This window comes from Lytechinus variegatus, chromosome 3 (assembly GCF_018143015.1).
Source record: "Lytechinus variegatus isolate NC3 chromosome 3, Lvar_3.0, whole genome shotgun sequence".
Lineage (NCBI taxonomy): Eukaryota > Metazoa > Echinodermata > Echinoidea > Temnopleuroida > Toxopneustidae > Lytechinus > Lytechinus variegatus.
In genome coordinates, this window is record NC_054742.1 from 45,046,917 (window position 1) to 45,334,194 (window position 287,278).

Below are 287,278 nucleotides of genomic sequence, written 5' to 3' on the forward strand. Positions count from 1 at the left end.
GTACATCAGAGCGTTTGAAATGTTTGATATTTTTTTGAATAACAGGAACCTAGAATGATGTAAATGTATATGAAATTTGTAAGGTTGGATAAACTGTTTATGGTTGGATAAACTGTTTATGCAATCAATGTTTTAAATGACTGCAGTTAATTACATGTATATATTAACAAAATAAAATCCCATTCTTTTATTAAAAATCCCACACCGATGGCTGATATTTGAAACTGAAATTATTAAAAGCCATTTTTGGTAATGATATTTGTGGATATAAAAATTGCAATGATAGCGGAGTGTTCTTGAACGGAGGCAGGTCGCACCTGCATGACCTGCCAAATAATTATTCCAAAAAAAAAGCCCTATCGTTGGTTAGTGATTTTCGACTCCTCTAAAATACCCGGCTAAAATAATATCAATAATATTCCAGCCCAGTATTCCAGCAATTGTTTTTGTTTCAGTGTTTTAGTATATTTTGCCTGTATCAAAATTGTTTGTGCTTTTTGCATCTCCACGTATTTCAGCAATTATATCATGATTTACCTCAAGGTTATTTTGCTTATTTTATGTTGATTTACTCATTTGTATTCACGCGGAATTATTATGTAAAACAATATTTCACAGAACAATCTAATTCTTAACATTTACTATATGAGCATGTCGTACTGATATATTCATTTCATTAATAGACTAACTGACTCAAAGTGAACAGTCAATTTATTGATGGATGGTTCGATAGATCTATTGTTAGACCGAGTGGCTGAGTGATCTAGTTGAAAATGATTGATTAACTGAATGATTAATAGACTGTATGAATTGAGATTGATTGTCAGATAGAATTGATCCATCAATTGGTTGCTGAACAAAAGTATATAGATGTGTGACTGACTGCTTGAAGTGAATACTTTAATGATTGATTGCTTGATGATTGATTAATTAATTAACGATTGATTGATTGGATGATAAAAGGGGTACTCCAAGCTGAAAATAATGATTTTTAAATAAATAGACTATAAAATCACAGAGTAAAATGATGAAAATTTCATCAAAATCTAAAAAAAAACACAATAACTTATTGAATTTTAAGTTTAGCAATACAATGTTAAAACAGTTACATGAACGTCGTCATGAATATTAATTAGGTGGGCTTATGATGTCACATTCCAACTTTCCTTTTTTTCGTTTGTCATTTCATAAAATCAAAATTATTTCATAATTATTTTCATAAATGTATGGATGATAATGATATGTCTTACTTATGATAAAATAAGTTAGTAGAGATAAATATGGAAAGGTACTAAATCAGTTGTCAATCCAATTTTTATAGTTCTTGGAGGACAAAATTTGAATGAACGTAATTCTAAATAATAAAATATAAAAGTACAAGTGGGAAGGACGACGCCATCACTTTGCTCATTGAATATTCATGAAGACATTGCATATAACTCTTCTCAAAACTAATGCAAATATTCAAAATATCATAAGTTCATTATTCCATCAATTTTTATAATATCTTCAGTGCTTTCTTTGTCTGATTTTTCTTTATCCATTCAAATTATTATTCTCTTCAGCAAAAGTACCCCTTTTAAATAATTCTAGACTGATTCATCGACTGTCCAAATTGAATCAGTGATGATTGGATTGATTCACTTAGTGAATATGTGATTGGCAGACTGATTGTTGAATAGTTGATTGATTGATATGCTGTCTGAACGAATAAATTCTGATCGATTGATTGATTAATACTGATCGATAAAATGACTGAAACGAATAATTGAATGAACACTGATTTCTTGATGAGTGATTAATGATTGATTGAGTAATTGATAATTAATTGATTAGTGATTGATTGATTGATTGAAAATCGGTTGATTGATTGGTATATTGTTTGATACAGTTTGTGGTTGGGTTGATAATTTGCTTGATTTGATTATTGAAATATACCGAATAATCTATTGACGTAACAAAATCGAGTGAATAGTATGGGACGATTGAACAATTGAAATACTGATTGCTTGATCAATATTGGTCGGTTGATGAAATTCCTGGACAAGTTAACGAATGATTGATGAATTAAGTGACAAAAAGAACAGTTCGTAGTATATCTCGGTCATATTTGCTCTACAGCGGCCGTACGTATTGGTTTGAATAACAGTGAATAAAATGGCTGTTTTCGACTCGCCGTCGGCTCGCCGTACGGCGCGCCGTTTAGCAAATGTGACCGAGGTATTACTTCATGGAAAATTTTGGTCAAATGACCTTTCATTTCTTTCATTATGATAAGCAGAATACAAAGCAAGATATTACGAAAGCATGCATTACCTAGCAGGATGAAGAAATTTAATAGACATAGTGACTAGAACATAATATAGCAACGATGAACAGTCTGTCAAGGTATTTGTTGCATTTCTACTTTGAATGCATATTATAGCATGCTGTACAATGGACTTGGCAAATTGTGAAATACTAGTCGTTCGTGGACACATTGTTGTTTTTTGTGGATGTAAATGAAAAACACAATTCAAAAGAATACATGAATAATCAAGACATCAAAGTTATTGCTTATCTCATTAAATTTTAAACTACGTGTCACTTTAGTACCAAGGATCTTCCTGTGATTATGCGTAGAATTCTCTGATCATGCGCAGAGTGGAACTATACGAACTGGCTTATTGACCCATCGGTCAACTGCTTCATTGATTCATTTGTTATTTATGATACAATCATTAACTTTTGTTTAATAAATTATTGCTGGTAAAAATGTACACGACGGTGCCTAAAGTGACACTCATAAATTCCATTTGTAGGAAATGAGGGTAAAACACAAAAAAGTTCTATAAACGTGTCTAATAATCATTGTGATCAATACCATGATTGAAGAAATTAATATGATATTATGCAAGGATTAAAAAACATCCATCACAAAAGTATTGGCCCGTATTCTGAATAAGGTCTCATTAAAACCTCGGGTTAAGGTAGTTGTTTGTCTATGGATAGCCATTGTGATACAAAACATGTAGGAGCGGTTCAATATTATATGAACACACTTGGCGTACAATTCACCCATACTTATTCTGAAGTCGATTCAATTTAAACTAAAGTTTAAAGTTGTGGTTTATCTATGAATTGCCAATATTGGCATAATTATTAATAACAGTATAGAATTTCAGTGAATCAGCTCATTTTTTCTCTCAAATCATTCTTAACTGTTTCGGAATGATAAACTATATAGCTTTCTTCGCTATTCACAAGATATGAAAGAGCATACTAGTAAAACATATAAGAAACATACAATGTAACAAAAAATAAAATGACATGTTTGGCTTTCAATAATTTATCACATAGTTAGACCGTGGTCTAAAGTTATACCGGACTTCAGAATGCGGGGATAATGTTTAACAATAACTAACTTGGTTTTTCTTTACGACATTCAAGCATAGGGGAAAAACAGAGTAAACATAAGAAACGTAGTAAACATGTTTTATAGGCTTATATAATTTTATAACGATGGGGGCTTGTTTAGCTTCAGTAGACCATGACCCAGGGCCCCCAGTGCCCCAACTCTTTGAAGCACTGAAAGAGTGCTTTTTTACGCAAGTAAAATGCCCTTAACGAACGTGTCAGCGCCCCTTTCATCAGAAGAGGAACCGGTTTAGGTGTTAGCAAGTACCATATCTTGTATCAGTGTCAAATATTACCCAAAAATCCCCCCTCACGAACGGGTTCTGTGCTACTTTCACATGAGAAGAACCGGTTTTATGTCTGAGCAAGCGCTCCCCTGCCTTCTTGCAAGTGTACTTTCTCGAATAAGTGCCCCCTTTTTTCCAAGAAAAGTGCCCTTTACGAACACGTCCTGTGCCCCTTTTACTGGACCTCTAGAAAGTGCCCTTTACCATGTTATAGGTGCCCTTTCTGGCTTTCTCGTATCAGTGCCCCTTTTTACCCAAGAAAAGTGCCCCTCACAAACGTGTTCTATGCCCATTTTATCTGAGAAGGACCCGTTTTATGTCTGAGCGAGTGTTCCCTTGCCTCCTTGTAAGTGCAATATCTCGAATCAGTGCCCCATTTTAACCCAAGAAAAGTGCCCCCCCCACGAACGTGTTCTATGTCCCTTTCACCTGAGAAGGACCTGTTTTATGTGTTAACGAGTGCCCCTTTTCCTCCTCATAGGTGCCTGTTCTTCATATCAGATAAGTTGTCCCGAAAAACCACTCTTTTCCTGCTCGATGAGCGCTTGGTTTCTTCAATTAGCGCCGTTCTGCTTCCTTCTGCAAGTGCACAAGAATGACAAAACTTGTAAACATAATAAAATAATTCCAAGTGCCTTAAATTTCATAAGTCATTGTGAGTGGGGTAGATAAGCATTTTTTTTTGGGGGGGGGGGTAAAATAATGGCCGTTCACAGGGGGGTGCAGTTGTCCCCCCTCCGCAATTTTTTTGTTGTTGAAAACTCACATTTTTACTGCAAACAAAAACCAAAAGTATGCACAAAATCCATAACTTTCACTTAATGAAATGCAAGAGCGCATCAATGATAAGCTCGGTCGCTTCACTTCCTCGCTTTTGATTTTTCCAAAAAAGTTAACGTGTGCTGCACCCGGCAAAAGATGTCTGCATGACCGCTAAGTTTTCGAAAGAAAAGGCGCCATTATTTCCCTGTACCCCCTTTCAACTACTCTCTGCCGCCCCTGCCATGACCGAAAATAATTGGACTGGACTTCAGACTGACGATTGTGTTTACCTGTACAAAAACGCCCCTTAGAAGGTGAGACACAGCAGGCCGTCATTGTCTATTCGCAAATGATGACGTATTTATGAAGGGCCACGTGACAGTCGATTAAACAGACCAGTGCTGATGTTGATAGACAATTTTCATTGCGTTCATGGTACTGCTATTGAATTACAATAGTGAAGTACATGCACAAATCAATTTCGCAAACCGGTTTTGTTAATTCCTCGCATTACATGCACAAATTACGAATCAACTCAGTGGACACTGTGTAACTGTATTTATTAATCAACTACTAGAATTCAATATAACCGTCTGATTGTATATCTGTTGTAAAGATATTCCGGATGTATAGCACGGACGATAAACGTAATCTCTGCCAAGAGGAAGCAGATTCTAGAACCACTGATCTGTCACAACAGCATGCGTCCTACCCTCGAGCACCACAATACCAGTATGGCACCCAGGCTCCTCCTCATGATCAACAGACCTACTGCTACCCAACACAACCTGTTGCTCCTCCACCAAGTGTGCTTCCTTACGACCTCGATCAGGTGATGGTAGTCCCGTTCGTACCTCGAAATAGGGGTGTGTACTCTCCCAAATCACTTACCCTGGCAGTCATCCTCTGCATCCCAATCCTTGGTCTGTTCGGAGCGCATCACTTCTACCTTAACAACATGCTGCTTGGTGGTCTCTACTGCAGTACCATGGGTATCTTTGGTATCGGATGGGTTGTGGATTGGTTCAGGATCCCGTGGCTCGTTAAGAGGTGCAACCAAGATATGAAGGAGGCGCACGAGAAGGGCCATTGGCTGTTCTCTATCAACAGATTCATTGGTCCTCTTACGAAGATCTCCTTGATCGATGCATACCTCATGTGGCTGCCCCCTATGGGCTTATTTGGTGAGTAGAATGTTTTTCTCTCCAACATTGTTTGAATACAAGTTGATTATTGGAATCTCAGCTCTCACGATAATTATATTGAATGTTTTTGGAGGCTTCTGTTGAGAATGATTGTATATGCCTAGTTCATCAAACGTCGTTTAGAAGGGAGAAATACATTAATTTAGTGTCAATCGATCTCAAACAAAGTACGTAGCTGTACATACTCTCCATTCAACGCCAGATTCCCTCATACGAGCCTTGAGCACTATACAGAGTGGACTTGGCCAAGACCAATTTGTTATTGATATTAAATGGCCTTGTAAATACTTCACGATCTTAACAAATATAGGCTTTAATGTCTATTTGTCGATGGAAAGGTATTTATAGAGTAGTCAGCATTGAATGTATATAATTAATGGCTGTAAATCAAAGTCATTCTATCTGAAATAAGAAAATGAATTGGAATGATATTCTTCATCTGTACTCTCTTTTATTCACCATCACAGGAATTCATCACTTCTATCTTGGACGCACCCGTTATGCCGTGTTCCAAACCTTTACCTTTGGCTTGAATGTGATTGGATGGACTGTTGATCTGTTTCGGATGCCGTGGCTAGTCCGCAAGGCCAACGAGGATGTTACCAAGATGAAAGCTGGCACCAAGGTCGAAGACCCGTCATACTCACTCATGGATGCCTATCTTATGGCTGTTCCTCTAGGGCTGTTCGGATTTCACCATTTCTACCTTGGTAACACCAGGCGAGGTATCCTCTTCCTCTGCACGTTTGGAGTCTTTGGTCTGGGATGGCTAGCAGACCTGTTCCAAATGCCACTGATCGTCTCTGAAGCGAACAAGGAAAGGCAGCTCCGGGAACGACTGAATGGAGCACTCACCCATCAGCAAAATCAAGCGTCCGCAACGACTGTGGTTGTCGTACCTGCTGGAGATAGATACCAAGCCACAGCCGGTTACCTCATTGAGCAACCTCCAGCTTACTCAGCCCGAGATACAACCGAATATATCGCCGGACCAAAATAATCACGATCTTGCTGTACAAAACGTGCAATTACCACCACAAAATTGCTACAACTCGATGGCTGGATCCGAAAAAGGAGACAAATTTTCTCAAAATAAATTAGACCCTGTATTCTATTTATACGCAAACAACATCGCTTGCGTTCATAATTAATTGTTAAATCATTGTATCTAAGAAAAGTGGTTTCCACGTTCTTGTGACTTTATGCTATTAACATTTAAGTCAATAGGCTGATTTATAAAGCTAGTGCAGTGGTGAATAACAAACTATGTCTGCCTTCCTCTTCATTTGTCATTCCTCGTCGAGTTAGACTGAATGAGGACATAGGTGACTTCGGTGCATCATTTGATCACGATATGTGAACTGAAAATGTTATAAGCCAGTTTTGATTGTGAAGTACCATTTTTTGCAGCTATCGGCGTCCATATTCCTTTTGGAAATCAACAGAAATATGTTTGCTTTACATCAGCAATGAATCCAACACCCGACATGATATTAATTCACTGTCATGATATCTATGTTGAGTTTAATGGATTTGTATGTATATTCTATTTCTTTATGCGTGTTCTATATTTTTTTTTTACATTTGCAAACCAGAGAAATACAGAGATCAATGTATCAATCTATAATTTACTGGACCTCGAGAAGAAGGTGGAATCAAAGGGGAATTCAAAAACCAGTCATGTGTAGATCAAACCATCACAAACACAAACAATGCCATAATGGATCTCTACCTGTGAAAAAACTTCTTTTGGGGGGGGGGGGTGCAGTCTTTCATACGTAATTACGTATCTAAACAATGACAGAATGAGCTAGCATGTTGTAAAGCTGCGAGCTTCTTCAAATTGAATTATGTCGCCTGGCGAAAGTTTACAGACAGAGGTATATCGTTAAAGTAGACGGTAGGTTGTACTTCTTTTTAAAATTAGACCATGGACTTATGACATTATTTTACTTCATTTTTGTTAAGAATTGTCAAATGTATGGATGTGTGATCACAACATTTGTACGTTCAAATCAAACTTTGTAATTATGGGTAATTTGATTTGATATTGCTTTTTAATTTATGATCATGAATGTTATATTTTACTTTGTTCAATTTTGTTTTATGAGAGAAGAAAATAAAAGATTATAAAAAAAACGTAGGATGCGACTTTTTGAAAGGACAGAAAATTTGTGTAGTATCAACAACATCAGCTGGGGCACTAGTCCAGACTGATCATGACTTGCGTGCGCATGTGTGTGTTTGGTTATATGTATATTATTATGTGCGTGTCACGAAATATTATTATTATCAATGCTGCTATTCTTCAGTCACGTATAGATTTGTTTTGTTGTTTTTATATATTTTGTAACTTTTGTTTTACGGACTTGCTGAAAACTACCTTGTCTGCTGATAACAAGTTTTTTTTAAATCGTATTGAAATATATAAACAAACAAACAAAATCTGTAACATTAGGAAAAGATCTGTGACTTCTGTCGAATGGATATTTTAGATGGATACAATGTTTTATATTTGAAGGGTCGACGAAATACTTTAAAAATCCAATATTTTTTTTTGTAAATTACATGATGTATAGACGCCTGTATATTGCCATGGTTTTTATCATTGTACTATTATCATTGAAAGAATACATTTCGTGAATAAATGTGAATAAACAGAAAAGATAAATATGTTCATCACCCGTCGGTCTACTTTTCTTCATCATAATTTCGATTCTTTTTGAAAGAAATGTTATGCTTTACATTGCATTGAAGTTCAGCTTTAGACAGAAATAAAACTAAAAACTTATAATCTGACATATGGACTTCACGTATTATTGGATGAATTACCTTATTTATATATTTTTTTCCTTTTATTAAAAAAGAACAATTACTATAGTACCATGTCTATAGCATTGAGAAAACACTTCTTAAGCCAATATTTCATCACACATTAGAAAATTACGAAAATAAAACATGACCATATTATTCTATACTGAGCTAAAGATTTGTTTTTATTATTCTAGATATATTTTGGATAAAGAAATGAGGTAAAAGTACAAATAATAATATAAAAAAAGGAAGTAAAAAAAAAAACGAAGTGGAGTTCTCAAACACCGGTATAGTTCACAGTATTTACTTTTAATTCTAGAAATTCATAGATCAAACATTATGATTGTCGATTTCATTTTGGAATACAAAATGTATAAAGGAACTGAGGAGGATTAGAGTTAATCTCGCGAGAATGGTGCAGCGTTTAATTAGCATCCCAGTGATGATGATGATGATAATAATGATGAGGATGAGAATGAGGATGTTGATGATAATGATGATGGTGATGATGATGTTGATAATGATGATATTGATAATGATGATGATGATGACGAAAACGATGAGTGTTGTGACGTTGCTACAGATGGTGATGCTACTGCAGATGATGACGATATTGACAGTATAGGTAATTTTAATGATTTAAATTAATGATTTTGATGATGATGATGATGGTAAAGTGTTGGTGGGGTGGGGTGTGGTGGTGTTGGTGATATCAACTAATCAATTAAAAACACATTAGATTTATATTGTTATATCTTACAACATCAACTGAGATCATAATTATAGCATATCAGGCACGAAGAGTTAATAGCATAAATGGTGAACGCGGGCTTTCTCAGCCGCATCATCATAATCAAATTCAACAATTCTATTAACAGAGAGACTTTAAGATCTCAACAATATCATGTATGTTTTTATTTCATGTTATTTCTGTTTCCTGTTGATTCATGGCACCCAGGCACTTTTTTCATTCTACATTCTTTATCACACGTGTTTCGGAATAGAATAACATGGTGCTATATTTTGTGCCTATGATGATTGTAGTGAGAGTGATGACGGCTAAACAGCGACAACGACGACGAGTTCATGATTGTAATGGTGATATTGACGATGATCTCTTCCCCTTCCCCGCCCCACTCCCCCCCCCCTCTCTCTCTCTCTTCCATGCTGTGTTTTATCTTCTCTTTCCCATGTTTCCCTGATCTCCTCATCCTCCATCTCTTCCTCTCCTTCTTCCCTTTTCTATTTTGATACCACTTTATTTGTCCAATATATTGGCATCATCATAATATATTATACTAATCAAAAGTGGACTTTGATATTGTAAATATGAAATCGCCATGGTGACGACGAAATTCATTTTGTCCGCGATAAAAGGACACAACCACTCTACATGTACATGTATACACAATGGATTAAACAAAAGAGCTTGTTAGAGTCTTATTTTTGAATTGCTTTTCTTGTCATCTGTTATTCATTTACGTTTAGAAGGAACGGTAACATTACATTCGGTGCAAAGGAAAGCGTAAGTAAATAGCTACATTTACCCCCACCCCTAAATCATGAGAACGGGTTTACGGTTTGAAAATGATAAAGTTATCTTAGAAATAACTAAGACAAGAGCTCGAGATCTTTTTTGTCCTATTGTGGTTTGTGATTTTAGAGGATTCCAACGGACAACCAAGAATAAACTCATTTATAGTTATTACACCCAGTTATATCACTTTAGTTTTTATAAAATCACGATGTTGTTTTGGTAAGAACAAAATATGAAAACAATTATATGATCAATTGACATTAGAACAGTAATCATATGTATAGTGTTTTATGTTATTTACTTATAGCTAAACCGGGTATAGATTTTTTTTCATTGCTTAGCTATTGAACCTAAGTCACCAGACTTGGATTGATAAATTTAAAACATGCCGAAAGTGGGCGGGAGCATAATCATGTGACCAACCAAAAGATGACATCATATGCAATATTGGTAAAAATACGTCGAGTGTGAATTCGTGCGATTCTAATATCGCCAGAGCACATGACTTAAGCAAACTCTCCGTTGGGTCGTCGAGAGCACGTAAAGCATCGAGAGAAGGTAAACATACGAGGTATCCGGCCAAGTACAAAATTGAACTCCAAGCTTTTCTTGCTTTCAGTTTGTGAGCAGAGGACCAGATGGTAACCGTTGTTTTTTATCGTCGATAAATTCATGCAGTATAAATGGTAGAGAAGCTCCGTTGAGAACAAGGGGCAAGGAATTGGAGATACAGCCTTACATGCCTACCTTGTTTCGATCTTACACTATTTATGATAAAGAATTTTGAATATCACAAATAAATTTGGTATATCAGACGACAAGATGGCGTCGAATTCAGATAAAGTTGTACCTCAAGGAGGGGTGTCACCAGGCACAGGTGGATACCAGAATCCAGGAGCTGCCGCACCCTCGTACCCCAATGCGTCTACCAGCTACCCACACCCTAACCCACCCTACCAGCATACCACCCAGTACCCCTACCCACCTGTGGCGCCTCAGCAGCCTCCTCAACCGCTTCCGAACTTCCAGCCTCCTCAGCAGCTTCCCAACTTCCAGCCAGATCAAGTGACAGTGATTCCGTACCATGCGTCAGTGAGGGAACTTAACAAGTCAACATCTCTGGCTGTTATCCTGTGTGTCCCGATACTTGGGATGCTCGGACTTCATCATTTCTACCTCAATCGACCTTACTTCGGTTACATCTATGCCTTTACATTAGGTAAGTTGATCTTCAGGTTCGCTGGTGTTGATGACCATGACGATGCGAACGATAATGATGGTGCACATGGTGGTGATGATGATGATAATTTGGTTTATTATAATGATGATCAGAATGATGCTGCTAATGCAGATCATAGAAGTGATGATGAATATGAGAATGACTGTGACGGTGGTGGTGGGGGCAGTGGTGATGATATCGCAGATGATACTGATTTTTGGTGATGATGATGATGCCAAACAAAATGAATGCGCTTGGTCATAATTCTAATGCCATGACAATATGATTATTTCAGGTAATGCGTAATGTGAAATAAAGAACATGAGTAATTGTTCCCTTGAATGTTTCTTATATCGAGGATGTGTGGAACGTTTCTTATATCGAGGATGTGTGGAACGTTTCTTATATCGAGGATGTGTTGGTGATAATGACATTTTGTATGTTTTCTTTCTTATTTTCTTTTTCTTTCTGTCCATTTCTCCTTTGTTGTTGTTAGTGTGTTATTTGTTCAGCTTCGATGTCTGATTAATATGTAAGCGGGGGGGGGGGGGGGGGCTCAAGGGGCGGAGAATGCATATTAATACATTCCTTCATTCAATTTGCTTAGCTGTTACGTTATGTCATATTGTCTAATTGCTTTAGCTGCAGACAGTAGTCGTTAAAAAATTTATACATTTTTTTTTTATTTTGGATTATGTTTCAATCCTGATACAATTTATCTGCTATGATTATTTTCTAATTGTCTATGTCATTTGATTTGTGTATTCACAGCTGCAACTGATTTTTTTATATTAATGTATGATATTTCTATATTATGTATGTATGAATTTCATTTGAAGTGAATGAATAATAAATATCACTACAAAACAAAAAACATTTGACATACCACTATTAACCGAAAGCACAGTCAACAAGGTCAGGGGTACCAGATGGAAGCTTTCGAAAAAAAAAATACATTCATATTTTATTGAAAAGGTCATGTATGAAGATTTTATTTAGTTGTAGGTTGATGTTAAATGATATAGATATACTTCAAATGAACAAAACGCATCAAGTTTACAAGTTGTTATGATATACCCTCGGTAGTCTAAATGTATTTTAATATTTTCTTTTATATCCAGGACTGTTTGCTCTCGGATGGATCATTGATTGGTTTCGTATCAAGTCCCTCGTCAAGAAATGCAACCAAGAGACTCGAGAAGCCCAGATCCGTGGCTACAAGCTCTACAGCCCTATGTACCCTGGTCCACTAACCAAGATCTCCCTGTGTGATGCCTATATGCTCTGGCTTCCACCCATTGGTCTCTTCGGTAAGTGGATCTTCCTTCCACCCTGGAATAACATGGACCTATCATTATTGACAATAGGGCCATGGTTTTACGAACTTACATTTAGTTTCTGCTTTCAAAACTATTGCGTGTTTTTATGTGGAATTCCATGCACAGTATATTCTACCACTTTACTTTTAAAACAAACAGAAAAAATGAAAATGCGATCTGTCAATCTTGAAGGGAATAGGTTTAAAAAAACAACAAGATTCAATACCAAAGCTATTAGCAATTTCAATTCCATTTCTCTGATACGGAGGCAATATTAACTCTTCGGATGAAAATACTGAACAGTCGGTTGTTGGTTTCGCAAAAGAGAAGACATCTGAAAGTCAACTCGGGGGCGTTGTTTGATATACTTTCTTCAGCGAAATTTACTAAATTCTTGCCAGATAAAATTTAAAAACAGCATTTTTCTTTAAAATAATCAACATTTACCGTATAGGCCTATTATGGGACTTCATTGTTTTATTTTCAGAAATCTTCTGATAAGCACTCACTCAAAGAGTTCTTTTCGTTTTTTCTTGTTATAGGTTTCTACCAGTATTACCTTGGTCGTAGCCGATATGGTATTTACCACACTTTAACATTCGGTCGCTGTGGCCTCGGATGGTTGCTCGATTTCTGCCGCCTTCCTGCAATGGTCCGTAAGGCTAATGCCAACATCGCCATGATGAAGAAAGGTATCCGAATCGAAGACCCTCCTTACTCTGTCTGCGACGCCTACACATTGGCTTTCCCTCTCGGCATCTTCGGGCTACACCACTTCTATCTCGGAAACACCAGAAGGGGGTTCTTGTTCCTCTGCACGGCCGGGGTCTTCGGATTGGGTTGGTTGGCGGATCTCTTTCAGATGCCTTTGATCGTGTCAGAAGCGAACAAGAATCGGGAGCTGAACCAGCGGCTGGTCACTGCCGAGGCAAATAACGAAGCACGGGCTGTCCACACCACGGTCGTCGTGACACACTCTGCTAACTCGGGCTACACCAATGGTCCGGGTGATTCCAATGGGCAGGTCGTTTCTCTTCCTGGGCAAGTCAGCGGACAGGTCCTAGCCGGAGGGGCAGTTGGGGCTACAGGTGGGCACGTCAACGAGCCACCACCGGTCTACAAGCCCGAGGCTGGAGAGGGTGAAAGCGTCATGATTGCAGCTAATGATCATGAGAATACGGGGCAACCAGGATTCGGGCAAGGTACCTCGTCCTCACAAGCAGATACCAAGGAGAAGAAAGATTTTCTTAACTAAGATATTCATTATAGACAAGAAAGAAAGAAAGAATTTTAAGTTGCATAAACATAATAAAGAACCAGAATAGTACCCCAAAAAAAATCAAAGAGAGTTAAATTAATTAGAAAATTCAGATTTAAGCATTATGTGACAAAACATTCCCAGTGTTATCTCAGCCTATCCTGCATGCCGCTGTCAAACTCTTTAATGATAATGTTCGTAAGAAGTATTGATTGAATGGGGTATGATATCGGTATAAAGTGATACAGGTATACCGACTTTGATAAATTTGTATGAAACCACAGAAATATACTGAAACGTCAAAAGTAATGTTAAATATAACTGTCATTAATATCACGTCAAATTTTATTAAAATTCTCTCGTAACAAATCTGACCAGCACTATTTATTTTCCCATAGTTTCTTTATTTTTAAATCTTGTATATTAGTACTAAAGATTTGCATATTTGCATTGTAAAACTTGCAGAAAGAGCAGAGTGGGTATAGAGGGGTGAAAGTTTCGTTTTTCTAAAAGGTGAAAATACTGTTTCATTTTCTTGTTTCTATTTCTGAATCAATGTCTTCTTCTTCATTACTATCGTTCTTATTCAAAATGTATTGTGCCATCTAACTCTATGGAAACAGAACACTATTTTATTCTGATGCATCCTATTAGCCTGAAATGTTGTTGGATTTCTTGTTCAGCTTATATATATAGTGTTATGATCTGATAATTGCATATACTGTTCTATATATATTCTATGTTTGACAAATGCAATCTATTAATCAATTATTAGATTTGTCATAATCACACTCTATATATTTCGCCTTCTTTTCTCATTTTCATATGTCGTTCATAGTCTCTAACACTCGAGTTACACTAAAAAGGTAGCGTTGATGTAAATAATTATATAATATAATATCAATCTCACAATTCGGATTGTGTTATTTTTCAGAGAAGTTTGGGGGTCATATGGAGGGATGCATATAGAAAGGGAGGAAGAGAGAGAGAGGGGTAGTAAGAGAATGAGGAAGGGGCACAAAGAAGGAGAGATATAAAGTGAGAGGGAAAGAGGGGGGAGAAGAGGGGATGGAGTGAGGAAGGCGAGTGAATTAGCAAGAGCGACGTCTGTGAAAAAGAGGAGAAAGAAGAAATTTTAAGGATAAGGTAAGAAAAACTCAATAAAATAAAAAATATTATATTCCAAAATCATGACCACCAAAAGGACCCCCCTCCCCACACACAAAAATCAGTGAATCTCACTAACGTTTCCCTGCCAGAACGAAGTTGATTTGAAAATAGAGTAAATAAACAAAACGATCATAAAGCTGACAGTTTCATCGTTATTATATAAACAAACTTTTGAAATGTAATTAATTTGTAAGTAAACGAAAAAAAAAGAGGAATCTATGGGGTCAAGCATGCACCCACCTTTTTCTTCTGTGTTTCATCAATGTTTCCATAACACAGAGTTGCCAACTTTGTAACTCAAGCCAACGAAAGCATCAAGCCAACAATAATCTGATATAAAAATACAAAATAGTGTGCGACTATGATATCATCAGTTCCCCCATTCGCATGTTGTGCATACATGGATGTATAGAGATTTTTTTCGGGGGGGGGGGGGGCGCATACAAAAATTCTGAAAAAAACCCTCAAAAGCTAAGGAGCAAAGAAACCGAGCTGGTGATAGGGCGCTTTTGAATTTCTAAAGGGAAATTGAAGGACTTTTCGCGCATACTTTTTTTTTGGGGGGGGTTAAACTTTACAGTAAAAATGTCAGTCTTCAAAATTGTATTTAATTATTGATGTGGTCTTCTTTATACAGGGTAGCCCTTTCAATACCGAAAACTGTTTTGCTAAGGGGTCCTCTCTTCGGGGGAGAGGAACAATAAATCGCCCCCCCCCCCCGCTACAGTAAACATTGTGTGCATTCATGACTCAAGCTTTCTTATTCTACAACCGATTAAAAAAAAATCATCCAGTGTGATGCTTGTTTGATTGTCCTCTTTTGGGGTGAAATAAAAACCAAATAATGATGAGATGAACCTGACCTTCAATATCAAAACGGAAATGCGAAAGGAAAGTGGGCATTTATAGAATAATAATAGAAGAGGAATATTTTACATGGGCAGTCATTACAAATATAAATGGATGAAAGGTAGATAGTGGGAGCTTGTTTTGATAAAAGGGCACTCATCATGCCAATCGGAGTTAGTGCAATTTTGGAACAGTTTTCGTGTTCATTTGGGAGCAATGCCCTCGGAGATGCTTATGGGACCTCGAACAATGTAAAACGAACCCCAAATAGAAAATGGGCACTTATCAAACCCAATGTATAACACTGTGTTATATTGTACCCTCGTTCTTTGGAAACGCCTACATGAAGGAGAGGGAAAAGGAAAGTTTATAGGGGTATACAGAAAATGGAATAGAATGATTTTATTGGGATATAATGTAAGTGTTACGCGCTTCAGAAGAGACTACTATTTATTTTTACGATATTATATTAAATACTTTATGCAGCATTGTGTGTTTTTTGTTTCTGTTAATGTATATTAAGTTAAAGTATGGTGATTTACATGTGTTTTATCTGCATCTAAAGTAAAAGACTATTATTTGCTTTTCATTTGGACGTTCAGTTCACTATCATGACATCATTAAGGGTGTGTCTTTAATTGACGTCATTAAAATCTCGGAGATCCAATGGTCATCGCGAGATTATCTTATTTAAAACTGAATAAAATGGATGGGGAACTGACATAGATATGATTATCTTATCCACTTTAATATGCAAATTTGCATTCAGGGCGTCAGGTTCAATAGATTTCCTAACGTGAATTATCAATATGATGGCAAAGACGCGATAGTTGTTTGCATTATCGTCGACCATGCCATGGTATAACTATATTTACAATGTGTTCGGCCAGTTTTATCGCACCATGTGTAATTATTAACGATTCCATGCGATCTTTGCGCCCATCTGAAGCAACTATTAACTCCTTTTGTTGATTAAAACGGATGACTTTAGGTGAGATATTCATGCCAGTCATGTGAGGTAGTGTAAGATGACGTCATCTGCTATACGAAGTATACTGATGGGCCTCTAATTTCAAGACCACAGTGTCTTTCAAAATACAGGCATTTCGTTTATTTAAGACAGCTGACTGGACCATGTTGATATAGGAAGGGGTGTGGTGCTGTTCGCAAAGAGTTTGATTTAGTGTAGGCCCTATTTGATGAAAGAATATCGCATTAAAATCAACCAACAAACGGGAACAAACGCAGTCAACATTTTGAAATTTTGCTCCTTCCGTCGATCTGCAGACAATTTTCTATTGATGTTCTGGTCTCATTACTACAGCAGATAGGACCAAACCGATTCAATATGACCCAGGTAGTGGTTCCAGATATGCAGACGGCTCAACGTCAATTCCAAGAGCAGGAGGAAAGAAATCGGAGCAACATGCCACAGTACACAGACGAAGTATACCTTACACCGAGCCATACCGCCCAGGACCGAAAATTCGCCGTGGCCACCATCCTGTGCCTGCCGTTCATGGGGTTGTTCGGAGCGCATCACTTCTACCTCCGCCGGAAGTTCTTTGGGACAGTCTACGCCTTCACGTTGGGGTTGTTTGGTATCGGCTGGTTCATTGACTGGTGTAGGATAGAGCCCTGGTCAGGAGATGCAACCAGGACACATCAGAAGCCAGAGCAAAGGGGCACTGGATACACAGCAAGAAATATCCAGGCTATCTCACAGATAAAACATTGTTGGATGCAGTATTGCTCTGGCTCCTCCATTTGGCATATTCGGTAAGGTGCTAATAAACTCATTTTCAGCACGGTGATACTTCCAAAAAGTATCTGTTTTTTTTATACAGAGCATAAAAAAGTATATACTTAAGATGGATGTCTCCACATTCCAAAATGTATCATGTAGTATTATTTATATATATATATATATATTATATTCTGCTTTTGTTTTTTTACAACTTAGAAAAATATAATAAGGTATAGATATATTTCAAGTAGATTGTTAGAATGTATGTATGCATGTGTTATTCATTATGTCATTTGCCTATGTTATGCTGAGAAAAAATTATTACACTTGAATATACTTTTGTTATTGGAATGTGGAAATAGATAAATCAAATCAAAATCAATATACAATGCCGTTAAAATTTTCATCAATTCAGCAGAAAATGATTGTAAGATACTTCAATACCAGTTTGATATCAATTTCAATTAACCATTATTTTGTGGGTCGACAATGTATTTGTAAGCGTTTTAGTATTTTGGTGTAAATTATACAACTGGAGGAAAACAATAAAACCTTGCACGGAGTACAATAAAGTTATAAAATAAGCAATAAATAAATTGCGATTAAGGAGAAAAGTGTTGGCAAAACTCCGATCCTCGAATCAAAATTAATGAAAGCCTATCATGATGTGCGTGTCTTTGTGTTTCATACTTTATCAAAAAAGACCCCTTCTTTTCGAACATGTAGGTCTATACCACTTCTACCTCGGACGAAAGCGATACGGCACGTACCAGGCCTGCTCCGTTGGCTTCTTTCTTTTCGGTTGGCTCATGGATATCTTCAGACTCGCCTACATGGTGGAGAAAGCCAATACGGACGTGAAGCTGATGAAGAAAGGGGAGCGGGTAGGTGAAGACCCTTACAAGACATCCGATGCGTATCTACTGGCGTTTCCTCTAGGTTTCCTCGGGCTTCATCACTTCTACTTGGGCAACAGATCAAAGGCGATCCTCTACCTGTGCACCTTGGGTGTCTTTGGGATAGGCTGGATCACCGATCTTGTCCAGATGCCTCTGATTGTCAAGGATGCGAACAAGAAGCGAGAGTTGAGTAACAGGCTGCAGAATGCACTAGTTCAAGGAGGACAGCCTCAGTCAAATGTCATTGTGATGACGACCATACCGGCCACCAATGCAGGATTTGTTGTAGGGCCTGTTGAAGGTGGGCTAGGACAGAATCCTGCTATGGTGCCAGGGGCAACAGTGCATCTTCCAGAACCCCCGCCGGAGTACAGGGAGAATGCATCAGCAGGTGAAACAGTGATTCACGAATAAACAGGATGAACAAAATCTGTACACTGTAAAGACTCAGCCTGATAGAAACTTTCACCAGTTAGTGTTAATGAAAAATCAAACCCTGAAGTTTGGGCTTGAAGTTTACATTGTTGGACTAACACCGTAACTTTAGACGGGTGTGATGAATTAGTTGGATTACGTGGTCCTCCTTTTGGACAGGGGAATTCTTGTCACTTTCTTGGTGTCGGGGTGGGGTCTCTATTAGAACATCAGGTGGACAAGAACAGGCAATGAAAACCTTGGAATCAACTGCAGTGGGGCGTTGAAATTTTAATTATTTTATAAATCAGGATATGCTGGATCTTAAACGATAACATCTCTGAAGACACTTCCACGCAAAAATAAAGGTAGAATAACAATAATATTGCTAATCCTGAACTGAAATTCTCAAATCCATGTGGAGTTGCCCATGTGGAGTATCATGATTGATCAAAACCAACTCCATTTCATGTCGGTAAAGACAATAAAGACACTGAAAACTAAGATGTACATGGTATACGATATTTATCATGTAATAATTTATTCTCTCATCTTACAGCGTAAATGAATTCTATTCATGAGAAAAATTCATTATAATCTAAGTATTTATTGGCCAAAATGCTTCGTGTTGAATTCATACAACTTTAAATGAATTCTTCCTAAAGCGAGCATTATCGTGATCATTAAAAAATTTAGCAAAACGTTACTTTGATGCAAGAGGTGCATTTATGTTGTCGGTATATTGTCCATAATCTGTTTAAACAACCATCACTTTACCCCTCCCTCCTACATGGAAAATGGTATCAACTTTGAATAGGAATCCTAATTATTTTTAAACGAATTTCGTATGAAATATTCCTCTCAATCCCCTTGAAACAAAGATATATACGAGTGGAAAGTTGGCCGATTGTTTTGATGTTTAATTTGAAATATTATATTTTCTTAAGGTTGTCAGGAATATCCACTTGGACTGATAATTGTAATGAAAATTGACTTTATTTATGAATGGCAATCTGTTCGTAAAATTACAACTTTTAGACATAATATCACAAACGAAGTGGCTAAATACAGCCAGAATTCCGATTAAGCATTCTGTAAGCAAAAATAATTTTTCAACCAGAATATTTTGTTATATCATTGGAAAACACAAACATATTACATATAAAATATTTTGCTCAACATTTTGCCCTTTATAATTATTCAGGTTGTTCGTAAAGTCATTGGTAACAATGCGAGCAGCTTTATGAAACAGCTCGCAGGTAAGACTGTTGATGGTGGATGTATTCGACTAAAATTTATCATGCTTTATACTAATTCGCCTCTTTTTGTGTATATATGCTGTGTTTTTAAATAAAAGTCTATTTAGAGTATTGTAAATGATACAATCTTCTAACACGTCCAATTAGTACTGTCAATAAAAATCTCCCTTTTAATCCTGTCTTAAAGTCACTATTACATATTATTTGATCAAAGTTTCACCAAAGACGTGGCAAACTGAAGAGAAAAGTGGGCATTTTGACGCAAAGATAAATGAATGTTAATTGTCTTATAAGGGCTGATGAATAAGGCGCTTTTGACGCAAAGATAAATGACTGTTAACTGTCTTATAAGGGTCGATGAATAAGGCGCTTTCAAAATCCAGATGTTGGGGGAATTAAATGGGGACAGATGATTCAGATTTACTTTTTAACTTTATAGAACTGGACATTTGCATTTTTTTTAATCCGAATGTTTAGTCCTCATTTTCCATTCTCTTATCGAAAGCTCACTCTGACACCTTTGTCAGATTAATGGTTGTAGTGATCTTTGTAGATTGGCCTACACCATCAAACTGGAGGTTCGCGCTTCAAGTCCTACTTCATCACAAAATTATATCGTTTGAAATTGTATAGTGATAATTATCGGCACTCTATACATTTCTCTAAATACTTTGGACGCTGAAAAATCCGACAATCGACCAGTGGTAATATAGACCTATTGAAGCATATTGAGCAATAAACATGATGGATAATTAACATGATGAATAATTATAATCGAAATCGTGAATCCATATCTCCCTTTCTTCTAAAACATTTTGTTTTTAGTGCGATGGGTATATAGCATATTGGGCATCTTAAATATTTTCTGATGTCCAACAAAGCAAAACGATAAGGTAAGCATAATATATCATGCAACGCAAAACAGACACTCACCAATCACACTCTTTGGTATAAGATGCAGTGCTATAGCGAAAGTAAAGTGGCTAAAGAGTTACACGCCATATTTTTGGACCTAACATTTACGCCCATCTCTGAACCTTAATGGTCTTGACGACATTCCGTTGATAAAAACCATCTTCATGATCTTAGCGTATTTGTTATGTTAATATGGTTCGTTCACACGTGGTGCCACCGTACGCTCATCAAAATTGCCTACAAAGTCAATGAGATATGAGGCGTCATTGCGCGTCAAATAATAATTACTAAGTGTTGTCTCACCATATTTGAACGAACCTTTTAACTTGGCGTATCCTTCTGATATACCACATTGTGTGAAAAACTTTTCATCAGATGCCTCAAGATAAAAGAACAATTAATTTTGTCCTTGTGCCTTGGTTAACGTTTCTATTGATTCAGAATACACGATCCACTTTCATCTTCAGTAATCACGTCGGGCACTCCCCTAAGTGCAGTTTGATGACTCCTGCTTTGTGGAGTTTCTTGAGGAGCACAAATTCGTCGGGAAGTTGGTGAAACCGGCGGTAACCGTAATCGTAATTATCCCGCGTCCGGTTTTTCCTGCTGTCATCGTAGTGATAGGGGATCGATAGGTCTTGAAATTGTGGGAAGGGGTAGAATCCGTACATGTGGATTTCTTCGCAGATGGTGGCAGCGATGTTGAACATGAGTAGACCTGTACTGATCCTGTCTTCGTCAATACCTTGGGTTAACCAGTAACTGATTGAGGATAAAATGAGAAGGAAAGGTTAAATGCACTTGGTATGGGAAAATGTGTAAGCTAATCCAAACCTCAGTCAATCTATAAGAACAGATCAGGCCTGAATGTTACAACCAATATTTTCGTTCAAGTATAGGATACCCATAGTTCGGAGCAAGTGCTCATTTCACATCCTCTCCAACTTCTGACATCAATGATCTTTTTAGAATGTCCACGTTTCAAATGTTTAACTTTAATCTCAACTTTTTACTTTTGTCATTCTGTCAACTCCACAAAGGAGAACCTTATGACACGTACCCTTTGTTCATCCCGAGATACGCCCATGCATGGTTCAGTAGAACACTCGCTAAGACGCGTTCAGTTTTTATAATGCACTTAGCATGCTTAGTGTCATTTGGTATTTTGGGCTGAACTGATCTGAGTGAAAGAAGTTTGCTTCTCATCTTTCCGAAAAAAAATAAAACCCGGCGCCAATAACATAAATATTACGGCGTTCACATTTTAACTGATAATACCAAAAACAAAAACTACCAACAGATTCCATCATCTTTTTAAAATGTCAATCCATTTCTCTCTCTCAAGTCTGCAGTTATTACAATTATGAATGAATTTATTACAAGAGTCAATAGATAATAAAGTGTGAGTCGTCGTTTTAAAATATCATAATTTTATCAACTAAAATGATTATTGTTAAACAATAAGAAAATAATATCTTACTCTGATATGTCTGGGAGGATGTTCCCTGGAAACGCCAGCTGGATGTTTTTAAATCTTTTAAAATTTAGATTGAAATAGTCTAATATCTCGTGGACTGTTCTGCTAACGTAATGCGTCGAAAATATTGGAATCCATAAAACATATTTCCCATAGCTAACCAAACGCTCCTCGAACCGCCTTTTGTCCTCATCCTTTTTAAGTCTTCCATAAAACCGATCAAGGATACTGGGATTAAACGTTATAACGTCCGTCTTCGTTCCAACGTCCTTTTCATAACCTTTGACCGTGGCAAAGTTGCACCGGAAGGAGAAATCGGCAGCGTCGATGTGAGCTCCGCAGGAGCTGTTAAGAAGGATCCCGCTGTTGCCGACCACGGAGCAAGTTTTAAAGTACTGATTTCTGAATAGTTGTTTGGTTGGGAGTAGTTTCCTAAGGCCTGGTGGTATCAAGGTCATGGCCTTTGCCTTTGCGCTGTAGAATCGTTTGAGTTGACCTCGTGTGTCGTCATCAGATGTCATGGTTATCATCTTGTAGGGGTTGAAAACTTTCGCATCTCGGACCTGTTTTACACAAAAACATGAAAAATAGGGATGGATTCTTTCACAAAAATGATAAAATCAATCAAATCATTCCCCAACTATTAAATCATGTGATGATAATCCAGCTAGAAATAGAGTTTACAAGCTCATGAGGTTTGAGACCAGTGGCGTACCTAGGATTTTCCACAGAAAGGTCTTCAAGCTCTTCAGGGGGGGGGGCAATAAAGGTCTTCAAGCTCGTCAGGGGGGGGGGGGGGCAAAAAAGGTCTTTCAAGCTCGTCGGGGGGGGGGGCAGAGATACGTCCTTTGCGTGGGTCGTGGCTCGTCGGGAGGGGGCAGACTGCCCCCCCCCCATAGGTATGCTAGTGTTCGAGACCCAAGTGACGACATTTTGACGGTGAAGTTGAAATAAGGGTAAACCACCCCTGTGGGGTGGTATTAAAAAAAAAAAAAACAGAAGCATCATGTACGAACAAAAAACGGACAAATAGTAAAAACAGATGTTATGATCTTTGAAAAATTGTAAAATAATCATGATACTATGGGGCTTTCACATCGGCTACACCGTTTGTCATTGTGATCTAAGGACCACTGCTCTGTTTTTTCCAATATACAATGAATAAAACGTCTTCTTTTTCAAAACTGTCAAGTACAATCAGTTTAAGAGGATATCATGAGTAACGGAATGTGCTTTAAGGAGAAAACACAAATTCTTACATAGTTAACCTGTAAAATATAGTTAAGCGATTGTCGCCCTAGATTTTTTGGTCAGACCATAGAGCTATCAGACCGCAATTGACGATAATCAAAAGGCCCCAAAAAGCCAAAGTTAATAGCGCCACCTATTGGCCACGAAATTTTTTCTCTTCGCTTTTCTTTACCAGAGTCTGTGTCGGCTGTACTTTCCCCAACCATGTAAAACCTAGGCTCCCAAAACATGTTTTTTTCTTCTTCCTTTCATTCTATGAATCTATGCTTTAAAAATGTACATTTTATGCCATATAGCACAAATTGGCTCTCGTATTTAGTGATATCAATGTATTTCCTGTTTCCTCAAAGTCTAAAGCTTCGGGAATGAGTAACAGCCATTGTCTTCATAAGCGATATGTTTTTCAAGAGATGTACCACTTAAAAGCTTTATTAGGCAGTTTTGTCTGTCTAGCCGTCATCATCAGACATGTAAGGTTCATGATAAATTTTAAACATAACAAAAAACGATTGCGATATAGGGCGTAGCTTTCAAACGTTTCCAATCTACGTTGCACTTACAAGAGTTAATAATGAAATTATAGTCCATTGTGTACATTGCTAAATATTCTTTTTCTTGTTCATTCTAATGGTTTGATTAACATTAACCTAAAATCTTCAGGTTTTAATCATTGGACATACTTGTCTTTTCTGAGCAGTGCTGTTCTATTGGTGTGTCCCTGACAGAGTGCCCCCTCCTCAGGCTCATTACGCTCGTTTGAAAGGTGCTGTTCTATTACCTGCACAATTACCCCCCCCCCCTCTTCGAGGGCGAACATGTTTTCCCTATACATTTTCTTTTTCCCCCTCTCTTTCTTTCGGCATCACAGATACTGTTATTCGAGTCTGCAAACTTGTCATTGACGCAAAATGTGGGGAGGGGGTAAATAGGCACCCCCTTGCTCACGATTGCCAAGAGAAAAAAAAGAAAAACTACCTGGTTTGTAGTAGTGCCGTTCTATTTGCAGCCCAGTGATGTTCTAAAATCTCTTCTACGTTTGCTTTGGCCTTATCGTCGTATCGAACGATGGAATAATAAGATTCTTCCCCGTAATCATCCTCCTGTGCTTGGTCTTCCACTAAACCTTGCATCTTCCTGTTTGTCAAATGAAATAAGATTTTTCTCAGGGACATTTAGGTCAGAGACATTGGTTAATATCGATTAGAATTTTGAAAACAAAATTGAGCTGTAAGGGCCCAGTTGTAAACTTTATCCTTATAGGGCCTAATCACGTTTTAAAAATGAAGACCTGCAAGGGAAAATTAATTCATTCATAATTCTTGAATAAGTGATAATAAACATGCACATTGTACAATCTTAATATTTCCATACACTATACATTATCCCTGGCAAAGACATTTTTTCAATTGATTTGAAATTGAATTGACGTACAATCAAGAAGTTTCTCCTTGGTACAATGAAACAGAACAATGTTATCAGAGCGTGGTATATGGAAATTAATTGGGGATGAGCACATGACCCAGCATGACGCCTGTCTGGGATCTTCAAAAATAATCAGGCCACATCAGACAAGACACGATAGGAGAAAAAAACAATCCCAAGAATAGCGCAGCAAGAGACCAAGGATGACGTACCGTATGCCAGACTTGAAGACAGTGCTCTATCTCTCAGGCAGGGGGAAATACAAGATAGGGGGCCGGGGGGCTGATAGCAGGGCTGATACGCATATTTTTCGATTTCTTATTTCAAGTTAGTGTTGGTGTGTGTGGGGGGTGGTATTTTCATTTTCCCGCCGGAGCTACGTCTTATCATGAATTCCCAATTTGGCCAGTGGCATTATTTTGATTATTTTTTTTGGGGGGGGGATGAGAATTTTCCGGAGAAAATAATATACAAAAATACAGCTCTATATCCTAATTTAATTTTGTATCTGGAGTTCCATTTTGATTTTTGCTACCCCTTTGGACTCAAAATGAGCATTTCATTCTGTTTGGATCGAAAACTTGAACAAAATGATAGCTCTTTGACTCTGAGTTTGTAATTTAACCCCCCCCCAAAAAAAAAGAGGGTGGTACGCGCACTGGGCCTTCACCCCACCCCATCGATTCTCGCCTCGCATGTGATGATTCTAATGACCTTAGCATGTCCATGGCTCAAATTGTAAAATTAATTTGTAAATGAAGCACGATTTGTTGATCGGCGTAATTTGAGATTAACACACTGGTAAAGGGGCACTAAGTCCTTTACTAAGTCCCCCCCGCTACTCCACTATACGGACCTGATCCGCGCTTCCTCCCAGATGTTTAAGAAGTTTAATGATCTCTCACTGTATTATCACAAAATTCAACATCCTTCAAAATGATAAAATGTCATTGTTGGCTGAAAACTAGTATATTAAGACATATTTCCGAATAATTTAAAACAATATGAAGCGTTGTTTTATTTAAAAAAAGGTCTTGGTTAAATGTTTCAATATTACATCTACAAATTCAAATATGTAAATAAAAAAAAAGAAAAATTCGACCCTGCCAGGACTCGAACCTGGAATCCTGATTCGTAGTCAGATGCCTTATCCATTGGGCCACAGGGCCGCTCCGCACACTGGTGTTTCGTTTCCTGACAGATTCCTGCCTTGTAAACTGTTTTGAACACCGCGCGCATGTCTAGAAGTTGTCACGTGATTACCCTGTAGTCTTTCCAAATAATCGTTTATTTCACATACTCGGGTCGAGATGCGGATATGGAACTAGAATCTAAAGATTTCAGTATAATTGTTGATAATTTATCATATTTCAAAATTCTTGAAAGACGGTTCATCGCTACAGGTAAGGAAATTACGTGCGCCCTAGTTTCGCTCCACGCGAATCAAACAAAAGAAATGAGCATAGATCAGTGAACACCATATAGAGATATATCGTAGCTGTCGTAGACAGATCTATTCTAAGTTGTGTCCATAGAGTTGCCAGCGATAGTCTTTGAATGAAGACCCTTACCTGCAAAAGCGGGGATCACAGCACTATGTAGGAAAAAAACATATTCCTCTGCAAGTTTAACTCCCTATTTTGTGATCGTTATTTTCCCAAAATATCTTTGAATTTGGGGATTGGGTGCATTTCTGTACCGTACTCACTTCATTCCAACTTCCATAGGGCTATATAGCACTTGGCACGATAGTTGAGCGGGCTTTGATTCCTTACACGTCAATAAAAATAGCACCCCTGGTTGAAAATATTTATTCTAGTGGATTCAATATAAACATGACACATCACTGATATTCATGAATTTTTAGATAAAATAATGAAAGCACAATCATGATAGTTCCTATCTCTGTTTTTTTTGTCTCTCTTATTTTTAGCCGATTTTCACCATAAAACAAACTAAAAGTCAGCTTGAACTTATAAGTGTATAAGGATAATATCTTCTATTGAAAAAAATAGCAAATTACTGTTAGGCAGCCGCGACACCGTCATACCAAGTATCTGCCATTCCGGGCTATAATTTATTATAGCATATCGGCCCAACCTTTCCGGGTATGAAATTCCACATAATCACCATCAAACAATTACAAATCATGTGACAAAAATTAAACTTATATGTCACAAATTAAGCAGCCAGGTAACATGAAACATGGCATCATAAATTTATCAATATTCTATAGCACTATTAGATAAACATTAAGATGAAATTATCACGGCCAGTAGGTCTGCATTTCAATTATCAAAAATAATTAGGGCCTATATAATTATAATAAAGAATTCCTTCATCGATAGAAGCCCCAAGTCTAAGCATGTAGGCATATTACCAATAATTATCAGATGGTTAAACTCATCTTACCGATCTCCATGGAAACCAGCATTAAACAAAATGAACACTCGCCCTTGGCAATCAATAGATCAGGTAACGACTTCCTTCAAGCTTGTTAGAGAGATTTTATCGTATTCCTCTATGGCAAGGAGGTGGGCTGAAAACTCAACAGGACCGACCCTGGCAAAAGAGACCAACCGTAATGTTTAAATCTCTGATCGTTTATCGGATCAATACAACCGTTTAACCTTTGCTAACCCGAGACAAAAGGCTAAATAGCTAGCAAAATGGATTCCATTGAAGCATGAGATTGCTGGAATACAAGGGTAAAATCGACTTTGTGACACGCTGCTCCACTTTTTCGCATGTCAAAATAACATCAATATTGAGATCTTAATCAGAGCATCACGGGTAAAGGACCTACTATTAATAAAATAAAATGGAAATTTGCTTTAATTTTGTCTCGCTGGCATATAAAAGTAAATAATCTCAGAAATAGAAAATGATCCAAAAGTTCGATTGAAATAATAACAATCAGGTCAGGAGCGGCGCAGATTATACAGGGCGAGAGACTCCCCCTTTTAAAGGACAAGTCCACTCCAACAAAAAATTGATTTGAATAAAAATAGAAAAATCCAACAAGCATAACACTGAAAATTTCATCAAAATCGGATGTAAAATAAAAGAGTTACAAAATTTTAGATTTTTGCTCAATTTCACACAAAAAAGTTATATGCACATTATGGTCTGTATTAATGAGGAAACTGGTGACGTCACCCACTCACCATTTTTTGTATCTTGAAATATTCTAATTTTCTCCTCATGTCAAGTGAAATAACAATTATTCCTGTACATGTGGAATTGGCATTGTTTAATACGATGTGGTTTATATTGTCGAATACGGTAAAAAATGAAATATTGTATAGTTCAAACAATAAGAAACAAAAGAAATAGTGAGTGAAGGACATTATGTCTCATTTGCATTACTGAATTGTGCATATCACTGTTTTGTGAAAAATAATTCTAACTTTAAAATGTCATAACTTTCTTACTTTACATCCGATTTTGATGAAATTTTCAGATTTTTCTCTGTTTATTCAAATCAACATTTTTATGGGGTGGACTTGATCTTTAAGTGAGACAACCAATACCCCCTACTTCAAAGCTCTTCTTTTTATCTCTCTTCCATTTTCTTCCCTATTCTAATTTTTTCACTTCTTGAAAAATCGGTAGCCGCCCCCTACCCCAGGAAAAGCTTATAGGTGTCTGTCCCATCAAGAAGATTGTCAATAATTGTCTGACACCATACATGTACACAGCAAAAACTGGTGTTAACCGGTGTACATAGAGGACCACACCAGTTATTTTACACCGGTGTTAAATTGTTAGTGTTAGTTTTACACCTATAGGTGTTATTACAACACCTATGGTAGTTACATTTACACTCTTTCGTGTTATGTTCAATCTCTAGGGTGTTATTTTAACACCTCAGGGTGTGGTACTCTATTAACACCAATTGGTGTCAGTTTTAGCACCACAGTTTTTACAGTGTACACCCCAAATTAAGATGTCCTAGTAACGCCCTTGAAAAGATAATCCCTACGCATGCCCATATCTTAAAAAAAAATATTCCCTGTGACTTGTAATCGAGATTTCGCAACGGTAATGAAATGCATATAGTATTATTTTTCAAATACAGCTTCACACTTACAAAGCTGTCAAAACCCATAGTCCCACGCATAACAGCAATCTAAACTCTCCCTCGCCAGGTATACCGTCAAATGCAATCCAACTCAGCAGTATAATAAGTCACACAGGTGTTCAACAAAGGAGAGAAAGACATAAATGAATCGCTGATTGAAAATCATTGACAGATCTGGGACACGAAACCCCGTGAGAATTTATGTTGTCAGCACGTCCACATTCTCCCAAAAATTATGTTAGTATAGATGAAGCAATATTTCGCTATTAAATTAAAAAAGTTTCAAACAGTTTTTTTTAACTTTACGTCTTCAATATCCTACAATCATGACAATGTCACATGGAATTTATGCTCAACACTAAATAAGAAATGTTAGTACATTTTAAAGATGATTTTATATTTACTAATAGTGAATGGATCTATATGCGAGGATTTAACATGCATGCAGGTTCATATGAAGAATACAAAATTTGAAGAAAAAAATATTGCGAGAAATTAAATTACAATAAAAGTCAAAACAGGTGGTGGCACCATCGGTCACATACTTAATACTAATAGGAGTAGTGGCCCCTTCCCCCAAGCGGCCCTCGTTGTAAGGGGCGACTACTCCTCATTTTCGAGTGAGAAAGTATTCTTAGAAAAATCAATGAGTAATTGAACTATATAATAACCCTATTTAAAAATAAAAGATTGCCACATATTTAGCCCCCTCCCCTCCACATCAAAATACTACGGCACTACACCTGAAGTCAAAATCTATTCAACGTCATTCATCAGAGTCATTTTGCTCATTCGAGTCAGATGGCCAACATCCGAGATGGAGGATCGGGGCAAGTAGGTGGGGGGGGGGGGGGGGGAGGGGTGAAGGCCAATGTGCATCATGCAGATACTGTTGTGATATTTGGAATATAAGTAGAAAAGTGAGACTATATTCATGAATCATAAATTTATTACGACAGAAAAAAATATGTTGTTGGAAAGACTTACTTTTTTTCGTCAAAGGAATAGATGCGAAAACGAGGAAAGATATAGGTTATAATTAGGGGGAAAGTATATATATATAAAAAAAAAAGCAACTAAAGACTAAGGATGAATATGAATAGGGACATCAAAAACATGATCACTAATACAGTCATCGTTATACTTACATAATAAAAGCTGTTTTTTTTAAAGAAAAAGTTGCTATTCATGCTGCCAATCATAATTACATGAATAACTGATATTCACATGATATTTTTCTATATAGCCTGCATGAGGATAGGAAGTAATCCGATGCCATGTTCTACATGTTCTACTTACTCACTCCGTGACAGGAATAAGCATCTGATGTTAAAATTGAATTTTGCAATTTGATCAGGTAGATTGAATAAAAGTGGGTCATGGTTGTCTTTGATATTTCTTTTGGTAATAATCACACACCCTTCAACATACCCTCTGTAAAAACAAGATAACTTATGTTTAGTAATATTTGTTTCTGTGTGTGTGTGTTTATAATCCTGAACAAAATTAATTTTCACAGCAGGAGACAAATTAGGTCATGAAAATACTATCGGTGAATGATATAATGGGAAAAAACATTTGTGTATAATTCGTTTCGGGACAGCTGAATCGCTGAAGATATATCGCTCTCTCTGTCGCAACCCCTATTTTCTAGATAGTTTTTCCTTTATATACTAAATCAATATCTTTGTTTTCAACTTCAAAGAAACGTCCGATAAAAGGAAATTATTATGCTTTCTTTACATAATTTAAAACCAAAGTAACATATTTTTGTATATCGTTGTAGCATGCAGAAGCATGAACGAAATTCTTTGCAAGAACTATTTTTATTATTTTTATTCATCGACATCGACTTCTCCTCAAAACAAAGCTACTCTTACTATCTAAATTAAGACGTATCAACGTTTATTACATACCGTATAGAAATCGTTTAACTTAGTGGAAAAAATTATTGCAAATGTATAGTTTTTAGAATGTCTATTCTATAAACCGACTTCCTGGCACTAGCCTTGACTTATCATTTCGATCTTGAACACCTTCGTAATACGGGAAACTGTCCAAGAACGATTTCAAGCTCCATTAATTAATATCATGACTGTTGGCATGGCAAATGTAGACAATCACGAATTGCTTGAGTATGATCGAAGATCATCATTTAGGGTCAATGTATACGAAAAGTGAACCATTCTCCAGAATAATTCACGAAAATATATAAATTCATATCTCGATCATCAAGAAAAAAAAAAGCTTAAAATATTTGAAATAATTGATTTAATTGAAATATCCTTTGGAATAAACAAATATTAATATAATTTTGTCTTAATGGAATTCAAAGGCATCTATACCTCTTCATTATGACTTTCAAATACATTCATGACATTAGTCACACATAATCATTCTTTCATCTCTAGCATGAAGTGACGAAGGAATGACGTCATATTATCTTCGCCATCTGTTTCTGTATGTATGATCTAGACCATCTTCAAGGTTTACCAGGAATTCAAGCTCATTAACATTACAGACTGGTAAGCTGATGAGACACTAGTGGGATTCTTTTTCTTCATTTATACGATGTAGAAAATCACGCGCAAAGCGACGAGTCCTTCTGGCAGACGAATATCAGACAAAACAGATAAGCCTATCATAATAACACACCCCAATATAAAAAGGATAAGTGTACCCCCTCATACCATCAGTGACAATGGGAATGTATCAAACAAAAACACCCAATTAATTTTGACTTTGTAACAAATTTGAATTAAAATGTCTTTTCATCAAAACGAAAAGCGGGAGCGGTCGCCATTAAGCTTTATACCTATATGGTTACAAGACCTCATGTCAATTCAGTCTTTGTTAAGAGAAAAAACACGAAAAAAAATCGAAAAGGCAATGTAGAAAGAGATGAATACATACAGGCAAGAGGAAAATGAAGAAAAGAAAGAGAGACAAAGAAAGTAATAAAAGAAATGGTAAAAAGGAAAGTATTTTCTGAAGAATTCACCGGATACATATATGCAGGGAGCCAATAAGCTAATAAAATGGCAAATCATGTGCTGACCAAAAAAAAATATTTTTGGAAGAAAGCCAGTGTGTGTGGCAAAAAGTAGTAACTGTCAGGAACGAGTCAGATCACATAAATGGGTTTTCATCTGGGTTTGTGTAGGCCTACGAACTTGAAATGCTGATGTAGAACTTTCCCACTACTTTCTTTTCCACCCCCCCCCCCCCAACTCTCTCGATAACTAAAAATTATTGCCATTTCTCCCTCTCTCTCCTCATTTCGCCTCTGAACTTGTAACATAGTTTCTACTCTTTCGGGAATACTTAGCGTCAGCGCTGAAATGCAATGACGAGTTATTGCATTTACTTGTTTACATTTGGTAGCATTTTAAAATGTCAACTGTCACCATGCTACACCATCTACGGCATATAATATTCTATAAGTGTAACTGTATGAATTACGAATGGTGATAAAGACTTAATAAGCAGTCTAGTCCGAGGCAGATCCATGATTTTCATTTTTAAAATGAGGGGTCACACAAACTAGGTCTGATATTGTCCTCATAACTTTCTTAAAAGCGAAAAAGAGCTAGGGTTCTCAATATTAGAGGGGCACAGCGATTCCTCTAACCATGCTTTAACTATGAAAACAAATCTCTGTAAACATGGCAGGGGACATACGGGGAATAATGACAATTTTCAATGTAAATATCAATTATAAAAACCCCGTTGAAATATAAAAATCGATGATTGTTGATTGACGTCGATTCTTGATTTAAAGATGATCCTTCTCACATCTTTATTAGAGCACAAGTATGTGACTGAAAATGTTTAGGACCTTAAGAAAACGAATAAATTAACGGGAAAATTAGATTTCTGAGTAAATGTATATTTGGCTGAGTAAAACATTCTCTGGCATGGCCCCAGAATTAAATGAATGAAATCTAAAAATCTAAATATATCGCTCTCATTCTCTCCCTTCCCTCCCATTTTTGTACATTGCAAAATTCAAACATCCTGTTGCCACAGTGATATCTATATAGAGAAAATGAGGTTGACTGATCGAGGGCAATGGAGTTTTTCTTCGTCTGTTTGCTATAACCAGCTTACACAAAAGATAAGCATGCATTTCATAATATGACAAAGAAATCTATAAATGCAATTCCGCATGTCCAGAAAGGTATTCTGAGCATCTGTCCCAGAAAGGTTGCAAGAAGTTTATAAACATAGGTCCATAAAAACGACGTGTTGCTCACAGTATTCCATTGGCAGGATGAAAATCAAACAACCGAATGAAATATGGTGATGTATTAAAGTATGTATTATACCTCTAAAACTTAAAGGGCTCTCTGATCTCCAATTAATTACGAATGTACTTCGACTAATGTATGCACTCAAACAAAATACTGAAAATATACCATCGAAAATGACAGTGTTACGAAGTTAAAGTTTGTCGTTATAAAATTGTACGCATCATGATTCCACAATGAGAGAGCTAACGATGTCATGTTCGATTCGATTAAATGATTTTAATTTGATTCAATTGTTTTGCTTCTTTATGTTTATATTTCCATTTAAAGGGATGGTCCAGGCTGGAGACATTAATATCTCAATAAATATAGTAAAATTCACAAAGCAATGAATGCTGAAAATTTGATCAAAATCGGATAACAAAATAGTTATTGAATTTTAAAGATTTGCATTATTCCGTTGAAACAGTTCTAGGCATGTCTTTATTAATATTCATTACGTGGGCTGGTGATGTCATATCCCTACTTGTTCCTTTGTGTTTTATATGAAATTATTTTTATTTAAAAAATCTACCAAGAACTAAAACAATTGGATTAACAACCGATTAAGTGCATTAGTTATTTATTGCCGCAACTTATTTCATCATATTGGAGACACATCATTTACACATGTATCAAAAAATGAAACATTTATGATTTCATGCAATAACGTAAGAAAAAGGAAAGTGGGGATGTGACATCATCAGCCAACCTAATGAATATTCATCACGATGTGTATCTAACTGTTTTCACAAAATATTGATAAACTTTAAAATTCAATAACTTCGTTATTTGTTATCCGATTTTGATGAAAATTTTAGCATTTTGCTCTGTGAATTTTATTCTATTTATTTAGATATAAACATTTTCAGCCCGGACCACCCTTTCAAGTATAAAGTACAACTAAAACAAAATGTTTATGCCTTGTACCAAAACCATTCACTCTTCATGTGCGAGAGGATATAGCATTAAGAGTGATCCATGCAAAGAGGTAGCATCGAGAGAAACACGTCGACGATTTGTTTAGAATGTCATCAACTTGATTATTCAGTTCAATTCAAATCAATTCCTTTTCATTTTATTCAATCATTTGAAAGCATTAAACAATTTCTCACTTATCAATAAAGGACACAATCACCCACTTCACTAGAGACTATACCCAACAAGCAGACAAGCATCGAGCATGCATACAATTCAGTGTTTGACACAACTCATAATTCCACTCCCCCCCCCCCCATGGATCATGGCTCATGGATCCGCGCCTGATTGGTACACTGATGCTGTAGGAGATTTGTTTATTCTTGGACTTCAACTTGACCCTTCTAGGTTGACCCTTGACAAATGTAGATTTTATGGTCATATTGACGAAGTTTGGCAGAGGTCAAAGAAGATCGAAAATTTATATCTGTTTCTCCTTGGGATGATATAATAAAAATCTTCAAAATCGTCAAAAGGGACGCCCTATAATCTCGAAGCTGGTAGACAGCATGAATTGATTGTGGATTCATTTAAAAACACAGAATCACATAGATTTTTGGTATGTTTGGAGCTAAATTATCTGTGAATCATCACCCTCATCCTTCTCGTGTTATATTATTCAGTTATACTATATAAAGCTTTGTTATTATGCAAGATCTTAATAAACTCGGATTCCATTGTGAAATGATCACAAAGACCGACTTTGATTTTCACACTCGAGAAGATTAGAAATTCATCTAAATTAGTGTGTATTTCTTATTGAAGGCTTTTGAAGGTGAAATGCCAAAAAAAAAACCTACTTTATAAAAGTTTATAACTTGAATGTTGACGTAGGGATAAGGACAACTGAAGAAATCTACCTTTAAATGATTGTGTTCATGTGTTTACATTGAAATGCCCACGTCTTGCCAGTTGTTCCCACATTTCACTTTCCATACATGGGATTTTATGGTCCATGGTCTCATAGGGGGGCAGGGGTAATCGCCCCAGTGTGATTTACCGAATAGTAAACCAAAAATGGGGGATAGTAAGGGTGAATAAAAAAAATTGTAGGCCTATTATAAGAGAGATCGATTATAATACACATGAAAATGAAGTGTTTATAACTTGGTATCTCTATGATCTGAGTCGCGTAACTCTACATGCCCCTGTTATTCAATTGAGAAAATAAAAATGACGTCACATTCAGGTCGCCCCCACTTAAATATAATACCATGGCGTCACTGTACCCCTGCTCATAGGTTTGCCTTGTCAAAGTCATCGAATGCTTGAATTACGTATAAATTCAGTAACTATACGTTTCTCATATTACTATATAGATTTCATAAATGTATACGTAAGCTTATTAATATTTTGAGAGCCGTCTCTAATTGAGAATCGATACGTTTTCTTTTTACTAATGAATGAAAAATGAACTCCTACTTCGCCGATGCAATATTGAATTATAGTATTTACGTTAGGCCCTACTCGATTTGGGTTCTCGTTAGGGTAAAAAACACTGAGATTCTTTTCCGCCAAAACATCATTCCGCTCTTGTGTTCTAACATATAATTATCCATAAAACATTCAGCATTTTTTCGAAGTTACACAATTTGTTTATATTCATTAACATTTGACAAAGTTCAACCTGAGTATGATAAAAAAAAGAAATGATTTGTGAATCGAACTAAGATATCAAAATGAATCTAAATCAAAATCTGAGGAAATGGCTGCAAACACTCCAAAACGATGTACTTATGAATATTTATGGTGGATTTTATTTTCGATATCCATGAGGGCCGGTAAATCAGATTTTATTGAAAGAATCAAGCTCATCCGACAGCAAACCTGTAAATCATCAATGAATAAGATCTTTAGAACACAATGTATAGATTTCTTTTTCAATATCAACCAACCACAAAACATAATGACATTTTCATTGAACTATTCAAGCCCATTCGAAAACAATCTGAATAGATTTCATATGAAAATAATGCATTTCATCATCGTTACGGGATGGGAGAAATTAACCTGTCAACACTTAACACCAAGATCGTGAATTTTGTATCAAAATGATACATAAACGGTCTAATTACAAACAAATTGCTATTTGTCACAACTTGTAGGTCAAATTATTTGTGCCAGATTTGGTTACCCTCACGGGACGACTAACCGAATGGGAGGAAACCCGGGTCAGAATTGGAGAATATGGTCATCATGGTCATGTTTTCATCAATTCCTTTCAGAGGATACTAATTTGGAGAAGAGTATACAGTCATCTGTGATTTGTGATGTAATTATTTCAGATCTAAAAGGAGATGGGTACCCGCTGCTCTTTTACATATACATAAATGTAACCATGATAATGAGGCCCTCAAAAATGAGGGGGCTGAACCTTCCGATGCACTACTGTTTATGAAGATGTCAGAACTTTCGAAGTGAGTGAGCCAATAAAATTATATTTTAAAAGTACATTAGTTCCATCATATGGCATGTAAACATTTCAAATGACCATAATGAGGACATGAATATATTTTGATGTAAAAAATGATTTTGAAGAATTCAATGAAATGACAATGATTTCAATTGATAATATAGTGGGGGCATACGTATACCTGGGAGATAATCAGATGATGTTGCAGTCTAATGCCAATTTTATAGTTTAGTAGCCGTTTATTTTTTTTAAGTCGCCAATTCTCTGTCAATATTTCCATTTCAAATCTTAGATAATATCTAGTGCCCTCTTTCTGCAATGATTATTTTCTTTAAGGCTTTTTGAGCACTTAATGTATCTTACAAATATAGTAATTGGATATTATCAACCTACAGAAAAAATTGTATCCCGGAATTTTCAGCCCATTCCATGCTTTGTATGCTATAAGGAAAATACAGATTCTATTTTATTCGGACGGGCAACTGATCAAATTAAATGTTCATGTGAAATCGCAACATTTATTTTCTTTCAAAACACATTTTAGTTTCATATACTCCACATTCTAACTGTTCGAAGCATACAAATAATCTAGAAATGAATTATTGGAATAGTGATAGACGCATTTGGGGAGTCACGTCGGTTATTTAGGTTGGCTTAGACTTGAATATAAGTAGAAAAGTGGTGCGTAATAATAATAAAAATGCAATATAACTTAAATAATAATGTTTTGTATCTTATCTTTCTCCTTTTCTTTCTCTTTGTCATCTTTCTCGTTCATGCTTCTTCCTCAATTTTTTTTAATATACATGTATAGTAGAGCTTTCATATTGTTTCAAAAGATTGCTTAGCACGCAAATCTGAACAAAATACCTGGTTTCATTAAAAAAAACTGAAAGTTAGGATGAGCTTCCCTTAACGATTTAAATTTATTTATATCATCTAGCTACTCCTTGAGAAAAAACAACATTTAAATTTGCATGACATGACAAAAATGGGTATTATGAGTTTTAAGTCTTTCATTCGTCTAACCTACAATTTGACCTTAAGACCAAAATGGGAGCAATGACGTTTCAATCAAGATAATTATGTTGACTTCGAATGAATGATTTATACTCATAGAATTTAAATTAGTTGATATTATTGACATCTCTGTGCTACAAGTAACATAAATGAAAGTAGAAACATTAAGATACTTAAATCCTTATTTGCCATCTCCTCAAATTTCAAATCTACAAGCGTGAATCAACCTACTTTAAACTAAGAACGTTAATTGTTGATATGTCATGCAAAGGCTTTGGCAAGCTTCAAATTTGTCAACAACTCTCTAATCAAAACTATGTATAATATAAATTGTGTGAACTTAGCGTATGAAAATAGCTTAGGCCTATAGGCTATTCATGCTTTACATTCATCACAGAATTTTTTTAAATGAGAGACTTTGGTTATTATGTCATGATATAGTACGAATTGTTGCTGTATTTAAATTTCTTTCATAGTTAAATTAAAGAAAATAATTCAATTAATGATTTATTCTACCAAAGCGTTACCTTGGTATGATGCCTGTGGTACCAGTGAAATCCCGGTAAGCCTGTTGAAGCTGGTTCAACTGTAGCCGACGAGGCGTCTGAAGGAAGAGAAGGACGAAGACGGAGAGACTGAGGGATATCAGGAAAATAATACGACGTCCGGTCCGTACCAACATCTTGCAGCGGTGATCGACCACGGACTCGATGTCGACCGCGGTGGTGTGGAGGGGTTGAGAGGACGCCGTGATGGAGACGCAACGAAATGGTCTTGGGATGAAAAAGAGAGCAGGTGGGTCGGAAAAGGGTCGTCAGATAGGAGTAGGGTAATATTCAAGAATGGTGTGCTGGTCGTGGTTTTTGCTATGCAGCATGTTGAGATCCGGGGTTGAGATTCTGTCTTTACTGCCGTCAAAAATACATTTTCTGACTATTGAAATATCATTTGCTGGACTGCAAATATGCCTTTAAGATCAGAAGGGGGGACGTTAATAAATGCGACTTCTTTTGAATGTGATGTGGCAATTGAAAATCATGAAGATGCGGCATCCACGGCGGGATGTTGTGCGTAGAATCCTAGGGTAAAATAAATGCTTTCAGAATCCTCATATCAAGCTCACCAATCCTAAAGCTCACGAGACTGTTAATATATATGCTCTGAGATTATAGCAATTATAAAAAAAATTATGCGTAATGAAGACAAAAGTAGACCCACAAAGCTATATTATCCAACTGAGTGATATTCCTTGAGTGGTCACCGATGGTTGCGTTTTAATTCCAGTATCTAAGAAACTCCCATGCATTCAAGACAGGTTACGGAAGGTCCTTTCCAAGACAATGAAGGCGTCAATGAACATCCACTCATAACAAATTGAGATTTCTTAGGAGATGTTGTCAAATATATCCAGAACATCATCCGGGGTAGGATGTGTAACATAGAGCCTTGCATTCGCTCCTGTCTCTTGGGTTGAAATTTTCAAGTCAGCTGAGTTGTCGACGGCGAGACATTGACGAGTGACCGGTTTGAGGCGCAGTACGAGACGCTGTCGAACGATGTTTGGCGAGGGTAGCGTTTTGGAAAATCCCTCTCAGAACTCGTCAGACGGACTGTAATGGCATTCTCACTGCCATAGTTTTCTTTTGAATGCTTCCCCTTCTCGTCTGGACAGCAACCTCCTCGGCCTCATCCCAGATCTGTTTTGACGTAGAACATGGGAAAAAATGTGAGAGAGTGGTTACTAGATTGTAAGATCACGTGACTCTGTCTCATGCCTGAAGTATAAGGCAGGATTCAGGACACGTCAGCGGTGAGGTGAAGGTTAATCAAACGATGACTCTTGACTTCATGGCTGTTTTCTCTTGCACGCTTTTCTGCAAGTGAGGTATCACCTGATCGGTGTGTTAGAATCACCTGTCATTACCGTAATTACCCCCCTCCCTCTCTCTTTCTACAGGTAAGGGTAATTGGAGTACTTCTTAAGACGGTGTATAAGGTCCTCTATTCATGCATCCCTCCCTCCCCTCGGATGGTCGGCATTGGGTCTTATCGCAAATCATCGCCGAACATGTGCCCATAACGGGCTACATGTACATGCAAAATGAGAAAGTATCGGAATTAAATAAAAAGTGATTAACTTGTTAAGTGCAGTGTGTAATTTGATCTTATCAAAAAATGACTCCAGTGAAAATATTACACCCCTAGTGCCTAAATAAGGGTGTGTGTTTTTCTTTTGTTATTAAATTCACTTTTGAGAAACTCCCCTAATACAGTCCCTTTTTTATCAGGTATTTGTATCATAGTGATAATTTAACAAAATATAAATTATATAAACTGTTTTCATGCACATGCTGACAAGCCATTTGTGATTTTTCAAAAAGTTCATGCAATTGTCTGAATGATTTTCCTGTGTCAACACATGGCCATGGGAAGAGGGGGTCCTTTAGATTTACCTGGGGGTGCTAAGTGTATTATTCACCATAGGCATCATCCCCTGGAAATCTAGTATATTAACCTGCGGAAATTTTAAAAAAATATCATTCACTTTGTATCGACCCCCCCCCCCCTTTTGCTTTTCAAATATTTCTTGGACCAAAATCGCCTATTTTTTGCTTGTCAAATGTAAACTAGCCCCCCCTGTTAAAAGTCATTCCCAGGGCCCTGTTCAACATTATCATTTGAACATGAAGTGTAGAATGAACCCGGAATGAATGATGACAAGGATGTTTAGAAGGGAAGTGCACGCATGGACAAAATCAACTTCGGGATGTAAGGAAAGAATACTTGGCTGATCAACAGATCATACGTACATGCAGTCCATGAGATTGTCCATAATTAGAGTCCGGGAAAGTGCAGTAGTCATAGGGGGTGCCCGGTGTCCCCAATATATAATTTATTCAACCATGCACCCCCCCCCCATGTGCATTTGAAACACATGGAAAAGGTGAAAAAGTGTTGGGATTTTAAAAATGAACTTTAGGCCACACCAATCCAATGTGACAACAATTAATGAAAGTTGATAACGATGAAAGAGAATATATACAATAATGAAACTGAATAAATGTAGAGAAAAATAAATACAGAAATAAATGAATGAAATATGAATAATCGAATGAATAAAAAAAAAGAAAACATGGATATTAATGAATAATGACACTAAATACCTATGCTAAGTTCACCCTTTTTTGCTCGATCAACGTCCTTCCACCAGGTCAGTATTTGAGGAGAATAATATCACCAGTGTACATAATTATACAAGGACGCTTCCAAGTATGACAAGGGCATATACTTCAAGATTTGTCCTCATTTTTCCTTCAGATTATAAAGGGAGCAATGAATTACTTATTCTCACTGCCTATATAAATCAAACATGAATAATATTTAGTTTTTTTTTAGAAAATCGCGATGTTGATTCGATTAAGGAGGTCCTTCTTGGTCTGTTCATCATTCATAGTTTTTTTTTCATGAGAAAAATTGGAGCAGCTGTTTAATCTGATCACATCTCAATTTGTTCTCCACACGAATATCGGGACTCAGCGAATACCTGTCATGACGTCACACTGAGAAGTAATTTAACCTCTTGGTCAACTTCATTGTCAATGCCATGCCATTGAAAGCACTTAAATGTGTTGCCAGAATATAAAAAAAATCTTTAAAAAAAGAATAATACGGACTTATGGATATAAAAAACTTACAAACAACAAGATACATTATGCCAATGTGGATATGATAATATTGAGGTCACACCTACATTTGAAAATAAAAATTATTAAATTTCGAATGTGTTTAAAAACATTGCTACAGAGGAAAAAAAATCTTAGATTCGTTAAAACCTTCAGAACGTAGCAGCTTCATGTAGATTCATTCCTAGAAATGAAGATCATCGACATGGTGTCAAGTAGGGAAATGTATTTACATATTTTCATAACTTGAAAATGAATGAATTCAGCTGACAGCTGATGACAGAGATCATTAGTTTGTTAAACTGTGAATGAAGACAACAGATGCCACATCGCCGGGCATCAATCAAAGGCAATTAAAATTATATTTGAAAAGGAGCAACCAAAACATGTTGATAGATTGTTTTTCCATGTCTTCATGTTATTACACTGTCTGGCCAGTATGTTCAATTTGTTATGATATATAAATAGGTGCATAAAAAGGTCACAGACGGTATTATGAGTACTGTGACGTGGAAAAAGATGTTTGTTTGTTTTCTTTTTCACCATGCATAACAAGAAATAGATTGACAGAATATAATGTTACATTGATAATAATAATACACAGTAGGAACTAAGCATAAACATGAACTGTTAGGATGAACTTGCATACATGAACATGAACTAGTGTAAATTTATTTGAAGTCACATGCAATAGAAACCAACGTTAAAAAATATTGATCTTAATGTCAAGAGAATATTCATTTATGCTGTTGAGTATGCCTCCAGATTATCCTCAAGAACCCCGCTATAAGGCTACAAGAAAATAAAAAATACACATTACATAGATAATTTATTAAGTACACGCGAATGGCTTGAGTGGTATAAAATCCATAATAAAAATGAGTTTCCAAAATTCGAAATCATGTCCAACGCAGTTGTCTATTGTCAAGAAATCAAATCCTTTAAAAAGTGCACTAATTCTCTTCACAGTTGGTTCGCTCTTTGTTTGTGAGCATATACATGTACTAATTCATTGAAAATAAAGATAAATGAACGAATTAAATGAAAATAAGGCCAAAAATTTCATCAAAATCGGATGTAAAATTAAACAGTAATGATATTCTAAATTTTCGCTTATTTTTCACAAAACAGTTAAATGCAAATGAGAGAGTCGCTCAGTGATTCCGCCCACTCGCCATTTATTTTTTAATGGTTTAATTGAATTATAAAATATTTCATTGTTTACAGATTTTATAATAAGGACCCTCTTGTTGAATCACAAAATGTTAAAACATTTTCATTCTCCATGTTCAGGGAGGAATGAAAGTTTTTTTTTTAATATGACAATGAGGAGAAAATTAGAATAATTAATGTTTCATACAATACAATACAAAAGAAATAGTGAGTGGGTGATGTCATCGGCCTCCCTATTTGCATACCGACCAGGATGTGAATATAACTGTTTTATGAAATTAAACGGAAAATTTAAATGTCTTAAGTTCATTATTTTCCAAACAATTTTGATGAAATTTTCAGTATTGTTTTCAGCTTGTTGGATTTTCTCGTTTTATTCAAACCAACTTTTTATTGGGGTGTACTTGTCCTTTAATTCTGAATCTTGCTTCGTAAGACACTATCAGTCAAACGTTAACAGAACATACAACAATAAAATTGTTTTTAAGGTTGAAAAATCTATAAAATAACATTTCCACCAATACCTCACCAGCTCCCACTCATCCTCGCCACACACCGTCTCAGTCTGCACCACACACTGAACATGAATGAAATAACAGACGATAAAACAACAAATTTGTGCCAAATTCTCTTCCCGCGCTTTCCTCTACTAACCAAGTTCAGATTATCTTTTCAAGCATTTACTCTTAAAAAGTTCTTGTTCTTAAAGAGCATATCGCCTTGAGTTTGGGGATATTTTTCCGGCCAACTTGGTCATTGGCTGTTGACCTCAATTATATATTTGCCCTTTAAGTTGCTTACTTTTTAGATTAGCCCTACTCAGATAGCTTCCGAAATGTATAGTTTGGAGTAGTTGCCAACAACATAGTGGGTAGATTATATTGAAAGATAAAAATATACAGTATGTAGGTTAGCTATGGTTTTTGTGATAGAGAAACGATTTATTAAGCCTATATTTTCTTTATTTCCTCCTCAATCAATCGATCAATGAAAATATCAAATAAGGTTGTCAAAACAAAAATGAAAAATCAGTATTTATTCATATCCACAAAAATCATATCTTATGTTTTATACACTTTGTTTATTTTCAGTTATGATGTTGAATTTCAATTCGATGTAGGCGAAAAGACTTCGGTGTCGTATTTCATTAAAGACTGTAACAAATATTGTATAAATTTGTAAATAGCTTACTCTCTACCAATGAAATTGCAGGAATTAATAAAGTTACTCCCCTTTCCATACCCGGTTGCTTCGCTCTCTCACCTTGCACCCCCCCCCCCTTCGTTCCTCACTACGCTATGCCCGATCACTGATATTTTGGCAGCGAAAGCGTGATATATGACAGATACGTCTTCTCTCTTTTCCCCGACAATGAAGAGCATGGTCGAGACGTTAATTTAAGGGGTCAATGTTAATGTCTTTAACAGTTGAATGAGAGGGAAGAGAGGGATGGATAACAGCATCCGTCTGAGTCAATTAGATGCCAAATCAGGGCTTTTCTCACCTCACGGGAGCCAACAATTTTCTAATCAATTTGATTTGTTCTCAGACAGCTCAGTCTGGCAATGTAGAGAAACATAAAACGAAACTAGGTTTGAATATTAGCGTCAAGAATATACAATTACATGTTTGTTTTTCTTTAGTAAAAATATGTCTTCTCATGTATTGTAATTTTTTATTATTGGGATACTTTTAAAAACATAACATATCAGTAGTAAGAAATGTGTGAGTCGGTCGTGGCTGAGATAATTATGATTAACAAAACTGAACTGAAAACTTAACAATATTTTCCATGATTCTGTCTTAAATTTAGAAATTAGCTCTTCATCAAAGTTAAAAGTGAAATGATCATTACTGAATGAATTAATAAATCAGTACAATTTTGTTTTGTTGTCAATGCGAGGGCGTCGTAATATATTTTTTTAAAATCACTAAAATGTGAAGGGTATATTCATAACGACATAAGGCAGAGAGACCAGGCAGAGAGCCAAAACCGATGCTTCCCTCAATATAAACTAGGTTTGGTGAAGCAGCTAGGATAGTTATGTTGGAGTCAGTTCGCAAAGACAGGGACTGGATACTGACAAAATTAAATTCCTCTTCGCTCGCAGCGGCCCTGTGGCCCAATGGATAAGGCATCTGACTACGAATCAGGGGATTCCAGGTTCGAGTCCTGGCAGGGTCGAATATTTTTTTTATTATTAAATCATATGATTTTCAACATACGAAAAAAATATATCGCTTCATGAAAATCATAAATTACTTCTGTTATGTACGTTGTTCATTGAAAAATAAGGTAAAGGTAAAGCGAAGTAGTTGAATTTTAATTCTTTTCATTTTAATGTTTAAGTGATAAAAACCGATGCTTCCGTCAATATAAACTAGGTTTGGTGAAGCAGCGAGGATAGTTATGTTGGAGTCAGTTCGCAAAGACAGGGACTGGATGCTGACGAAATGAAATTCCTCTTCTCTCACAGCGGCCCTGTGGCCCAATGGATAAGGCATCTGACTACGAATCAGGGGATTCCAGGTTCGAGTCCTGGCAGGGTCGAATATTTTTTTTTATTATTAAATCATATGATTTTCAACATACGAAAAAAATATATCGCTTCATGAAAATCATAAATTACTTCTGTTAAGTGCGCTGTTCATTGGAAAAATAAGGTAAAGGTAAAGCGAAGTAGTTGAATTTTAATTCTTTTCATTTTAATGTTTAAGTGATAAAAACCGATGCTTCCCTCAACATAAACTAGGTTTGGTGAAGCAGCGAGGATAGTTATGTTCGAGTCGCAAAGACAGGGACTGGATGCTGACGAAATGAAATTCCTCTTCTCTCACAGCGGCCCTGTGGCCCAATAGATAAGGCATCTGACTACGAATCAGGGGATTCCAGGTTCGAGTCCAGGCAGGGTCTTTTTTTCAATAGGGCTACAATATCCTGGTTATACAATCATAGGATTTTTATACATACGAAAAAAAACCTGTTGCTTTATACATGTACATTGAGAGATTTGAAGTATTGCTTATTAAAACAAGATATTATACAGGTTACATGTTATCATGGACCTATCCCTTTTTTCATGTCATTTCAAGTAATACCACGCCCCCTTCCAATTCCCTCGGCGCATTTGAATGGGAAACTAGATGGAGGCGCACTCTAAACATTAACATTATTAACTGATTCACAATGTTTGTCACATATACATTCACATCTATTAGTCCATAAACAAAAGAATCTTAACAGTATTTGACATTAATTCACTTCATAGTTAACTTCTTATGTTCAAGTACGTCAATAATATGCCCCACTTCCATTCCACAATTTTCTTATGAACACATAATACTCTATATTGATCCACCCCAAATTGCTTATTGCGTAGAGTTCCATAAGACACTTTTGTGGAACCCTCTATAGCATGACCACAGTATATAAAAAGATGCTCGTCTCTTTATACTCTTCAAATTCTAAAGAAACGGTTAAGTCAATCTTATTATCAACACTTTTACGTAACATTTCGGTGTCAATGTTTCATTTTAGCATGAAATTATCCTTTCTCCGATTTAATCCTCACCAATATATCCATCACAACCAGCATCATCTCCACCATTGTCATCATGATCATCCCCATCCTTATTATCATATCCATCTTCATTATGAACAATTGTTTTTCATTTAAAAATATGCTCCTTCTGCTTTATAAATATAATTATGAATCAAGTTAATAAGTTCTAATTTGTTGCTGTAATTTTTTTCAAACAATCTGCTTATGATCACAACACTTCTCCTGCAAATTGTGAATGTTATACTTATTTGGTAGCAGATCATTTTTGTTTGGAATGATATTTTTAGTACACAATATCTATCTATGATTCATGCAGAAAAAAGTAATCAATATATTATGTATGTTATGTTACCAAAAAATGTATCACTCGAATGATATGAATGAAGAAGAATGAAGAGAAATCAAGTCAAATAAAATAGATAGTGTAATTAAAACAACAAAAACAGAAAAAGAATAGAACAACAGGAAAAAATAAAATTAACCAGCCAGAAACACCACAGTGTAATACTTCTAATCCATGTCGCGTACACTATGGCATTTAATATGATCTGTGAAACATGAGGAGAGAAACAGATGGTGTATATAAGTAATCGTTATTATTGAGGTTAATTAATCATTAATGAAATTTGGTGGTTATATAAATGTAGACTTGCAATGATGATATTAATATGAATACATTGAGATAGAAATAACGAAAAATTATGATAGGTGTCAACCCATATTTGAAATTGTAATTTGAAAAGTGAAAAAAGCTGAACATTTCATTGTTTTGATCAAGCAAACGGGAGGTGAATAATTATGACAATTGCATATCATTAGATCTTTCAGTTCTCTGACAGCGGCCCTGTGGCCCAATGGATAAGGCATCTGACTACGAATCAGGGGATTCCAGGTTCGAGTCCTGGCAGGGTCGAAAGTTTTTTTTTTATTAATTGTAGCTTTAATCCTTTGGTTAAGGGGCGGTACGTGGTAGAGGATTTTGATCGGAAATAAGATGATGACGTCATTTTGTATAATAAGGGTAGCATTTTAACACTTTTTAATCTTCTCTCTTCCTACAAAGACCCCCCCCCCTCACTTGAATGAAATGTGTAATAATCGAGATGCAAGACCAACCTTTCCTTTTGCTATAGAGGGTCTACTCTGCTTTCTACAGTTTTCATTACCCTTCTCTTAATTTACTTTTACTCATTTTTTCATTTATTATTTTTCAGTAATTGAATTTTATAGGGGATTGCCTTCCATGTAGCACCCTGTAGCACCGCCTCTGTTTTGACAAAATTAGTGATATCAAAGAACAAGCAGATATATTCAATGCGTCGGACTTTACTTAAAATAAACTCATGAGACCAATCCTCTTCGAGTTCGCTTAATATTGATTTGTTGAAACCAAACAGCCAGGATCTAAAACGAACTTCGATCTGAAATCGATTTTTTTAATGGAGGGGTGTATCCAGCGGAAAGAACACGTTTTGATAATGTTGGAAGTTAAGATCGCGATGCTAATCTCCACGCCTATTAACACAGCGGCCCTGTGGCCCAATGGATAAGGCATCTGACTACGAATCAGGGGATTCCAGGTTCGAGTCCTGGCAGGGTCGAATTTTTTTTCGAATAGGCTAAATTGAAGAATTTTTATGTCATTTCTGCGAAACATGTGTCGCACATTCATGGCAATCATATCTCTTGTAATTTTCCAATAATATTGTCATTATACAGAATGTCAAAGGTGTTTCTTTACATACCGGGAATGAAGCACGACATTTAAATATATTCATGTTGAATTGAAAACTTCCCATAACCTATCAGTGGTATGTCTATCCAATCAAGGTGATCGCTCCCAAATGAATGCCTTTAACGGGGCGTGCCATTCTTTTTTGCATGGTGCCCCTGCATTCTTTAATCTGCCGCCCCTGATCCGCGCCTGTATAAGCGCAATCGCCCATTTCTTTGTATTTTTGTTTAACGTATTCATTCTGAATAAAGGATTGCTATAAAAAAAGCATGGTCTGAAATAATCTGAAAGGGGTCAAATTGCCCTATTCCTGTTAATGCACAATATTATGCTTCACATTGAATCAAGAGATATTCCCGATATTGCTGTATGTCATTCCATTCACAATGAAACAAAATAGCAGTGATTCAATCTAATTCCACTCTGAAAAAATGTGCATAATTTTTTTTTAAATTGAAATTATTATCATTCTAAGACAGTGGTAAAATATCCACAGTAAACTCTTCCTTCACAGCGGCCCTGTGGCCCAATGGATAAGGCATCTGACTACGAATCAGGGGATTCCAGGTTCGAGTCCTGGCAGGGTCGAAACGTTTTTCACTTTTTTTACTTAAATTTTCATGAAACTAATTTGTTTTGATCACGAAGGTTAAAACATATTGTTTTCACCTTTTCAAAATTGGCAATCGTGGCGACAAACAACCATATATTTCCCCAGGGTTCTAAAAAAATACCATTGAATAACCATAAAATAAGATATTTGATCCATGTTCTAAATGCAAGTGACAATACTGGAAAATAAAATGCAACGTACTTGAATTTTCAATTTTGTGACGTCAAGCAACTTCCCATGTTATGTAATAAGTATCCTTACTCTACGAAAAGAAGTAATTAGTTTTCAAAATACTATATATTATCATGAAAAAGGCAAGAATATTTTTTTTATTTTAACTAGCATTGAGAAAATCGATCCTGCTCAGTACAACTCCAACAAACAATCTTTACAATAGGCCCTACTTTTTAGGGTATACTTGAATACGCTTCATTTAAGGCAGTTAAGTGAAAACTGTTTGAATTTTGAATATGCCTTTAATGTTATTAGCAAAATTGATAAAGATTTCATGACGGTTTCTTTGGCTTCTTCTTTTATCGGAAGTTACTGATTGCCAATCAAATTTCCTACTCTTTTCCTGCATGGCGGAAGAGATGCAACCCATTGATTTATGTTTACACGACTCGTGTCAAATGCAATTATATTTTCTTTTCATCACTTTTTAATTAATCTCTGTAGATTATGATTTCATTAAGATCCCCTCATGATAAGCAGTGATAATGTGACTTTTCAAATATTGTTCCGACCAAAATTTTGAGTAAAGATTCACACTTTGATATAATGATTTTGTTGTTGTTGATTTTCTAGACCTATTTGGTCCGACACATCCCCGAAACAGTTAAAGAAGAAATAGTTGACCTACATACTTTGATTGCATTCAGATAATATTAATGTTCCCTGAGTTTGTATTAGGTAACTATGTTGCTGTTGATGTTGGGGTTTATTTTCTTAAATGGTGTTTTCTCTGAGGGGTTGATGGTATCACAGACCTTAATTGAAAGGATCCCTTACCATGCCTACCCGTGACGTCATTAACCCCAGCAGCGTTGTCACGAGTAAGTTATAATCGGTAACGTTGAGAGATGAACAAAGTTTCCCGAAATGTATTTCACTTTGTTTGAAGGAGAACATTCAGGTTGACCTTTCAAAGTACTCTTTCAAATAATAAATAATTGAATTAAACATGAATAGTACACTCGGAAGTGTGAATTACATGGAATGTATTTCTGCCACTAATTCAATGAAGATGTTTAAAATGTCTAAATTCTTTAAAAATAGGAGTACTGTAACAAAAATATCATGCAAACGCAATAATATACTTTTAGGGCCTATGATACTATATACACAACGAAAATATTATTAGACTTGCTATTAGTGTCTTAACCCCGATATAGAAGGAATATATCCACTTATTCTTTTCACCATCAAGATTGAGAGAGTATATAGACCTTCTTTCATAATTATTATCATGATTACGTACTCCCGGGAGACTTCAAACTTGATGAAGTGACCACAGTACATAACAGGATGACCTTTTCTCGCATATACCTAGAAGTATAGCATGAAAAATGATTAGCTGTCATGGCAACCATCATAAACAAAAACAAAAATATTGTCTGCTGACAAGAGCGTTTCGAGAAAGGATCAAATGGGGGATGGGGCGAGAGGTGTGTCTGGCAGGGTCTGGTGAGAGAGATAGAGACAATAGGAAAGAAAGGAGTATAGATGGAAAGATGGAGGAGAGGGGAGTGTGATGTACAGTGAAGGAAAGAGGAGTTAAAGAATGAGATAGAGAGAACAAGAGGAAGAGAAAACTACAAGGGGAAAGAAAGACCGGCAATGAAAGAGATACAAAAGAAAATAATTTATGAAGAGAATGGTGCGTATAATTATGAGATATGGTATGAGGCAGAAAGAGAGAGGGGGGGGGGCTGAAAAGAGTGGATATGATAAAGGGGGAGATATCGGTATTATTGAAATAAATGCATGACTTGTCACGAATTTGTACAACAGCATTTTAACGTAAAGAATATTAAATTCAGTTTCTATATAATAGGAAAATGTAAGATGGTCATTATCACTTGTCTCATGCATATTCATAATACATATTCCGACAGAAAGAGGGATTTCAAATAATGGTAATTTTGAAATTTAAATCGAATCGGCCTACAGCAAAACACTGTATTCTTCCATTAGAATAATACAAATAATATTGGATAAGAAAAGAAGCACGCCCAGTGAAGATGAGAGAAAATAAAAAAGAAATAGACGGAGAGAGAAATAAGTAGAAGGGCAGACATGGGAGAGGAGACTGAATATCAAACGGATCAAAGTATTACCTCTTGCAAATGCAAGAGATTTCTCGTTTAAAGTGGGTTGTCCGTCTCGAGACTTGAACTTTTGAAAAGACATCCAAAAGTGCAATTTGATTCATTTGGTATACTTACTCATGCTAGTGCCTTTAAAAAAAGTTGTACCATTTAAACAATCCGATCAATGGCTGTTGAAATTATTATGATAAATAAGTTGTGTCAACGGAATAATAAACGTAAATATGCATGAAACTAAAAAAAGTACCGGTTTTAAAACTGTATTAAAGATGTGACAAATTCACTTGTTCTTTTAGAGAGAAACAAAATGATAGAAGACTATCCTATCCAACCCCGCCTCCTAAAAAAAGGTAAAAAGGCAATGAACAACCGCGCATTTATTTCTGGCTTTGAATTCCAGAGGTTATTCGTACTTTTCAGTAATTACATTAAAACAAGATATAATTCTGAAATGTATCTTGTTCTTCAAAAATATTGGGTAAACGTGCCCCATGAGGGTAATGATATGTCCAGCCAATATATTTGGCATTTCTTTTGGGCATTTTTATTTATCCAGTGTGATGATAATTTTGCTCATTCTAAAGTAATTGCTGCCTATTTTCTAACCTTACTGGACATGCTGGACCATATGCTTCCCGCACTGCCACTGGGTAAAATATCGCCCCTAATTGGTTGGACACATACCCTCGTAATGATAAAAATTTTACCCAATATTTTTTTTTTACAGTGTTATGTATTTGTTGTGTATATTAAATTTGACAACATGCAGAGACAAAACATTATAAAGCGTGTAATTACAAAGTTTAGTGGATAGTTGACTTCGAGCGTATGGCAAATATAAATCAAGTTCAAGTTGACTTTTATTGAAATTGATAGTGGAAAAGCTTGTGGTTAGATTCACCAACCCACAGGCGTGTACATCGCCCCGGGGTATCGGTATATCTTAATCTTATGAATTGACTTACTTTTGATGATATTGCTGATGACATATCTACACGTAAGCAATCTAGGGAAACTTGCTAGATCTTCAGAACGATCTCACTCAATTTTGGATGCCAACGAAAGCAATCCCTCTTCATAATTTTGTTGCTGGAAAACAGCAGAAGGCTAAAATCTTTCAGTTTGAAATGTGATACTGTGAAAAATTTAGGTGGGTGTGTGGAATTTAGTTACTACGGTAAAAAAATAATATATATTATATTGAGCAATTAATCCGATTTAACATCTTATTTAACATCTTACACACCAAGAAATACATATTTATAAGCGAAAGGAAATTTATAGAATATGGTACGTTGACATGGCCGTCTAGCCTATGTGAATATAATATGCATATCTCAGTCAAAGGACTGTCTTTTACCTCTACAAAAACGGGACAATAAAACTAAAGAAATAAAACATTCTTTAGGGAACAGCTCCTGGATCCAATGACCCCTCCTTTCATGTCTATTTTGAGGTATGTATAATGGCAAAATTACACTATTATTATTGATTTTTTTATCATGTCCGAGGTGCCACCGTTTCCTCTGGGGATTGAACGTAAATTATTTGCCTCTCCCAAGCGGACACCTAACCTCCATCTCAGGGGGAACCTTCGGACACAAGCGCTGCTCACAACAGGAAATCGGTGAGTTCCGACAGCAAACCATATCAAAAATTCGATGAAGTGACTTTAACCGACTTAAAACCGACGCAAATCGTGGCAATTTCAAAGCTATTTCGACATTAAATATTTTCCCTCGTGCTCACTGCCCCCCCCCCCCCCCCGCTGAACTAGTGTTTAGATGTCGCGTTGCTTCCTCGTATGCTAGGCCTACCTCCCAGAATTGCATAATATCGCGCCCATATAGTTCTGAAATTTGAATATAGGCATGGTCGGGCTCTAGAGTTCCAGCGTTTGTAAAAGATAAAATAAGTATATCTCGTGGCAGCAATTTTAGGGGTCGCAGAAAACACGAGAGAGAAAAAGAAAAAAGGGAAACCTATAAAAATCACCATCTTATTATTCACAACTTAACGGAGAAATATAACTTAAAGCTTTTTAAGGGTTTGAAACACTACAATTCTTTGGAGCTCGTTCACTTTGATCCCTCACAATTATATATAATTTTCTTTCAGGATTTCTTATAATTTAAATATCATTTGTGAAAGTTTAAACATTTGTTATCGTTAGTAAAATAAAATTGCCTATAGAGTATGTGTCAATAGTTTCGTCGATTACTAAAAATCTTTAAAATTACAAGAAGGCGGAAAATGTCAACCGAAAATGAATGTCAACCTTTGGGTCATCTTGAGTGTTTTGATCGAATTTCTACGCTTGGTTGCTTCACTCTCTTGCAAGAATGGAGAAACGTGAATGAATGAGAGGATGCAACTTCGGTGTTTGCACCGGTCATCAGATACGCCACTGAATACTTACACAATCAGGGTTCCGTATTTTCAAGGAGCTTCCTTGGTATTTTACAAAGGTTAGCGATTGACCGTACGCTTGGTTTTTACGATTGATTGAACATTGCAGTCTATGGAATCAATCGTAGAAAAAAAGGTTCTACGATCATTGCTAAGCTTTGTGTTACGGGCCTCAGTCTGATTACAAAATTTTCATTATTCACATTTCCCTGTTTCATAAGTATGTGTGTGTGTGGAGGGGGCAAGGTGTTTTAGTCACATAATTAGAAAGAAAAAGCGAACCCCCTGTGCCTCCTTACTGGTCATTCTTGGGGTCCCCGCCCGGTCCCCGCTGCACCCCCCCCCCTCATCGACACGCTACGCCAATTCATGTCATTATGATTCATCGCTGTTCTATCCTAGTGTTGAAGAGGCACATTCCGATAATATTCAGAAACATGACTTGCTTGACGTCTTGGCAGAAAATCCAATCGTTCATCACCAAGACCACGGATCACAATATATATTTCTCTCTCTCCTCTCTCTCCCCCTTCTTTTACTTCTTATCCCCCCTTCTCTCTCTCTGCTTCTCTCCCCCAGCAAAGAGGTATGATAAGTGACATGTATGACAAACAGGTGATAGGATGTGAAGATATTCACATAACTATTTGAATGTCACGGACAGCGGCAGGTTTTCTTTTTCAAGAGGATGTGAGTTATTTCAAGTATTTATGACTTTTCAAAGCAAAGTTGATTGTTAATGTGTAAATGACGATTTTCATGAATAAAAAGTTGATTCCTGAAATCATGATTGCCTGAAGCAGATATAGCAACGAGCAATATCATAGAAAATCGAGATCACTATAAGTATGGTATGTGTCATCCTCACTCGCAGTGTAACTCTGAATATTTGGATTTTCAAATTTTATTAGATTTTACCATTTGGAAATCGACAGATCATGCTGAAAGATTGAATTACACGGTTGATATAGCATTAAATGTGATTTACCTTCGCAAACTTGTTCGTTTCCCTTGTCTGTACAGAAGATTTTCAGCAGAACACTTGAAAACATTCGAGACCCACGTGACCGGTATGTGACGTCAATTCGTAGACACCACACCTCTTTGGTTACCTTGATTTCCAAGATGGCGGCCATCATCAAGGGGGAAGCGGACGTCCTATTTTGTCGAAGATAACACGCCCTTGAGGGTGAAGCAGAAGACATTCAGTATCTCGAGACATTCCGATGACTTGATAGAAAGTAGGTTAAATGAAATCATGTGCGTGCCATAGAAATTAGCAGGGTCGATTAAAGTAGACAAAGTATTTTCACTAAAATATACAAATGAATAGGTCCTATTGATTCTCGTTATTAAAGCACCATAATAAAACATGATAAACGAAAAGGCTATACTAATTACTGTATGTATTTTACTTGTATGAAAATCATTTGAAAAATAACCGGATAGAAACCTGAAGAAAATTTTAACACCAAATAAAATGCCGATTTTTCATTCCATCTTTTATTCATATAATTTCAATTTTATTATCACTTATTATCATTATTCATTGAAGGTATACCATTTTGAAATGTCAGCCCATGTCAGCATTATATTTTAATCATGATATTATAGACAGTCAAAGATTATATCAATTCTTGCTTTAATAATTAAGGGAAATTACCAACGTAATGCCCTGAGGAAATGAAGGAAATTGTAAATTTTCAAGCGGGATGCGAACGAGGAGGGGCTCGAATGTTTTCCATGAGGGAAGTTAAAAAAGGTAGCAATTACGCTCATGATACCTCACTCCTCCATTCCCTGTTCTTTCATCATCCGACACAGATATTTAACTTTTCATCCACCCGGCGAATTCCATCCTCCACCATTTTCATTGTATTCTCTTGACGGATTTCGGGCGGAACTTGACGCATGACTGACGTAACGGCAGCGATCCGATAATGGGCGATAACAGAGCTCATCATTCTAAAGAGGATCTTCTTCTTCAAGATCAAGACCAAGACCAAGGCCAATGTCGACATTAATCATCACCCATTTGTCATTCTGAATTTAAAGGTATACATTCTCGCGATAAAAAACGAAAACACAAGAGCCCTTTTTACCGTAAAATCAGAGGTTTACGGTAAATCTAAACACGATTTAAAATAAGAAAACACAAATATAAAGGTTGGTTAGCAGGTCACAAGGCCAGGTCGGAATGGGAAAATAAGTGAATGGGTCAACTTAGTATTGAATGACTTGTATATTCAAAGTGTATTCCAAGATATTTAAATATAAACCAATAAAATGAAAGTGAAATTATTACAGTGGCGCCGAGAGATTTGAAGATGGAAGTGAAAATAAACAATTTTATTGAAATAATCTTTAATTCATTTGAGGAAGGAGTAGAGTGAACAAGGATTAAAGATCGAGACGTGTGCCGACGTGTGGCAATAAAGATGGAAAGGGACAATCAAAGACGGAGGGGGAAGGAGACTAGAAATATTATCTATCGGAAGGGGGAACGGGGTAAGGGAGATGGAGGACAGGGGATGTTTAATTAAGAAGTGGAAGAATTAGACATTTTTTAAATGAAAAAATGAAACATCAATCTGCGCATGGACCTTGACCTTATGGGTCAAACGGATCGTGTTTACGGAAGCAGCCGCAAGAGGGTGTCGCTCTTCACGCGTAACTTGCGAGAGATCGTGTGGCGCGGTAATTACGATGATGAGTGACGAATCGCAAATACGGAATGTAGAAAGCAAACGAGAGGAAGATGGAGGGGAAAGCAATGGAGTAAGATAAGAGCAGGGGTAAAACCCCCCTGTCGGGGACTATCCCTAAACTTTGAAGGATGACCAACAAGTCAAAATAATAATTTCATTTCAACACCCCACAAGCACATCGAGTTCCAAAAGTTAGAATCTGCAGCTGATAGCACATAGGGATATTTATGTACACCCCATCCCAAAAGAAGGGAACATATGGACATCCTTCACCTTTCTAAACAATCTATTGATAGGACATTTAAAAAAAATCATTTTGAATAAATTGGATGTTTGAAGCACGGGCATTCGACAAAGAAAGCTAGATCTGTACACCTAACATCAACTTTACCATACAAATAACTCGAATGGCTGTATTTTCACGAGCTTTGATATCGAGTCAAGACTGTTTTTCTTCCAGGACTCGTGCCTGCGTCACGATAGATCAAGGGTTCTGACAGGGGTAAGAAAATTCGAGGGAAGGGGAACATGATGACAAAATGGGGATCTACAGCCTCTAAACAAGAGATAGTTGCACATCGGGAGCGAAGAGAAAAAGTGGCAAGGAAACGAAGATATGTCAAGGTGGGAAGATGTATGAGAAGATATGCAGGCACAAAAATAATGTGAGGGATAAGTGAAGAAATGGTGATTGACGAAGGAGCTGACTAGTATACTAGGAACAGAGAGGACGAGGGGTAAATATGATTAAGGGAAGGAAGGTGGATAGGAGAAATAAAAATCAAAATGGAAAGACATACAGAAGGGAGAGATGGAATGAGGGCAAAATGTGGTGAAGATGTGATGGGGCGAGCTAATGAGGCAAGATTCTTATTTAGGGGAGGTGGGAGAAAGGATGGACAAGCCATACAAAAAGAAGTAAATGACAACAAAGTTGTAATGACCAAAATGTGTCTGTCATTTTTCATACATGCAAATGTATTTAGCATGATGCTTAGTCAACCACTTGGCAGGATTTATTCCTTGGCAGCATTGGGTGGTGTGATTGAATGGCAGCTCAAGCTATGAGGCTGGGGAAAAACAATTGTGCTTTGTATCCTCTGGAAAAGCTGTAATATAAATCCAGCTATTTCATAGTATGTTCAGTTTTTTTTTTTTTTTTTTAAGTTGGCCTGGATAAAGAAATCAATCTGTAAAATGTAGAATATCACAACTCAATTTTTTGTTAATATGCCACATGCTTGCTTTGTCAAAATCCCCACATAAGGCAGTGATAGGGAGAGAGGCAGGTATTTCTGAAGAAATGGAATCACAAAGTAAGTCAGAAATTATGGGGTAAAGAGAGGGAAAGGAGGAGAAAGACAGACAGACAGACACAGAAAGACAGACAGACACAGAGAGACAGACAGACACAGAGAAACAGAAATAGACTTATGACAGATCTGTCTCTAATGACTCTCCCTCCAGGGATATAGACTGTGTGAAAAAAAAAAATATATAAGAGGATGGGGAGGGGTGAGGATAATACATGTAGCTGGAACATGAATAAGACAATAGAAAGGGGTTACTAAAAGAATGATAAACGTTATAAGAAATATAATTCTCAAAATCAATTTTGAGGTTAAAACATAAATGCTGTACATTTATTTCATATATAGTTTTCATATATAACACATTCTATATAAAATTGCACAATGTGTATCCACATAATACGCAAGACAAGGTTTACTATTCCTTCCTATGTCTTAACATAACCAATCCTTGCTTTGTTATTACCAAAATAAACTCAAAAGTACTCCCAGACATATTTAAAGGGATACTCCAGGCTGAAAATGATAGACTCTCAACAATAGCATAAAATTAAACAAGAAAAATGCCCACATTTCCTCAAAATAATCTGAAAATGGATGAAGACAGACAGGTTTTAAAGTATTTTGGTGAAAATGGTTGTACATCATGAACTTGTATAGCATTTTTAAAATTAAATGAGTGAGCTGATTGTAATGTAAGTTTATCATAATTCTTTTTTCAAACATGTGTGCAGAAATATCTCCCTTGCAACAAAATAACCTACAACAAAGATAATCTCACACATAAACTCAGTAGTCAATCATATTCTTACATCCTTGGACTGTATAGACTATTTGTAGAATATTTGTAATTTCACATATTAAAGAGAACACAGAAGAAAACATAAGTAGATGATGTCATCAGTTTGCCCACAGCATAATCATGACATGCACATGACATAGAAGTGTTAAAATAGTGGAAAATTTAAACAAAATGCCATGAATTTTCTACTTGTTTGTGATTTTCAGTGTTTTGTTTGTTTAATGTTAGTCTATTTATAAAAATCAAATTTGCTGCAATCAACGTACATGTAATATGAGCATTCACATAGAGATTTGCTTATTAGTTTATTTTTTTTCTGCCAGACTTTGAAATCTTTGCTTTTATCACACATACTTCACTTAAACTATTTTCAATTATGATTTGTCTCAAACTAACGTCACGTTTAAGCCTTTTGCAAATAATGTTCACAAGTCTGAGTTGTATATTAGCACCATATCTCCAAAAACAAGATTCCACATTTGCAAAGGGGTTTCAAAATCGAGAAAGTGGATAGGTGTACTACTGCTGCAATTCAATAGATCCTTGTTCAAATAATGACATCTTATATAATTTAACATCAAATAAATTCTACCATAAAATAATCTTCATCTTCACATGATATACAGATAATTATACAAATTTTTGTAGTTTACTTCAACAGTACTGTACTGTAAGACATCACCATATTGGCAGATATGCTACACTTTAGAGGAGGGATCTACACAATTCCTGATCAAAAACAACACAAGGACATAGACAACTAAATAGGGATTACCTTCCAGTACCATCAATATAGATCGTCATGTACTCAACAACAGTCGAGTTCACAAAGTCAAGCTAAATATGCCTCCATAAATGCGTACATACACTGAACATTGATATAAATCATTCTACAAACAGTGAAGCAACTAATACTTTGGCAGGATAATAATAAATGATAATAATATAGGGTATTTATATTGCGCACATATCCACCTTGTTAGGTGCTCAAGGCGCTCCTATATTACCCGGCTAAGCTAGGCGTTCATAGCGCACACAGCTTTTTAAGGAATTACTTCCTACTGGTACCCATTTACCTCTCCTGGGTTGAGTGCAGCACACTGTGGATTAGTTTCTTGCTGAAGGAAATTACGCCATGGCTGGGATTCGAACCCACGACCCTCTGTTTCAAAGTCCGAAGACTAATCCACTGGGCCACAACGCTCCACATGTGTCTTACATAATGTTACATGTGTCTCCACATAATGTCTTAAATGTAACCCTAACCACACCCAAGGATGATCCATGCTATGAAAAGTAGGCAAATGGGAATTGATAGTCCCTAATTCCACCATTATTTATATAATTCTCCATTCATATTAAGGATAACACTCTTGAATCCACATCTCCAATGTCAGATGAAGTTATCAGGTTCAATTATACATCAATATACATTATAACATATATGAATATAATTCCACTATGTATATGGTAGGAATGAACTAGGGAAGGAATGTTTCCAGTTTACAAATATACAATTCCACAATTAATAATAAAGATCAACAGATATGAATATAAATCACCAGATGAGTAGTGTACTTCTGATACAACAATCAAATTATCTACAAATGACATAATTACTGATACTATGAGATTTTGATATAGCCCAGGGGTTATCATCACTCCTGGAGACGGACAGTCAAGCTGACTAAAACATTGGAGTCTTCTCTATTGCTCTACAATTCTACTCACCAACCCTTTCCCATGTCTCTACACAGACTAGCAAGTATGTTGACACGTACTTAACAAGATCTGAGTTGATTGGGTGCAAACAGTTGATCAGGTAACCCTTAATACAAACTCCATATCCTTCAAAAAGATTTAACTAAGAGAGGTAAGCCATTCATAATGGTAACAATGTAAAAAAAAATTATGGACAATCCCTACTTTAGAACTGTCTGAGTTGTTACAAAGAATGTTATGATCTCAGAGTATGATCCATGGTTATCAAATGAAAGTTATCATATGAATATGAGTGTGAATTTATCCATGGTGCCATCTATATACCTCAGAATGATAGCCTTGCTATGTGGCCATGTAACAGATATCCTTCTTAGTTGATTAGATGTGGACGTACCATTGAAGGGTTTTGTCATGTAGCACTTTGTTGATGAACGTTATCATATGAATACGAGTGTGAATTCATCCATGGTGCCATCTATATACCTCAAAATGATAGCGTTGCTATGTGGCCATGTACCAGATATCTATCTTAGTTGATTAGATGTGGACGTACCATTGAAGGGTTTTGTCATGTAGCACTTTGTTGATGAACGTTATCATATTAGAGTGTGCATTTATCTATGGTGCCATCTATGAACCTCAGAATTATAGTATTGCTGTGTGGCCATGTTACAGAGACTTGTTGTAGTTGATTGGCTATTGATGAGCAGTTGTAGCAACTGACAAGCTTTGCTGATGAATGTTATGATCTCAGAGAGTGAATTCATCTATTGTGCCATCAAGGTACCTTAGAATGATGGCTTTGCTAAGTAGCCATGTTACAGAGGCCTGTTGTAGTTGATTGGCCATTGATGAACAGTTGTAGCAACTGACAAGCTTTGCTGATGAACATTATGGTCTCAAAAAGTGAAATTATCCATGGTGCCATCTATATGCCTCAGAATGATGGCTTTGCTATGTGGCCATGTTACAGGGACCTTTACTATGTAGTTGACTGGCGGTTGATGAACAATTTGTAGCAACTGACACTTTGTTATTGAACGTTATGATTTCAGAATGTGAATTTATCAATGGTGCCATCAATGTACCTCATTCTACAGTATGTGGAATGTAAAAGAGACCTGTCATAGTTGGTTAGCTGTAGATGTACAATTGATGTGTTCGGTCATGTAGCACTTTGTTGATGAATGTTATGATTTTACAGAGTGAATTTGTCCATGGTGCCATCTATATACCTCAGAATAATGGCTTTGCTATGTGGCCAGGTAACAGAGACCTGTCTTAGTTGATTTGCTGTAGATGTACAGTTAAATGGTTTGGTCATGTAGCACTTAACACACTTTGTTGATGAACTTATCATCCCTCCTAGCAGAGATGCCCCAGACTGTAATAGAAAATGTTTTTGAAAAATAGAAAAAAAAAACATAAAAATGTGTCTAATGACTACTACGCATTTGCAATATTGTAATGTTTGATGATACTTGAGTATAGTTCACATTAACGACCCTTTATCAAAGCTTTAACCAGGCTTTAAGATTTGGATTTTGATATCACAACATTGTCAAAGTTCATTGGCTCTAAAAGACTTCGTAAAGTTGTAACTTACAAATATGAAAAACCCACAGGGGACGGTTCTATGACAGCAACATGTTTACATATAATCATATTTGATAGGATGACCATCAAATGAAAATAATTAAATTGAAGATTAACAAGAAATATTTCAGCCTTATAATAAGGTTGAACTTCATTAGGATTTCAATAGGATAATAAAATCTATCATTGACTTACCTGCCAGAAACAGAGCTTTGTATCACCAAATGAATAGGATGCCAGGTGCTTGCCATCGGTTGAGAAGGCTAGGGCAGTCACAGCGGTCTGGTGACCAGATAATACCTAAATATGGATAACACAAGCATGAGTTTAACAAGCTATACCATGATATATAACTATACCTTCAAAACTGAGAACTTATTATCCAAACATTTCAAAACATAACCACCACACCACCACCATCATCATAATCATTATCATCCTTTATCCTCTTCCTTCTCCTCCTCATCATCATCATTATCATGATGATGATGATCATCATCATCATCATCATCGTCATCAACATCATCATCATCAACATCGTCGTCATCACTGTCATCATCATCAACATCAACATCGTCGTCATCATTGTCATCATCATCGTCATCATCATTGTCATCATCGTCATCCTCATTGTCATCATCATCATTGTCGTCATCATCATCACCACCATCATCATCATAATCATCATTACCATCATCATCATCATTATCACCATCATCATCATCACCATTATCATCATTGTTATCATCATCATCATTGATATCCACTGCTAGCCTCTTGCTACTCCTCTCCTCCCTACCATCTCTCTCTCTCTCTCTTTAACTCACCTGTGTCTTGCCACTCTTGAGGTCATGCATGGTAATGGCTCCGGTCTTGGCACCCACTGCTAGCCTCTTGCTGCTGTGACAGTAGCTCAGCATGTTGAAGCGGCAGATGGACGGGAACACCTCCATCAACCCCTTCGACTTCACCTGACTTGTGTCCAGCGAGAACACCACAATATCCACAACCTAGTCAACACCAAATCAAAGTACAATTTACTTATTATTCATTGCAGTTGATACAATGTTAGTAAGAAAAATATGATCTTTATAGCACCACATCTATCATGCACTTTGTCTCACACATTGTAGAATTAAATACAACACACTGGCCATGCACCATCCATCTTCATAGATTATGTCCAGTTACTTTCTAATGCAATAGCCCCAGTCAGGCAGTAAATGACCAGTTGTTTCAGAGAATCAGGTCTTCCTCCTTATTACATTTTTCCATACTTCACAGAGAATTCATACCTTTTCCTTAAAAGCTTAGTCTAGAAGACAAAAAAACTCTCCCATTTAAATGATTATTCATATTATTTTACCCATAGCTCTATGAGACTACACAAGACCTGAGACATCATCATTCCCAATCTCCAATTTCCCCTTTGGATTTATCATGTTTCAAGTATTTTCTCTCAACATAGGATTTCTAACCACAGATGAGTGTTCACCATTACCATTCCTTAGGGAACATTTCTAACTTTGGGAAGGTCTTGTAATGATACTTTTAGATTAAATACAGATTTAATGGTGTAAATATCACTGGTATGATCTATTTATCAATCACCAACCATAAAAACCCAAATCTGCAAGTTGATCACAGATATCATTCTGCATTTGCAATGCTCTCTGTTATTGCAATTGTGCCATATTGCTAGATTTTTGGCTGGAAAATGAGTGTCCATCATCGCGACTCTTTCAATAGCATAACCACTTCAAAAGGTATGATGACATACATAATAAAAAACTACTATAAATCGTTTATGTAATTGCTTTTACGACCATAAGACATACCTCTACCAGTAGATCTGAGACGTCATTCTGCATCTTCTCGATGAGGAGCTCTACGATGCGCAGGATCTCAGCCTTGGCTTTCTGCAGCGGGCTGGTGTTGAGCACGCTGGCTGGCACCTGGGCATTGGAAGCCAATGCCTGGTGACGGGCCACCTCCTTAGCCATGGTGGTGATGAAGGTTGCTGGGCGGGCGGTGGCGATCAGAGACAGGGCGTGGTGGGCGCTACGGCAGGAGTCCGCAGCTGGGGTGATGGGGAGACCACTGTAAATACTGAAATGGTAAAGATGAATTAAAATAAGTATGTAGCATTTGGAAGAACATGTCAAGGATAATTCTCACACAAACTGGATTGGTAAAGAAATCATGCATAACAATAATAACAATATTAACAAACTTTTAGATAGCACTTAATACATCGGAACGACATGTCTAAGCGCTTTACAGATATACTTATTACCCCGGTCATCGGATTCAATCATTCATTCCCACACATGATGTATGCACATCCTCCACTCCCTGGGGAGTATTCGAGTCAGTCGCCAGTGAGAGGCACACAGTACTGGACAAGCTACCATGACTTTCACATCCAACTGGGTACCCATTTAGCACCTGGGTCGAGAGTTGTAAAGTGACGATTAACGCCTTGCCAAAGGATGCCAGACCACGGTGGGATTCGAACACATGACCCTCTGATTACAAGGCGAGAATCAGAACCACTACACCACGGCTTCTCCATGCATGCAATGAGCATTTGCAAATTTTAACACCTTTGTACAGATGTTTTCTAGATGCTGGCATCTCAGACTTTCCACAGTAAAGTTTAATTAGATCAATCACAATATTTTGTAAGAGACAGAGCCTCGTACTTACCATGCAGAATATAGGGTAGGGTCACAACACAACTCTAGCAATCCAAGAAGGACTGCAGACACATCAATGAAGGGTTCCCAGACAGTAAATCCCCTTCCCATCAGGTCAATCCCTGCCCTTCGGATAGGCGTATGGGCAGGGAGTCTTGCACTGGGTGGTTGAAGGAGCAGGAAGGCAAGAGCTTGAGCTGAATAAAAAAAACACAGAGCACATTGATTCAAGATTCATTCAGGATAAAAGACATAGTATAAATTGTACAAATATACATACCTAACTTTGACAAAATTGGTTGAGTACAAAACCCATGGATAAAAACTCAATAAACTAGACAGATTCTCAAATGCACAGATCATTTTCACTCACATAAGCATACATGAGCCAAGTTTGAACTTGATCCCTCAAGTGGCTTTTACATCATTGTGAGAAAGAGATATTTTCACCTATATGACAATTGTGACAACAAGTTTGATTTCCCTTGAAAAACTTTCCCATTGAAACATGTATTAAAGGAACATGTTCATAAAGACTACTTGCTTATGAAGACCAACTTTCCTGTCTCCCTTGGATGGTCTTCATTATACAAGTTTCACTGAATAGTTTTATTACCCAGTACCTGTATGTCTTGCCAATGAGTAGTCACTCAAACCGAAGCCCTGTTGGATAGGACGGTTGCTAGTATTACTCGGTGCCCTCTGTCGACTGGGCTGGATCTCTGCACCAAATTGAGCTCCGATCACACCAAGCATAACAATGGCTGTAGCTTGCTTCCTTCGGGACTCGAACGATGATGAGACCTTCCTTATTGGAGAATCACCTAAAAATACCAAACAATATGAAAGCAAATGAGTTTCCAAGCAAAAATACATGTAGTACGCCTACCAAAAAACATGGCTGCCAAGTCATCGAAGCACAGGGCAGGCTGACTCCTACAAAACAAGTAAACAGGACACAATATATACCATCAACAGCACTGATAGCCTGAATCATGGACGAATTTTAGTTATCATCATCTTGAACTATGACCTCAGAAAGAAGGTAACAATGGCAATCTTATCTAAAAAAAGATGTCTCTTCCGATACCAATTTTGGCGATAAGCAGGGTGTGGCAGAATCGTTAACGCAGCTGACTGACACTGCCCACAAACACAAACATCACCCTAGACCCGGTTATGTCAGAAATGTGGAAGCTGTTCTCTGAATTCACAGCAAATAGGGCCTTTGGGGAGGCTTTGTAAATGTGTATTTTTGTCTGCATGATTATGTATACTGCATAATGCACTGAAATCTGACAAATTCACCATTGGCTTTTGAACAAAACAAAATGCATATTGTGCTGTCTAATAAACAATCATCATTAAAGATAATAATAACAATTGAATTGGATAGTTTTTTTCAAGGGATATCAGGAACATCCAACCCATTAGGGCCAATATTGCACTCATTTGCAACTTGTGCAATAATCCCTTACTCATGATATATTTCTGCTATCCCATTCTGACTGCGCCATCCAATATAACATAATTCTCACCACACAAGATTTCCTCTTCATTCTCCACCTCTGAGCTTTCACTACTCCCTGCATCCAAGTGACCATCACGGGCCAGAGCACCTCCAGCTAGTGGACTCTGACCACTCTGTGCAGGGGCGGTCAAGCTGACCGATGAGTCCACGTAATGGGGGAGATGAGGTGCCCATTGGTTGATCACCTCCTCTCTCCCATCAGTACCGATTCGCTGAAGCTCTGCAAGAAGCAATGCTTGACTGGCCGCTCTTACCTACAATGAAAGAAGGTAAACTCAGATATTGCTGTACACGCTGAAATTGTTTGAGTGTTCAACTTTGGTTAATTTTGCAATTATAATAATGCTAAAATTGCCACTTTTGCAATAGTTACTACTACAGATAAGGAATATATCAAAATATTATGGTAGAATCAACCCAGGAACCTGCCAGAATTAATTCCTTGTATGCACTTAACAAATAAATGGACAAATGAATGAAATTTATTACCGAAAAAAATCACCAAACTCACAAAAATGCATACAGAAACCATAGTGATATATGCTTCTTGGAAAAGGGAGCTTACCAAGAACATTCATACTAATAGATATTATACATAAATTGAATCAATGATACAATCATTTGATTGAAATATACCTCTAATATAAATATACCATTTATTCTCAACATTATTCTTGCATATTACTAACTTTCAATATTAGAAAGGTATGGGATAGTCTTACCTCCAGACACCTGTCTTGCCATCTCCTTGCTAGCATCTCTAAGTATGGTGGCTTGTAATGAACACTTCCTAGAAGGTCAGGTAGCAAGACACAGTGAAGGGCAGCGAGAAGGCTCCATCCTACATACAGACGGAAATAAGTTATCAGGTTGGGATTGATTTTTTTAAGTTTTAAAGTGCTCTTTTCGTGAGGTTATCAAATATTTTGGGGCTATTGATTATTTAACAATTTGGCACTACAGTACAACCTCTCTTATCCGACCTCCCCTTATCCGGGTACTTACTTGGGTAAAGGAGATTTCAAACTAAAATAAAAATTCCTACGCAAACTCACTTTGATTACCTATATTTTCCAATATAGTCTACCTACAACCACATTATTTTTATGAAAATATCTTACTAAAATCACCAAAAGAACTTGACAAGATAATCATTCCAGTAAATCAGGGCACAGCGCAATCATTCAGAGATGTGCATGATCACGCTCCTCTAACATGTATATGTAGGTCACATCACGCGCTGAGCTAGACTCGCATTGGTTCAAATGCTTTGGCTGAGCGACAAATGGCAGCACTCAAAAACTGTGCATACACAAAGAACTAGAGTTATACATAACTTTTACCCAATGAAATGCCCATTGCATACACGTAATTTTTTGGCCTTGTTATGCCTGTATCTTTCATTATCTGGAGATGTGCATGAAAATAATAAATGGATCGTTTGAATGTTAATCAGAAGCTAGAGATAATATCCAAAATATAGAAGGGGGCTATCCAAGCTAGAGTTGCAGAAACACATGGGGTGGGAACGAGTACAGTTTTTGACATATTCAAGCAGCGGGAGTCCATCAAGAAATACATGTCAGAATTGGCTGCCTATGATGTGTCTGCAAAGCGCAAGATGATATGACCACCGGTCAATGATGCCGTAGACCAAGCAACATATCTCTGGTTTCTACAACAGCATGGCTCCAATATACCAATCTCGGGGGTATTTCCGAAGGCACAGGCTCTGAAATTCAACGAAGCTCGTCTACGGGATGGGACTGGAGGAAGCCAAGCTTTCAAAGCTTCAGCTGGATGGCTTCAAAAATTCAAAGAGAGGCATGGAATTAGCAGGTTATCCATCCAAGGGGAGATTCTTTCCGCGAATCCGCCTGCAGTTGATCCTTACCTAGAGGGTAAATGAGATCTTAGCTGATGGAGAACTTTCAAGGGAGTAGATCTACATGTACAACTGCTATGAGACAGGCCTCTATTGGAAAGTGTTGCCACACCATACGTTCCTCGGACCAGAAGAGAAAACAGCACCCAGGCAAAAGAGAAACAAAGAGCATCTCACTCTTCTTGCAACAGCTAATGCATCAGGCACACACAAGTTGCCCCCACTGATTGGCAAGTCCAAGAATCTGATATGTTTCAAGAACACCAACATGATGGCCCTCCCTTTGATCTACCAAAGCCATAAGAATGCATGGATGAATGCTGCATTACTCAGCTAAGTAAGACGTGCTCCAGTGACTTGAAATCTAGTATCTAGGTTTGCTAAATCTAAAGATTAATTTTCTTCAAAGTTGAATCCATAGTCCAAACCTTATTTGACAGAAATTTATGTACGAGTAAGATGTCAAGGAAGATTTCTTGCAATTCAAGTTCAGTTTATCAATTTTTGAATGTGTCAATATAGATCTGTCTAGTTCTAGAGCCAAGTGATCAATGAACAAAGCTTATGTGGAATCACAGACTTCAGAAGTCAACAGGTTAAATAAGTAGTAAGCATTGAGTACATACCTTGTTTGATTTGTGCTTGTTCTGGAGTGAGGTCTGCAAGATCATCAGATCCATTATCTGTTAAATCTTTTCCCTTGCTTGAAGATCTATATATTTAAAAACGAAACGTGGAGACAGCAATAAGAATAATAGTACAATGAAGTGTACTGATACACCCAGAGAAACAGTTTTCATATGATATGTTGTAGTCTATGCCATAGATCTTGACAGAGATTCTCACATGGGTTCAAACTTTTTCATCAACAATTAAAGGGAAATCAAGCCATGGTAATAACATGTTTTGTTGTAAAAGCAGAAAAATAAGCAAAACAGAATGGTGAAGGTTAGGAAGAACATACCTACAAACCTGTGATAATCAAAAATCATTTTCAGAGGGAGACTGTGGGAGGGAGTAGTTGTATTGGTAGGGCAGCAACCTAAATAGGGCATGTTTCTTTGAAAACAAGTTTCGACTTTGATGGATTTTAGACAAAATATTCTACAGTTTCTGAGTTATTTTGAAATAAATTTTGAAGCCTATGCAGCTTCTTACCTCTTTGGCTTTGCTTTGCGTAGGTGGGAAAGCATGACAAAGCTTGCATTGTTCATACCCATCAGGGTGTTAGCCACAGAGATGACAGAGAGAAGATGTTGTGTAGTAACTGCTCGAGATAATTCCCAGTGGCCTAGGTAACCAGGTTTGGGTGTCTCATTGGCCAGAGATTGTAACTCCTTCAGGGAAGAATGGTGGTTGAAGAAGAAGATAAAAGTGGTTAGCCTGGTCTGCTTGGCTTTTCTTATTTGAAGATGTTTATTCCATGGGTCCCATGGTATGAAAACTTACTAATAAATTGTCATAATGATATCTATCATGTACATTTTGATTATGAATGACTGCCATATCCTGTTCACAATATGGTCAATACTTTGTGTATTTTTTTGTGTTTTTTTTAATGCAGTGAGACCCTGGTATATCTAATTGACTTGCTGTTGGTGAGTTATAATGCTTGCAATTCATATTGAATTGCTTAATGTTATGATGCATGAAACAAACATGTAGGAGACAACCATGGAGTGAATCAAGAGTCCATTGGTTGGACAATACCGATCTATAGAGCTTACGTAATTTATAAACCAAAAGAATATGTGAAATTAGCACAGGGAACCTCATTATTCAGACCCTACATTTACTAGCATTTTTCTTCTTATTGTAACGGGTAGACAGTAATTTAGTTTTAACGTTTGTACAATTTCAGAAATAAAAGCATGTTACCTGCTGGCTTCTCTTCTTGAGCTCCAAGGCTTCCTTGGCAGACATTGTACTAGGATCTGGTGAGTGAGCTGGAGTGACTTCCTGTGACATCAAGTGATGCCATCCAGGTAGCATGAGGGACATGTGGGCACCATGAGACAGGAGACCGAAAGAGACGGGACAGAACGGCTTAAGTAAACCCAACTTATCTTTGCAGATCTCATCTAAGGTTGGGTCCAAGCCCCAAGCATGTAGGCAAGACATGAAGAGTTGTGCAATGTCTAATGTGAGGTGTTTAGAGTCTAGGGTCAGGTGTTTGGGTCCCCTGCGTTTAGCCCCAACCTTGGACTGTGATGCCCTCGGAGGACGCAACGGACCCAGCTCATCTGAATCTGAGTCACTGTCCCCCATTTGCTTCTTGATCTGCTCTGAGATGAAACCAACAAACTTCTGTGACAGCTTCGGTGACTGTCCTGATCCTGCCTTTGCAGCCTGGGCAGCCATCTTTGCCATCTCTCCCTGTGCACCCTTGTTGATGATACCTGGGATCAGGTTCTTGTCTGTTAAGAGCTGGACAATGAGGTTCTCGGCATCAAAGAACAGAACATGGAAGTCAGGGTCTTTGACGTTAGACTTGATGGCCTGGATGGTCAGGGCATGGTTCGGATCCTTGTCGGCTATGTCACCTCCACTGGGAACATTGAGCATGGAACCCTGTGCAGCAGCTAGGAGGGTACGGTGGGCTGCGTTCCTGATGGCTGTCAGGGAGCGACGACGGAAAGCTTGGGCAATGCTCTGTGCTGGAGTCAGCATCATCTCTGTTGTCTCTCCTACAGCATCACAAGCCTCAAGCATGTCTTCAGCAGTACTACCTTCAGCTACTCTGTCCAGGTGACCTGATGAAAGAATATTATATCAAGGATAGCTGTGATTTTTTTTACGAATATCATTATCATAATTTAGGATTTTAGATAGATTAGATAACTGCCTGAAAAGCGATTGAACCAAATACCAAATGAATTTAGTTCTTAAAAAGCCCTTTCCACTTGTGACCCAATTTTTTTATTCAAAATCACCACCACCACCTACAAATGATAAATTTGTCATAATCAATTTGAACAAAAACTCTATCCATGTACCAGAATATCGTTATAGAAAGCACAGAGAGACAAGAAAATAACCCATTTCTGAAGTGCTAGACTAATTATATTCCATAAATCTTTCAAAAATGTTTTCTTTTTCTTCTGATTGATTACAGATGTCTGATGTGCGCCAGATGTTTATCAACATTTTTTTCATGGATAGCATGCAGAATTTCCGAAGACACAGAGAAGATTTTCTACAGATATCATTCAATCTTTAAGAAACAGTCCACACACCTGTCTCCATCTGCCAGACAAATACACTGTTGTCCTCCAGACCAACGATGAGGAAGTCTTCTGCCGGTCGCCACTTGATGTGCCTGATAGGGAACAGATGTCGACTGGCCAGAAGCATACACTTCCTATCTCGTAAGCTCAAAAGAGCTACTGAATGATCGCTGGCAACGGTACACACGCATGTCAGGACTCGAGCCTGGAGGAGGGTGGGAAGGAAACAAAAGTCATTTACAACACTGTCACTTTTCCAATTAGAAAGGATGAAAGGTGGTGTATCAATCCAAAATAGCACTATACAGTGTGATCTAAAGAATATTCCATATTAACAGTGTGAATAAAGACAATGTACAAATAATCTTGGGGTGTTCAAAAAGGAGTAATAACAAATACACATATTACAAATCACTGTATTTTCACCAACGACTTACTGGGGTCAATTTGTCCCCAGAGCTTTATATCTAGCAAATTTGATGTCTAAGACTTGATTTTTTTTTAATATAAAACAGGTGGAGACAGTAATGCAAATTTTCACAATCTTTTATCATTATGAATTAAACATGATCCATACATTCATTTTGCCCATTAATAAGGTAATGTGATTAATGGAAATCTTTGCAAAAATCTCATCATGAGGTAAGGGAAGAAAAGAGTATTCTTACATTGCATGAAGCAGGTGGGATAACAATCCTGGTAAGTTCCCCTCCATGGACACAGAACGTATGCAACATGCTACCAGCAAAGATATCCCAGAGAGAGATGGTGAAGTCTACCCCACCAGAGACCAGGTAGGAGGGGTCGTAGCGGCTATTCTCTTGGTGAGGGTACATTAGACAGGTCACCTTGCCTTGGTGACCTCGCAAGATTCGATGGGGTGGCCATCCTGAAGGAGGAGATTAAAATCAAATGAATATATTGTGAAAAAAAGGTCTAATTTAGCTTTTAATAGGCAACTATTTATTTATAATAACAATAAGAAAAAGAGGAGTAAGGACAACAAAGAAAATCATACATTAATAATCGTAATAAAGTATAATAATGAAAATAATCTGCTTAAAAGCTATCACAAGGGGAATCAATATTCCCCTTGGAAAAGAATAGGCCAGAAGGCATTATAGGGAACCAAAGTGGAAGGGGGGGGGGGGTGGGCCAATGGGAGATGACAAAAGAATCCCTCATCATAATTGATGTATTTTTGAAATAATGTCATTAATTATAATTATAATAATTGTGATGAGAATAATGACAGTAAAAAATATATTTTAGCTCATCCATCAACAATAAACAATTAAAAGCTTGTTTGTAATAAGTAATTTGCAAATTCTATTCATCAAAATCAATCAAAGTCAATATAAATATTGTTTAGTCTCCAGACAAACAATAAGGGCTTCTTTTCTCTCTAGACTGGAGTGTCACTAAACTACCCACCTCTCCGGGCAGTATGAGGACCTTCAAGTAGCTGTGCGATGGCAGTCTGTACGGCAGGAACGATTGCAATGCTACCATCCTGTCTTCCGCATACAATCCATCCCTGACTTGGGATGTACACGCTGGATGTGACCACAAGCTTTTTCTCATGTGTACCATCATTAGATACATTCTGTAAAAAGAGGTCATAAGAAATACGTAAGATAGGATTTCTGACAATCCAACCAAGTTCAAAATCCTAACTAAACACAAATTGAATGATGGATTTCAACCCCCCCCCCCCCTTTTCAATTACTTATGTAAACATTCATGGAATTAAAATCAACATATCCAAAAATTGATTTAAATATCACAAAATAAATTTTAACTCACGTCTGTGATTTCTTTCATCTGTGCCACAAATTGAATACTTGGTTTATACAATTTAAAGTACATTGATCAAACAAAAAGTGAAATGAAGGAGTTATTTCTTACCAATTGGTCTATGATACCACTAGGTTTGGGACTGCATGAATCCCATGTAGATTTGAGGCTGTTGCTAGCTGTTGGGGGCATGACTGTATAAGATAAGAAAGATTCAAAATATCTACAACATGACTGCTATAATAAACACTCTTTGTTGCACATACTAATATTATTCTAAAGTCTCAAACTTTCATATAACTAGGCAATCCAACGTTTGTTCACCTTCATTTTTTTATTGTTAAACTTTGTGACTCTGGATAAAATGCTACAAATAAAAGATAAGTGCATATGGGTTTATTTCCAATTCGTCTACCACCAGTTCGTCCACTCACCACATGGTCTACTTTCATTTAGTCTAATGCCATTCCATCTAATAACCAGTTGGTCCAATAGCCATTTAGTCCATATAACATTTGGTCTTATTAAACTAAATTGTTTGTTGTGCAAAATGAATGAAAAGAAACTGGGTATTGACAAACTGGTTATTAGATGAAATGGTAATAGACAAACTGGTGATTAGGCGTGATGATTGAACCAAATGGTTGTTAGACGAAATGTTGATCAGGGTTCCCACAGAAATTTGAAAACAGAATTCCATGACTTTTCCATGACTTAATTGCTGCTTTCCATGACTTGCTTTCTGGCACGGTTTCCAAAATCAGACACATTATGATGGCCCCCATGACCTCCCCTCACACAGGCCTGTGAGTGGGGTTTCAAAAAAATAGCGGAAAATCTGAAAATTTACCTATTTACTATCGCCAAGCCGCTGCATTTGCCCATCACGATTCACGGTGTATTCTAGACCAAAAGCTTCAGTCTCTGTATTTTGGTTGTTCCGCTGAACTGCATTGGCTCACTCACCAATACATAGACTGAAGAGCTTGGAGGCCCGTACGTACAGACAACGTATTTTAGCAGTAACGTTAGATCTAAAAGTGGAAACCCGATTTTCCGATCGTTTTTTTGTACATAAAATGTCACATTATGAAAAAGAAATCACATCCATATTTACGACAAAATGTTCAAAATTCAGAAATATTGTACCTTAGACCGCAGTTACCGCTAATTCCTTTGAAATAATGATCGAAACATCGTCATCTTCGATCCTTTCGTTGGTCAACGTAAGTTGCCATCTTGGATGACGTCATCATCCTTACAGACGTATTTACCAGTCGCAAAATATCACGATTTGAGCCGCTACTTTGCGCTTGTATTCCAACAAAGGCAACGGTGCACGGTGTGATCCGCAGCAGTTTCATAGAGTTACATATAATTCGAAACTTCGCGAAGGCAAAATACAAGGCCCCGTAACGTGTATATATTCACAACAAACACATTCTGCTCGCATCCATTTACCTAGACTTGTTTTCCAGCCGTTTTGGATAAAATAGCGGAATTTTGACTAAGAAAAAACGGAAATGGAACACAGGAAAAAGCGGAAATTGAAATCGGTCTTAAAAATGAAAATAGCGGATTTCCGCTAAATAGCGGAGATTTCACAGGCCTGCTCACTGCAATCCATTCCACCCACTACCTTACTCATGACATGTACATCTACATGTATTATCATTGGTATATGGTCTGTTTCTGACCAGGGTACAGTACCATTTTCATGTCTTGAACACAAACTCATATAATTTCTTGAACTGACAGATTTCCATGAACTTTTTTACAAATTTTCAGAGCATAGCATGCAGATCTTGTCACAAAAGTGAACTATACAATAGATGTAAATGTCAAATTTTCCAGGCATATTGAAATTAGGATCCTGAATTCACCTTTACTACAAAACTTCCACATAAAAGTCATGGAATTCTGTTTTCAAATTTCTAGGGGAACCCTGAATTATATGAAGATGAAACACTTTACATAAGTCACACATGATCCAATTACAAAAGAGTGACATTTAAGTTTTACAATAAGGTGACATGAAAAAAAGGCTAACAAAGACATCCTCATCCTAAAATTCTCAACATAGTGCTGCATTTCACTCTACATTACAAAAAATGAGGCCATTTGTGATACAACTTGAGGACACCAGCTAAATTAACAAGTGTATTTCTCTATATGCTCCAAAAATAATGAGGATATCTTGAAAATTGGACATTTGATGCCTATTTTGGTATTTCATTAAACTTCATTTTCAAGTAACTTTTCCAGAGGACACATTATTTGACGCTAAAATAGCAATTGAAACATCTTGTGTAACTAAGAGATTCAGAACCTTTTGAATGTATTGTGTTCTGATAGCCATGCTGGTAGTGCTTGATCAGTTGTGACTTGATATGTCAACTAATTGCCATGAATGTTGAGGTAAAATTGTACAAAACTTGAAATTTAAATTCTCTAAAAACAACTAAGAATGCAAAACTGGTTACAAAATGTGACATATTAAAAATACATTGACTGATTGGCAAACTATGTCCCAGGAGTTTTGTAGAATTTGGGATGTCACAAAACTGGGAAAAATGGAAATTATGAACACCAATTATAATAGCAGAGTATGATAATTAAGTATGAGAGAACTTTGCGAGACACGAAAAAACGGAAAGCTGCCATAGCCATGAGGTAAATGCAATTCCATGACTTTCCCATGAGTTTTCACAAATTTTCCAAATTCCCTGACTTTTCCCTGACTTTCCAGGACCACAAATTTTTCCAGGATTTTCCATGACCTTGGGAACCCTGGTTGATGGACGGAATGGCATTAGACTAAATGAAGGTAGACCATGTGGTGAGTGGACGAGTTGGCAATGGACGAATTGGCAATTTACCTGCATATGGCCCTTCAAGATGATCATAAGGGGAGTCAAAGAAAATACCTTTAATCAGTGCAGAAAGTATGGTTGAACACAGCAGGTCCTGACCATTTCCAACTAGATGTAGATATATCAGTGAGGGATGTGGATTGGTTTGCATCGAGTAAGTCTCACTATTCATACTTGAATTTTCACATGATGTTGAATTTTGGAATTTAAATTAACAAAATCAAGCTGTGGAAGGACGATTTCAATATCATTCCACCATAGGGAACCATATTTGAAGTTATTGTATGGTTAAAGGAAAGTTGAGGGGCTCTGTGCTCATAATGTCTTTCCATGGTCTAATTTTGGTAATTTAAGGCCTGTGTATAGCTTTGGTAAAGTGTCAATAATGTGATTGATAATCGAATATCATCTAATATGACAGTCTTTCTGAAGCGTAGAGACCGTTAGATATTTTTCCAACTGCACTTCTCTGAGAAAATTTCAAATATTCAAATCTTGGATATATAGCGCCCTCTCTCGGCGATGCTTGTTTTGAATTTAAAAAATGGGCATTCAAGCACTTATCTTATAAATTTAATGATTAGATATCCAAAAGTTACAGACAAAGAACATATCTTGAAAGTTTCAGCCCATTCCATGATTTGGAATAGGATTTAATTGAAAGACAAAAACACACAGATATTTTAGTTTGATCGGGTGACCCGATCAAGTTAAATTTCCATGTAAAATCGCAAAATTTATCCTGTAAAACACATTTTCATTTCATATCCTCCACATCATAACTGTTATAAGGCATATCCATTCATATTAGCTAGCAATGAATTGGAATAGTGATAGGTGCATTTTGGTGGATTTACCAAAACTATACACAAGCTTTAAGGTTTGAAATTCATGTTAAGGCCTTGGTTTGAGTAGTGAAATTTCTAATCAACGAGGCACAATCTTTCACCTCATGCAAATTTTGACCCATCTATTCCGCACTCACCCCTGTCATCATTCCATCATGTAGCGCAGTATTAAATGACTGTTTGACTGAGCTTACCTGGCAACGTATCAAACTCTTCTTGCTTGAGGTAGCTGAGCTCCTTGTCGGATACCTCTGGTACCTTCCACACAGTGACCCTTCCTGAGGAATCCCCACAGGCAAACAGCTTGTAGAATGGGCCTCGTCGACCGTAGAAGAATGTCATGGCAGGAGAGCAAGAAAGTGGCTGGGTAGGAGAATTGTAAATCAAAGTCTGAATTAAAAGATGGATGACTGAATATCTTTGAAAAAATTGGGATAAATGTGGCGTTTTTCCATTATACTGTTTGCAATGTTTTCATTTAAGCACTGATATAGTATCAGCAAAAGAAAAAAAGCCTGGATAGAAACAGGTATGGTAGCATCTCCCTTACCACACATAACAATGACATATCAGATACATAGATCAGAACATAAGATATAAAATGAATATCAAATCATGGTGACAAAATCAATAAATGATACACTACATGGACGTATGAAAAAAAGGGTGGGTTAGTGAATGAAGATAAAATGAATGGATGTATGAATCAATAAATAAATAGGAAGAATGAATTAATATCTTAACAGTCAATTGAGTGAATGAAACATTAAATCAAAGAATTAATCCATGGATAGCTCAATGAAAAAACAAAAAAGAAATGTACAAAATTACATATTAATGGATAAAAGTGTGCAAATTACCTTTTCCATGGGTGCTTCAAGTATGCAATATAGGAATGGTTTAGCACTTGGAACATTCTGGTTCTGACCAATGTTACTTCTGAAATCTTCACTCTCTGGGATACAGCTGCAATTCAAGGATAACATACATTCATTGTACCGTAATAGATAAAATTATGCAAAGTCTTTAACATCAATATCCTCTACAGATGATTTCAACAAGAAAATGCAAAACAACAAAACAAGACTTTATCACCCAAGAACATGAAAATTCAATCAACAAATTAATTAAGTTGCATTATTTTAATGTACTTAGGTACTTCTGACAAAGCAGTGTTAAGTGCTATATAAGGAAGTATAGTCATCATAATCAGTTTCATTTTCATGATCTTGACATGAATATTGATGTCCAGTCAAGTAAAAGAAAAAAAAACAAGGAATGTGAGAAAACAATGTAACCTTTTATGGGACCTATCATTTGACTTCACTTGTCATGTGACCTATCGGGTGACCTACTTGGATGGCAACTGATAGAGGTATCCTTTGCCTTGGTTGCTCCACACCAGCACCCGGTCAGCAGCGATGAAGTCACCTCCAGACCAATGCTGACCCTTCTCACAGTACTGGACACACAGCTGGGAGAAATCACCAGCATCACAAATCTATATGAAAGCAGCAGAGTTTATAGCATAAATTAATGGCTGTTGTGGCATACAACATTGCTAATCTAACTTATGTAGTCACACCATCATAACAGATTAAAAAACAAATTTTTTTTTGTGTCGTGTGGTCCAAAGTGACGTGTGGTCCAGTGGTTAGAGCATTGGACTCATAATCGCAAGGTTGTGAGTTCGAATCCCAGCTCTGCCATTGTCTCCACTTTGATAAAAAGGCCCGAGAGTGATATATGTCGTCTATAACGTCAGCCACTAAGACTGATTAACCTAGACGTAAAACGTTTCATAGGTAATTGGTTATGTACCAGCTTGGCGTTTACCAGCAGAATGCTGTCCTGCCGAGTTCCTATGGGAGTTACCACAAACAGAAACAAACAAATCGACCAATTGTATGACATTGGAGATAACATCAGGGGCCCGTTTCATAAAGGACTTGCGACTGTTGTAACTTTGCCATTATGGCAACTACCATGGTAACAGGGCTCAGCAGCCAATCATATTTACAACATTTGCAAGTCCTTTATGAAATGGGGGCCCATGTTTGGAGTCTGTTTTGCTGCTGTGACTGTGGCAAAACAAAGGAAGTTATCAACTAATTCAGCAAACAAATGATCCGAACTGACTTGTATCTTTTGTACAGTAACTTGTAAAAGTCATTCAAAATTTTAACCAAAATCAGACGTAATTTGAAGGTTGCAACAGCAACCAACCAAAACTTGTTACCGTATTTGCCGGCATATAGACCGCACTATTTTTTGATGAGAAAATGAAGCAAAGTCGGGGTGCGGCCTATACATTACGATAGTCAAAAGCCGTGTCCCGCGAACGCTGAATACGTGGTCAAAATAGCACGTATGCGTACGTAAGGGACTACAGTGACGCTTCCATTGTAATGGTAGTTAAAACAGCGCGTTTATAGGATGAAATTATTAATTCCTATATAAGAAAACATTTTCAGTACCGATACATGATAACTTACTTTTTAAACTTGAATTCGTTTTAGGTCTATATTTGTTTCCATTAACGCAGCAGAGCTCAGAGACCGTGCCAGCGATCTGACTCTGTTTGGGGCCGGCAATGGTATGTGTATGCAATGGCTACCGCTCGCACCGGTCACGTCACCGTACCGCGCACCGGGGTAATTGCCAATCGCAGGCAGCTTGTTCGCGGCAATTATTTCATGCGCGCTAACAAGACATGTACTAGTAGACTTCTGTCGGCAAAAAGCTATGTAATTGTAATGAATGTCATTACTATTTATTTATGAAATTATGTGGAACATTGATTTAACATGTTTTCATTTCTAACTTCCTTGCAGGAGCCAGGAAGATTTGCAGCACCTCGCTCTACATTTTTTAAATTTATTTTTACATCGTCATCGATCGTAATGGAAAATAAAATGAAAATATTTACCTTTTGATCTTTTCTTTTGTTTTGCATCTCCAAGTCTCATCGGCCAATAAATAATAATAAAAACCTACCTTGCGGTGTGTGCTGTGGTCTGCTGCGGGAAATGGCAGTAGTGGTGATGATTTATTAAATACATATAGGCTGGTTGGTTGTGAATACAAATATTTTGGATGAATTATGTGATAATAATGGTAACAATAATGATATAAGTACGATCGTGTCAATGCATAGGCGGCGGAAGCGGGGGGGATGGGGGGATAGATCCCCCCTAAATTGTTAGCTGATAACCTTTTTTTTGCTTGTCAATTTTGTTTCCTGCGCCCCCCCTAAATTCATATGGACCCCCCTAAAATGTGTTTGCCCCCCCCCTAAAATTTAGGTTGATGACCCCCCCCTCTTTTTTTTTTCCTTGTCCAATTTTTTACCTGTGTCCATCACAAAATTTCATGTGGACCCTCGTAATTTTGTTGGCTTCCGCCGCCAATGTGTCAATGAATTGCTATTTGAAAATGATAATTAAAGTCACAACAATGAGATGAGTGATGTTAGGCATTATGGATTATGATGATGATGACGACGAGGATGATGATGATGATAGAGTGTGTTTATGTTGACAGTAGTAAATGATGATGCACGATTTGCGTGCGATAATAATGATGACACGGTGATACACGATGTTTGCATGCAATTTAATATTTTATTGCAGGTGGAAAAATAGCGTAAGTATTGAAAAAGAATCATGCCGCCTTCAATATTTTCCCGCTCAGGAAGAGATCGAGGGAACATCCCAAGGGGGGTCCGGAACGAGTTGTCCAGGGCAGCGGGTCGGGCTGTTCAGGGTCGGGCTGTCCGGTGGTCGGGCTGTCCCGGAACCATGACAAGGTATGTAATTTGAAATTGCTTTGTGCGTGAATTAATAACGGTCTTTTTCAAGACCACAAACCTCCAAGAAAGAATCAGTGTTCGTCTTTATTTCACTTGGTCTTTACCTCTCAGTCTTTATTTCTCTCATATGACATCGCCGACTTCAATAAAAAAAAACATTGAAACACCGCCCGTGCTTGTGTATTTACTCAACTTTATTTGTAAGAAAAGAATTAAGACGTTAATTGAAAGAATAAAATATTCGCCGCGCTTGTTTACCGTCGCAGCGCTTGTTATTTTTTATCTCCGCCACGCTTGTTTACCTCCGAGCTCCTGTTTACCTCCGCAGCGCTTGTTTATCTCCGCCACGCTTGTTTACCTCCGCAGCGCTTGTTTACCTCCGCAGCTCTTGTTTACCTCCGCAGCGCTTGATTGCCTCGGCCGCTTCTTCACGCCGATGGTGGATTATTTTCCTTGTGTCGCCTTCCGGGAAAGATGAAATAGTAAGAATTAAAGCATGCGTGTTCATTATTTCCCATTCCGCGGCAATTGTTGAACAATTTTCCAACCCAATTTTTGGTCCGACTTCGCCGGGAATTCTGTCATGCATTTTTTTTTCCAAAGATGATTCGCAAAATCGGGGGTGCGTCTTATACGCCGCTGCGGCCTTTACGCCGGCAAATACGGTACTCGATAGGATAAATTCCCTCAAAAACACAGCATTCGTGCACTAGACAAAGATGGAGTAGAAAGAGTACCAATTTGCTGAAAGATCTCAAATCACTAATACACTCACCTGCCACTGTTTACTACACACAACCAGTACTGTTCTGAGAGTGAAAGCACACACAGCTAAAGATTTGGCATTCCGGCATCGTAGCTGCTTACATTCCTCTTCATGCTTTGGTTCACTGTCCTGCTGTAAACCATTGGAAAGTTAAATTTCACGGATGCAATTAAACATTACATTAACTACATGCCTGAGCCCTGTCTCACAAAGAGTTGTGATTGATTTAATCAATCTTAAATATAGAAATCCATCAATGTCATAATTTTTCTTACAGGAAATGAGCACAATGTCCCTTCAGAAACAAAGAGGGGCACACAGATATGTCAAGAAAATGAGTCACGCAGGAGAACAAATCATAGTTGGGAAACACTAGATCTTGTCATTACTGACTTTCTACAGTTCTGATTGTTAAAATCAATTACAATTTTTGTAAGACATGTCCTTGATTTACTATGATTCCTCAAAATCAATGTAAGAAAATTACCGAAAGGATACAAGACAAGTGGTCTTTGCGAGTGAACAGGTGGTTTTATGGACAGGTTCCTGTAATACCTGTTACAATGTGGAATACTCTTCAAAGAAAACCAAACCTGTGGTATTTATACATTTGTCCTTCTATATTGACTAATTATTACTCATCATAATTTTCCATTTTCATCTTTAACATGAAACTGTTTTACTGAGTTGGGTCACCTTGCATAATATACATTCTTTGGCAATAAATGCTTAACACAGTTTGTTTAAAAGACCAAGGTGGGGTGTTGAACCCTTTTATAGTTTTAAAATCAATTTTGAATTCAGGCCAACATATCTTGTCAAAATTATAGGTTACAACATAGATTGGTTTGTATGGTAAAACTCTAACTTTGTAACTTACCTTATCATTACCAGTCAGGTTCCAAACCTTCAGCATTCCGGATGTAGAAATTCCGATAACAACATCTTCTATATCATTCAAAAATATATCAAAAGTACATAAATATGAATGATGAAGGCACAAAATAATCAATATTGGGAATAAAGTATAGAAATTTCATCTGTGAACATTTTCGACATGATTTTGAAAGAAAGAATGCATAATCAGAGGTTTTCTTTCTAAGTGCATATTCTGACATGGCGTGACAAAACTTGGCAAGGTTCATACATCATTCAATGAAAAACTATTTAATAGTCACTACACCTTTGTAATATTATAACATTATCTTATAATATTCACATTATATCAAATCTTTACCAAAACTATAGAAAAAGAAATGCATGTTTCAAAGAATATCAAGACACAGCAAAATAAACAAAATGAGTGCCCCCCCCCCCCCCATTATAGGAACAATTCATATCAAAGAGTACCGCAGATGTACATTGATACATGTAGTTCATTAAACATCTACATTCAAACAACTACATGAAACATAACCCACACGTACATAAAAACATAACACTGTCTTTACCTTGTCGTTTGAGGGGGCGAGTGACACACAGAGCAGAGATCCAATCAGGGGCTACCTTCGATGAGAGGGTGTAGAGAAGCTCTAAACTACCAGCATCGAGAACATGGATATCTGGATAGTATCCCTGGCAGATGATACGCCATTCCCGGCTTGAACCTTGGGTTACTTGGTATGGCTTCAGGGAAAGGATAAATACAGTCTAAGACTTAAGGAGTTGTCACAACTGGTGGGCGTTTCATAAAGTTACAAACAACTGGAACCTGTTCTTGGGTGCCAAGTTGGCTACATAGTGGTGTCATTATGCCCAAGAAAGGATCACCAGTCGTGCACAAAGTCATTTGTAACTTATATCCAGCTTTATGAAATAATCACCTGTAGGTTTTCGACAGCGTGTGCCGACTTACATCTCTAAGGGCTAAGACCAGCCATTTTCTTAATCCCATTCTTGATATCAAGAATTGCCTTTTTCTGAACAGCACAACAATTCAGATTTTTGGTATTTTGTGTACAGACTTTAACAATATGCAATTCTTGATATAATGAAATGTGATTAAAGGAGACATGGGCTGACGACACACACAGTGCATCAGCATCTATAATAAAAATACATTACACATAATTGTACATGTTGAAAGAAGAGGGAAATAAAATTCCCTAGAGTGCTCACTGAAAACATAAAACATGTAATGACAAAATGTAAAATACCTCCTCAAATCATAAGTGATTCACTGTGTATACAAAGGCTACATTTCATTCTTATGTTTGATGAAAAGTACATTTTGTTTTGAATACAATAAAATTCATGAAGGCACTTTTGCAAAGTTAAAGGGTTGTTTTAACATTTCGAGGTCCAATCACTTCATGCTCATTTTTTCTTTTATCTTTACCAACACCGATAATAAATTGGAAGTACAGGATTACACATTTATCAAAATTACCTAAAAACATTGAGACCTGCACATATGAATAAAATATGTACCATCAGCATCAAACACTTACATGCATTGTGAGATGAACTCCTGGGACCTTGGTTTGTTCTATACATCTACCATCAGAAACATCCCACAGGAAAATTTCACTGCAAAATAAGGATAACAAAAAAAAACAATGTTATGACATAGATAATCTAGAATGAGAGTATCTCTGGCAATCTGAGCATAATTCATTTAAAATCAACTCTACTTACTGAAATGATAATATACGAGCACCAAAATCAAAGTGTCAATCCATGACCTTGGCATTTAAAGATGAGTGCCTTTAAATACTTGGATAAGATATATCAACATTTGATATCAATAATAAATCTATTACTAACCATGTGAGTTACAATAGATAACAAGATTGATCTATCTCTTTACATTCCACAGCACTACTGGAAAAAACTTACTGTTAAAGCAAAGAAGTTTAATGAATCATTGTTTAAAATTTTGACCTGATAAATCTGAGTACTCTAGATGTAGATCCTGGTAGAGTACACCATTGCAGAAGAGACAGACAGACATATAAACAATCAAACAGGATTCATAGTTCTCACCCATTTTCAGCAGCACTGACAAAGTTGGCAGATTCCCAGTTTTCATTAGCTCTTGCCAGACATGTGATAGAAGAGGAGTGCCCAAAAAGCATGTTTCTTGGGACCACCTTCACAAAATTCATTTAAAAAACCCAGGAAATTAAAAGCATGAAAAACTGCACTTTATGATTTTTATTTCTATGAAATATTGTTCGTAAATTGATGTATCCAAGATGAAACAAACCTCCAGCCCTTGTGAGGAAAACACATGATGCATTTTGCCATCATTATGTGAGAATCTGTTGGGCTAGATCTAGATCCAAGTTGGAATTTTAATTACCCAAACTACTGTCTGATACCTTTTAAATTTATAATTAGACAACTACGAGATAAGGCTGCGGATGCCCTATTGTTTCAGAAACCAGGACAAACCAGGATCATGTAGTAAGAAGCCAGGACAGTTGAGGGACATGATATTGATTCAAGTAAATAAAACAATTTTGTTGTGTGACATCTAGAATTGCAATCATCTGAGAAATGTGTTATCACAAAACCCCAATATCATTTATTCATAAAAGTTTTAGGGTTCACATTAAAACTATAAGGAAGCAAATCAGGCTAAAATAATTCTCTTGACATGTGCATGTGTATTTAAAGTCCTAGACTCGAATTTGAGCAGATTAAATCAGAAATTTGCTGACCATCCAAACCCAGTCACTCAGAATCCTACCTTCATGTTATCATTGAGGTCCCACAAGATAACCTGGCCATCATGACATCCCGTTATAATAGTCTGCTGGTCGCTGGTCACCAATATGGCCGATATACAGTGAGTAGGGGCAGTCTTTCCCCACAACACAATAGGAACAACCAATCCACTCGATGTCATCTTGGATTGGTTTTCGATGTCTACTCCTGGAAAGATAATTTGCATCTAAATCAAGCAATTGACACGTTTAGGAAAATAATTAACTCTTCGAAAGCCACAGACAGAATCTCTCCTCTGCCACATTAATTTCAAGATGCAACCTTAAGAGGGGTTTTGAACAGACTATGCTATTTCTAATTCAGCTTACAATAGCTTTTGATTGGTCTATTGTAAAGTAATGCTCTGTGTGTACACAGTACAATATATTGTAATTGTATACATCACTATTGTGTATGTGTGAAAGAACAATAGACCTGATGCACTCTGTGTATATCATGACTATAGAATGTGCGTCCAGTCAAACTTGGCAGTCTGCTGTTTGTGACTCTAGTCGAACCAAGCGAGCAAAGAGTTAAATCTTTGTGGAAAAAATTCAATTGATCCCGATGAAAAAATATTGGTCTGTTAGAATGGAATATCAATAACTTACTGTGCAAATGTATGTGAATAATTTTAATTGTCTCTGTATTTTTTTACCATGTACTTTTAATTGATACCCTGTAAAACATGTGTAATTCAGTTCTTACTGCAATACATGTCTATTGAATAAACTTTTTTAAAAATCATTCAAAGCGATGACAAATTATACCAAAAAACAGATAATTCTATGTGCCTTGAACGAAGCCAGCAGTGCTTCCATTCCTTTGTATTTTGGCGCAAATATTTACTGAATGATACACGCCGTATAAGCTAATACAACAACAACCTTTGTCGATGAACATTCCACCAGTCTTTATTATAGAAAGATTGGACACTTTGCTGTCTTCGCATAATGCTTTGCAACGATTTACTTTACATGTAAAATAGTTTTGTGCCTTGTCTTTTCTATGTAGTGTCTTTGATATAAAGATAAATCGCGTGCCCTTTTTAGCTAATTGGACGAAAAATTTCGGAAATTAAAAGACTGTTCCATTTTCATCAAAGGTAAGAGACAGCAGCACTTAAATGACGCTATTTTAGGGATATGCGTGATATTAGGGGGAATTGACGTCATATCGTTTGGTAGGTTTGTTAGAAGGACTTGATTTTATAAAACCTCTTTTTAAATTCGCTGGATTTCCATGCAATTTTGCAAGTGCCGTGCCTTTAATTTTCCTGTACACGGCTGCATAATGCATCTATGGGTGTGGACAAAAGCTTCGGTCTCTGTTATGTTGGTTGTTCTGCTGAACTCCGTTGGCTCCACTCACCAAATACAGAGACCAAAGTTCTAGCGTGATCAATGGCCATATGTTTATGTATTAAGTTTGGATAAAAAATAGGGAAGTGAAGTTGCACAACAGCTGAAGTAAGTCACTGTTTTTCCCCTTTTAAAGTTTATTTTTCCCCGTTTTGGTGCCTTTCAGGCCAGCAAAACAGAATAATAATCTTTATTTTGGTACAGTTTTTTATATATATTTTTATGGAATAAAGAAAAATTGATGAGCCCCGTCGGGGGAATTTGCACTGTAATTCCCCTAATGGTGGCTGCGGCGCTAATGCAGTTTCGCACCGGCCGGTTACCAGCATACCTCATCACCAATATTTGTTCCCAAATGTCATGACAAGTCTCTCAGTCACATTTCGATGTCAAGATATCCACCACTTTTCAAAATATCGTGATGGGGAATGACTGTATTTCGGCTTCGATCTCAACGTCGTTGATCGACACGGCGTAGACATAGCTCCGCGGATCGCTTGGATTCACTGTGCACCGTAATGTTGATATGAACTGAAGTTAGCAACCAAATCATGCGAACATAGATTCGCATGCTGCATGCTGGCAGTTTGTTCGCCACATTTTCGCATGATTTGGTTGCTAACTTCAGTTCATATCAACATTACGGTGCACGGTGAATCCAAGCGATCCGCGAAGCGATGTCTACGCCGTGTCGATCAACGACGTTGAGATCGAAGCCGAAATACTGCCATTCCCGATCACAATATTTTGAAAAGTGGTGGATATATATTGACATCGAAATGTGACTGAGAGACTTGTCATGACATTTGGGAACAAGTATTGGTGATTAGGTGTGCTGGTAATCGGCCGGTGCGAAACTGCATTAGCGCCCGGCTGCACGCTAGAGAGCCGTCTGTATACGAGGAGAAATTTAAAAAAAATGTCAGAAAACTCCTTGAAACAGACGGCCGCCAGTTGTCTAGCATGCATGGGCGATATTTATGGTGAGACTACCACATATCGACCACCTCTTTTGAAACCGACCACCTTGCGCGCGTTAAAATTATTGCGTATTACAAACGATACGCGCGGGAGAGTAGGCGCAGTGTCCATAGAAACGGTAAGAATCGATTTTACGAGAAAAAAAAGCAACAAAAAGTAGAAATTTAGTAGAATTAATCAAAATTGTATTGACCAAACCCAATCCCCGCTGAAAAACCAAGAAATCCGATAGGAAACGGCTTTAGAACAAATATCCGTCGTCAATCGTCGAATCATGCGCCGGAGCTCGCAGTGGAAGTAGTGAGGCGATCATTTAGCATGTTGACATCATAGAACTGATTTGAAAGAGTAAAAATATTTCGCCACCGCGACAAGAATCGACTGTAAGTTTAATGTATTGCGGGTGGTCGGTTTCAAAAGACGGGTGCAAATGAGCAAATGTAAAATCGTCAAATCCGTTGTTCGTCGTTATATACGCGAATTGAATCGGAGTCGCCGAGCGAAACATGGGAATCTGATCTGCTCAATTTTCTGCACAAATGAGACGAAAACTGGGTAAAATTGATGAATATTTTCGCAGATACGATGCTTAGAAGATTAGGTGGTCGATAAGGGGTAGTTCCAACCATATATATAAGATTAAGAAATATTACAAAATGAAAATTTTGGTTTAAAAATTAAATCAATTTTAATCTTTTTAGGTTTGCAGACATGCTCCCCAACCCTTTCACATAATTATAATTTATGTACCACCTTCTCTCTCACTCAAGACGTCTCAGACTCAGGCCCGACCCACCCATGGGTTCATATCGTCTCGCGAGTGAAGGATTATCAGTCATACGCACGCGACACACCACTACACTTCGAAAATACAGTGGGCTTTTGCCCACATAAAATATTATGTTTAAATACATATTCCACATCCTGCTATGACACTTACCGAATCATTTAGATCCTTCCGTGACTTCTCCTTGAAGTTTCTTTCTAAAAATATGTATATTTTCTTGATCTTTAGTGAAGATTTTACGGAGATAGAAATCAGTCAGCGTTGATATCAATTTTCTCCTGAAGAGGGCGCGCGATTTATATTCATATCAAAGACACGACAAGGGAAAGAATAGGCACCTACACTATTTTACACGCATATCGACGCAAGGCATTACGCAAAGTCCGTGAAGTGTCCAATCTTTTCATTGTATAGACTTTGGTATACCGTATACGTATTATTGACGTTCGTCAAAGCTTGTACTGCTGGTTTCTTTCCAGGCACGTATATTATTTTCATTTTTTTTTATCAGTCATCTTTTTAAATTAATGCAAATGAGTGTTATCATCACCAATAATAATCATTAATTATGTTTTTTGAAGGCATTTCATTAATTGGTGCCCATAATTAGTAAATTAATCATGAGGATTGCGCATTCAAAGAATTTAGATACAGTTATAAAATTACCGAGGAGCTGAATCAAGGTTGTGAAATTATTAGCACCACCAACAGGCTTCCTTGTATTTCCGTGGAAGAGACAAGCGAAGTCACTTTCGAGGCCGAGGTAAGCAAAATGTGCTTTTTTTATCGGATTATTATTTTATTATTATTTTTACATTCAACAAACTCTTGCTACTTACCGGCAAGAGCCCCGGTGCGTAGCGAGAAGGAGCTTCGGCAAATATTACTTCAGCAATGAAGCGATGTTGCCGACTACTTCGAAATCCAGGGTCAAACACGGTCTATTGTACGAGGTTAGTACATACTAACCTCGTACAATGTGTGAGTGGGCCCGACTCTCCCTCTCAGCTCACCAGCTCATCGCAAGTTCAACTTTCACCTCGGTCCCACTCACGCTCATTGGCGATGGTTTTCCAGTGCTAGAACTGCGATCGATTTTAGATTTACATAAAAAATACTCACAAAAAGAAAAACTAACTTACATTTGACAATCTGCGAGAAGATTCTAATCTCTAGGTCTGAAAAATCTATTTCTTGTGAATTCTATCTTCATTCTGGAGGGTGTGCACTAAGTCTAAAACATGATTAGAGAATGAATAGTCCACTGACCAAGTCGAAGGAAGGGGAGAGCCGAAACAGTGACGTCATTTATGTACTTGCGATATACTTGCGGGGGGGGGGCTATGCATCAAGTAGTTGTTTGGGCAGAATATATTGCATTTTTTTTCTTTTAATGGGTAAAGATTCCTTTACTGCATTTTATAAGTCAAGAAATTAAACTTAAGGTGCATTTAAGAAAATAATGGTATGCAGTAGGATTGCATGGGCTATTATAACGGGACAGACCTCTTTTATCGAAATGAATCATTCAATCACGATGACTCATACGGACTCATATCGCGAAAAATATGAAGTTGTTTTGTGGGGGTTTTAAATCAGACTCATGCAGAGGATACGAAATCAAGGCAAAAGAGAATCCTTCCAGCTATATATATATATAAAACAACAACAAGACCCGAAGACATCAATGGCGGCTCCAGGATTTTTAAAGGGATGACAAAATAAATGTCGGGGGCAAGGTATATAGCCATGCAGGGTAAAACCTGCACTTTGATTGGAGAAATCAATGGAAATAAGGGGAAATAAGGGTCCTGATCCTGATGCAATTTTTTTCCCAGAATTTTTTCTAAACCCCAACGCAATTACTATAATATTGACTGTTTGTCAGCAAATATATATTAATGCCAGTGACGTCCTTTTTTCTTCCATATTTCAATTCGAGGACTTTGATCAATTATATGATTTTTTTATTTTTGCTATGATTTAAATTGATATTTGGTTTATCTGAAACTAGCATGGAAAAAAATGTTTAACTGAATTTAATTGAATGAAAAGGTCAAAGTGAAATTACCTATATCAGAGCTTTTTTCATAATAGGGTTTTTATCAATCCAAAATTTATGGGGTTAATTGGTCCCCAGAGAGGAGGAGTGATCCCGGTTGGAGATAATGAAAGGGTAGTCCGAGCTGAAGATTGGCCGTAAATAGAGAAGAATTCTGTTAATTGCGAAATTAAACGAAATTTTAAGATTTTGTAATTTTCTAAGTTTAAATCAGATTTAGGTGATTTTTTTAAAACCATACTATGGATCCAGGTAGGGGCACAGTCCGGCCCGTTATTGGTTTTCCCTCATCTGGCATACTGAACAGGATAAAACTATTATGTGAAAATTCCTGGTTCAGTATAGAGCGCCGACCTCATGGACAGCTAGGGGTTGTGTTCGATAGATCCCTGCCGGCCAAGTCATACCAAAGACTGATAAAAATGAGACTTTTTGCGAAGTTCTGCCTTCTTGTCAGGCGCTCAGTCGACATAATATAGGCCTAATAAAGCAAATAAATAAAGGGGGACCTGCACCGGGGACCTGCATGGCTTGAGCCTTTGCAGGACAGGTGCCTTCTTAACTGACGTTATTCAACTTGGCTATAATAATAAACTTTTATGATTGTGGGCAACGACGGGAAGACAAGACAAGAAAATATTTCATGTTATGCAGGGCCCGCTTGAAGAACAGCTTATACAGCTGAGAATGACTGTCTAGCTGGTTAAATATTTATATCATACCCATAATTTCACATGCAAAATATTTTTTTCAGTGCAACTATATTTTTTTCTTGTTCGATTTTTTTTCTCTCAGTTCTTAAAAATAAACTTGCTATTGGGCCATGTCATAAAAAACAAACAACGGATATATATCAGTAAGCTTAAAGTTCATGCTCGAAATCTCAAAGAAACTGCTTCGAAATTTCAAATTTGTTATTTTCCCCGTTATTTTCTTAAAAAAATATTCCTCTTTTAGCCGGTTTGTACCAATGCCCCCCCCCCGTTTAAAATTTTGAAATAGCGCCATCTCAACAAATTACGACAAGCGATCGAGCAATCAACCCATATTTCGACGACGTCGTCGTCGTCATTGACTCTACTACTCTACTTTGCTTTGACTGCTTTCTCCGGTTGTTCCCGAACTTTTTAAGTGCTTATTTATTCATGTATTCTCACCGCAAGTGAGAAAAATCGAGACAAGCTTGTTTAATATCTACTCTTTTATGAGAAGGTTGGTCTGAGAGTTTGCTAACCTTTACGGGATATTGGAGATAAACCCCCAAATTTACAGTGCCAACTTCCAGATGCAGAGACCGTTTCAACAAATTATTTTCTTTAGTCCCACGAACTGAGTTTTATGTCGTTCTAAGATGCGGTCGTCAAAGTTGGTGTTTGTTGGACTGGCAATTATAATTGTCGTGATTATTTCCATGTATTTGATGTTAGATCAGACTGGATTTCCTCAAGAATTTCCAGGGCAAGCACGGATGTCAGAGGTGAGTTAATAATAGTAGACAGCTGGCAGCCATCTGTTTAGACATGTTAGAGAAGTTTTTTAACTCTTGGCATCAATTGCCAAAAAAGAGAAAAATTACCGTAAGTAACAGTGTATTAACCGCACCTTTTTCTCGGCGGGGCAGAAGCAAAAGTCGGGGGTGCGGTTTATACACGGTGACGGGTCTGAGCCAGCCCGCCGTAACCCCTCCCGTACATGTACGATGTCTGCCAGTTCACAACACATCGAGTGGCCGGGCGTAGCCGCCCAGGCAATGTCGTTTAGAGGGGTATGAGCCGCGGGTAATGGGAAGCGATTATTGCAATATTAATTAAATGTTGTCCATAACAAACGCACCCACCTTCATGACACTAATTTTGACTTTATTCTCGATTCAAAGTAGTGAAGTTCCCTGGCGAATTTAAAGAGACGCCAAGCATACTCGGTAATATTTTGTCACCGCTGAGCGAGAGTTGAGTGAGCTTAGAGATTGCGTTGTAATGTGGTTATAGTGCGAATTAAGCTGGCGCTATTCAAAGTCCCGTTTCGCGCCAGCTTGTTTTTTTTCCTTCCTGTTTGCTTTTCATAAGATACCGTGTAAACCACGCACGAGAGAGACGGCAAGAAGCCGTAAAAAACAAATGGAAAAAATGCCAATTTCTTTGTTTCTTGAACCTTCCTATAATCCCGTATCCAAAATTCATGCTAAGACATCAAGGCGCTAATGCAGTTTCGCACCGGCCGGTTACCAGCATACCTCATCACCAATATTTGTTCCCAAATGTCATGACAAGTCTCTCAGTCACATTTCGATGTCAATATATCCACCACTTTTCAAAATATCGTGATCGGGAATGGCTGTATTTCGGCTTCGATCTCAACGTCGTTGATCGACACGGCGTAGACATCGCTTCGCAGATCGCTTGGATTCACCGTGCACCGTAATGTTGATATGAACTGAAGTTAGCAACCAAATCATGCGAAAATGTGGTGAACAAACTGCCAGCATGCCGCATGCGAATGTATGTTTGCATGATTTGGTTGCTAACTTCAGTTCATATCAACATTACGGTGCACAGTGAATCCAAGCGATCCGCGAAGCGACACGGCGTAGACATCTCTTCGCAGATCGCTTGGATTCACCGTGCACCGTAATGTTGATATGAACTGAAGTTAGCAACCAAATCATGCGAAAATGTGGTGAACAAACTGCCAGCATGCCGCATGCAAATGTATGTTTGCATGATTTGGTTGCTAACTTCAGTTCATATCAACATTACGGTGCACAGTGAATCCAAGCGATCCGCGAAGCGATGTCGATCAACGACGTTGAGATCGAAGCCGAAATACAGCCATTCCCGATCACGATATTTTGAAAAGTGGTGGATATATTGACATCGAAATGTGACTGAGAGACTTGTCATGACATTTGGTAACAAGTATTGGTGATTAGGTGTGCTGGTAATCGGCCGGTGCGAAACTGCATTAGCGCCGACATCAAATTTCTGAAAGTGATTGTGAGATTGTGATGCAAGAAATGTGAATGTTTCTTCCTCCTACGCTGGGCCTGGGAAAGACACAGATCATAATTTGATAAGATGTACTGGCATGACTTGTACTGTATCGTAGTTTGCAATGTAATGGCAGTGCTGTGTGTGTACACTGTGACTGTGAGGTGAGCGAGTGTGTAAGTTGCCAATATTGTCGGGACCGTTCTTTCTTTCTAACATTTGTAGATGAATTGATCAAGAACAGCATATATCTGCATACTGGTAATCTTTTTGGATACTTTGAAATCTTAAAAAACTTAGATTTTGTTTCTTCGTACCTCAAATATGCATGTAAATGTGAGATTTTTTTTTTTTTTTTTTTAGTCCAAAGTTGGGGTGCGGTTAATACACGGGTGCGGTTAATACACCGTTACTTACGGTAAGTTAAAACTAAGAGGAACAAAAACAGTGACTTACCTCGTGTCGGCTGTCGCGCAAATTCACTTCCCCGTTTTATCCGATCTTAATACATAAACATATGGCCATTGAGTGATTTGAGTCCCTGTAGAGATCGCGCTAGAACCAGTAGAGGCGCTGGTCAGAAAATTGGGATCGTCCCAGTTTACAGGGACTGTCTCAGTTTATACATGTTATAAGGATTTCTTCACACAAGAAATCTAGGAATGTTCATTCACCTGTCAAGTGCCGACACCAATCAAGTGTGCTAGTCAATGTAAACATCAGGTTTCATAACAAGATTATTGGAAGACGGTAAGTCATGAAAAATAGACGGTGAACTGGGGGGAATTGAGGTCACTGAATCTATGTTTAGCACTCTCAATTTCCGTAATTGCTGTCTTTGTCCCGTAGGGGGAAGTGAAAAAAAAACGTCCCCATAAACAAGGACAGTCTCAATTTATCAAGACATGATTTGTCTTGGTTTATGAGGATATCCTTGTTTTCTGGGACAATCCCAATTTTTGGACCAGCGCCTCTACTGAGAACTTCGGTCTCTGTATTTGGTGAGTGAAGTTAACGGAGTTCAGCTGAACAAACAACATAAAAGAGACCGAAGCTTTTGGTCTAAGTTAATAGTAGGCCTAGACCAAAATCTTTGTTGTTTGCTGAACTCCACAGGAACTCAATTGCCATTAAAGGGGAAGTTCACCCCGACAAAAAGTTTATTGTAAAAATAGCAGAAAAAATAAAAAAAATATTGCCGAAGGTTTGAGAAAAATTCATCAAATAATTAAAAAGTTATTAGAATTTCAATTATCTGATTTGTGACGTCATATGCGAGCAGCATTCCTACATAGCGAATGGTAAAATATCAATGAAATGTCATTTTCTCAGAAAATTGAAAATGGTTTTCACTGTAACTTTTGTATATCAATAGACAAATCATTTCATACCCGATCATGAAAAGAAAACAAAATAAAGTCATCAGGAACCATACAAAATTTGAAATTCATACATTTTATATTACATAACACATGGGGCAGCTGCTCGTTTATGACGTCACAAATCCAAAATTTTGAACTCTAAAAACTTTCTTACTCTTTAACGGATTTTCCTCAAACCTTCACCAATATTTTAAAATATTTTTTCTGCTATTTTCACAACGAAGTTTTCTTTAGGGTGAACTTCCCCTTTAATAAGCAATGGCAAAGCGCCAATGATGCTCTCGTAATTGTATAACATAGCCAGGCCCAGGAGGTTCCTAAACTAGAGTAAAAATCATTTACTAATGTATGCTTAATCTCCAAGGAAACAGGCATTCCTTCCCATTCATGTCCGTGTACTGTCCAAAAACCTGAAACTTTCGCTCCTGAGATTCTAGATTCTATTTCTAACGTTAATCTATCTAGTAGGGATGCATTGAACTTTCTTCACTGGACCAAATCCCAATGATTTATATGATTATAAATTTTCAATAATGTACACAACTTTAGGGAGACCGCAAGATTTCTCATCAACCACTTCATTAAACTGTCTGATTTTTTCAGATCTTAATGAAAATAGTGCAAAATAGAAATCTATATAGTAATCCATATAGCGGTTTTTTGAGTAATAATCAAATGAATTTCGAAAATGAAATTCCAACAAATGCTCCCAATAGGCTCTGTAGTATAATTTGTCACAACACACAAACAGCTGAAACACACGACCACACATAACCCAGGGAGCTTCAGGAGTCCACCGTGCATTTTGACATAGACACGGGACCAGGGTAGATTGTGGTCTCAATAACTTGGAAAGAAAATTGGGTCATTCCATCTGAATTCACCCAGTGGTTGCACAGTATATCAGTATATATATAAATGTATATATATTCTTGTATATGCTTAATAAAGGCTCCCATAAAATTCATACGATATATATTGCTAAACATCAAAATGCCTAAACAGATACCTATTAATGAGCATAAATGTTTAATGTTTCATTTGTGAACTGATGAGCTTAATTTCTTATCATGTGTTAGCATACTGTGACTTAAGATTGGAGGAAATCATGTAACTTGTGAACACTTAAATAACATGAATATCAGTATATGGGACTAGAGTGAAATTTCATGGTATCTTTGGAAGTTTTAAAAGGTGAAGAAATAAAATATCATCATTGGTTTTAACATATTTCGTCAATATCATACAAATAATTAACATACACGAAAATCAAGTTCAATTTTTTTTTTCCGAGGGTCAAATTCAAGGTCAAAGTAAAGGTCAAGGGTCACGACCTTATAAATCGCTCCAATACATTATTTGTTGAATTACCATCATAACTTTGAAAGTTTATGAATCTGATTTATGAAACTTGGACATAAGAGTAATCAAGTATCACTAAACATCCTGTGCGAGTTTCAGGTCGAATGATCAAGGTCAAAGGTCATTTAAGGTCAATGAACTTTGGCCAAGTTGGGGATATTTGTTGAATTACCATCATAACTTTGAAAGTTTATTGGTCTAGTTCATAAAACTTGGACATAAAGAGTAATCAAGTATCACTGAACTTCTGTGCGAATTTCAGGTTACATTACCAAAGTCAAAGTTCATTTATGGACATTGAACTTTGGCCATTTTGGGGGTAATTATTAGATTGCTGTCATTAAGAAATAATAAAGATGAATTTATATTCAAATGCAACCAGCTTACCACCTTTATGAAAAATATGCTGGAAAATAGCAAATTTTGATGACAAACAGATCAGGATCAGCCAGGTTCTTCTTTGATCGCTGTCAGCTACATGTACATGTACAGCTGAGCGTACTGACGCACCAGGAGATTGGCTGGCACGTCCGTGCGCTCAGCTGTAGCTGCGCTGACTGCGATCAAAGACGAACTTAGCTGATCCTGATCTGTTTGACATCAAATTTCGCTATTTTTCGGAAAGGTTTTAAGCTGAAATGCTGCAAAAGAAATACTGATCGGGTGACGTCATCAGTCCCTTCATTTGCATACCGACCAGGATTTGCATAAGTGAAATTAAGCGAAATTTTAAAATGTCATAACTTTTATTTTACACCCGATTTTGATAAATTATTCAGTGTTATGCTTGTTGAATTTTTTTTTTTATTCAAATCACCTTTTCGTTGGGGTGGACTTGTCCTTTAATGCTTTTATGACCAATTTTTAGCAAAAAAATGTGATTGTGAGTTGCAAAAGCTTCTACAAGACCAGAAGTAAAGACTATATCTTGTCATTGCTAATAAAATTACCCTTCACACAGTGATAAATCAATTTGAATATCTGTTCAATAGATTTGATGCTTTTACAGGCAGGAGTGACAATGTGAACAGTCATCAAAGCTAGTGAGAATTTTCTAAACAAACTGGACAAGGTTATTCGGCTGATTGGAACAGAGATTATCTCACCATCTCCATAAATAACAATATCATACCTGGGGCTGTTATCGATAACGTCTTTATCCCTAGTCCTGTCGATAATCGCTTGTTTTTGCCACTTAGCAATATTGATAACCTTACTCTTGTAATATACACTATTTTGTAGGGACACAGTGATTTCACTGAATTCACGGAAATAGCCCTTTGAAAGTGTCTTTTCAAATTATGGAAAATCATGGAAAACATATTTTTCCTCAAATTGCACAAAACAGCAACAGAAATTACTCCAAAATCTCAACAAAATACAAAATACCAGCCGAGTGTTGCTGCCCTCTACATGTACTTGAAGATGTACAGCATGATATCAAAATGGTCGATAGGCGAAAGACGTTCACTTCTCAGAACAATGTCCACCCCCCCCCAAATTATCAATAAAACTTCATCCAACCCTAAAATATTGCTAAAAACGTGAAAGGTGAGGATGTACATGTATTTATGCTAAATATATGTTTGTTAAAAGATGTTTTGTAGTCATTTACATCTGATGAACGCGAACTTTAAAGCGTTATTAGTGACAGATACAAATTTTGACCAACATGAGTATGTGACATATCGCTATATAATGCATAAAAAATGTGCATTGATTCATTTGTCATAGTTATCGATATCGGTAAGATATTTTTACCATGATATCGACAGAGAATTTTCTCAACGATAACAGTCCTAATCATGCCTTCATACATTATTCACTTTTGTTTTTTATTTTAATGTGTTTGTTGGATGAGGGACTACATTCATTGTACATCACAACAATATACATGTACTGAAGTATGCAGAACAAAGTAAAATGTTGCACAAGAGTTAGTCAATTAGATCAAAAGGTGTTTAATCTAGGCCCATTTCGGGTACACATGTACACGCATAGTCAAGTCAGTGCACGTAATTCCATGACCGTGTACATGGTCGCATGTCCATAAAACTTGCGTGGGAGTTGTAAACAAACTAACACCCCTTTCATAAACCCAATTATGCGGCTAATAGCGGCATAATTTGGTCGTAAAATTGGAGGAGGACCAGAGTTATCCGCATTATTTTGATGCTGCTATTATCCGCATAATAGCAGCATCGGGACAAGATTTTGAGTTTATGAACGCATTTCCAAATAATGCGGATAATTGCCATGGTGCGGTCACAAGGTCACCCTTTTCCAACACAACCGCATCGGAGGGGGCGTGTCCAGTTGTCATGACGATTATCCGCCTTTTTCAGGACAGGCGCTCGTAAAAATAATGCGGCTTATTTTCGGAGTTTGTGAACGCAATTTTTATTGAATTTACCATTTTCATTTCATTTATTTTTTCCATTTCCAACAATCATTTACATTTACAATAGTTTTGTTACATACATCCTGATATAATTATAATCAATAAACAAAGAAACTTATTACTGTATGTATAATACTCAAGATAACAGGTCGGAAACGGAGGAGGCTGCTAAAAAGCGAAGCTTGTAGGATGCAGCCTCCTATAACATACGTATGAAGAATATAACTAAAACACAAACACAACATGGTAGAAATTTGAACGTAAAACTATCTGAATGAATAGTTTAAAAGAATAAAAAGAAAGAAATAGAAATGAGAGAAAATAGCAAGATCAGTGGTCTCCAGATTCTTGCCCCAACACTCACAGCGAATTTACGGATCAACAGGAAAACGAAAAATATCATATTTCACAGCTCGTAGTGCTGAGTATATATGAAAAATATAATGTATGAGTGATGAAGAGTTAAAAAAACTAACGAGTATCTTGGAGAAACTTTTTCAACTTAAATTTAAAAGAATTTAGGCTTGGGGAATCTTTGATAGTATTATCAAGAGTGCCCCAAAGTCGAGTGCCTTCGAAAGTGAAGATGGATTTGGCAAGAATTGTCCGGGGTAGAGGAAAATGAAATTCCTCGGATTGACGTGTAGGATATTTATGAATAGTTTTGTTTTTATTAAATGAAGAATCAAAGATTGATGGTAGCATATTATTATTTAATTGATACATAAATTGACCCAAGTTATATTGATATAATGTTTTTACTTTTAAGATTTTATTGTCAATAAACAATTGGTCTGTGTTGGATCTCCAGGACATATTAAAAATAACGCGCAATGCCTTTTTCTGTAAAAGTAATATTCGTTCTAGATATGATGTATGTGTATTTCCCCAGAAATTATTGAATTATCCGCATTACTCTTAGGTGGCTTATTGGAGGATAGGTTTATGAAAAGGGTATAAGTTCTCATATGCTGCACAAGTTTTAATCACAAAAATTCCACTTTCATACCCACCCTTGAATTTCTGTATTCGTGCAAGAAGCCACGGCGCTCACTCACTGGTGAAACAGTCAAGAAGATCAGCTTAAATTTCTCTCTAGACATAAGTTTAGCCACACTCAATCGCATTCATGTTGATACACTGTAATAATAATAATAGGTCCATTTATATAGCGCAGTTACTATGTGCATATACTCTACTGCGCTTTGATAATTGGTATCATATTATTACCCCGGCTGTAGCTGAGCTGCCATATTAATAGGCACTAAAGCGTTCAAGGAAAAATCCTACCGGGTACCCATTCACCTCACCTGGGTCGAGTGCAGCACAATGTGGATAAATTTCTTGCTGAAGGAAATTACGCCATGGCTGGGATTCGAACCCACGACCCTCTGTTTCAAAGTCCGAAGACTAATCCACTGGGCCACAACGCTCCTCAGCTTACAGCTCAAGTCAACATGTTTTTTGATAAAGGATAAATAGTCTTTTAATATCATATGGATAGTGTTTTTTGTGAATCTAATAATCAATAGTCGTTTTCAAAGTCAGCACTGATGCTATATTGAAACTTGTAATGCAGGCAAGACTGCCAGAGGCATTCCACTTGTTCAAGAAACTGAGGGTTTGTGTTTGCTAGCTACCCCATCACCCGACATCAGGAGTAGGCCTACATATTTTCACTGGAATTCACTTTAGTCCCCATGTAGGCAGGTACAGATTCACACTTGTGTAAAGTTCTGAATGGGTCAATTTCTTTCTCATGCTTTTGTGAAGGTGTTTATTTTTGCTGCTGCTGCTATTGTTATTGCTTTCATTATTGTCTGTTTCTACAAATTTCATTACATGTACATTTACGGGTCAATAATTTTCTCAATTCGTTGGGTTGGGAATGACCTGTGGTGAAAATTGAGGGAGGAGAAGACCTGTAATAAAGAGATGTTTGCTTAAAAACACCCCCTTTTAATTGCTATGATATGTGTACATTTATTCGTAATAAACCAAGGCAATTTTCTTGAGCTTTGAACCGACATGTACAATTAAAGGGATTCATAGATGTGTATGCAGTGTATCAAAATATTTCCACAGGTTTAAGTAACAATAACAATCACAAAGTGAAAATGAATTCTCAGAATCTTACTTAGATAAGATTAGATACAGTTTTAGATTAAAATATGCGTCAGGTTGTTTTGGTGGAATATTTTTTTCAGTAATGAGCGGAAGAGGGAAGGGAGATACAGTACCGTAGGTTGTTTTTTTTTGCAATTTTTGTGTCTTCACTCATTTTGCTGAACATTATTGAACCTTTTTTATAGTGTTATTTGAAATTTTCTATTAGAATAATAAATCTGACATTCCACAATTGCTTTTATGATAATACCATGTCAGAATAAATATAAGTTTTAGTATTATTGCCCAATTACATGTAGTGTTCAAGTTGACAATAGTCGACAGTGTAGATGGCAGGTTTCAAATAAATTCGTTTTTTTCTAAAAATGCTTCCTTCGATTAAAAATTAAGTGTAAAATTTGATTGATACAACTGTACATGAGATGAGATTCATAACTTTACATGTACATGTAGGATGTATTTTTAGTTCTAACGTTATAGTTCACTGGCAATTTTAATCTTGAGTGAGAATTACTCCCACTTAGTGTAAATGACGATTGATTGATTAGCATGATTATGTCACATAATTTGTACATATTTCTGAAGTGTCAGTTTTCTGCCATCCAGAGCATATCAATTTCTCTGGAATAAATCAGTTTAAATTGAGTGAGGTTACTAGAAACAATGTTTAGAACACATGATTTAAGTGACTTTTAAGCATAAATTAAAGAGTTAATTAACCCTATTAAGAGGCTTCCACATTTTTTGCAATAAATCTGTAACATGACCCCCAGGTACATGTACATGTACAAGGTTCTGAAATTACGCAACATTTTGTACATGTAAAAGTGAACAGACTTTTATGTCGGACCAAAGTTTGCTCTAAAACATTCATGGGCTATCCTGTCAAGGTATTCCTCAATTTCATTGTTATCTCATGTGATATTCTGAATTCATGTACAAATCCAATTGATGCAAATTGTGTGGAGGTGCCGTGGCCGAGTGGTCTGAGGCGCCTGGCTATACATGAAAAGTCCGGAGTTCGATCCCCGGCCGCGGCACCTATATGCCCGTGAGCAAGGCATTTAATCTACAATGCTCTTTTATCCTGCTTTCAAATAAATGGAAATGCTATATGCATTACTGGTAACTAGGTGTGCACTTGTTTTAAATATATATATATGTTTTAAAAAAAAAAAAAAAAAAAAAAAAAAAAAAATTGTGTTTTGAGCCATAATTCATTTAAATTCAATTTTGTCTTGTTTATGATCAGAATTAAATCAGCAACAATTTCCATAAAAAAACAAAAAAATCAAAAACAAAGAAATACATAAGAAATTTTGAAAACAATAAAAGTCATAAGGAAAAATGATTGCGATAGCATTTGATCAGAATCCTATAAAAACTCTGTGAAAATAACTAGCAATTGGGGGTCCATATTTAGTTAATTAGAGCAATATTTCATTTCATAAGTGAATATAGGAAATTATTTATTACATGTACTTGTAAATTAGTACAAATATTTCATATAAAAAATCATATTTTGGAAAAATTAATCACACAGCCTTATATATTACACTGCACACTACCACTATGCAAATTTTGGTGGTGTTCGGGTGATCAGCGGCTGCGATAGAATCTCATCATCCCCCTCCTCACTCTCCTCACCTACTCCACCACCCTACCTTGTGTCATACATACTGCCCGCCACCCGGGGGGGGGGGGGCTTACATTGACGAGTGGATACCATGCGCGACCAAAAAAACACGTAAAAAGGATGTCTTTTTCACATTAGGGCACGTTACGTACGTAACATGATAAGGGTGTCAAAAACACAAAAATAATGAAAAAAGGGTATCTATTTCGCTAGGAAAATTACGTGTTTACATGTAGGGTCGAATTTGCGGGGATGATAAAACAAAATTTAAATGTTTTATAAAGGATGTCCTTTTTGCCCCAACACTTCGTGTTTAAAGTCCGATTTGCGCGGGGTGTAGAAGCTGGGGTCGTACTAAACCGAATAAGGTAAAGCCGACGACCGAAGGACCCGTAACGATAAAACATTCCTGTACTTGTTTAGGGGTTCATTTTAGGGAATATTTGCCAAAACTTGAGTATCGTTATGTTTCCAATACTTGTTAAGGGTAGGGTTTCACACGCCAATACTTGTTAAGGGGTGCATTTTCAGAATATGGAAATTACGTGTTTAGGGTGCTTTTCGAGACCCCATTGTCGCACATGGTATCCACTCGTGAATGGAAGTGGCCCCCCCCCCCCCCCCCCGGGACCCGCCAATTAAAATGATATTTTACACACTATTACACATTACATGTAGCTCTTTAAAGGCTTTAAACTGAGATATCAACTGGTCTGATAGGACAATCACGGAATGGTTGGTGATATAAAACATTTTTTTTTGCTGTTAACATTTTCAAAATGTAACTTCGCCACCCTTATGGGGGTACCAGCTCATGTATTTTAGCAATCACACTTATTTTTCAGAGTAGGTCCATGTTCTTATATTGCCACAGCAGGAAAACCACATTATTAGCTGATCTCAGGGCATAAATTACCATCAAAGGGTTCTCATTGCTGTGAGCAGTGTACTGTATGAGGTAGTGTTCGATTTTACTTGCTTTTATGTGAACTAAAACAATTCCAAAGTGAGATAGTTTTAATCTCTAAAATTTGTGAGGGACTAGCATGAGGCTCTACAATATAAAGTACAGTGTACATTTGATGTTATTAGAATTTGTAGAATCCTCACTTATACTAATCACAAGGTCTCTTTTTTTTTACCAAATGTACAATGTGCAAGTGTGTATTTTATGCAGTTCTTATCTCAATAACTTGCCTTCCTGAATGTTGAACATTCAGAATCCCATGGTTTCAGTCCCTGTGTCATTGAATTCTTTGATCATGAGACGTCCGTGACATGGATGTCTCAAACACCTCCATGGATATATCCTGATCATGGACCCTAATAAGTCCTGACTAAGTAGATCTCAAATATCATTGCCTGAAAGCTAATTACACACAGACGCATTATGAACTCACTTAGGTTACTGTTTTTATACAGGCTCTGCAGTGAGTGTATACAGTATTAGCTACCATATTCAAATATTAGCATGCATTCAGTAAATCATTTGTGCCGCTAAATTTTCCATTGTTGATTGACAGGGACTGATGAAATACATGTCCATTTAGAGAAAAGCTAAATGCAGGGCCATACAATGAGCAATAATTTTGAGAGAAAGCAGAAAATCACGATTGTTAAATACCGGAAACATATATACATGTAGCATAGCTTAATGTTCTGATGCAATGTATCTTTGTTTGTAAAATAATGGAAAACTGCTGGGAGTATCTATTTGATTGGCCGAAAGGCTCTACATTTGGAATATGAACACTGCAACTAAACCTGGAATATGGATAATAGTCAAGTACATGTATGTAGAATAGATCATGCCTTAGTGGATTTAGGAAACAAATTTTTTGATCGATTATATGACAAAGACCGCCCAGAGGTTAATACAGGTCTGATCCATTTACACAGGATATTGTGCATAATTCATGTTTCCTTAATCATTAGGATGACAGTGAAGAATACAACAATGCTGACCACATAAATATGCACACGATCAGCAAAACATCAAGTTAATGCATGCAGATAGACGGTTTGCTGACCGCATATTTGCATATTAAGTGCACACAGCTGTTCTTTTCTTTGGTACAGTAGTCCTACGCATTTCCAGTGGGATTTTCATATTTTGCAAAATTTGTATGAAATTGCCTCCAAATTTCCAACATGTTTCAGATACTAATTAATTACTCCTTAAAATATATATGTACAGAGTTGGACTTGTACTTTTATATTCTGCAAAAATCCCCAAATCAATATTTAGACCAAATCAACTGATATAATGGTTTGGTAAAATGCCAATGATAATTATGTACTATACACTGACTAGAATGAAGAGAAAATGGTCAAGCTTGGTAAGATTCAGCATTAAATGTTGGTTACTTGCTTTTATGTAAAAAGACGTCCAGAGCAAATTGTCCTCAAACCATCCAATGCACTTATACTGTATCATGTGAAATTAGAATTGAAATATGATTGAGTATGGAATGAATTTCAATTAATTCTTTGCCTTTGGTAGTTATCTTTCAAAGATGTTCGTCATCATAAATGTTGAATAAGAATAATTGAATGTTGTGAACTAAAATTCTTGTGGAGTTGGTTCAAATAAATGATATGAAATGAAATTCAGAAAAAGTGAAAAGAATATAATCTTAGTTTTGATTTAAATAAATCAAAGAATGTTACATGCCTTTTTGAATACCGGTAACCAAATTTATGAGAGAAGCTTCAGTTCATGTACTTAATACATTTTCCTTTTTTTCTTGAATGAATAATATTTTCATGTGTGAAAGTATGCACAGGTAAAATCATTCTCATTTTTTATTGTCTCACCTGCAAAGCAAAGTGAGACTATAGGCGCCGCTTTTCCGGCGGCGGCGGCGACGGCGGCGGCGTCAACATCAAATCTTAACCTGAGGTTAAGTTTTTGAAATGACGTCATAACTTAGAAAGTATATGGACCTAGTTAATAAAACTTGGCCATAAGGTTAATCAAGTATTACTGAACATCCTATTAGAGTTTCAGGTCACATGACCAAGGTCAAAGGTCATTTAGGGTCAATGAACTTAGACCATGTTGGAGGATTCAACATCGAAATCTTAACCTGAGGTTAAGTTTTTGAAATGTCATCATAACTTAGAAAATATGTGGACCTAGTTCATGAAACTTGGACATAAGGTTAATCAAGTATCACTGAACATCCTGCATGAGTTTCACGTCACATGACCAAGGTCAAAGGTCATTTAGGGTCAATTAACTTTGGCCGAATTGGGGATATCTGTTGAATTCCCATCATAACTTTGAAAGTTTATGGATCTGATTCATGAAACTTGGACATAATAGTAATCAAGCATCACTGAAAATTTTGTGCAAGTTTCAGGTCTCATGATTAAGGTCAAAGGTCATTTAGGGTCAATGAACTTTGGCCGAATCGGGGGTATCTGTTGAATTACCATCATAACTTTGAAATTTTATTGGTCTACATGTAGTACATTAAACTTGGACATTAGAGTAATCAAGTATCACTGAACATCCTGTGCGCGTTTCAGGTCACATGACCAAGGTCAAAGGTCAATGAACTTTGGCCGAATTGGGTGTATCTGTTGACTTACCATCATAACTTTGAAAGTTTATGGATCTGATTCATGAAACTTGTACATAAGAGTAATCAAGTATCACTGAACATCCTGTTCAAGTTTCAGGTCACATGATTAAGGTCAAAGGTCATGTAAGGTCAATGAACTTTGGCCATGTTGGGGTTTTTTGTTGCATAACCATCATATCTCTGTAAGTTTATTGGTCTAGTTCATAAAAAGTGGACATAAGAGTAACCATGTATCACTGAACATCTTGTGCGAGTTAGAGTAGTATTCAAAGTCAGCACTGCTGCTATATTGAACCGCGTGATGCAGGTGAGACGGCCAGAGGCATTCCACTTGTTAAAAATATAAAAGGCCTATATAAGGGATCTGCTCACATATATGTTGTCACATAATGAGAACTTTAAGAAATTCATCACTATTATTTTGTTTAATGTCATGGTGACTTTCCCCTTTAAACCTGGTTAGCCAATCCGGTTTATTGCTATCACTACTTCTAAAAATTCATGATACACAGCTATATGACTGAACTTAACACCACAATAGTGACAGTTAAAAAAGCTTTGATTACTATTTACAAATTAAAATTACCTACCAGTAACAAACAAGATTTAATATATTGAAGGACAATCCTGCTTGAATCAATCATGGATAAAGAAGGAAGATAATGAGGTGGTTTCAGACCACCTCTATCACCAGTTGAATATATACGCAAACTTGTTCAGCACTCAAAATACCTGACGTTTCTTGCATTCACACCAACCCCAAGCAGGACCCTTTTGGAATAAGTTCTCGATGTTAAGAGCATACCCATTTATGGTCTGATTTGCAGGCAGGCCACAGTGTTCTTGCGCAACTGCTTGCTTTGGTTGAGAAAGTTAATTGATTGATTTGATTTTATTCATATATACATACATGTATATATATATATATATATAATATATATACATCATTTTCAACATTACATAATATTCATATTAGTATAATCATTTATATTATATATATACATAAGTGGAGCATCTTAAGCTTCTTGTTCTTGTACGGTCGGTAATTTGCTTTTACACTGGTAAAATATTCACAAATGTGGAAAAATCCCAGAGAAAGTTCTTGTAAGTTAAGGATGTACCTACTATTTAGCAAGTATTTTCTTTTGGAATATTACGAGTATATTGCTTTCACACTGGCAAGAAATACTTGGTGTTTTGCAATTGTGGTTGATAAGAGTAAATTTCCAAATTTCACAATCAGAGAATATCTATTATTATCATCAAACTTCAAGCCAGTCTGAATATGCCTAAAAAATGTGAGGCCCAACAGGAAAGCTGCATTTCATGAGGCACATATCCCCTTTTCAACAGAAAGGAATGAAGTAATTTGGGGTGCGTTTATTCGACACTTTTTTACCCTAGAATCATGATTAGAATCATGATTCAAATCACGATTCTGCAGAATCACGATTGCGTTTAGTCGAAATTGAATATAATCATGATTAGAATCACAAACATGAAACACGAAAAAGGTCGTATGAACGATATCGTGATTTGAATCATGATTCTATGACGTCATTGTGTCGTGCTTCTTCCGGGTTCGACTCAAAGGCGCGCGCTGTGTTTCGTGCAGGTTAATTTTCGTGTAGCAGTATTGCCAGCATTTAGGAATTATCATTCTGTGTATTGTACCCCCGGGGTTGTACTGTAGCGTTATTTGTATATTTCATTGTTTTCATCCATCATTTCTTCAAGTTCCAAAGGCACAAATTGGACTGACGATGAACTCAGGGCTCTACTTGTGCTTTGGGCTCAGCCTGAAGCACAAGCATCCCTTACCGGGATTCACAGAAATAAGACGATCCCTTTCAGCGGCGCTTGCGAGGGAGGGATTTCAACGGAGATGTGGCACCGCCTGTCGAGACAAAATTAACAGAATTCGTGCCCAGTACAGGACCATCATAGACAAGAAAAATCGATCGGGAGGTGGGAGGGAGGATGATGACCCCTTCTGGTTCCCGATCAAAAACAATACGAGGTACAATACACGGAATTCTGGAAGTAAAAGATTTATTTTTTGGAAGCTGAGTAAGCGTTGCACTTGCACAAACGATCGCGCGTTAGCTCCGGCGGCAGCAAAAATCTAGCAGCCGACGTGAAGTTAGAAACACGTGCGAAAATGTTGACCTATACTTCCTGGGTCAAACTGCGCACTGGATCGGCCCGAATTCAGGGAGAAACAGCGTTAGAAAGATGGTCGTATAAACGCTGATTCTGTCGGATCGTGATTCATGCTGCTGTTTTGAATCATGATTCAAATGGTGATTCAAATCATGATTCTGGGTCGAGGTCGCATAAACACAGCCTTGCACAGATTGTTGGTGAGCATTCTTCAGAAAAGTCAAAGGTCATGCTCCTCATGGGGGGGGGGAGAAAAGCAAGAAGACTAGAAATATTGTAGGAAAGTGTTTTATAATAATAAAAAAATACACATGGATTGTGACCCTTTGTGAGTTCTAGATAAAATTCTCAATTATTTTGACATTAATCGATCAGCTAAAACTGAAATCTGATCTTTGGAGAAATTAAAATCTTGTTCTTTTCATGCTGTTTTAATTCTGAAGGGATGATAATGACTAATGTTTTTAGACAGTTTCTTTTAGTTTTGTATCTATGTGAAGATGTGTAGCTACATGAACATATGTATTACTGAGCTTCAATGGCACAAAAGGAGGAAGGAGAAAACAGATCAGTACAATTGTTGAATTTAATTGTACTTGTATGAATTGAATTATGCGTCAAAGGATATATATGCAGCAATCTGAAATGGCAGATATGGGATGTAGAAAGAGCGCTCCTTTTGTGTTGAGACTAGGAAAATTTTGGGGTATTGAAGTATGTTCATACAGCACAGAACTGTTGTATTCCCTATATACAGTGTAACTCACTTTATAAGCAGCTTTATGAAATAGTGCACTATGTTGTAGAACACAAAGCCAAGCAATTAATCATACACGTATAATGAATTCTGATAGTAACTTTCAATTTAATATTTGAAATTAATCAATATAACAATGCTGTAGCTACCTCTCTTCCTGTGTTGCATGTGCTCAATTCACACTTGGGGCCCTTTTCATAAAAGACTTTTTTTGTACCATGGTAACAGGGGTCAGCAGCCATTCGCAATCAAGGTTTCCGTGGGAGTTGCCATAGTTCTAACTCTTTATGAAACAAGCTCCTGGATGGAGAGTGGTGTGGCAAGTATAGATTATTGCCTTGCCAAAGGAAAGGAGTGCCGATGTGGGAATAAAACAGACGACCACATGTTCAAAGTCTGGGAACATACAGTATCCAGAACACTACTCCACCTTGACCTCTATGTAAATCATTTTTGTATTTGATTTATTTTTTCCAATATACAGCAAGACATTTCTCAGTTGGAAAGCAAGATAGCAGCTCTCGAAGGAGACCTATCAAAGAACCACTTGGTGATCAGTCAGCTTCGGGATGCTGTCCGTTCTATGGCTAATGGTCAGGTGCCCTCCAACCTTGATGCCCTGGTCAAACCCATAGATTCAGGCCAACACATTCAGGATCAAGGGGGTTGGTTTGGCTTCAGCAAGAAGAAGGATCCAGGACCTGGACTACCCATGGGCGGGGTTCCTGCAGGAGACCGCAACGAGCCATTTGTTGTGGCGGAGGGCCAGGTACATGTGGAGCCAGGGGAATGTAAATTTGCTGACACGCCCACCGGCAATGCCACAGATGTACAGGTACTTTTAGTTTATAATTGCTTTATCCATGATGGGAAGAAAATATAAACACCAATATGAGTAAATTTAGATGAGTTCTTAAACATTTTAGGTGATTGGGTGACTGCCAAGGGCGTTTGGATTATTTTAATTATAAAAACTTTGATTCTTATGCCAAGACAAAATTGCATCATTTGTTTTAATTATGGTGTGGATACTTAAGAACATTTTTTTAGTTAATTGACATGGCAATGAAAATGGACCAGATGTTGCATTCATGCTTAAAAAACAACCTGTTTTAACAGAGCTCAGTTTACCTGGTCTTATTTCATTACATATATGCATAGCCTTCAGCTGTGTAAAGCTTTACGTTTAGTAGCTAGCAAATAGGTCTCGGGTAGGTACATATGGTAGGTTCCATAGAACTGAATAGATCAGGTGACAAGTTGTATCCTTTATTGAATAGTTGCATCTGGTTACAAAGTTAGTTTTTAACTCGATAATGAAACGTTTATTTTTACTGTGTTTACACATATGTTCAGAGTGACAGAGGTGACTATGACGTGTGCCAATAATCTATTCTTTGAAACAGTGCCAAAATAATCATAAATTCATATGATGAGATCTGTAATTTAGGATTATTTCAACTATCTGTAGATAATTGTTTGGTTCTGTAGACCATCTTTAAAAAATATGTAAGATTTAACACAAAATTTTACACTGACAATACGTGCATTCAACCAGCAGTAATGTTTTAGAATTCAACCTTGTGATATAGTTGCTGAGGCATAATTTTTGTCTCACCTGCATAGCAGAGTGAGGCTGTAGGCGCCGCTTTTCCGACGGCGGCGGCGTCAACATCAAATCTTAACCTAAGGTTAAGTTTTTTAAATGACATAATACATGTAGCTTAAAAAGTATATGGACCTAGTTCATGAAACTTGGCTATAAGGTCAATCAAGTATTACTGATCATCCTGCTTGAGTTTCATGCCACATTACCAAGGTCAAAGGTCATTTAGGGTCAATGAATTTTGGCCGAATTGGGGGTATCTGTTGAATTACCATCATAACTTTGAAAGTTTATGGATTTGATTTATGAAACTTGGACATAATAGTAATCAAATATCACTGAACATCCTGTGCAAGTTTAAGGTCACATAATCAAGGTCAAAGGTCATTTAGGGTAAATAAACTTTGGCCAAATTGGGGGTATTTGTTGAATTACCATCATTACTTTGAAAGTATGTTGGTCTAGTTCATAAAACTTGGACATAAAAGTAATCAAGTATCACTGAACATCCTGTGTGCATTTAAGGTCACATGACGAAGGTCAAAGGTCAATGAACTTTGGCGATATTGGCGTATCTGTTGAATTACCATCATAACTTTGTTATGGATCTGACTCATGAAACTTGGACATGAGAGTAATCAGGTATCACTGAACATCCTGTGTGAGTTTCAGGTCATATGATCAAGGTCAAAGGTCATGTAAGGTCAACAAACTTTGGCCACGTTGGGGGTATTAGTTGAATTACCATCATATCTCTACAATTGTATTGGTCTAGTTCATAAAACGTGGAAATAAGAGTAACCAAGTATCACTGAACATCTTGTGCGAGTTATAGTAGTTTTTAAAGTCAGCACTGCTGCTATATTGAATCACGTGATGCAGGTGAGACTGCCAGAGGCATTCCACTCAGTGGTGGACCGTGACCCGGAGGAGACAAAGCATTGGGGGGGGGGGCACAGCATTGTTCACAAACAATGCTGTGCCCCCCAATGCTTTGTCTCTGCCGGGTCACGGTCCGCTACTGATTCCACTTGTTAAACCATTGTAAGGCCTGATTATTTTGGATAGTGTGAACGGGGCAGATTCAAATCCTCCTCAGATATTTGCCTATTGCTGATCTGATCGTGAAATAAAATTTACAAATTTTAATCTGTAATAGCGCAATTGGTCACATATATATACATACGGTAACTTTTGGCTAGTAACACAGTTTGTATTGGAATTTTATGTTTTTCCAATTTTTTTTATTGTGTGTGTGATATTGAGAACTGAGTTCACATACATGTACATTGTAATCTGATATCACAAATTTAAGCTCATATCATGAGCGATGTTATGGAAAAAAGTAATTAATGTCACATCATTACTAACGCCCGCTGTAGACACATCATGATCACTCTCAATACATTGAAGGATGGAGTCCAACTCCAGCCCAATAGTAAGTAAGTAAAATCTTGAATTGAAAAAAAAAATAATGAGTAGAACACTTTACCATACTAAACTCTCCCTTTCCATTATGTGCAGATTGATACAAAAATGAGCTTTGTTTTTACCTTATTTTTTTTTTCTTCATTTTATGTAGATGATGCAAGTATATGAGAAGCTCCGTTTTGACAATGCTAATGGTGGAGTATGGAAGCAAGGCTTTGACATCAGCTATGACCATAATAAATGGAACAGTGATCCTCTCAAGGTCTTTGTTGTTCCACATTCTCACAATGATCCAGGTTGGTTTATGGATGCATATACCAAGTGCTGCTCCTCTCCTTCCCGTGATCCCCCTATCTTTTTTTTAGCAAAATGTACATGTAGAATAGAAAATGCCTGAAAATCAGTTATTATTGCATTTTGAATACAATATTTAATTACATCTTCATGCAAAACAGTGATTCCCAAATGTTTGTCAAGCAGTTTGGATTTCCTCAGAATGACTACATAAATTTGCCAATGTTTTGCCAATATTTTCACATTGCACTGCACCTTAATTTATAGTAGACTGCCCGGCTGTTGATATTATATTTTGAAATATTGATATTGTAGATCAACAACTAGGTTTGAAGTATGTGCATGTGTATGTACAGCAGCTGTACCCAAAGTTGAAGAATTGCCAAGTAGTGTATCATCCCAGTGCTTATCATATGAAAGTGTCATTAAAATTAGAAGTTATGATATCATGATTCTCGATGGACAGTTAAAATCTTGTATCTCAAAATGTTAACATTTTTATTGCAGTCCAGAAAAAGCTGTACTTCAGAAATATTCATGTAGCAATGGTGGCAACCCAATCTCGTACAAAAACAGTCTCAAAATTCCTGAAGAGAACTCTGTCTAGGCAAAAGAAGTTTGCTTAAGTTTTTCGTCATAACTTTAAAAATGATTTTTTTTTTCTGAGCTATCCTCAAAATTCAAGGTATTGCTAGCCCAGTGAGTATTTGGTGAAGCATTCGTTTCTAAAATTATTTGTTAACTATTTTTTTTCAGGTTGGATCAAGACTTTAACCAAGTATTACAATGACCAGACCTCCCGGATCTTGGACACCATGGTGAGAAAGATGGAGGAATATCCAAAGATGAAGTTCATCTGGGCAGAGATCTCCTACCTCTCTATGTGGTGGGAGAAGGCCGATTATAACAAAAGACAGATAGTGAAAAAGTAAGCAAGTATTGGATGTTGTTTGAAGGTTTGCATGGTGGCATGTACACTTGCTGATGTGGTTTACGGTACACTATGTGGAGTGTTATAGAAACAGTGGATAGAAGAAGAGAAGACGTGGATAGGCGAGAAAGTGGAGATTTGAGAGTAGAGTATTCTTTCTTCAAAATAGTCCTGAAAAGGACTGTAAACCAGAAGGAATGTTGAGTGAGAACAGCTTGAGTAGTAGAGCTGATGAGGAGATGTTAGCTTGAGTCGGCGAGTAGAGATGATGAGTAGTAGAGAGACTCGACGTTTCGGACAGGTTGACTGTCCGTCTTCAGGAGTGGCAGGATTTGAATCTCTACTCGCCGACTCAAGCCAACATCTCCTCATCAGCTCTTCTACTCAAGCTGTTCTCACTCAACATTCCTTCTAGTTTACAGTCCTTTTCAGGACTATTTTCAAGAAAGAATACTCTACTCTCAAATCTCCACTCTCTCACCTATCCACTTCTTCTCTTCTATCCACTGTTTCTATAACACTCTACGTGGTGTACCATAAACCACATCAGTAAGCAAGTATTGTATGGTATCCTTAATGTCAAGACTAACATCAATTCCCCCCCCCCCCCCCCTCCTGACTCTGCCCCTGTCAATATTGGCACCTCATTGATATCATTTAAACTGCTCCCATTACACCATTATACAAATGATGCACAGATGTGAGTGCATTGGTAGGTTCTGTGAGCATAAGCTAACTATGGAACTGTTAAGGATTTAGACTAGTTTCCATAGTTACCGCATGCTCACTCGTCCTACCGATGCACGAAAAAGCGTGTGTATCATTTGTTTTATGGAATGGTGGAATTTTTTTGCTGCTTGTTATTACTGGGCCTATGCCCCTGCCAGCACCAGGGCAGTAGATCATATGATCTACTTGAGTAGACCTACATGTAGTCCAGTAATTATCACAATAATCATTTGTACTTACAGGTTACAGAACCTTTTGCATCCTTTACTTGATTACAGTCGGCCTAGATCTACCGGTACTTCGCAAAATAATTTTAAACAAGTGCAACAGTACATGCGCGATGACATCACAATGACCTTTATGCCCGATAGCTTGCTTACAATGGATATCGTGAGCTATTGTTGTGATATCGGTCGTCTGCCCAGTAAAATTCAATGCATGACAATCGATCAATCAGATTGCAGGGATTTTGATACCCATTCTGATTCTATAATATCTGTTGTAAGCAACATTATTGTAGCTGTCATTGCTAACAATATCATCTTCAGTGTCATTGTCACTGCTGTGGTCATTGCTGTTATATTAATGTTTGGCCATCTATTTTCCGTATTTCTTCGAAATTTTTTTGATTTAGTTGGAAACTATGGAAGTAATGAAGAATAATCACCTCTTGATCTAAAAGATCGGTTTATGATGTTACACGTGGTAAATATTGTAGACCCGTATGTAGACTTTCATGGTGTTGACTGAGTGTAAAATATATCAAAATGTTCAACAATTGTTCTCTGTTATTGTTGCAAAACCATGAAAGTCTACATGTGGTGATTTTTTTTGTAACATTGCAATCTTCCAGAGTCAAGAGAGAGGGGAATATTATTGATTTTCTTGACAGTGTCCAACAAAATGAAAACAATTTCAAGGAAATAGGGAAATTAGATGGCAATTTCATGGATTTAAAGATGCAAAATAGGAAATTTGAGCAACTTTTTGTGATAGTGTTCTCCCCCCCCCCTCCCCGCCAATCGATTAACCATAAATACCTGCTTTTACCACCATTTTCATCTGTGGTAACAATGTGAGTGATGCTTGACTAAGTACTATCAATATCCTGCCCTTTATGCTGCTGATACTGTCATTATTAACACCTCATCACTGTAATGTATTTCTTGTATAATTGTTGCTACCAAGTCTGAATTTCTGGCCAAAATCATACACATTTGGTAACCTTTGTCAATGGAATACAGATTTTAATTTTTTTTTCTTTATCAAATGGCGTTAACTTTCATTTGTTTTTGTGATGGTAGGCTAGCAGAGAGTGGACGGCTTGAAATCGTTACTGGTGGATGGGTGATGAACGATGAAGCAAACACCAATTACTTTGCCATGGTAGATCAGCTGATAGAAGGACATGAATGGCTGGATGCTTTCTTACCAGGTATTTAAACACGTTGATCCTTCGACCTCTAGAGGTAATACACCCATGACAAGGCATTGTAACATGTACCTACCATCTAGGAATATCAGTGCTTAGAGCATCTGTTCCAACATACAAGGTTTTGGAGAAAGTGCAGCCTTTTAGTACTGACGAGGCCAATCGCTTCTTTGGTTGTTCATAAAATGATTTTTCTAATCTTTTTAAAAATCTCTTTATTTCTTGTCTTCTTTTTTCTCCCTCTTTATTATTTTATTTTTTGTGTTTTTTGCCTGGTGAAAGGTTCCTTTAGCTGCCAACTCATGAAGTATGGATCAGTTAGTTCATGATTTTTAGATCAGTTATTCAGCCGTTAACATGCCATCTACTCAAATTTTAAGTGATATTCAATTCGTGTGAAGCTCTTTCTGTTAAAAGATTGTCATAGAAAAATGCTCAATTGTGAAGGATTATGCTTTAAATACCCTCAAATTCAATTTGTCATTTAAAAAAAGCTGACAATGGGAGTCTCGTCCCATGCATTCATGTACATGTATGTGTGAAGTATAAGTGACCCATGGCAGAATGATATACATGTAATATACAGCAAACCCAAGATTTTGGGGTGAATTATGAATATTTTTTCCCAATCACTTTGGGACAGTTCCTCTTGCAATTCAAACTTGTGACCAATAATAAATTTCTCTTCAACCAAGTATCTTAATCACTTGGTAAGTGGCAATCTAAATTCTGACTAAATCAAGGAATTTTTATTTTTATAGATTTTTTATTTATCTATGAAAGATTTCTTTGATTTATGATGCACTCTTCTATCATGTGAGCAGTATTATAGTATCTACTCTGATTTTGTTTCTATTTCTAGGAGTGAAGCCCAAGAGTGGATGGGCCATAGATCCATTTGGACTGTCTCCCACAATGGCATATGTTCTACAAAGGATGGGTTTAGAAGCTATGGTGATACAGAGAATACATTATGAAATCAAGAAGTATTTCTCCCAGAAGAAGACTCTGGAATTCATGTGGCGGCAAAACTGGGGTGAGTCTAATTCAATACTGTTTGTAATCTGTTGAAGGGGGGGGGGGGGTGGGGGTGTTTCACAAAGATTTTAGTCTGACTAAAATCACACATTAATTATTTCCAGTTGCCTGTGGTATATATGCATCACTGCATTGGTCAGAACACGCACAGGGGATTGATGAACAACATTATGTAGATACTTACTGTTTAGTGTAGATTCTTCATATAATTTAAAGATAAATTATCATTGTGAGAGAAATCTTGACTATCATTTGTGCATCCTTCTCTCTAAGAATTTTCTTGTGCACATGCCATAATTTAGTGGGAATGGGTGGTACTTTTTTTTTTGGGGGGGGGCCTTGTTTCTTTCTACTATTCATATTTCATTGTGTATTGATTTTGATTTTTTGTTACATTTCTAATAGAATTTTCCCTGATCATTAAAAACTCCATGTATCTTTAAAAATATGTCTTACATGTATTTAACTTTTCGTGATAGACCATGGGACAAGCACAGATATGTTCTGTCACATGATGCCATTCTACAGCTATGATGTACCCCATACGTGTGGTCCAGACCCTAAGATCTGCTGTCAGTTTGATTTCAAGAGATTGCCAGGAGGTCGAATCAATTGCCCCTGGAAGATTGCTCCAGTACCCATTACCGACGCCAATGTGGCTAACAAGTGAGTGGTAAAAACCTACAAGGGCATGGCAGGTGTTTCGTTAGCTTTAGAAAGTGTGCCATATTTGCATGGTGCTTCACGCTTTGCATGGAAGAGCTTAAATATGTGTATTCCTGATGAGTTTAATTACATGATCCTTGAAGTTTTGTATGACCTGTTTAGATGAATAAATCATGAATTTCTGGGAACTTTTTAACAGTTTTTGTCATAAATCCTTAAAAAATGTGTCATCCCTCATACAGTAGCTTGTGAATGGATCTTCACTTTTAAGTTCTTGATGGAAACTTTACAGTTTTGTTTGACTAAAATAATGTAATCCAGTATAATGTTCATAAGTCAACCTGCCCTAAGTGAAACAATTGTTTTAATAAAAAAAAACATTATTTACTGCCAATAGTAAAATTATAGTTTACGCCTTCTTATAATCCCTAAAAACTCTGTGTAATGGGGTGTCAATATCGCTCCTCTGCACAAAATGTGTCATTGTTGTGCAATCAACAGCATTATAATACCCTATTGGCCAATTTTTATCTTTCAAAAATGTGGCACATATTTTGGTATCAAGTTTTAGAAAATAAATCAAGTGGTTGCAAGGTCAATGCTCATCCTGTAATCATATGTGAGTTAACAAACTGCAATGGAAGTGATGAATTTTCTCAATTGTTGAGAACATTGTTGATTTGATTTTCTAAACCATTTATTTCATACTTACCTCCTTGGATTGATCAAACTCAAGAACACATTCATTTTTGAAATAAACTAAAAGAGAACAAAAAAGCATTTATTAGAATAGACAAATCACTACACAGTTATTTAAGTTTGAAATGTATTTATAATCTTGTAAATGCTTTCCATCAAGTTTAAATGCCAAAGATTTAGCATCAAAACACCCGATATGAGGGAAATGCTTGCATCTCAATATAGAATTTAATATGATATAATGCAAAAAATTGTGCAGAAAACAGTTAAGTGACTTCCAGAGTTATTTGTCATTGTCTGTCTTAATCTTTCTTTCAGAGCTGAAGTTCTCTTAGACCAGTATAGGAAGAAATCTGAGTTGTATAAGAGCAACGTCCTATTAGTCCAACTTGGAGACGACTTCAGGTACGACAAACCGGAAGAGTGGGACAACCAGTATAGGAACTACATGAAGCTGTTTGATTACATGAACAAAAGAAGTGACTGGCATGTTCAGGTAAGATTTATGCGAGTTTCAAATTACTGAATCATTCAATTTGATTTGCTGATCCCGGTTATAAACATGCAAGAACTGGGCCAAATCTCTGCAACATTTCAAATTGTATTGGGGAATTGCTTATCGGAAACATAACATCTCAGTCATGAAAATCATTACTGAAATATGCAATGTAATATTTTAAATCTTAGTAAGTGAAATATGCAATGAAAATTATGTTGGGTAGATGAAGTGAGGGTACGTCGATTGATAGGATCTAGTGCTCTCATGAATAATTTCAAGTGGAATCACTACTTCAAACAGGTTGTATATGAACAGTTCAAAGTCAAATCAATCAATTACTGCTGTGTTAATATTTAACCTTTGCCAAAGTTTGCCCTACTGCAATTGATTTGCATCTATTTACTGTGTTCAAGTTTATTGTTTATAAGTATTGACTCAAGGGCAAGCATACACATATTCTTATGTCAGTGCAATGAAGTTGATGTTGAAATGTTTGCCCTACTGCTATTGATTTGAATCTGTTTACTGTGTTCATGTTTATTGTTTATAAGTATTAATTCAAAGGTTAGCAAACACATATTCCTATGTCAGTGCAATGAAGTTGATGTCAGTGCAATGAAGTTGATCGTCAGTGCAATGAAGTTGAAGTTGATGTTGAAATGTTTGCCCTACTCTTATTGATTTGCATCTATTTACTGTGTTCAAGTTTATTGTTTATAAGTATTGACTCAAGGGCAAGCATACACATATTCTTATGTCAGTGCAATGAAGTTGATGTTACTGTCTATCTACATAAAGACAGCCTTTACAAGTAATACATATAAAGCCTGTAATATGAACTCTGATTAAAAAAAAATAATTGCCATATTGTGCAGTTATTGTGATTTGTACTAGTGAGTCTGCATATAGTCCATGCTCCATATTAGAGTTAATTCTTTTAATCGCCAAATCTAGTCAAATTTTGGTAAATAGATTCCGCATGTGTTATTTACTTCTTTGAAATCATTAAATTCAAACAGATATTTGTGGTTCCAAGATATCTTACCGAAGCAGAGTCACCTCAGTATCCTGGTAGAAATTAATTATGTTTTCTTGAGGTTTTATCCATCAATTTCTCTACCCCTTCCCCCACCCCCAGGCCCAGTTTGGAACACTGAATGACTACTTCACTGCCCTTTGGCAGCAGACCAATACAGTGGCTGGCCAGCAACCTGAGGGCTATCCTACCCTCAGCGGGGATTTCTTTACCTATACTGACCGAGATGACCACTACTGGAGCGGCTACTACACATCCAGACCTTTCTATAAGAACATGGATAGAGCCCTAGAGGGTCAGCTTAGGTATGTTACTCTTATTTTATTTGAAAAATTTTTGTCGGTCGGAGATAAAATTAAAGATATAGGAAGTATTTCCTTCTTTGAACAAATTTATTAAAGTTGGAACTTTTTGAAACATATCCAGTATTGAATTTTCAATTTGTAATGACATATATGTTTATCTTGTAATTTCCTTGAAAATAATGTTTGAAAAACATAAGGAGTAAGGTTTTATTTTAACATGTAAGCAGACATGTACATTTAAAAAGGTTGTTTCAGTTCGTCAAATTGTTATGTGAAATCATTTACTTCTTTCTTTCGAGTGACACCCTTAGTTTCAGAGAAATATTGCCCTTCTGGGTGATTAGAATAAAAGAGAGTAATTTCTCCCTATTGCTCAGAGAATGCTGTAGATTTGGGGTTTTCATGAAGTTTTGAGCTTATGGGTCAAGTTAAGAATAGTGTGTGGTCAGGGGGTCTAGAGAAAGCTTTCAGTACTCTTTCAAAACGATTTGATTAGTCGAAGAACAAAAATAATGCTTTAACAGCAGTTTAATGTTTATTATACATCAGAACAATATAATACATCATGTGAATTAAAATTGTAGTGAAGTGTATATAATTTAATCATAATTTCATTTTACAGGGCTGCTGAGATAATGTTCACATACACCAATGCCCAAGCTAAGCAGAGTGGAACCACTAGCTATCCCTCAGAGAGTCTAATGGGAATGCTTACCAATGCCAGAAGACAGCTAGGACTCTTCCAGCATCATGATGGAATCACTGGTACAGCCAAGGATCATGTTGTTGTGGATTATGGAAACAGGTTAGATTTTATAGTTTTCCTTAATATTCAAAGGATGATAATGTTTGATTTATTCAGAGTAGTCAATTTAACTTGCTCTGGTCTTCAGCATGCCATGCAGTTCTGCATAATATCAAAGTGTTATTGTTACCCTTCTGAATTCTAATATGCTGAGTACCTGGTTGAGAGGCACAAAGTTCCCATAATTTTTTTTATTTTTTAATTGATTTAATCCATTAGCTTCCTTGCCACAATGCAGACCCTTTACTACTGATGACATAATGACCAGTCTAGCTGATTGGTCATTCTAAAAAATAGAGACCAAATGGGAAATGAATGTAGATAAGTTTGCAATAACTACTAGATTACAGTGGTATGGGTCCAAGAGCCAGACAAATTAACCAGTATACATCGATCAGCATGTTTTCACTGATTTGTCACTGTTTTGGTAACAAAACATTACATATTAAGGAGAGTGAAAAAAAAATATTACATCCTGTGAGATATTCTTTTCATTATAGGGGGTGAGATTGAAAGCTTGGATCTGAGTGGTGTCTTTGATAGAAAGCTGTTTATTAGTTACTTGGGACTTTATACATGACTGTTGACTGCACTTTTGCTGAATGAAACATTGTGTCAACATTGTAAAAGTGAATTTCCTTCGACCGTAATCAAATCGTAACAGATTTAAAATTTTGCATCAAGATGCTTGTTGATAAGAAGAGTTTTAATCAACCAAGTTCAGCTTAAGGGAATCATAATGATTGAGAATGTAATTTTGTGCCAAGAACAGATCATCGGTCCTGCAGAAAGTCTCGCATAAACTTTTGAACATCTTTATGAAACGCTGCTCTGGATATGATATCAATTTATTGATTATCCAGTCGGTGAAAAATGTTTCATTTTCAAGTTTAATGATCTTTGTGTCTTTCTCTTTGTTGGAAGAAAACCAACGTTGCAAAAAATAAACCTTTGCGTGAAATCCACTGTTCCATAATTCCATGATTACTTCTTTCCAATTTCTCTGTTGTCATAGAATGCTCAATGCTATTAATGAGATGGGTAAAGTTATGATGACAGGTATTCACTATCTCCTGACACCAGACAAAAACAGCTATCAACCTCAGGCTTCATATTTTGATGTGGTAAGTCAGAAAACTTGGATCTTTAATTTTTTTTATGAACCAAAATATCTAAAAAAATGTACATGTTCAGGGAGTGCTATTGAAAAGTAAAATATTGATGATACATGTGCTATTAAAATAAACTGATATTTTAAGTCTTTATGGAATCTCATGCATTATTTTTGTTATGATAATTCTTGAAACGTTAACTCATCACAAGTAAGTAAACATGACCAATTTTAACTACCAATGTTAATCATTTTCCAAGGGTAGTAATAAATGTAGAAACGAAATTATAAACCTGTATTTTATCTTCTTATTTTTGTATTGTTTGCTATTCTTATTTTGGGCAGGATGAAGAAAGGCAGTCACATGATGCTATGCCCACAAAGAAAGTCCTCAAACTTTCCAGCGAAGCACACAGGTAAAAGTGTACTTCGAAGTCAATGTTTTATTAGCATTTGTAGGATATTCATCACACCAGTATTACATTGAAAATGGTTACCATGTGTGCCAAAAGTTATTACCCATTTATTCATGAAGGCAAAATACTAGTGTTTGTGTAACTTAAAGACAACTATAAATCTTACTGAAGACATGCAGTGTTTCCTCTTTTTAAATTTACAAACGCTTGTTGCTTTGGAACACTGATGAATGTTAGTCTGTAGGCACAGACCCTGATTGGAACTTTGATCAACAAGTGTGCCTCCATGCAAAGACTAGCACAATTGCTGTTCCAATACAGGGCGAGAGAGCCCCCAGTACACAAATCATGAGTAGGCTGCACATTCAGACCCTTAACTCGAGTGAAGGGTTTGCCCAGCTGACTAGATTAATGTCTCGACACTCGATTGTAGAACACAACAGAAATGTGACAGACAGTTATTGTTGTAGATCTGTGGTTTTGAACAGAGAAGATCAAGGGTTTGTTAATAGATGTTTAGAATGTTATAATGTAAATGTTAATCCATTTCCTGTTGTAAAAAGATAAGTTGATATTGTATCAGGTGTTAGTGCATGGCAACCGTCCATTAAAAACTTAAAATGACTGTAAAATGGATCCACCTCTTTGTTTAACAGCATTAGTGTTTTACAGTGTGAGTGTAACAGTATATTCTTTTTCTTTGTCTGTGTTTCTGTAGTGTTGTGGTTTTCTACAACTCTTTAGCACAACACCGGAAAGAACTGGTCAGGCTTCATGTATCGTCACCGAACGTTGAAGTCACAGACTCAGATGGAAATGCCATTGAAAGTCAGGTTAACATCTTGTGGGAAACTTCAGAGCTTAGCTTCTCAGGAGTATTTGAGGTATGGAAAATATATTTAGTAATGATATTTGATTATTTATCTCTTCTGTACCAGTTACTTTATGAGCAATTATCCAGCGTGAATTGATTGGATGAATAGGAAAGCCGAGTAGGCTCCTACAATATGTTTTGATTTGTAATTATTGTTCAATATTCTAGCATAGGAAAATCACCTTGAAAATGGGTATTCTTGGCTAATAATAATTATGTTCTGAAAGACATGCATAGAACTGTTTCACTGAAATAGTGCAAAATTGTTGAATATCATAACATTGTTATTGTTATTCTTTGTCTGATTTTAGTGAAATTTTAAGTGTTTTTGTTTTCTGATTTGTTTTTAATCTGTTCAAATTCTATTATTTTCAGCCTGGAGTACCCTTTCTTTTTACTAAACTCTTACTCTTTTCTCTTCTCTTTTCAGCTTGTATTTGTAGTGGAGATTGGTCCATTGACTGTGAGTAAATACCTAATTCGTGATATGGGCTCAAGTTATTCCCAGCATCATCATCTATCTACAACAGAGATTTATCATGGATCCAAGGAGGAGGATGGTCACAAGTAAGTTTACACACTGAAATCTCTATCACCGAAATTCTCATGGGGACCCATTGCAGAAAATTTTGCAATCGTCAAAACACAACTAGATGTTCCACCAGTCAAAAGCATACCATAAGGACTTGCATTTGATTTCATGAGTTGCGATTCAACGCAACTTTATCTGAAACTGGGCCCAGGTGACTCGAAGATGACAGGAGGGTGAAAAATGTTTTCAGAGAAACCTTTTTGCCTCAAATTCTATGAAATCATTTGTAAGGTAGTCCAACATTGCAAAAACACCTAGAAGGCATAAAACCCATGCTTTGCCGCTTGATTGGTCCATGTTGATTGTAACTTTTAGGAACAGCTTTATGACTTCCGCCCTCCTCGTACTTCACAACAAATGAAATCGGATGGGTTGCTCTCATCAGCAGTGATTAGATCACTTCCATGTCAGCATATAGTGGAAAATAGCTGTCATATTTATCGTATCCTTATGAGATTTAATGAGAAATCAAGCATTAAGCCCGAGACGCAAGATCACTCATCTATGGTTTATGTAAAAATTGGTAACACAGTGAATTCAATGGGTTAAATATCACAGTATATCATGCATGATTATTTGGTGACATTTGCTCCAGTGTTAATATCCCAGAGGACATAGGGTTAGAGTTAGGATTGTAATAGAGATTTTGGTTCAGAATAATGTAAAGATTAGGATAAGGGCTTATTTAGTTTTGGGAGTTTAGATTTTACGTTTGGCTTAACATGTAGATTTTCCATCGGAGCAAATGTCATTACCGTTTATTTGAATGGAAGTAGGACAAAATAAAACTATAAACTTGAGAAACTATCAGTGGGTTCTACTCTGGTATGTACAAATATTTGTTCTTTTTATTGCAGTGGACCGTTTAAAGTGAGAATAACTAGTGACGACTTGGAGGAGATTAAAATTGAAAATGCTCATATGGATGTTTTATTTAACGGCAAAACAGGCATGTTAAAGGTAAGATGTATTTCAGTTACTATGTTTAGCTTTTGTTCTGTTACATTTAAGTATAATCATCAATTTTCATAGATATATTTCTTTCAATAAATTTGTAGGTGCATTTTATTGTTTACGCTGTATTTCAATTCAGTGGACCCTTTTCGTAAGCTCTACATTGATGGTTGAAAGAAATTAATCTTGAATCTTATTCAATGGCCATTCTACGGCTCAGCAACCAAGTCATATTTTAAATGGTTCCTTATTCAAGTTTACATTGACCATAGTAGTAATAAGCTGTTCTTTTGTAACAGAGTAAATAATATGAATGAAATATGCTTGAGTGCAACAGGCAGAGAAATAATTATGAAAACCTGATTAAAAGTATTTTTTATCATGGCTTTGATTTTATCTCATCTACTCAGTTAATGTTACTATGGATTTGTTTTGAGTAAGATTTTTAGTTAAAAGAATGGTACAGGTAGTTGCAAGTATTTGCAAGATTGCATTTGTCCAGTTTAATGATATTCATTTGTACTATGTGTTTTCTGATTTGAAAAGCATTTAGTATAAATCTAAGTTAAATAGGGTCAATTCAATCTTTTCTGCTCTTGATTTATTCACAAGAAATGAATTAATACATTTCATATTTTTGAAAGTCACATGTCACCAAATTTAGAGATTCAAATAAATGGTTTTAAGTTGTTCCTTTATGAAAGTCACTTTAACTGATTTTCAATTTCCATTTTACTTTTCTTTTCCAACTTTGCAGTCAATCTTAACAAAAGTAGACAATCACAATATCAGGACAAATGTAGAAATTGAATTTATGATGTATGGCACTACGAGAGATAAGATGAAAAGTGGGGCCTATCTATTTCTTCCAGATGGCGAAGCTCATGTAAGTTGCAGAATTTTATACCCTACCGTATGGTTTTTATCAATTGTTCATTCTTGTCATTGGTAGGCACTTTTTGAAGCCACTGTTCATATACGCCTTTGAATACTGCAATATTGTAGTATTTTGACAGAGGTGTATTAATGTGATAATGGGTCATTCAGAATGCTGTCATCTACAATACACAACCAATGCTTGTTTTCTCCCCAAAACAGAGCAATATTCATAAATGATTGCATAACAAAAATATCAACTTTTCAGAGCAGTTCGTTCCAAAAGATTTTCTTGAACTCAAATAATGATCAAAGAGAAGCTATGACACCATACCTAAAAAATATGAATTAATCATTCTTAGGAAGCAGCATGCAAAATCAACATATCCATGAGATGTAGTCACTTCTGTTGGATACTTGATTTTAATATCATATTGAATAGCTTTTTACTCTAAGCCAATTATTGTCTCAAGATTTTTCATATGTTGAAAATAATATTTCTACATTGTTTCATTTTAAAAGCCTCTAGATCCATCGACTCAAATCCCAATCCGGGTAACAAGAGGTCCTCTAGAATCCCGTGTTGAGGTCATCCTTTATTGTGTCAGACATACCGTCATTTTATCAAATACACCAGGTGAGTTTTGCATGCCTTTCAAAACTCTGCTTTAATAATGGGATAATATTTTATATCAATGTTTTATCAACTCATTTCTGTTGATTGATTTGTTTGATGATATTGAATGATTATAACTTCATCAAATCATTTTTTTTCTTCTCAAATCTGACTATCCATTAAATGTCAGTAAAGAAAATGAGGAAACGTGAATTTAGTGAATTCAAACTGTTACATTTGATCCATTACTATTTCCGTGTTTTGGAATTTTATTCAATGAAGAGAAGTGAAAGAGCGTGCAAATCACCTTATTGACAGGTTGTAGATTCCAGGAAATGCCTCCTTGAAAGGTACACAAATAGACACCAGGTTTAATCAGCTGTGACATGTTCAACAATGTGATTTGCAGAATTTTATAAATCTCACAAGGGGGTGTTGAGACACGGAAAATTTTAATTTCCCTATTTTCACCATTCATGCACACAGGGAAAAATCATTCATTGTAATGGAAAGGAAAAAACACTTAAAAACCTGATTGACAGGAGCTTGAACCCGATAAGTTCAGAGAGATTGATTGACACCTGTACACATATGCATTGTATGCACTGTGCATTGTTGGATATAAAAAATGAAACAAATTTCAAATCAAGAGAGGATTCACATACATAGCACTTAGAAAATATCCATGATTATTCTGAGGAAAAAAAACAGAAGAGGAACTGTAAATGAATCTTAACCAGGATTATGCAAACTCTTGAAATTTATCTGTCCACACATGAAAGAAAGAAAAATCATTATTTTCGATTCATAATTCACAGATTGACTTTCAAATTGCACATCTTGATGTGTGTGTGAATGCCACCTTTTATAGTAAATAGTAAAGTGGCACTATCTATTCAATTTATAGTTAACACGAAGGAATATGACATTTACATAGTGAATGAAGAGGGGTTGTTTGATAGTTCATATTTGTATTAGTTTTAAGCTAGCGTGTTGTATGTGGTATTGTAGATGACAGGTAAAATCTAAATTATTTGGTTTGTTTTCAGCTTTATTAATTAATGTATGCTGTAGAAACATGCTTTCATGTTGTACAATGAAAGTGGTATTTCATTGTCATTTAATATTCATCATCAGGGTTCTAATTATTATAAAAATATATATTCATAATTGTTAAAAATTCATAATTTTTTTACAGGATGGCAAAATCAATGTCTACTGAAATTTAACGTACAGCATATTAGTATGTTGATTTTTAACGGATTGAAAACAACTTTTTTTAAAGATCCTTTTGAGCAATTGTAATTGCTGGTGTTTTCATGTCAGAGAGTTAAGTAGACTATTGTACTGTTATATTTATTTGTTTAGATGGATTCTAGTTTGTAATTGAAATGGATGATTATGTTCATATCTACAGGTGCTGATGGTACAGCTTTATCTATTAAAAACATTTTAGACATCAGGAACTTCCAGAATAAAGAGCTTGTGATGAGAATAAAATCAGACGTGAGAAACTCAGATCGTGTCTTTTACACAGATCTGAATGGGTTCCAGGTATGTTAGTTGATACGAGGTACTTCAACTCTATGAATTGGAAATGCATTTGTTAAAGGTTGGATTGAAAAAGAACTGTTATTCTCTTTTGAAATAGATATCAAATTGCATTAGCAAAGGGGAAAATGTTCTGCTGGGAGGTTGGATGCATCACAAGTAACACAAAATCTACCCAATTTGATGGTCATTGGTATTTGTCAAGTATTAATCAAATTTCAATGTAAGCTATTGAATTGGATATCTGAAATTAGCAGATCTAGATTTATTCTTTTTTTAATTGCATTTTATTAGTCTCTGATTTTTAAACAATATTCTGTTTAAACCATGAAAGCATTTATTTCTTTAACATTTATAGGCCTATATCATACTTTGTCAGTTAGTCATTAGTCCAAAATTTCAAATGCAGTTTGAACTCAATTTCAAATCCCTGTTGAACGGGGGTGGTGTTTTAATCATACAATCACCTCTTATATGCTTTCAAGAAATAAGGGAATGATACATAGAATGTTTAGTATCACATGACAACTGCCTTCTTGAGTGGGACATTTCATCCTAAATATTTTTGTTTAAGATTTTGTTTGACAATCATGTATTTACAACCACTTTGTATCACATTTACCATCACAATTTTAATTAATTTTTTTCATTTTGTCCCTCAATTTCCTCATGTAATTGCTTTACTTGAGTAAATAGCATAAATTCTAAATCCTGAATCTTCAGCATACTTTCCTTTTATCCTTTCTATCAATCAACTATAGATGCAAAAAAGGAAAATATTAGACAAGCTTCCTCTTCAAGCTCATTTTTACCCCATGCCAGCCATGGCTTATATAGAAGATAGTTCAACAAGACTTACATTACATTCAGCACAGGCATTAGGAGTCAGTGGTTTAAGAGAAGGTAAGAAACAATATTGGAAATGAGGTAATATCCAAGATGGTTCTCTATTGTAGACAGAACAGACCAACTCTTGTGGATCTCTGTTTTGGGGTTTAAGTGATTTGCTAAAGTGATTTGTTTTAAATAAAAGTAATTCGTGGAAATATTCTTAATCATTTGGATTGTGTAATACCTTATTCAATCAATCATCTATACTTAATTTATGCTTGTTGAAAGGTTTCAGTTTTACAAAAGAGACTACTATTTAGAATACATGACCCCACTATTGATTTACCTAAACTGGTTGGTTTTATTAACATTTAGTAACAAGCATGAATTTAGCACCCTTGGACAAGTGCATGTGTTGTTATTTTATCAATAAACTTGCTTTATTAAGCATATTTACTGTATTTGATATGCATAAACAATAGTTTCAGACCATGGATTCATATGTGAATTTGGGCTATCATGTCTCAATATTACAAATTTGCTTGTTCTTCACTTTTGATTTTATATTGAAAAAAAAAAAGAAATGAATATGAAGTATCACTTTTATCAATCCATTTCTTTTTAAAATCCTGCAATGGGTTCACTCCAACTATTATTTGGTTTTACAGGCTGGCTGGAGGTGGTGCTTGACCGTCGCCTGATGCAGGATGACTCGAGGGGGCTCCAACAAGGGGTCACCGATAATAAACTGACCCCGGATTACTTCCTCTTACATGTAGAGAGGAGACTTAAGGGAAATACTCAGGTTAGGAATGTACCATTTTCTCTCTGGGGGATGCTGGGAGGATATAAGGTGAGGGGATGTTGTCTTGAGATAAAATCTGAGAGCACCATGGCCCCGTGCTTATGATGGAATGCAAGGTTTGCTGCAAGTGTGGCTGGTATTTAGTGCACCCTTTAATGATTTTGCACTGTTTCTTTATGTCCATTTTATATTACTGCTGGTTATCTCCTTTCCTATAGATATATCTATATAGATCTATCTTCCTCGTGATATTTACTGCAGAGATGATAATATATATTTAATATTTTCTGTTATGATGCATTTGGTTGTCAGAAATTTATGATTTTTGTTCTGTTTTTGTTATTGTTGATGTTGTTTTTGTAATATTTGTCATATAAACTCCTCAAAAAAAGTTTGGAAATCTGACTTTGACCGATAATACCTCTTCAGTTTTAGTAAATATCAATGCGTAATTAAAATTAATATCAATGAATAGAGCATTTGATTCTCTTTAAGATGATACCCTACATGATATGATTATCGTTCACATGGAGGTGCAGTGCCTTGAAATGTAGGGCAAGGTCTAATGTCAAAGGTTACAAAGGTCATCAGAGGGCATAAATTTTGAATGGGTGTAGTCTAGAATCTATAGGGTTATGTAATGTTCATGTTCAATGTAATATCTGCATATCTAACTGAAGACTAGATTGTAAATTTAGATCAGTAATTTTCTTTAATGTGAATATCTTACCTGCCTGAAATTATTTGCTGCACATTTCCTAATTATTTCCCGATTGATGCTGTACATGATCTGATATATGTTTGCATGGAATAATTGCATTTTATTAAGTCGCTCTTGATTTACTGCAATATGCTGTAGAAATTAATAATGATTCACAAAGCAATGGGTTTTATAGGGGAAGTTCACTCTGACGATAAGTTGGTAATAAAAATATTGGTTTGAGGAACATCCATCAAAGAATAAGAGAGTTATGAATAATTCAAGTTTTTGATTTGTGATGACACATGCGAGCAGCTATCCAATAAATCACCTTGTATAAATTTCAATTTCTTAATTGAAAATGATGAAAAAAAAATTCATGTAAAAGGGGAGTTTAAATGTGTCTGATGATATATCCTCCACACAAAGAAAATCACTTTTAAAAAGTGTATAAGAATAAGTATATAAAACAAAAAGTTACACAACATATGGAGGAGCTGTTTGTCTGTGCCATCACAAAATCAAAATTATAAAATCTCATTTCTCTGTTGTTATTTGATGGATTTTCATTGAACCTTCACCAATATGTTTAATTATTTGTTGTGTTTATATTAAAACCAGCTTTTGTCAGGGTTAACTTCCACTTAAAGATTCATCGAGACAAATCTTCATCAAATAATGAGTTTGAACATATTAAGGCTTACTGGTAAGGCTTACTGGTAGTTCATTTGTACATAACAAGTTGATTTCAATGGAAAAAATAAAAGAAGCACAACACTGATTTCACATAGACAGTCTGTTTAATTAGGGACTTAAAACTGTTGTAACTTTGCCATTATGGCAACTACCATAGTAACAGGGCTCAGCAGCCAATCAGAATCAAGGTTTGTATGGTAGTTGCTGTAATGGCAAAGTTACCATAGTTTTAACTCTTTATGAAATGGTCCCCAGGTGTAAAATGAGACATTTATAACATTTTACGGGTTTGAAGATTTTTTACAAAACAACTGCATGCACACAAATTAATATATGCAAATAAAGGAACCATTTACACTCTGTATTTCATCACAAGTTATGAACTATGAAATATTTTCAATTTTTCCTGATTTTAATGTCGACCATTCAAAGAGTTTTTAAGTTTGACGAGAGTCAACTCTTAAATTCCTAGTTGCATGTGATATGACAAAGCATCTTGTTGGGTAGATCATGCTTTGTATGAGCTTCTTGCATGTGACTGAATTATTGATGTAGATTTTTTCCAAGTTATAAGTATAAATCTACATTGAACTTAAGCCTGTGTATGGTAGTATTGGTAATTCATTCATCTCTTTGTGAAAAAGAAACTTTTTCTAGGTTTTAATCCATAGACCGATTATAGGTTATGAGGCCTCTGCTCTTCCACCGAGCCCTTTTTATCCCTTAAAATGCAAGCTTGTGGGACCTCTACACCCTCAAATTTCAGAAAAATTCAGGTTATATCAATAATTATACCAAAATCATATTCCCATCTCATATAATTACACAACTCTCCTCCTAAATTTCTTTGTGCTTGGCAGATCTTTATTGTGGCAACTTGCAAGACAGTTCTTTCTCCGATCTCAGACAAATCAATTTGATTCAATATAGCATATGTGAAAAAGTCAGAAGTACATTTCAGTCTGTTAACTTTATACTTATAGCCCCACTCCGAAAATTTCATATACATGACATCATTTAGCAGTGGCTAAATTCAACATACCACCCCGGTATGTTTCTGGGCATCAATGATCATCATATATGATGGTCAAAGCCAACAGCTGTTGTTAGTTGCTTTGTGGTTCTTGTCTTTTGATCACCAGGGGTTTTGTTGTGATTGGTTTCACTTATGAATTGACATTTTTGCAGAATTGATATCCCTCTTAATAATTTCACTGGATAATTCCATCAAAATACTACCCTTTAGTACTATAGCAAGAGCTACCTCCATCCTTGTGGTTCTGTGATAGAAACCATAAAAATAATGTACCATCTTCTGGTTGCCACATAGCAAAATCGTCTAACTCATATTTCATTTCTGTATTTACTTTTGGCAGGCATCCAATATTCCAGTCAGCTACCCTTCTCTTCAGAGTCACCATCTTTCTGCTCTTCTAAATAATCCTATTTACATCCAACATGGAACAGTTCCAGAGGTTGGACAAAATTCACAAAATAAGCTCTTAGCCGGGCATAGTTTTATAGACACAACATTACCTTGTGATTTTCATTTATTAAATTTTAGGTGGGTACAGTTTATGTTTCTATTATTATTGTTATTATTATTATTATTATTATATGCAGTGTAGTGGGTTTCATGGTACACCGTGTATCCTTCATGGGATATTGTTGGTCCTGAAAAGGACCACCCAAACTTGACGTTCGACAAGTGCGTTATTGTCTTCAGGAGAATGACAAGAATACATGTGTCGAAACGTCAAGTTTGTTGGAATATTTGTCATGGTGTGCAGTGAAACCCACTTCAATCGTCTTCTCCCACGCCATGGAAACGTTCAGAAGTTGAGTTGTATTGTTGAAAGCATGGATTACTATTGATGATGATATTGATGATTATGATGATGCTGATGATGACGACAACGATGCTTGTGATGATGGTTATGATAACTACAATAATGAAGATTTTTTCTGATGACTTTATTATGATAGGTGAAAATATGTGAAAAGCAATTTTGATTATTTGAATAAGATCTATAATTGCTAACATTTTATTCTTAAGGTAATTGATGACTATTTTTGTTCTAGTGCAGCTGATATTATTTGGAAACAATATTGTATTGGAATTGTAAAGGAAATTTGTAGTTTATAGTTTAAATTTTTTATAGAACAACTGTTTGACACTTTCATGAACACAATGTTGATAATGTTGTTAAAACTTTAACAACCAATCAATCTACATTCTAATGTTGTGAAGTATAATGGAAAAGAAGTAAATTTCCATGGAAACTACAAGGAATATTCAAATCCATGATAATTTATGTAAAATCTACATGTAGTGTATTTGACTGCAATAAATGGTCTTTTTAGATTACCTGATTTAACTATTTTGATTTACTGACAAAATTCCTTCCTTCCTGTTTTTAGAACGAGGGTTTCTCAAGCATCAAATCCAGTCAAGCCTAAACGAGAAGCCTTGTTGATATTACACAGGAAAGGTTTTGATTGTAGTTTTCCAACAGCAGGCATACAGTGTGCAACAAACGAAGGACGGGTAATTTCTTCTTTTTATTTTTCATAATTTTATGCTCTTGTATGTATACATTAAGTAGTGGTAATGTAAACCACTGTCTAACTCTTAAGGTAGCTGAACATGAAAGAAAAAAGTGTATTATGATCAATCAGCTTTTTTAAACTTTGAAATAAAATATATCTACCCAACACTGGCATGCAGATGGGGGGGGGAGCAGTCCCCCTTCAAAAAAAAAGTTCGAGGACCAAGAAAAAGGAGAGAGAGAAAGAAACGGAAAAGAAAGGGGATGAATTATGATTTTTTTTTTTTTTTTGGGGGGGGTAAATATTGATCACAGCACTAGATATTTTCCTTTTTGAGTTTCGCATTTATGCCATTTTACGACTTCAAAACTTTTCTCTCATTATGCCACTGCAATTCAAAGTAGTCATTCTTAGAAATGTACTATTTGAATACATATATTTGTTTGTTGCTAGATATCAAATTTTCCATTATAATATGAAAATATCAATTTGGTGAATTTGTCATCAATCTCACAAAAAATGATTCATGTGGGTTTATATATACATGTGGCTACACATATTTATGGCTTGAATTCAGTATCTTTTTTTTAAATATGATGCAAATGCGAAATATGCTGCATTTCAGTTCTGTTCCTTGATCACCAAACCTTATCCAATTTCTTGTTGTAATTTTACATATTATTTATGATTTTTCAAATCAGAATATTTGTCCCATTTTTCGTTTCTTAGGTTGACCCATCGCCGCTACTGAGTTCTGTAGGTACGCGAGGTATCGTCACCACGTCACTCTCTGCCATGTATGATGGGCAAGAGATTCCAAAAACTTCCCAGCTAGAATTGGAGCCTATGGAACTAAAAACATACAAGGTTCAATTCCAATAAGCCATTAAATCGCTGAAGAGACTGTCATTGCTTGTTTTTATTTCCTCTGCAATGGACTAGCAATCTTTATTATGTCTGTGGATTGTGTAAACTCCCGTCTTCTTTTATGAATAGGATATTGTGTTTGCAGGGACTGTTCCACTCCACGCCTGATAGCATCCATTCCATTTGAAGAATAGAATAATGTATTAGCTGTGAAAACTGCAAGTTTGGCGATTTCAAAGCGAAAAATGAACACATATGGACCACCACACAGAAATAGATGAGTACCCAATGTATGGAAATACAGGTAGCAGTAGGATATAATGGCAGATGTGATGATAGCATACACCGTCCACCCTCAGATGTTGCTGCATAGCTATTGGTCGGCTGGGTTCGGAACACACATTTAACAAGTGAATATGCTGTGGAATCCTTTGATCTGCAATAAAGGCTTCTCCAGCTTTCAGACACAAAGTGTTTTTATATCTTATAATGTGTGACACGATTCGCTAAGTGAATATATGAACATCCAGATGCAATGACAGTGGATATCATGTCTCAGATTGAATGGTGTATCGCTTGCAGAACATTCAGATGCGAAAAAACATCGCTATGTTGCAAACAATCTGAGAATTTACAATCTTGTCTGAAAGCGGGGTCAAACACCATTCTTTATTACTTCCTTTGTTACCGTATAGTTAATCTCCTTTACTGGTAGAAAAAGTATATGTTTGGAAGGTAATCTGTGAGCTGGTTTTTGATTGAGAGATGAAACTATTGCACCTTTACTTTGGACTTTCTGATATAGTCAATCAGACTTTATCTTAATGCTATAAATGTAATATTTCAGGGCCTGTTTCATGAGTGATTTCATATTGGAACTTTGACATTTGGTTATTAACTACCTTGTCAACAGAGCTCAGCATCCAATCAAAATCAAGGTTACAATGGTAGTTACCATTAATGGCAGCATAACCATCAATGTAAATCTGTATGAAACTGGGCCTATGTGTATTCTCTATGCTTCAACCATTCCCCGATGTGAAGAGCATAAAAAATAGCCGTCTTGAAGTATAGATAATTCAAATCTCTTGGAAACTATACAGGAATATCATGAATGCTGTAGGTGCAAAGATGCATAGATTTGGCTGTCTTACATAATTATATTGTCGATAAGATACCTACGTTTAATAGCAAAGAATCAACAGTGGTGGCCTGTTGTATGAATTGCACAATTCTTCTTTACATTGTGTATGTACTTATGTTGTGATAATGATGCAAGGTGAAATGTGTGTGAGAGTAAGGCAAGTAACAAATATTGAATTATGGCTTGAATTTTAATGCTGAATCATATAATCAGTGAAACTGTTCATTTTAAGATTTAGAGCCCTCATATGGATTGCAGGGGATTGTGATTTTAGAAATTATCACTCATCTATTCACTCTGTATCTCCAAGAAATGATCTTATTTGATGTTAAGAATACATTTCTTACTTCATCCATTTCAGAATTGATTGATAATCTCACTTGCTTCGTATTTCAAGCCAATGAATTATTTATTTGTTACTCAGATTTATGGGAAAGATTCCTGATAAAAAGAGGAGAAAAAAGGTGTTTTCTGGCGTTGACATCATTAGTTTCCTTTTGGTAGATGGATACCAGATTGAGAGAGTTTTGTAAGGTTGGCCTTCTATTCGATTGCTTCATTCGATTCAAGAATAGATTATTACAAGATACTTTGATTAATGTTTTAGATCTGTCATGGATCTACCCATGGATCAGTGTAGCTGCCCTCTATGAATTTGTGCATGCCTCCCTGTGAAAGATGACATTTTTAATTTTTCAACTGTGCAGAAATGTAGAAAATGTTTATTTTATAGTGTAGTAGGATTGAAATATCTTAAGAAAAGAATTACTAGTCTCTATTTTCCATTTCTTCTCTATTTTATCACTGCATGTTTAAATCTATCTCGTATTAGGATGTAATAACTTGAGCACGAATTTTTTGTTTTTAATTGCATGCATTGTATTGTGATCCGTTATGAAGCAAATCCAGAAAATGCCTGAAAAAAAATGTATAAATGATTAATGCACTGAGGAAGGAGTAAAGCTTTGTATCTATGCCTTTAAAGCTTTACAATTAGTTCCATGTAATAGCAATGTGCCTTAAATTCTGATAATTTTTGTAACATTCTGCATTTCCATGGTATAATTATATCTAGGTTGGATAAACACATATTTATAAGGAAAAGAAAACCATTCATACTTTTTTTTTTTTCATGAATTGGAAATTTCTTTCAAATCTAAAAACAACCGAACAATGCTGCACCTATATTACTAGTCAGTGATTTTGGGAAAAAAGAACAACGAAACACATATTTGTAAGGAAAAGATAACCATTCATACTTTTTTTTTATTTTCATGAATTGGAAATTTCTTTCAAATCTAAAAACATGCGAGCAATGCTGCACCTATATTACCAGTCAGTGATTTTGGGAAAAAAAGAACAACGAAACACTATTCATCATCTTATTCCATGTTCTATATAATTCAGTAGTCCATGGTTTTAATTGCATGAATGTTTCTGCCATTTGATGGGATTGGAATATAATATTTTTATAGCTTGTATAGGGGGGGGGGGTGGGGGGACAAATCTTGTAACCCCCCCAAAAAAAAAGAGACAAAAAAAAGAAAAAATGTTACCTCAACACTGTATCCAATATAGGATGCCAAGATGATTTGCAAGAAATTTGTAGGACACCTGAGCTTATACCATGAAACCCAGACCCCTCAATAAGGTTGCTGCTAGTAAATGTTGAGAATTTGTATATCTCCATGTTACTACACTGTATTCTATCATACCTGTGGGCTGTTTCACAAAGATTTAGATATGACTTAAAGTCGCACTTAAAGCCTAGTTACGTGCGTTATAAAAGGCATAACCACATTGGTCAGATCATGCGGAGAGGACGCGCACTACTGCGTATCGATCAATTAGATTGCGCGTTGTATTTTAGATACACGTCGGCATTTAAGTGTGACTTAAGTCATACTTAAATCTTTGTGAAATACCCCCCTGGTAACCATGCAACAAATCTTTACCAGATTGTTCACAGAATGATAATTGCACAATAATATAATCATCTTGCTAACCAGACACAAGTAACGATTGATTTGAACAGGATCTTTGGCTTCTTTGCAATAGTATACACAGGTCCATGGTATACACACTTCATTTCCACTTTTTTTGTGTGTATAAATTATTCTTCCGGTCCGGTGTCTTACAAGTGGCTAAATAGGGCCTTTAGTTTGTGAGGCTTGCAAAGTGCAATATAGTCATTCATGAATACTTATGATCAATGTATGTATGATTTCTGATGCAAACTTTTTTTTCTAATTAACTTTTAATCAAATCATGTATCATATATTATTTGAGCTTCTTGGTGTCATGTACATTTCATCGGATATACAGGATCAAGATAATAATAACCCCTAAAAGTACATTACAGTATTATAATGAATTTGAGATATGAACACTATTCTCCATTATATTTCTTCATCTTTTTTCCATATCGAAATTCAGAACCACCTGTGTCATGTAGAAATCCTGCATAGCGCCTGTATAGCGTTTTCCCATTTCCCATTGTTTAGACAATGATGAATGTGAGGATTAGCAACATGAAAGAATTTGCTGATGTCTGTGTGAAAAAAATATCTCTGATATTTGACAAGGTTCTTAAAGTATGCTTATTGAAAAGTAACTTGTAAAGGTCATCTTAATCGTAAACATTGTAAGATGAAATACATATTTTTTCCATGAAATGAGAAGGAAATGATTAGATGAGGATTAAATGAATTTCAGTAGTCATTGGCAGACTTATATTGTAATGAATGGTCAATAATGAGGAATTTGAAACATAGCATTCCATAGAAGTGTGGACTAAATTTCCTGTTTAGTTGGTACTTAGTTCCTGCTTTTATAGTACAGCCTTTTTTTTTACTATGATACATCTCAACCCTATTCTGATTATCTGTATATTTATGTAATAAAGATACGTGAATTATTCCTATGTTGCAATATCACAATTTCATATTTTCATTTTGTTTTAAACCATTTTTTTTCACTGGCAGTTGAGATAGCTTGTTGGAATGTAGGTCAGTGATCATTTATCTTTTGAGGGGTTCATTAATATATGAAAACGTTATGAGTAGGTTCTAGTATAACACATACCCACCAATGCAGGGAATAATTTTACCTCTAAAATGTTATAAGCATTTCTGATTATGAAAAAAACAAAACAAAAAAACTATCAACTATGATGTGAAATAAATTGCTACACAAAGGAAGTTTGGGTCACAGTTATAATAGAAAGTGGAGCAAAATGCGATGCGATACCAGGAAAATTATTCCCTGGTAATGAATAATAATCTAATTCAATACAATAGAATTATTGAATTAGATGAACATCACCAGGACGTCTTGACATGAAAGCATTCCACACATTTATTTATTTTTTTAATATATAAATAATTATACTTTTAACTGTAATTAGACAATGAGTCTGTATAAGTTGGTTATGTAAATGTCTGTAACTGTATAATACAATTAATTGTTGCCATGGAAACCTGGACACTACTACTGCACTGCACACTTCTTTTTAAACTTATATTTTTACCAAGGGAGCATAATTGAAACTAATTTGAAATCCCAGAATACATGGAATGCTCAAGATAAACATTTCTAGTGTAATGGTACAAGAACAACAAACAGAAAAAGGATAGCAGTTTATTGTAGATGAATAGATGATTTTATGATCGCTTGCATTCATGTGCAATCCACTGTGTGATTAATTTCTAAACTTTCGGGACGCAGCAAATCTGGGCAGAAGATAAAGTTACTGTGTGGTGTTGTTTTTGCATCAAATCATGTCAAGACAGTTCAGTTTTCTTGCTTTTCTTTTTTTTTAAATCACAAATGTTCTGTTGTTGGAATATCTGTTACATGTATCTTGTGCGATATGTGAGTCCAGTTTACTTGTTTAATACGCTCATATACCTTGTCATAGATTATTTTGATTGCTAATAATACAAAACGTTATAGTATTAGTGAGGTATGACTTCTCATCGAAGTCCAATTGCAATTATTTGATATAATGAAATGTATATAGAGAAATTAAATTCAGATATGTTTAAAGTTTGAATACAGTGTTTTAGTTTCCTTTTTGAAGGCATTTCTAAGTGTAAGCCACCAGTCAATCTGCAAATATACTTCGTCAGGCTATTTTTGCAGCAAACCATGAACACAGAATCTGTGTCCATGCTAGGTCCATGGGTAATGAAGAAGTAGCCGCACAGGTTGTCTCATGGAAGCATTAATCAGTTTGCACATACGATCACACATCTTTGATGAATACGCAAAACTAGTCTGTATTAAGAGTTGTTCAAGTCTGTCTGACATGAACTTTAGAGTCAAAAGAGGCCTAAGCTTTTGATCCTAGCAATATCTTCGTCGGAGGCAAATGACAAACACATGTCTGTCATGTCATTTTGCCTTTGACGAAGATTCTGCTAAGATTGAAAACTTAGGCCTGTTTTGACTCTCTAATTTACTCCATTGGCTCTCTTTTATTAGATAAGCAGTTTTCAGCAGCTTCTTTCCGCCATTGACATAAACTTTATCATGTCTAGCTGAATGTGCTGTATGCCGATGAACATATACCACTATCATCTCAAATGGCCGTGAAGTGTTGTAACAAATAATTTGAATGCTATACATCAACATTGTACAAGAAGATAATGAACTATACTGGAAATGAAAGAATTCCACCAGACTACCATAAACTCTGATTAATAGTACATGTGAAAGAAAAAAAGGAGCCTGTTTTCACCCAGTTGCAAAATGTGCAGAGCTACCAAGTCTCGCGCATTATGCGTGAGACTCAAGCATTTTGGACTCTTGTTCATCCCCTCAAATCTCTGTCTCACGCAACTATCACAGCCTATCCCCATATACATTGTACTCAATGTCTGTGATCTCACTCAGATTCACAGAAAATCTCACGCATAGCTGGTCTTTGAACTTGGCATCTCTGAATGTGATAGGTCATACTTGAATGATTATGCAATAATGCATATTTTCATACATTTCTGTAATGCTTCAATGATCATGACTCATTTTTTTTCTCCAAGAAATGAGGTAATGTACTATCATTTGATATAAAATCCGATACTTTTTAATGTTTTTTGTTCATATTGAAAGGAAGCACGATTAGCAAAAATAACTGAATTGCGACCCCTGTACAAAAATCAAAGAGGCAACAGTAGTTAGACATTCATTTGTCTATAATCATTTGCAAAATGAATAATACTGATTGAAATACAAGTAAGAATTTTATATCAAATGAGAGCATCTCCTCTCTTGGGGAAAAAAAGGCATGTCATGATCATTGAAGCATGTGTGCCACGCTTCAATAATCACAAGGTCTGATTATATATGCAAAACAATATCTATACTTCTATGCACCTGCAAACGAAGTGCGGAGGGGGCATTAAGCGTTGCCCCTGTCCGTCTGTCCAACCTTCCGTCTGTCCCCCACTTGGTTTCCACGCAATAACTCAAAAAATATTTGATAGATTTAAACAATTTTGGTGTGTAGGTAGATGACACCAAAATACAGGCCAAGTTCGAATTCGGAGTCCGCAGGTCAAAGCCTGCAGCTCATTAAATATGCAAGTTGGTTTCCGCATGATAACGAATGAAATATTCAACGGATTAAATTTTTTTTAGGTGTGTAGGTAGATAACACCAAAATACAGGCTAAGTTCGAATTTGGAGTCCGCAGGTCAAAGCTCATTATAAAAATATGCGAATTGGTTTCCGCATGATAACCTATGAAATATTCAACAGAATGAAAACAATTTTGGTGTGTGTAGGTAGATGACACCAAAATACAGGCCAAGTTCGAATTTGAAGTATGCAGGTCAAAGGTCACAGCTCATTACATATGCGAGTTGGCTTTGTCAACCCTAGACTTTGTAAAAAGCACTGGAAATACCTGCAATAGAGATTTTTTTGGGTTAAGCAAACTTTGTGTACCAGCAAGATTTTTAAAAATAAAATTCAGCTTAGCCAGGAAACTACCGGGCCAGGGAAAGATGAGATAATAAATTTACTACAAAGCAGTTTCCAGTGACATTACATACATGTCTGCTGGTCATAAGTCTCTTCCACTATGTTGTGTTATTGGAATCCAAACGGTTTGTAATTCCCCATGAGAACTGGCACACAAACCACTTCCAAGGTTACCTTGCTGTTGGCATGCATACAACAAAGACATGACAAACACTTCTCTTTTCCTATTTGTTTGAACTTTATTTAGACTTTTCTCCACAGTAAAGTTAAACAATAGTTAAATGGAACCAAGCGGTATCCATACCTCATATCAAGCAACACCTAAGTGCATAACATGTTCTAAGTTGCTGCAGTGTAAGATGCGTTATTGTCTACATCAAATGCAAGACGCACAGGACATACAGACAAATATACCACCAATGCATTATAAGTCTTCAGAATCAAGTGGATACATTTATACAAGTGATTTCCTTATTTCAGCAAATTTGAGAAAAAAAATAAAAATTGGAACGACATTTCTAGAGTAACAACAACAAATATCACTTCAGGATAAAATCCCCCCCCCCAAAAAAAAAAACAACAGCAAAATAAGAATTCACAGGTAAATTACAAACAACACTTCCAAATCACATTTGAAAAATTAATAAGTAAATATCACTCGTTTTCTTAGATATCCTAATTTTCAATCTAACATTAAATTGCATTTGAGTTGTGTCTCAATCATTTATTTTGGCAAGTATTAATGATTGTCTATAGTTTCAAAGGCCAAAATAATGGTCTCATTAAAAACAGGAGTCATTGCGGTTGAAATGCTTTTGATAAAGTGGTTTCTCCAGAAAAATTTGTTTTTGGCAAGTATTTTTGATTGTCAATTTCAAAAGGCCAAGATAAATGGTCTTGTTAATAATAGCATTCATTGTTATTGAATTGCTTTTGATAGTTATTTCCCCAGAATCATTTATTTTGGCAAGTATTATTGTCTATTGTTTCAAAAGGCCAAGATAATGGTCACATTAAACAGCATCATTGTACATTTATGAGCATAAATTTGTATGTTAGTATAGGCAAGGTTGATAAAATCAAAACAGAGAAAGATTACTTTGGTATAAAAATCAGAAATATTTCAACAAGTTCTACTAAAATCTCTTCAATAACAACAAATGAGATGTAAAATAAATCTTAGTTTGTTTTAAGAACAAACTGCACATTTCAAAACACCTATATTCAAACAATAAAAAAGTGAAGTCAAATCTACATCAATAGCTTTGATTCCCGGTTGTACCATATGAACCAGTAAACCATTGACACATACACAAATTCAGAGCTTTCCTTATTCACTTGTACACACAATGTAGGTCATGGATATAAGAAAATGCTTCCACACAATAAGAGTATCAATACTCGAGAATTCCATACCTAGACTCTAAACAATTAACAGTTACTTATTATTTTCACATATCCTATAATTTCTGAATTCCGAAGATATTATATATCTTGTAGACTATAAGCCATTTTTCAGCAATCAACAGGAAAATTTGAAAAATAAAATAGCTGGTACTACAATTATATAATGCATTCTAGTATATAAAAAAATCCTTCTAGGAACATATCTTTGTTTAAAATGGGTATATTAAAGACAAAAATGCGATTAAAATGCTCAAAAGGAGCAAAATCCTTTCAACAGCTAAGTTCAGAAAAATAGATAAATTATTTAAGACTAAATATCTTTAAAAGATTTGCAGCAGCTAGTGATTATACTTTTGGCAAATTAATCATTGGCATTACACGGGACAAATACTGCAATTACTTTAAGTATAAGGACAATGGCATAAAATCTATTTCATTATTTCAATCAGTACAAGTGAATAAAATGCTTTACAAATATGAATTTAGCATCATTAGAATACAAATATTTCTAAGTTATTTATAAGGTACTATCATCACTTTGATAAGCTTCAGATTATATAAATCATCTTATTCGGTATCCATAGCATTGAGTGCTTTAAGTAATTCTGTGACTGAGTTGTTGCTTGGTATGCTTCTGAGTTCCAGCCTGAGGCTTTAGTCAACCTCCTCGATGGTGGGGCCACCACCGGTTCCACTGTCTCCACTGGGGGGACCACCGGGCATACCGCCGGGCATACCGCCAGGCATACCACCAGGCATGCCACCCGGCATGCCGCCAGGAGCACCGCCAGCAGCTTGGTACATCTTGGTGATGATTGGTGTACAGACACCTTCTAGTTCCTTTTGTTGGTGCTCGAACTCATCCTTCTCGGCAGTCTGTGATTTCAAAATAAAGAACACAAACATAATGTTATATATGCGTTATATAGGATGACCCCTCTGGACTGGAATTGATAAGCTGATAGACAGACCATGTGTCTGATGCAAAGTTTATATCAAATGCTGAATGACTGTATGGAGAAGAATCATGAAACCTGGGCGAAAGCTCATCCACAAAGCCTTTAAAATCTGGCTTGGATTTCTTAAGTTACCCATTGTTCTTGCAGCAGCCATTAGTGAGTATATTGTTAGTATCAATCAAGAACAGTGTGCGCAATTATGTGTGGAGGTAGCACCTGAAAACACAGTTCAACACATAATCACGTTACACAGTACACACAGTCATTGACAGTAACAGTGTAGATAGGTAAACCAGTAAACTTATGAATATTCATGAACTTTGACCTCTGTAAACCCCAACACTAATCAGTCCTTCATCTCTTGTATATGAATATATGAAACAAGTTTGATTGATCCAATAAATAGCTCTTTATTTATTATGCCCAAAGTAATAAAATCATTGTCTAACCTGTTATGCAACACCCCTTCCCCCCTCAAGATTGAACTTGATCTAAAAAGAGCTTGAAGGGCAAAAGCAAATAGGTGGACTAACCGACTACCCAGAACATTTTGCCTCCAGAAAACATCTACTGACCTGGTTGGAGTCCAGCCAATCCAATACTTCCTTGCACTTGTCAAGGATCTTAGTCTTGTCTTCTTCTGGAACCTTGTCCTTGATCTTCTCATCTTCCATGGTGCTCTTCATGTTGTAAGCATAGCTCTCAAGGGCATTCTTGGCCGAGATCCTGTCCCTCTCCTTGTCGTCTTCCTCCTTGTACTTCTCTGCATCTGCAACCATCTTTTCAATCTCCTCCTTGGTAAGACGTCCTGCTCACAAAGGAAATAAAGAAACGGTTTGAAATAGTGTTTTGGCGATCAATTTCAGTTTTGTTCTTCAACTCTACAAGAATTATTTACACTGTACATATATATTTCCTACATTTATACATACTGCTTACATCTGTTAGCTTCTTAATGGTTTTCAATCCAATCAGCCCCAAATATAGAAAGCCAGTCACTTCATTTTGTTTGCGTACATAACATGCCTGTAGAATGTGTTCTCTAGATCAAGCATGCACCTATCACTCTAATTATCCAACTGGCATGCTTTTGGCTTTGCATAGTTGAGATGATTGATAGTGAGACTGGATCTGGTAGGCTACAAAAGCTTACGACATACCCTTATCATTGGTGATGGTGATCTTGTTCTCTTTGCCAGTACTCTTATCCACTGCAGATACATTCAGGATACCATTGGCATCAATGTCAAAGGATACATCGATCTGGGGAACTCCTCTAGGTGCTGGTGGGATCCCACTCAGCTCAAACTTTCCAAGGAGGTTCTGAAAAAACAAGAGAAAAAAGAGAGACAACAGTTATCAATAAGAGTGGATTTGAAAAAAAATATATATTATTTGGGGGGAAAAGGAAAAAGAAATTGTGAACAGACACTGGACCTGACAATTACTTTGATATATGTTCAAGCTGGCAAAGGCAATGTGAATATACATTGCCAAAGAGAAAGCATAATATTTTTATACGGTTTCATCCTTTAATTCCTGCTTAAATTGTTCTCCAAATCTTTTTAAGTATAGCTTAATTTTTCGTCACCACTGGCCTTCATGTAATAAAATACTATCTAGGAATGATAGCTAAATCTATTTCTTAACTATTCATTCAAAGAAAAGATCTAAGTAAAACACAAGAAACATAGGTGAGAGTAAACAAACGTTTAGCTCTTTTGACTTGCTGTATTTTAGCACATACCACAGCAAAATTTACACTAATGTTCAGGATAAGGCCAGAGACTTACGTTGTTCTTGGTCATAGTTCGCTCGCCTTCATAGACTTGGATGAGCACACCTGGTTGATTGTCAGCGTAGGTTGTGAATGTTTGCGTCTGCTTGGTTGGGATGGTCGTATTCCTCTTGATAAGAGGGGTCATAACACCACCGGCTGTCTCGATGCCCATGGACAGTGGGGCAACATCCAGGAGGAGGAGGTCTTGGACCTCACTGGACTTGTCTCCAGACAGGATGGCAGCCTGAACAGCTATTCCAGACAGAAAAGTGGTACAAGTGATAATTGTGTATTCTGAAGATAGTGAACCAAGAGGTCTAGAGTACAAAATACACTCGAGCACTCAGCACTTTATAATCTACATTTGCTGGCCTCTACATGGGTTTAAAAAGGAAGACTATCTGTATAATGCAAGATTAGCTAAAAATGGTGTAACCCATAATTTCCCCTAGAAAAGAGACATGATATTTGATACGATTGAAAAGAAATACACAAAAATGCATTGAAAGGGGAAGTTCACCCTGAAGAAAAGTTTGTTTTAAAAATAGCAACAAAAAAAAAATACTGATGAAGGTTTGAGGAAAATCTATCAACCCTTTGAACCCAAAAAACTGGAATACCGGCTTCAAGTCATATGATTAAAAAAGCAAGGGTTTTAGACATAGGGGGGGTGGTAAAATTTGTTTACCTGTGTCCATCCCTCCCTAAATTGTTTTACCTTTCGCCGCCAATGGTGTTACATATCAGTTGACCTTCAAAATGACATCATTAGTTTATAATTTCATCGACGATTGGCTTTCATAAGGTTTCAGCATAAAAAATGATCTTACCAAGGAGGCTCGTGTGATAATGTATGGTGAGTTGTATAAGCACTATGAGTACAAGCTATCATTGAATTTTCTGCCATCAAATTATTGATTTTCAAACAAAATTTAAGATTTTCGTTAATATGGGAAGCTAAACAACATCCGCCCGGCATCAGTGGAGGAAGGTGCAGCTGACATGGCAGGGCTCGAAACATGACGATATGAGATCATTTATTTCAAATGTCATGTATTCCTTGATAAGCTGGATATCTGCATATAATTCAGGGTGAGGGTCACAATCATCCCAATTAATTCAGGATTCAAAGGGATAAAGATTAAGGAAGTTAGTAGAATTTTATGTCTTGGATTTGTGACTTCATAAATGAGCAGAGCTCTGCCCCATGTTATGTAATATAAAATTCATAAATTTCATTTTTTTTCTTTTTAGGAATGAGTGTGAAATTATTTGTCTATTGATATTCTGAATGTCACATTTCAAACACATTTTCAATTTTCTGACAAAATGACACTTTATTGATTTTTGCCATTCGATATGTAGTAAAGCCATTCGCATATGACGTCACAAATCAAATAGTTAAAATTCTAATAACTTTTTTTATTCTATGATGGATTTTTCTCTAACCTTCGGCAATATTTTTCTCTTATTTGATTATACTGTTAATGAAATGTATTCATCATACTCCGAAATGCAGACCTCCCAACCCATGTGATTGGAAAATAGGAATGATTTTGATCAAGAGAAAAAAAAAACAGTATTCCCATAGGATTGAGGAGTAAGGTTATGATGAAAATTAGGAAAATCATAGCAAAACAAAAGGTGAGAGTGATAAAAAAATATATATATTTTTTCTACCAAATTCAGAATGGATGGGATGTCTGTACATGGTTACTGGGTCAACTTCCCTGGTGACCAACAAGTTGTCTTTGGGAGGACTTGTTATTTAGGAAACTCTTCTCTACCCCTGTTGCATTACAAATTGCTACTATCGTAAACTTTGCCTTCCAATGGGAACTACCATGAAAACTATGCTTGGAAGTGAATCAAAATCATGGATTCCATACAAATCTCTAGTGGATAGCAAAGTTGTCACAGCTTTTTTTTTTAGGAAAGACCCATCTTGCATCTGGAGAGATGTGCTCTAGAGGATTTTCAATGCTGGAAATTGTATCTGAGGGGAGTTGTAACCTTTTCTCCCTCTACATAAAAACAAAAGGGATAGGATTTCTAAAATCCTGTACAGAGAATTTGACAAGTCAACACATGGAATATTGAGAAGACTGGACTACCTGCACCATAAGCAACAGCTTCATCAGGGTTGATGCTCTTGTTGAGTTCCTTTCCATTGAAGAAATCCTGAAGAAGCTTCTGGATCTTGGGGATCCTGGTGGAGCCACCAACCAAGACAATCTCATGGATCTTATCCTTATCCAATTTGGCATCACGAAGGGCATTTTCAACAGGCTCAAGGGTGCCACGGAAAAGGTCAGAATTGAGTTCCTCAAATCGGGCACGGGTGATTGAGGTGTAGTAATCGATGCCCTCAAAGAGTGAATCGATCTCAATGCTATTAAAATTAAATAGAAAATCAGATTAAAATAAAGATCACATCGATTGTGATGTTTCACTATCACAAAAACACAATGCTGCTTCGCGATCCTCTTCATTTTCATAATGTCCTTATCTCTTTATCCTTATTCCATTTCCACCTGGGATGTGGCTTTATATTTAAGGCTTGCTTTTCTTTCAGCCTCATACCACGCAAATTAAAATGTTTATTGTTTTTTATATAATAATATTTCTATGCTACTTTGTAATTGTTTGTTTTCAGAAATTTGCAAAATGAATTATATTAAAATTGAATGTTTTCAACAGTCTCTAAGGTGCCACCGAAAAGGTCAGAGCTGAGATCCTCAAATTTGGAACAGGTGATTGATGTGTAGTAACCCATGCCATTTAAGGGCTCGAAGGATAATAACATAACATTCAGTGCCATATTTCACTATCATTATAGGTCATGCTACTTTGTAAGCCACTATATCTCCACCTAATCCCATTACCCTTATCTATTTGAAAATATACCAGAAAAGTTAGGATTCTTTTTGCTTTTGATTTCACAGATCAGTGTCCGAAAGAGTGGTTTTGATAATATATAAAATACTACTAGGCAAATTGAAAGAGGCTATTGTTGAATACCATCTACTTTACAAATTCATCTCATCTTCAATATTCACAGAAGACACCTAAAATCAAGTTTAATCGTGAATAAATAAAGATTTTTTTTTTAAATAAATAACACAAGATTCAAGGATGGACTTACTTAGCCTGTGTGCTTGATGAGAGTGTCCTCTTTGCCCTTTCACAAGCCGTTCTCAGTCTCCTAACAGCCCTCTTGTTAGAAGTGATGTCTTTCTTGTGCTTCCTCTTGAATTCTGTGATGAAATGATTGACCATACGGTTGTCAAAGTCTTCTCCTCCCAAGTGGGTGTCCCCCGAGGTTGACTTCACTTCAAAGATGCCCTCCTCGATTGTGAGCACTGACACGTCAAAGGTTCCACCTCCCAGGTCAAAGATTAGGACATTGCGCTCGGCACCGACCTAGTGAAAAAGGGTATTGCACAAAGCCACAGAAGTCAGAACATTATGATCCAATTAAAAAGTCACTGATTATAAATAAACCCCAAAATCACAATGACCAAATTTGTGTTTCTTCAAAAATTAATGTTATACTCTCCACAAGGAACAGTTAAAGGACAAGTCCACTCCAATAAAAAGTTAATTTGAATAAAAAGAGAAAAATCCAACACAACAAGAAAGTTATGACACTTTCAAGTTTCGCTTAATTTCACAAAACAGTCATATGCACAACCCAGTGAGTATGCAAAGGAGGGAACTGATGACATCACTCAATCACTATTTCTTTTGTATCTTATTATGTAAAATATGAAGTTTTCTAATTTTCTCCTCATTGTCATGTGAAATTTCTCCCTGAACTTGTGGAATTACCATTGTTTAACATTTTATGGTTCAGTCAAGTTGGACTCTATTACAAAATCTGTAAAATTTGAAATATTGCTCAATTCATACAATAAAAACAAAAGAAATAGTGAGTGAGGGACATCATGAATTCTCTCATTTGCATTTGACTAAAATGTGCATATAACTATTTTGTGAAAAATAAGCAAAACTTTAAAATGTCATAACTTTCTTATTTTACATGATTTGATAAAATTTTCAGCATTATGCTTATCTAATTTTTATTTATGGATCCAAATCAACATTTTTCTAAGGTGGACTTGACCTTTAAGTATTAAACTTAGGAAAATGTAGGTTACAAATACAATCCATCATTTACTTCCTACATATGCAGTATAAAAAACAGCATTTTCCATGATGCCTCATGTTAAACATGTACATGTCTTGGGCTGTGATAAATTTCCTTGTTGTGCACGTTTGGACATTCCAGTGGGAAAAAAAATCCTTGTTTGTATACTCTATAATGGAAATCTCAAATACCTTTTTGTCAAGACCATAAGCAATAGCAGCAGCAGTAGGTTCATTGATGATACGTAAGATGTTCATCCCAGAGATCACACCAGCATCCTTGGTTGCCTGTCTCTGAGAATCATTGAAGTATGCTGGTACTGTAACAACAGCATCTGTTACTTTCTGTTGAGAGAGAAATATATCTACGGTCAAACAATGGCAAATCAAATCTGTTGAAACTGGTGGCTAGACTTGGACATAACTTGACTTGCATGAACTTTAAAAAATCTTTTGGGTGATTAAAGAGAAGAGTTTTGTGACTAACCTTTTCTTGGGTACAACATTTTAACTTCTGTGGGGTCAACTTACTGAGGATTGCTTTTGTGATTGTGAGGTAAACTTATCTGTGAGGTCAACTCATGTAAACTAAACTGTTCTCCTTTCTGAAATCCTGAAAACCCCAAAATTTCACTTTGGGAGAAAAAGTGATTTCCACAGTTAAAATATGTTAAAAAGTTTTAAAGTTTCTACTCTCTTGTCTGAAAAATGGCATCCCTACAAACCATATGTATATCAAAACATTAGCTGCTTCAATAACTTTGTTAAGGGTATCTTAATTTGAAACTGTACAGTGCTAAAAAATTGTTCAAAGATCCCTTTTCCAAATATGAATTCTTGTAACATTGATATGTAATGTCCAAGTCTAGGCTAAACTAGGTCACCAGGCAGACTCAGAGAGACATTGAGAGAAATCAGAAATGTCAAAACATCTAGGGAGCATTATATGAAGCAAATAATCAGTGATTTTTGCTCAGAGAAAATAATATGAAAAAACGGTACCATTAATTTGTTTCACAAAATACTCCGCTGGTATCGATCCTACAAATATGTAGCAAAGCCTTAACACTGTCATCAGGAAAATGAAATGTCGAATCCTACAACATGGAACAAATGAACTCTAAACTATGACAGTGACCCACTGAGTTATGGGATAGTCCCATGATTTCTATGAACATAACTAAATTCTGAGGAAACTAAGAGAATAACACGAAAAACGAACCTTTCCCAAGTATGCCTCTGCAGTCTCCTTCATCTTCAGAAGCACCATGGAACTGATCTCCTCGGCATAGAAGGTCTTGGTCTCTCCCTTGAATTCAATCTTGATTTTAGGTCTGCCACTCTCCTCGACAACGGTGAATGGCCAGTGCTTCATATCTGCCTTCACACAGGAGTCACTGAAGTTACGCCCAATCAGACGCTTGGCATCTATGAAAATAATTCAATATTGGAACTTATTATAAAGAAATTCTTCACTCAATCAAGTAAAAACATCAAATCAGACTATCCCTTCATTTGAAAAATCAAAGCATTCCAAATGATGTCTTTTATGATAATAATAATAATAAATTGGTACTTATGTAGTGCATAATCAATTAAATTGCTCTATGCTCTTTGTACAAATTTCTCTCCAATATTACAGTTACACTACAACAATTTAACAAAAATAAATGTGTTTTCAAATTCCTTTTAAAAGATTCAACAGATCTAGAAGTACATGATCGAAGGTGAATCGGTAAAACTATTCCATAACTTTTGGTGCGCAAAAATCAAAACTAGCTTCCCCCCTTTTGAAACAACTCTAGGAATGTGGATATTGTAGCGTCTTCACTTGAACGAAGTCTATAATGTGGCCGGTGTGGGAATCTAAGTAAATTTTGGGTGCCATTTCATGCATACACTTAAAAACTAACAGTGCAACTTTTTAAGAAATGTACAGATGTCATTGAAAATGTGATATTTTGTAAAAGTATTACACCCCTTTCCCCTTTTTTAAGAGTCTGAAGTGGCTCAAAAATTTGTACTCGCATATATTTTCATGTATTTCCATATTTTCATGTTTCTGTAGGTAAATTGAAAACAATGACAAAATTAATTTAAACCACTCTGCTTACAGAAAACCAAAAAAGTCTGAACCTACCAAAGACAGTGTTATTGGGATTCATGGCTGTCTGGTTCTTTGCTGCATCTCCAATCAGACGCTCAGTATCTGTGAAGGCTACATAGCTTGGGGTTGTTCTGTTTCCTTGGTCGTTGGCAATGATTTCTACTTTCCCATGCTGGAATACTCCAACACATGAGTATGTTGTTCCAAGATCGATTCCGACTGCTGGTGCCTTAGCCATATTTCTTTAAAATGAAGATAGAACAAAATAAATCAGACAAATTCAGCCCCTCTAATAAAACTTTCTCTCTCTCTCTCTCTTGCTAATAGAATCCAGTAATATCCAATACCAGGACCAAACATATCCACATGTTGTTGTTAGGACACACATTAGATGCAGATTTCTAAAAATCCATACAAACATTAAAGGGAAAAAAATTGTACACATTTTAACAATTTGAATGCATCAGCAATGTAGTGTTGTCAGTGAACACTGTCAGTTTATTGCAGAAAAAAAGTAATGAACTAGAGATGATCTGCGGGTCGCGCGGACGAGCACATGTATCCCCTGAACCCACCGCGTCATCCATCATTGCGATATATAGAGCTCAAATAGATATTTGACAAATAAATACAAAATGCCAAAATTTTGTCTGTGGGTACCAAATTTGATGACGATAATGACGTAGCAGCATGACTGCAGAAGCTGAAATATCGCCCAGAATCACCTGTTGGAGAATACAATTACAGAGTAATCTGGATATATTTTATAAACCTAACCCTAAGACACCCCAACAAAAATGATAGGCATCTTCGCTTCACCTTCTAATATTGCTTCCATATGCCAACTGTTATGACAAATTATGGTTACCATGGCAATCATGTCTCTACCCACTCCAAAATCATTAGGCGGCTTTGCTTTACCAAAATGTACCTTCATGACAAATCAGAAGATAATTGGAGAAGAAATGCAGCCAGTATAGCACTCACAAGGAAATCTCTATTTCCACAAAAACTCTTGTTACCATGGCAACGATGTCTCCGCCCACACCAAAATCAATAGGCAGCTTTGCTTTACCATAATGGACCTTCATGCCATATTTGAAGATGATCAGAGAAGAAATGCAGCTGGTAGAGCGCTCACAAGGATATATCTGTTATTTCCACAAAAACTTGTTACCTTGGCAATGTCTCCGCCCACACCAAAATCGATAGGCTTCTTCGATATACCATACTCAACCTTCATGCCAAATTTGAAGATGATCGAAGAAGAAATGCAGCTGATAGAGTGCTCACAAGGAAATCTCTGCGACGGCGGCACGAAAAGGCCAAATCCATAGTATCCTCCGAACATTGTTCGGGGGATACAATAAATAAATTGCAGATATAGTAGAACATAGCACTGAAGTTATGAATCACAGGGTGATCAAATAACACTTCAAATTCATTATACAAAATTTGTGATCAACATTTATCTCAAATTCTTATAATGTGTAGCCTTGATTTCATTCTTTCAATGCAGAAGTGTAAGGACCATAATTTTATGCAAATCATTTAAAAATTTAAAAACAAATAATTTCAGGGATCGACACAGGCAGGCGTTCAAATATTTTACTGTGTTTTTATGATAACTTATGATATAAAGGTGTTCAGACTTTAAATTTCCAAAGCTTTTACTTCACTGTTGGTTTATATATTGAACATTTAATCCTGAAGGATACACATCCTCCTAAATGATATTACTAGAAAAGGTAAATTCATTATCACTCATCATAATTGGAAGAAAATGAAGTTAAAGGATATTTCAGTTTCAGATTTTCCTCCTTTAACATATAACATAATACTCCACCTCATCGATGCATAAGTGCAATTTTGTCATCTTTACGGTAAAAGTTTCATCATTTATTAAATCTTCATGAATTTTGTGATAATAAGTATAAGTGGTAAGTATTTTACAATATCAAAGAAATATATACATAGGCCCAAATTATCAAGCGATGCTAAATTCTTACAAGTATGGTCTAATAGGTAATAAGCTGTGGACAAAAGCCCTTTTTCGTCAAAACACAAAGGCCTGCATTCTGAAGTCAGGTTTAACTTAGACCATGGTCTAACTTCATGCTGAAATTATGGAAAACCCAAAATGTCAAAATTTTCCTTACATTGTATGTTTCGTATATTTAGTATTTTCCCTTTTAACTCGTAAATGGTGAAAGCTATCTTATTTATTGTTCCAGAACAGTAAAGAATGATTTGAGAGAAATGAGTTGATACATTGAAATTCTACTGTTATATATTTATGCCACTATTGGCTATCCATAGTTAAACCACAACTTTAAACCAGAATCTAAATTAAATCCGATTTCAGAATACAGGCCAAAGTGTTCTGAATTTCAAGCCGACTGCTACTCTGCTAGTACAGAGAGCCAGAGGCAGAGACTGAATAGAACTGTGCATTATGTGACATTTCAAATAGGAACTGAAACTAGTTGCATTTGTTCTAGAATCATCAAATTATACAATTGCTGATCAAAGTTCAAATCAGGGTCTGAGCCTGCAAACAAGGCATAATCAAATTCTTATTGGGATGAACTTTACTTTATGTGTAACTGGATCAGAACTCAAAGATGTTTGCTTGGTATGTACATGTAGGCCTACATGTACACATAATAGGTATCTGTGAGATAACTCAATGGCACTTGCATAATTTTCTTTTTATCTTTCCTCATGAGTTATAATGTTTCTTCCAAGGTCAAGCATTATCCTTTCAAACATTGTAGTTTCTTTTATTTTTCTTTGAGTTTGAACTAAAGGGCTCCTAGAGACCTGGGTTAGAGACTCAAACAATACAAATGGAAATATTCAAGGTTTACAATTATTCGAACTTTCCGAAGGAGGAAAGATTTGATTGCATTGAATGGGAAAAAAACACCATAACTTAGCCCATAGATCCCATGTTAGTGAAATTTACTTGTTCACATAATCTGGAGATTTCCAGAGACTAGATGTATATTCAATGAAGGGGGGGGGGGGGCTCCGGCCCATGCCCCCCCCCCCTCTTGAGAGCCATAATAAAAAAAATTATGTAAATATGCAGTTCTTACCCAAGTGTGCCCCCCCCCCCTTTGAAAGTGAGACCCCCTTGTTTTTATTGTCAAATTTTCATCATAAAAATGTGCCCCCCCCTGGAAAATTCTACATCTGCCCCTCAAGTAAGTCTTAACCTACACTACGGAGAAACCAAATTTCTAATCAAGCATTTAATGTACAAATTCAGTCTATTAAAAGCATCCATGATATCATATTTCTCAAGGAATACCCATAGTAGAAAAGATCTAGACCTTGGCTCCAGTTTAGACTATAATAAAGACGAATTGGACCTCAAAGTTAGACTACATTATTTTAACCTAAGAAATGATCTAAGAGGCAAAGTGATGTCAGATATTTGATAAAGAGCTAGATCTAGAATCGAGATCTAGACCCTCTAACTTTACATAAAAGGTCAAGTTCACCCCAGCAAAATGTTGATTTCAATAAATAGAGAAAAATCAAATGAGCATAACACTGAAAATTTCATCAAAATCAGATGTAAAATAAGAAAGTTATGGCATTTTATGGCAATCGTAAAATCGATTCTTAGCATTCCTATAGACACAGCGCCTACTCTCCTGACATCGAGGTACAAACTGGACCCTCAAAAAAGGAAACATTCTGTCTCATTTGTTCTCCGTCTTTCAAAATTGAAAACAAAATGGCAAATCGATATAGTGCGAAGAACGCGACATGGAGGCCTAACTTTTCCTTTTTTTGAGGGTCCAGTTGGTGCCTCGATGTCAGGATTTTGTGTCACTATACACCTTCATCTATATAAACAACATGCATAATTTATTTTTCCCCCTTTTATTCAGAAATTAACAGTTTAGAGCGCTATTGCGACCCAATTCTACCCCATTTTGGAGAGTACCATTTCTGCCTAGTATTACATAGACAAGTCCTGGGCTCCGGCCCTGGGTTAGATCGTATAGTCAGACCAAAAGCTTCGGTCTCTGTACTATTGGTTGTTCCGCTGAACTTCGTTGGCTCCACTCACCAAATTACAGAGACCAAAGTTCAAGCTCGATCTGTACAGGGGATTCAATCAATGGCCATGTTTACCGGTATGTACTATTAAATTTTGATAAAACAGGGAAGAGAAGTTGCGCGACAGCTGAAGTAAGTCACTGTTTTTCCCCTTAGTTTAAGTTTATTTTTCCTCATTTTGGTGCATTTCAGGCCAAAACAGAAATCGAATAATATTGTATGGAATTCATATCTTTAGTCAGTGTAATCCAAAGACAAAAAAGAAGGCTTCAAAAAGATAGTGTCCGGACACCCGACCCCTCATCCTACAGTTCTTTTTATACATTTTTCCCGGGGGGGGGGGGGGGGCCACTTACATTGACAAGTGGATACCATGCGCGACCACAAAAACATGTAAAAAGGATGTCTTTTTCACGACATGGGTGCCAAAAAACACAAAAATAATGAAAAAAGGGTATCTAATTCACTAGGAAGATTACGTGTTTAGGGTCGAATTCGCGGGGATAAAACAAAATTAAAATGTTTTATAAAGGATGTCCTGTTTGCCCCAACACTTTGTGTTTAGAGTCCGATTTGCGCGAGGTGTAGGGGTCGTGCTATACCAAATAAGGTAAAGCTGACGACCGAAGGACCCGTAACAATAAAACAGTCCTGTACTTGTTCAGAGCTACCAAGTCTCACGCATTATGCGTGAGACTCAAGCATTTTGGACTCTTGTTCATCCCCTCGATCTCTGTCTCACGCAACTATCACAGCCTTTCCCTAGTCTGCAGGCACAGACCCTCATTGGAACTTTGATCAACAAGTGTGCCTCCACGCAAAGACTAGCACATACAAAACTTGCTGAGCGAGAGAGCCTTCAGTACACAAGGCATGAGTAGGCTGCACATTCAGACCCTTATTTCGAGTGAAGGGTTTGCCCAGCAGACTAGCCTATCCCCATATACATTGTACACAATGTCTGTGATCTCACTCAGATTCACAGAAAATCTCACGCATAGCTGGTCTTTGAACTTGGCATCTCTGACTTGTTTAGGGGTTCATTTTTTTGCCAAGAGTATCGTTTTGCTTCCAATACTTGTTCAGGGTAGGGTTTCACACGCCAATATACCCAGTTGTTGTGTGTCCGGACAGGTTGTGTGTCCTGACGATCAATTTTAGAAAGTCATATTTGGAAAAAAATACAAGCAAAGTTTCATCAATTTTTAGTACAAAATGTTAGAAAAATTATTATAGAGAACAAAATAGATGATGATTGCAACTATTGAATTCATATTTTTAGTGTAATCCAAAGGCTTCAAAAATATTAAGTGTCCGGACATCCGACCCCCCCATCCTACTTGTTAAAGGGGAATGAAATCTTTGGAACAAAAAAAATCGGACAAATAATGAGAAAGTTATGAGCATTTTAATATTGCAATCACTAATGGTATGGAGATCCTCCCATTAAATGCGACAAGGATGTGTGATGTCACTGATGAACAACTTTCCCTTTGGTGGACTATAAAATACCCTCAAAATGTCTCTTTTTGCTTTTTCTTATGATGATACAAACTCTCTATCCATGATGTATTCTTAAAAAATATGTATTACATGCCCTCATGTAGGAAGAACACATGATCTATGGATAGATGTGATAAAAGAGGCAATTCAAGTGAAATATATACTAAAGTAATGGGGAGAGTTGTTCACAAGTGACATCACACATCTTTGTCGCATTGCCAATTTGCTATCTCCATAGCATTAGTGATCGCAATATTCAAATGCTCATAACTTTCTCATTAGTTGTCCGATTTTTCTCAAACTTTTGTTGACCTGTTTCTTTGATTTTTCTGTTTTCACACAAGCTATCTTGTTCCAATGGTTTCATTCTCCTTTAGGGGTGCATTTTCAGAATGGCAGTGTATACAGCCACACGCGTGTGTCTTTACCATCCAGCCACACGCGTGTGGTTATATCCAGAACACCTTTCTGTGGATACCGCCACACGCCGCCAGTAATAACAGTAAAACACGTATGTAGGTCTGACCGTCTATATAACGATCAAAATAACCTAATTTCTTCATTAAATTCTTACATTCTAAACCCCTTTGATATCCTTAGATCGTTTCAATTTCATTCTCACCATCTTCTCTCCTTGCTTTTCTTGTCTTCTTACAAACGGGCGTCTGTTTAACAGCAAATTCTCTTTTTCTACTTGTGTCGATTCTGGCTTCCTTCGCGGTGGCAGACCCATACAGCGTTAGCGCAGCGCAGTAGTAGACATACACAGTTTGGGTTTCGTACGTACGCACGTACGCGCACATAGCCTAGAGTCAGTAGAGAATCGACACAAGTAGAAAAAGTTTGGAAATTTGCTATTTAACAGGCGGCCTTTTGTAACAAGACAAGAAAAGCAAGGAAAGAAGACGGTGAGAATGAAATTGAAACGATTTAAAGAAATCAGAGTGGTTTAGAATGTAAGAATTTAATGAAGAAATGAGGTTATTTTGATCGTGATATAGACGGTCAGACCTACATACGCGTTTTACTGTTATTACTGGCGGCGTGTGGCGGTATCCACAGATAGGTGTTCTGGATATAACCACACGCGTGTGGCTGGATGGTAAAGACACACGCGTGTGGCTGTATACACTGCCTTTCAGAATATGGAAATTACGTGTTTAGGGTGCTTTTCGAGACCCCATGCCATGGTCGCGCATGGTATCCACTCGTAAATGGAAGTGGCCCCCCCGGGACATTTTTATGAAATAAAAGACAGAAATCGATGAGCCCCATCGGGGGGGATTTTTGCATTTTTAATTTAGGCCTAACTCTACGTACGAGGAGAAATTAAAAAAAAGAAATAAAAATGTTTTAAAAAATCCTCGAAACAGATGGCCACCAGCTGTCTAGTACTAGTACCGGTAGTATACTGGCTAGAGACTTTTGATTTCAAAGTTGAACTGAAGACAGTGGAACAAAGCAAGCATGCTGGTCAGTGTGCACGAGCCGGTAGACAATACGATCGCCGGGCCATGACCAAGCTGGCGACAAAAACACTCGAATCAATGAATGGATTTGAACACAAACGATCCACCGAACGCGGCCAAAAACATGAATGACTAAAATCCTGTGCGTTTGGGATTTAAACAATGAAAGAGAAAGAGATGTACGTTACTTACTTAGTTACTGCTTTGTTCTATATCTTGATGGAAACACAAAAAATGCCTTCAATTGTACAAAAAAATTAGTCTTGTTTCTTTGACATGGGAGGTGGTGTGTCTCTTTCCAACACCATGCGGAAGCTAAAGAATGTAATTTCGAGAATATACCATGTGACATTGTGACTGTACAGTACCGGTGCGCCGCGACAGTATGGAAGGCAAAGTGTTCCAAAATAACTCCAAACCCCTGATCAGGGGTTTTAACCACTGATATCTGGGGTTTTAGTCTGCCCCGGAAAGGCCACTTCCATTGACGAGTGGATACCATGCGCGACCATGGGGTCTCGAAAAGCACCCTAAACACGTATTTTCCATCCCGGGATTTTCCATATTCTGAAAATGCACCCCTTAACAAGTATTGGCGTGCGAAACCCAAGTATTGGAAACAAAACGATAACTTGACAAGTATTCCCTGAAATTAATCCCTAAACAATATGTCACGGGGACTCGGTCGTCGGTTTGTACTTTTACACATCATTTGGTTTATGGCCCCACCTTCCACACGTCACGAAAATCGGACTCTAAACACGTAGTGTTGGGGCAAAAAGGACATCCTTTATAAGACATTTTAATTTTGTTTTATCATCCCCGCAAATTCGACCCTAAACAAGATACCCTTTTTTCATTATTTTAGTGAATTTGACACCCTTATCACGTTACGTACGTAACGTGCCCTATCGTGAAATAGACATCCTTTTTACATGTTTTTTTTTGGTCGCGCATGGTATCCACTAGTCAATGTAAGTGGCCCCCCGGTAGTCTGCACATAGTAGTTTCTCTTTGTGCGAGCATTGAGAAAGTGAGAAACTACTTAAATGATTCAGTCACTGTATATAAGCCAACACGTAATTTACGTTCACAAAGCATGAATTTATTGGTCGTACCTCAAATACCACGGGGGGGGGGGCACTTCCATTGACGAGTGGATACCATATGCGCGACCATTGGGTCTCGAAAATATTTTGAAAATGCACCCCTTAACAAGAATTGGCGTGTAAAACCCTACCCTTAACAATTCATTGGAAACAAAACGATACCGTTCGCAAGTCCCTGATTTAAAGTACAGCGATATTTTAATTGTTATACTAGTATTTCACGGAAGTATTTACTCCTTACCTTTACCTACATCAAAATACGGCCCGACTTTCCTACACCTCGTGCAAATCGGACTCTAAACACGTAGTGTTGAGCTGTTGGGACAAAAAGTACATCCTTTATCAAACATTTTAAGTCTTTTTTACACCCTCGCAAATGTACAAACATGGAGCTTTCCTAGCGAAATAGATACCCTTTTTCATTATTTTAGTGTTTTTTGATACCCTTATTACCAATGATTGCCCTATCTTGAAAAAGACATCCTTTTTTGGTTGCGCATGGTATGGCACTCAGGCTCATCAATGTAAGTGGCCCCCTACATTCAAATATCAACAAAACCATATGGCGAATGTTATATAACTCTGCACGTGCAGTAGTTTCGGTCCGTGGGTGAGAATATAGTCCGAGTCTAGAGGCCCAGAGTAGAGGACATAACATCCATGAAGCCAGATAAACATAAATTATGAGAAGTCGAGTAGCATTAACATATGCACATAGAAGTAACTCCCGGGAGTAACTCACCACAAAATATTATGAAATAACCAACAGAAACCTCATGATGTCGATCTTAGGAAATATAGTTCAATCATAATTTTTAATTGATAAGAAACATAGTTTCGGTGATAATCAAATCAAAACATGGTTCAGCAACACTTCAACTATTTGTACAGAAACCTTGATCGTGAATAATGAGTGTTGCTGGTTCAACTTAACATGTATGATCAGTAGTTTCTCTTTGCTCACGCAGAGGGTAACTACTGCATTCCATACCGCTACTGCTCGTGCAGAGTAAAACCCATGTGTACAGCAATATATATGATCCCCCCTTGCCCTGAAAGGGGCATTTTGGGAGTAATTATGGAACACTTCGCCTTCCATACAAAGATAGATCTCGAGCAGCCAGCTCATCGATCGACCCGACGAAGTTCAATGTTATGACGTCAGCTAGCTAGGTTCGAAGAACGTTCTCGAACAGATATGTGGCGATAAAATTGCAAAAATGCTTCATTGGGAAATCCCAAAATATGAAAATTTCCTATTAAGTAATAGGTCTCCTGTATGACGCATCTGGGAAAAACCCGGTCTTGACTTAATTACCCGTACCGGTATAGTATGGCGGTAGCAAGTTGCGCTGGCCTGCATGTGATCAATGCATGGCCCCCATGGCCGCATTTCAGCATCATATGATTGTGATGATAAAGGAAAGGGGAGGACGTGCATGATAATTATCATGGGATCATATAATATGTGCGCATGATTATCCCGCAATTTATTTATCTGATTTTTTCTCATCTTTTTATTTTTTGTAATTTTGTATTTATTTTGTATTTATATTTAATTTAAAGGGATGGTCCGGGCTGAAAGCTTAGAATAGAATTCACTGAGCAAAATGCCGAAAATTTCATCAAAATCGGAAAACAAATAACAAAGTTATTGAATTTCAAAGTTGAGCAATATCTTGCCCAAACATTCGTCATGAATATTCATTAGGTAAGATGTCATCTCCACTTGTTCTTTATTATATGAAACTAGGTTTATTCAAAATTTTTCCTCGATCCATATAGGCCTAAGAACTAGAAAAATTGGAATGACAACTGATAGTGCATTAGATATTTATTGCTGCAACTTATTTCAATATAATTCTCACAAGTATGAAATAATGAAAAAAATATGATTTTATGTATGCCTAAAACGCGGAAAGTGGAGATGTGACATCATCAGCCCACAGGTGATGAATATTCTATGACTGCCGGACGACTGTTTTCACAAAATAAATAACTTTATTATCATGCTGAAATTTTCAGCAATTTGCTCAGTGCATGAATTCTGCTCTATATATATATAAATATTTTCAGCCCGGACCATCCTCTAGCTAGCGTACCTACGGGGGGGGGGGGGGCAGTCTGCCCCCTGACGAGTCACAACCCATGCAGGACGCGGCAGGACGGTATCCCTGCGGCCCAGGGGCGTCGATCCATTTTTCAGATTGGGGGGCAAAATCATTAACGTTCCACAGGCGCTGGATCGTACAAGACACTCACACATACACACGCACACACACAATATATGTACACACACACACGCACACCCACCCTCACACATACATACACACATGCACACACACACATATATATATATATATATATATATGACTTATGAGACACAGTCACGTACCTCACCAATAAATTAATGCGAGCGCGAGCTGATTTTTTTTACTATACTGGCAGGAAAAGCGTGCCTGTTTAGAACTGTTTGTAGTAACTCATGATGAGGATACATCACTACACAGATTGTACGAGTGCCGAGAGTGAGCTAAAAAAACATTTATATTCTGACCTGAAAGCTTGATATTCTAAGCATTTTGGTACCAATGATTAAAATTGGTATCTAAAAGAAGAATAGATGCGAGCGCGCAGCGCGAGCTGAAAATTTTAATTTTTCGATCTGAAAAAAAAATGACAGTTTACTGGACGTTTTTGATAAAGAACAATATATATATCCAAGAAAAGATGATTGAAAATCGAAGCAGGAGGTCTTTTGAGGCTTAAAAGTGAAAACAGGACATTTGCATTCACCTATTTTATCATGAAAAGTATAGGTTTTTGTTACATAAATGATGCGAGCGCGAAGCGCGAGCTGAAAATTTTTATATTTCAATCAGAAAAGCGGGAATTTTGAGCACGATTTTAAATAAAGAACGAGTTGTTTATCTCATTCTCGCTTGCTGAACATTACAATCTTGTTTTTTTTTGCCATATCCGGAATTATTGGGGGGGCAAAATGATATGTTTGCCCCCCAATATTTTCATTGGTGGGGCGATCGCCCCCCCTGCCCCCCCAGGATCGACGCCTCTGCTGCGGCCCCCCTGACGAGCATGAAACACCCCCCCCCCCCTGACGAGCATGAAGACTTTTTTTTTTGCTTGTCAATATTCGTTTTCTGGTACAATATCCTAAGACCCTTTTTAATTTTTTGTTTTTTTTCTTGTCAATTTTTTTGGCGGACGGTTCCCCCCCCCCGGGAAAATCCTAGGTACGCCATGGGACCATCGATCCTTTTAAACAAATTCCAGGATCAACCAAGATATAGGCCAGGGCACGTTAGGTACGTATATAAGGTATTTAAAAAAATGAATTAAATAGTGAAATATTTCGCTCGGAAAGCTACAAATTAGGCCTATATATGGCCAAATTCGCGATGGTGGTTTAAAGATCTATGATTAAAGGATCCTTTTGCCCCAAGTAGAATACGTGTTTAGTACATTAATTCGGACTTATATCTTGGCCGTCGGCATGCATCAATACCATCTGAGGATTAGCTACATATTGGGCTCATATCTCTATGAGTGGGCTAAATAGTAAATTGTCAGATGATCTATGAGGGGTCCGTTTCAGAAAGAGTTGCGTTTATTAAACGAAAGTCAAAAAATCAATCGCGACGTCCAAAATACGCGCTATTGATTGGTTGAAAATCAAGTTACACTTGATTTTTAAGTTTGGTTACAATTCTCTTTTATTTATTTCCGCAACAAGCCCCTGTACTCGATCGTGGAGAGATCATACATAATAATGAATACACTGATCTCTCCACGAGATCAGTGATATGAAGTCCCGGAACCATACGAAAACCGTATTCAATTTATATTTAATACGAACAAAAAGAAGAAAAAGTAGGTCTACAAAAATAAAAAAAAATAACATCTAGTATTTTGTTTTATTCTGTATTTGATTTGAACTATTTTTTAAAGGATTTTCGTATACGGTGCCGGATCCCGTCAGTCTCTTTTGTGATCCAAAATTGGCAACAAACGTGTGTGGCGACGGACTCGACTGGCGTGAGAAATAAACTTGGTAAGAAATTTATCTTTCGCATTTACCATTTGGCAAATATGTTATGAGAAATCATCTGATGAAACACACAAATTATAGGTACCGGGTATGTCGATTTCATGTCTTTTAGTCGTTTTAAACTGGGCATTATCCTGGTTTAAAATTAAGACAATGATGGACGCGTCGGACGGAGTCGAGTCGACGATGTCGATGGACGCACTGCACTGCCACACACACAGTGCACATGCAGTGACAGACACGCGTGGCCTGGCTTGCACCACGACCATATTACTAGTCCATACTAGGCCTAGCTTAGACAGGAATATAACCGTCGTTTCTGGGACTTATTCAACAATATCTGACATTTCACTATCATCCCCATTCACCGACGGTAGCGTGTTAGTGTGAGCTTGCATGTGTTATCACATCCTCCGTAGTCCCTTTTGTCGATTAACTGTCCAGAAAATGCCAGACTCATTACATCGAATTAACGTATTGGTATGGTGCCTAATGGTGGTTACTTGGAATTGGATTCTAGCCTACGGCCTACCCCTGTTATCGACCACCTAATCTTCTAAGCATTGAATCTGCGAAAATATTCATCAATTTTACTCAGTTTTCGTTTCATTTGTGCAGAAAATTTAGCAGGTCAGATTCCCATGTTTCGCTCGGCGACTCCGATTCAATCCGTGTAATAATAGCAGTAGAGGCGCATGCATGGCCAATATTGGAGACTGTCTCCAATGTGGGAGATTATCTCCTATATCAGAGACTTTTGTGAAGAATTTGGGTATCCAATTTCAGAGACAGTCTCCAGTTTTGGAGACCAATTTCCTTTGTTTACATTTGCGGCAAAAGGATTAACTTGGCGGCAAATAAAAATGTGATAAGCAGATTCCTCATGAAAAAATCATGCTTTTGTTGGTGTTGTTTCTTTTGTCCTTTTGCAAAGCAAGTCTCCAATGTGGGAGATTGTCTCCCCTATTGGAGTCTCCCATATTGGCTGTGCGCCTCTACTGTAAGCCTCGACGAACAATGTATGCGACGATTTTCCATTTGCTCATTAGCACCCGTCTTTTGAAACCGACCACTGGCGGTACACTAAGTTTACGGCAGATTCTTGTCGTGGCGAAATATTTTTGTCTCCCTGCATAGCAGAGTGAGACTGTAGGCGCCGCTTTTCCGACGACGGCGGCGGCGGCGTCAACATCAAATCTTAACCTGAGGTTAAGTTTTTGAAATGACATAACTTAGAAAGTATATAGACCTAGTTCATGAAACTTGGCCATAAGGTTAATCAAGTATTACTGAACATCCTATTAGAGTTTCATGTCACATGACCAAGGTCAAAGGTCATTTAGGGTCAATGAACTTAGATCATGTTGGGGGAATCAACATTAAAATCTTAACCTGAGGTTAAGTTTTTGAAATGTCATCATAACTTAGGAAATATATGGACCTAGGTCATTAAACTTAGATATAAGGTTGATCAAGTATCACCAAACATCCTGCATGAGTTTCACATCACATGACCAAGGTTAAAAGGTTATTTGGGGTCAATGAACTTTGGCCGATTCGGGGGTATCTATTGAATTACAATCAAAACTAAAAGTTTTTGGATCTGATTCATGAAACTTGGACATAAAAGTAATCGAGTATCACTCAACATCCTGTGCAAGTTTCAGGTCACATGATCAAGGTCGAAGGTCATTTAGGGTCAATAAACTTTGGCAGAATAGGGGGTATTTGTTGAATTACCATCATAACTTTGAAAGTATGTTGGTCTAGTTCATAAAACTTGGACATAAGAGTAATCAAGTATCACTGAACATCCTGTGCACATTTTAGGTCACATGACCAAGGTCAAAGGTCAATGAACTTTGGCCATAATGGGGGTATCTGTTGTATTACCATCATAACTTTGCAAGTTTATTGATCTGTCTTTTGAAACTTGGACATAAGGGTAATTAAGTATCACTGAATATCCTGTGCAAGTTTCAGGTCACATGATCAAGGTCAAAGATCATGTGAGGTCAATGAATTTTGGCAACATTGGGGGTATTTGTTGAATTACCATTCTATCTCTGTAAGTGTATTGGTCTAGTTCATAAAACGTGGAAATAAGAGTAACCAAGTATCACTGAACATCTTGTGCGAGTTATAGTAGTTTTCAAAGTCAGCACTGCTGCTATGTTGAATCGCGTGATGCAGGTGAGACGGCCAGAGGCGTTCCACTTGTTACTCTTTCAATTCAGTTCTATGACGTCAACATGCTAAATGATCACCTCACTACTTCCACTGCGAGCTCCGGCGCATAATTTGACGACAGATATTTTGGTTTTTCAGCGAGGATTGGGTTTGGTCAATACAAGTTTGATTAATTCTACTAAATTTCTACCTTTTGTTGCTTCTTTTTTTCTCGTAAAATCAATTCTTATTGTTTCTATGGACACTGCGCCCACTCTCGCGTATCGTTTGTAATACGCAATAATTTTAACGCGCAAGGTGGTCGGTTTAAAAAGAGGTGGTTGATATATTGTAATCTCACCATACTACTAGTGTCTTGAATTTTTAAAGCAAATAAATAAATGTACAGAAAATGGATCAAAAGGTATGAAAATGGTACAGCGTTCTCGCCAGTGTATAACACGCATGGTGCAAACACCATGCGTGCGGAAATGGAGACCAAGTGGAACCATGCGTAAAATTTCAGCGACATGCGTGGAAAAATTAAATGGAAATATTCAGAAAAAAATAATACACTCCATGAACTCATCTTAGTGATAGCAACTTCATTTATCGGGTTGCGCCGAAGTCCCACCAACTTAAGACCACTTACAGGCCTACTACGGCTAGGAAAGTGGCAAGGCGCCCAGCTAGCTCGCGGCTGCTATTGCGGGCATATGACGGCACGGTACGGTCGTTCCGTTGACTATTCCCCCGTCTGCCCCGCACATCACACCGGCTATGCTCCATGACCTACCGGTAGCTGCGCTTACTGATATGATGGGAGTGGAACTTGGAATAAATGCATTGTATATACAAGGAACATGTACTTGTACTGTGTTTGTCATTTATCTCGCCCTCTATACACACAATGAACGAATAGCAAAGGAGTTGTACTGTGTTTGTCATTTTATCCCGCCCTCTCTGCACACAATGAACGAATAGCAAAGGAGTTTGAGAACTGTGCGTGACCGCTATGGTGCATGGATGTTAGGCCTGGGACGATTGTCATTTTTACCATTCAATTATTTCCTGAAAAAATAATCGAATGATTCGATTGTTCGTCGGGAATCAGGTCTTTTAAGTCACAATAGTTGACCTACTTTATGGTGAAATCTCCATCAAAGTCACATGTTTAGAATAAATGAAAGTAGGACCTTTTTCCCCTTCTCCATGATATTTATATCAAAAGAAACTACATGAAATGAGATTAAAACTTTCAGTTTATTCCAATGAAAATCCTTCCTAAATCCATGCTGGTACTCTGGTATTATGCATGCATCCCTCCAAGTGCCACACCCCTGCATATGAATGAATCAGCCCACATCAGCCAGTGCAAAGTCCAAATCCCAAAGATGTAAACAACTCATTCATGAACTATTCTTTGAGACTGACCCCAGGTGGAGCATTTCTTGAACAATTTCATCCCTTGCCCACACCATGTCCCCGCCCCCACTTGTGGCACTGCCCACGATTCTACACATGTATTTCAAAAAAATATTTTGCAAAATATTTAATTTGAAATACCTTATAAAATTACGATTTTTTTATCATTTGAACCTACATGTATAACTGGGTCTATTTTTGGAGACTAGTCGAGAAAGTACACGGCGGCGCATGTTGGAATGTAGTTTTCATTGTGTGAGGGGGATAGAAAAAAGGTTGAATTATTGTTTTGAAACAAAGGAATTCTCCGGCTCCCACCCTTATCTTTCTCTAGCTCTCCCTCACACACACACAGATGGGGGAGGGGTCAATTTATTTCTGAAGTCATGACCTCTCCTGATAAGGGAACCACTGCCTTCTTTGTTTCCCCAAAAGTTTCATTGGCTATCCGAAGGTCCAATCAGCTCAAGTGAGCTTGGTTGTGTGATTTCTTATTGTTTTGTGCACGCAGACAATGAACTCATTTTGTGTATCGAGGGCAAGGTTGGGTGGGATAAAAAAAAATTCGGAGCGCTTTCATGTTGGTGTGTAACTGTGAATGTAATACAATCATTGATTATTTTTGAAAAATTATCTCGGTAACATAATTTTTAAACCTGTATGAAGTGTCATCATTGTTTTATTGTCATTTTGTTATTATTACTTGGGTATTTGAGTTCTCCCAATGTCATAATCGGGATCTGCCGAACATTCGATTTGTGTAAATTTTGCTTATCGATTGGTGATTGGCGGCATGCCAATCGAACCATTTGATCAATCGATGTTTACTCCCAGGCCTAGCATTTATGTGCATTTGTGTGGGCTTAAAAATACGCCACAATGGGGCTCCCTTGGCGTCTCTATTTCATGAAAAGGCCGTCGCTTCCGGGAGGGGTGAACCCCCCCTCCCGCACCCACCCCCGGGAGTGGCAGCAAAAGTCCCCGACATGGGTGAATTTTTTTCTGGCGAGAACGCTGGGTACTTAACCAATGTTTTCTTGACTTGGTCTCGAGAATCACCCTCAAAATGGAGAGGGCGTCAAAAATTTACGAATGTGATATCGATATTGCTTTCGATATTATGCGATCTGCTCCACATGCGAGCTTATCCGCTACGATCACAGGTAGCAGATGACATTCGATATATCGAGACATTAAAAAGTTAATAACGATAATGACGTCATTCAAGATGGCAACTTGCAAGAAAAACCGTCAGCTCAGGTGAAAATGTCTTAAATGAAAGATTTCTCAATCATCCAGAGGATTTTTTTTAATAACTTCGGTCCAATGTACGCAATTACTTAAGTGATTTATATTTCCCTGATAATGGAAACCATGAAACTGTAAATTTTACAAGTTGAGAATTCTCTGAAAGTATTTCATTTGACAACTTGTAACTTAGTGTGGTAGAAGTCACAATACTCAAGTATATCTAAAGTTTTATGTCATAAGCCAAATCCCCCAATTACAGACTCTAACTAAACAAATTAATGACATGTTACGTATGGGACAGTTACATATGGGACATTTTGTCCCCATAGAGAAGTACACAATTTTACCCATAATTCAAAAAATTGAAATTATTTAAAATATGGAAATAACAAAAGAGTTTCTTTCTTTTAAAATGTTCTATTGAGACATATTTGATATGACTGAAAGGGAAATTAGCCATTTCAACATTTTTTTTCCTTTGCCCTTAACAAATAATAGAATTTAAAATTTGATTATAAACAATTATTATTACAATAATGATTATTTATAATTAATATTCAATTTCATTTGTTAAATAATTATATGATATTGACTGGAACATCAAATATGTCGCCTGCAAGAAAATCATTTTGGCCCAAGTCTTTAGACGAGGGCAATATGATTCTTTTCTGGGCGACATATTTGATGTTTCTTGAAAAAAGAGCCAGTCAATATTTTTACCTAAGGCTTTACAATGTGTAATTCAAGCTACTATTTGGAACAATTATATGCCTGTTTGCTCATCACTATTTCTGATTTCAGGTGTTTACCTAGTTGGTCTCGGATTGAAAGTAGAGAGTGAAATATGACTTTTATATATCTCCTAAACAGCCATGCGTTTTATGTTGGGCCCGCAAATAGGTGGTATCGTTACATTTGCACGACAAGCACAGAAATAATTAATGGTATAAAACTTGAAATACATGTGCTACATGGGTATATTTGGTATCATATTAAAGGGAATCTTTATACCAATTACTTGAAAGAAAAAGAAATACTGGAGATTACTTCATTTACCAGTAATTAGCAATTATGTAACATCAATTGGCCAATTTTGCATGGTGGTAGACGAGGGGAGCATAAATTTTCATTTCATTAAGAAACTAAATGTGTAACATCACAGTACCTAAATATGTAATAGTTTTGGGGCTCACTGGCTTATTCTTCAATCATAAGTGGGTCAGATTTGAACTTTAAAGTTTAAAGGATACCTAATTAAGCTAATTAGTATAATTAATTGATGTAAATCATGAAATTAACATGATTGAAATTTTGACTGTCTGATGTATAGGAAATGAGAGATAAAATATAGTTGTGGGTTACATGTACACCTTCAATAAAATTTAGAAGCTGCAAAAATTTCAAAAAGAAAAGCAAAAACTGATTTAAATGCTTCAGAGATAAATCAATCTATTGTTTTAATAATTATGACCTCATGGTTTCAATATTGACAGCGTAGACTGATAGTGATAACTTTGATGTGTCCGAATCTTCGGATTATTCTGGTAACATAACAGATAGCACATACACCCTTCATGCAATTAATTAATGAACTTGTTTGTTGCAATAAAGCCCTCATCTGATGCTATTTACTTTTTTTCTGTTAATGTTACGTCACACTGTGTCTATAAATCAGTAGAGGACACATGTATTTAGCTGGCACAAAATTGTTCAGAGAATATATTTCAAAATTATAAAAAGAATAAACAAAAAACTACTCGAGAATGAAACTGGTACAAAAATTAAAATAAACAGAGGCAAATGTACCCATAGAATATGTTCTATGCATAGACATTCAATTGACCCATTACCAAGAGACCATGTCCTGCAGAATGTTGAGCAAGAGGATATATTTAAAATATAACTCTAAAATAACATAATCAAAGTATTTTGCCAGGTGTATTGATTTATTTATAACATGTTAGTTGTTTTTGTTCACACTAAGTTTGAATAAGCTAAAGCAGTAATGAGAACTTTTCATTGTGCATTCACATTTTTCAGGGACTCAGTTTTATAATTATGAGGGGAGCAATAAATAGCTCTCCTAGATCTTTTAAGGAGAGCGGTAGAGGAGCACTGCAAAAAGCTCTTCTTCAACATACAAGGGGAGCTTTTTGTCCAATTAACAAAACAGATGGAAGAAATGTACTGGTATGTAATATAAAGTTACAATCAACAACCAAAGGAAGTATTTGTAATTGTTTTACAATGTTTTGTAATTAAATTGTGTCTTATCAAAACCTGTTGCGTTAGGTTTTGACTTTGGCTTAAAGTTAAGTCACTAACAATTTTTTTTTTCAGGGGCTCCATTTTAAATGCCATTTTTTTTTTGTATTTTGAGGAATACCTGTTCACTTATTAATGAATTATTACTTTTTGTTCAATATTGTATGATTTTTAAGTTATTTTTCATGCTTAGAATCTTGGATGTGGGTATGTGTGGGTGGATGTGTGTGTGGGTGAGTGCGTGTGTGTGTGACTGTGAGTTGGACTTGGATATACCTGTTCACTTATTAATGAATTATTACTTTTTGTTCAATATTGTATGATTTTTAAAGTTATTTTTCATGCTTAGAATCTTGGATGTGGGTATGTGTGGGTGTGTGTGGGTGAGTGCGTGTGTGTGTGACTGTGAGTTGGACTTGGATATACCTGTTCACTTATTAATGAATTATTACTTTTTGTTCAATATTGTATGATTTTTAAGTTATTTTTCATGCTTAGAATCTTGGATGTGGGTATGTGTGGGTGGATGTGTGTGTGGGTGAGTGCGTGTGTGTGTGACTGTGAGTTGGACTTGGATATACCTGTTCACTTATTAATGAATTATTACTTTTTGTTCAATATTGTATGATTTTTAAAGTTATTTTTCATGCTTAGAATCTTGGATGTGGGTATGTGTGGGTGGATGTGGGTGAGTGCGTGTGTGTGTGACTGTGAGTTGGACTTGGATATACCTGTTCACTTATTAATGAATTATTACTTTTTGTTCAATATTGTATGATTTTTAAAGTTATTTTTCATGCTTAAAATCTTGGATGTGGGTGTATGTGGGTGGATGTAGGTGTGTGTGGGTGAGTGCGTGTGTGTGTGACTGTGAGTTGGACTTGGATATAAATGAATTCAATATCTAATTTCTAGTCCATCTATTCCAGTACAATACCCTGTACTCAGCCATGTACATGTAATAAAGGCCCACATCCCCTAACTTTTCCTGAAGTTCTTTGAAAACGCAGATCTCCATGAAAATTTCATTTCTCTATTGGGGAGTCTAAATTCGATGAAAATGTATTCATTAAGAACTTAAATATACATGACAATGAAGAAATCATCAAACTTTATTGGCAGTTTTGAATAATATTCATGAAATGTAAACTCTGTCTGAAACAGAAAATCACCATCATTGAGGCCTTTACTGAGTGAATTGTCCCCCAGAGCTCTGGCAGAGCTCTAACTGGCTAGCTAGAAAAAGCGCCAATGCGTGAGCCTGCCGCCAGCCTTGTAAAATAGAAGGAGCTTTGTTTGATGATTTATTGTCTGATATAATACCTCATCCCCTAGAAAACGAAAATAAATTATTTTTTAGTTATAATTAATAAATAAGGTAACTTATTTTGGAAGTTAATAAGCCGTTTTGAAAAGCAAAGCCGAATGACAACTCACCAATGCTAGGTTACAAGTCTCAGGGATTTATTTCCTGTGTAATTCGAATTATTTAATCACAGAATCGTGATATATGTAGGGGAAACATGTGCATTCGAAATTGCACATGGTGGTAGTCATAATGGACCCCTATACATGCAACGGTTTCCCGACCGTTGCATTGATTTTTTTTTCCGTACTTGGTACCATGTGTGTGGAAATACGTGGTACAGAAAAATAACGCAACGTCGGAACTTGAAACTGCGCTACTTGCTATTTTTAAGGATTATTCATGACTTTGAGTGTTGGATTTTGGATGATTTTTAAATGGTAAGCGGAGCTCGAGCATATTGAGTTGCTATTCACTCGGCAATAAGCATGATTTTGGGTGATTTCGAGGGCGACTTTAGGCATTTTCGCGCAGGTCAACGATCGCGAGGCGCGCTATTCATCGCGCTACCAAAAATGGATTAAGGCGCGCATGTAGCGCGCGATCGCTCTCGCGCGCCTTAAAATCGAATCCCTGATTTTTCCTATATTTATATGTTAAACCTGACTCTCAATTGTCAACCTGTGGTCCACCAGTATTTGAGCCAAATCCTACGATTCGAGTCAAATGAAATCATTTTTGTCTCACCTGCGAAGCAAAGTGAGACTATAGGCGCCGCTTTTCCGACGGCGGCGGCGGCGGTGGCGGCGGCGGCGGCGGCGACGGCGGCGGCGGCGTCAACATCAAATCTTAACCTGAGGTTAAGTTTTTGAAATGATGTCATAACTTAGAAAGTATATGGACCTAGTTCATAAAACTTGGCCATAAGGTTAATCAAGTATTACTGAACATCCTATTAGAGTTTCATGTCACATGACCAAGGTCAAAGGTCATTTAGGGTCAATGAACTTAGACCATGTTGGAGGAATCAACATCGAAATCTTAACCTGAGGTTAAGTTTTTGAAATGTCATCATAACTTAGAAAATATATGGACCTAGTACATGAAACTTGAACATAAGGTTAATCAAGTATCACTGAACATCCTGCATGAGTTTCACGTCACATGACCAAGGTCAAAGGTCATTTAGGGTCAATGAACTTTGGCCGAATTGGGGATATCTGTTGAATTCCCATCATAACTTTGAAAGTTTATGGATCTGATTAATGAAACTTGGACATAATAGTAATCAAGCATCACTGAACATTTTGTGCAAGTTTCAGGTCTCATGATTAAGGTCAAAGGTCATTTAGGGTCAATGAACTTTGGCCGAATCGGGGGTATCTGTTGAATTACCATCATAACTTTGAAAGTTTATTGGTCTAGTTCATTGAACTTGGACATTAGAGTAATCAAGTATCACTGAACATCCTGTGCTCATTTCAGGTCACATGACCAAGGTCAAAGGTCAATGAACTTTGGCCGAATTGGGTGTATCTGTTGAATTACCATCATAACTTTGAATGTTTATGGATCTGATTCATGAAACTTGTACATAAGAGTAATCAAGTATCACTGAACATCCTGTGCGAGTTTCAGGTCACATGATCAAGGTCAAAGGTCATGTAAGGTCAATGAACTTTGGCCATGTTGGGGTTTTTTGTTGAATAACCATCATATCTCTGTAATTTTATTGGTCTAGTTCATAAAAAGTGGTCTAGTTCATTAAACTTGGACATAAGAGTAACCATGTATCACTGAACATCTTGTGCGAGTTAGAGTAGTATTCATAGTCAGCACTGCTGCTATATTGAACCGCGTGATGCAGGTGAGACGGCCAGAGGCATTCCACTTGTTTACTCATAATAACCACAGTAAATATACTGGTTAGTGTTTGCAAATGTAATTATGCAACTAAAGGCAAGACTAATTAATATTTTAGGGGTAAATTCAAGTATTGATACATATTTAACCAAAAAATTGTGATGTGAAAGTTGGTCTTAAAAGATGATTGCTCCCAGTTATTTTGGCAGAGTTATCCCCAACAAGTTATATATCACTGGAAAGGTCTCACTCTAGAGAGTTGAAATATGCATGTTATTTCTCTATAGGGTGTAAAGTTTTTCTGATTCTCAGATTTATTGGGAAGTACATTTTTTTCACAGTTTTCCACATATTTTGACCTTTAACTTTTTATGACATTACCCTATGCCTTTCTGATTGCATTTTTGAATTCCTCAGACAATTTCCTTTCAGAATATATATACTTAGTTTTATGGATATAGGATGTCAAACATGAGAGAAAAATACAATTGTATAAAATGGTGCGATTTTGGAGGAAAATTTGAGTTGTAACGGAAATGGGCCCAACTCAAAACGCATGGCCAAAATGCCTTGTGTAGGTAATAATTTATAAGCAGATATCAAGCTTATCAAGGAATACATGCCATTTGAATGATCTCATATCGTCATGATTCGAGCCCAGTCGTGTCAGCAGCACCTTACTTCGCTGATACCTGGCATGGCCTGGCTGATGTTTTGCTTCCAGTACTAATGATAATCTCAAAGTCTCAAAATAACCAATTTGATGGTCCAAAATTCATCAATACTCATTAGCATACGTGTACTGTAGTACCTATAATGTATACAGGCCTAATCGACTCGCTGTGCATTACTGCACGAGCCTGCTTGGTAGGGTAGGATATTTTGCTCATTTTTTTATGATAACCTTATAAATGAAAGCCATCCATGGATGAAATTATAAGCTGAAGTTATTGACTTAAAATCTCGAAAATGACTTCATTTTTAAACATCACTTGATATCTAAAACCCTTGCTGAATCACATTACTTGAAGCCGGTATTCCGGCTTTTGGGGTTCAAAGGGTTAAAAAGTCATTCCTTTAAACAGACTTATTTCAGCTGTTTTCAGGAAATTGCAGATTTCATTTTATCTGACCCATTCAAAATATTTCAAATGATTATTAAGATTTGACATAAAAAAAATTAAATTTCTTTTTTTTTGTTGTTGTTGACTGGTTGACATCCACTTTGCTACCTGTGTTCCACCATGTTGAAAGTGTAAAGCCTATGTTTTCCTGGTTTTGGGGGTCTCGATTCTTTAAAAGTCTGAGTGAATTTTTTTTTTCTTGATACTGTTTTTTGCTTTCTGACTAATTCTCCCAAGGATTTAAGTCGTAATTGGTTTGGTTATTTTTTTGTGCAGTGATCATCAAGATGACTGAAGGAGAGACCACTACAGAGACCCCGACCTCGGGAGCAGAGCCAGTTGATGAGGAGGTTCTGACAAGATTTGAGGAGATGTTTGCCTCTAGATTCACAGATGCAGATGAAATGTTCCAAGAATACATGAATACAAACAAAGAAGAACGAGTTCCACCTATCTTAAACCATTACCAAGTCATGAAGCCCAGAAATCAAAGGTACTGTAATTTTTCCTGTCCAAATGTTTTGAATTAATGAAAATTTAAAGTTTGATATCAACTAAATTTGAAGATTAGAATGTATAGCATTTGGTTGCATGTTGTGAGCTGGTACCTTAAAATGAGTGGCAGAGTTACACTTTTAAAAATGTTGACAACAAATAATGTAGTTCCTCACCCCCAGTCAGACCGCAGGTCCCTATGCTAATGAGCAAAAAGGCCAGATTCATCCAAATCATCTCGTAGCTGAATCCTCCTCCTTGCAAAATCTCGTGATTCGTGAGATTTTCTTTCTCTAAGAATGTACCTGTTTTAACCTCAAGTTAAATGAAATATTATTGCACCATCAGATAGAGTAAAAGTTACTCTTTCATATTGGTCATTTATATTGTATACAATATTTTGTTAAATAAGTAAATTTCTGGCCTGAAAGTGTGCCTTAAAAACTGAATTTTCTTCCTCTGTTTTCTTTTGCAAATTGTGCAAAACTTTTATTTTGAGCCTCAATGATACCTATATCACCATAAAGCTGAACTTCTGTACTTTTTCACAATGCCACTCTTGATATGCGGCACCTTTTAATCGGGTCAAGATCGCACTTTTCCCACCTAGGTACAAGACAAGATTTCTGAAATTTTGTACTTGCATGAAATCCAGAGTCCTGATTGGCTGGATAGGGTTCACAGAATAACAGGCACGGGGTATTTGAGGAGATTACCACATGGGAAGTGTCACCTTCCCACGAACCCAGGCACTGGAACTAGGCCTGTTTCGGGTACACGGGTACACGCACTGTCAAGTCAGTGCACGTGTACTAAATTCCATCACCGTGTACACGGTAGCATCTGCATAAAGCTTGCATGGGACTACAAAGTCAGTGAACAAGCTCACAGCCTCACATTAAATCTTAGTCCTCAGACACTGTACATGTTTTAATCACTAATATGCCAATATATTTCAATTAATCTTGAGTGAGTTCACTTCCAAAATCGCCGATTTAATCCACATTCATTCTTGAGACTCGAGTTTTTGTATCACGAAATGGGTCTGCTCCGGTCTCGAAAGCTCAAAAGCGTTGCTCAATCACACTCTGGGCCAATTTGAAAATCACCAATTGCGACAACGATCATTGCTATAACTTACGTGTTATACGCTCGTACAGATGTGCTACAAGCCTACAAACATACGCTCCTCAAATTGGCAACAAAATAATGAAAATCAATCGATAATTTCAGTTACACTTAATTCTGCAGCGATCTGTGCATGCATGTACGGTACAGTATACAAAATGCGCATCCAACGAGCGTCGGCGCTAGCTAGGGCCCTGCACTGATTTTATTATGAATTCTTTATTAATTTAATGCACTGCTAAGCTGAGTAAACTTTTAATTTGCACCAATTTTTGTGGATTGATACTTCAAACTTCTCAGGTAAGCTTTAAAACAGTGACTTAGGCTATATATAGACCCCTTTTTATGACATGTTGATGCGGGTCCGTGTCGACATGAAAACATAACTCGCTCTCAGTGTTTACTACGTGTAGACGTGTACACGACCGAAAAACATGCCGTGTACACATGCATCAAAAATGGACTTTCAAAACGGGCCTAACTGGAACCGTTGGAATTTGCCACTGGGTGGTCTCTTTGACCAATCAGAGTGCAGTATTCTTGTTTTCAAACTGATTTATGTACTTGGCAAATGAAAAGTGTGATCTTGACCCGATTAAACCACTTCTTATTTTGAAACCTATATCATTTGAAAGCATACATATTCAGCTTTATCATGATATAAAAATCATTTGGGCTCAAACATAAATAAAGTGTGAAAATAGCAGCTTTTGTCAGGTGAAAATATTCATTTTGTAGCATATTTTAGATCAAAATTTTAACCTATATTACAAAATCTTTGAATAAATCCAAACACATGACCTGAAAGAATGATTCTTCTTCTTTACAATGGTACCAAATTCATGAAATTCGATGCACAATTAGAGCAGCAATGACCGAATGAAAAGAGGTATTTTGGTCAACGACTCAAGTCAAGAATATCACTTGGATGAAAGAAGCCACTTTCTTGGGACCTGCAGTCTGACTGCCCCCTTTTTCTATCAACCCTGTTGAGCTCTCATTTTAAAGTAAAAGCTATCTCCACTAGCGTTGAAAATATTATTCAGAATAAGTAATAAAGCTAATAGTAAACAATGGCAGCAGTGTGTATGACATCAAGATAGGGTGGTGGAGCAGATGGAGAAGGAGCAGACCAGACAAATTGGGAAATATATACCTGTTAGGTTGGAGTCAAAACATTTTTATTTACTGGGGACCGTCAGTAGTGATTAAGCAGGAAAACAGATAAGAAAAAAAAACAAGAAATTTGTCATCAAAGACTGAATATACATGTAGGCCAGTTTTAGACCTATATTTCCTTCTCTAGTTGTCCATATGAAAAGTTTCACATGATTCAATATTTCAAAGTAGAAACTTTTCAACCAAGTAAAACTATGAAAATAAGGGTACTGTACCGAGCAGGATTTCTCAATTTTCTCGAGCAGATGAATTCATTAGCCTGTTGCGTCATGTTGCGTGAGCGCAGCTATTTTGTTCAGCCTCTTTAGAGTCAGTCCAACTACTTGTGTCAATTTGTCAAGTGGCTTTTTTTTTTACAAGTTCAAACTACATGCACGAATACGGGTACAAGAAGAAGCTCTGAAGACATATGGGTCATTCCATGGGGTTGGGGCAAAAATTGTGACATCAGGGTCAAAAAATAGAAATGTAATAAATGAAATGTTTTATTTCTTATATGTTTCATGGGACAATCCTTCAACTAAATCCACTTACAGGCATTTCATACCACCCTGCATATTGGAGTAAACTGAGAAATAAGATTTGACAAAATACCACCGTTACATGGACATCATTTATCATCCTTACTAAGACTATGCTCTCCCACTGTCAAAATAAAGGGGTTGATCTCCATTACTCTTGATAAATATTTTGCTAACAACATTGTTAGTCACTTTATTCCACACTTTTCAACATGGCATATATATTTTGAAAGATTTAGCATCAATAAATGGAACTTGATGCTCTGTGTGTATACCAGTGCCATGTTCTGTGTCGTTCTTTTTTCTCACCAGTCTAGAAAATTGAATTTATGATGGCATGTAGAACTAAATAGTTGAGAGAAGTCATGCCTCAACAGAATGGATTATTCTCTTTGGAAAAACTAAACTACTCTTTCTGGCATAACCTTCTATTTTTAGTGTTACCACCGTTACATGGACATCATGTCTCAGTAACAGAGGTATACTTAGAAGCAATGTTAAGTTAATGTCCATTAATGGCCATTACACACCAAATTCCACTTCATGCCTTAGAATATTTGCACAAGATCAATTGATTACACTAAAGAAAAACATTTTGCATGTCAAATTCTTTGCAAATAAAAGCAAATTAAATTAGAGTTTAAACAAGGAAAAATGTACAAAATTATTGACAAATTATATTTAAAATCATACTACGATAATCCTCAAGTTTCCACTTCCGTCTACCTCTGGAAACATTTACGTTTCTGCCTAAAGGAAAAAACAAAACAGTGCTATCTTATGATCTCCAATTCTTTTTACTTTAAAATAACTCCTTCAAGATATTACTTTCAAATGTACATACAGTACCACCGTTACATGGACATCATGTCTCAGTAACAGAGGTATACTTTGAAGCATTGCTAAGTTAAGGTCCATTAATGGCCATTAAACACCAAATTCCACTTCATGCCTTAGAATATTTGCACAAGATCAATTGATTATACTAAAAAACATTTTTCATGTCAAATTCTTTGCAAATAAAAGCAATTTAGATTAGAGTTTAAACAAGGAAAAATGTACAAAATTATTGATAAATTTATATTTAAAATAATACTAACGTAATCCTCAAGGTTCCACTTCCGTCTATCTCTGGAAACAAATGTTTCTGTCTAAAGGGGAAAAACAAAAGAGTGCTAGCTTATGATCTCCAAATCTTTATTACTTTAAAATATCTCCTTCACGATATTACTTTCAAATGTACATACCTCCGTTACATGGACATCATGTCCTTGTAATGATCATATTGAATAGTATTACATGTACTTGCCATTCTTTTAGTATCAACACACTAATGCGAGTTAACTCATCTTACTCAAGTGTAGAAATACAACATCTACAGGCAAGCTTCTAAAATGCATCAATGAACAGGTAAAATGTTTTTTTTTATTCATACATGTACACGATTATAATTTTGATACCTTTGATACAATACTCGGGTGAAAAATATGTAGGAAAAAGTACTAGTTTAGTTCTTCTAAGCTACATGTATGGTTTTTCAAGACAAAACAACACAAAGTTGGCATGCAATTCATGGACAATGTATTAATACCTTACACATATAACTTGTTCAATTTGTTTACTCTAACTTATTTTACCTCAGTTACATGTACATGGTAATGTAGTTCTAAGTGACATTAATTAAAATATAATCATGTCATCACTGGAATAAATGCATTGGATAAAACAGTAAGTTCCAGCATGCCAAAAGGACAATTGTAAAGTACTTAGTGGACAAATTGAATAAAAAAAAAACTTACATCTGTTGTTTGAACATAGAGTCGTGAACAAGAAAGTAAAATGTACTATTTCTACTAAGCTATTCTAATAAATGTTCAAGAATAACACTGCAAACTACAATCTTTTCCTTTGGTTAAAAACTCTATGGTAAACTTCTTACTGGCAAATGCAAAAAAAAGTATTACACTGTACACTAAACCTGACAATAAGAAATAACATGCAATATTTCTCTCTGCATTCAGGTTACAAGTTTATGAACTTCAAGATGATCGGTGACCCAATGACAACTGTGTGGAAGAGGACTCTGTCAATGTCACAAAATAGATACAGGTAGAATTGTGCCTCGCCATCAGGCCAGGAGTACAGGTCACCAGATTGACACTTCATGTACTGAAGATATATAATTTTACCTTCAACAGAGGCTACCTGTAGTTATTTGAGAAAAATAGTATTTGGAAGTTTGACTATTTTTTTACACAATTCAAATTATTACAATTTAATCAACAAAACTTGCTGGATTGTTTCCACGATATTTTATATTATTATATGAAATCATTTACTCATGTACATGTCTTGACATTTTCTCATTAAAGTAAGGGGGGTGGATTACTAGGGCAATGACAAGGAATCTGATCTGTTCTTGCAAAATACACCCTCACTTTGTATTTTTTTCATAGCAATTAGAATTCATCATTTCCTAGTTCATAGATTAAATATAAAGTTATGTTTTATACAAGGTTTTTGTATTTGCTTTCTTGTGTTCTACTTTGTTTTCACAATACAATTACTTGCCCATTACCGGTACCTTTTCATAAATTATCTTTACTTTAATTTCGTTTCTCAATGGATGAATTTAATCTAAGTTTATTCTGCATTATAATCTAGGGTGGTTATCTCGACAATTCCATTTAGTTTTGTATGACCATCCTATTTAATTTTCAACTATGAAGTTTAATTGTTCAAGCAATTACATAATATATTTGTTTTATTGGAATTAAATGAATTAATGGAATTCAAATGTGCAATTTACCTTCTGATACAGCAAATAAACTCTTGTGAAACAAACTCGATTGTGTCACTTTTTCTTTTCTTCGCTTGTACATGTTTTTAAAATGTCGTTATATTGCAATAAAAAAATCACATTGAAAACAATCACAAAGGCTTTTGCTTTCTGACAAAACAAATACCCACCCCCTCTCCTAACAATTGAATAAATATAAATTAAAATACGATTGAAAAAAATCCTCAACTGAATATATAGAAATAAAAAAATACAATTGAAAAAACGGAGAAAGAAATGAGGGAAAAAGAATGAGTGCTGAAAAGTATACCAACATTCAACAAGATGAAAAGTTTGGGGAAGGTTAAGCCTATAGCTAAGAATTACTAGTAATTGAATTATTCCCATGCTTCATCATACACAAAGCCCATCTACTATGTGTAGGGGGGGGGTAGTAACAGAAAAATTATTTTGCCCCTCCCCCCTCCTTTCGGGCTGGGATCAGCTGACAAGGGGGGGGGGTCTGCCTCCCCGTGGCACCGCCACTGGTTCTAAATTCTCATTTTTTTTGCAAATTCAAATTTGATCATCAGGTCTTTGATACCCATATTACCTAGAATCAGTAGGAGCCAATTTAAACAAGGAGAAATTTTGTACCAAATTTGAGATGTCACCTTCATGATCATCAGTGAAAGAGCTGTTTCTGAGTATCCATTGGCCTATTGAATCAACATATTTTTGTGTAAAAAAATCAACTAAATTACGATTGAATCATGTCAGCTACCATTCAAAACATGTTTGCACGGAATCACATCAATAAAAGCATTATTTTCTTTGGAACCATTCAGCAAATCTGGAACAAACACGGCAATGTCTCAATCACATATTTCACTTACACGAGAAGCTACATGTGGGACCGAAGTGAAAGATGATGGAAAATTAGCGAGATTTTTCAAACTTAAAAACACTTTCTGCATGGTAATACAGTTCCACATTTTAAAGATAAGGTTTAACTAGTTTCAAAATACGAGTATCGGGATAAATCTCCGTACTTACGTCGCTTTGAAAGGGAAAACATCGTGGATATCCAATCCACCGTTACAAAGACATTGCAGGAATATTCCCAATTGCAATGCTTCAAAACGCCCGCTATCATAGCTGTTCATGTGCATGTGGATTTCGGCTAACAACCCGTCCGTCTGATACAACGACGGTCTCTTCTCCGGTGTCTCCTTACATACGAGATGAAATGTGATCCACCGTTACAAATTTGGCCCGGACATCGCCCAAAACATAGGCGACTCTCGATTAATTTAGATGACATTACCATAGGTTTTCAAAGCTAATCTTTTGATTAACAGTTGCTTACTGCCTGCCCTTTATTTCTGACACATAATTTTGGAAAAAATGATTTCTGATTTTTAGATATTAACCACATTACCGCCGTTACAGAAAAAATAAACGAGGACATCGCATGTAACGGTGGTATGCCGATTTGTAGGAATGATTTATGATATGAAGTCTCTTTTCATTTGCTATCCCATTACTGTTTTGTTATTAAACAAATGTTGCTTTATCAATCATGGCCATTTGAATTTGACTAAGTCTATCTTTTGATTAGATATCTTCAACTGAAAATGACCATTTTGGATGTCACACTTGGTACCCCAAAAAAGAGTCTGGACATCATCATTTAAAGTCTCACCATCAATAATATTTGCAGTTCAACATTTTTATTTCTGCATCAAGTAATTGCTTACATAACTGCCTTCCAACAAAACCACATTGCAACATCAAAACACCAAACACATTTTCAGGATAAAGCTAACAGTTCATAAGGAACACAAAAAAGTGCTGTTGCCCCAACCCCGTGGAATGACCCATATATAAATGTACATGTACATGGACTTCATAGGGGCGCACAGTGCACGAGGTGGCCAGTGATATTGTGGCCTTGAATACCCTAGATGATATTGTGTCCAATATCCCCTATCATGATATAAAGAATTTTAATGTATTGCAGACAAGCAATCAACCTTGGATGCCATACCAACTCACCAGCATTGTAGGGAAGGGTAATAAAACTCATATTTTTAGTCTTGGCTGAAAAGTGGTATATGAAGTTGAACGTGTCATGCTTGATGAAAACTTCACTGTAATTGCTGTGTATATAATATTAAGGTTTCACCAGCTGGTGATAATCAAGTACCAAAATACGCAATCAACCATCGTTATCATCCAATATATGTGCATTGCAAATCTTGCAGGACAAACTTTTTTCTCAGTTTTTGCCCAATACTTATGAGGCTTGGTCCACACATCGGTCTTGGGAGTGGATAGTGCAAAACATTTCATATGTGTCAGAAATTGTGATGTTGCCATGGTTATTATAATGGACTATGTATTAAATTATTTTTTTCTCACATTAGGTCATCTTGGTAGTGTAGGGCTGTGTTATTGTTTGGTTTGCTTTTGTTTTAATCATTTACTTTTAAATAAGAATGCTGCTTGGCCCTATGATAAATATTGCAATATTCGTGATATTTTTTGCAGAGGATTCGGTCGTGGCGGCTACAACAACAGGCGAGGAATGAAACGTCCATATGATGGTCGCGATGAATGGTACGGTAACGACGGCAGAGGGAGATGGCATCAAGAGAACTACAACAGACAAGGTGGTGGATGGGGCGGTGGTTACAACAGAGGAGGCTACGGTGGAGGAGGGTACGGTAACCAAGGAGGTTACGGATATAACCAAGGGTATGGAAACCAGAGGTATGGTAGGGGAGGGTATGGTGGTGGTGGTGGAGGAGGTGGATATGGGGGAAGGGGAGGATATGGAGGCGGCTACGGCGGCGGAAGGGGTGGATACCAAGGTGGTTATCAGCAACAGGACAGATCATGGGGTGGCAACCGTGGTGGAAGGTTCCAAAGAGGAGGTGGACAACAGAGGAAGTGGGAAGATTATTGATTTTTAATGTAGGAATCCTTTGTCATTTTTCCCCCTTTTTCGGGGGGGGGGGGGGGGGGGTCTGAGGAATAGTTGGCTTGTGATTGTACATGTATAATAAAACCGAAAATAGAACCGTAATGGTGGTCATATAATGGCCTAACACTGAGCATGTCACCAAGAATGTATCGCTTTTAATGTGACAGTGACAAATTAGTTGTCTTTAAAAAAGTTAAAGATCTTAGATGTTGAGGAGAGAGGGAAAATGCCATGGCAGTAATAACAGTTTGTCTTTTGTGATGCTGGTTTTACTTTTAAATTAACACTTTAATGCTTTCCTTTATGGAGACAGTTCACATGTAGATGTGGTCTGGATACCAAGTGAGAAAATTTTCTGGTCATTAAACTTCTCTGCAAAGTTTAGACAAGATCTTGTTACTCCAGTGATTAAATATAGGACTAGGAAGGTTGTCATCTGTATTAGGTTTGAGACAAGGACTCTGATAGTTATACTTACAATGTGGTTATGCTCGATTTGTCATTACATGTAAACTGCAGGTGTTGGGTCTCTGTGAGTCTGAGATAATATTACATATTTTCAATGGAAACTGTCCAGTTGTGAAATTTAAAAATGCATGCATTTTCTCACCAAAAAGTGTAAAGAAGGTTTTGTTAGGAAACAGTGTCCATTAATTTAAGCATGATTTATCCCATATTTGCAATATTTTACTGCACTGTTTATTGCTTGATGTTTAAATGTTGATTGGTATGTTACACAGAAAAAAAACCCAAGAAGCCCATCGGAATGAAATTGAAATAGCTACAACATTTGAACCTTAGTCAACATTTTGTAGCATACTCATTACTGTGAGAAAAGCTCTCAATAGAAAATACCATGATGTCCACATTATACATGATCTTCCTGAGGCTTAGAAAAGAACCAAATCTTGTATTTGTATGTTTAACACATTTTTAAAAATCCAATCCTATTTATTCTACTTCATTAATGTACATGTATTATGATAAAAAAATGTCTGTATTTTAAACATGTATTCTGATCGTGTAAGAAACTTAATTTAGTGTTATGTACATTGAGGAAAATGTCTGTGGTTGTCTACTTTTTAAATGCAAATTTTTTTACAATAATCAGCACTTTAAGATAGGACCTGCATTTTATTTCTGGGTAAAATAGTGCAGTTGATATGTATAGTATCTACTGTATGTATGCATACTTTAATATTTTCCCCAGAATGGCATTATAAGATGAGCCAGTTCAATACATGTATTTTTCTTGGATAATTCTTGATTTCATCCTATGTAACATCCGACAAAGTTAGGAATTATCCAAGAAACGTTAGTACAATGTAGCAGGCCTCTACATAGACATTGAGCATTCAGCTCATTTTTTCTTCAGTTTTGAGAAATGCATGTCATAAAAATTTTCCTTTACTTTTTTCAGTATCACATTAGAGGTGTATCAAGAAATGCAGTCCCCAAAGTCTGCTGATTTGTGAAATAATTTGCATTCTTTTACGTATTCCACATAATTTTTGTTTACATATATGTTTTATTTTGAACATGTCAACCTGGATGCAAATGAATGTACACCATCTTAATTACATGGCACAGTTTATTATTACTGAATGAGAAACAATGTGCTATAGCTTAATTTCATTTCAATTCTAAACGTTTGCTTGTTGTCCAGTCAGTTTAATGAGGTTGATTTTAATGGTTTCTGTGTACGTGTTTAAATATCACAATGCTTTATGTAAACTTTCTATTATCTTCATCAAAAGACATGTGAAATCAAACATATCATGAAGGCTAGCACAAGCCTTTGATCATGTTGATCATGTTAGTCACTTTTTAATATACATCTTACGATGCATTTTGTAATTTACATGTTTATTTTTTATTAAAAGGGTCAATATACATTGTAATCAATCACAAGTGGTTGCAACAGAGGTTACAGAATCAATCGTAAATCTTTCACAAGAGGGATCAGTAGTACATGTAAGATGTCCATCTTTAAGAGAAACAATTTGTTTTGTGAAACGTAGTTGCAAATACCCAATAATTTACTTTTCCATTACAACTTCAATATAGCAAAGAGTACATGTACTTTTCAGCCACATTCCTGGTTATTTTGAATTGTTAGAAATTGATGAATAAAAGAAGTTTTTGATTAATGAAAAGTATTGTTTGCATTGTAAATCCATTATTGATGTATTGATATTGACAGAGCTTAATAAGACCCTATGTTTTCCCGATGGTGGTAGTCCTATCCAAATCAGAGAAAAATTAAAGGGACTGTAAATTGAGTTGAATTTTCTTCAAATTGAATTTTCAAGTCTCATGACTGCATTTGTGCATAATAGAGGGATGGTACAGGCTGGAGATATTTATATTTCAATAAATATAGTAAAATTCACAAAGCAAAATGCTGAAAATTTCATCAAAACTGGATATCAAATAACGATGTTATTGAATTTTAAAGATTTGCATTATTCTGGTGAAACAGTTACTTCTAGGCATGCCTTCATGAATATTCATTAGGTAGGGCCTGATGATGTCCTATCACCACTTGTTCTTTTGTATTTTATTATATAAAAGTAGGTTTATTCAAAAATTTTCTACCAAGAACTAAAACAATTGGATTGACAACTGATTAAGAGCATTAGTTATTTAGTGCTGCAACTTATATCATCATAATGGAGAAACACATTTACTCATGTATGAAAAAATGAAACAATTATGATTTCATGTATTAACATAAGAAAAAGGAAAGTGGGCATATGACATTAGCCCACCTAATAAATTTTCATGACGATGTGCATGTAATTGTTTTCACAAAATATTGATGAATTTTAAAATTCCATAACTTTGTTAGTTGTTATCCAATTTTGATGAAACTTTCAGCAATTGCTCCGTAAATTTCACTCTATTTATTTAGATATAAATATTTTCGGCCCGGACCATCTCTTTAATGTGCAGAGGCAGTCGTTGCTCCATGTTAATGAATCATAGTCTGTTTATAGTTTTGAAAAGAAATTTGTTGGACTAATAATCTAACTTAACCCAAGTGAGGTGATTAAACCATTTCATGGATTCCTTAAAATGCAATATAACCTCATGATGAATACCACATAAACATTTTGGTACCGATGTACAGCATTTTCATTTTTAGCTCATCCGGCCCAAAGGGCCAAATGAGCTTATGCCGTGGCGTAGTGTCTGTCGTCCGTCCACAATTTCAAAATGCTACTTCCTCGCCATTTCAAGTCCGATTTCAATTCTGTTTGCTTTATGTGATAGCACTAGGTAGGGGATTCAAAACTTCTAGACAGAATTTTGAAATTCATTAAATATGCTAATTTATGCACATTTTTCAAAATTCACAAAAAATGCTTCTTTATTTGTTGACCAATTTTGAATAGTATCTGGTAGAGCTTCATGAGGTTCACCAAATTTCTACACAGAATTATGAAATTTTGAACGTAACAATTTCTATGCTAATTTATGCAAAATTAAAAATTCACTTGAAATGCTTTTTCTTCTTTAATTGTTGACCGATTTTGATTTTTTTCTTCCATCTGGTACAACTTCATGAGGTTCACCAAATTTCTACACAGAATTTTGAAAGTTTCAGTAGAAAATTGTTTATGCTCATTTATGTGAAATTTATTCAGAAATCACAGAAAATGCCTCTTTATTTGTTGACAGATATTTTTTTCTTACATCTGGTAGAATTTCATGAGGTTCACCAAACATCTACACAGAATTTTGAAATTTTCAGTATAAAATTACTCATGCTAATTTATGCGAAATCGATTCATAAATCACAGAAAATGCCTCTCTTTATTTGTTGACAGATTTTGATTTTTTTTCTTCCATCTGGTAGAGCTGCATGAGGTTCACCAAACTTGTACACAAATTTTGAAATTTTGTCTGGAAAATTACTTATGCTAATTTATGTAAAATTTGTTCATAAATCAGAAAAAATGTTTTTCTTCTTCATTTGTTGATCAATTTCAATTTTGTTTGCTTTATATGATAGCTCGAGGTGGTGATACAAAATTTTAACACAGAATTTTGAAATTCATTAAATAGGCTAATTTATTCATACATTTTCATAAGTCACAAAAATTACTTATTTATTCGTTGAGTGATTTTGATTATTTTTGTTCCATCTGAGAGCTACATGAGGTTCACCCAAGGTTCTACACAGAGTTAAGAAATTTTGACTAGAAAGTTATTTATGCTTAGTTTATATGAAATTTATTCATAGATCACAAAAAATGCTTCTATGTCATTTCTTCAATTTAAATTCTATATCCTCAATTTATGTCACCAATACAATGCACTACATTGTCAACTGTGCTGAAATTAAAATTGTGGTAAATTTCGTTGCGAGATGCCGGATGAGCTCCACATCATCGGTGTGCTAGTTGATGTACATGTATGTAGTCCTACGCTGAAAAGAACCATTGGAGATAAAATGCCGTTTTTGAAGTCAAACACAGACTTTCATGATTGGACGCAGAGCCCTTCAACCATGGTCATACATCTCCATGCATAGAACACTTGGCTAGGCATCTTTGAGTTAGAAATTTTGTCAAATTTTGTGCAATTTTTTTTTTGTTTTGAACACAGCTTTCCATGCGATTTGATTCTCCATTTAAAGGGGAATCCAACCCAAATAAAAACTTGTTTTTATAAGGAAAAGAAAAATCAGACAAGTTGATAGGTGAAAGTTTGAACAATATTGGACAAGCAAAAAGAAAGATATGAATTTTTAAAAGTTGTAAATATTGGTAATCACTATACCCATGGAGATTTCAAATTGGCCGCATATGGGATGTCATAGTGATGTAAGGCAAGGACTACTCTTCCATGTACTCCAATACATATTATGGCTAAAATGTCATTTTTCCCAAGTTTTATTTCAAATTATATTTTTCTTTCATGAGGACATAAAACAATATAAAACATGGGTTATATTTAGATTACTGCCCCGGGGGAATGGGTACTTAGGAGAAAACCACAAATCCCTGATAATAAAGTCCTTGCCCCTTGTTAGGCCTACCCCTTGCCATAATTTACTTACCCAGTTGCCGATTTGAAATCTACATAGTATTAGTGATCTCAATTTTAAAGCAGCCATAACTTTCTTATTGCTTGTCCAATTTCTTTCAAACTTTCACCATTCTATTTAATTTATTTTTCTCCTTCCCAACACAACATTTAATGGCCAAGGCTGGATTCCCCTTTAAGTGGAAGATTGGTAAATAAAATGAAGATTTAGCGATGATAAAAAATTCACCGAGATATTGATTTTTACTTAATTACATCACATTTATGCAGCTGAGATATTCAATTAAATGCTTTTTTCTCAGAAAATTGAAAATGATTTTACATTTACTCGATACACATGGCATGGCGTACAAATGGGGCCATAGACCCCAAGATCTTCATGACCAAGAAAAAAAATGGGAAAAGGGGGAAATATGTTTCCTGAAAATTATGTAAAAAACTATCACAAATTAGATTTAAGTCCCGCCTGCATAGCAGAGCGAGACTACAGGCACCGCTTTTCCGACGGCGGCGGTGTGTGGAACCGTCTTATGTGCAACGCCGGGATATGTGCAAAATTTCGCCGGGATTTGTGCAAACAACGGTTATTTGTGCAAACGCCATGCCGGGAAATGTGCAAATCTGTCAAAATTTATCAACAGCATCTGTACAAACGTGACGACGGGATATGTACACATGAACAATTTTCACGGGAAATGTGCAAACCTCCGGGATATGTGCAAATCACTGTTTTGTCTCACGTGCATAGCAGAGAGAGACTATAGGCGCCGCTTTTCCGACGGCGGCGGCGTCAACATCAAATCTTAACCTAAGGTTAAGTTTTTGAAATGACATCATAACTTTGACAGTATATGGATCAAGTTCATAAAGCTTGGCCATAAGGTTAATCAAGTATTACTGAACATCCTATTAGAGTTTCATGTAACATGTCAAAGGTCATTTTTGGGTCAATGAACTTAGACCATGTTGGGGAAATCAACATCAAAATCTGAACCTGATGTTAAGTTTTTGAAATGTCATCATAACTTAGAAAATATATGGACCTAGTTCATTAAACTTGGACATATGGTTAATCAAGTATCACCAAACATCCTGCATGAGTTTCACGTCACATGACCAAGGTCAAAGGTCATTTAGGGTCAATGAACTTTGGCCGATTTGGGGGTATCTGTTGAATTACAATCAAATCTTTAAAGTTTTTGGATCTTATTCATGAAACCTGGAGATAATAGTAATCAAGTATCACTGAACATCCTGTGCAAGTTTCAGGTCACATGATCAAGGTCAAAGGTCATTTAGGGTCAATGAACTTTGGCCGAATCGGGGGTATTTGTTGAATTACCATCATAACTTTGAAAGTCTAGTTCATAAAATTGGACATAAGAGTAATCAAGTATCACTGAACATCCTGTGCGCATTTTAGGTCACATGACCGAGGTCAAAGGTCAATGAACTTTGGCCAAAATGGGGGGTATCTGTTGAATTATAACTTTGCGAGTTTATTGATCTGACTTTTGAAACTTGGACATAAGAGCAAGCAACTTCCTGTGCAAGTTTCAGGTCACATGATCAAGGTCAAAGGTCATGTGATGTGATGTCGATGAATTTTGGCCACATTGGGGGTATTTGTTGAATTACCATCCTATCTCTGTAAGTGTATTGGTCTAGTTCATAAAACGTGGAAATAAGAGTAACCAAGTATCACTGAACATCTTGTGCGAGTTATAGTAGTTTTCAAAGTCAGCACTGCTACTATGTTGATGCAGGTGAGACGGCCAGAGGCATTCCACTTGTTATCAATATCAAGTCTGTTTTTGATGAAATGTTTCATAACATTACAATTAAAATGAGAAACGGGCTTGCATAAGGAAGCTACAGTGCCATCGGCAATGAAACGCTTTTCAAAAGAGGCGGGGTGTTAAAACCCACAAATGTAATAACCGCTCCCAAATGTAATAACACTTTAACCACAAATGTAATAACGCCCCGGGAATAACGCTTTACCAACAAATGTTATAATTTCACCCACAAATGTAAAAATGCTCATTACCCACAAATGTAATAATTTTGATCGCCAACAAATGTAATAATGACTTTACCCACAAATGTAATAAATTTGAAGGTATTTTTCACGAATCTTTTCTGAGCTAAAACCCTATAGTAATGCGTTCATGTAGCGCAAAGTCAGTCTTTTTTTCTCCAGACCCAGTTCTATAAAACATTTAAATAATCTTCCAAACAAAGATCGAACATGAATTCTTCGTAATGTTGAATAACTGTTGTTGTTGTTTTAGCTTATACGGCGTGTATCGTTCTAACGGGGGGGGGGGGGTTCTTATTTGACTATTTTCGCCATAGTATATGTTATATTATTAACGTTTGTTTTCTTGAAATTGAAAAAAGTAAGATTCAAATATTTATTTCTTTTTCCTTTCTTTTTTCTCTTCTATGTTTTTTTTCTATCATTTCTTTTTTTTTTATTAGGATATCTACTGGGATTTAAAGTCGAGTAGGTGTGTCTCACAAATTAAAACCTATTAATTATCAAAAATTAACAAAGAAGTGTAGGGTAGTCTTTCCTCCAGACCCAGTTATTTTAAATGGCGAGAAAAAAAACACACGATCTTATTAAAGTTAAATAATATGGAAACATAACGTAGTCTTTCCTCCAGACCAAGTTATATAAAATCATTAAAAACAAAACAACAAAAAAGACCCTGCAATCTTATCAACATTGAATAGCGTGGAAATATGGTGCAGTCTTTCTTTCAGACCAAATTATTGAAAATAACAAGACAATACAATATAACCCCACAATCTTTGAAACTAAGAACCTGTACAGGTTTAGAGAGTTTCTTTATTCCAGACCTTGTCATTTTCAAAATTAAAACAAATGAAATCTTCATTTTACTAAGACTCAATCATGTTCTTTTGCCTGTTCAACATGAATAAGATGATTGGGGAGCATTTCATCAACATTAGTAATGTCCGACAAATTGTCAGATCTGACAACTTAATTTGATGTTGATTGGCTCATAAGCAGTGCTACCATGGTAAGTGTCGGATAAAACGTCTGACAACTCCTTTCATGAAAATGCTCCCCGGGCCCTTAGTTTTGAAGATTTTGTTTTTAATTATAAATTTCTTTGCCTGGAAGAAAGAGTATGTGTTAAATGCATTCTTTATTACAGGATCTTAGGCTGGAAGAGGGCTTTAATTTTAAATGTTTGTTTTGTTGTTGAAGGTTAAGTTTTTGAAATGGCAGCATAAATTAAAAAGTATATGGACCTATATAGCTAGTTCATGATACTTGGACATAAGGTTAAAGATTGAATGTCAACAGTAACACTGTATTTATTACGTAAAGCTTTACGTACTGATATTTATAATATATTATATATATATATAAATAACCATTAGCGATGCCGTTATATGCAGGACCGGGGGTGGGGTGGCAGTTTTTCCCCAAAAAAAACTTGACTTGCTATATACGAGCAAAAAATGAAGAAGATCTTGGTGGAAGGGGAAAAACTTGTCTCAATTATGGACTATACGAAAAAAGAAGGAAGGGGGGGGGGGGGAATTTGCATCGACACAAACTTCCATGCATCAATTTGGCAACTTGGGATTTCACAGGTGGCCAAGTACCCATTGATATACCATGGAGCTAACAGAGATGGATATACCTACGCTTGATATAACAACATGGTAATGCATTCGTAGCAACAAACCTTCATCGTGTGCTGTACCCACGAAATCAGGTATACGGGGATGTGCCGATGGAGGGTAGTTTTTTTATTGAAGAAATCCCTAAACATGGGATATGGTTTTATCATGCTGGAAAATCCCTAAACATGGCCCCAATTTTATTTATTTTTCTCCTTTCCAACACAACATTAATGACCAAAGTTGGATTGTCCTTTAACAAAAGGATTTGTCGTGCGTAACTTAAGTAGAAGATTGAGGAGTTCTCAAAACTGAGCTTTTTGTGACTTTTCAGACATGAAATATCAGTGAAAAGTGCTTTTAAAGCTCACTGATCTGTTATGTTGTTCTTTTCCTTCTATCATGCACTGAACTGTGCACACACAGATCAATGATCTCTATCCACTTTTATTTTTGGTTGCTAGAGAATCCGAATTCCAGACAGATTTGCTATTAAATAGAGGCTCTAAGGATTTCAGGAGTATTGTCTGCTGCTTGGTCGCCGACGTCAAGGACCCAATTCTCTCCACGTTATATCAATTGGTAGGATCTTGTCTTTCACTTGGATTCTGTTTGATATTCATTTGTTAAAATCTATTTCTTAAAATTCATCATAGTTATTTCATGTTTGGGTCCTGAAGAGTCGGGGGGGGGGGGAGGGGTCGAATGGGAAAAGCTTCCGTAGTGTTAATTTTATTGACTTTGTTTACGCATAAAATACATTTCAAATGTTTTATAAATTATGTCTTAATTGTGAGCATATACATCTTCGCAAACATCTTCGTGATCATGGTTTTGAAAAAAAAGTTCGTTAGTACTGTAAATTGGAAACAAGGCTGTGTTTTTGGAAATATTACGTACTTTTTGTAATACGCCGATATCCGAAGACGTTCATGAATAGCATGTATAGTGCAGTAAAGAAAATGAAATAAATGGATAAACGCTCGAGTGAGTAACCAGCTGGTTTTGGCAATTGTCTTTAACGTGGCAATGAAAACTTGCGGATGTTTTGGAAGTTTATTACATAGGAATGGCCTTTACTGATATGATCGAGTCTCCATGAATTATTAGATAGTTGTATTCAATTTAGGGCTTATCAGACTGTTGATAATTCTTTGAAGGTATGATGATCTTGTAATTACATTGTTTACAGGTATAAAGCAATATGGCTAATGCACCGGCAATTGGAATCGATCTTGGGACATCTTACTCGTGTGTTGGAGTATTCCAGAATGGGAAGGTTGAAATCATTGCCAACGACGAAGGAAACAGAACAACTCCAAGCTATGTTGCATTTACTGAAACTGAGTGCTTGGTTGGAGATGCAGCAAAGAACCAGGCAGACATGAATCCAACCAACACAATCTTTGGTGCGTTCATTATGTTTGTTTTTGTTTTCATTTTGCTCTTAAAGTATTACACCATTTCACCCCGGCCCTCATATGAATAAAGGTTTACTCAGAGGCGTCGATCCTGGGGGGCAGGGGGGGCGATCGCCCCACCAATGAAAATATTGGGGGGCAAACATATCATTTTGCCCCCCCAATAATTCCGGATATGGCCAAAAAAAACAAGATTGTAATGTTCAGCAAGCGAGAATGAGATAAACAACTCGTTCTTTATTTAAAATCGTGCTCAAAATTCCCGCTTTTCTGATTGAAATATAAAAATTTTCAGCTCGCGCTTCGCGCTCGCATCATTTATGTAACAAAAACCTATACTTTTCATGATAAAATAGGTGAATGCAAATGTCCTGTTTTCACTTTTAAGCCTCAAAAGACCTCCTGCTTCGATTTTCAATCATCTTTTCTTGGATATATATCTTGTTCTTTATCAAAAACGTCCAGTAAACTGTCATTTTTTTTTCAGATCGAAAAATTAAAATTTTCAGCTCGCGCTGCGCGCTCGCATCTATTCTTCTTTTAGATACCAATTTTAATCATTGGTACCAAAATGCTTAAATATCAAGCTTTCAGGTCAGAATATAAATGTTTTTTTAGCTCACTCTCGGCACTCGTACAATCTGTGTAGTGATGTATCCTCATCATGAGTTACTACAAACAGTTCTAAACAGGCACGCTTTTCCTGCCAGTATAGTAAAAAAAATCAGCTCGCGCTTCGCGCTCGCATTAATTTATTGGTGAGGTACGTGACTGTGTCTCATAAGTCATATATATATATATATATGTGTGTGTGTGTGTGTGTGTATGTATGTGTGAGGGTGGGTGTGCGTGTGTGTGTGTGTACATATATTGTGTGTGTGCGTGTGTATGTGTGAGTGTCTTGTACGATCCAGCGCCTGTGGAACGTTAATGATTTTGCCCCCCCAATCTGAAAAATGGATCGACGCCCCTGGGTTTACTCCTTGAGTTTTCAGAGTTTTTTTTACACAAACATCAAAATTATTAAAGCAAATAAGAAAATCTAAAAAAAAATGTTTTGTCAACCCGTAGGGTTACAACGTAAACTTCAAGAGCCGGGTTTATGTAATTGATCTCTTAGTTAGGTTTTGGGGTCATCCAAGAATGAAATAATTAATGGGCTATGTATTTCTCAAAAGATAACATGCGTATTCCTATCGTGATTACACTAAATGCCTTTCGTGTTATGGCGTAATATCGTTCCTTTGCTGTGACTTGATAAACACTCTATATAGGCTTATAAAAAATATACAGTATTTTGGTGAAAGGAATGATTCTTGTCAATGTGTCAGCTGGCATAGCGAGTGAGTAAATTTGCAGTAAGTCAAGGCAATTGAAAGATGGATGTTTGTATAGGCCTACAAGACTGAATATGAATCAACTGAGTTTAAAATTTTTGTTCTGCTTACTTTCAAATCGAGAAAATAAAGTAATGAAAGAAAAAAAATACAGCAATTACCAAGAACAAAAGTAACACCGAAAGAATACGAACTTGATACATGTACATAAGAATGAAAATTTGCAATAATGAATAGTTGTAAATGCAAAAAAAAACCTCACCAGAGGTGAAATCGGAGAGTGAAAGCCCGGGGGGCACTCAGTATTTAATGCATAGTGGGTATGTACCGCGGAGGGGACCCCCACCCCCCCCCCCCATTTTACACTCAAATTTCCGTTCCAAGGCTATAGCATTTTTGTCTTTTTGAGAAAAAGAACAAAGAAAGCCGCTCCAAAGCATAGCATTCTTTTCTTATAGAGAAAAAAAGAAGTCCGCTTCAAAGCTTCGCATATTTTCCGATACGCCGTTCCAGCCGTATTGATCTGCTTTAATGAGCCGAAATTTTGGTGGAGAGCGGCCGCAGTGCGCTGTCCGACCATCGCATCTGCGCACCCGGCGCCCGAGCCGCCGGGCTGTAGCTGCATGCACGTATGCCCGTTCCATATGGATGAATACGCACTATGCGACCCGTTCCAAGGACCCTCCTTTTTACAATAAGCCCGCTCCAAGGCCCCCGTTTTTTTGTCTCGCCCGCGGCACACACCCACTACTTTTTTGGTCGAGTGCCTCCCCGGGAGTGAAATGGAGCAATGTTGTCCGAATAAGAATGACCCTCCCTGAAAATTTTATATTTTTAGGCTGCATGAGTTCACATAGAAGTATACTATTCGGCACGTTTTCGAAGGTTGCATAGGACCACCTCGCCTGTTCACATCAGAGGATACTAATTCAGAAATGCCGTATATAGCTGCGTATATAGCGCCCAATGTTGGTTCGATACAATAATTACCCCCATATGGAGTATTTTTACCAAGTATTTTTAGAGTGTATACGCTGCACGAAATTCGAACATGTTCGATTCCCAAATGGGAATCTCGAATAGACAGCCATGATTATGGCAGCCACATAATTGTTTGGATTTAAAAAAAGAGATTTCTTTCAAACTCTCACCCCATGCTTACACCATCATTTCTGCTTTCCATCACATTTGTTTACGACCCGGGGGGGGGGGGGGCACTTACATTGACGAGTGGATACCATGCGCGACCAAAAAAACACGTAAAAAGGATGTCCATTTCACGATAGGGCACGTTACGTACGTAACGTGATAAGGGTGTCAAAAACACAAAAATAATGAAAAAGGGTATCTATTTCGCTAGGAAAATTACGTGTTTAGGGTCGAATTTGCGGGGATGATAAAACAAAATCAAAATGTTTTATAAAGGATATCCTTTTTGCCCCACCACTTCGTGTTTAGAGTCCGATTTGCACGAGGTGTAGAAGCTGGGGTCGTACTAAACCAAATAAGGTTAAGCCGACGACCGAAGGACCCGGAACAATAAAATATTCCTGTACTTGTTTAGGGGTTCATTTCAGGGAATATTTACCAAGAGTATCGTTTTGTTTCCAATACTTGTTAAGGGTAGGGTTTCACATGCATGCCAATACTTGTTAAGGGGTGCAATTTCAGAATATGGAAATTACGTGTTTAGGGTGCTTTTCGAGACCCCATGGTCGCGCATGGTATCCACTCGTGAATGGAAGTGCCCCAACCCCACCAGCTTAGGTTGGATTCCCAGGCTCTATAAGAAAAGGATGTGCCATGATAGTAGACTTGTTGAACGCTGCATTTTTTAGTACAAATGTCCCACTTGGCACAAATGTTCCTTGAGTCAAAGGAAAAAGATTCATCCAAAGAGACACGCTGTATCTATGCAAATAAGCAAGTAATTTGCATAAATTTGCATATTATGTCGATATAGTATAAACAAGTAATTCAGAATATATATTACATCAGAACTGCCCTAAAACTGGAAATAAAGACTTAGGGTAAGACAGAGAAGAAAATTGTCATAATACAATTGGGATATCCTTGTTATTATTACCTAATTTACATAAATTATGCAAATTATAATTTAAAACATAGCATTTTTTCAAGAATCCTAAACTGTCTTATAAATAACAACAAATAATACAAAATGTCAACATTCTACATGAAAGAGAATATATTAGTAAAAACATCGATATGCTTCATGACAGTATTGGTGTCTTAATTTGCTTAGAAAGAGGGCAAATATGTCAAAATGTATGACGTGATATTGCGCTAAAACAACCTCTACGTCACAGTCACACTCACGAATCGGACAATAAAGTGATCAATGGTATGTCATTCGAGATAACACAATCTCAACACAATAGCTTCCATCGGCCTCTCGTATCGCTTTTGTTGGTGTGTCTGCCACACCGTAATCTGTGATACATACGGGCAAAATGCATTTCGGTATCGGTAAAACACTATTAATTTTGTGTTATTTGTTTCTATTTTGTTTCTCTGGGAAAATTTACAGGAGACATTGATTTGCAGGTTACTGCTTTAATGAAGCTCTGGCACATGAATCATGACGAATGAACCCTACCTCAATCCATATATTTAACTTTTTTAAAATATATGTCTTTTGGAGACCCCGAAGTGGCAAAGCTGCATTCCCCCGCTGCATTCCTGCTACTTTACAAAACCAGTTTGACTTGTATTATGGCTTTTACACAACACATTTATTCAACCCAGTTGTGTAATAAACCCAATAAATTTGAGGGGGTGAAACATAGCAATGTGGGAAACTGCATGTTGGTTCTACTCTTTCTATTTGTCATTATATTGATTTGTTTGTTGAATTTGTTAAAAGTCGCCAGCGTGCAAAGCGAGCTGGAAAAAAATTGCCGATTGAAATTAAATTCTAATTATGTAATAGGTTTTTCCATTCATTACGTTCAGCAAATAACACATTTCATTGTTTCCATTCATTTCATTATACGTTGTCTCCTATAATTTCTTTTATTTCCTCTTGGGTGTCGAACCAAACCCCCCCCCCCCGCCTGTACGCTAGTGATTGAACGTGATTAAACGGGGGCGTTATTATGGTTATAGATGAAGAGCCCCATACTGCATAAAATTTAGCAAGCTTATAGCACAATGTTGCATGCAGTCCATCTTTTTTTCCGCTCATTATTTTCAATCCTCGGCAGCCCGGTTGTGTTATTATTTTTTCCTTGTCCCTTTTTTGTTTCTAATTTAGCTTTTGACTTATTCCATTCTACCTTCGTTTCCGCTACTGTTTGCCATTTTATCATCTTTTAATTTATTTCCCATCATGCTATTGCATTACATAAGCCTATTTCGGAATGATTTGTTCTTTAATTGTCAGATGTTCTTCTTTCGTATCCGCCTTTTTTCCTTTTCCATTAAAAAAATCATCGCTTTCTTTTAACTGTTTCCTTTCCTTTTCCTCCTTTCCGTTTCCCCTTTCCTCTCCTTTTCCCTTTCTCTCTCCCTCTTTTTTTTCGTTTTTTTTTATTTTCCCGTTGAAATCCGCCAGGAGGAGCTTGCCCCTCGCCCCCGCCCGTTACGCCACTGATAGTGTCCGAATAAAATGATCAGGCCCAAAACTGATATTTTCAGAGAAAGGGTACTTTTTACCACGTTCACACGGCATGCAATTTTTTTATACTGCATCATCGATGAAAGGTGTACACAAGTGCATAAACTCATAAATATTAATACACAAATACAAGGCAAATATTATCAGATGGTAATGTAATAGGGCCAGGGCCCCACACATTTTATTTAGTGGTCATTGGTAGATGAATGCATACGATTAACTATCAAAGTGATCAATAATAAAATAACTTACAATGTACTGCCATTAAAGACCACGTACGTTATCACTTTACAAATAGGTTTCGGGGGGGGGGGCACTCGACCAAAAAAGTAGTGGGGGTGTGCCGCGGGCGAGACAAAAAACGGGGGCCTTAGAGCGGGCTTATTGTAAAAAGGAGGGTCCTCGGAACTACAAAAGGTTTGTGAAAACTGGGGTCCTTGGAACGGGTCGCATGTGTGTGAGTGCGTATTCATCCATATTGAACGGGCATACGTGCATGCAGCTCCCGGAGGCGTGGCTCGGGCCCAGGGGCTCGGGCGCCGGGTGCGCTAACGCAGATGCGATGGTCGGACAGCGCTCTGCGGCCGCTTTTCACCAAAATTGCGGCTCATTATAGCAGATCAATACGGCTGGAAGTACGTAACGCAAAGTATGCGAAGCTATGGAGCGGAATTCTTTCTTCTTTTTTCTCAATAAGAAAAAAATTCTATGATTTGGAGCGGCTTTCTTTGTTCTTTTTCTCAATAAGACAAAAATGCTTTGGAACGGAAATTTGAGTGTGAAAATGGGGGTCCCCTTCGCGGCACATACCCACAAGGCATAATATACTGAGTGTCCCCCCCCCCGATGCCAAAACTCGAATCGGCAACCTTAATATGGTTGCCATATAGTTGAAGAAATAATTAGTTTGGATTTGAAAAGAGACTGGAACTACTTAAAGACCCATCCGAAGCTTTTGAGGTGTAATGCACAACGATGCAAGTTGTGTGCATTTTCATCTCTAATTGCCAGCCGAGCAGTTTTCCTATAGTAAAATTCAAATAAGCCTGCTTCGAAAACCGGGCTTCATTTGCCTCTGTCATACACAATAATGTACAATGCGAACGGGGTTTTGATTTCAGAACCATAGTTATTTTGATTAGTCTTATTGCCATGTCAAGCAAAAGTGTTACACAATCTCGAAGCAGAAGGCTGCGTCAATAAGCGGGATGGAAAAGGAGTGCCAATTTTCAGAGCAGTTGCGTAACGAGCATCCCAAATATTGAGGGGGCACAGTATGATCTTTCAAAAGGAAAATCCGATCTTGTGAAATTGGCGGCGGAAGCCAAAAAATTAAGGGGGTGTCCACCTGAAATTTTGGGATGGACAGAGGTAAAAAAATTTGAAAAGCGTCCCCAAAATAGGTTATCAACCTAAATTATATGAGTTGCTAACCAAAAATTTTTTGACAAGCAAAAAAAAAAAGGTCATCAACCTCAATTTTAGGGGGGAAAACACACGTTTCAGGGGGAGTCCACGTGAATTTAGGGGGGACGCAGGAAAAAAGTTGACAAGCAAAAAAAAAAAAAAGGTCATCAACCTCAATTTTAGGGGGACAACACACGTTTCAGGGGAGTCCACGTGAATTTAGGGGGGACGCAGGAAAAAAGTTGACAAGCAAAAAAAAAAAAAAGGTCATCAACCTAAAATTTAGGGGGGACACGTCCCCCCCGCTTCCGCCGCCTATGTCTTGTGATAGAATTTGACTGAAAGGGATGGTCCAGGCTTGAGAAATTTACATCTAAATAAATAAAATTCACAAAGCAAAATGCTGAAAAATTCTTCAAAGTCGATAATAAATAACAAAGTTATTGAATTTTAAAGATTTGCATTATTCCGGTGAAACAGAACTAAGCATGTCTTTAAGAATATTCATTAGGTGGGTTGATGATTATCTCCACTTGTTCTTTTTGTATTTTATTATATGAAATTACCTTTATTCAAAAATTTTCTACCAAGAACTAGTATAATTGGATTGACAGCTGATTGTGTGCATTAGCTATCTATTGCCGCACCTTTTTTTTAATCATAATGGACACACATCATTTACACATGTATGAAAAATGAAACATTAATGATTTCATATAATAACATAAGAAAAAAAAGCAAGTGGGTATGTGACATCAATTTCACCTAATGAATATTAATGACGATGTGCATATAACTGTTTTCACACAATATTTGAAATTCAATAACTTTGTTATTTGTTATCCGATTTTGATGAAATTTTCAGCATTTTGCTTTGTGAATTTTACTCATATATAACATATAAATATTTTCAGCCCGGACCATCCCTTTAATATCCAGAATCTGTATATACGCCAGAGTTCCAAAGCTGTGGGTTTCATCATTTTTTAGCATCTTTTGAAGTTTCCACATAATAATATTGTGAAGAAAAAAAATCTAATGCGTTATATATAGGAAAAAAAAACTTTTCTGTATAATATATAAACGCATGACATTCCGAAGAGAACCACAATAAAGCTTATTTTGACACCATAATCTGAGTATCGAAAGAAAAGTATTGTAAAAGCTAAAAAGCAGTGAACACTACGTTGTGTAACTCCATGTTTCGATTATTTCTTGCTTTGAGTCTGAAAAGGACGCTTGAAAGGGGGAAGATCCATGTGAGAAAAAATGACCAGCCACACAGTAAAAACTGTGGTGTTAATTGGTGTACATGCAGGACCACACCAGGGGCCTGTTGCATAAAACTTTTTACCTGAGAAAACTCTGGTAAAAAATGAAAACTAAAGTTAGTCTGATTTCTGCCACTGACTTTAACACAGGGCAAAAACTGGTAAAAACAACCTGACATTTCTCAGGTAAAAAAGTTTTGTGCAACGGGCCCCAGTTATTTTACACCGGTGTTAAATTGGTGGTGTTAGTTTTACACCTAAAGGTGTTATTACAACACCTTTTGTTGTTACATTTACACTCTTTGGTGTTATGTTTAATCTCTAGGGTGTAATTTTAGCACCCCAGGGTGTGGTCCTCTATTAACACCAGTTGGTGTCAGTTTTAACACCGCAGTTTTTACAGTGCAGGTTTTTTAACCGACGATCGCCTGCATGAACAAAATGGGTACGTTCCCACTAAACCCCCATTCATTTCCAGACCGATTTGCATATCAAGACTGCACCAATAACAAAGTCATAAATAATCAGTTAGCGCCACATTGAATTCTTCAGTACTTTTTTTTAATACATAATTTCTTCATGCCTATACAGATATTAAGCGAATCATTGGTCGACGATTTGATGATTCATATGTACAGCGTCTCGTGAAAACTTGGCCCTTCAAAGTTATCAACTTTGAAAACAGACCAAAAATTGAAGTTGAGTTCATGAATGAAAAGAAGACCTTCTTCCCCGAGGAGATTAGTGCCCTGGTTTTAACGAAGATGAAAAAGACTGCAGAGTCATATCTAGGAAAGGTAAGTTCTTAGTAACTGTGACTCTTTCAAAAGAGATAATGATAATGATGATAGTAATAATCATGTTTATGTTGATAATAATAATTTAATAATAAAATGATAAAGATAATAATAATAATGATAATAACAATAATAACAACAACAATAATAATGATAATGATGATAACAACAACAATAATACACCCTAAAAAAAGATGAGCTACGAAGAGCTACTTTATATTACTCTTAAAGGACAAGTCCACCCCAACAAAAACTTGATTTGAATAAAAAGAAAAAAAATACAACAAGCATAACACTGAAAATTTCATCAAAATCGGATGTAAAATAAGAAAGTTATGGCATTTTAAAGTTTCGCTTATTTTCAACAAAATAGTTGTATGAACGAGCCAGTTTCATCCAAATGAGAGAGTTGATGACATCACTCACTCACAATTTCTTTTGTATTTTATTATATGAAATATAAAATATTTTTATTTTCTCGTCACTGTCATGTGAAATGAAGTTTCATTTCTCCCTGAACACGTGGAATTCGATTATTTTAACATATTGTGCTTCAGGCAATGAGGTCCTAATCATCAAATTCGTAAAAAATTGAAATATTGTATAATTCAAACAATAAAAAACAAAAGAAATAGTGAGTGAGTGACGTCATCGACTCTCCCATTTGGATGTAACTGGCTCGTCATACAACTATTTTGTTGAAAATAAGCGAAACTTTGAAATTTCATAACTTTCTTATTTTACATCCGATTTTGATGAAATTTTCAGCATTGTGCTTGTCTGATTTTTCTCTATTGATTAAAATCAACATTTTCCTGAGGTGGACTTGACCTTTTATGAGCGTGTAGTGACGGCTTTTCGGAGTGCTGATTTTTCTTGTTCAAATTTGAACTAGCACTCCGAAGTGCAGTCACTATACACGCTCTTACAGTGCTAAATTAGCTCTTGGTTTTTTGGAGTGTAATAATAATAATAAAAACAACAGCAATAATAGTAATAATAACAATAATCATAAACAATGTTAATAAATAATGATGTAATGAATTCAATTGCTGGATTGAAAGACAAGAGTCAGAAACACTTTAACAATTATGCTTCCACAGTATTTTCGAGAACTGTGACATGAGTCTTTTGTCATCTATCAATATTTTCAGAATAAACCTTCACCACCTCTTCAAAAAACCTAGTACTCACCGCATTCATTCACTAAACTACACTAAACACCACGTCATCCCCCATCATCCACATCCAAATTCTTCCGCTCCTCATTAAGGTAACATGCAAACATTGTTGCAATTTTAACTTTCCGTTATAACCTAATTTTGAATTGAGCTCAGATGACTTTTTCCTTATATTTACATCTTTATTTGAAAATTGAAATATCACAATGTTATGTTCATTTAGTTATGTTTTTGTTGCATGTTTTAGTCCAGTAGGACCCCAACATGACCGTCAAATTTGGCATAATCATAATTATGCAATAATAACCGAGCTTTCGACCTTTAAACAGGCCTTCATGGCTTTTGAGACACAAAGATTAAAAACAATAACGACAATAATGAAAGCATCTTTAAAAGGTTCTTGACTCATCCGTACGTCGCAGAGTTAAAACTCAATGATCTCTGACCACTTTCACCCTATTTTTACTCAACTCGCAATTGTTTCTTAATTAGAGATTTATTTGTTTTAATTATCTTACCATTCTTTCATTTGATCTGCAGAAAGTAACTGATGCTGTTATAACAGTACCAGCGTACTTCAATAACTTACAAAGACAGGCAACCAAGAATGCTGGTGTGATTGCTGGCCTTAACGTCTTGCGTATCATCAATGAACCTACTGCAGCTCAGGCTTGTATTGCCTGTGTTCTGGACACTAAGGTACAGGGTGTAGCTTTTAAACATGGCAATCACTGGTCTGTGCGCAGACTTTGAAGTAATAGTGATTATTATTCAGATATTAAATATTAATCAGAGCGCTTTGATCTCCATGAAAAAAAAATGGGCGGGCGCTCCGGAGGAGGGGGGGGGGGGGCAGGGGAGTACGCTGTCCCTCACTTTTAGAAGCATTAAAAAGTGTCCCTTTTTACCTAAGAAAAAAGTGCACTTTTAAGTGCTCTTTTCATCTTATACATGTTATAAGAACCCGTTTTCTATGTTAACCAGCGTTTCTTTGCTTTCTTATAGTGCTCATTCTCATGTCATATAAATTACCTTACTTAAAATCAAAACCGCTCTTTTCATGATGCCTGTTTTCATTGAGTGTGTAGCTTTCGCTTTCCCTTCTGCAAGTGCATCTTTGATGAATAATCCCTTCTACAATTCGATTATTGCCTCTTTATTTATTTTTGTTTTCATAATAAAATTCCTCTTCTGCAGTGTGCCCCTTTTCACATGTGATTGGTGCTCCATTTGAATATACCATTGTTCTGATAATACCCCTTTTCTTTTCTTCTTTGTTCAAAATTAATGTTAATTCTGTTAAAGTAATTGAGTGCAATTACGTCCTTCCCTTTCTGCAGGGGCGGTGAACCTGCCAGACAGGGCATTTGGCATATTTTAGTGCCCTTACGCGGTATCAGAGGCGTCCATCCTGGGGGCGGGGGGGGCAGGGGGGGCGATCGCCCCACCAATGAAAATATTGGGGGGGCAAACGTATCATGTTCAGCAAGCGAGAATGAGATACACAACTCGTTCTTTATTTAAAATCGTGCTCAAAATGCCCGCTTTTCTGATTGGAATATAAAAATTTTCAGCTCGCGCTCCGCGCTCGCATCATTTCTGTAGCAAAAACCTATACTTTTCATGATTAAATAGGTGAATGCCAATGTCCCTTTTCACTTTCAAGCCTCAAAAGAACTCCTGCTTCGATTTGCAATCATCTTTTCTTGGATATACATATATATATATATATATATATATATATATATATATATATATATATATATATATATTATATATATATATACATATATAATATATATTTATGATGGGGTGGGCTTGCTCCTGTAATAGCGTAGCCAGGGGCGGTATTCTGAACATTGTCTTATCTCCATATTTTATCTTATCTCAGAGATATGACAAAATCGGTATTCTGGTGGATGTCATAACTTTTGTCACAAAAATTGTCATAAATTTTGTCTTATCTCTTTGGCGCGCACCAAAAATACGCGGCTTTAATGCGCGTAATCCTTTTATTCAAGCAAAAGATATGACAAAAGTTATGACAGGGGGTAGCAGTCATAAATTTTGTCATATCTTTTAGTACCAAATATCCCGATACCCTGCCGACTGAATGTCAAGCATATAACGATATCATTTAGATTAGATTGTGGCATAAGTTTCACTCATCATCCACGACAATTTTTAGAATTATTTTGTCATGCTACAATTAGTTAGGCCCTACATATTAATTTCTCCTTTTTTCTCTGTTTTCCTTATTTTTCTACTTCTCCTCTTAAATCCTTCACAGCTCCCTGTCTCTCTTTGTAATTAAGCGCATCAATATTCGCGTAGTTGCGCGATGCCAGAAACAGAATTGGGGATATCCCCTACATGTCACGGGGCATTCCTATTGGCTAGAAGGGCTCCCACTGGGAACTAACGATGATTTTGATTGGTTTGCTTCCGAAAAGATGGGTGGGAACTTTGAGAGATATGACAGGGAAAAGACAATGTTCAGAATACCGATTTGTGACAATCATAGCGGTGTCACATCTCGGACAGAAATGACAAAATTTATGACAAAAGTTATGACAGAGTTACAGAATACCGCCCCAGGATTTTATTTTGGAGGGGGCGGTAAATGCTCGCGAAGCGTGCCAACACCCACACTTACAGAGTGCGCGAAGCGTGCTCGCTAGGGGGTGGGTGCAGGGAGTTTCCCCCTCCCGTGCGAAGCGCGAAACTTTCGATGTTTCATCAAATTATAATAAAAGGAAGTCGTTTCTTTTGTCTGTAGTACCTATATCAGCTCCAATTCAGTTGATTTTATTGGGATTTTTAACGTTGTTTTCAAAAGTGATCGTGAACTCACAAAAAGGGATACAATAGAGGAAATCAAAATAACAATTACCCCCACGCGAAGCACGTAAGCTAGATCGTTTTATCATTTTTTTTTCGGAAAAGTAAAGGGTCCCGGGAGAAGAATATTCTATAAGTTACATTGAATGCTTACCTTGGAAAGATCAGAATTGATTACAAATGATTTAGCGACAGTGCATATCTTCTTCTCACAAAACAAAGGAGAAGAATGGAATTTGCCGAGTATGAAAGGAAGATATTCCTTCAATCAACCTTTACATATATATATATATATATATATATATATATATATATATATATTTATATATATATAAATATATATATATATATATATATATATATATATTATATATATATATATATATTTATATATATATATATATATATTTATAATATATATAATAAAGGATGATGTATCCTGAAGAGCTTAATTTTTAATCATTAAGAAACTTAGTGTCATTCGAAATGTCATACAGAGGGCGGAAAACAAGACAGGAGATGAATGTGCACGGAAATTTCACAGAATTTGATAGAAATACTATGATAGTGAAGTATATATATATATATATATATATATATATATATATATGTATATAAGTCACACTCTTCGTCAGTGCCCATGCTGTGACCAAAAATAAGAGAATTCAAATCCGTTTCTGAAACAGTCGTGAAAAACACGTCTGTTCATGAGCATACGGATAGTGAACTCACCTTTCAAAGAAATCAATGCGCTGGAGATGGAGGAAGCCCACTGTAAAAGACGCATCTGAAGACGCGTTGTCATATATTATATATATTACAATGATAGAGAAGTAGTTTCGTTAAGGTACTAATTCTTTTTAGAAAAAAATAAAAAGGAAAACCCACGAAGCTACCTTTCCTCCCTTCGCTGTTCCTTTTCTCCTCTCCTTCCCCCCTTTTTTTTTGGGGGGGGGGCGACCTCTCAATCGCTCCTCGATACCCGCCTGTGCTCCCGAAACAAAAATACGTTCCACCGCCCCTGATTCAACATGTTATATACCTTTCATGAAATTTGAACACTTATGTGTTCTGATATTGGAGTAGCGTATACATGTGTATATATACATATATATATATATATATATATATATATATACATACATGTTTGCTGTTTTCCCTGTCTTATACAGTGCCCTTTTCAGAATGAGAGGAAGTGCCATTTTCCCCTATGCCCCCTCCCACTTTCAGTACGCCCCTAATAAATGTTTTAAATTCACTAATCATTGTTGTTAATTCGCTCGATGGTGAAAATGAATATGTGCAGAGATTATCTTTCCGGGGGGGGTCACTGTCACTACAAGGTGCACTACCCCATACACACAAACAAACGCACGTTACAATGATATTTTCACGTCCGGGTGGTTTATGCGCTTACGGTGATAAAGATTTCGAAATTGCCCCCCCCCCCACGAAAAAAACACCCTCACACACCCTTACACATCCACAAAATAGGGTATATAAACGGTATCCTTTTTAATCATATCATGAAAATATTTGGGGCATATTTTCGGGTGTAAGGTTTAGGGTCTAGGAAAAACCTGACAAAAAATAGCCGATCGAAGAATATTTCAAGGCCCTTTTTGAGTACGAGCAAAGTAATGTTGTCCACCTTTTACTGTCAACGCCCTCCGGGTAACTAGGCTCGTAGTATAATAAAGTGAAAATAATCTTGTCGGCGAAAAAAACCTTTATTACATAACGACACCTTTAGACCCGTGTCAAAATTTGTGAAAAAAAATCGCATGAGTGAGAGTGCATGTGTTTATCGAGGGAGGCGTAATAGCAGGGTCGTCACGGCTTTCCTTTGATGCTTGACACCTCCAATAAAGCGCTAATATGCATTTGTTAACCACCTTAACCAACTAACTGGGGCCGATTGCACGAAAGGGTCTTTGCAAGGACCGTCTTTCGTGTCGCCCATCTTTTATGATGTGCCATGTGATACGCATTTTAAATAAACCATCTCCAAACATATTTCATTCGTCCTTTAAAATTAACAGAATATTTGTTTATAAAATGATATGATATATCATGTAATTGTATAAAATTTGATTTAAAACCAAGCTAACAAATCTTATTCTTTATCATAAATTTCAGAAACACCCCGCTTATAGCGTATCATAAAAGATGGGCGACACGAAAGACGGTCCTTGGAAAGACCCTTTCGTGCAATCGGCCCCTGGATGATAAAGGATGCATGAATAATTGTTTAAAACTCACTCATCAGAACGACTGATCGCTATTTTCATTACTTGCGAAATGATCGAATGATTTGGGATCTGACTTGTACACTTGCAACAAATAACTTGAGACTTGAAAATTGGGACAAAATGACTTGCAAGCAAATGACTTGCCTACAACACTGCAATAGGTCACATTTACTAGATTTCTTATCGAATAAGGATTGTTCTGAAAGCTCTTGATATAACTCTCTTTTGCCAGGAAGAAGCCGAGCGAAATAACGTGATCCTTGACCTTGGTGGTGGAACGTTCGACGCGTCAGTAATGACAGTTGAATGTGGCATCATTGAAGTCAAGGCAACCAGAGGCAACACTCAGTTAGGCGGGAGAGACTTTGATAACAATATGGTGGATCATTTCATCAAGATGTTCGTTAAAGAGTACAAGAAGGATATTTCCTCGGACAAGAGGGCAGTGAGTAGACTGAAAACCGCTTATGAAACGGCCAAGAGGACACTCTGTGATTCTGATCAGGCAACGTATGTTTTTCCCTAGGCTTTTTAGTTTCAAAGTACATTAATAAAAAATGGTTTGATAACCAACCGTCAATTTCACCACGGACCGAGGTCCAAGATTTTGCACACGCATGCGAATCATGATAGGACCTTCGCGCCCTATAATGGAAAGGCACGTGATTTGGGGCAAGGCGCAATTCGGGCACTTCCTTTGACAGATGGATGCACGACCATGGTGTCTCGAAAAACACCCTAAACAAGTATTTTCCATATTCTGAAAATGCACCCCTTAAAACTTACTTACTTTACGCCTTTAGCTACACCATTGGGTATATAGGCCCAACCTAGCTCCCACACCTCGCGCAAATCGGACTCTTATAAACCTTTATATAACATTTTAGTCTTAATTTTTTACACCCTCGCAAATTTGACTCTAAACACGTAGCTTTCCTAGTAAATATCAGAGTAAAAATAATTTTTCATTATTTTAGTGTTTTTTACATCCTTATTACATTGAAAAAGACATAATTTTTACGTGTTTTTTGGTCGCTCATGGTTTCCACTCGTCAATGTAAGTGCCCCCCCCCCCGGGAGGGGGCCGGGGGGGCTCCGCCTGCACTGCTATTAAACAAGATTTGAGTTTTGTTAGACTGGACCCTGGTCTCCATTAAGGCAGTTTTCCACTAGGGCGCGGATAAGACATGCAGGAAGGGTTGCGGAAGCAACTTTTGTCATTTCCGCATGCTGTCCGCAACCAAATTCAGTAAAATATTATGCAAATGATTTTGTATTAGGACACGAACAGGACTGTCTGTGTATTGTCCTAGGACATTCCTGGAACTGTCCTAGGACAGGATTATCTGAAAAGATTTTTCGGCGTTTGGTGCGGACAGCATGCGGATCGTATCAGGACAGAACCGGACACATTTAGGACAACGTCACGAGTGGTAAATTCAAGGACTAGGACAATCAGAATAACTTTCGAGCAACCTGCGAATGCTCAGAAAAAAAGACTACAAAGACTACGTATGATTTTCTTTTCTTTTAATTCAAATTGCATCCATGGTTTGAAATCCCACGGGGACATGGGACGCGTCCCCTCACTTTTTGGAAGAGGGGGGGGGACACAATATCAAATTCCCCTATCCCCCCCCACACACGCATTTTTGGAGCGAACAAAAAAAGGGGGGAAAGAAATTAAAAAGAAAAAGAAGGGAAGCGCGAAGAAAAAAAGAAGAGGAAAAATAAGAGGAGAAAGACGAATGAATAAAATAAGATGACGGGAAAATATCTTTCATGTTACAACATAAAATTTTCACTCAAGCTTCGTGTTCGCGCGCATTGCCTAATCTATGAGATACATAACTACATATATGGAGCTTGTAATATAAAATTTTGAAGTGAATATATAAAACATTTCTCGGACATCGAGCTTTCATTATTTGCTTCATTTACAAATTGATTTTTGTTGTTTTCTGCAAAATGACAGTTTATGGTCTAAATAACAACAAATACAGCTCGCGCTGTGCGCTAGCATTATTTGATTTGTCAAGTAACTATTCTCTTCGTGCATTCCATAAAGTTTCAAAAAATATCCCTTTTTAGGCTGGTTTGATTGTGAAAAGTATCAGCTAGCGCTGCGCGCGTGTATTTTGATTGGAGAGTCATGTATTCCTGTATAAATTCTTACAAATTATTTTAAATCCCTCTTTCATGACAGTTTATCAAAAGTTTCGGCTCGCATTTTGCACTTGCATTCTTTTTGTTAAAGATTTTTTAACCTATGCATCCTGTTCATAATTACAAAATGTCAAATTTTTTGTCCTTTATATCATTTTCGCGCTGTCGCTAGGTTTATTAATAAGTAATATAGTAATATTTTCATGATTTCCTAATAATCATATTGTCCCTTTTAAATGGAATATCGACAGGTTTCATCTCGAGCTTAGAAAGACGTATTAATAGGAAGATATTTATCATAGCCATATGATGACAAAATATCCTTAAAATATATCGGTCGTACGTCAAAAGTACATGTAATAAAAAATTATCAGCTGAGGCTTCGCACTCGCATCATTTATGTAGCGCGATCCCTATCCACTTCAAATTTTTCCTACACAGTGCTCAAAATATCGCTTAAGCTTTTTTTTCAGATCGGAATATCAAGATAATGACTTTCTGTAATTACTCTAATTGCTCTTTTTTGTATCATAACAATTCTATTCATAAGGTAATTCGTATATTGAATATGAATTCAAATGTCCAGATTCTAGGTATAAATTTTCCTCCTTCAAATTTGTAACCCACCCCCCCCCCAAAAAAAAAAAAAAGCTCGCGCTTCGCGCTCGCGTGATACTTGAAATATTAAGTTTTCAGGTTTGATTAGTGATATACTAATTAGGCCCTTTGACCCCTTTCGTCGTTACTTTTTTTTGTAATGTCCTTGTTTTGTATTTTGTCCTTGTTTTGTATTTTGTCTTTGCTACTTGGGTACCCGTTCCATAAATATTTGTATTGGATCCACACATTCCTGATATGTCCCGCTTGCCTTCCTTTTCCTGTCCGCACGTTCCTGAAACAGTCCGCCTACCTTCTTATTCCTGTCCGCACGTTCCTGAAACTGTTCGCTTGCCTTCTTATTGCAATCCGCACGTTCCTGAAACATTCCGCATGGCTTCTCCTTTGCTTCCTGAAGCTGACCTGATTGCGGATGGTTTCCGGAAGACGCGGAAGGGTTTGTAGGAAGGGCGGGACATCATCAGGACATCGTCAGGACAGGGTCCCGAAGGTGTCAGGAATTCATTATCCGCGTCCAAATTTTGGTCAAGACCAAAATTTGGATGCGGACAAATTTTGATTTCCCGAAGGGTTTAGGACAGCATGCGGACACTCCCAGGAATGTCCGGACAGGTTGCGGAAGGGTCGCGGATAGCAATTATTACATTCCGCACCTTGTCCTGACGCTGTCCTGGCCCTAGTGGAAAAGGGGTATTAGATACCAACATAATTATAATGTATTATATTCTCATTAATAAACTCGTTGCATAAATTATGTTTCTAAAAAACCTAAAAAAATTTTAGTCCTCGACGCATCCCCCCCCCCCCATTTTTCATCAAATTAAAAAAAAATAATAATAAATTGATTTTCTCTGTGGGTGTGTCTTGAAACGCTGATTAAGATTAAAAAGTTTATTTTTGTTCCCTTTCTTTGAAGCATTGAACTTGATTCACTCATGGAGGGCATTGACATCCGGACATCCATTACACGTTCCAGATTTGAGGATTTGAATAAAGTGGATATGAGGTCAGCCTTAGACCCTGTGGAAAAGGCTCTCCATGACGCTGGTTTGGGGAAAAATGAAATCCATAATGTTTTCTTGGTTGGTGCCTCCACCAGGATCCCCATATTCCAAGAACTGGTGTCTGATTTCTTTAACAAGAAATTGAACACGAGCATGAACCCAGATGAGGCTGTCGCCTTTGGTGCAGGTAGGTCTTTATCAGTAGATAAGGTATTTAGGTATTATGGTTAATTGTGATCAAATAATATCAAACAGGCAACTAGATGCTGAATTTGATAAAAATCACATGATTAGATCGTCGTGTCTGTGCAAGAACACCCCATTTTTGCGCATGTGCGAAAAATGCCCTAATCAGCACTCATTTTTGCACACGGGTGTTTGCTTAGAGGCATTTTCACAGTAACTGACGATACACGGCACAATGAAAAGTGTGTAAAATCCTGCCATTTAACGTCAGTTACCGTGAAAATTCCCATAAGGGCGTTCTTGCACCGACACGACGATAATGTTGTGATAGCGTGAGCAATTTTAGGCAAACGGTGAACTTTAATAAGTAAATGATTGAAACCAATTCCTGCAATCGGTTTTTAAAAGTTTATCAAGTTTAAAATCAAGTTAAAAATGGCAAAAAACAAAACAAATGGGAACTATTGGCTCCAAATAGTTGATAATAAAAAAATGTGTGAAATGAATGCCATTTACAAAATTATCTGGTTATATGGGCTCAAAGGTACCTATTGCAATGACGTAACACGAAACGGGAAACGAGAAAAGGAGAAAAGGGAGAGAGAGAGAAAAAGAGGAAGGAAAAGGAAAAAAAAGGAAAGGAAAAAGGAAAGGGAAAGGGAAAAGAAAGGGAAAGAAATAATATAAATAGGGAAAATGGAAGGAAAGCAGGAAAAGGAAGGAAAGAAGAACATGTGAGGAAGTACAAACTATCCTGAAATACGAATACATTAGCACGTATTTTAAGACAATTGGATGAAATGCAAAGGTCATTTGATTTAGATGCCAACGACTACTTTAGATTACAAGGAGTGTTCTAAAATATCATACATGGACTCATTTAAGAATGCAGCTATATCAAATATTATTCTTTCTGTTGAATTGGTACAGCTAAACAAAATGAAAAAAACATTTTATGATCTATTAGTAGCAGAAAGATATGAGTGTCTAGTAAGTACGTTTAGACTTCAAAATATGTTTCAGATAAAGAATTGGTATTGGCTCGCGTTCATCTAGTCTATCAACACTATTCATGTAAATTACAGAGAATTTCAGTTAAAAGTATCGAACGATATTTTAAACTTGAACGATAAGTTGTATAAAATGAAAGTCATCACTTCACCTTTATTTTATTTCTGTAATGCAAAAATTCAAACGAACGAACATTAATTTTGGAATTGTCAATTTACACAGTTATTTTTTAATCAGCTAGGAAAAGAACTCACTATATTTCATTTTTCATTATTAACGGAAAAAGTGTAATACTCGGTATTTTATCAAGAAAATGTCTTCTTTTTAATCATGTTTTAGTTATTGCAAAGAAATCAGTTTATCTTAGTAGATGTAAATCATGTAAACCAACAGTCTCTGATTATGTTGATTTGTTAACTAGATCGTACAAAATAGAAAAAAATTACAGCTATTCGAAATAACAAAAGTAGTGTTCACGAGCGCAGGTGGCGAGACATGATACGTAACTGTTATGTAATTTTATTATAATGTATCATTAGTATTGTTCAACTGTATTGAATGAATGTACCTTGAGGTGACCAATGAAAAATAATTTGAATATAAAAAAATACATTAGCATGATTAGCAAGAGAGGGATATAAAATCAAAAGATATGACTCGATGGCACGGGGAAGGATGGCAGGCAATTGGGAGAAAGAGGCAAAAAGAAACGGGAAATGAAGTAAGAACCAAAAGAACATTTGGAAAAGCAGAATTACGAAGAAAAGGGACAGTAGTAGAGCAGATAAGCTAAAAAAAATCACAACAATTGTGCAAAATTTGACTAAAGCATGAAACTTTCACAAGTATTAGTGTATGCCGTAAGATTTATTTCAAAGATGGGAATTAAACTATAAAAACAAACAGTGTTGCAAACATGGCAAAGGGACATTTGAAATGCTAATATTTATAATCAAAGTCAAATATTACCAAGGCAACATCAATTTATTATTCAAATTAACTCATGCAGAATACTTAGTGATTTTTTTTGTTCAAAATTAAATGACTGGCCAGTCCTTTCGCACACTGAATTATTTGTGATTGTATCTTCCACCTGTCCATAATATTGTCATCCAAATAATTATTTATTTTAATTAGATATTATTTGGCTGCCATGGCAATATCTTCAGATGCTATTTATATATTTTGCATCAAACATATCTATGGTAAGCATATTTAGCACACTACTATTAGGGGTTTTGCAAGAAAAATCAGATTCTACGTTCCCTTTTTTCATCAAAACTGGTACTAAATGATCCGTTGCAATGGCATCAGGCCATTTGCAACATTGATATTTATCGTTGAATTCAAGTATTACCAAGACAACATCAATCTGTATCATTCTAATTAGTTCATGCAGAACACTTAATGCGCATTATTTCCCTTAAATTAATTGAGTATGTCAGACCTTATGCATGTACATTAAGTTGATTTTCATTCTATTTTTCACCTTTCCATAACCTTGTCATTCATGTTGTTGTTTTTGGTTGCCTTGGCAATGGCGTATGATGTTATATTTATATATTTAGTCACAAACATATCTCAATTAATATCTTAAAATTATTGCAGATGGAATGATGATCATACATGTATTCTACATTGTTATCAATATTTTTACCTTTCTAGAGGGAAGTAAGGTGTTGCCATGGCAACGGGCCCTTGCAACACTTTTTTAATAGTTTAATTCAAGCATCAGCAAGGCAACATAATCTTTTTATCTTTATAAAGAATTACTGCAGAACACTTTATGTATTTCATGTTCAAATGAGGGGGTCAAAACTTAAGTATACAGATAAAGTTATTTCCGATTGTACTTTCCATCTGTCCATTTTCTTGTCAACCATGTTATTTTTGCAAACCATATGTTATTTGGTTGCCATGGCAATGGCTTGAGATGTAATTTATACATTTAGCAACAAAAATATCTTTAACACTGTAGAACTAGGGAAAATTGAAAATAAATCATATTCTACAACTTTTTTAATCAAAATCTTTATTTTTCTGGGGGAAAACAGGCAGTTGCCATGGCAACGGACCAATTGGATCTATCTTGGTGATCTTGAATATTTCTAAATTTCATATGTATTCAATTGGAAGTCTGAAAATTATCATTTTGGTCATCTATATCATGTTTATTGACCATTTACATGTGAATGTATGTTATTTTTTTAGAAATTAATCCATTGCCATGACAACGGCCGAAATGGCATTTCTAAATTTACCTCCCATCTTTAAAATAAATCTTACGGCATATACTAATACTTGTGAAAGTTTCATGCTTTAGTCATAATTTGCACAATATTATTGTTCGGCTTATCCGCTCTACTACAGGAAAAAAGAGAAAAACTTCAAAACACGACCGGCCTGCCAAGGATTGAAAAATATAAAGAACAGGGCGAAAGGTGGATGCTCGTTCCCTCCCTTTGAAAGCACACTCCCCTATCTCGTGTCTGCTAAAATTTCTGACCCCCCCCATTCGCAGGTTTTTTTCCTGCCTTGGAGACCCCCTAAATTCGGAACACTGCTCAATATACCCCCTATCTCAGGTGAGTTCTCATTCCGACCCCCTTTCTCAGGACAGACAACCAACCCCCCCCCCCCACTTCATCTCAGGTAACCTGTCATTACAATAGAGGTTCCCTGATGTCATAATGGAGGACAAACATTCAAAACTAGCTGGAATTTCAGGAATTTGATCCCGGGATTTAACCAATTTTTCTATGATATTAAAGATGTTTTGAAACCCCCTTTTTAAGTTTTTAAGGATTCCAAAGAGAGAGAGAGAGGGGGGGGGGGGCAACCCCTTTTAAAAGAAATATCCAGGTGGAAAGTCAAGTAAACCCCCTTTTTATAATTCGCGGGCCAGACTTGTCCCGCGAAAAAGTACCCCTTTACATTGTGGGAACACGCATGCGGTCCCTCCGAAGTCCGAACCCGGAGTGGGGTAGGGGGGGGGGCATCTATTATAAGCTTGCTAAATTTTATGCAACAATGGTCGCAATCAGGACTCCCCCCCCCTCCCAAAAAAATCCTTAGCCAAGGGCTAGTTATATTTCCCTATATGTCCTAACCTATAAGAAAAGCTTTACGCTGGCTAGATTTACCGTAAAAGCATCTTAATGTTTACTTTGGCTAAATTTCCAAAGCTACTATCACATAATTAGAATTTAATTCCGAAATCATTTTAAAGGGCCATTTTTTTTCTCTGGCTCGCTGGCGATTTTACAAATTTTTCCACATTTGCTATTGTGCTGCCTCAAAATATTTCGTTTAATATCTGCAACTGCACTGAAGATGTGTGATGTGCATGTACCCGCGATTTGTTAAAAATAAGTGCCAAAGTGTAATTTGTAAAAGTCTCACGAGATTCCGGGGGCTCCGCCCCAGACCTGGGGCCCGTTGCAGAAAGAGTTGCAATCAATCGCAACTCCAAAAATCATGCACAACTTGATTTTCAACCAATCAACAGCGCGCATTTTTGGCTTGCGATTGATTTTTTGACTTGCGTTTAAACGCAACTCTTTCTGCAACGGGCTCCAGTAGCGGCACCAAAAGGCACGGGTGGGGTGGGGGTGGGAGTGCATTCGTCCCCTCCCTTGCTCCCCCGGAAATTTTGAGAAATATGTAGTTAATGCTGTCATAAGCATCCTACTTAAGCTGCAATGTGCTCCAAAACAGCTTTTTCGTTCCTTAAATTTTGAATACTAGCAGCAATTACCCGTGGCAGCGCAGGGGTAGGAGTCATTTTTCTTTATCAAAGTGTGTGGGGGGAGGGGGAAGGGGTGACAATCTTGTATGTACAGCTAGACTGCCTATTCACACTGAAAGCCAAGCAGTTTATTGATGAAATATATTTAGACAACTGATTCATAGCAGACTTCTCTTTCAATATAGAGAGGAGGTTCAATTAAGTTAAGCATCTTGGGTTGAACTGGAGGAAGAACTTCAATAATCATTACAGAGTGAAATCCAAATCTAACTATAAAATGGAAAAATGTATTAGAACACGGTGTATTCAGTAAGCAGTCAAGGGGCAATTATTTTGATATAGAAATTTTATGATTACATGTATTGGGTCAGAAATAAATATGTAAGTACATTGCACATGTACCTTACAATGTACATTAGACTGCGGTTGTTTGTACTTTTTAAATTAAAGGTTGCTCAATCATAAGTATGGCAGGATGTCGAAAAGAAGTGAGAGAAGGGGGGGGGGTGATAAAATGAGTGAGACAGTCTGTAAAATCATTTTACCAATGCTTGTTTATTACGATCACACTACATTAGTATTTTGTTAATCACACAGAAATAAAGTTTTAATAAATGAATTGGCGAACATAATACTAAATATAGTTCATTTATATTTGTAAATGAATTTTAGAGACATTAATTTTGTTGAATGTGTGTAGCAAAGAAAGAAAATGCCAGTGTTACCAATGTTCCGAAGAAAATCTGATCAAATTTGCCCTTAAATAAAAGGGTTAATAGCAAATCTATTAAGAAATTTTTAATTTTGGGTTTTGGAACTTAGCACTGAGTTGATTATCAGACTCAACCAAACAACTTCATCACATGTTGGAATTTAGATTTACTGCGGCATCAATCATTCAATATAATATTATGTCTTACGTCAAAATACTAACCATGCACTGAACTGTGTGCAACAGAGCACTGGCACAGCTTGGCCTTGGAGCATTGAGTGGCAGGTAGCTGAATCTGTTAAAATACAGGATTAAATATAAAGGATGTTTTAATGAAACTGGGTAGGTAGGTCATTGGATTGACCTAATTATCAAGAAAAGGTAACCTTCTCAAAGATTCATCATGAAGGTTTTATCTCCCGATTTCACTGATGTTGACATAGATTCTAGGCCTACAAATAATATTCTCACTTTATTCTCACCTAATCAGCAAGCAGGTGACAATTAAGTGAGAATATTGTTTGTATGTCAAAGAAATCGGGAGATAAAACCTTTTTGATGAAGTTTTGCAACATGTGCCGTCGCAAGAAATACACATCGCTTGTGAGTTGTGTTACGCGTTTGCGATTACTGCTGCCGCATAGATAGTAGACTTGTTACGAGGTTGAACGCGGCATTTTTTAGTACAAATGTCCTACTTGGCACAAATGTTCCTTGAGTCAAAAGAAAAAGATTCATCCAAAGAGACACGCTGTATCTATGCAAATCAGCAAGTAATTTGCAAAAATTTGCATATTTTGTCGATAAAGTATAAACAAGTAATTCGGAATATATATTTCACCAGAACTGCCTTAAAATTGGAAATAAAGACTTAGGGTAAGACAGGGAAGAAAATTGTCATAAAATAATTGGGATATCCTTGTTTGTTATTACCTAATTTACATAAATTATGCAAATTATAATTTAAAAAGAGTATTTTTTCAAGAATCCTGAACTGTTTTATAAATAACAGCAATTAATACAAAATGTCAACATTCTACATGAAAGAGAATAATTTAGCGAAGACATCGATATGATTCATGACAGTATTAGTGTCTTAATTTGCTTAGAAAGAGGGCAAATATGTCAAATGTATGACGTGATATTGCGCTAAAACGAGACCAAAACAACCTCTATGTCACAGTCACACTCACGAATCGGACAATAAAGCGATCAATGGTATGTCATTCGAGATAACACAATCTCAACACAATACCTTCCTCGGCTTCTCGTATCGCTTTTGTTGGTGTGTCTGCCACACCGTAATCTATGATACATACGGGCAAAATGCATTTCGGTATCAGTAAAACACTATCAATTTTGTTTTATTTGTTTCCAATTTGTTTCTCTTGGAAAATTTACAGGAGACATTGCTTTGCAGGTTACTGCATTAATGAAGCTCTGGCACATGAATCATGACGAATGTACCCCACCTCAATCCATATATTAACTTTGTTAAAATATATATCTTTTGGAGACCCCAAAGTGGCAAAACTGCATCTCCCCGGCATTCCCGCTACCTTACAAAACCAGTTTGACTTGTATTATTAACTTGGAAAACACAGATGTATGGGACATTAGACAACATGATTCCTGAAAAAAGGTTTTTTTTTTGGTTTATTTAAGCCCATGGGAGCCCTCCGAATTTACCCCATCCCCTCTCCGTATTTCGACTTTAAATTAAAAAATATCATGTTTTAAAGCCATCAGCAAGGCAAATTGCGTTTTTTGGTATAATAAAGCAACTTTTATATCTATATTTTTATATTTACATTCATCATTATTGATATTATTACGGAGCTGTCTAATCATTATTAATATTATTATTATCATTACTATTATTATCATTGTTCTGCCGTTTGTAATAGCACGGTGCTCTAGCACAGTAAAGCCTATAACCCAACAGGAGCATGCCTAGGATACCCTTTCCCTTTTTGGTTTTATGTATTAAAAAATAGTGTATTGTCTTTAGAACTCTGTACTTTTGTTTGTATTGATATATCTTGGAATAGATTGAGGAGAAAATACTCTTCAACTGACATGTAGAGGAGCTGTGGTAAATTGAAGAACAGCCACACGGCCCTTTATTGATTCCACTCTATGTTGAATTTAAATATTTTGAGATCCCAATCGGAAGAAAGATACATTTCTACTACACACAGTAAAGCCTCTTTGCGTTCTCCTTTTGAAAAAAGAAACATAGAAGGGGGCTGAAGCTTGTTTGATTTCTTGGGACCAAAATTTTACATTGAACCTTTTTTGATTTTCAAATTTACATCAATAAATTTTACAGGCAAATAAACAAAAAGGGTTGCACTACAAAATGAAGATTTTTGGGTAACGTTTCTTTTTTTGCCACATCTGCCGGAATTCCAGGGGGTGCTATCTATCGAGAATAATACACGCAGCACCCCCCCCCCCACCCCTTCCGGAAAATCTTGCGGGTGCTTCAGCCCCCGCTTTCAAGTACCAGGGCCTCCTCTATATAATGTAGATGCTGCCTTTAATAAGTGCCCTTTTCCAGATGAGGGCTTCATTTAGACGATATTCTAAATATATATTGTCAAAACAAAATAAAGGGTTGGGCAACTTCGACAGGCCACCGTCATGTACACGAACTTATTTTATGCGATATAAAACAACGCCTTCTGTGTTATTTTTTCAAGAGGAGAAAGTAAAGAGGCTTTACTGTGTGTAGTAGAAAATGTATCTTTCTTCCGAATGGGTTCTGAAAATATTTAAATTTAACATAGAGTGGAAGCAATAACGGGGTTAGAGTATTATAGAGTTTACGTGTGGCTTCTTTTTTCAATGTACAGCTCTTCTACATGTCAAATGTAGAGTATTTTCTCCTCAATCTATTCCAAGATATCAATACAAACAAAAGTAATCTTTTAAGAGTTCTAAAGACAATAAACTATTTTTGAATACATAAAACCAAAAGGGAAAAGGGTATCCTAGGCATGCTCCTGTTGGGTTATAGCCTTTACTGTGCTAGAGCATTATTACAAACTGCAGAACAATAATAATAATAATGATAATAATAATATTAATGATAATATGAAATATAGATATAAAAGTCGCTTTATTATACCAAAAACGCAATTTGCCTTGCCGTTGGCTTTTAAACACGATATTGTTTTTATTTAGTGTCGAAATACAGAGAGGGGATGGAGTAAATTCGGAGGGCTCCCGTGGACTTAGGCTTAAATAAACAAAAAACAAACTATCTTCAGGAAACATGTTAACTGATGTCTAATACATCTGTCTTTTCGAAGTCGATAATACAAGTCAAACTGGTTTTGTAAAGTAGCGGGAATGCCGCGGGGAATGCAGTTTTGCCACTTTGGGGTCTCCAAAAGATATATATTTTAACAAAGTTAATATATGGATTGAGGTGGGGTACATTCGTCATGAAAAAACACAAATAACAGAACTTTTAATACATATGAAAAAACTGAGAAATAAGCTATCAGTAACCTATAGGGGATTACTTCCCGAAAACGATAAGGTTGTTGATCAACGATCTATGATATAGTATATATCCGTGTACTGTATCAAAGCACTAGCTTTGTATCAAAGCAATAGCTTTGATCCAGCTGAGGCATGGCGGCTTGTCATTGTTAAAACCCAACTTCACAAAGGAAATTATAATTGGTATGGTGTCGAAAATCTGTCTATCTGACGGTCAATTGGATCAGGCTCGCCCTAACCGCTAACCCGTCATGTGGTCTAGTGGTTAAGGCACCGGCGTTCAAAGCTGGGGGCCCGGGTTCGATTCCCGGCAGAGACATTTTTTCGGCATCACCAATTTTTCCAAAGGGTAGATAGCTCTGGGGAATCTTGATTTAAGCTACGCCTACCATTGTTCTCTTCATCCATTTCTTTACACAATATTTAAAATAAATGAGTTGCCAAAGCTGCTGTACATGCATAGCTTCACACATATTTTTATACTTTCCCCCCATACGTGTACTGTATCAAAGCACTAGCTTTGTATCAAAGCAATAGCTTTGATCCAGCTGAGGCATGGCGGCTTGTCATTGTTCAAAACCCAACTTCACCCGACAAAGGAAATTATAATTGGTATGGTGTCGAAAATCTGTCTATCTGACGGTCAATTGGATCAGGCTCGCCCGAACCGCTAACCCGTCTCTGTAGTCTAGTGGTTAAATTCTCAAGAAATTTATTTTGAATGCTCTTAAAAACGCAACTTTTATACTCCATTTTTACACAAAGTCCTTACCGTGGGGGCGTCACCCCCTCTCCCGCTCGATCGCTTCGGTATCTCACGCTGTCAAAATATTGTGCCCCCTTCGGGATTTTGCCCCCCCAAAACTGAAAGTGTTCCGGCGCGCCTGTTGACGAGCCCGTGTGCACGAGTCACGATCTTTGGATGGCCTTTATGCTAATGAATAGTCCTGACAACCCATTGACCTGAACAATATGTGAAGTGACTTTGTTTAATGTTTTGATGATCCATTATGATGAAATGATTAATAATGTAAATCTACAAAATGGCACCATATGATATTATATACGACACAAAATTTGCTAATGCATGAGAGTAAACGATATGATTAGATGATATAATTTAAGAAGTAATTCTTATGAATTTATATCTTGCAATGATGGCAGCATAGATTATTTATGCGCGCAGACGAAAATCCCGGGGCAGTTTGATGGTTCATAAAAATATTTTTAACTCATATACATTTTATTTTACATAAGCACTACAAGCTGCTGTTCTATCTGAAGACCAACCCATGCTACCCGTAGCAGTCGAAGATCTGCTGATCCTTGATGTAGCTCCTTTTACCATCAGCCTTGAGACAGCCGGTGGTGTCATGACTTGTCTCATAAAGAGAAACACAACAATTCCGACCAAACAGCAACAAATGTTCACGACTTTTACTGACAATCAACCAGGTGTTCTCATACAAGTCTTTGAAGGAGAGCTTGCATTGACCAAGGAAGATGTAAGTTGCTGCCACATTGGGAATTTACCCCGGGGGGGGGGGGGCCACTTACATTGACGAGTGGATACCATGCGCGACCAAAAAAAAACACGTAAAAAGGATGTCTTTTTCACGATAGGGCACGTTACGTACGTAACGTGATAAGGGTGTCAAAAACACTAAAATAATGAAAAAAGGGTATCTATTTCGCTAGGAAAATTACGTGTTTAGGGTCGAATTTGCGGGGATAAAACAAAATTAAAATGTTTTATAAAGGATGTCCTTTTTGCCCCAACACTTCGTGTTTAGAGTCCGATTTGCGCGAGGTGTAGAAGGTGGGGTTGTACTAAACCAAATAAGGTAAAGCCGACGACCGAAGGACCCGTAACAATAGAACATTCCTGTACTTGTTTAGGGGTTCATTTCAGGGAACATTTGCCAAGAGTATCGTTTTGTTTCCAAAACTTGTTAAGGGTTGGGCTTCACACGCCAATACTTGTTCAGGGGAGCATTTTCAGAATATGGAAATTACGTGTTTAGGGTGCTTTTCGAGACCCCATGGTCGCGCATGGTATCCACTCGTGAATGGAAGTGGCCCCCCCCCCCCGGGGGAATTTACGAAGATTTAAATTGTTTTAGGACCGGGCTTGAGACTAGAGATCGTTCTCATTTCGCTTATCTAGTCTGGAGTGAAGCTCTGAGTTCTGATCTGATGTAATGATGACCTTGAAGAAACTGTATAAAAAATTTCCACTATTCTCAAGCTTCTAGTATTGTTTACAAAGAGAACATTCTGCCAATTTCTAGAGCAGTCTAATTTTAGAAGACTCTTGAATTACCTCAGTAAAATTAACAATGTAAACAACATAGCTAATTCTAGTGTTCTTTTCACTGAACTAGGAGTCTATTGTGTAGCAATCTCTATTCAGAAATAAGAAAACTACTCAGGCTTTAAATATGTGTAGGCATGCCTAACATAGCTTTACTGAAAAATTCTGGAATATTCTTAATCATTATATGCTGTGAATATCCTTAAAGGTCAAGTCCACCTCAGAAAAATGTTGATTTGAATCAATAGAGAAAAATCAGACAAGCACAATGCTGAAAATTTCATCGAAATCGGATGTAAAATAAGAAAGTTATGACATTTCAAAGTTTTGCTTATTTTCAACAAAATAGTTACATGAACGAGCCAGTTTCATCTAAATGAGAGAGTCGATGATGTCACTCACTCACTATTTCTTTTGTTTTTATTGTTTGAATTATAAAATATTTCAATTTTTACGAATTTGACGATTAGGACCTCCTTGCCTGAAACACAAAATGTTAAACTAATTTAATTCCATGTGTTCAGGGAGGAATGAAACTTCATTTCACATGACAATGACGAGAAAATAAAAATATTTCATATTTCATATAATAAAATACAAAAGAAATAGTGAGTGAGTGATGTCATCAGTTCCCTCATTTGGATGTAACTGGCAATAAGCGAAACTTTAAAATGCCATAACTTTCTTATTTTACATCCGATTTTGATGAAATTTTCAGTGTTATGCTTGTTAAATTTTTCTCTTTTTATTCAAATCAAGTTTTTGTTGGGGTGGACTTGTCCTTGAAAGGGGGAAATAACTAAATAAATGAATTAATTGCTTTTATTATTCTACAGTGCGTATCAAAAAAAGTTTACACTTTGAATAAATCCTGTAAAATTATACATTTGTAATATCCTGAAGATTGTTCCACATTTTAACATTGGTCCTGTACCATTAAAGCAAATGACGATATAACTGTGGAAAAATATTTCCGCTTGATTGAGCACCACTTACTTTTGAAAAGTTAGTGAAAAATGATTTGCGCAGAAATTTGAAATAGTTATGCGAATAAAAGTAGACCTTAATCATGAAGAACACATGGAATTTAGCTAGTAAAATTGATTTGAAGATATCTTCTACATTGTTTGACTTGTTTCCTTGCCCAAAACACTTCGAAGAGTGCATTTCGCCCCACCCCACTCCCCCACACACCGAGGCAATCGTGACGATATTTGCTTTACACTGAGCTCTGATTTGCATGGAATGACTTAAGCTTGATTTTCATTTTGTTAATCATTGCTAAGCTTGGGAAAAGTGTGGGGAAACAAGTATTAAATGAAGAATGAAATGTAAACCAACTTTTAATGATAAAAACCTAGTGAAAAAATGCTGGAGATGTCTGATATTAACTTTTGTTCAGATTCAGTTATGTCCTCAGATCCAGATAGGGTAAAGGTTGTGCTTATTAAAGGTCAAGTCCCCCTCAGAAAAATGTTGATTTGAATCAATAGAGAAAAATCAGACAAGCACAATGCTGAAAATTTAATCAAAATCGGATGTGAAATAAGAAAGTTATGACATTTCAAAGTTTCGCTTATTTTTAACAAAATAGTTATATGAACGAGCCAGTTACATCCAAACGAGAGAGTCGATGATGTCACTCACTCACTATTTCTTTTGTTTTTTATTGTTTGAATTATACAACATTTCAATTTTTACAAATTTGATGATTAGGACCTCCTTATCTGAAGCACAAAATATTAAAATAGTGGAACTTCACGTGTTCAGGGAGGAATGCAACCTCATTTCACATGACAATGACGAAAAAATAAAAATATTTCATATTTCATATAATAAAATACAAAAGAAATAGTGAGTGAGTGATGTCATCACTTCCCTGATTTGCATACCGACCGAGATGTGCATATAACTGTTTTACATCCGATTTTGATGAAATTTTCAGTGTTATGTTAGTTGATTTTTTCTCTTTTTATTCAAATCAAGTTTTTGTTGGGGTGGACTTGTCCTTTAAGTGTTGAAATTTCAATTTGGGTGGCAAAATTGTCACAAAATGCTTGAATTTATCCGTTTTATTCCAATTGACTAAAAGTGCACGGGAAATGTATGATAAATCTTTTGTAGTGTAAGTTTGAGTTCGTCCTTTCCCCTTGACACAGCATGAAAACGAGCATTTCTGCGCAAACAGATTTCTGCGAGCTTTACAGAAATGGACAGTGCTAACTCAAGTGTAACATTCTGTCAAAACTTTTACTTTCAATGGATAGATGAGAGCCAAACCCAAGATTATATGTGAAGAAATTACCCACATGTTGTATATTTTTCAATTCCCATGCATGGCTTTTTCAAAGAGTAAACTTTTTTTGATACGCACTGTATAACATAATTTTCATATACATTTGTCACGGTTGGTGATTTTTTTAAAATAAACAAGATTATCTCATTTCAATCAAATTTACAATGCGCTTTAATTCAATTCAATGACGATGCAAATCATTAAATCGACCAACCGTCGAGATGCGTCTGGTCTGATGGTTAAGACTCTCGTCTCTCGATAGAGTTCGATTCCCAGGCATGACGTGTTTTCGATAGAGTTCGATTCCCAGGCATGACGTGTTTTCCGTCAGCAAGAAATTCACCCACACTCGACCCTGGAGAGGGAGACGAGTACAGGCAGACAGTAACTCCTCAAAAAGCTGACATGTGCGCACCGGAATAGATTAGCTAGCTTAGCCGGGGTAACATGATGATCGCCCTGAGCACCTAACAACGCGAATATGTGCGCTATATATTATCCTAAATCATTATCTTTTTTTAAATATCTACACTGCAAAAACTCTGGTGTTGATTTAAGTTTAACACCATCCCAACACCAATTAGTATTAAAACAGAATCGGTTTGATTCTAAACTGGTGTTGTTTCAATACTTCTCTGGTGTGGACATATTAGATTCCGGGCTGGTGTTAAATCAACACCGGAGTTTTTGCAGTGTATAGTCCAAGAATTCTCAGAGATAATCAACAACAAACGAGTACAATATGACTCTTTTATAAGATTTGTATTTTCACAAATACAAAATGGAACACGTTTTTTTATGTACAGGTATAAAAATTCTCTGGTGTGGACATATATAGATTCCAGGCTGGTTATAAATCAACACCAGAGTTTCGCAGTGTATAATGTTACTATTTATGTATTATATTATATCTGGCATGGAAGAAAAATTAAATTATTCTATGAATGAAAGACGGTGAATTCTGATCTTTAAGCCTGTTTAGAATGCTTAAAAAATACATTTAGGAACAAGAAAAAATTCTCTGGTGTGGACATATATATATTCCAGGCTGGTGTTAAATCAACACCGGAGTTTTTGCAGTGTATAATGTTACTATTTATGTATAAACTTGTCTACCCTTTATATATATATATATATATATATATATATATATCTGGCATGGAAGAAAAATTATTCTATGAATGAAAGACGGTGAATTCTGATCTTTAAGCCTGTTTAGAATGATTAAAAAAATTAATGAACAAAAATGTATCTCTTATTTTCAGAACCTCCTTGGAAAATTTGAACTCTCAGGATGGAAATCAGCACCCAGGGGTGTCCCCCAGATTGAGGTCACATTTTGTGTCGACGCCGATGGTATCTTTAATGTATCAGCTACAGACAAATCTACCGGCCGGGATGAGGAAATCACCATTGACAATGATACCAGTATGTATCGTTCGTAGGGCCCTCTCAGTTAGTTAAGGGGGATGGGGGATTCTAGGCAAAGCAGGCCATGTAATTTGCCATATGAGAGAATTGAAGTCTCACAGTTGTCGTATTATTTTGTCTTGGACTTGCAAATACACGAAGTTTATTTTTTTTTCTTCAGGATTCTTTCTTTTTTTCACTATTCTCAAATAAACCCTTTACCAGCATGTTTAAATGTGTTTTTTATATTTTATTGTACTGAAATCGATCTTGACGATCTGAAAACTTGCCAGCACCTTGTCTGACATGTATAAATTTGCCCAAGAAAATGAATCCATATATTAATTGAAGTTTACATTCTACAAGCATTATGACTACACAGTAAGGAAAATAGGTTCAACTTCGCACCTTTAACTTGTTTAAAGGTGCAAACCTGATTCACACTGGGCGCATCTTTAAAGTGCAACTTTGTACCCTTCTGGCTCTCTCCATGAATAACAAAAGATTGTCGAGACTTCCGGATTGTTCACTTCACATTTTTTTAAAAGATTTTCAAAGGGATGCTCCGGGCTGAAAATATTTATATCTAAATAAATAGAGTAAAATTTCATCAAAATCGGATAATAAAAAACATAGTTATTGAATTCTAAAGTTTATACATATTTGTGAAAACAGTTATATGCACATCGTCATGAATATTCATTAGGTGGGCTGATGATGTCATATCCCCACTTTCATTTTCTTATGGTGTTACATGAAATCACAAGTGTTTCATTTTTCATACATGTGTTAATGATGTGTCTCCTTTATGATGAAATAAATTGCGGCAATAATGCACTTAATGCGTTGTCAATCCAATTGTTTTAGTTCTTGGTAGAAAATTTTTGAATAAACATAATTTCATATAATAAAATACAAAAGAACAAGTTAGGGGGGATATGACATCATCGGCCCATCTAATGAGTATTCATGAAATCATGCATAGAATTGTTTCACCGGAATAACGCAAATCTTTAGAATTCAATAACTTCGTTATTTTTTATCTGATTTCAATGAAATTTTCAGCATTTTTCTCAGTGAAATTTGCTCTATTTATTAATTATCTCCAGCCTAGACCATCCATTTAAGTGTTGCCTACCTTGCTTGGGACTCGAACTCACCTCGTTTTAATTGCAGTCAAGACCTCTCAGTCGCAACTCTTTGTAAGACGGGCCCCTGGTCTGCACTTTTAATGGTGCAAAGTTAAACCTATAAGATTGCCACGGATCCAACTTGACAAATTTTCCTATCATCAGGATCATCAGGATGCCACCGTGCTTGGCCGTCCGCATCGTCCGTTTGGCCAAGTTGGTTCCGGAATTCTTCTGCGCTGCTCGTACATAATCAGAACATGAAGCTATTATAGCTCCGTGATCAGTCAGCTAACTATACTTTTAATTCCGCAATAATTAATTGACACAAACAAGAAAGAAATGATGGATCGTGTGTATGGTGTAACACACATATAAGTGCAACGTTGGGTTCCCCGTATGTAATGATTTACAAAAAGCTTATCGAAACAGTTACTGATATAACTATCTTTGCCAAATGACCTGATTCCACAAATAAAACAAAAACAAATCATTCTTATACCAAATTAATGATATTACAAAGAGAAGTCAAGACTATATGAATACATTTATTCAAGACTTTGGGATGAACGTTATCATACAACGTTCCTTTTCTTAATATATCAAGTTATAGTAAATAGTGGTAGTAAAATACGAGCTGTGATTGGCTGGATTGGTACCACGTGACCTCCCTTCAAAAAGTTATATTGTACATATGTACAATATAACTTTCAATTTTTGGATGGCAAAACCCGTGTTAAATGAATGGGGAGAATGTCGATTAATTTGTTTTCAATCGATATATTTGTATATCGATTTCCCAAAGTAGCATTTTTATAATTTCCGATAGCAGATAGAAATACAAATTTACGTGGTTTAACCCCTTGCAGCAGACGACAAATTGAACATCGTGTTCAATTGGAATTTCACAAATATAAGGTAAGAAGAACGTATGCCATCTAGATCTAGACTGTGGTAAAATCCATGATGGGGGGCTTAGATTGAGGGATCTATTTACTATAATAAATAGTGAACGTTCTATCATACAATATTACTGGACTATATGAACTCCAAATATAAAATTATCCCTCGTGCAAGCCTATTTCACCTCGACCTTCGGCCTCGGTGAAATAAACCTGTACTCGGGATAATTTTTTATTTGTCGTACATATAATCCAGTATATTGTACAATAGATTGTACACTATTTATATAATATAGGACAATGTTTAAGATATCCCTCACCGTAGCAGGATGTAAAAACAATGGCTTTTCAAAATGACCAGTCATAAACTCTCTCTCTATAATATAGTCCAGTCAATCTAGCCAGAATAGGGGGGTAACCCACCACTAATTGCAACACGAGATATTCCACTGAAATGCTTTCCAGGAAAGTCCCCTAAACAACATACTAAAAATCCCAAGAAATCCAAGCAGTGTAAATTTATGAAATCTGCATATTATGCAAATTAGCGATTTGAAATTAGAAAAAGAAGGAAAATAATCCAAAAATTACAAATTAAATGTCCAAAACAATTTAATTTGAATGGAAATTCATGATAAATAACTGAATTCAATGTTTTTAATCAAAAGTTCAAAAATTTCTACCTCATCTGCATATTATACAAATAAGCATCCATATATGGGAAAAATGTCAAGATATTGTGATTTTTCTCATATAGACTGCTTGAAAACATTCCATTAATCATGTTAATGTTGTCATTAATATTCTACGATATTACTAAGCATGAGAATTCATCTCAATGCCTGAAAATCAATTTGCATATTATGCAAATTAGCCATTTAAGAAAATAGAAAATGAGGAAATCAATCCAAAAATTACAAATTAAATGTCCACAGCAAGTAGTTTCGAACAAAAGTTCATGATGAATAAATAAGTTTATTTAAAAAAGCTAGCAAATCTGCCTCATTGGCATATTATGCAAATAAGTATCCTTATATGAAAAATGTCAAGAAATTTTGATTTTCATCACATTGACTGCCGTGAAAACATTTCAGTTTTTCAAATTGATATGCTGCTATCAAGCAATCATATCCTAATATTAATATTCAAGGAAAAATACTGGAAATATGTTCTTCGCTTCCGAAGCTGCGTTGTTAGTCTGTCAAGATGATGGGATTGGCAAGAACAAAGCACAATATTTGAATTGGTGTGTAGTTTGTGAGAGTTGACAACCCTTTCTTATATGGATGGGAACGACTTAGACTTTCTTGAAATTTCACTGTATAAACATGATAAAGGGAGGCCAGGAAAAACAAACTTATGTCAGGTAAGATCTGATGAGTAGTCTCATGTATCAGAGATTCCGTCTGGCCTAGTAGCTTCATGCAGGTTTTTTTTAAACAATTTCTTCAGTAGTCGGGCTGCACCTGCTTGACTTAACATCTGGTCATATGTGGGTCAGGATAGCGTCCCATGACTTGTAGATCAGCGTCATCATCATCAGTGGTGAATACTAAGAATAAAAATCTTTGCCTTCCTGTACATGTAATTGATATTAAGGGGTCCCAACATGCTAATTGTTACAGCCTGGATCATTTTCAATCCGGTCAACAAATTATGTATTATAGGCTTATCTACAAACCCTCGTATGGTCCTCTTTAATGCATTGTAGCAATTCTGAGCTTTACCTTACTGATGCTATTGGAGCTCTACGTACGTAAAATGTGCAAGCCTTCCTAGCCTAAAACTCTTGACATCTTCCGAAACAACTTATGTCCATTGTCTCATTGAGGCAACTTGTGTCGGAAGAAGACATAGTTGACGGTTTGTTCTTGTTAAAGTCCTCTTGATTGGCATTCAGTCTCCTATGCTCGACTTGTCGGATTTCAGTACAGAGAGTTGTATGATTGTCCAAAGTACATCTGCATGACACTATTAAAGTCAGCATTCCTCCAGAAGAACATCCTTAGTCGTATTACCATAGTTACTAAAAGGTTTACTCCTCTGGATAACCTCACAGTATACCCATGAGTGACACCTATGTGGCAAATACATCCTGGAAGTGGTACACACTGTCTAATCAATGTTGGATGGTATTTGATGGTTATGTTAAGGGTGTTCTATTATGTTGTGTTCTCTTGTTGGAAAGGCAATAGTCATTATCATCATTGTCTCACTGAGGAATTTATGTTTGCCATAAATATCAGAAAATCAATATTGTTATTTGCATACAACTTACTTAGAAACTATAGCTTTATTATTTGGAGATGGTTGCCATAGGAGATTTATCAAAGAGGAAAGAACAGAAAATGGATGCTTCTTCATGAAGCAACAACTGGATTCAGCAAGAACGTCTAATCACGACTCCTGTATCTGAGAAAGATGCCTAAAATGGCTTTCATGTCGCTCGTATAGGCAAATGCCTATTGTTACTCTTATTAAGCATGCCCAGAGATCTTGTGATCCCAGCAAGTACTCATAATCACCACCATAAACATTAAAGTCTTCAGGTAAGACTCAAAAGTTGATTGGGTCTCTACTCTCCTGATAAATTGGGGAAGGCTATTCCGCAGCTATGGCCCAGAGATGTAGAAGGCTCTGTCACCCAAGGTTGTGTGGCTGAGAGATTCCCTCAGCAATGCTTTATCTGCGGATCTGAGACTGCGTGTTGGTCTATGCTGAGATAAGAGCTCTGATATGTAGGGTGGAGATTTTTCGTTCAGAGTTTTGAATACAAGGACCCCAAGTTTATAAAATAATGTGCTACAAGGACCAAATACAGTATTCGAAACTATTGGGTTTTTAATTGTACGGGTGTGACATCTTGTGCTGATCTTTGGCAATCCAGGAGCTTGCTAGCGTGGACTATACTGGCAAGAAACGCAAAGTCTCTACAAAGTCAAGAAGAGAGCAAGACTTGGATGGAAATAATAAAGCATTCAAGCAGTGGGATCCATGTAGAATGGACTCATCATTATACAATAGAGTGGGGTAACTGACAAAAGTCAATATCAACCAAACAAGAAATGTAGGGAAGGTCATTATGGTTAATCTATATGGAATTTTCGAGGAAAGTATCACGAATGTGTTTCCTTGAACATTTATAACATGTCGGATGCTTATTTGCAGAATATGTAAATTAAAATTCAGATATTAAGCTGATAATTAATGTATTTGCCATTCTTAGTGATCACATCATATTGATCTAGAATGAAATGTTTTCATAACTGTTTTTGTGAGAAAAATAAAAATTTCTTGATTTTTTTTGCATACGATAATGCTCATATATATGCAAATGAGGTATTATTTACGATTTATTATTTAAAAATATATAGATTTGTAAAACTTATGTGCTTCAGTTCAATTCGCATTGTTTTCTGCACTTGATTTCCAATATTTAGATTATTTTCCTTATTTGTAATTTATCATGGCAAATTTGCACAAAATGCAAATTTTGTGATTTTCCTATATGCTTGTATATTTAAGGACTTTTAATATGGTGTTTAGGAAACCTTCCTGTAAGGTATTGCCATATTGCCATATTCCAATTTCAATAGATAATCTACTTGCAATTTTTGTATCACCAGTGTGTTTCCTTGAATATTCATAACATGTTAGATACTTTTATTTGCATAATATGCAAATTACACTACAGACACTAAGCTGAATACAAATGTATTCAACGTCCTTAGTGATAGCAGCATGTAAATTTCAATATAAATAAAAAATTTCAAGCAGTTAATGAGGGAAAAATCACAATAACTTGACATTTTTCCATATAAGGATGCTTATTTGCATATTATGCAAATGAAGTTGATTTTTTTTTGCCCTTTTGACAAAACACATTGAATACAGTTATTTATCATGAATTTTCGCTCAAATTGAATTGTTTTGGACAGTCAATTTGTAATCTTTGGGCTGTTTTCTTTATTTTATCTAACTTTTTATGGCTAATTTGCATAATATGCAAATTTCATAAATTTCCACTGCTTGGATTTCTTGGGACTTTTAGTATGTTGTTTAGGGGACCTTCCTTGAAAGCATTGCAGTGGAATATCTCGTGTTGCAATTAGTGGTGGGTCAAAACCTATATTGACTGGACTAATAGCAGATAGCTCTGGAGAACCTTGATTTAAGCTACGCCTACCATTGCTCTCTTCATCCGCATTTCTTTCACAAAATATTTAAAGAAAAGAGTTGCGAAAGCTGTTGTACGCGTATAATTTCTCTCATTTGTATATTCAAATTTCAAGTCGGTTTTATTGAACAATACTCATCAAAAAGTCCGAAGACTAACAGTGTTAGTTTACAATAAAAAATGCATACTGTAACAGAGAAATAACTACATAACATGCAGTGACCATTAAAGAAGAAAAATATATATATTGTGTTTAAAATGAAATAATAGTTTAACATGAAATAGAATGAGCAGATGCATGTAATGAGACAGATTTAATTTATATATATTTGAAAAAAAAAGGAGGTGAGGAGCAAGAAAGTGGAGCAAGTATGGCAAGAGTAAGCATGTGAAAAGGTGAGAATAGAGAAGGGGTTGTAGCAAAATAAAGGAAAGAAGGAAAAGGGGCACATGCCCACCAGGTGCCCCCCCCCCCGCTGAAAAAAAAAGGCCGGAGCAAAAAAAATCTTAAAAAAAAGGATATGCAAAAAAAAATGCCGGAGCCAAATATTAAGGGGAAAAAGGATTAAAAAGGTAATAAAAAATCAAGTTTTGAAGTCAATATACAAAACTTTTTTCAGCTCGGACATCGAGCTTTAAGCATTATTTTTTCATTTAAAAATTTAAGTGCTCAAAACATCAACTTTCAGATACGATTGTCAAACGTAGGTCTATAAGTCAGCGCTGCGCGCTCGAATTTTGATTGGTGAGTACTCTATATCAATTCTATTACCAAGCAAGCTCCCCCTTTCATCATCTTTTAAGTTAAAAATTCAGCTCGCGATTTGCGCTCGCATTAATTGTTAAAAATGTATTAACCATTGTAATTCATAATTACAAAATGTTTAAAATTTCCAGTTTTCAAGCCTTTTAAATAACAATGCCACTCTGCCATTACGCATATTATATAAACAAATAAGAAATTAACATTATCCTGAATTCCTAATAACTAAATTGGGTGTTTTCAAAATGGAATATCAACAAGCTTGGGAATAATAGGAAGATAGTCATCGTCATATGATGACAAAATGTCCTTAGAATGTTTCCGTCCTTATAATAATAACAAAAAATATCAGCTCGCGTTTCGCGCTTGCATCATTCATTAAGTGTGATCCATATCCACTTCACAATTTTCCTACACAGTGCTTGAAGTATTATTTAAATGAACCTTTTTCAGATCGGAATATCAAATGTTTTTAGCTCGCGCTTACATTATTAATCTTCATGATTAAAAAAATGTGTTCAGAATGCCCAGATTCTAGGTCTAAATCGAAAACATGCGCACGCATGTTTATTGAGATAGCCTTCATGTTCTTTATTTAAAATGTGCTTAAATTATCCAGTTCCAGAATATCAATAATTGTCTGCTCGTGCTTCACGCTTGCTTTATTAATGATACCAAATTAGCCATATCCTATTCATGACAATATGAATAGTCCCGCCTTTAGGTCTAAAATCTAATTTTTCTTCCGCTTGCGCTTCGCGCTCGCATCAATTGTTAAGTTACATTCCTATCCCATTTAAAATTGCAAACAGTAGACTTAGAATGGCAATTTTTTAGGTAGCAATGTCAAGAATTTTTAGCTCGCGCTTCGCTTTCCCGAAATTGAAATATGTACCGTATTCGTGGGTAACTATGAAGAGTTCTTAAGAGGTCCCTTTTCGATCATGTTAGAACATTAATTAAACATTTCTGCTCGCGCTTTGCGTTCGCAGTAATTATGTAGTTACATACATCTTGTTCATGATCACAAACATTGCCCAGAATGTTAAATTTTCAGGACAAAATACATAAAAGTAAAAAAAAAATTGCTCGCGCTTCACGCTCGCACTTTTTACATAAGGAAAATGAGATTACTTTATATTCATGTTGTTTTATAAGAATGAAGCTAAGAATTGACTGATCATGGAAAATAAAGGTGAAGATAATTTCAGGCCCCATTCCCTATTGGCGAAAATCGGATCCGCCCTTGTGATACATACACACACACACAGAAAAATACTGCCCCTTCCTGAAAAAGCAAGGACCCCCAGTCCCCCTCAGGAAAAAATCCTAGCTACGCCACTGAGAGAGAGAGACAAGAGAAGAAAAAAATACATAACATCCAGTTAGGGAATATTGCACAACAGGTACATAAAACTTATATAATACATGTGAGAGATACCTGTTTTAAAAACTTATATAATACATGTGAGAGATACCTGTTTTAAAAAATCACATTTTAAATACATTTGGGCAAACATTTAAATAAAAAAACAAAAATCATCCCCAGGATGAGCAAACTGACAAGTACATGTATCTGAAGTTTTATATACATGTAGCAGATAACAGTGTGATGAAATCAGAAACGAGAAGTTGTAGAAAAGAGAAAGAAAGGGGGAGAGATCAAGGGAACAAGGAAAAATAGAGGGGAAAAAGTGAGAGAGAGGAGGGAAAAAGAAAACATCACAAAGGAATATTGCACATCAAATGAGAGAAAAATTAATTAATGCATACAAATATAGTCTTAGATTAATCATACATGCATCCAATAAGCTAGCAGGAGTAACAGTATAACTGAATAAATTGCACACAGTAAATTCACTGACTGTTTAAAGTTTGAATGAAATAAGGGATGGGAATTCCGATATCTGTCAGTTCTCATCCTGGGAAGGGATAGTGCAGATGCATTCCTTTCTTCCATACGTGTAGTGTACATATCAGCAATAGCTTTGATCCCGCTGAGGCATGGCGGCTTGTCATTATTCGATACCCACTTACACCCGACAATGGAGGTCCATGACCCGACAAAGAAAATTATAATTGGTACACTCTAAAAAATGAAGTGCTAATTCAGCTCTTAAAGAGCGTGTATAGTGACTGCACTTCGTAGTGCTGATTTGTCTAGTTCAAATTTGAACGAGAAAAATCAGCACTCCGAAGTGCAGTCACTATACACGCTCTTTAAGAGCTGAATTAGCACTTCATTTTTTAGAGTGTATAGTGTCGAAAATCTGTTTATCTGACGGTCAATGGAATATTGGTCGCCCTTGCCACTAACCCGTCTCTGTGGTCTAGTGGTTAAGGCACCGGCGCGCGTTATAAACTAGGGGCCCGGGTTCGATTCTCGGCAGTGACATTTTTTCGGTAATACCAATTTTTCCAAAGAACAGAAAGTTTTGGGGAACCTTGCTTTAAACTACTCCTACCATTGTTCTCTCCATCCATTTCTTTCACAAAATATGAAATAATGCTGATGGCAATCAAAGAATTATTATCAGCATTATTTTGTTACCTTACTGAAGCCAATACGTGAAACTTTAAGATATTAACCCCTCAAAAAAGTTTGGAAATCTGAATTTGGCCATTAATTTCTCCCAACTCTCAGTTTTACACAATGCATATTTGATATCATTCAATAGATCGTTCAATTCTCTTTAAAATTATACCATGCTTGTTAAGATCATGTCATCATGAAAAGAGCAGGATTCAAAAGTGTTGGATGAGGTCTGAACTGAAAAGCTGCAAAACGAGCAGAAATAGTCATGAAGGGTCAATACAGAACATGATTCTTCTGTCTGTGTCAATACAGATGAAAATCCATTCAAATCAAGCCCCTGCTTCTGTAGCGATGTTTCTGTGAGATAACATGGTTGGAGTCGTGGTTTGAAATACCCATGCTTGTTTTTTTTAATTATGTGTTTGCTTGTGCAGAGGTGTGTTTGATTCCATGTTAATGTTAATGTTAAGGTGCATGAAAATAATCACCACTGAAAACAAGTGGAATGCCTCTGGCCGTCTCACCTGCATCACGCGGCAGCAGTGCTGACTTTGAAAACTACTCTAACTCGCACAAGATGTTCAGTGATATATGGTTACTCTTATGTTCACTTTTTATGAACTAGACCAATAAACTTACACAGATATGATGGTTGTTCAACAAAAAAACCCAACATGGCCAAAGTTCATTGGCCTTACATGACCTTTGACCTTGATCATGTGACTTGAAACTCGCACAGGATGTTCAGTGATACTTGATTATTCTTATGCCCAAGATTCATGAATCAGATCCATAAACTTTCAAAGTTATGATGGTAATTCAACAGATACACCCAATTCGGCCAAAGTTCATTGACCCTAAATGACCTTTGACCTTAATCATGAGACCTGAAACTTGCACAAAATGTTCAGTGATGCTTGATTACTATTATGTCCATGTTTCATGAATCAGATCCATAACTTTCAAAGTTATGATGGGAATTCAACAGTTACCCCCAATTCGGCCAAAGTTCATTGACCCTAAATGACCTTTGACCTTGGTCATGTGACATAAAACTCATGCAGGATATTCAGTAATAGTTTGGCCAAGTTTCATCAACTAGGTCCATATACTTTCTAAGTTATGATGTCATTTCAAAAACTTAACCTTAGGTTAAGATTTGATGTTGACTCCGCCGCCGCCGCCGCCGTCGGAAAAGCGGCGCCTATAGTCTCACTCTGCTATGCAGGTGAGACAAAAACAGTGCCATTCAGTATTGTGTTATTTTGCAACTTTTGAATTTTGACCTTGCCCCACATTTCAAGGTGAAAGATAATCACATCATGTAGGGTATCATTTAAAAGAAAATTAAATGATCTGTTCATTGATGTTAATTACACATTGATATTTACTAAAACCGATGTGAAATTATCGATCAAAATCAAAAGAAACCGCTGAGAAACATACTCATCACCACGGAAAAAAGAACAGTGACTTTCAATATTGTGTCATTTTGCAACTTTTGAATTTTGACCTTGTCCCACATTTGAACCTCCATATTAACCATAATCATATCATAGAGGGTGTCATTTTAAAGGGAATGAAATGCTCTATTGATATTAATTAAACATTGATATCTACTAAAACCGGGGAAGGATTATCGATCAAAGTCAGATTTCCAAACCTTTATATATATATATATATATATATATATATATATATATATATTGTAAGAAATGGATGAAGAGAACAATGGTAGGCGTAGCTTAAATCAAGGTTCCCCAGAGCTATCTACCCTTTGGAAAAATTGGTGATGCCGAAAAAATGTCTCTGCCGGGAATCGAACCCGGGCCCCCAGCTTTGAACGCCGGTGCCTTAACCACTAGACCACAGAGACGGTTAGTAGCTAGGGCGAGCCCGATCCGATTGACCGTCAGATAGACAGATTTTCGACACTATACCAATTATAATTATATTCCTTTGTCGGGTGAAGGTGAGTTTTGAACAATGACAAGCCGCCATGCCTCAGCTGGATCAAAGCTATTGCTTCGATACAGTACACATATGGGAGAAGAAATACAAATGTGTAAAGTTATACATGTACAACAGCTTTTGGCAACTCTTTTTTATTTAAATATTGTAAGAAATGGATGAAGAGAACAATGGTAGAACAAAGCTGGGGGCCCGGGTTCGATTCCCGGCAGAGACATTTTTTCGGCATCACCAATTTTTCCAAAGGGTAGATAGCTCTGGGGAACCTTGATTTAAGCTACGCCTACCATTGTTCTCTTCATCCATTTCTTACAATATTTAAATAAAAAAGAGTTGCCAAAAGCTGTTGTACATGTATAACTTTACACATTTGTATTTCTTCTCCCATATGTGTACTGTATCGAAGCAATAGCTTTGATCCAGCTGAGGCATGGCGGCTTGTCATTGTTCAAAACTCACCTTCACCCGACAAAGGAATATAATTATAATTGGTATAGTGTCGAAAATCTGTCTATCTGACGGTCAATCGGATCGGGCTCGCCCTAGCTACTAACCGTCTCTGTGGTCTAGTGGTTAAGGCACCGGCGTTCAAAGCTGGGGGCCCGGGTTCGATTCCCGGCAGAGACATTTTTTCGGCATCACCAATTTTTCCAAAGGGTAGATAGCTCTGGGGAACCTTGATTTAAGCTACGCCTACCATTGTTCTCTTCATCCATTTCTTACAATATTTAAATAAAAAAGAGTTGCCAAAAGCTGTTGTACATGTATAACTTTACACATATATATATATATATATATATATATATATATATATATATATATTACATTAAGTTGAAAGTCATTGCTGTTACCATGCATTGTGTACTGCAGGCGGGACTGCTAAAGAGCCTCTCCACTTGTTTAGATCATTTCTTTGTTTGAACGATTAATTTTTTTTTACAGATTTAATGTTTGGGGTTCGGCTTTTAAATTATTCTGTCAATTAATTTTTTATTTTCAAAAAAAGGTTGGATTTGGCAAATTCGCATCAGGGAAGGGGAAAAATGGCTAGGAGGAGGATAAATTATATTATTTGTAAACATTAATTCTACCATATTATGAATGAGAACATTTGCAAGGGCTTTATGACTCAAAGTCTTCGTTATCATGTCGATTCCTTAGGTGCGCTTTCAAATGAAGACATTGAGAGGATGGTTGCAGAATTGGAGAAGATCAAATTGTAAGATAGAGAGGTCCAGCATCTAGACCCGAAATTCTCTCTGGGCTTAACTACGTCCTGAAGAGTTACACAGAGGATGAGCAAATAGAGGACAAGGTTGCTGACCAATGAAAATGGAAGAAAACACATTTATAGGCTTACTTCATTTGTAAGTCTTGAGTACGTTCACTTTGTTTTGTTCGATCCCAATTTATTCTACGAAAATAATAGTGTTGTTGGGGTTTTATTATTTTTCAAAATTCAATTCATTAACATGGTATTATGTTAACTAATAGTAAATAAAATTATTTTGTAAGTTCTATGCCTTAGATACGGCATAGGATTTAATCATGTTTGAGATAGGATGTATACGTTTTAAAGCACCAACAGCCAGTCCCAAATTATATAATTACGCATGTACTGTAAACATTGCTTGTAAAATGTAATTACGTTTAAAAAAGGTATTCTGAAAGTGATTGAGCCCCAAACTCAGATCGACTTGGGCTGGGTCTATCGAAAATGTTTTTATTTAAAATCAAAATATAGGCCTATTCAGATGGATAAACATAATATATCTGTGGAGTGTTGGTGTTCTAACTATCTTGCCTTCAAACAATATCTCATTATGTTTATTGGAGATTATTATATGTAATTTTCGTGATTTTCTGCAAATTTTGGCGTCAATATAAGAGTTTGTAAGGATACGTTCATCCTGTAGCATCAGATAAATAATAACCCTTATCTGATGTAGAAAAAACTATGGTTTATCTAAACAGTGGAATCATTCAGCTATCACGGGTCATCCCAGTGATAAAAATGAATTACAGATTACCAAGTCAAGGTTAAAGGTCATTCGAGGTCATTCGTGTTTAATTCCTGCAAGTATTTTTTCAGTAATTTAAAAAAAGTTATTCATCTCATCTGTTTTCAATTAAGCTTGTATGCCGGGAGTATCAAAGTATCAGCCGTTACTTGAGTGAAATTTCAGGTCTCTGAATACAGGTCAAATGTCATTCCTTAGGTAATCCCAAGGGGGTCCTTGGAAATCCCTTAACCCTAAAAGAACTGGGCTATTTAAGATATATTGAGGACGGGGGGGGGGCGTGATGCCCCCCTTCAGATCTCGGCCGCCGTTCTTGCGAACGCGCACGCACATACTAAAAAAACATTAAAAAATCTGAAAATGATAATTATTCATGATGTTTAAAATATGCAGAATTATTCGTGAAAAACATTATTGACATATACCCAATTTCACTTCAAATATTCTACTTTTTGCAAGATGTCGGCTTTGTAATCTAATTTAAAGGTTTCCACAAAGAAAACTTGCGAAAGCCAATTTTTTCCATATGTATTTCTTTGTTTTTAGAATTTATTATATATTTCTCTAGGTTTTTTATCTTTCAATGGGAATTATTACAGACCACTAAATCAAACCCTAAATCTATGAAGCAGACTTACTAAAACCAAAAGTAACCACCCTTTTATGAATTTCATCTCCCATAGATTTGGGTACACAGAGTATAAAAAATAGCGGCGCTATCCTTTCGCGTTTCGGAAATATCGCGCGAAGCGTTGGGGGGGGGGATCGTGCCCCCAGTCATTTCTTTAAAGTTTTTATACCACGGAACTAGGTGTGAAGTATTGTAAATGTAGATATTCTAATGTGAAACTTACTTCAAAATCCAGGCCTAAAAATATCAATATTTTCAGGTCAAAGCTACTTTGCTCTATAGGGTACATTATTATAGCACAAATAGAAGAAGATTGAAAAGGGGGACCAAAATTTTCTAAGGCAAGGCCAATTTAAAAAGGATAAGAGGGACATGAGACCATGCACCCAATGGGGTATCCACATCCTTGGTCATTGATCGCCTAGGATTAATAGATTTCATTATGAAAAAGGGTTGATGAAATAAAGAAAATGTATTAAAATGTATTAAGCGCTTAGAGACATTCTTTGTGATAAGCGCTATATAAATGTTGTTAATTATTATTATTATTATTATTATATTCAACACTTGGGATAAATAGTGATAATTGTTTGTTTGTTGTTGCTGTTGTTGTTGTTGTTGATGGATTGTATTCACTTGGTCTACTAGTAGTAGATCTACTATTCATATAATTATAATAGCATAATACCACATTGGCAACCTGTTTCGTATGTAGTTGGTCTTATGTTATGACCACTTCGTCTAATTCTCATTTGCTCCAAAGCCCAGTTTTACTTGTATATCCACTTCGTTTGCGATTATTATTTTACTTTGTCAATTGAATATACATGTATTATGGTTCATAAAAGTTCATCGAACCATAAGCCTATGTAGATAAAGTGGTGTAAGAAAAAGTTTTTATTAGATTAAACGATAGATGGTCAGTAGACGAATTTGTTGTCGGTGAACTTGGATTAGATGTGGAATGAGAAAAAAAACACACGAAGGGGGTGTAGACCATAGCTACACTTCGTAATTCCGAAGGTGCGTAATTCCGAAACACGTAAATTGCCTATACAATCCGAAAACGTAAAAGGGTTCGTTAATCCGAACATTTGTGGCGTTATTCCGAAGGTTCGATAATCCGAAAACGAAATAAGGTACGTTGTTCCGAAGGTTTGTTAATCTGAAAACGAAATAAGGTTCGTTGTTCCGAAGGTTCGTTAGTCCGAAAACGAAATAAGGTTCGTTAATCATTTCGTTTTCGGACTAACGAATCTTCGGAATTACGAACCTCTTTCGTTTTCGGATTAACGAACCTTCGGAATTACGAACCTCACTTCGTTTTCGGACTAACGAACCTTCGGAATTACGAACCTTTGGAAATACGAACCTTCGGAAATACGAACCTTCGGAATATTCGAACCTTCGGAATAACGAAGCTTCGGAATTACGAATGTAGTAATATATCTCTCTGGTGTAGACCAATCGGAAATTGACCTATTGAATTTCATCATGCAGAGGAGACTTATCCGGGTATTTCTTGTGTTGATATATATATATATATATATATATATATATATATATATATATATATATGGGCCTATCGTTACCCATTTAATACAAAGTTGGTGTCTGAGATCTGTGTTTATGCTTTTGATAATGTCTATGCATAATCGATATATTGATAGAAATATATTCAATATTGTTTATTAAATCATTTTAGCCGTATACAGTGTCCGTGTGTTTGCTCATTCATATTTCATAAACGTGTGATCAATGTATATTCTAATACGCAGGGATTTAAAATATATTCAAATGGAACAGTAGTGACGGACCAATCACATTTGGGATTTACTTTTAATCCTAAAAATATTTTTCAATCTCAAATGATTTAATTTTGAATTATTTGAAATTAAAAATCGAATCTTAGGACTACAACCAAATCTTAAATCAGATCGGTCCCTACTATAGTCCATCTGGATTTATATTAAATTGCGCAATTTAGTGTTCAGAGTCACTGAGCCAATATTCTACGCAGAGGCGTCGATCCTGGGGAGGGGGGGGGGGCGATCGTCCCACCTATGAAAATATTGGGGGCAAACATATCGTTCCCCCTCCCAATAATTCCGGATGAGCACAAATAAAATAAGACTGTAATGTTACACAGAAATCGGCCAGCAACCCGTTTTTTATATGACATCGTGCTCAAATTGTCCACTTTTCAAATTGGAATATGAAAATTTTCATCTTGCGCTTCCGCTCGCATCATTTTTTTTTTCAAAAACCCATACTTTTCATGATTAAATAGGTGAATAGAATGTCCCGTTCTCAGTTCTCAACCTCAAAAGAACTCCAGCTTCGATTTGCAATAATCTTTTATGGAAATACATCTTGTTCTTTATTGAATTAAAGTCAGTCTGCAAGTCCCTATGTTAATGAGCAAATTTGCAAGAATTATCCAAATCCTCTCTAGTAGGTGAATTCACATCTCTCACATCTCTGCAAAACCTCGTGAATTGTGTGTCATTCTTTCTCAAAGAATTTAACCATTTGCTCCTTGAGCAAAATTTATTACTTTTGTACCACAGGAAAGAGTAAACATTTGCACTCTTTTATATTGGTTATATCTTAAGAATAAAATATTTTGATAAATAAGTAAATTTCAACCTTAAAAAGATGCCTCAAACGAAATTTTCTTTTTACTGTTTCTCTTGCAAATTGTGCAAAATTTTGTGTTTTAATTGGGCACAAACATTATTCATATCATCAGAAAGCTCAAACTCTATACTTTCTTACAATGCCACTCTTGATATGTGGCATCTTTTAGATGGAACAGCAGCCAGCTTTTTTCCATCAAGATGCGAGATTTCTGATTAGCATAAAATCTAGAATTCTAATTGGCAGAAAACAACAGGCACGTGTAATTTGAAGAGATAAGCATATGGCGAGTGTGATCTTGCAGAGGCCCAATGTGGGGAACATTGGCATTTGCTGGGGTATGTGGTCTCTATATGACCAATCACAGCGCAGTATTCGTGTTTTGAGCTGCTAAATGTACTTGGCCTATGAAAAGCTGGCTGCTGACCCATCTGAAACACCTCTTATAAAAATTACATCATATTTAAGCTTAGATCTTCAGCTTGATCATAAGCTAAAAGTCATTTGGGCTCAAACAGAAATTAAGTGTAAAAACAGCAACTTTGGTTACATGAAAAAAAATGTTTCATGTTTTAGATCAACAGTTCCCCCTATATTATAAAAATCTGTTTAAACATCAAAACACATGACCTGAAATAATGATCTTTCTTCTTTATAAAGATACGAAAAACATGATATTTGGTCAATATTTAGAGCAGTAATGGCCTAATAAATAGAGGTGTTTTGGCCCGCACCAAGCTCATTAACAATGAAAAAAAAACCTCTAGTCATATGAATATCACTTTGATAAAAGAAGCTACTTCTGGGGGCTTGTCGACTGACTGCAAACTGTCAATATTTTCAGACTGAAATATCAAAATTTTCAGCTCGCGCGCTTCGCGCTTGCATCTATTATTCATGTAGATACCCATCTTAATCATTGGTACCCAAAATGCTTAGAATATCAAGCTTTCAATTCAAATTAGAAAGAAATTTCAGCTCGCTCTCGGCACTCGCATTATCTGCGTGGTGAGATATGTATCATCCTCATGAGTTACTACAAACAGTCCTTAACAGGCACCCTTTTCCCATTTTCAGGTCAGTTAAAATTTCAGCTCGCGCATCACGCTTGCATTAATATATTGGTGAGACATGTCTTTTTCTCATGAGTCATATAAATGTATATGTATATATATATTATATATATATATATATATATATAAGCAATAGAATAGAATAGAAATGGTTTATTTGAACAAAAAAAATTATTCGCGGCCCAAAGGCCGAATTACAGATTTTCAGACAAATACAAAAATATACATAAAAATTACAACAAAATGCAAAGCGGGAATTAGAAACACAATCCAATACGTGAAAAAAAAATCACATGCCTGAGGTAAATACATACATACATACGTTATTGCCAAATCAATCATCACTGTAATACAATCATTTTATAACCATTTACTATTTGATTCATTATCATAATTAATCTAAGATTTGATTATTATCATTTATATAATTACTATTAATTAATATCATATTTAACTATCCTTTTATTATTCACATTATCATCATAAAAAATTGAGTATTGCACATAAAGAAACATTGACGCTTTGTATTACACTCATCAAAAAATAAAAGATGTTCGTTCATAGTTTACCACTGGTTTATATTGTTACGATGTGAGTAGTTATAGGTCATAGTAACTTGAAAAGTAAGGCTATAATTGTGAAGGACGGCTAACAGATGTATTTGAATTACGGAAGACTTGGCAAGTTAAAAAAAAACTCTGTGAGAACTCATACATTAATTGATATATACAGTGCGTATCAAAAAAAAGTTTACACTTAGAAAAAAATCCTGTAAAATTTTATGTTTGTAATATCCTGAAGATTTTACCACGTTTTAACATTGGCACAGGTCCCTTTAAGCAAATGACGATATAACCGTCGAAAAATATTTCCGCTTGAGTGAGCACCACTTACTTTTGAAAAGTTAGTGAAAAATGATTTGCGCAGAGCTTTAAAATACTTTTGCGAATAAAAGTAGACCTTAATCATGAAGAACACATGGTATTTATCTAGTAAAATTGATTTGAAGATATCTTTTACCTTTTTTAAAATGGTTTCCTTGTCCAAAACACTTTGAAGAGTGCATTGCGCCCCACCCCACTCCCCCACACACCGAGGCCATCGTGATGATATTTGCTTTACACTGAGCTTTGATTTATATGAAGTGGCTTAGGCTTGATTTTCATTTTGTTAATCATTGTCAAGCTTGGGGAAAGTGTGGAGAAAAATATGGTGGCCCTGAAGGGACATCGCATATAGACCAAATCGCGAATATTCACGACGTCGCCAATTTCGTCGTGAATATTCAAATGGACGACGAAATTGGCGACGAAATTCACGACGAAATTCGCGACATCGTGAATTTCGTCGCGAATTAGTTTTGCTTGCCTGGGCGGTATGCGGGTTGAAACCAATTCGCCTGCATGCTGCTAATTCCTCCACTCACAACAGGGTCTACATTCATTTAGTATAATGCAATTCTGTCCATTAACTTTTCGCCTAACAACCATGGTCCAATAACCATTTGGTCCAGTCATCACTTCGTCTTATCACCAGTTTTATTTTTCTTAATTTCGCCCAGTTAACACTTAGTTCAATAAGACCAAATGGCATATGAAATAAATTGCAATTGGACCAACTTGGTTATTAGACGAAATGGCAGTTAGACCATGTGGATAGTGGACGAACTGATGGTAGACCAAATGATAGCATACGAGTTGGCATTAGACCAATTGAAAATAAACCATTGAAACGACAGAACGATGTCCACTGCTATTCATATGCATAGGCGGATCCAGGGGGAGGGAGCCGAGGGCCCCCCCCCCCCCATTGGCGGAGCAAAAAAAGCATGAAAAAGAGAAGAAAGAAATAAAGAAAAAAAAGGGAAAAGAGAGGAGAAAAAAAGAGGAGGAAGACGAGTGAAAAAATAAGATGAGGGGAAGACATGGAAATGAAAAGAATCTTTCATTTTACTCTATCAAATTTTAATTCGCTCGCGCTAGCATTGCCTATAGGTGTTCCAGGGGCGGATCCAGCCTAATTGTGTTTGTATAGGCCTCCATGCATTGGCATACAATCATTCCATTCATTTCATGTCATATCATTTCCCAGTAGCAGACTTTTCCCTGGGTCAGCACATTTCATCCCCTACCCTATCTATTCTGTTCCCATGGACCACTCACCACCGTGTAGAGAGTTATATAATACCCTGGACCCTGCGTGGTACCACATGTTTCATATGTATGAATAAAGCACTTGTTCTTTGACCAGCAGAGAAAGCAGTCATGTGTGTATAGTGTTTGTGACTACAGTGTTATAGTAATAGACTTGTTGAACACAAAACAACCTTCGCCAAGGGGGGGGGGGCGGAATCATTTTTCAGCCATATTTTCCCCGATCGGCCGCTCGAGGATGATTTTTGGTTTCTGTGAAGAGGTAGTCTTCTTAGCTTTATTCTTATAAATCAACATAAATATATGATATCATAATCCTTATTTCTATAATATGAGCGCGAAGCGCGAGCTATTTTTTTGGGGGAAATCTTATGTATTTTTCCTAAAATTTTAACATTCTTGGCAATGTTTGTTCTCCTATGTATGCAAGTAAATATTTACTACGAACACGAAGCCCAAGCAGAAATGAACTGGTGGAAAAGGTACCTGTTAAACACTGCATGCAGTTAGTCATGAAGACGTTATATATTTAAAAAATCAAATAATGCGAGCGCGATGCACGAGCTGAACTTTTTTTACATTTTTTACCTAAAAGAATTAAAATTCTAAGGACTTTTGGTAACTTAAACAGAATAGGTTTATAATAAACAATTGATGTGAGCGCGAAGCGCGAGCTGAAAACTTTTGACATTTCTACATAAAGAATTGAAATTTTTAATAATTTTTTTTAATCGTAAACAGGATAGCTATGTAACTAAACAATTGATGCGAGCGCGAAGCGCGAGCGGAAAAAAAATCGAGATTTAGACCTAAATACCCCGGGGGGCCACTTCCATTCATGAGTGGATACCATGCGCGACCATGGGGTCTCGAAAAGCACCCTAAACACGTAATTTCCATATTCTGAAAATGCACCCCTTGACAAGTATTGGCGTGTGAAACCCTACCCTTAACAAGTATTGGAAACCAAACGATACTCTTAATTGGCAAATATTCCCTGAAATGAACCCCTAAACAAGTACAGGAATGCTATTGTTACGGGTCCTTCGGTCGTCGGCTTTGCCTTATTTGGTTTAGTACGACCCCACATTCTACACCTCGCGCAAATCGGACTCTAAACACGAAGTTTGGGGGCAAAAAGGACATCCTTTATAAAACATTTTAATTTTGTTTTATCATCCCCGCAAATTCGACCCTAAACACGTAATTTTCCTAGCGAAATAGATACCCTTTTTTCATTTTTTTGGATGTTTTTGACACCCTTATCACGTTACGTACGTAACGTGCCCTATCGTGAAAAAGACACCCTTTTTACGTGTTTTTTTGGTCGCGCATGGTATCCACTCGCCAATGTAAGTGGCCTCCCCCCCCCCGGGCTAAATTTATCATAAACAAATTTAGTGGGGACCGTCCCCCGTCTAAAATTTAGGAGGGGACACGTCCCCCCCCGCTTCCGCCGCCTATGGGGGCCGCCATTTTTCCGAAAAGTACACAGGGGCGCCAAAATCAGGTCGAATTTGGGCCCCCCTCCCTTCGAAATCCTGGATCCGCGCCTGCCCATGGTTACCACTCACCACCGTGTAGAGAGTTATATAATACCCTGGACCCTGCGTGGTACCACATGTTTCATATGTATGAATAAAGCACTTGTTCTTTGACCAGCAGAGAAAGCAGTCATGTGTGTATAGTGTTTGTGACTACAGTGTTATAGTAATAGACTTGTTGAACACAAAACAACCTTCGCCAAGGGGGGGGGGGGGCGGAATCATTTTTCAGCCATATTTTCCCCGATCGGCCGCTCGAGGATGATTTTTGGTTTCTGTGAAGAGGTAGTCTTCTTAGCTTTATTCTTATAAATCAACATAAATATATGATATCATAATCCTTATTTCTATAATGTGAGCGCGAAGCGCGAGCTATTTTTTGGGGGGAAATCTTATGTATTTTTCCTAAAATTTTAACATTCTTGGCAATGTTTGTTCTCCTATGTATGCAAGTAAATATTTACTACGAACACGAAGCCCAAGCAGAAATGAACTGGTGGAAAAGGTACCTGTTAAACACTGCATGCAGTTAGTCATGAAGACGTTATATATTTAAAAAATCAAATAATGCGAGCGCGATGCACGAGCTGAACTTTTTTTACATTTTTTACCTAAAAGAATTAAAATTCTAAGGACTTTTTGTAACTTAAACAGAATAGGTTTATAATAAACAATTGATGTGAGCGCGAAGCGCGAGCTGAAAACTTTTGACATTTCTACATAAAGAATTGAAATTTTTAATAATTTTTTTTAATCGTAAACAGGATAGCTATGTAACTAAACAATTGATGCGAGCGCGAAGCGCGAGCGGAAAAAAAAATCGAGATTTAGACCTAAATACCCGGGGGCCACTTCCATTCATGAGTGGATACCATGCGCGACCATGGGGTCTCGAAAAGCACCCTAAACACGTAATTTCCATATTCTGAAAATGCACCCCTTGACAAGTATTGGCGTGTGAAACCCTACCCTTAACAAGTATTGGAAACCAAACGATACTCTTAATTGGCAAATATTCCCTGAAATGAACCCCTAAACAAGTACAGGAATGCTATTGTTACGGGTCCTTCGGTCGTCGGCTTTGCCTTATTTGGTTTAGTACGACCCCACATTCTACACCTCGCGCAAATCGGACTCTAAACACGAAGTTTGGGGGCAAAAAGGACATCCTTTATAAAACATTTTAATTTTGTTTTATCATCCCCGCAAATTCGACCCTAAACACGTAATTTTCCTAGCGAAATAGATACCCTTTTTTCATTTTTTTGGATGTTTTTGACACCCTTATCACGTTACGTACGTAACGTGCCCTATCGTGAAAAAGACATCCTTTTTACGTGTTTTTTGGTCGCGCATGGTATCCACTCGCCAATGTAAGTGGCCTCCCCCCCCCCCCCCGGGCTAAATACGGACACTCTATTCATGTTTTGTAAATTTTGAAAAGAATGAGTAATTCCTACATTAATGATGCGAGTACAAAGCGCGAGCAGAAAATTGTTTGTATTGTGATCTGAAACTGGATAATGATTTAAATAGAGAACAAGTTGAATATCTGAATAAACATGCGCGCGCATGTTTCATATTTAGATCTAGAATCTAGGCATTCTCAATTCAATTCATTTTATTTCCACAATTCAATAAAAATTACATCAAAATTGCACAAAGTGATTCAAAGAACAATGAATAATACAATACATAGACTTGCTTGGTACAAAAACAAAAGGATAAACAAAGTACGGAATATTAACAGAATATTAAAAAGTGGAGGGACAAACAAAGGCCTGGGGCCTATAAAAGGCTTGTCCCCAACATATAAAGATAACATTATGACTGATCATAAACAAACAAGCAAATAAACAAGCATAAAGCAATAAAGTTATTCTAAATACATCTTTTATCATGAAAATCAAAGCGAGCGCGAAGCGCGAGCTTAAATCAATTAATATTCCGATCTTAAAAAAGAGTCAATTTCAGCTCTATATTTCAAGCACTTTCATTGTAAGAAAATTGTAAGGTGGATATGAATCGCACAGAACTGATTTTTTTTCATTATAATTACTTTGAGTTTTGACATAGGACCGGTACATCCTAAGACATGTAGGACATGTCATATGAAAATGATGAATGTCTTCCTATTCCTCTTGCTAAGCGTGAGATGAAACAAAAGGGACAATTCAATTATTAAATTAATATCTTATTCATTAATGCCTAACGAGGGCGCGAAGTCTGATGGTATTATGGCCTGAAAACTGGACATTTCAAGCACTTTTGTAATTATAGATAGGGTTCATCAGTTAATATATTTTTAACAATTAATGCGAGCGCAAATTGCGAGCCTAAATCTTTGTATACATTGTCATGAAAAGGGGATTGTATAATCAATATAGAGACATAGAATCAAAATGCGAGCATGCAGCGCTGGCTGATACGTTTTGACAATCAGACCTGAAAAGGGATATTTCGAAAACTTTATGGAATACACGAAAATAATACAGGTACCTTATATATCTAAATTTGCGAGCGCGCAGCGCGAACGGAAAATGTTAATATTTAGACCATAAAACTGTCATATTTACAGAGCACTTTTTAAAAACCAATTTGTAAATCATGCAAAATAATGAAAGTTTGATTTTCGACATGAAATATGTTTTGTATATTGACTTCCAAACTTAATATTCAAACTCCACATTGAACAAAATATGAAAATCACCTAACAGGCAATGTGAGCGCGAAGCGAGCGAAAATTTTATATAGTGACATGAGAGATTCTTTTTATTTCCATGTCTTACCTCATCTTATTTTATTCACTCGTCTCCTCTTCCTTTTTTCTATTCTCTTTTCCCTCCTTTGTTTCTTTCTTTCTTTCTTTTTTGCCCGCAAATAGGGGGGGAGGGGGCGGGCCCCTCGGCCCCCTCCCACTGGATCCGCCTATGCATATGGATAGCAGTGGATATCGTTCTTTCGTTTAAATGATTTTCACGTGGTCTAATGCCAACTCGTCTGCTATCATTTGGTCTACCATCAGTTCGTCCACTATCCACATGGTCTAACTGCCATTTCGTCTAATAACCAAGTTGGTCCAATTGCCATTTATTCCATATGCCATTTGGTCTAATTTAACTAAGTGTTAACTGGGCGAAATTAAGGAAAATAAAATTGATATTAGACCAAGTTGTAATGAGACGAAATGGTCAAAGACGAACTGGTGATAGGACGAAGTGATGAGCAAATGGTTATTGGACCATGGTTAGGTGAAAAGTTAATGGACAGAATTGAATTAGACAAAATTGAATGTAGACCCTGTTGTGAGTGGAGGAATTAGCAGCCGGCGAATTGGTTTCAACCCGCATACCGCCCAGGCAAGCAAAACAAATTCACGACGAAATTGGCGACGAAATTCACGACGTCGTGAATTTCGTCGTGAATAATTGGCGACGAAATTCACGATGTCGCGAATTTCGTCGTCAATATTGAAATTGGCGACTTCGTGAATTTCGTCGTGAAAATTTCGCGACGAAATTCACGATGTCGTGAATTTCGTCGTGAATATTCAAATTGACGACGAAATTCACGACGAAATTGGCGACGTCGTGAATTTCGTCGCCAATTTCGTCGTGAATATTCGCGATTTGGTCTATATGCGATGTCCCTTCAGAGCCACCATAGAAACAAGTATTAAATGAAAAATAAAATGTAAACCCACTTTAAATAATAAAAACTTAGTCAAAAAATGCTGGAGATGTCTGATATAAACTTTTGTTCAGATTTGGTTATGTCCTGAGATCCAGCTGGCACAAAAAGGGTAAATGTTGTGCTTACTAAGTGTTGAAATTTCAATTTGGGTGGCAAAATTGTTACAAAATGCTTGAATGTAACCATTTTATTTCTATTGACTAAAAGTATAAGGGAAATGTCTGAAAAATGTTTCGCACGGTAAGTTTGATTTCGCCCTTTCCCCTTGACACAGCGTGAAAACGAGCATTTCTGCGCAAACAGATTTCTGCGAGCTTTACAAAAATGGACAGTGCTCACTCAAGCAAGGGCGCCGGAAGTGGGGGGGGGGGCAGGGGGGCAAAACGAGATTTTGCCCCCCCCCCCAACGTGCCCCCCTGAAAGATGAAAAATGATAAATTATTTTAGGGAAAAAGTAAATGAAGGCACTATTCTGCCTGAAAATTGTCATTTCCATTGTCAAAAATGAAAAAAAATACATTATCAAAGTAAGCCTCGCGTCTTTTGATGAACAGTTCCTCTGTGAAACATAGCTTTGATAAGCCCCTTTTCCATCTTATTACGGTGTGATAACGTTTAACCTTTTAATGAATACATTTCAGACTAAAAGCGAATGGCAAATTGATAGTGGTCCACCAATGATTAGGTTTATAATTCTATGATGCTGGCTGTGTCGTCTAACAAACGCGCGGTCGCCCAGAAACGCTCAGACCGGACCCGATATAACTAACGCGCGTGAACACGTACTAGTTACTCGAGTAAGATATGGAATCTATGTCATAGCTGTCAAGCCCAGAAACCATAACATCTCGAGAAACTTGTTTCAATTATTTCATTTTCAACTAAATATAAATTGAGTTAATACAGTGATAACAAGAGAGCGGTGTTGGCTCAGTCGGTAACGCGTCTGCCCGTCGAAGTCAAACCAAAGATCGTAGGTTCGAGTCCACCCTTGGCGGATGACTGAAGTCAGTGCGTTGTGTGTAAACGTCTCTCCCATGTTTCATAGATGCAGGCTATGTTACAATGGAAAACACTCCGTCCTTCGGATAGGACGTTAAATGGAGGCCCCGTGTAGAGGAGAGTCACCACCTTGGCACGTTAAGAACCCACTGCACTATTCGTATAAGAGTAGGGGGAAACCCCGGTGTCGAGGTCCACCTGCACCCCCCCCCCCCATCAGTTATATCGGGAGGAGAGACCTGTGGATCATAGTGATTCAGTTCACTTTTCGCCTCCCAGGCACAGGTGACGCCAAACAAATAATAATAACAATTCAGTGCCCTAAAGAAAATACCAAGGTCATTTCAACTCAATATAGACATGTTATCAGAAAATTACACTCAGAATAATCATGTGTAGAGGATTATAATTCATAATTTGTAAAAATGGTGAATCCCACTCGAAAGCAACTTAGAGATAATGTTTAGACATGAAAAAAATAAAATCATCTGTGAAAGTGTCTTCTTGACCGGAAGATATTATCCGAGATATGAATAAAAATGTAAAGAATATAAAAGAAAAAAATAAGCGTTACAGTAGTGCTCTACTATAAAAAAAAAAATCTTAAGATATTTTCACAGCCCCGTATTTCCTCTATTCCTTTTCATTGGCATGATTGGAAGGCGTTTTGTCTGATACTATTTCAGCTCATATATAGCACTTATGTATTTTAGATTCCAAAACTTCTTCCCATTACCTGTTACTAATCAGATCGAGATGGCAGCTATGTTCTCTGGTTCATCCCAGCTTTTGTTATTCATGGACGTTTGCAAAAATAAAAAACAACATCCGGGAGTGGGTGGGGCTGCAAGACCTAAATTTTCGAAGAAACGTAAGAGCGAGGGGATTTGTGATGGGAGAGCTTTTGCATTTTCTAGAATGAAATTGAAGGATTTCGTGCACACTTTTGGTGAATTTTGCCCTCTCGATCGGCGGTCCCGGCTGCGTACGGTCATGTTTGTCATCTTAAACATGTTAAAGTCTTTAAAAGGCCTATATTACACTGGTTTGAAACAATTTCGTTTGCAATAAGGCTCGCAATTTGCTGGAACTGCGACCCTGGTCATGAAGAAACACCAGGCTGGGTCAGAAGGGAGGAAACAGAAGGAGCAAAAAGAACTCCAAGACTGTTTAATTCTCAAGAAATTTATTTTTGAATGCACTTAGAAACGCAACTTTTATACTCCATTTTACACAAAATCCTTACCGTGGGGGGGGGGGATCCCATAGCCTCTCCCGCTCGATCGCTTCGGTATCTCACGCTGTCAAAAATATTGTGCCCCCTTCGGGATTTTGCCCCCCCAAAACTGAAAGTGTTCCGGCGCGCCTGCACTCAAGTGTAACATTCTATATTCAGACAGGGTGATTCATTCGTATATTTAAACAAGATGAGATTTTATATATTAGAAAAGTTTCCGAATAAAAAAAATAAGCAATGTGTTTCACATTCAGAGAAAAGAGATATTGTTCCCCCATCCCTTTCCATTGTACTCGATCTTTTGATCTCGGCGAGAACCCCATCCACTTTAAACCACGAATCCCCCGAGCAGATTCGATTCACCCATGCATGTGTGTAAAATGTCAAGCATTCCATAGCGTTCATGCCACCAATTCAGTGTAGCGTTACCGCGTTCAGCCACGACGATCGATCGCTCAGCGGAGTAAAACGCCCGGAATGTGATAGGGAAAGGGATGGGAAACCTCTTTGGTATCGTATCGAAGGTGATCGCCAGAATTTCGGCTCATCGTACGTCCCGAGTGGAAAGCTTCTTGGAAAATTATCCCCGAACAATGGAATAACTTGATTTCTCCCCCATCTGCATCCACCGGGAAAGAATTCTTGAGAGCAACACAAGGTTGGACGATTAACACTGCGTTCTTGTTTCCACCCAGAGCCTGAGGCACACTTTCACGGGCACGGGCAACCATTTCGGATTACACTATTCAGGGCTTGTGTGAAATCGTCTCCATCTGTGTGAGTGCTATCCGCCCAATCGTCTTTATCCAACTACTTCACAATCTACCGTAGATTGTCTGCAGCTTTATCTCATCGGTGTTTCATCAATAAACGGGCAATAAACTCATCGTGTATTTTTCAAATATAGTTCAAGAGGAAACAAACGCAGCTGATATATACAATACAAGGTATGTATGTTCAGACGGCTTATTCATAATTATAAAGTCACATGCTTCATTTCTATATACCTCCCTACAAACATAATTTTGGGGAAACTTGATGCAAAGTGCATTATTCTTTGTAATATCAAAATCTGGCTAAGTGGCGAACGGTGCAGGCCTACATGTATCAATAAAAATTTCCTGTACTCAAATCTACGCGCAGGCGTGAGTGTATCCCTTGTATCATAAGCCCTAGATGATACTACGATCTGCACTACATATTCCCACATATACATCGAGCTAATGTATGTGCAAGTATGTACATACGAGAGAAGTGCCTGCGATTATGCTGCCAGTGCCGCCCAATATAGCAGTTTAATTCCCCCTGCTCCCATAGATATGTATGTTTATGATTTTTGCTTCCAGGCGTTTGGTCCGTGCTGATGTTAGCTCGCCACTCTTAGAGACATGGTTGTAGGCGTCACCGTATTTGCTTTGTTATGATGAATAATTTCTGTTTGCAGGTTAATGGAAAAAAAAGATCGACACAAAGAATCCAAACAGAAAATAAGGGGGAGGGGTGTAGAGACACGAGCAAGATGGATACTTTTTCTACAATGACTCGGAGCTCAACGACAGACTTGGACATGGACTCATGTTACATAAAACACGCAATCATCTAAAGACTGATACCAATCCATAAATTGGTATCAATTTCCCCCGGACAATTACCCCCTGGACGAAAATGAGAGTACACCAAGTGGTTATTACACCAATTGGCTATTAGACCAAAAGGTAATAGACGTAATGATATTGGACAAAATGGATATTGGACCAACTGAAAAAAAATATAATTAGACTAAATGATAATAAACACAACGGCTATTAGACCAACTGGCTATTAGACGAGATGGTAATTAGACGAAATGGTTATTGGACTATGTTGATAGTTGACTAACTAATGGTAGACGAAATGATATTAGACCATGCGATAGTGGGGAAAAGGCAGTAGACGAAATGGTAATAAAGCGACAAATATCCATACAAAGAGTAATCCTGATTTCAAAATAATTTCATTCTCTTTTTCGTGTCTCAAAATACTAAGTCAAAGCATGTTTTATATCTTATCTGTAGCTCGAGTCCTGAAGAAAATACCGATGTGACATTATGCGTTGCGACATGTGACATTATGCGTTAGAAAAACTACGACATTATACGTTGACTGCGACATTATGCGTCGGACGCTCTTGGCATAATGTCGCAGATTGCGACATTATGCGTTGCTGCGACATTATCGGTTGTAACAAGGCTAACCCTGAGGGTGACACGACATTTGCTCATGCGACAATGATTGTTCCTGGCTTTATTTCGTCTAAGATATAGGGTTCGGGTTGCAATAGGATTTTATGTCATGTCATGTCATACCGAGGTTTTACCTGACTGATAAGAAAGCACGAATGCCTGTGAGCAAGCAACCAGGGGACCGACGGCTTAAGGTCCTCTCCGAGGGACCTGGTAATGAGGAAGGTCCTCTCCGAGGGACCTGGTAATGAGGATAAATTTTATCCTCATTACCAGGTCCCTCGGAGAGGACCTTAAGCCGTCGGTCCCCTGGTTGCTTGCTCACAGGCATTCGTGCTTTCTTATCAGTCAGGTAAAACCTCGGTATGACATGACATGACATAAAATCCTATTGCAACCCGAACTGTTATGTTTAGGTTTAGGGTTTGGGATGGGGTATATTGAATCCATGCAAGGAGAAGTTGGCCATTCCATTAGCGTTTGGAATTTACAGTGGAGTAATTGTCGCAGGAGCAAATGTCATGGAACCACACTGAGTTGCTTTTTATTTTTTGATTTATTTTTGTATTTATTCTTTTTTGTTTTGGGGGTGCATGATACAGAGCAGTTTTAGAAGCACGTAGACAATCATTAGATGATTTCTGATGTTTGCACTGTAAAGAGTAATCAATTTCTATTTGTCTAAGATTAATTACTGTAAAAAGGGGAGGGAGCTAGAATGAAAATTACGATGCAAATGCAAGGATATATTAATGAAACCTGCTCGTTTTCTTTTCTATCAACAATCTGTAGCTTTTGTTTTTCATTCCATCAGTTTCCCCATACTCAATTCCCCAATCCATTATGACGTCAGAGTGACGTCATGCCATAGTTACTCTGACCCTCGGCCAGACTTTGACAGTGGATCTATATTTGTCACTAAATTGTTTACATTTCATCGGCTGGTATTGTTTTAAGGTCCCGATATGCATGAGAGGCGATGCAAGTTACGGGGTTGACAGTGATGGTGATGGGGATGCTCATTAAAATGGTAACGTTAGACATTCGAAATCTTGTTCTCATTTATTGTCATGTATACCTACTGATGTACAATCTACATGGGCCTTTAGGAGTGTGACCCTTTTCACTAAGATCAAAGAATAAATGGAAAATGAAGGGAAAGAGATATTCCATTTTCTCTAACATCGAAACGATTATCTAGAGACTCTTATGATATCATTATTATCTTGTAGATTAGTTCAAACACAGAACATGCAGAAAAAAGTGTCCTTAACTGAGGAAAACATCATTTCATGAAACAGAATTCAAAATGATTTTGTGATGCAAATTTATATTTTAAAAATGCCTTCTATTTAATTATGTTTTATAAAAATATTCCATTTTGCACATGCCAAAATAAACCTGATTTTTAAGATTATCATTCTTATTCTTTCAACTTTGAGAACCGATCCATATCAACACACATTTTATTAGGCCAAAAGATAAAGTTTTAACAATGAAAATAATGATAACAACATCAATGATGGAAGTGATGGTAGGCCAATGATAATATTAGGCTTAATAATGTATTATGATTACTTATATTGACGATAATAGGCTTCTAGTGCTTGTAATGTGGTCAGAAGAGTATTCAGACTGAATCTGAATATAGGAAGTAGCAATTAAGATTGCCTTTATTGTAAGAAAATAATTTGAATGACAGAAGATCCTTCACATAATAAACTTTATTCACGTATGATGAATATGACATAAAAAGCAATAAAATCATGAAATCATATTATTATTAGACTCAGCAACTGCAAACGGTTATTTAAATCATTCAATCAACCTTCATTCTAAAAATCAGTTTTCACCCAAAATTAAAATATATAATGAAATCATTTAGGTTATTTATTGACATTGTTTTAAAAAATAGGCCACTTATACATTTTGTAACTTTGATTAACAGCAGTCTTAATTTCCGCAAATTTCCCTTGGATCATACAGCGAGATGAGTAAGATCCATGCATGTGTTGCGAGCTTTTCTCTTTTTTCCTTGCTTGAAGAATTTGGCGTATTAATGACCTTAAGAATATGACAGAAAACTAAAACCATTGTGGCTCGTATTCTTACTTTCATTTTAACTTAAACCATGGTCTAAGTCTGGGTAAAAATTGTTAAAAGCGTTGAAAGAATAAAAAATGATGTTCATACTGCTAGCATTTTGTATTTGTCATTTTTAGATGCTTTGTCATGTTATCACCATCGGACCGTGGTTTTTAGTTTAACCGAAATTTAGAATACGGGCTGGGTTTATTGTACCGCCACACTTAACCATGCAATATTAATGCACATAATAAAACAGACACGGCTCATAAGCAACTCAATGGATTGAAAACACCAGTCTATGCACCTGTAAACACATTTCTAATGCACTTTCCATCGGAGCTGTGTGTAATTACCAGCCACACACTGCATGTTCATTTCCAATATGTACATTAGTCAAAATATGAACCCTCATTTCAATCGATTGAGCGTTCAGATTGTCGACAGATTGCTAAATTGTGAACATTAAGGTGACACGCTTGGAAGATTATGTATGTGCGGAGAGTTGGTTTTGTTTAGAGTAAAATGAGCGCGAAATTGGCCTTTTCTTTCGACACGGGGAGAGGAGTGGATGTAGATAAAAGAATATATCAATAATTTTCAGAAAACTGGAAGTTATTTTTTAGATTTTCGTATTTCATATTAGTCCCATCCCCTACAGAAATCGTATACACACATCTTTCCATTACGAGTGTAAAGAGGGGGGGGGGGGGGGTGATTTTAAACCTGCGAATATATGATTCTGTTAAAAACATTCTCCAATATAATTGTGCGATAGCAAATCCTTCCCCATGTGTACATCATAATAATCGTCTTCAATTTTAATAAAGTCAAACGTGGAAATTCACGAAAGTTTAGACGTTTCGATCAGAAAAAGCATTACGCTAAACAAAATCAGACCAGGTTTAGAGAGAGTGCTTGCTTTGATATTTGTAAAAGATATCGAGTGTGGTTTTAGAAAGAGGTCGTATCGTACGTGACTGGATTGCATCCATTTAGGAGGTAATATAACGAAATTGCCAATTTGCGGAGGGAATTGGACGGTACAGAGATATACACTTTTAACCCTCCATTGCTATATACCGACAGTGCCGATGCATTATATTGCCTGAATATCCAACTATTGAATCGCTAGCATTTCACAGACATCATTTTCAGTTTCTGCAGTATTGACACTAAAATTGGCGAGGGGGGGGGTCTGGTGTAGAATTACGGTTGTTGTTTTTTTTAAATTTTCACCCATTCTATTTATTAACATTATACAGGAATAGCGTAACGATTTTTAAAGAAGGGGTGAAAGTGATAGCTGGACATGCTTAAAAACAATGACATAATTTTATGGACATTTTCGTGAACGTTTACTCACTTTCCTGGAAAGTGCATCCACCCCACCCCCTTCCACTGCTACTCTTATAGTATGCGGAGGAACAAAATCTTTACCATGTTAAATTAGGCTTATTATGTTGATTTTTCATTGGTGTTTTTTTTTTTTGCTCTCCGTTTTATTTCAAGCTTTTACATTGATCTAAATAATGACGTAGGATGCTATTTCATGATTGGTTATCTTTTACCCAATCATCATGAGAGAAGGGGATGTGTTATACCTGGTGGCCCGTCTTACAAAGAGTTGTGATTAATCCGATCAATCGTAACTCTATGAAAATCCATCAGTGTCGTATTTTTTTCTACGGGGAATTCGCAGAATCTCCTTAAAACAAAGAGAATAACACTGAATCTTCAAGAGAACGATAAATGTATGAATGTAGAAAATATTTTGAACAAGTTTGCATTTTTAGATGTTGACGGTACTGGCCGTCCATAGTTGTGATTGATCGGATCGATTGTAACTCTTTTGTAAGACGGGGCCCTGCATGATGAGTCACCCGTAAAAGACCCCTTTTTTATCATAGTGGTAGATAATACACTACAAAAACTCTGGTGTTGATTCAACACCAGCCCGAAATCTATTCATGTCCACACCAGAGGAGTGTTAAACAACACCAGTTTCGTTTTGGTCTAACACCAAATAGGTGTTTATACTACACCAATTAGGATTAAAACAGCACGGTTTGATTCCAAACTGGTTTTGTTTCAATACTTCTCTGGTGTGGACATATATAGATTCCGGGCTGGTGTTAAATCAACACCGGAGTTTTTGCAGTGTATAGTCCAAGAATTCTCAGAGATAATCAACAACAAACGAGTACAATATGACTCTTTTATAAGATTTATATTTTCACAAATACAAAATGGAACACGTTTTTTATGTACATGCAGGTGTAAGAATTGTTTTCGTTTAGATAATGAATCGTGAAGTAACATAACAGTTAAATTTTTCTCCCTCTACCCACCAATACATCGAACATGTTGAAGGTTATGTGCTAATATGGAAACCAATGTTAGAAGGAAGATATCTTGTGTTAAAGTTATACGACTCTTACTAAAGGGATCATCTCCTTGATGACGTCATATATTCCCACCAAGACTGATAGTCGACAGTCAATTAAACTCCGTAATCACAATGTGCAATGGAACGGCAAGTCAAACTGCTTTGTGAACATGCGACTTTTACGATATGTTGATACAGCCTACATGACAGGTAACACTCTTGATACATGACATGTACGATCGATAGGTGCATGAATGAACTCAATCAAAATTAATGTTATAATAATATACAAGATACAAGGGAAGCACTAAGGTACTAGTATTTTGATCGGGGTATATAGCAATTTACCTGGTCATTTCTATCTTGGTGAAATTAGGGGCATTATAATTCCACGATCTATGCATGTACATCTCGTTTCTGTGCTCTCCTTCCTTTCTTATATTTTAATCCCTCTTCCTTTTTATGTTTTCTCCTATTTTTAATAAATCTTAAGTTTAAGGGGGGGCAGTCCCGCACTGCTTCAATTTCTACCGCCGCCCCACATAATGTACAATGCGTGTTTGATTCTTACGATTGAACTTGATTGACACGCATGTCATGCATATAACAAATAAAGGTAACCCATAGTTAGTGCAAATATGGGGGGGAGTATTTTATCTTATTTATTACATTCACTTTTAAAGATGGCGATGTACTGTAAACTGCATAGATGTTCAAAGTTCTTTTATACCAACAACGTAGCACAGTCACCTCTGACATGGTTATCTTTCAAAATACGTCACGGTAAATTGAAAATGTCTTCAGCTTTGAATGGTGAACTCATTATCGTATGAGTCATTCAATAAGAAATGGATCCTTACATCAAACATCTGTCCACATTCCATTATTTCCAGGGAGACGGTGAACCGCAATAATTTCTTCAGCATGAAGAAGTGACAACCTTGGTACAATAGACTAGGCCCCCACTGGTCTGTTCATTAGTTGAATAAAGTCGCATGTACTTGTGATGCCACTTATGTCCATTGCTTTACTATCCCCTTAATGGATGCCACTAGCCACCAGCTAACACCTTGCATTATTGATGTCATCGATGATCACAAACCTCTTCACTCAAGGTGAAGCACCATGATAGGTTATGCAATATGCATTAGGTGTCAGATGACTTGGCAGTAAGGATCAGTGTAAGAGGCTAATCAACAGGACAGGCAGGGCATAGGGGGTTGTTTAAAGATTCGCAATTTACAAGGACTTGACATTATATACCATAAACAGATCTTTGTAATATTATTTTGGAGTATGCCATCTTCGTTGAAAATGAATATGTTGCCTAACTGTCCAGTACTCAAAGAAGGACTAGGCATCAATCCAGTTGTTCGTATTTACCTTTCTTCAATATACAACTATTTTTATGAGCAAAGCTATTGAATATCATATAACGTTTCATTTCATGGAGTAATTTTCCTAAACCTCCTAGACCAATCAAGCCCATAAAAGCTAGGGAGTGGAGCCACTGTGTTTAACAAATTGTTCTCTTTGGCATAAAATTCCACCATGGCGGTATAATAGGTAGACATAATTTTGAAAGCTTGAAAAGCCAAAAAATAAGAATAAAAAAGTAAACGAAAATAAAACTTTATAAAATCTAAAACGATAGACTCATTCCCCGATTTGGTATTTACTGATCCAGGGTGTCGAGGGGTCTTATGTACTATAAGGTACAGACGGAGGGCTTGAGCCCATGTCCCTCCTTCCAATGTTCTACGACCCCCCCCCCCCCAAAAAAAAAAAAAGAAGAAGAGCAAATGAAATAAAAGAAAAGAAAATATTTTATTAAAATCTATCACAAAATTGGTGTTTCATGTTAAAATATCAAAGATTTTGCTCACTCGCTCTTCTGTTTTGCTCTTTCTTGAAAAAAGGTTTTCACCTTGGTTTCATGAATTCGCCTTTGAGTATCAGTGCCATCAACGAAGATGGTTTTAATTTCAATTATTGTTCCGAGGCTCAGCATCATTGTGTGTGTGTGTGTTGTGAGTGATTGATTTTTGTCAGACGTGTATCAATCAGATATGATTATGTACGTCTGGAACCTACCTTTAACGTCGCCATCCAAAAGATGTGACTAGGGCTTGAACCTCGAAACTCTGCATCAATTTATAACCTTCTCACATAGCATGGATAACATGCAGGCGAACGCCACACCACCAAATTAACGGCCGTGGGTTGAAGCAGACAGATGGTTCCAAGATTATGATTTAGTTGTTTTCTTCGACACATGTATTATTTTATAAACATCTGGAAGTAGTGTTTAACCAACCTGATACATTCTCCTGTGTCTCTATATAAAGCTTGCAAAGATATAATACTTTCATGTGTCAGGATTGAAAAGTAGGTCGAAAAATACGTCACAAATTTATGTCAATCTTGTTTGTACAGCAATGTGGTGCTCAGCTATACGTGATGTCGTGTTTATAACGAGATTTTCAAATCATTTTTAGCTGAATACTCTGCAAAACGTGATATATTTTGAGAGCAAGAGGCTTTGCATGGGTAATTAAAACAGTAATTATGCCTCAGCTTCTAAACCACTGCTCACTTAGTCACTAATTATTGGTTGTTCAGATGATCGTTAAACTATGTGTGTTCCTAAATGTTTATTGTTTGAGCGTAATTGCCAACGCAGTTGCGGGATCTGCATACTGTCAAAAGTTTCTAGAGCTAATGTATTTATGCTATTGATGAGCTTTATCCGAGAGAAAATATTCTGTATTGCAAAGGCTAATCAAAAGAGTGACACTTTACGTTCAATAAAAAAACTGTCCTAATCAATGGTATTATATTTAAATCATAGAGGCAGAAAGATGCAAAAATTGATTATAAGCGAACAAAGATTACGGACATCTTTAATTGTTCGGATGTTTGTATCATTGAAATCTATAGAAGATATGAATGTATCATCGTGTACTGTGGGGGCTGCGATCCAACATCCTATGCATGGGTGTATATAGACTACACATCCATGCCGGCAGGCTTTTGATTATTTCCACCACCCCTGATAATAGGCCTATAATTTGTTCCAATTGGTGTCATTTCTAATATTCTTTGAAAGCATGTCATGTAGAACAAGGTGACTGTTTTTGGTTTTAACAGATAATTCGTTGGATCAATTTCACCATAAATTCCCTAACTTTATGATCTTACTTAGCATATGCATTTCTCTTTAGCAGTTATGTTCCTTTTTGTCTTTGAAGCATATAACTCCAGGTGCCACAATGCCGGCGAAAGTGTATGATTGTTGCATCATTGAAAATCAGTACATGCCTATAGAACTTTAGCAATGTATGTATAGGCTAGGCCTACTGAATTCACTAAGTCATAATTCTGCAGACTGCTTCATTCTGAGACCGAATACTCTTTCGGAAAACACGTCTCGTGTCGTAATCGTCTGACATTGCCTCTGAGCACGATGCACGAAGGGGCCAAAAAGGTTCACCCTCTGGAAGTTGCACCGTCCGTTTACAATGCCATGGATACACTTACATCTACATGATGTCATTGGCAACATGGCATGTACCCCAGCCGAAGATATTTCTAATACATGACAGCCAATATGTTCTCAATCGCACGAGACTACCCCATGTGATATTCACGCTCAGTTGGGTACATTAGCAATGCACGCATAACCCCATTACGACCGTATTCCTACATGAGAGCGCATGCGTAAAGCATGGCAATATAGGATGGGCAGGTTTGGAGAGATTCCCACTCGAACGAGTTACAAATCAATGTTTATATGCCATATTTCCCATTTTTGAAAGCTTGGTAATGTGTAATTATGAATCGTTCTTAGTTGCATCTCTCCCTCCTTTACCACACTATCTTCCTGAAAAACAACAGTAGTAGTACTAAATCTGGTGATTTACAAGTACTTTAGAATAATATTGCATCGGAATTTGTGAGGGGATACAGCAAAGTTACGAATATCATGAAGTTAACAAATTTAGCAGTGCTTTTGATCGTTATCAATGTGATCCTACATATTTCTATCTATCTATCTACTATTTTCTATCCCCTGAATTTGATATGCATTGATACGGTATTGACCCGCAAACTCTATTACATGTGTCTTCCTGGTGGGCTGCTAACTCTAAATTGATGCCTTGAATTATATTACTAGTATATTACATTGATTAGGAAAATCGAAGAACTGAATATATTTTAATTCTAAACTTGCCATAGGTAGGTTTGTATGATCATTAAAGTGTCCCTTAAATGGTAAATGGGCAAACAAACAATTCTTAATTATTCATCATCAATATCCATTTTCAATCATTGAAACAAAAAGTACCCTGGAACATGTAGACAATTTTGATTTAAACAGATACTTTTCATTATCTTCTAATGAAATTTTATCTGAACGTGATTTTTTTATGTCGATGTAAATGGTTTACAACCGCAATGTCTGTTTAGCAGTCGAAATATGGCTCAAAAATATATCCGTATTTCGAGGACCAAGAAATGTCACCCTTGATTAAAAAAACACATTATACATCGATAAATCCTGATGAATTGGTTCCTAGTCAAGCTATACTCGACCATGTGATATTGGCGTATATTAATTATCGTAGCTGTGTAACTGTATCAAAAAATCAAACTATTGTGTTTAAATCTTTCTCAAAAGTATACTCATGTGTCTCAATCACTTTCTCTGGTATTCAGGTTCGCATTGCCAGTTTAATCTACATCATGTTGGTAGCATTAACTTATTTTTGTCCGATCTCTTTCTTTTGTCATTGCCCTCAGATTTTCCTAAAACATAAATTACAAACGACCAGTATTGCATTTATACCCTGCATTTCTATTTTAAGACGTCAATATTGCCCCTCTTCTATTCCTCATCGTCTTATCGCCCCCCCCCCCCCTCTCTCTCTCCCTCTCTGACTGCTGTACACCAAACCATTCATGGCGTCATTTCCCTGCGAGTTAACATCCCAATGTATGGCGCCAAACTACGATATATTGGAATCGACATAACGATGAGCTCCGGGCTCACTGTTGGGGAAATATTGTATCTCCAGGATGTCATCAGTCTCTCCGCATCAAATAAAACGATGTAGTCAGAAATTGACCCCCGATAAGGGATTTTCCGAGATATCCCAAATGCACAATTTGCTTGCTCAAAATGACGTACATCGGCTGTAAGTGCTTGGGGGGAGGGAATGCATTTGAGTGCTAAGTCCCTGCCTTTTTTTCCACAGACATGTGTGATGTGCATTTAAAGAGATGCCTCAAAAGACAAGAGGTATGTAGGCCTATGTAGCCTTTGTAGACAGACTTAAAACAGCCTTTGTTTGGTTCTATAAACTGTATACAACCATTTACAAAATGCCACAGAATGTCAATACCAATGCACAATATACTTTAATACAAAACATTATGATGTTCATAAGTATAATAATGTCTTCACATAATTGACAGTCGAGTATATATCACGAGAATGTATTTTGAATGTTTTTTTTTCATATTCATAATATTTATTGAAAAAATGTGAGCTCGTTCTCGTTTCTCTGCTGTTCCACTTTAAAATGTTATTAGTGACATGATTTTAATTTATTGGCTGATGAATGTCAATAGTCTAATACATCTTTTAGTTGTTCTGAGCTGTACTCCGATTAGATTTTCTTTTTTAATTTGCATTGTTGGGATAGTTAGAAATAACCAACCAAATCACAATGCTGAGCAGTTCAGTATAATGTATTAGTGTTCATGTTTTCCTTAGTGTTGAACCCCACCGAAGACAAGCATGACAATGCCAGTAAAGCCAGCATTCCATCGTATTTTAATGTTTATTATCACTATACTTTTTAATAAAATCAGCCTTAAAAATCATATTTGTAGCACATTACCGAGATTAAAAAAATACCCAAAATTATTTATGATTATGCTTATTATATTGTAAGGTTCACCCTTAGCCTGTTTCACCATAGTATAAAAATATCGTCTATTACAATATGGTGACAGAGGGATGATAGAATTGTATAGATGTAATCAAATTGGAATGGTAGTCCATCGGATGCCATAACAAGAGTAAACGGTCATGGGTTCTTGACATCGGGTAGTCTCATAACTGTCATATCAATTTCTTGCCAAATAATAACCCATGCGTGATAAAGTGATCACTCTTTATTTTGATTTTTTTCACATGCAGGACTTCATTACTCATGTGACATACGTTCATTCCATTCGACACCAGCCATCGGGAGAAAGTTAAAACTGCTCCAACGGTAAAAAGTTCACCGACAGTCGTCAGACTCGACATCATATTAATTGTTCTTGCAGGTTCTGTGATTGTTCTTGGTGAAATAATTGAAGGGCTGAGGATTGTGCAACATCGCTGATTTGAATTCAGTGTTGATTTTTCATCGAGGAAGGAGACTGTGAGGGGAAAAGGTGTCTATGTTCTGGAAATTCATGCTCTCGCTAAAATTTGGAATAATCCATCCTTGCCTGCTATGCTAATTACAAATGGAAAGTGTAGAAGGTTATTGGCTTCATTAGAATGCAACCGATCAAGAGTGTTCCAAACTCCAATCAACATCTCAATCGTGTGTCCGTATCTGTTGGAGTAATAGCGACAACAAATTGATTAGGAAGGGTGCATATAGCATTCGTGGACGGGTGATGCAGCCTTGTTGGCTTGTTACTGGTGGAATACCATAGTGTGGAGAAAAATAGTCGGCTATGTTAATGGTGATCAGATAGCATGTGACAGCTAAATAGTCTCGCCGCATGGAATGTAAATATGGAGTAGAAATTGCTTCACCGTCTGGCACTTTACTGCGTAGGCTCGTTCACTCCGTTCACCTTTTGAGCAATATGGCATATGAAGGAGTTATCCAAATTAAACCTACCAATAATTCTCATCTAAGCATGCAATAATATTTCCAACAACTAACATTTTTGACATCTGATTCGTATAATTACGAAAGCTGCAATGTCGGTTTATCAAAAGTAAACAACATTTCTCCTTTCACTTTTTTAGCGGTACACACACTTGATATCTCACTGTGACAAGATCCGAAGGGCTCATCTCTTTCATACGTCGTTTAAGTTTATAATGGGCTAACCTCGCAATGCATCTCTACCTACAGGGTGAAGATGCAACTACTCTCTCCCTAGTACAACGCCCCTGGTTCCGATATGCCAGACCTCATACCAATATGGACTCGAGCCGATCGACGACGGCGGCCCAAGCCGCTGGAAGTAGCAGCAGTAGCAGCCCATCTTCAGGTGCCCGAAGCCGACATGGGGCGCGAGCCAGAAATTCGTTTTCGTATCAACCACCACATAAGAGAGCACCGACGGAAAAAGTTGTTACAGCGCTCTTAAATGGGGACTTGGACGCGCATGCCAAAAATTTCGCACGGCACCTTAGTGGATCTCGTGGGGCAGAGGACCAATCACAACTTTGCTTGCTCTTGGACGCCTTAGACGTTCTCAGCTCACGCGAAAAACCTATCTACTGTCAATTGGTACAGAGATTAGCTGAAGAATTGCTATTTGAATGCATTGATTATCTATGCAGCACAATTACGGGTGTCGGACGTGTGCACCTGGATGTTAAACTTTATAACGTTATACGATTGCTGTGGGTGTCATGTCTGTATGCACCCGCTCTTCATCATCTTGCGGGTTACTTCCGCGAGTTGCTTATACCTTATCATGGAATCCTGTTAGCATGTTGCCGATCCCTTCGCCGTTCTCTGAGTACATGTAGTGACTCCTCGACGACTACTTCAGGAACGTACAGTCGTGATTTAAATAGCGATGGTGATGCCCTTGTAAGTAAGGACAGCGTGATGGGTGTGGCCATATGCACTCTTAGTGTTTTATACAACAGCTTGATGATGGTCCACAATCGAGACGTGATGGAATATTGTTGCCAAATGGGAATCTTCGGCATCATCGTTTCACTTCTCAGGCGGACGCGTCAGGTCATGGTTGGTGAAGCTTGTCTTCGGATCCTTGACCTCGCCTGTGAGCACGGTGGCACTATGGCACGGACACTACTTCGTGATCACCAGGTCATGCGCGAGGCTGCCAACCTTTGGCACTTCATGCTTAGACACGACCTTGTCACAAAATCGGGCTTCCAAATCGCTGAACTCATCGCTCGTCTCAGTGAGTATCTTCGGCATGGAAGCAAAGGTTACGCTGGATCTAGTGGGTTTGCTGCTGCAGCTCCGAGCCAACACGGGTCTCATTCAAAACCGGAGAAAGCGACATTTCTTTATCGATGCTCGCAAATAAAGATGGTGCTATGGTGTTCTTCGCCAAACTGTGCTCTCTCCGAAGAATCCACAGGTCAAAAACTGAAGATGTGTGCGCGCTGCCGATTAATGATGTATTGCAGTCAAGACTGCCAGTCTTACCACTGGACTAACGGACATCGTGAACGATGTGGAAGTCGAAATCGTAAAAGTGCACGAGAGCAAGAAGACGTATCGTAGCACTTCAACTTAAATTACAATTGTTTATCACCAATGTGTCGTGAGTTCTATTCGTTAGTACCTTATCCTTTCAACTGATGAAATTATCCGATTTTTTTACACCAATGTGTTATCACTGACTTCCAAAATGAACAAGTTTGTGTATGCAATAGGAGTAGACTTCGTGTACATTAGATAACATGTTACTTCTATTGACGAAACAGTATAACTTCCGTTCACAATGTTACTTCCATATTCGATAGAATAGCAATCCGTCTTAAGGGATTTCTGTATTCTACATGCACGAACAAGATACTGAAATGGAATGGCAAATGTGAGCAATTCAACTATAAGTTGCTGGTATTCTTGTGGTTGATCCATCTCAATACTTAAATTGGTAAACGCGTTCGCACGAAGTATATCTCAGTTTTCAACGTCCTTTATATGTACTAACTTTATAGCAATGTTGAATGGGGAGTGGCCGAAGAAACAAATTTAGGCCCCATTTGTATCATGATTTGTTCGGATACTATCCACTGAACAAAAGCAGAACAATGATGAGAATTTCGGGAAGACAATTTTAGCCAATGAATACAAAATGGTCGCGTCATTATTCTACGATGTGATGAAGCTCTGAATATGACTGCTAGTAAAGTATTTATACTAATATAACTATCATTAGAAGTATATACGAAGTTATGATTCAATATTAACCTTGAGAGCACAACAATGACGTATAAGCACATAATAATCATGTACAGAACAATACCAAACATCGTTTAATCCAAGTTTTGTAGCGTTGAAAAGTCTTGCTTATAGAATGTTTATACCATGATCTTTTCCTCACTGCAAGTGTCTTTCGTTTTTTGCGGAGCTCTGAACCATTAACAATCAATCTATCTATTGCCGTGAAGTAAGAATGTGACTACGTATTAATAGGAAATGGCGAAAGAATTTGGAAAAAAAAATATAAAGGCTAGAGACTGAACCAAAATTCAACTAAATTGAATAAATGCTCATAACATTTTGTTCAAACAATGTTATACAAAAATATATACTATGAAAAAGTCTGGTAGAAGATCAAATGAAACAGCTTTCTTGAATGTACTTAAAAGTCCGGTTTTCTAGAAATCATTTGAATATACATAAATGAAGGAATACTTTGAATGAAAAAAGTAGAATTTTTCTTTTGTCCTGAAAGAAAATCGTATATTACACTGGGATGATCGGAAGAAAATTGGACTTTATTCATCATGAAAGGATACTTTCGCCTTCAAACAGCTAGAGCATTGCATTTCACAAAACATTCACACATCTGGCAAAAGAACAACCCCTCCTTTAAATTATATTTGATTACAAACAAAATGAAAGCAACCTCGCTCCATCATTTTACAAACTCGTAGTTAGCAGGAAAAACGTTAAAAATGAGTAAAAAGAGAAAATGCACACAAGTGCCTGGCATGAATTCTTCACTCTTAATATAGTTTTGATAATTTTTTTATTTGTGGAAGTCGGTTGCTTTTAGCATTAATATTTTTTAGTTATGTTCATTATTTCATTTCATATACGTTATAATAATCAATTATTATTCTAGAATACATTACTAATACTCCTGTGGTATATTGTCTGTTAATTTGCTGTAGAAAAGTATAATCATATATCAATGGCATTATGCCAGCATCACTATGCAAACTAGTATTTTATAGGCTACACATATAACTACTCGATATGATGTCTGATTGTGTCAGTTTACCCATATAATAATATTACGATATGTCTCATCAGAGATGAGCGTATATCATGTACATGTATATCAAAGATTCAATAATACTATACTTGCAACACACATACAAACGCTTTAAAGCCAGCTGTAACATATTTTGAAATATCATACACAGATTTTAAAGTTGGGTATGATATCATTATTGATGCAAAATTATATATTCACATTAGTCATGTTAGATAAGTGTACTTTGATATCTTGACACGGTCATGATAAAGTTTGTTTTGGGTCCTGGTCAAAAGTATGGGCAAGTACTATTATTTGGGTAAAATATTGTGATGAGGTTGTTGTAATTATACGAATACAACTGAATTGGTTGTTAATTTCATTAGATTACATTGCAAGTCAGTAAATAGTAGACGAAATTATGTATTAAAGGAATGTATACTCACATAAAATTTGATGTAATGCTTGCTCTCAATATTTTTTAATCACTAACAGAAGTACATATTTTGTTTTGAAATCGAAGAAAAAATTGATGTCACAGTGTTAAAAAAAATATCGTGATTTTACAGAAAAGAAACAGAATATTTTGCAGAAGCAATCATAGAATCATTCTGTGAATTCATGAAACAGGAATTTTTAGCAATTTAATAGAACAGGTCTGTTTAGAAAGGGGAAAGGGTGTTTTATTCAGGGAAATTTGTTAGATTCCATACACCAAATACCAATTTCCTGTAAGATTACGCAATTCAGTAAGATTACAGGTGTTCTCGAGACTCTGCTGCAGGAACTTCTTTTATTTTAAGGATAAATTTTCTAACAGTGCTGTGCACCTTGGGGTTTCGTTTGAACTCGGGAGGAAGATCAGGGACCTGTTGCATTATGAAGTTACTATTGCGGTAACTTTGCCATCTAATGGTGACTTCCATGAAATCCTTGATTCTGATTGGCTGTTGAGAGTTGCTACCATGGTGGTCACCATTGGGTAGCAAAGTCACTATATTGGTAACTTATATTTAACTGGCCTAAGCGCTCTTAATATGTGATGTTTAATGCTGGATAGTTATTATCGGATTGACTAGTTGCTCAATTGTAGGCAGTATTTTCGTTGGCCCAAAATTCTAATGCTTTCTTTCAGCGGGAATTTCTAGAAATAAAAAGTCAAACAAAAATACACTCTAAAAACCAGAAATGTTAACTTAACATTTGAAAGGTTGGAGGAGTGACAACATTTTCTAAATGTTGCATTCACCACTTTAAATGGTTCTACCCAACACTTAAAATGTTGGATTCAGCTTTATACAAGGTTGGATGTAACATTTGGAAAAGGTTGTCACTTCTCCAACCTTTCAAATGTTGATTTAACATTCAGATTTTTAGAGTGTACTGCAACACCTACCCAGTTAATTATGATTTTATCTATACCAGTACTTTTGTTCCTGCATATACGCTGAGGAATATACACTGCTAAAATTCTGGTGTTGATTTGACACCAGCCCGGAATCTATATATGTCCACAAAAGAGAAATGTTAAACAACATCAGTTTCGTTTTGGTCTAACACCAAGTAGGTGTTTATACAACACCAATTATCAAAACAGCATCGGTTTGATTCAAAAGAGGTGTTGTTTCAATACTTATCTGGTGTGGACATTATATAGATTCCGGGCTGGTGTTAAATCAACACCGGAGCTTTTGCAGTGTATCTATACCCTTTACGAGCTACACTAAACTTTACTCAGTTGTTGTTGAAAGGGACTGGGAGTAAATGTTATCAGGTATACTTCGTTCTACGGGAAATAAAGAACACATCATTGTAAACTATTTGAAATTTTGTTTAATTTTACCCTAAAACGTTTATGTTCCATATTTATCTAATATTTGGTAAACTATCGTCTATAAAATGGCTTGTTGGGTTAACATATGGTAATTTTGACTCTGATGGAATGGCTGATGTAGCATGTGATCCATCTCATTCGTGTTCTTGTGCATGCAGAAAGATTTGTGAATTGTTAATGTGTAACTAACTTGTTCCAGTTTTCGCCTAATGTATCTTCTTTTGGGGCGATATGCGTACTAAACAAAGAAAATGATTTCATATAGACAATACCTCCGTCTTGATTCCACCTCTGCACTGATTAATTTTCTTGACAGTGTAACGAAGAGACTGATAGAATAAAATGATGTTGACATTCTGTAGGCTTACTAGACCATTGCCTCATCCCACATCCCCGATACGTCTTGTGATGTTATTAAGGTGCTTGTCTCGGGGATCCTTCAAGAGGCAAAGGCGCCATGAAACACAAATCAATACCAATGCCCTTCCCAACATTGATAGTTCAAAGTTCATCAAATCTACCATTGCTTTTGATCATAGCCATGCACACTGCGTCCACGTTAAAACTGGCTCGCTCCGTATCAGACTTCGAGAAATCCAAAGTAGATGATTTTACCAGATTTGCTTGGATTACGAAGTTATCTTTGAGGTATAAGAGGGGGGAATTCAAATTTACTTCCATTAAAGTCAGGTACGCCTTAAATTGGAAAGTTTTCTTTCTTTAGACAACAGTTTTACCAACTATTTGTTGTCCAGGGTAAACATGACATCATAATTCAATATGATTTTCTGCGTTCGAATTTCTCCGTAAAATACATGTCTTGCCTTATAGAGACAATATTGTTGTCATTTCCTCAGATATGTGGTAACTTTTTACACAAACTTAATTAAAGTATACACCTGTTTTACATAGTGGATTTAATCATTTACACCAATAACAGTTTTTCTATTTGATGCCTTATTTGATTTGAAAGAAATTGGCAAAATTAACAATTACCTGTGAGATCTTTATGTTCTGTATGTAAGTTGGTATCAAATTTTAATTGCAGAATGAGTGTTAAAGATGAGAATGAAAAAATAGGTGCATGGTTCGATACCAAACAAGAACAACTGTCAGATATATCTGAAAATAAAGATAAAATTAGCCGGCCAAGATCAAATATTGGTATCTGTATGTTGAAAAATATATAGCAAGTAAGTTTATTTAAGATTAAACCGGTCCTATAATAGGTACTTACGAACTGTTCGGTGTTTTTAAGGGAAAAGTCATTTAAAATACAAAGCAATGGTTTTCATGTTTATTGGGTATCTTCAGAAACCGCTAGTAAATATTCTGTGTTCATAGGATTCCTTTTCCATTTGCAAATCCGTATTTCTTTAATTCCCAGTGTGTATCACTCCTTCCCATACACTTTTACACATCTGTCATTCTGGATTGTTAATCTTCTTATAACAAGATACAATTATCTTTCCGTTGATGGCTTCCGTATCCAATATGGTCTAATCAGTTGAGGGTATGTCAGTTTTGACTTTGATTCGACCTTTATTCACTCTTTTTATCCTTTGTACTTCCCTCGATTCATAAAGCATAATAGATATGTTTATATATCCATTTGAATAATATTGTAAACATGGAATGTGGTGGATTTTCAGTTTCAAGATGTCATCATGAAAAACACGACTCCTAATCAAACATTCTCTACTTGTATTTACATCTCCTTTCATATTATAGGGTTAAACAAGATCACAACCGTTAAAGTGCTCAGTGATTGTCTCTATTTTGGATAATGTAAGATTACTGCACTATCGAGCAATGGTACCATCAGATTTACTTGAAATCGTCGATCGGATTTAGAAGGGATTGAATAATTATTGTGAATGCGATGGAGGTATTAAATTAGTAGCTATGTCGGAATGACAGTATCCTCCTTACTTAAACACGGACGTTCATATAGGAATCCCGGATACTAATGTATTTCGCATCTTATTGACAGCACCGTGATGTCGCAGTAATACCACGAATGATATGCCATTCAAGACAACACATTGCATTTTGTCGTCTGGAGTCGGCTTCGCTGGCTTGACTGCGATGTTAAATCGACTCAAAGCATCGCATTTCGTTCTTTCAAACGTATAGATTTTACCAAACCCTGAAAACGCGTGATAGCAATATTGAGATGAAGACAGACATAATTGGGTGGGGTTCGTCACCTATGGCATGGGTATTCGCTCATGTATCACACAGTAAAACCGTGCATAGAATGTGTTCTACATTAATACAAGCACCGCGTACATGCTAATTCATCTTACAGAAAAGCATGCATCGAGTATATGTTGAAGAGTAGAAATCATAGTCCCTCGTTTCCTCTATGGACCCCGGGCTGTGAATTCTCGACACAGTACTGCACATAATATCAGACTGCTAGTAAGAACATTGTTGCCCACGGTATATATCATCGTTCATATTCACTCCCGATGTATATCACTCAGTTTCTATCCCGTTGCATGCGCGGTGCCCCCAGGGGTTAGAAAATAGAAGCGCTGTGTAGTATAGGGTATGTTATAGAAAGGGAAAAATATCTGAGGACATAAGGATTTTTACACGATCACATTCAGTGGCATGAGACGGGGAAAAAGGATTACGGCCAGACATGGCGGGCGGGGCATTTTTTTAAAACCTTTTAATCCACAAATCTAATATTTGATAGAATTTTCTTTCTCTATTTTTCTTTTTGTTTGTGAAGCTCTTGGTGGCCCATGGCCCCCAGGTTCCCCCATCTGTAACACCAATGATCACATACAGTTGATCATGAAATGACCGTGAACATTTCACAAGCTATTTTAGGACAAAAGGTTTGATTTGATACCATTCTGACATCCGATTAATAGCCATATTCTCCTGGTTCTCTGAAGCATCCATTCAGAATTTGCCCGGGGGTGGTGCATGTGTATTTCACCCCTGGAAATCAGGTAGGTATGCGTAAAAGAAGAACTTGAATCAAAATCATCTTCATTTTTTAGTGAAAACCCTTTGGGCGGGGGGGGGGGGGCTTGTGAAATTTATCCTGACTAAAATCACCTTCATATTTTAGCAAAAAACCTTTTTTTTGCCAAACCTTTCTTCAAAACCAGCACCCCTACTACGAATCGTTTCGTATCATTTCGGAATGGGTTTCCTTAAGTCTGATTCAATTATAAAGCTATTCCTATATCCAACTTATTAATTCATCTAAGTCACATAGTTAGGGAAAAACCGTGCAAGTGTATTACCATGCGTATGAATTTTTCTCTTAAATGCTAATGAATCTTCCTGAAAATAAATCTACCGCATGATAAAATCATGGAATTATAGTTTTGTCGAGGAACATCTATATCCCAAATAGGTCACAGCAATTAGTGACAATGGGCATAGTAACTTCATATAAGTCACTTTGTCGATGAAAATATACCTTTATCAATATCATTACAAGGGATGAAACTCCCGAGAAACCATGACGTTTAATCCAGTAGACCCACTCTATGGAGTTTTGTTTATGCAGCCTGTATAGCTTCCTACTCGCCAAGCGACAAAAGATGCAGTCTTCATCGCATCCAACCACACATTCAAACGTAGCCGATGTATTCCTGAATATGTCAACATCAAGTACACATTCCGTCCTTGTACTGTATTGCATTGGCTTGGCCGATTGCTTATCGAAAAGTAGCTGACTTAAAAGGAGTCTGTTGATTTATGAATGTAGGACAATGATTGTGGTTGAGCGTGTTGGTGTGACTAGTCGAAGAGTGAGATTGCCTACAACACTGAGCCGACGTGGCATTATACAATTTTCTCATTTGCATCGAAATAAACATGATAAAAGTTTTGATAACACGTATACCTTTTTTATTCAATATTCTTTACAAGACGTGTATAGAGTGATTTAGGAATGATCTCCTATACACTGTTAAAAAAACCCTGATTTTACAGAAAAATAAAAGAAGATTTTGCAGAAAGCAATACCAGAATCATTCTTTAAATTCATGAAACAGGAATTTTTCTGCAATTTAACAGAACAGGTCTGTTAGAAAAAGGGGAAAAGAGTGTTTTATTTAAGGAAATTTGTAAGATTACACACACCAAATACCAATTTCCTGTAAGATTACGCAATCTGGTAAGATTACAGGTGTTCTCGAGACTCTGCTGCAGGAACTTCTTTTAGTTTAAGGATAAATTTTCTAACAGTGTATATAGATAAACAGTATGTATGTAAAATCACAGGATTCATCGTTGGGTGATAAAGATATATGATAAGTTATTCAAGTTATTATCAATATGCATGTTTTATTCATAATTATGGAATGAAATGTTTATAACCTTTCTATGGTATGTAGAGATTTTTTCTGTAGCGCTTGAACTTGCCGAGAACAACATATATCTTATGAAGATATGAACACACATACTTAACAAAACAGCTTTAAATTCAGATATATACCTTATAAATTAAAATTTCACAATTATTACCTGCACGACTTGATTATTGAAGATATTTTGCCACCACATTGGCATCAGGTAGTAAGCATGCTATGATCAGTTAGGACATTGCTGCATGTTTTCATGAAATCAAGTTATATAGAAATTCAATAATTCGTTGAATTGAAAACTGCAATTATTTTGCACTTTGAAGCTCGGAGACAGCCTATGCCTATTAGTAAATAGTCAAATAGTTACAGTTATTCCTCAACTATCTAATGGCTTCGTCAAACGATGCTAACCCCACTTTGGAGAGGGCGACTGACTTAGAATGAAAAAAAAAATGTTTCTGAAAATAATAAATCGTGCCTGTGGCTTGCAAATGTAAAACAAAAATTGTTCAATTAAAGTGTTCAGATAGAGCAGAGTAGGAAAAGTCAATCCACTTTCTATAATACTAGTAATGGATATTTAAATGAAATGTGCAATTCATAATCATTGAAGCAGCAGGTTCCGTGCAGCACTCTAAAATGTCTTTGTACCCCTTTATCTTTTCAAGATGCCTCGGCGAATGGTATCCTAGCGAAAAGGAAATCGACCTTTTGTCTCTGGCCCTAGACGTATCTAGCTACCGCTCAGTGCGGCCAGCTGTTAATTAGGACAGACATACCCATGTCCTTTTAGACTTGTGGTTCCCAGGCTTCTTTAAGATACTGTGGTTCATTTGCTTCCTGAATAATTCAAAGTTAATCATTACTGATAGTCTGGAACCTTTTGAGGGTTTGGAATGGCCCTTCCTTCATCACTGGAACAGAAAGGACATGAAACGAAAACTACTTTTGACATGTTTGATGCCACAAGTCATTGATGATAACTGCGCCAAACACAATCTAATCATAAATATGAATAGCATAATCGTTATAAGTTGTTTAGACTTTATATTTCAAGTGTTTCCTGGATAAGAATTGGGGAATATGGGACAATAATTCATTTAGCGATGTTCATACAAAATATATTATTGGAGTATATCTTTTTGCATATCAATATCCTATGTAATCGTACCATAACGAATGCGTTAGTGCTTGTGGTTTACTGAGCCTGATCAGACTTTCAGTGGGTCTCGTGGAGGTGTAGACTAATTGGCAATCCAGCCTTAGAATAGCAATAGTGACCTTTCGCAGTATGGGGTGTACGATATATTGAGAGGTATATATCAGATAACGAGACGCTATGCATGCATGTGATGTGATATATACATACATTGAGGGTATAATGTGAATCTTAAGCTCGTGACCAAGACGAACATGATATATTTGCTAATGTCACGACCAGAATGGGGGAAAGATACTATTTCCTCCAGCTGATAAGAAGTCCAGATCTAATGAAGACGTAAATAGTGCTTACACACACGCATACACATTATCTATATATATCTTATCTTATAAACACACTATATATATATATAAACACACTATATACGCGTATACGCACACCCTATCATAAACACGCACACCCACACCCTAAAGCACACTCATAATTATACACAAACACACCCCCACACTCATGTGGCTTATCCTTGACTACACATCACAACATTTCTCAATGATATCAATATACACTCTTAAAATAGTTGGGCCCAAACACAACTATTGGTTAAAATCTGTCCCAAAATTGGGTAATAAAAACTAATAATTGGGTAATAAATTTGCTAAATTGGATAATGATTGCCCAGAACACACACACACACACACACATACATACACACACACACACACACACATATATATATATATATATATATATATATATATATATAAATATATATATATTTACCAACATGCATTCCCCAACACAGTGGACAGTATGTCGCCCAACATTTTAAGTGTGTACTTATTATTTCATCTTGTTGGGCGTAGGAAGTGTATGCTCCCGTACACATTCTTAATTTATTTCTATCAAAGAATACTTTTTGAATATATAAATAATAAATCATGGTTTCAGTGAGTATTGTGGTTTATCCCCCGCCTCCCCCTGACAATAACACAATAATGATTTTTTTAAAAAATCATTCTTTGAGAAAGTTAGACGTGTGGAATGCGACCAATTGAACATAACGACTAAACTACCCGTGCTATTTTGCTTGTTGGAAATTATAATTCTTTTCCGTTTCTCAATTAAGATTTTCTGCCATTCTCTCACCAAGAACGAAAATTGTGATAATTTCTTAGTTTATCCAAACTTAAGAGTAAGAAAAAAAATCGTAAAATAGTTTTTTTACCATAAAGAGATCAAGTGAATTACGAATGCTGTCTATGGTATATTACAATCCGATGTAGTTGTGTTTGCTTTGGATGTCCACTTATGCAATAAAAACTACTTTATGTAACCATGACTGTGTACAAGCGGTAACCCTCCTGTTAACTAATAAGCAATAACGGTATATTTTAACATGTTGGAAATACACTCTTCAAACAAATTAATCAAAATAGCAAAATTGTTGGTTATTTCCGATCAAGTATAGACTCAATCGAAGTTACGATATATCTTAACCAACATTAATTTACTCCCTAAGTTCCGTAGATTAAAAGTCAATCTAATAGATTGTGGTCAGGGACCAATCCAAAATTGGATCGAAAACTTAAATCGAATAAGATTGAATTCTAATTCTATAAGATTGAAAAATTCAATCCATCTTTGGATAGGTCCCTGATCGCAATGTATTTCGATCTGAGGAATTTGGAAAGTAATAATTACAATTTTATTCAATCATACTCTAGCAATACTTTTGATCGAATATGTTTACGCACATAAAAAATTATATATTAGTACTTTAATCATTAGGAAAATCCTTTAGCATGTAAATTCATGCCACGGACTGTGATCTGATTTTGAATTACTTTTTATTATTGAACGACCATATAGCTTGTATTGTAAAACAATATTTCTCTTGCATTTACAAGTGGACATTTAATTTGCGGGTAAATGTAGCATTTACATTATTTATTACGATAATGTGTTGTATACTTATGATTATTTTTCCTTCATCATTATTTCGCTGAAAAATATATGATATCGAGTTTATTCCGTTAAAGGATAATAATAGAGAATACTTTGTTTGATTATAGCCTAATATCTATGCAAATGCTATGGCAACATTATCAATAACGAGTCGCATGGTGGGAATTTTTTAATACCTTTGTATATTTTACTATTACATTTGATACAGCCGTTCAACCTGATCATTTGCTTATAGTAATAGTTTTATCTTGTTTACATGGATTTTTCATCTCGCTTGTTTAACTTGTGAATAGCGTCTGTAGTGATTTATTTTGTTGCTATAAAACGATTCGCATTACTTCATTTATTAGAGATGTAGAATATGATCTGCCTGATTATATATATTTTGGTGTATTTTTGCCCCCCCCCCATTTTTTTAAAGCGTTTACCATAGAAATAAGGTACGATCGATAGACCAACATAGTGAACAATTAAAAATAAACAGTATACTTTGACGGTGAAATAAAAGACCATCTTGTCGTGGTGTATATCTCTCTTTACGAACAATCAATTTGGGGTCAGTATTTCAAATAAAAAAAATAGTAGATTGACAATGCAATAGTTCGTGTTATGGTGTATACTATTATGTTTGAGGTAAAGTCTTCATTCTAGTATACATTTCTTCCTGCCTACTTTAATGATTTTCAGTGGTGAAGGAATCTTGATCGTTCGGTCAAACAGATGAATTTTATGATACACTTTGTATATCACTTATAGGCTTGTACCAATCGATCCCAAGGTCATCTATGCGATATTTTCTTGTTCGATCGATAATCTTACAAGATTTCTTCTTTCATAGATATAATACTTATTAGAATGAGATAGATGTTCCCTATTCATGTGATATCATATAACGTAATCTTGTCGTTCTTATATTCACGTGTTTATGATAGATAACGACGATTGAAAATATGAATAATCTACACTGTGTATGTTCTGTTTTAAACACGATTAACCACCATTGTGATCAAAATAAACGATGTTATTTGATAAATTACCGACTCGGTGTAGTGTAATGGACATGTACGAGAGTGAAGAACGCATCCTTAATATTTTCTTTCAAAAAAAAATCAAAAGGGAAATGACTCTTGTTTAGAGTTGTGGTAGTAACATAACAATAATAATAGTTACATTTATATAGCGCTTCATACGTTGGTTTCTAAGTGCTTTACATTGTATTTAAAATTATCATTACTCCGGTCAAAGGATCCATCACTTTTCCACACATAAAGTGCTCCATCTCCACTCCCTCGGGAGTATCCAACCCAGGCAACCGTTTATCGGTGCACACATTGCCAATCTAATCACATTGACTTTCACATCCTATCGGGTATCCATCTAACACCTGGGTGGAGAATGACAAACCTGGGTAATTGCCTTGCTCGAGAACATTAGGTGGGATTCGAACCCTCGACCCTTGTTATAAGAGTCAAGTGACTGGACTTGGTGATTGTATGTTTTAGTCAAAAACTATATTATTTTGTGATGTTTAGAGAGAATGAACACGAAATCAGAATTTGAAGAAGGACTAGAGTAGTTATGCATTATTAGTGAAAATATAATAGTAATATTGTCATATAGATATCCATTAACCTGCAGCAAAAGAAAGTGAAGTGAGTGGCGCCCAGAGAGATAATGGTGGCGCCATTCTAAAGTTGTCAGAGTGAACGTGGGATAAACACGCACTGTGGCGTCACCTCTGCAAGTGTGTCATCCAATAATGTAAGATCACAAGTGCCACTTGTGTATGTCTCGTTTGTAAATCGTGTACATGCACAGTACCGCTGCTCGTTACATCAGCTATACCATGCTTAAGCACTATCCTCTCCTTTCTGTATACCATCCTTCTCTCTTACCACCCCCCCCCCCCCTTCTCCCCCTTCCCCTTTCTTTCTCTATCCACCTTTCATTGATATATAGGAAATATATTCATGGTTTGGGTAGGTTACTTCGTCTACACTTTTAGAAAATATCTTTAAAATAAAAGAAGTTCCTGCAGCAGAGTCTCGAGAACACCTGTAATCTTACCAGATTGCGTAATCTTACAGGAAATTGGTACTTGGTGTATGGAACCTTTTACAAATTTTCTTTTGATAAAACGCCCTTTCCCACTTTTAAACAGACATGTTCTGTTAAATTGCAGAAAAATTCCTGTTTTAAGAATTTACAAAGTGATTCTGTTATTACTTTCTGCAAAATCTTCTCTTTTTCCTGTAAAATCAGGGTTTTTTTTAACAGTGTACAGGGGCGGATCCAGCTTTCGCCAATAGGGGGGGGGGGGGCGAAAAATATTTTCATCAACATTTTTCTCGATTTGCCACTATAATCGGATTTTTTTTGGTTTTTCAGGGGGTAGTCCTAACAAAAGACTTAAGTTTTAAGTAAATTTTAGTTATATTGTTATAAACAAGATAAGGTATCTCATGCGGTCTTAATATATAATGCGAACGCGAAGCGCGAGGTAAAATTCTTTGATTTTTAATGTCCTTAGAACTGAAGATTCTGAGCATTTTTTATAATCATGAACAAAGGTCAGTATCCAACTAAACAATGCGAGCGCGAAGCGAGAGCCAAAATTTTATTATAGTAACGTGAAAAAAGACTCAATTAGTTTTGACTGATTAACGAAGAGGATACAAGTATCACTAATTAAATAATGAGAGTGCGAAGCGAGAGCTCAAAAATTTTGATATTCCGACCTGAAAACTGGACAGTCTAAGTGTGTTTTTATTTAAATAAAGAACAAGCTGTGTGTCTCAAACAATGCAAGCACGAAGCACGTGCTTAATTTTTTGATATACTGACATGATAAAGGAGCATTTTTACAAATTTTGGAAAGAATTTCCAAAGAGGATAAGTTGCTCACAAATTTTGATTTAACAATTTGTGTAAATCAAACAAAGCTTGATGTGCGAGCTAAAATATTGTGTGCAAATTGATTTCAGAACTGGATATATAAGTATCATTTAATCCCCTTTAGTGGGATTCATTATCCAGGCAATGCGAGCGCGAAGCGCGAGCGAAAATGTTTATATAAAGTTTAGTTTCCAATTCTTCCCCTCACTATTTTCTTGTTTCCTTTCGGGCTCAGGCCGGCCGTTACGAGGCTGTAAATTACACATCATGGGTATACTACCTCTTTCTTACTTTTCTTTCTGTTTTCCGTATAATTTCCATCAAATTAAAGAGCATACTTTTTCTGCGGGATGTCAAAAAAATGGGGGGGCAGGGCCGGCTCGGCCCCCTCCTGGATCCAAGCCTGAGTGTATCCTTGGGATAAGGGCTGTCATGCATCAACGCTAGCGATTTCATAAGGTTTTTAAACTTTACACTTTAGATAAAAATCGACTGATTGAGGACCAATAACACCAATTGAATTCTAAAATTTTAAACCTAACATATTTGTTCCCTTTATGAGTTTTAAAATAAACATACAGGATTCGAATCAAATCCAGAATGTGGTCAAAGTGGAGTTAAAGGGGAATCCAACCCAAATAAAGACTTGTTTTTTAGGAAAAAGGACAAACAATAAGAAAGTTATGAATTTTGAAAAGGTGTAATAATTGGTAGTCACTATACCCATGGAGACTTCAAAGTGGCCGCATATGTGATGTCATAATGATGTAAGGCACGGCCTCTTCCATGTAATCCAATAAATAAAGTGGCTAAAATGTCTCTGTTTTATACTTCAAATTATATTTTTCTTTAATTAGGAAATAAAACAGTATACTGCCTGTGATTACTGTCCCAGCGGAATGGGTACTTGGGAGAAAACCACAAATCCCTGATTATTAAGAACATGGCCTATGGTAAAGTTGTCATTGCCCCTTGTCATAATGCAATTTGAAATCTATATAGTCTTAGAGATCTCAATATTAAAGCAGCCATAAATTTCTCATCGCTCGGCCGCTTTCTTTCAAATTTTCACCATTCTGTTTTCATTATTTTTCTCCTTTTCAACATTTATGAACAAGACTGGGTTCTCCTTTAAACCAAAACTATGCAACACATAAACACACGTACAGTTCAGTTAGCAAGTTCTAGAAGAGTTCAATTTACAGTGCTAGCAAATTGGACTTGTACTTCCGGGAGGGGAGGGGGTGCAGTCAAATATATTGGTGTATACATGCGAACACTCGTTAAGGGTATCAAAACACCGATTTTCAAGAAAAGGGATGGTTTTGAAAGACTGGTCAACGGTCAATCGCGGGGTCAAACGTATTGAGGATATTTTTTTTCCAAAGTTTTTTTTTTTTAAGACTATAGCCAAACGTGTTTAGGGTATGTGTTTTACTCCAAGGTTTTTTCCCCCGGGGTTTTATTCTGGAGACAATTTGTTTAGGGGCCAAAATGTGTAAATAAAGCCCGCGAAAAGCTCGTTTAGGGGGTGTTTGGAAATAATTTGGTCTCGCATGTGTACAGCAATACATTTGACTGCCCCCCCCGGTTGTACTTCACCTTAAATGTTGATAATTTACCGGTAGAGGCAATATCAGAATTAATTATTATTTCAAATATGGGGGCCACGGGGGACGAATATAGAGTTCAAGCTAAGTTGGGTTTTTTTTTGCTTCATAATAGTGGAATTTCAGAGAGGATCGGGTATCATAAGCATGAAAATGTGAGTTAAACTCAGACAGTCCATGGATATACATCCACATATTTTTTTATGACACCCAAACTGTTCGTAATTGTCTGGGAATGATTTTTCTTTATCATGAAAGCAAAAAAGGGAAACAAAAAAGTAAAAGTAAGAAATAATATATATTATAAACAGATTTTTTTTAATTTTGGCTCCCCATAATTTTAGCATTGTCCATAAAGAAAAGAAATCCACTGGTTTACACACATGTAGATACATGTACAACGTGTATACACAGAACAAAACAAAAGATGGTGAAAACATGTCAACATGAGGAAATTATTTTAGCTCAGGTATTGTCATGGTTAATGCAAAATTTACAATACACAAATATGAATTACAAGTCAAAGTTAAGTCTGGTTTAAGAATTATTCATATTCTAAAATAACCATATTTGGTTATCAGCAAAAGATTGCAAGTGCAGCTGTAATTACAGTTGATCAAATATAGACTTTAAGTGCCATTAAACGGATATGTATCTCACTGATAAAATGATACGAGCGCGAAGCGCAAGCTAATATTTTTGTATTTATTGACCCCAAACAGGGACATTTTAAGGAATATATTTTAGTAATCAATTAAGAGTATACATATCTCACCATATTCATCTAATGCGAGTGCCAAGCGCTTGCTGATTTGGTTCTAATTATATATAAACACACAGGAAGCACTTGTAGTCATTGTAACCATGATTAACATACGAATCTCACTAATCAAATATTGTGAGCACGAGCTGAATATTCAGGAAATTCAGACCTGAAGAGGGGCATTCCAAGGCTCGTTAGTAGGAATTCGCTAAGACCATACATATTTCACTAACCAAATGATGCTAGCGCGATGCGCGAGCTGAAATTTTTTTATATTCAGATCAGAAAAGGGATATTAAGGACTGATTTTAGGAATTCATGAAGAGCAGATATATCTCACCAATCCTTTAATGCGAACGTAAGCACGGACAGGAAATGTTTAAAATTAAGACCTTAAAATGGAACGATCGCTTTAAGTAATCATGAAAAAGAAGCATATGTCATGATAGCTCGAAGTGCGAGGAAATATATTTGGTGTATATTGACTTGATTTGACAACGTCAAGTCTCTCAAATATACTTGAAAACTATAGTACTCCTAAAAAATATTTGATCTATTACATCTAGTTAAACAGACAATACGAGCACCAGGAACAATGAAGACATAGACCCTGAGCAAATCATGTTTCATAAAGTTATGAAAAAAAAGTTTTTTTATGTATTACACAGTAACATAACATAAATAAACAATAATTTCTTCTTTCCCACTATGTTTCTCTCTCTTGTTCCCTCTTTATCTCCTTTTCCCCGCCGTTTTTTTTCCAGGCGATGGGGGGGGGGGGGCGGACGCTACTGATTGGGGACCAAATTTTCTCAAACGGGTTTTCAGTGTGCATGGCGTGCATAGACGAATGTTTAAACAGTTGAAAGTAAAACTATCGTAGAGCGGGTGTGTGCTGGGGTCCTGCATAATCTTCGGGCATAATCTGTTTTAGGAAGAAGCGAC

The 287,278-nt window shown here is 36.5% G+C and overlaps 7 protein-coding genes, 2 long non-coding RNA genes, 6 other non-coding genes and 1 pseudogene across 17 annotated transcripts; 12 read left to right on the plus strand and 4 right to left on the minus strand.

Moving 5' to 3' along the window:
• The first annotated feature begins 4,833 nt into the window (after positions 1-4,833).
• LOC121411139 lies at positions 4,834-8,308 on the plus strand. The gene is made up of 2 exons (XM_041603672.1): positions 4,834-5,629; positions 6,118-8,308. The coding sequence occupies exons 1-2, from the start codon at positions 5,071-5,073 to the stop codon at positions 6,648-6,650; spliced, it is 1,092 nt and encodes a 363-aa protein (XP_041459606.1). The 5' UTR covers positions 4,834-5,070; the 3' UTR covers positions 6,651-8,308.
• A 2,196-nt stretch (positions 8,309-10,504) lies between these two features.
• Positions 10,505-19,152, plus strand: LOC121412037 (annotated as a pseudogene).
• A 2,056-nt stretch (positions 19,153-21,208) lies between these two features.
• LOC121412038 (sia-alpha-2,3-Gal-beta-1,4-GlcNAc-R:alpha 2,8-sialyltransferase-like) lies at positions 21,209-39,069 on the minus strand. The gene is made up of 5 exons (XM_041604949.1): positions 38,512-39,069; positions 24,754-24,912; positions 23,684-23,711; positions 22,531-23,090; positions 21,209-21,812 (listed from the first exon to the last, which is right to left on the minus strand). Exons 1-5 carry the CDS (start codon positions 38,664-38,666, stop codon positions 21,521-21,523), a joined length of 1,194 nt encoding a protein of 397 aa, XP_041460883.1. The 5' UTR covers positions 38,667-39,069; the 3' UTR covers positions 21,209-21,520.
• On the minus strand, positions 26,299-26,369 carry TRNAR-ACG. The gene has a single exon. It is a non-coding gene; the product is annotated as a tRNA-Arg (tRNA).
• A 5,883-nt stretch (positions 39,070-44,952) lies between the features above and the next one.
• Positions 44,953-45,025, plus strand: TRNAR-ACG. The gene has a single exon. It is a non-coding gene; the product is annotated as a tRNA-Arg (tRNA).
• Positions 45,026-45,318: 293 nt separating this feature from the next.
• TRNAR-ACG lies at positions 45,319-45,391 on the plus strand. Its single transcript has one exon. It is a non-coding gene; the product is annotated as a tRNA-Arg (tRNA).
• Positions 45,392-47,243: 1,852 nt separating this feature from the next.
• TRNAR-ACG lies at positions 47,244-47,316 on the plus strand. The gene has a single exon. It is a non-coding gene; the product is annotated as a tRNA-Arg (tRNA).
• A 615-nt stretch (positions 47,317-47,931) lies between these two features.
• On the plus strand, positions 47,932-48,004 carry TRNAR-ACG. The gene has a single exon. It is a non-coding gene; the product is annotated as a tRNA-Arg (tRNA).
• A 649-nt stretch (positions 48,005-48,653) lies between these two features.
• Positions 48,654-48,726, plus strand: TRNAR-ACG. Its single transcript has one exon. It is a non-coding gene; the product is annotated as a tRNA-Arg (tRNA).
• Positions 48,727-61,015: 12,289 nt separating this feature from the next.
• On the minus strand, positions 61,016-84,923 carry LOC121411140 (WD repeat-containing protein 7-like). 2 transcript variants are annotated; one of them, XM_041603674.1, is made up of 24 exons: positions 84,760-84,923; positions 84,051-84,157; positions 83,516-83,594; positions 82,517-82,691; positions 81,946-82,013; positions 81,075-81,194; positions 77,844-77,989; positions 77,349-77,454; positions 76,683-76,851; positions 72,879-72,961; positions 72,405-72,576; positions 71,639-71,859; positions 70,980-71,175; positions 69,622-70,496; positions 68,902-69,080; positions 68,370-68,455; positions 66,581-66,699; positions 65,866-66,112; positions 64,951-65,151; positions 64,338-64,524; positions 63,467-63,737; positions 62,456-62,638; positions 61,824-61,928; positions 61,016-61,416 (listed from the first exon to the last, which is right to left on the minus strand). In XM_041603674.1, the coding sequence occupies exons 1-24, from the start codon at positions 84,916-84,918 to the stop codon at positions 61,231-61,233; spliced, it is 4,440 nt and encodes a 1,479-aa protein (XP_041459608.1). In that variant the 5' UTR covers positions 84,919-84,923; the 3' UTR covers positions 61,016-61,230. The 2 variants fall into 2 exon arrangements, with proteins under 2 accessions (XP_041459608.1, XP_041459607.1); XM_041603673.1 differs by having other exon boundaries at positions 81,075-81,197.
• On the plus strand, positions 73,977-83,733 carry LOC121411142. The gene is made up of 3 exons (XR_005969428.1): positions 73,977-74,486; positions 75,146-75,147; positions 83,722-83,733. It is a non-coding gene; the product is annotated as an uncharacterized LOC121411142 (long non-coding RNA).
• A 6,105-nt stretch (positions 84,924-91,028) lies between the features above and the next one.
• Positions 91,029-134,866, plus strand: LOC121411143 (alpha-mannosidase 2x-like). 2 transcript variants are annotated; one of them, XM_041603675.1, is made up of 23 exons: positions 91,029-91,444; positions 108,857-109,207; positions 111,561-111,705; positions 112,460-112,631; positions 114,668-114,798; positions 115,658-115,831; positions 116,313-116,499; positions 117,517-117,694; positions 118,836-119,038; positions 119,661-119,843; positions 120,859-120,967; positions 121,300-121,370; positions 122,089-122,254; positions 122,675-122,811; positions 123,694-123,796; positions 124,548-124,676; positions 125,189-125,303; positions 126,700-126,836; positions 127,595-127,736; positions 128,333-128,517; positions 131,242-131,429; positions 132,287-132,413; positions 133,145-134,866. In XM_041603675.1, exons 1-23 carry the CDS (start codon positions 91,319-91,321, stop codon positions 133,295-133,297), a joined length of 3,612 nt encoding a protein of 1,203 aa, XP_041459609.1. In that variant the 5' UTR covers positions 91,029-91,318; the 3' UTR covers positions 133,298-134,866. The 2 variants fall into 2 exon arrangements, with proteins under 2 accessions (XP_041459609.1, XP_041459610.1); XM_041603676.1 differs by having other exon boundaries at positions 91,030-91,444; positions 128,333-128,469.
• Positions 134,867-142,373: 7,507 nt separating this feature from the next.
• LOC121411144 (heat shock cognate 71 kDa protein) lies at positions 142,374-158,198 on the minus strand. Its single transcript, XM_041603678.1, has 10 exons — positions 158,055-158,198; positions 150,847-151,055; positions 149,929-150,134; positions 148,899-149,051; positions 147,703-147,980; positions 146,672-146,949; positions 144,571-144,809; positions 143,938-144,100; positions 143,353-143,585; positions 142,374-142,694 (listed from the first exon to the last, which is right to left on the minus strand). Exons 2-10 carry the CDS (start codon positions 151,049-151,051, stop codon positions 142,473-142,475), a joined length of 1,977 nt encoding a protein of 658 aa, XP_041459612.1. The 5' UTR covers positions 151,052-151,055; positions 158,055-158,198; the 3' UTR covers positions 142,374-142,472.
• A 4,349-nt stretch (positions 158,199-162,547) lies between these two features.
• Positions 162,548-185,677, plus strand: LOC121411145 (H/ACA ribonucleoprotein complex subunit GAR1-like). Its single transcript, XM_041603679.1, has 4 exons — positions 162,548-162,592; positions 162,941-163,043; positions 174,720-174,936; positions 183,099-185,677. The coding sequence occupies exons 1-4, from the start codon at positions 162,563-162,565 to the stop codon at positions 183,514-183,516; spliced, it is 768 nt and encodes a 255-aa protein (XP_041459613.1). The 5' UTR covers positions 162,548-162,562; the 3' UTR covers positions 183,517-185,677.
• LOC121411146 lies at positions 178,865-180,160 on the plus strand. Its single transcript, XR_005969429.1, has 2 exons — positions 178,865-179,176; positions 179,788-180,160. It is a non-coding gene; the product is annotated as an uncharacterized LOC121411146 (long non-coding RNA).
• A 6,980-nt stretch (positions 185,678-192,657) lies between the features above and the next one.
• On the plus strand, positions 192,658-240,176 carry LOC121411147 (heat shock cognate 71 kDa protein-like). Its single transcript, XM_041603680.1, has 9 exons — positions 192,658-192,837; positions 193,448-193,664; positions 201,920-202,125; positions 203,847-204,005; positions 208,632-208,909; positions 212,100-212,374; positions 222,615-222,862; positions 227,233-227,395; positions 240,018-240,176. Exons 2-9 carry the CDS (start codon positions 193,460-193,462, stop codon positions 240,077-240,079), a joined length of 1,596 nt encoding a protein of 531 aa, XP_041459614.1. The 5' UTR covers positions 192,658-192,837; positions 193,448-193,459; the 3' UTR covers positions 240,080-240,176.
• Positions 240,177-287,278: the final 47,102 nt, after the last annotated feature.

Coding starts and splice junctions, on each gene's coding strand:
- LOC121411139 (XM_041603672.1), top strand. CDS start 5,071: ATGTATAGCACGGACGATAAACGTAATCTCTGCCAAGAGGAAGCAGAT. Junction 5,630..6,117: donor GCCCCCTATGGGCTTATTTG/GTGAGTAGAATG, acceptor TCACCATCACAG/GAATTCATCACTTCTATCTT.
- LOC121412038 (XM_041604949.1), bottom strand. CDS start 38,666: ATGTTGGTACGGACCGGACGTCGTATTATTTTCCTGATATCCCTCAGT. Junction 24,913..38,511: donor ACCACAGGCATCATACCAAG/GTAACGCTTTGG, acceptor TTTGACAAACAG/GAAGATGCAAGGTTTAGTGG. Junction 23,091..23,683: donor AAGAAGACGTTTTATTCATT/GTATATTGGAAA, acceptor TGTGTAAAACAG/GTCCGAGATGCGAAAGTTTT.
- LOC121411140 (XM_041603673.1), bottom strand. CDS start 84,918: ATGACATCGAGTGGATTGGTTGTTCCTATTGTGTTGTGGGGAAAGACT. Junction 70,497..70,979: donor TGTCTGGCAGATGGAGACAG/GTGTGTGGACTG, acceptor TTCTTTCATCAG/GTCACCTGGACAGAGTAGCT. Junction 64,525..64,950: donor CTCATTGGCAAGACATACAG/GTACTGGGTAAT, acceptor TTTTTTATTCAG/CTCAAGCTCTTGCCTTCCTG.
- LOC121411143 (XM_041603675.1), top strand. CDS start 91,319: ATGCGGTCGTCAAAGTTGGTGTTTGTTGGACTGGCAATTATAATTGTC. Junction 122,812..123,693: donor AAGGAGGAGGATGGTCACAA/GTAAGTTTACAC, acceptor TTTTTATTGCAG/TGGACCGTTTAAAGTGAGAA. Junction 125,304..126,699: donor CATTTTATCAAATACACCAG/GTGAGTTTTGCA, acceptor TCATATCTACAG/GTGCTGATGGTACAGCTTTA.
- LOC121411144 (XM_041603678.1), bottom strand. CDS start 151,051: ATGGCTAAGGCACCAGCAGTCGGAATCGATCTTGGAACAACATACTCA. Junction 149,052..149,928: donor CAGAGGCATACTTGGGAAAG/GTTCGTTTTTCG, acceptor CTCTCTCAACAG/AAAGTAACAGATGCTGTTGT. Junction 144,101..144,570: donor GAACTATGACCAAGAACAAC/GTAAGTCTCTGG, acceptor TTGTTTTTTCAG/AACCTCCTTGGAAAGTTTGA.
- LOC121411145 (XM_041603679.1), top strand. CDS start 162,563: ATGATCTATGAGGGGTCCGTTTCAGAAAGA. Junction 162,593..162,940: donor AGGGGTCCGTTTCAGAAAGA/GTTGCGTTTATT, acceptor TATTTTTTAAAG/GATTTTCGTATACGGTGCCG. Junction 174,937..183,098: donor ATGAAGCCCAGAAATCAAAG/GTACTGTAATTT, acceptor TATTTTTTGCAG/AGGATTCGGTCGTGGCGGCT.
- LOC121411147 (XM_041603680.1), top strand. CDS start 193,460: ATGGCTAATGCACCGGCAATTGGAATCGATCTTGGGACATCTTACTCG. Junction 212,375..222,614: donor GGCTGTCGCCTTTGGTGCAG/GTAGGTCTTTAT, acceptor ATTTTACATAAG/CACTACAAGCTGCTGTTCTA. Junction 227,396..240,017: donor CACCATTGACAATGATACCA/GTATGTATCGTT, acceptor TCGATTCCTTAG/GTGCGCTTTCAAATGAAGAC.